Source organism: Phocoena phocoena, chromosome 7 (genome assembly GCF_963924675.1).
Source record: "Phocoena phocoena chromosome 7, mPhoPho1.1, whole genome shotgun sequence".
In the NCBI taxonomy this organism is placed as follows: Eukaryota; Metazoa; Chordata; class Mammalia; order Artiodactyla; family Phocoenidae; genus Phocoena; species Phocoena phocoena.
The window spans coordinates 63767607-64011399 of NC_089225.1; the positions used below are offsets into that span (position 1 = coordinate 63767607).

The 243793-nt window shown below is 37.2% G+C and overlaps 2 protein-coding genes across 5 annotated transcripts; both read left to right on the top strand.

Annotated features, from left to right (window-relative positions):
• Positions 1–5853: 5853 nt before the first annotated feature.
• ITPRID2 (ITPR interacting domain containing 2) lies at positions 5854–44479 on the top strand. Of its 3 annotated transcripts, none has more exons than XM_065880370.1 (17): positions 5854–6064; positions 6419–6464; positions 9423–9472; positions 10325–10381; positions 13031–13070; positions 13156–13254; positions 14490–14698; positions 15570–16270; positions 21947–22019; positions 25660–25748; positions 27066–28274; positions 30702–30779; positions 30858–30985; positions 31372–31522; positions 32600–32665; positions 33579–34040; positions 43332–44479. In XM_065880370.1, exons 1-17 carry the CDS (start codon positions 5854–5856, stop codon positions 43425–43427), a joined length of 3765 nt encoding a protein of 1254 aa, XP_065736442.1. In that variant the 3' UTR covers positions 43428–44479. The 3 variants fall into 3 exon arrangements, with proteins under 3 accessions (XP_065736442.1, XP_065736441.1, XP_065736443.1); XM_065880369.1 differs by lacking the exon at positions 43332–44479 and adding an exon at positions 42620–42724; XM_065880371.1 differs by lacking the exons at positions 32600–32665; positions 43332–44479 and adding an exon at positions 42620–42724.
• A 61597-nt stretch (positions 44480–106076) lies between these two features.
• Positions 106077–233539, top strand: PPP1R1C (protein phosphatase 1 regulatory inhibitor subunit 1C). Of its 2 annotated transcripts, none has more exons than XM_065881089.1 (5): positions 106077–106157; positions 107817–107898; positions 175305–175342; positions 177319–177379; positions 233451–233539. In XM_065881089.1, the coding sequence occupies exons 1-5, from the start codon at positions 106077–106079 to the stop codon at positions 233537–233539; spliced, it is 351 nt and encodes a 116-aa protein (XP_065737161.1). The 2 variants fall into 2 exon arrangements, with proteins under 2 accessions (XP_065737161.1, XP_065737162.1); XM_065881090.1 differs by having other exon boundaries at positions 107838–107898.
• The last annotated feature ends 10254 nt before the right edge of the window (positions 233540–243793 follow it).

The window sequence follows — 243793 nt, forward strand, 5'->3', positions numbered from 1 at the left end:
GGTGGCGCAGTGGTTGAGAGTCCGCCTGCTGATGCAGGGGACACGGGTTCGTGCCCCAGTCTGGGAGGATCCCACATGCTGCGGAGCGGCTGGGCCTGTGAGCCATGGCCGCTGGGCCTGTGCGTCTGGAGTCTATGCCCCGCAACGGGAGAGGGCACAACAGTGAGAGGCCCGTGTACCGCAAAAAAAAAAAAAAAAAAAAAAAGTTCTTAGGAACTAGCTTATTATTTTCTGTCTCTATAGCTGTTATTTCCTTCAATATTTTATTACTGGATTAACTCTCATAGAACTTCACTTATTTTAAAAGCAATTTTAAAGGATTGCTTACTGAATTTATACACAACTTTATTTTCTTAATACACAACTTTCTAAAAATTGCTTATAATCATTATTTGTTTGCCAAAATGATTTAATCAGAGGAAAGAGATTATTAAGTGGATACATCTTATAGCTTCTGAATTAAGGGAGACACAAAGGGGGATTGAAAACTGTCACTAAGCTCTAAGGGATCTACTGGCCCTGCCCACCAATACAGTGCTGGTGGAAATTGAGTGTCCTTGTTTTGACGGCCTACCTGCTCAATCTTGTACTTTTTGGTTAGTGGTGGTAAGGAAAGTTGGTGGAGCTGAATGTAAAGAATAGCCAAAAATGGTTTAGCAGAATCCTGTCTGAATCTGGCAGAAAACCCGCTTTCTCCCCATTTTGTCCACCCTCAAACTTGCCAAGCCTTGTTCACTTTGGCTTTATTTTAAAAATGCATTTCTGGTGAGTGAGGAAAGGTTTTGTACTGTGTTTTCAATGACTCACCCAAAATAACTCCATTCAACTTGTAAACGGTCCTGTTCTGAATGCAGATTGTGTTTGTTCTGAGATGGGCATGAAGGGGCTGCAGAATGGAGATTAGAGAGGGGAAATGTGGTGGGATAGGCCAGTGCAGTTTATATTTATTCAGGTTCAGGAACACATCAGAATTACTTTTTAAAAAGACATTGTGTCTGTGTGTGTGTGTGTGTGTGTGTGTGTGTGTGTGTGTGTGTGGTGTGTGTGTGGTGTGTTTTAAAAAGACATTTATGAGGTCTGTACCCTTTAAAGCTTTTAAAGATACATCGTATTACATAGATACGTGGTTCATCTAGTTACCAACCTTTTTTCTGATCCTCATAAAATGTGGAAGGGGAGATTTACATGTAAATATATAATTCCAAATATATGCATAGTGAAATCATTTTTTTACAGTTCTAAATGCCTTCAAATAGGAAGAATCATATAGGTAACATAAGAGCTAGAAATTAATCTTAAATTAGGAAAAAAACGTGTATCAATAAATGGATCATATAAAAGTAGTGTTAAAACTCGAAAATGCAATAATGACTCCCTCTTGTTTTGTTGTGTACCGCAGAAAAATGTTTTATATCAAGTGGCATAGATTGAGCATCTGATATCAATAAATATACCTTTTCCAAAGCTTTTATGATTCAAAATATCAGAGACCTTTAAAAACAATATTTTAGGGCAAGACTGAAAAGAAAATGAAGAAAAGGACTGATCTAAACATGAGCATTAAAGCTTCACAGATGAATTAAAAACATTTTGGCTTTCCCATGTGTTACTATGTCCAGTTATGAGGATTTCAAAACCTCCTTTGAGTTGTGTCATGAATTTATGAAACAGACCAAATAAAGCTTATTCTGTTATATAATCTTGCTTCACCCATTGTTGATGAAGAATAGATGAGCCATTCTTACCTGTTGCTCAGAAACACCAGAGAATTGAGCCACTGAAAAGAAAACAAGCAGTCTAACAACGTTTTACCATGGGGAGGGTAAATTTAGCACTATGTGGCAAACTGAAGAAACTGTGATCTGGGAACGGTGAAATGAATGATAAACGACAAGTTTTAGCATGCACAAAATCAGAAAGTATATAAACTTACCCAGATTATGTAAATAATTTGCAAGGCAAAGTTCCAGTGGTATTAACACCTGCTTCTTCCGTTGTGTACCTGGGAGAATGAAGGAAATCAAAATAGATGGTTTAGCTATGTTAATGCTTACTTATGAGGACAATGAACTAGTATAATAAGAGTTTTTGCTAATGTGGAAAAACCCAAAAGTATAGGTAATAGGTTTATAGACCTTAAATATTTAATTTTATTACTTTAAAATATATACAATAACCAGAAATATTTTAATGGTTAATAATGACAAAGAAATATATCAAAAAATCAGTCTAAGTCAGACTAACCACCTTTCCTCGTAGTTCAATTACATGATTTGTAAATAAACCTTTGAAAGTTTTTGAAGAATTCATTCATTCAGTAACATTTCCCTTTTATCTTCTTTTATCCTATTGTAAATCATCCCACTGGTATCCCTGGAAATGTTAACAGTTATGTTGAGGGGGCCCAAAACATTACATGTCGAAATGAATTTTAGAAATGCTGGGTTAAGCAAAGTTAAACAGTTTTATTTTAAAAAAATAAATCTTGAAAACTTCGCAAGTCTTCAACATTCACTGCGACTGGGATGGGCTTGGGGGAGGCGAAAATATGCAGAGATTACCAAACTTACTTGATACAGAATTCTTTCCTCCAGGCAATTCTATTATTAAGACAAAAGGGATCTGGGAGGTGTAAGGTAAATAGAATGGCAGATTAAATAAAAAGTGTAGCATTTCATATTTCAATTTGGTAAACTGCAGCACTATACCACTCTCTGATCGGATTCCTAATTACTAAGATTTTGATGCACAAAATAAAAATTTTAATTATGTAAATACTAAAGAAACAATACCTTAACTAGAACCAAAATGCCTTAGCTTACCTAGTAGTAAATCTTGTTTTGTAATTTGGAGGCATGTGTTAAGGCCTAGAAAAGCAAAAAATAAGTAATTAATTAAACTGAGCATAATGTTTCACTTTTGATATATGCTTTTAACATTTAAAATTGCCTAATTTAACTAGTCTGTGTTCTGTCCTAGCCTGAATTTACGCCATTTAAAAAATTCAGCTGCATAAGCATGAAGACAGATGCCATTTACTATAAGAATAATCCCCCCATATAAAATTAACTGATTCTTGTCTGCTGCAATATAATAATGCCAAGAGCTATACTGAGCAACCACTTTATTTCATATAATCCTCACATCACCTTGGGAAGGGAGTTATCATGATTGCAACTTCACAGATGAGGAATGTGATAGCCAGAGATATTAGCTGTCTTACCCTAGGCCACACAACTAGAAAGAGACAGAAACAGATTTCAAACTTCAGTCTGACACCAAAGACCCTACTGTTCCCACTACATCATGCTGGATGGGATTATCCACATCTAACATAAATGTATTTCTTCCTCCACCTTGTAGGCTTTAGTAACTCAGACGTTATTCTTTATGTAGAACTTCTGCAACGTTGATTGGCAGTGGGTCTACAATACAGTACTTGTTTAGAAAAAAAAATCCTTCCAGAAGCAAGCAAACAACTAGACTCCTAGTATGGCATTCATTTCTGAATAAATTAAACACCTTGGGCAGTTTTCTAAAATCTCTAAGTTGAGAATACAATTAAAACCCCTTATTTTTCAAAATAGCTTGCTGTTTCAAGGATTTCCTTCTTTATTAGCTCTGTATCCTCAACGTTTTACATTAAAATTATCATGTAGAAGAAAACATATGATTGTGCTATTGGTGACTCAAGAATTGCTGTACTCTATTCTAAGGTTACCTGCTGGCAATTTTTCCCCCTTTCTTTATCATTTGACTTGGTGGTTTGCTTTTTAAATATAAAATGTGGTTCATTATTCTCAAAAATTCTTTATTGTCTTAAAGTATTTAAACAACAAAACTAAGTAAAAGGTAATAGGCCATAGAGAAACAACATAAAGCAAGTAAATATTTTATCCATTTGACAGTCCATTCTGAAGAATGTAAAGCATAGAAAATTTACCTCAAGAGAACTCAATGTTCCTTGTGGGATTAGCACTGTACTAAAAGTGTAAGGTGTGCAAGAAGAATATAGAATAACGTTCTTTAGTCTCCATTTACCGTCTGCCTAGGAAGTCAAACATACCCTCAGAAGCCAGTCATATTATTTACAGCACAGTTCAGTCCCCCAAAAAATGAGACAGACATTCAGTTATATACCAGGGAATTGTGGAAAAGATGTGACCAGAGGTGGTGGAAAGATGTAGTCCAGGAAAAGTTCTGGATCAGCTGGATCTTGAAGATCATTAAGGTATTGGACAGAAAGAACAGGAATGAAATGAGAGGCTAGGATAGAGAGTTAGCAACAGCATGTGGAAATGATGGAACTGGGTAGGGTGGGGTCCATCAGGGCCCTGGATGAAACTGAAGACAGCATACTTTGTTCTCTGTGGCTTCTGACCAGCCCTTTCAGTGCCTTCTCTCCAGGTACCTCCCTCACTTGCTTTCCTGCTCACCTTTCCTACAGGCAGCTAGACACTGGCCTATTTTGAAGGACCATTAAACTGTTAGCTGCATTTTGCTATAGGACTCTTGAAGGCTGGAAAGCTTTTCAGATTCAAAGAAAATATTTTTTAAGATTCAAAGAAAAAATAGTGAAACGTCAAGGCAATAAGATACCAGTATCCCTGTTCTAGCTCCCCCTCATATTTCACAGTATAAGGCCCAGAATGATATTATCATGGGTCTGGGAAGTTTGTCTGGATTTTGGATATGATGTTGAATAGGATTTTATAGTCTTTCTGCTAATACGATTTTAAAAATAACAAAAGGGACTGCTCAAACTCATTTTTAAAATGTTCTAAACCTTTACATCATTTGTATCTTGTAGCACCAAAATCCAAGCAAGTATTTCTACTTTTCCCCAGCTGTTCCTTGCTCTATTTTCCTTCACCTCTCTATGTCTAATTTCAATGTGGAATTTCCAAATTAAATCTTTCATACATAACACGACCACAATAAATTTCTTAAGCGTGAAAGGAGCACTCCACGAAGCTTAGTCTTTTCCAGTTTTGGTATTTTGACAAGAAATACCAATTACGCGCCTCTTTCTCCCATCTTTCTCCACCATTTCTTGGACAGAATTCTTTGGACTCCTCGAAGAATAACTTCCAGCGAGCCCAAGCAGACACTCAGTTTGGACGCAGTGAAGAAGGGCGTTGAGTGAAACTTGGCCTTTCCACATTCCTTCTGTTTTTGGGGTGAGAGAAGTTAATAAGCAAAGATTACTAACCAACAAGGAACCAAATTTCGCCTGCTCCGCCGGCCGCGGCGGGGTACGGGGGATAGGGGACAGAGGGCGGGTGGCAGGGGACAGAGGGCGGGGGACAGGGGTCGAGTCTTTCCACTCCGCGCTCGCCGCGCCCCGCCCCGCGCGCCCCCGGCCGGAAGGGGGCGTGGAACGCCGCTGAGGGAGGGGCGCGCTGACGCGCGGCGGCCGGCCAGGCCCCTGGCGCGTCAGGCTGAGGCGGGAGGCGGGGCGGGGGCCGAGGGGAGGGCGGGGCGGGGCGGGGGCCGAGGGGAGGGCGGGGCGGGGGCCGAGGGGAGGGCGGGGCGGGGAGCCGGGATCGGGGCCGGCCGGCGCTCGGCTCCCAGCCGCGCTCGCTCGAGCCGCTCGCGCTCCCGCGCCGCGCCCGGCCGGCTTCATGTGAAACGCTGGCCCTCCGCCCCCTCCCTCCCCTTCCTTCCCTCCCTTCCTCCCTCCCGTCCCCTCCTCCTCCTCCTCCTCCTCCTCCTCCTCCTCCTCCCCCCGCGCCTGCTCCAGCTCCCCGGGGCCCCCAGCCCGGCCGGGCGCTGACCGCAGGGGCTGGGGTCCCAGCCGCTGCCTTGTCTCTCACAGGCTCCGGTTGGGGTTGCGGAGCCCCCGGTGCAGCCATGGACCGGCCCCTGGTGGCGTCGGCGGAGGCGGAGGAGGAACTGGAGTGGCAAGTGGCGAGTCGCAGGAGGAAGGCCTGGGCCAAGTGCCGCGGCTCCTGGCAGGCGTCGGAGACGGAGGACCTGTCCACAGAAGCGACGACGCAGGACGAGGACGAGGACGACGAGGAAGACCTCTCTGGAGCGAAGCTGCCGGCGGCCGCGGGGAGAGGTCCGTGCGCCCCGCGGGGCAGCGGCGGGCGGGGAGCTCGGGGAAGTTTGGGCGGGCGGGGAAAAGTCTCGTGCGCTTTGGGCGACTGCTGTGAGTTCTGGAAGATCGTCCTGGGCTCGAGAGGCCGAGGAGAGAGGGGACACTTCCGACCTTTAAACGTGCGTGCTTGGTAAGGCGTCTCCAGCGTCGAGACACCCAGGTGCTATCATTTCCCTTCAGATGGTCTCTAAGCCGTGTGGCTTAGGCTGCATTTTGCCCCCAGTAGATTTTCCTACCTGGGGGTATCCAGGATGACCCCACAGTCGGAGTCCTCCTGGGGTCGGTAACGAGCTGTCCCCTCGCTCTGCCCCGCAGGAAACGTGCCCAACGAGAAGATCGCGATATGGCTCAAGGACTGCCGGTGAGTCCTCGGTTGCGCCGCTCGCGTCCCGGGGAAAGATCAGCGCTGATGGGACGCCTGGGCGGAGTGACTCGGGCAGCCGTCCTTGCGGGTCCCTTGGACCTCGTAAGCCATAAACCGGAAAGTGAGGCGGCGGATAGCTTCCTCCTTTAAGCGATTAGAAATGGAAGTGCTGTGACCGCCGATTATTTGGTGACCATGTTGACTTCACAGTTATTAGGACTTCAGCTCCGGTGCGTGATGTTAGCATCAGAGATCAGAAACCTGAAACAGATAATCATGCCATGTTATTATGCTTGCCCTGTTTCTATTTGAAAGGATTGTCACATTTCAGACAGTATTTTATTTTGCTTTTGTTTTGACATGTGTATATCTGGCAGAAGAGTCATTTCCCTTTCAAATGTGTTTTAGATGAATGTAATTTACTTAACTACACTAACCGGGCTTTAACTTTATGTTGGTGCCTTAATTCTGTTTGGAGAGCTGTTAAAACTAGCTAACTACTTTGTTCTAGCTTACTTCTTGGACATGCATTTGTCAGATGGCCCTGGAATTCACAGAAGGGAAATAGAGCTTTGAAGACATTCAGGCTGCATAAATCTGTTTAATTACATGCTTTGGTAGCTGGTACAGAAATGTTTGATAAAGTACAGAGGAGATTAATCGTATCTTACTACAGTAAAATGTACTTGTTTCATATTTTAATTATTTTTTTCCAACTTATTTGCTACTTATAAAATCTCACGTGAAGAATGTGGGCTTTTTAACTTTTGTTAAGGTGTTTGCTTCTGTACATATTTTTTGCCATCTCAATTTGGGCTTTTCTTAATCTTTTGTCCAAGTACCAGAGTTTGAGAAGTCTTTTCTGGTGGGGAGAGAGAAATGATTCTTATATATGCCAGTTTATTTTTCTTTCTTAAAGACATAAAATATTGGCCATTACTCTGTTGCTATCCTGTTTTGGTGAATTGCCTGGAGCCTTACTGAACACTCTTTATTATAGAGCTCTTTAACCTTTATTGAGGATGTCATAGACCCTTCTGAGAGATGATGAAATACATGGACCTTTTCTCTAAAGATGCACAAAAAAATGTTTAAGAGCAAGAGAAGAATCATGTTATGTTTATTTTATGGTGTATGGGAGTTAAGATTATATAAGAGTTATATCAAGTAGACAGTAAATAAGTGCATCTTTTAAGATAAATGCAGTGGGCAAATGTTAACATTCACCAAGACACAAGATCTCTGAAAATTCCAGGAGTTTTGTTGCTAATCTTGATTTATGTAGGCAGATTCTATAGTCTGTTGCGGATTTCCTACATAGGTTTCTTTCTTGTTCCCTACAGCTTCACCTATTCTGTACGAAAGGGACATTCATTTGTACTCTGGAGAGCTAGAACAAAGTCTTTTATTGTTAGCTTTATTATCACAGATTTGACTGCTAGGATATATGCAAGTTTTTTTTTTTCTATAACAATTTAGGGTCCTTCCCAGAGTCAGGCATCTGTCTACTTTGTATATTATGTGCAAATGATCTGAAAACAGCATCTGCCCCCAACCCCCCTGATAAATTCTCAAATATTCTTTGTTTTCTTATTGCTTTCCATATCCTGAATAAAGATACCATGTTGTTTTTCCTTAAAGGGAGTCTTTATTTTGGTAATTTTTTTTGTGTGTGTGTGGCTAAGCTGAAACAAATTGCTTGAATAAGTAGCATCTAAGAAGGGATAGAGTTTTTGATAAGATTTGTAAGAGGGCAATTATAAGAGTGAAAGACTTGTTTTTGAAGGAGAATGCCAGTTATATTCTGCTCATTTGCCATTTTCTGTTGGTGCCCAGGCCAGTTGAGACATTTACAGAAGGAGTAATGCAATGTTTTGTCCTACTAAAGTAACCACCAGGGAAGAGGAATGACTTTTTTGAGGGCATAAAGTATAGTTTTATTACAATATATGCAAAAACTTCGAGGTTTTATTATCTTTATGGTCATGGCTTATTCTTTTTCATTTCAAAAGCACTAATTTTTAAAGAACTGCCATTGCTTGTATATTTGTTTGTAGAAACTTAACATTTAAGTGGCATTTCAGTAATATTTCTTTGAAACTGATATTTTTATGATTGATCCCATTTCTGATGTGAATTTATAACAGGTATAAATTGTTGCTGACGCAAGGCTTATAACACAAAGTAGAACTTTCATAATGAAACAACCTGTTTCTTAACTTAGTTTTGAGAAAGAAATGAAAAACATTTTGCATTAAAAAGATTTCTAAGTTATCTGTGTTTGAACAACAAGAATGTGAAAGAATTTTAGTAATGGCTAGTTCTTAGGGTTGATTCTCAAGCCAAATTTTTAGTAATTTTCTTTTCAGAGTTAAATGAAGAATACATGTATTTTTTTTAGTTTAAAAGCCTAAAATTCCAAACTTCTCCATTGTATCAGAAAAGATAATAGTTGGGGTAAGGGAGGCATTGAGTGGTGCTCTAAAATGCTTGATGGGATTTGAGAAAACTGTTGAGCCTTATTTCTGACTATACTCTGACTTTTTAATTTTATTGAGATAAAGATTTGTTTTTTCTTAATTCTCTTTCCTGTTTCTAGGGAAGGGATTGAGGGGAGCAGACATTTTCTTAAGACCTGTTGTCATTCTCTTTTCTTTTTCTGTTTTTGTGAAGAAAATGCCAATTCATATCATTTGTAATTGCCATTCTTGCTCTTAATTGCTGGCAGATCAGACGTGTGATTAAATCATTCCTGGTGATCTGACTTGATGATAGGTATTTGCTTAGTAGGATATTACTTATGTAATTCACTTGCATTCCATGTGCATTTGGGAGGAAAATTCAACTGTGATTAGAAGCTTGCTTAGCTATAACCCTTTAAAGTGTAAGGCTGTGCAGTGACAGCTTTCCAGACAGCTTTTCAAGACTAAGGTTTATATGTTTGTGTGGTTTCAGTACCCCTTTGGGAGCCTCACTGGATGAGCAAAGCAGTAGTACACTCAAGGGTAAGAGAAAGTTGCCTTTCTAAATCTGTTCTTTATGAGGGTCCTACTTTATATGTCCTCTGAGTGAAAGAGTGTGTGTGTGTGTATAAATTATAAAAGTGATGTTCATGTTTATAAAATATGGTGTTTTAAGATAAAAGCCTAAAGGGAGAAACCTTGTCATGAACCATAAAACAGTGATGAGTTTAAACAAATTACCAAACCTTTCCACAATGTGAAACTCGTTTCTTTTTATTGTCCAATTAGATATTATAAAGACTAATTAAATACAGAAATATGATATGTAAACATAAGGAAAATATATGTTGAGTGAATCAGGTGAGCTTTAGTGTAGCATTTAGTGTAGCATTTCTTTGCTTACATTAACCGAGATTGCCACACCTGTGCAAGGCAAAATTCTGAGGTTCAAAGTACAACAAGAATGTGCAGGTAGTGACAAGGCATATGAAAAACATTTATAGTATCAGGAAAATCTGGCTTGAGCTCCTGACTTAATATAAGGGGGTAAAAGGAATGATTGTGCTGGGATCTGGTTTTCCATGAAACTGTTGGGTAAGATACATTATCTAACTGAACATCTTAGAGGCTTATTAAGTATAAAATAGCCTGTAGATTGGGGCTTCTAATAACTTTACCTGGCTGCAAATCATGGTTTCCTTTACGATAAAGTGAAAACTTATATTTCCTTCCTGAAATTATATAATCAGAATAACCTGTGAGTACATTCAGGTCTGAAATGCTTTACTGTGTCTTATATTTTGCTTGGTCAGTTTGTTTTAATTAAAACAGTGATTTTCTGTGGGGGTCAGGAAGAACAGAATACCAGCATGAATCTTCTAATGTTTCTTTCAGGTGTGCTTGTGAGAAATGGAGGAAGTTTTGAGGATGATTTGTCCTTGGGAGCTGAAGGTATGTTTGGAAGAACTGTACCTTCATATCGTTTTAAAATTAAAAAAAAAGAGAGAGAGAGAGAAAGTCACGTGCTTTCATGTTTATGATCCTCAGAGCTAAATTTAAAGTTCTTGAAAGTGGCTCAGACACATTTTACAGAACCTTTTATGTGTTAATAATCTAGTAAGAGCCTATAGGAGACCTGTAGGAATGGCTCTGGAAAACCATTGTGCAATGTCCAAAGGTCTTCCTTGGACTCTGTAGCTTACAGGAACTATTTGGGGGCAAACAATGGTCATACAACTGAGGGAAGAATTGTCCCTCAAAAGGAAGGAAACTTAAATATTTATACGTGAGAAAACTAAAGTGAAGCTTATTTTAGTGTGAGGTAGCCTTATGTCAGACTTAACAGCTGCAGCTTGTCTTTCTCTTTGCATTTAAGTGTCTCCTGTCTTTCCCGCTTCCTCTTTTTCCAGATTTTTAGAAGATTAAAGGACAAAGACAAAATAGAGTTACGAGAAGCTAATTAGAAAGCATTATGCTGATGTCTGTTCAAGGCTGCATTAGGATTTTAAAAGTGTATTGTGCAATGTTTAAATTTTCACAGATTATATATAATCTTTTCCTGTGGATTCATAATAAAGCTTTCCACAACGTAAAATTAAGAATTTTTTTATTGTTTTACTGGTATTTTTAAATTATTGGTAACCGTATAGCTGGGTTATTAATGTGGGCTTTTTAAAAAAATTTTATTTATTTATTTATTTTTGGCTGCATTGGGTCTTCATTGCTGTGCATGGGCTTTCTCTAGTTGCAGCGAGTGGGGGGCTACTCTTTGTTGCGGAGCGCAGGCTTCTCATCGCGGTGGCTTCTCTTGTTGCAGAGCACAGGCTCTAGGCGCATGGGCTTCAGTAGTTGTGCACACGGGCTCAGTAGTTGTGGCTCGCAGGCTTTAGAGCGCAGTCTCCATAGTTGTGGCACACGGGCTTAGTTGCTTCACGGCATGTGGGATCTTCCTGGACCAGGGCTCAAACCCGTGTTGCCTACAGTGGCAGGCAGATTCTTAACCACTGTGCCACCAGGGAAGTCCCAATGTGTGCTTTTTATTAAAAAAAAGAATTAAGAATTTTATTAAATCTTTTTGAATTGTAAGTTGATGAATAGTGAATTTATCCACTGAATTTAATATCCTTGGTCTTTTGCAGTTTGAAGTCAATCTGTATGATAAGAATACTTATTTAGAGCCTTCTAACACTGAAAACTCTAGAATGTGTATATGTTAGTTTTTATATTTCTGTTAATATGCTTTTAAGGAATAAACTCTATAAAATAAACTCAAACTTACTGCTTCCCAATCAGGATAGTTGAACATACTGTTAACCCCTTATTAAAATTCATTTTATTGTTATTGTAAATAGCACTTTTGATATCTGCCTTAGTAGTTTCAATATAGAATTCTTTCTAAAAACTTCATTTTTTTAGAGCAGTTTTGTTCACAGAAAAATTGAGGGGAAGGTACAGAGATTTCCAACATACTTTCTGCCCCACACGTGCACAGCCTCCCCCATTGTCAACATCCCTCACCAGAATAGTACATTTGTTACAATTGATGAAACTAGGATAAGGCATCATAGTTACCCAAAGTCCATAGTGTATGCTAGGGTTTACTCTTGGTCTTATACCTTCTATGGGTTTAGACAAATGTGTAATGACACGTATCCATCATTATGCTATCATACAGCGTATTTTCACTGCCCTAAAAATCCTCCGTGCTCTGCCTGTTCATCCATAGTGAATAATTTTATTGGAAGCCAGACCCAAAAAGAAAGTCTCAGAGAAGAGTGGAGCTATTATGTTGTTTTACTGAAAATTGTTTCAAGATTATTTTCATTCATTCATTATTTTCATTGCATTCATTCATCAACCTTTCTGGTTGATAAGAAATTGCCATGACTCTGCAGATCAGAAATGAAAAAAGAAAAAAGTCTGTGTGCTGAAAAAGATGTGTTTTTAATTAATTTCATTCTTTATGTTTGTCTATAAAATTTAAATGCAGTAAATTTAACCCACTGTAAACTTAACGTTAACAACATTTATTTGTTTAGAACTTGTAAGTCTAGGATAAACTTGAAAGGCAACTTTTAAAAGAAAACTTATGTTGAAATGAGTAGGAATTTTCAAAGTAGGTACATGAAAAATTGGTTGTAACTGGAGTGAATTATCAGCCTTAAAAAAACCACATGTTAGGAATAGATATTGCCACACTTAAGTAATGCTAAATCATGTTTTTGCTTTTGAGGTATTCTTTATTAACAGTTTTTAAATTTAGTAATTAGAAGCACATATACCACGTATCTTCTTACTACTTATTTCAAACTGTTAAATTTAATTGGTTATTTATATATCTTTTTATATTAAACATTCAGTGGAGGTAGTTTTATGTTGCTAACAAACAAAACCTAAAACACCCTCCAAAAGCTGCTGAATCTGTTCTTATCTATCTGTATATTACCTTTAATGGTGCAGATTTAATGAACCAGGACAAGAGTCTGGCATATTAGGCATTTAGCTATAATAATGTGGTTAATTTGCTTTCTTGTTGATTGTATCATAGTAGTTACTGTCCTACTAACAGTTGTGCTTTGCATATATTCTTTTTACCTTTAGCCAACCACCTCCATGAAACTGACGCTCAAATTGAAAACTGGTACGTAGCTGTTTGTTTTTTTCCTTTCTAAAAATGAAGAACAGTTATGGAAATAAAGTTTTATATAATCTAATTTTGTTTATAGCAATAATATCTTGGCCAAAGAGAGAAGACTACAGTTTCATCAGAAGGGGAGAAGTATGAATTCCACTGGATCCGGGAAAAGTAGTGGAACAGTCTCAAGGTAACTTATTCTGGATTTATACTGCAACTACATTGTGTTGTAGATGACCTACTCTTATCCCTTTTCAGCCTTGGATTTGGCTTGGTAGTATGAAGTCAGAAGGAATCCACAGTGTTTTGTGGATCAACATAACTGAGAGAAGAGAAGCGTCTTCTTTTTTTTTTTTTTTTTAATTAAGATTAAAAATTAACAGATACGTTAAAAATGCTGCTGGAATCCATTAAAGTATTTTGAGTCCTATCAACAGCTTGAAAGAGGAAGTCCATAGTGGAATAATTTCTACTTCCCAAATTCTCCATTCTGCTAGGGTCTTGAGTTACTCTGATATAAAAATCAGAATAAACCTTTATAATTTAAAGCTTGATATTTAAGTGTAGATTTATCTTCATATAAAACCAAAGATCTTTAAACTATATATTAAAATAAGCAAACACGTGTGCATAATGAACCAGTTTAAACTATTATCCAAATTATTGTTTTGGAATTTGAACATATTCTCTGAAACAAATTGAAATTTCCTTCTGCTCAAGTTCTATTTCTAACATTCCTATTTTCCCTGGTGAGTCTCAGCTTGGATTATCACTGGTATGAGAGATAAGGGTTAATAAATGTTCAATTCACAATAGAATTAGAGCAAGAATTTACCTTTGTGTAACCCATACTCTCATTACTTTACTCCTCCTACTTCCTGAGTGCAAGTGGTTAGAGAGAAGTTGAAAGTAAGCTCCTCCTTCACTTTTCTGAGATCAGTTGTTACCTATATTGCCTCTTCTAGGACAGCCAAAGAGCAGAAAAACTCAAGCTCTGCAGAATGTCCCTTGGTACCAAAGTTGTACCAACTTCCTAGTGCATTTTCCCTTTTCATTTTTTCCTAATCTGTTTACTCCTTATTCTCCCTTATCTGTCCTCAAATTGTTTAGCTGCTTTACTGGAAATCTCTTTAAAATGACAAAAAAAATAAGGTGAGGAATCAGAGCTTCTTACTGAGGATGTTCTTAGGGCTTAGCTCTTTTTCCCAAAACTAACAGCTTGAGAGAATGGACCCTTTTTAAGGGTTATTTATTGCATTTGGTACCCAGTGTATAAAGATGCTGAAATAAATAATGGGTTAAACAGCAGAAGCTGTAGAAGACTTTTTCACAGGAAAGCAGGAATATGAATTCATTTATATTGTGATATGGACTATTATAAACTTACATCTTGCTGTTTCTTTTTTTTTTTTTTTTTCTTTTTAGTGTTTCAGAATTGTTGGAACTTTATGAGGAAGATCCTGAAGAAATCCTTTATAATCTTGGGTTTGGACGAGATGAACCAGATATTGCTTCTAAAATTCCTTCCAGATTTTTTAATTCATCATCATTTGCCAGAGGAATAGATATTAAAGTATTTTTGAGTGCGCAAATGCAGCGGATGGAAGTAGAAAATCCAAATTATGCTTTAACAAGTAAGGTTTTTAAATGTTAGCATATTATTTTTAAAATTATGGCATCTACAGCAAGATGGTCTTGTTTTTAAAGCCTTATTAATTTCTAGAAATAGCAGTTGCAATTTAATTATTGAGGTTAACACAACAGCTGTTTTGCATATTATAAATTTTTATTATTCTATTTATAGAAGTTAATTTACCTATTCCCCCCGCCCCCCCACCCCATTCTCTACATACTTAAGTGTTACATCCGTAGAATGTAACTTGTAGAACCTTATACTTATCGCCAAATTGCTTTTGTTCCAAAAGGAAAGAAGTAGAGGAGGCGCCTTGTTACTATTAGTTGAAGTCAGTCAATTTCAGATGCTTTCATGTAAATCTACAATGGCAAGGCTAATTTGATGATTTTTCAAGTTAAATCTTGCTTATTTTTCTCTGCTGACCAGAAATCCCCAAAATGGGATCCCTAGGTGGTCCTTGGATTAGCTTTAAGAGATCTATAAATCCAACCTCCCTCCCATTAGGTATAAAATATATACTTACATATACTTCACATTTGGAAGACTTCAAGACCTAAAAACAGGGTCACTGCTATAGATCAATAGCTAGTCCTTTCTGTTTTATTCAGTGTTGTCATTATGCTTTGTCCTTCCTTTTGATTTTTTAAAATGTAAATTCTAGTGCTTAAGAGTGAAAAATCTTTCTCCCTCTCCACAGTAAATGTAGAGAAGTTTTAAGTGATAGGAAAAATATCTGGTTTCATAATCTTTGTGATTTAAGTAGTTCAGTTATTGAAATTCTGAACAGTAGTGATGGTTTAATTAATATATGTGTGTATATACACATATAAATATAAATATATATAATTATTGTTCTTTTCCTTTTATAGGCCGTTTTCGTCAAATTGAAGTGCTTACTACTGTGGCCAATGCATTTTCTTCTTTATATTCCCAAGTCTCTGGGACTCCCCTGCAGAGAATTGGGAGTCTGTCCTCGGTGACCTCTAACAAGGAGACAGACTCGCCTCCACCTTTAACCCGAAGTAACACTGCAAATCGTTTAATGAAAACACTATCAAAACTAAATTTATGTGTTGATAAAACAGAGAAAGGAGAAGGTAGTACCCCTTCCCCAGCAGTTGACAAAGGAAAGACTCTAAATCTTTCAGTGATGGAAGAAATTGGCAATAAAAGTGATCAAAAGTCTCAAAAAATTGTGAAGAAGAAAGATTCATCTTCTATGTTGGCTACAGTTAAAGAAGAAGTATCAGGTAGTTCAGCAGCTGTTATGGAGAATGCTGACATTGATAGACTTTCTGATGAAGCAAACAGTAATTTTAACCAAGAAGCTGAAAGTGGACAAAGTAAAGAAACTCAAAGTCATGAGAATAAACTGGGTGAGGAAGCTGGTATTATAAAAACTCATTTAGATAGCGATTTCAACATGTCCAGCCACAGTGAGCTGGAAAATAGCAGGGAGCTGAAAAATATCCCTTTGTCCACACCTGAAAAAGAGCCATGTGCACCGTTGACGATCCCATCCATAAGAAGCATAATGGCACAGCAGAAGGACTCCTTTGAAATGGAAGAGGTAGGTAAAAAATTACTGAGAACTGTTTTAAACAGTGAGTTAGGGAAAAAAGTGCCAAAAAATGTTTTTAAAATGAAAGGTGGTGAATAGATTTATACTAGAAAAAAATCATCCTGATTTTGACTTTCCAGGTTTTTTGTTTTATGTTTCACAAACCAAGAAGTCCCAGGACTATGTGATGTCAAGATAATGGCCCCTCTAGATCTTCTGTAATCCATTGCTCATACTTGAACTTTAACCCCTTTTCTCTCTCAATTTAAGATTTTGATTCTCTGAGAAAGCCCTGAGAGAATATATCCAAACTCAGATCAATATTGCATAATAGTTAAAAATACAGGCTTTGAAATCAAACAGGTTTGAGTTCTGTTTGGGCCACTGAATTGCTGTGTGCCTTTGGGCAAGCTTTTCTTAATGTATCTCAGTGGACGGGTAGGTGTGAAGAAGGCTTTGAGGGTAGGTCTGGGAACATGAACATGAAGATATTTCCTGAAGGGGAGGATAGGGAATCTTGAGGAAGACGGTTTGAAAGGCCACTGAAAGGATTTCTGCAACCCCAGAAGACCAGCGTTTGGCTACTTTTTTTTTTTAACCTAGTGATATTCTTACTATTTTACATAAATTTCAAATTGGACAAGGTAAAAATATTTGTTTTGATGAGGTTCACCTAAAACTGCTTTTGAATAGTCAGAGGATAACTTATGCATTGGAGCTATATACCTTGGGGCAGGAAACTGAACATTATCAAGCACCTACCTCGTGGCAGTCACTGTACTAGGCCCTTGAAGTACTTTTCTCTCTTCAGTGTGTGAGGCCAGCAGTGCTGGTCTTATTTTACATATGAGGAAACAGGCACATATGTACTGCTAACGATTTGTGGCTATAAATTATACAATGTGCAATTTTTCTTCTTAAAATTTATTACAGAATAGTTTTAGTAATAGCTCACAGCTGTTTTAGAATCACTCGCCATTGTTTTAGGGAACTAGGAAACAGGATAATTGATTCTGCCCATAAAATGTCCTCTTAGGTGAGTGTGTCTCTCTCACATCAGTTAAGATTTTTCATTTATTGCAAAATTTCAATTGCTGATACAGCTTTTTTTGTGGTCTTTGAATGCACCTCTTAATACTTTAATTCTGACTAAAAAGTGAAATAAAAAGTGAGCAAGAGCAGCCCTTTGAAATATTTTACATTTTTTGTAGCTTCTTTATTTCTCATTCTAATGAGTTCAGAAAACGACAACTTTAATTAGAACCATTTTGTTCCATTTCACTGTTCGATTCTTTTTTTGGCTTTGTTTTGGTCTAAACTTGTCCTAGCCTTCATAATTGAAGTGTAACCTCTTGCCTTCCTTTAGGGCCCCTCTTCTGACAATTGGATAGAGTGCAGATACTTGTTAGATACTTGCAGACCTGATTTGGTGACTCAGATGAGAAGACACTCATAGTTTGCTTTTTAATTTCTAGAATTCCTGAATTCTAAAGCCAGAGTTGTGTTTTTGTTTTTTAAATTGCTGATGCCATACACGAAAGTTCTTTACAACATTTATAAAGTGCTAGACAGATGTACTTTGGCAGCAAGTGAACGTTTAATAATAGGCTGGTGTTTTGGTTTTTTTTTTTCTTTTCTTTTTTTTTTGCTCCCTCTGCTGGCAAAAGCTGTTAGTGAAGAAAGTAACAACATTGAAGTGAATATTTTTTTGAAGTACAAAATTATAGGCATTGGTGGCTTAAGGATAATGGAAGATTTTTGTTTTCAAAAAAATATATGGTCAACCATAGCTACATTGTAAATAACAGGGAATTTTAAGGATAATCCTTATTTTTCAGACATATTTCAAATATGGATAAAAACCTCCTAGAATTGTGTTTTTAATCCCTTTGGGAACTTTAAAGAAAGCTTGTAGAACAATGGATAAAGAAAGGAAATAATGTGTTTCTTTAATTTCCTCTTCTCCCAAGCTTGTTGAATCATACTGACAAATGAAGAGAACAATCTTATTAAAGCAGACTTTTAGATCCCATTCAAAGTAGGTCATTACTATTTTTCTTTTGCACTCCTTTCCCTTGAGGTTTGATTCCTATTGGGAACTTTCTTCCTTTTGTAAAAATAGCAAATAAATATAAGCTAGAGCACGCACACGCTGTCAGTAAGCCAGTTTTTAAACAGATTAACTGAATGCCCACTGCTTTGGGTGACTAGGTAGGAGAAAATGTTGCAGATGCGGCTCTGTGCATGAAGCTGCCTAGTCCCTCTGAAGCAGAAGGTAAGATCTGACAGTCACCAGGAGCAGAGAGAACTATTTAAATGTAAAAAGAGTTAAATAGATGACAAGACTGACCTAGGCCTTGAAGAGTGAAAGTGACTATCTCTTATGATAAGCAAAAAAGGCCAGACACTATTTTCAATTAAAAGTCAGCTTGCCATATAAAAAATATCTTGCAGACTGTTTTGGTGTATCTAAAAGTTGTAAAACCCCACTCTTGAGTTTTCTGATTCTTAGTGACTTGCTTGGATAATTCTTGTGTTCTTCTTGAAATGATTTATTTTGAATAAATACATCATGGTAACTCTCTAGAGCCATAAATTAGTAGCATGAATGATTCCCAGTTAAACCAGAATGATTTTACTCGGTAAACAATTGTTCATCTTCTGGGCGTAAAGGAAAATTTTCTCATGCTTAAACACCAGAGGAAGGAGAACTTTTATCTGTGTGTTTCTGTAAATAGGTTGTCCTGTGTCTCTTACTCTATAAATAAACATTTAAATAAAGATATTATTGGCAGCATATACAATTTTTTAAGCTACTAAAGTTTTAGTAAATGTTTCTAATCCTGTCTTCACACTGATTGTTGATTTAACTAATATACCTCATTACTTAGTTTTAGCCATTAAGTTTCAGGATTCTTTTTATTCTGTTTACTGGCCTGAGTTAAAGTAATCCCAAATCAGTCAAATACCTGACAGGTAGTTAAGTTGTTCTGTTGGCCTTTCAGAATGAGATGTGAATTTGAGTCTTTGTACAAACCTGCTCCTTTTGAGTACACCGTAAAGCTTGGTATGGTCCGGCTGGTTGATAGGGTCAGACATTGGACAAGAACTCAAGTCATCCCATGCCCAGCCCCCTGCCCCTTTTTGGAAAAATAATGATTTCCTTTGAATTTTTTTGAGGTATCATTAAAAATTAGACAGAATTGTAATTTTTGAAGTTCCAGTTTTGGATTTCTGCTGTATAGGTCTCTTTAAACCTTAGAGGAAGGGTGATTTGAGTTAGAACATTCTACGGTGTTGCTGCTCTATAAAACATAGTACAATAGTATTGTGCCTAGAAGATATGTCTTAGTCAAGATAAATGTGACAGATGTTAAAAAATCAAACTAGGTATCTGCGTGGTAGCACGACATTGATTCAAAAAGATGCAATCTTTGTTTGATTAAAATATTTTTAAAATGTAGTAACTCAAATGTGTGAATTATTCTAAAGCTGTTGTCCTACAGCTTTAAATCCCAAAACACTGAGACCAAGTGATTTTATCATTTTGGTTTACTGGGTTGTTTTGTGGGGTTTTTTTGTAGTTTTTATTATGAAAAGTTTCAAACTTACCCAGCGTTTAGAGAAAATAGTATAATGAACACCCATTATCCGTCACTCAATTTGGTTATCAGTATTTAGCTATAGTTAATTTAATAAAAGACCAACTTGTAGCAAATGACCAGAATTCCACTGAGGATTTGAAACCATGGAATAGGAAAAATCCTGCCACATAAATCTAAGTTCTGTGTTTGCATTATAATTTTCTGTGGTGCACCCCATCTTGAATTTGACGGCTTTCCTCTGCACAACTGTAGCCAATAACGAAACCTAATAAGCTATGAAATTCAACCATTAACACTAGCAAGTCTGTTTCTGTCTTCAGCAAGTGATTGATGATTTTGCTGAGTAAGTAGGAGGAAGGATCCTAACTTTAGTAACTTTATTAGTAAAATATAATCCTGTCAGCTCATTTTTAAGGGTCCTGTTCTTCTTTTCTTTCAGTTAATTATGGAGTTTGTAGTAGAGGGAGAGAGGGAATTTTTTTTTTTTTTTTATTGTCCATGGAGTAGCAGCATCTTGAAGGATAATATACCGAGGATACATATTCATTAAAGTCATGTTACCTTGTGACTAATTTTATAAATCTAAAGAATAGAATATGTGATAATTCTGCATTTATAAATGAGAGATCATAATCTTTTGCTTAAGCTGAGATTCCTAGAATAAAATTAAAGAGACATTTAGATTTCTGTCATACTTTTTTTGGTCTGTTTGATATTCGGTTTACAGAAAACTCTTTGAAGTAGGCTAGGCCTGAATAGAGGCTAATAATAGACCTCCTGTTGACTACAAAAAGAAAATGCATTTTGTTTCTTTGCACACAAAACAATGGTTTTCCTCTTGAACTTATGTCTGCTGCTTTGAAGAATATGATTTTTCAATAAAAACAAAGATAGTAGAAACCATTTTATATATGATTTATAGGTGATGGTTTTAAATGACCAGTACGCGTTCAGTTTTCAAAAGATACATAAACTTGGATTCATGTTCAACTATGTAGAACAAAGATATCACAAATCAGAGCAATTTCTAAATTGGGTAATATCTTTAACCTTTGAAGTTTTTTTTCATGTTGGCTATTCCACTTTCACTTCTATGGAATCTTTCTTACTCTAGAATGAAGTCATAGCTCAAAACTGCGAGGGTTCTATCTAAAACCTGTTTGCTATTTGCTCTCCAGCTTGTTCAAGGCTGAAAGCCCAAATGTTTGGCTAGTTTGCCCACTTTACTAGGATGTTATTTATTATTTTAAGTACTAATCATTATAGGGTAAAGAGTGGGGCGTTAGTAGCATACCCCCACAAATATTTACTCTTAGTATAGGGTTAGTTATGTTAGGATAGATAGAGTATTTGGGGAGTGAGTGTGATGAGTAAAGAATCTGGAAATTCCTAAATTATGTAGTTGTTTAGGTAGGAAAAAAAAGACAGCATAAAAGGACAACTTCTGTGGGTTTGGTATCTTTGTGAGCATAATTTTCAGGGAGGATTTATGGCTAAGATCTTTCAACATTTTAGTCCTATAATGAAACCTGCTTTTCTACTTACAACTCCCAAGTTATGTCGTAAAAGAACATTTGTGTCGGGACAAAGCAGTCTTCCACATGAGTGGTTTTTGATACCTGAAAATTTGTGGACTTTTATAAGATTTTGCAGTGGGAGCATGATTGCCGTTTTTCAAGATACAAGACCTTGTAATTGCTTCAAGTGTGTGCCAGTGTGCTGCAGTGACTGTATTAGTATTTCTCCTGGGATTGACCTTACACTTTGAAGTTTAACATTTAGAGAAGAACTTTTAATTTTGGATCTGTTTTTCATTTAATGGTAACTTTTTTTAATGAAGTAGTTTACACATGTAGTTATTTTTCGTTGCTAGCTATAAGCTTGCAGTCCTGTTGTTAACTGAAAAATAGATCGTAAAATTGAGATGTGGGATATTATAGCGATTTTGAGATAGGATGCACTTTTTAAATATATAAAGCATTGGTACCTTCTTAGGTTGGTTGTTTAGTAAATGACTATTAAGAGGTGTTCTTCTTTGCCATAGATTCTTAAGTTTTAACTACTTAAAACTCTTCTTTAGGTTCAAAGTACAGAGGGAGAAGCTCCTCATGTTCCAACCACTTACCAGCTAGGTCTTAACAAGTCAAAAAGAGGTAAGTAAACCAGTACTCACTAGTTCCCGAGCACACTACCAAAGCATCTTTGGGGGATTTAGAAAAGGTATTTTTTTTTAATCTATCAGTGTTTGTAGTACCTGTAAGTGTAAAAAGAAGATTAGGAACACAGCTGTGCCTGCTTCATTATGGTTTGGTTATAGAATTTTTTTTATCTTCCTGAAGACTTTTGTGCTCATAAAGTAATTTTAGTTTGCTTATCTTGTAATGACCTCCTTACACAATTCTGTGTATTCTAAATACTTTTTCAGTTCTACACAAGGGCTAGATGGGAAGTGATAGAGCAACAGAGTCAGGCCTACTTTTTACATGGTTGGGATTGAAATGTACACTTGTATTATCCACCTCTGGGTTTTTATTATTTAAATGCGACTCCCAGGTGTAATAAATGAATGTGCCTCTGGCAGAAAACACCAGTCAGTCTCTCAGCAGCAAGTAAAGCTAGTTAAATTCAAACTGTAAATCAAAGGTCAGTGGCTCAGACATTGTTCTTCTCTTGAATTATTATTGACCAAAGAACCTTTGAATCCATTTCTTTCACTTTTAACTTACAACAGAAAAACATGTCTGATCATCTTTAAAGTCACAAAGCTTTTGAGATTTAGAGAAAAGGAGAGAGGAAGTTAAAATGACCACTGAAGGTAGGAGTGTTTATTTTTAAACTTTACACATGCTGAACCACCCTTTTTTTTTTTAAGCAAAGATTCATATGTATGTTCCTAGAATAGGAAATTACATGTTTGTTCTCTTCTGATCTCTGAAGTGACTTCATATGAGACAATTTGCATATAATTTTTCTTTTATTGCAGTATGATACTGAGAAACAAGAGCTCCACTCACTAGGTCATCACAGTTCTGGTCAGACACAAAATGAACTTCCCTGCTTAATTTTCTTCCCTTTGTGAGTCCATAAATTTATGTATGTGTTCCTGAGCCATAGGCAGAGTTCACAGCCATCCAGGAATCTTTGCTTTAGATAGGTAGACAAGGGATGCATTGGAAAAATCAGCTTGCCCTGTGTCAAAAAGAGGATAAAAACAGCATAATTACTTTAAGATCTTTGAAGAGTAAGCTTCCTGTGGTGGGAAAGATGGAATGTGGTTTTTATTCACATCTGGGTTTCTTCCTCTTATCTATGTAGGAGCACTTATTTCTGGTGGCATAAGTAAAAATGGTAACATTTTTTTTGAATCACGTCTTTATAAAGTAACAGTAAAATGGTTTTGTGTGTGTGCATGAGAGAGAGGGAGTGAGAACAGTACAGTGTTTTAGTCATTTTTTGAAAGTAGCCTATCAGATTTTGATAATGTGATATGCAAATATCTTAAATTAATCATAGTGGCAGAATTAGAATCACTGGTATAATATATTCATTTCACAAAGTTAGTAAAAATGCATATACAGTGCCTGTATAAAAACACTTCACACTTTAGTAATAGAACTTTGGAAGTTACAGTGATGTTAATCTCAAATCTAGTCCTGGGATTTACATACTGAAGAAGAGAGGTTTAGTGACTCAACTCATGTCACAAGCTAACATTCAGTAGGTATATTAAGAGCAGTCCAAGATTTTTCTAATTACTGAAGACAGTCAGTATTCTCTTTAGTCTAGCAGAGTATATGGGTGTCCTGTTTACGTTTCTCTGCAATACTGGATAAATAGAATTTCCACATCGGTTTTGTTCTCACTTTAATGTTTGCTCTAACTTCCTAGTTTTTAATTAGAAATAATGTCTTATCTCTTCAGTTAGGACAGAGGTCTATTTCTTTTTAGTTGTATCTTTTTCTTTGGTGAACTGTGTTTTTTGTGAAACTGAAACATCTGACTAAAGAACCTCAGTTGTGATTTATAGTTTACAAAACAGTTTCACTTATGTTCTGCTTAGTTTCTGAAGTAACCGTGTGAGGTAGAATGATTATCCCATTTTTTTGGAGGAGAGAAGTTATTGCTTATGATGATAAAGCCGAAACTTGAACCCAGGCTTCCTTGTTCTTTTCCACTGCCTCACACCTGCTCTGAAGCCTGAGCAGTCTACCCGCGACCTGATGTGTGTGAATTCAGGCAGGACTAACCGTGGAGAGGTGCACTCGGCACAGGCTGTAGTATGCTGCAGATAAAACAGATCTTAGCAGAGAGAACCCGAACGGAGCTGGTCAGGGCTTCCTGGGCTCTTTTGCAACTGCTCTTTGCCCAAGCAGATGGGGCAGTTTCACTTCTAAATTCTTTAAGAAACTGTTTAATTCTCTTGTTGCTTTAAGGAGATAGTTATCATTGATTCATTCAGCAAACATTTTTTATTGTTGGCTTGGTCTAGGTACTTGGGATACAAAGAAGAATAAATAACGTTCCTGTCTTCAGAACGCTGACAATCTAGTTTTTTTTTAAAAAAAGACATGCAAACACATAATTATGGTGATGACTCCTATGACATGTTAATCATTTTCTCAAATAATAAAATGCATAATCAGTACCTATGGTAACAGCTTATTCCAATTCACTTTCACAATTATTACAATTTACCTAGATTTATCAAGGATATGGATCAATTCCATATATTTCATTATGCAGTTTTGTTAATTTCAAAACAACATTACAGAATTATTTTAAATTTTTAATGGGAAAAAAATTATTCTGTTTCATGTTGCTCCAGATTGAACCTAAGGTTATTATAATATTTTTCAAAGTCAGGCAACCTGTAATTAATTTTGGATTTTATTGAAACATATTATTAAGTACTTTCTATCATTCAAGTCTTAAATGAATGTGGACTTGGTAAACACACTTTATTTAGCCTGTTGCTTTTTAAGTTCTGTGGAACTTGACTATCGCATGAAGTGTCTCCCTCAGTAAATGTAATAGCTGTAAAGTCTCCCCCACTGTGGTACTTGTAGTGTGGTTGGGCATGTGATCAGGCCAGCTGTGTTTAGTTGGTCATTTTAGTTACTTAAAAAAAAATTTCTCTAGGTTATACTAACCAGGAATTAGAGTTTTGAGGGCAAAAAATAAGCAAGTTTATTGTAAAATTAACAATATTACCTACTAGTTGAACCTATGTGATTGAGTTTCATTCAGTTGTTAAGAAATAACTTTCATAACTTACAAATGTTTGCATCATTTGAAACATCAGAGACATGTAAGTACTCTTGTGTACAACTTATTTAATTTGTTGGCCTTAATTGTATTTTTATTTTCTTACTAGTGAAGGTAATAGAAGTTTTTACACACTACATTTAAACTTCTGATTTCACCTACTATGTGTCTTCACATATTTACATAATGAAAATGGTTTACTTTGGGACTTTATTTTTATTAGAGCCATTTTTCATTTCAGGCTCTTGTCCTCCAAGGATAAGACATTAATTGGATTTACCAAAAAATACATTATAATTAGAGCTTAATTAGCAACTGAACACTGAGGATTTCTGATCTGATTCAGTTTTGTTTGAATTCAAGTTACTTCCTATGCTTTGAAGCCACAATTTTGCATAAGTGATGTATACTTTTCTAAGAAAGAATCACTGTTGTGTATCATATATCTTTTGGGAATCATATATATGTAATACTGTACTCATTGAAGTCTTATTTAGCAGTTTTGTATAACTAAATTTCTTTTGGTAGATCAACTATTACGTACTGCAAGTCAGCACTCTGATAGCAGTGGTTTTGCTGAAGATTCGACAGACTGCCTCTCCCTTAATCATCTTCAGGTAAAATTTCCTATTGTAGTAGGCACTGTGATTAACTTCTGTATATTTAGGTGGTTTTTCACTGGCTGTATATTTCAAGACCATCTGTGTTATCTTTATTTTTCAAATGACGATAAGACTAAAATTCTAGGATGCAGATGTTATCTGAGCATTTGACTGCAAATTTTAGGTTTCACTAATTCTTCATTTCTGAGAAACAACAAAAAAAGCTTCTCCTTTATTTTTGCACCACCAGTAAACAGTATTTTAATCCTTAACCTATTCTGTTATTTAAAAAAATTTTTTACCGTCATTGTGTTTCAGTATTTTACAATAATTATTTAATAACTAAAACTGGGGATCCATAGCTTGCTGAATATTATCTGACTGTTACGCTATAGTGTGTTAGATAACCCAGAAAATAGCCACGTCTTTATCCCCAACGAGCTTATAGTTTATGTGTGCAGTACACAGAATGTACATGAAAAGTGGTTAAAACATCTGTAAGGAAATTTTAAAGAAAATTGGAATAAGAGAAAAAGAGAACCTAAAAAAGCCCTTTAGAAACAAAGCATTTAAGGAGTAGACAGACAAGAAGTTTCTAAGGAAACTCAGAATAATCCAGCAGGCATAAAAATTGGGAGATGGAGGAGAAACTTTTAAAAGGAAAGCTATGGCCATTGGAGTGAAAAGGTGAGAATTTGTTTATTCTGAAATTGAGTAGTTGAGCAAATAGTTCTGATGTATTAAATGATGCAAAAGCATGAATGGAGAGTAGATCAGTGATGAAGAGAAGATATGAATGTTAACTGTTTTTTCAAATAAGAATGATAGCTTAAGAGTTATAGGTCTTTTTGTCTTTTTCATACAGTAATGACTAAGGGAAAGGGCTCTAAGAGAAAGAGAGCTTGATGCAGAAAAATCTGGGATGAAACTGGAGAAATACCCTAGCCCTGGAGAGGATGTGATGAGAAGTACAGGTTGGAGGGATTAGCTTGGAAAAGAGATACAGTTTTCTTTCAGAATGGAGAGGAGGGAATGATGAGGAAAGGTATGGGGAAATTTGTAGGTGTTGGGAAAGAAGTTAAGAAATTTCTGTCCATTTTCTTTGTGTCAGTGTCTTATGTTAGAAGAAAAGGAGATGGGTATTGAAAAGGGATTTAAGGAAAATAGTAAAGATCTGGAATAATCTTTGTGAGAAAGCAGTTTAGAACAGCACCAGAGCCAAAACCAAGGTGGGAGACCCCAAAAGTATAGAAGCATCGTATCAGTTTGGTATTTTGTTAATGCTACTACTTATTTGAATTCTCCATCCTTCTACCTGTTTTCTTTTCACAGGTTCACGAGTCCTTGCAAGCCATGGGGAGTAGTGCTGATAGTTGTGACAGTGAGACAACAGTCACATCATTTGGTGAAGACCTTGTCACACCAACAGCACAAGACCAGCCTTATTTTAATGAATCAGAAGAGGAGTCTCTTACCTGTCCTCAGATGGGAAGAGAGAAGGCAGCAACAATTGCTGACAAACGGTCAGATGGCCAGGATTTCCCCCAGTGCGAGACTGTTGAGAATACAGGACATCAACAGTCCACCTGTAGTGCAGGGGATCACGTTACTGAAATTACTGAAAGGAAAGAGGATGTGTCTCCAGCACAGCCAGTGGAACTACTGAGGGAAGCAAGTGCTGTAAGTGATGTGGATAAAAGCAGTGAATGTGAATTTGCCCAGTATACCACCCACCATATTCTTAAATCATTGGCTTCTATTGAAGCTAAATGCAATGAGAAGGGCGCTGAAAATACAACTGGGCCTCCCTCTTCTGTGGACAGAGTTAATACAGCTTTGCAAAGAGCGCAAATGAAGGTTTGCACTCTGTCTAATCAAAGAGTGGGGCGTAGCTTGATAAAGTCAAAAGATCTGTTAAAACAGAGGTACTTGTTTGCAAAAGCTGGCTATCCTCTAAGAAGGTCTCAGTCTTTACCAACCACCTTGCTGAGCCCAGTAAGGGTTGTATCCTCTGTCAATGTTCGGTTATCCCCCGGAAAAGAGACCAGATGCAGTCCACCTTCCTTCACTTACAAGTACACACCGGAAGAGGAACAGAAATTAGAAAGAGAGGCGATTGAGCATGATGGTCAGTCTTTAGTTAAGTCCACCATTTTCATCTCTCCATCATTTGTGAAGAAAGAAGAAGCTGCCCAGAGTGAGGTGAACCGGTTGGAGGAGTGCCATCAGCGAAGGACTCCGGCCTGTTCGCTGTATGCTCCGGCACCTGTATCTCAGTCCACCTGCTCCCTTCACTCTGTCCCCTCCGAGTGGCAGGAAGGGCCCCTGTGTGAGCACATGAGAACTCTGAGCACTCACAGCATTCCCAACATATCAGGCACCACCTGTAGTGCCTTCACTTCCCCTCTGGGGTGTCCTTACTCACATAGACATGCTGCCTACCCTCACCGAGTGTGCTCTGTGAACCCTCCTTCTGCCATCGAAATGCAGTTGCGAAGAGTGTTGCATGATATTAGAAACTCACTGCAGAATCTTTCACAGGTATGAGAAAAAGTTTATCCTTCTTACCTATTTTTCTTTTATTGGTCTGAGTACCTCTTAATTTTCAGGGAAGCTGGGACCCATCAGGCCTGAGCTACCTCAGCCTCATTTTCCTGCATGCCTCAGCTTATCTGTACCTGCCCCCTCGCAGCGTCTTCCCTCCTAGCTCAAGGGAACAGCTGTAACTAATTCTGAACAAGGTGAATTTCTCTGCTCACAATCTCCCTCCTTTCTAGAGAAGAGATTTTGCTCATTAGGTCTCCTGCTCTTTAGCCTCTCCTGCACTGTCGTTGTCTTAGTCAAGTTGTCTCTGTTATTAAAAGAACTTCCCTCTCAAGTACCGTCTGTCCTTTTCTTTTCCATCTGACAGTGTTCACCACCTCTTCTTTCTAAGTTTTCCTCCCCTTGGCTTCTGTGTCGCCGTATGTTCTCCTGGTTCCACTCGTTGCTCTCTGACTAAGCTTTCCCTTCATCTGCTGACTCCTGATGCTGGTCGCCTGGCACAGAATTAGTCTGCTTCCACTGAGTTAAAAGGCTGGGACCACCTCAGAAGAGAAAAAATCAGGTAAAGTGTGAATTTGAGTAAGAACGGTCTATGTGTCTTGTCACTTTTAAAGTCATCGCTCTCAGATTTGTTAGTGGGCTGGAAATAATTTCCAAAATAAGCTTTGAAAAGAAGTAAATTGTCTCTTGGTTTGCCTCTCACATTTCCTTTCTTTATTTTTTAAATTAATTAATTCATTTATTTATTTTTGGCTGCGTTGGGTCTTCATTGCTGCGTGCGGGCTTTCTCTAGTTGCGGCAAGAGGGGGCTACTCTTCGTCGTAGTGCGCGGGCTTCTTGTGTTGCGGAGCATGGGTTCCAGGCGCTTGGGCTTCAGTAGTTGTGACGTGTGGGCTCAGTAATTGTGGCTCGCGGGCTCTAGAGCGCAGGCTTGGTAGTTGTGGCACACGGGCTTAATTGCTTCGCGGCATGTGGGATCTTCCTGGACCAGGGCTCGAATCCGTGTCCTCTGCATTGGCAGGCGGATTCTTAACCACTGCACCACCAGGGAAGCCCCACATTTCCTTTCTAAATCTCTTTCGAAACTACTTATATTTAGACAGTTGAGGAAATGAAGAAAACGACAGTGTAATGTAATGATCGGGTTATTCAGTTAAGAGTCGAGAGGCATAGAGTATATATATAGATCCCTTATCATGGTGACATAGTAGACAGGAAGCCACTTGGACAGTAAAAATGAAAGTTGGAACTTTTCAAGCTATGTAGTAAAATACACCTTCTTTTAAGTATAGATTTTATCCTCATGATGATTGTCTCTTAATGATTTTCAGTCTAACTAGAAAGTGGGTGTTTCTCCTTCCTCCTTACAAAATGTAGTTCTATCTACATGTGAGACATTTAACCTTTCAGCTGCAGTTATATGAAGCTGGGGATTCCCAGGGTCCTGTCCACCTGCACCCTCAAGTGCACCTGTCTAGGCCAGCTTGTTCTGCTCTAAATGTGGTCTTCTCTCTTCAGTGTCCCATCAGTAACTCAGCTAATTAATTTCCCCACCCTCACACCACCCCACCTCAGTAGACAGACGCTCTTCATGACCTGGCCTCTGCCTATCTCTCCAGGCCCATTCCCTGTGTGTGTGCTCCAGCCACATTGGACTGCATGCAAGCCTCCACACAGGCGTGTGTCCCTAGGTGTCTGTTTCTTTACACATTCTACTTCTTTTTTTTTTATACCTGGAACACCCCGCCCTTGCCTTTCTTCACCTGACCAAGTCCCTTTTACTGTTAAGGCTCAGCTCAGGGGTCACCACTGTCGGGAACACTTAACTAATCTGGATTTTTGCTTGTTCCTATGATAGCATTCCCCATGCTGCCCCCAGCCAATATTATATATATATATTTTTTACTCCTGTTTTCTCTTCTTTCTTACACTGTGAGAACACTTGAAGGCTGGAAGTGACTTTTACTTCATCTTTTTCACTGCCTAAAATAGTGAAGCATAGTAGATACTCAGATGTCTAAGAATGAGTGTGATGATTGCTTGCTACTTTCTCCAGCCAAGTTAGTAATTTCTGTAATCTCAGAATGATATTTGCTATTGCTTCTACATTTCTGAGTTTTGTTTTTATTTTTCTGCTTTCTCAAGGCAAGAGAGAGGTCCTGTAAGACATAGGTTTGAACTATTTGTGTTCCTTTGCCTCTTTCCCATTCCAATACCCTGACTTATAACCTTCAACAGATAGGAGTAGTGGGTAGCACTGGGGACTGATTTATTTGGTTCCTGCTTATAACATGAAGTGGTTTTTGGTTTTTGCCTCAAAGAGAAAAATATGTAGAGCCAAAATTCTGCCTTTTTAACACCTTAGATAATTTGGAAGCAGTCGCTTTAACATTGATTCCTAATCATACTTCCACTCTTTTGAAGCACCCTGTGATGAGAGGGCCTGATCTTGCTGCTGCTCCCTATAGTACTCAGAAGTCATCTGTTCTACCTCTTTATGAAGTAAGTTCTTACTTAAATCTCTGTGTTACAAAATAATTTGTGTGATTTAGAAGTTAATGCTGTTGTATTGTATTTTAGAATACTTTTCAGGAGCTCCAAGTAATGAGGCGGAGCCTGAATTTGTTTAGAACGCAAATGATGGATTTAGAATTGGCAGTGCTGCGTCAGCAAACCATGGTTTATCATCATATGACTGAGGACGAAAGGTAAAAGTTCATTTGACTCAAAATATTTTTCTTTCTAAAAAGCATTGTTAACTTTTTTATTGAAGCTGGGTTTTATTTCTGTTGTGTACCCTTTATGTAGTCTGTGAACCAGTGTAAATAAAATTGGGCATAGTGTTCTGCTAGGTAAACTTCTCTGCCTTTGGTGGATTGAGGAAGATAGTGGTTGCAATCTGTTTTTATTGTCTGGGATATTTGTAATCGAGGAGAGAGGAAGAAAAACCAGTTCTCCCAGCGGTTACACCTGTTGCAGTCGCTGTTGTGCTAATGTATAGCACTTGGAGTTCAGTACCTTCTGAAAGCTTGTGAGAGAGTTGTGAACACTGAATCTCCAAACTGCTTTTTTCAAACTTTGTGCCTACTGACAGATATGAAGTTGATCAGCTCCAGAGCTTGAGAAATTCAGTCCGAATGGAACTTCAGGACCTGGAGATGCAGCTGGAGGAGCGTCTGCTGGGGCTGGAGGAGCAGCTTCACGCTGTGAGTGTGCCTTCGCCCTTCCGCTCCTCAGCACTCATGGTACGCTACCTTGGGTTGTGCATAGGTTTTTCACTCAGGACTTGTTTATAATGTTCCACACAATTTAGGACAAATGTCTCAATTTAAAAACACTTATTTTAATGGCATTAGAGACGTGCAGAGTTTTTAAGGAGCCTTTCCCACAAATCAGTGGAATGTGCAAGTTGTAATTATTTTCTTAAATGTTTAGTATATTTAGAAATACATTGAAAAATCATAATTTTTAATAATAGAAAATAAGAAGCAATACAAAAGTTTAGGGATTTTAAAGGGAAAATGATAGTGGGTTAACATATGACTGATATAGATGTTAATCATTGCATGTAACTTGAAGAACACAGATATATGTAATATATATATTTCACTTAGACTTCTTTTCCCCCTTTCTTGCCTTTGAAAAAAAAAAACTGTTTCCTTTAAACGTTCCCTTTATTTTGGATTCTTTTCCATTCTTTATGTTTTTTAAGGAATCAAATGATATCTTCGTAAAAGCAGAGAAACATGTATTCAACCAAGAGAATAGAAAGAAACACTGTTTCTCTTTATTTTGTACCACTGTTCTTACTCCTAAGGTTCCTTTCCATGCAATTTGAACTCCAACAGTTGTATTCTTATTTTTGCCAAAATCTTCCAGTCGTAGAATATACTGTTTTGAAATGTTGAAATACTGAATTTTCTCTTTGTTAATTAAACAACATACCTGATTTTGTTAAAAAATAAATGCATGAATACACACACATATATATGTACATATATGGAGTAGAATAAGAATGTGTGTGTGTATACACATATATATATGTATAGCATAGACTAAGAATATCCTGTATTGTCAATGAATATCTTTTTCCATAAAAGGCTTTGATCCATTATTCTGAGAAATGTGTGTTGGTGAGAGCAGAGAATCAGAACATCTTCTATACAAACTTCAGTCACAGTAACACATTTTATAGGATCCTGTGACAGTTTAGACTGACCTTTGTGACATAAAGGACTGCTTCAGAGCAATAATTAGTTCATTATAAAACACTTGCAATTTGAAAAAATACACACACACACATATTGTTCTTACTTTTTCAGGGAATGTGTGGCAGTAGAAGCGCTGATAACTTGTCATGCCCTTCTCCATTGAATGTAATGGAACCAGTAAGCCTCTTTCCTTTTAAATCACTGGGGAAGGGAATGATATAATATTTCATAAACACTGTTTTCCTAATGTAGATGACATTTTTTTAAAATACAGAATTTGATAAGTTAGTTAAATTGATTAGAAGTGACTCGGGCACTTCTGAAAGTCCACCGCCATCTTTGGCCACTGAAGAGCCAGTTAATTGCAAAAGTGATTTATCTTTGTGGTCTAAAGGAAATAATGCATCATAAAAAGTAATTCATACTCCAGGAAATGTGCTTTCACAGTCTGATTCCAGGTCCTTTTGGTAACTGGATCTGTAAGATGACTACTTTTTGAAAAAAAGTATGATTTTTATTATTTTTTAAGCAAGTCAGTTCATTTGGGGGGCATTATGAGTAGCTATTTTATTTTTTACAAGTTACTCTTCTTTTTTTTTTTTTTTTTTTTTTTTTTGTGATACGTGGGCCTCTCACCATTGTGGCCTCTCCCGTTGCGGAGCACAGGCTCCAGACGCGCAGGCCCAGCGGCCATGGCTCACGGGCCCAGCCGCTCCGCGGCATGTGGGATCCTCCCGGACTGGGGCACGAACCTGTGTCTCCTGCGTCAGCAGGCGGACTCTCAATCACTGCGCCACCAGGGAAGCCCAAGTTACTCCTCTTGATAAGTAATTTGGACCCCTGTGTGGGACCAAGTAAAATTTCATCCAGCTGTAGTTTAGTTACACATTTCATGGCTTGATCTCTGTGAATTTAAATTTTCCTTGCTATTTTTGCAAATGAAATTGAGTAGTAACTAAACGAATGCATTAGAATCATGTCTTTACAAGTTAAGTGATTTGGGGCAGTAATCACACCTAGGATTTTAATCTTCTTTTAACTACCAATCTTAATTTCAAGAGAGAAGAATTACAATTTTTCTCATCTCCAGGTCACTGAACTGATGCGGGAACAGTCATATCTGAAGTCTGAATTGGGCCTGGGCCTTGGAGAAATGGGATTTGAAATTCCTCCTGGAGAAAGCTTAGAATCTGTTTTCTCCCAAGCAACGTCAGAGTCATCTTCTGTATGTTCTGGTCCCTCTCATGCCAATAGAACTGGAGTACCTTCTAGTGACTCAGTGGGCAGACCCAAAACCCATCTGGTACCAAGCAAGAAAGTATTCCGAGCGTCGGTGGCCTTAACACCAACTGCTCCTTCTAGAACAGGCTCTGTGCAGACACCTCCAGATATGGAAAGTTCTGAGGAAGTTTTTGCAGCTGAAGAAGCCTCAGAGGCTGTAGGACCTAAATCTGAAGTGGAGAAAGAGCATGGAAGAATCTCATTATTGCCAGCTGCTGAGGAAATGCATAAAAATGTGGAGCAAGATGAGTTACAGCAAGTCATAAGGGAGGTGAGTAAAATCTACGCTTAGTTTATTTGGAGTAGGTTTTGTTTGAACATTAATTATTTATAAGCTATTCCTTTGATTCATTGTATTCAGTAATTTTCCCATTGATCCAACTCGTGTCTATTATGTATCTATGAAGAAGGCATATGTAGGGTTCAAATAAGTGAACACATGACAAACTCTCTAGACCTCTGTTTCCACCTTTGTAAAATTAGGGATTATAATTTAGATCTTTTCCAGGATTAAAAGCTGTCATTTAATAATGTGAATTGACATTAAAAAATGGTGTTGAGATTTTAAGAAGTAAAAAAAAATTTGAGCTGTTTGGCTTAGTGGGTGGAGAAATGTGGAAATTATATAAGTTGTTCAAAGATAGAAATAAAAAATGAAAAGAAGGTTTACCCTGTGTGATTAGCAGTATGCAGACCTGAAATATTTAACCATAGTTGTAGGTTACCAAAAAGACTGCAGAAACTTAGGAGGATTAGTAATCAAGGGCAAACATTAATTGAGAAAATTAGTAAAATAGTTGCTTTTGGCACTAGGATCAGGTGCTAAGGAATAGTATGTATATCATTTAAAAAGGGAGACTGCTATAGATACATGTTTATAATGACTTTTTTTTCCTTTTCTTCTCAAATCACATTGTGTCTTTGGGTGCAAAATCCAATAGAGTGCATGGAATAAAAATTACACATGTTGAATTTATTTTTTTCATTCTGTTCCCTGTATTAAGAGTAACTCTAAGGAAGAACCATAATTACTCATAATTCTTTCCAAATGAGATACTAAAATCCATGATAAAAAAGGATCATTCATTCTTTCCAATAGTTGAAAAGAAGAATATCCTATAAGTTAAAAAAAAAAAAAAAGGTTTATAAGTATCTTAATGAGTACCTGCTCTGTAAGGGTAAAAGAAAGATATGAGACATGAATGCTTAAGCTTAAAGTCCAGTAGGAAGGTAAATAAGACTAACTCAGGAAACAGTTGAAAAATCATACAGAAATCATTTTGTATAATGTATTGAGAACTAAGAATTTAGAACTGGAAAAAATCAAACTGAGCCAGAGAAATTAGTGTCAGTGACTCCCTCTTTTTAATCTGTGTATTTCCAATAAATTCAGTAACATGAACTTAACATATTTTTAGAATTAACTCATGAGTAGCATAAAACAAATTTTTAGTGGTTATAGGTCAATAATGGTGGCAACAGACCAAAATGTTCCTTCAAATGGGCCATTGATCCTCTGGGTCCAAAGATTAGTTCATGTGTATTAGTTGCCACCATTTATAGCTGCATGATAGTGGCTTGAGAAGTATACTGAAAATACTCAGTTTTGTTATATAGTATGATATATGCATTCCTAAAAATTGTTGTGCTATGCAAATTTGTATAATAAAAACACAGAGCTTATGGGGAAAATAGTATTAGAAGCATAACACTCAAAACTTGTGACATGTTTTTAAAAAGGTAAAAACCTAATAGAAACAGTAACACTATTTTATAAATGTTAAATGGTTAAGAAATACATAAATACTGCAATAATGTGACACTTTACCTTGAAAAAGACCTGAAACTTGCTTGTGGAATTGGACTTTGGAAGGGTTGCAGCTTGTGAGTTATTGTGGAGTGGTGGAGGAGGGTGACATGAAGTCCAGCAGAAAGTTTTAATGCCAGATGCAGATAGGTGCGCTTCATAACACAGTGAACTGACATAGCTGGTAGGTGTTTAATGTTTGTACAGTTTGGGTACTCTGTTCCCTGGTTCAGCTGACATTCAGATAAATTCACATTTACAAAACAAGCATTCTAGCAGATGAGACTGCATGTGTGTAATTTCTATTTATGACATGAATTACCAACTTAAAAGGTCTTAATTCTATAAATTTATTTGTCCTACAAATGTAATTACTTTTGTAGGTTGATTGTGGCTGGCAGATATTTAGCAGGGTCTGTACATGTACATTGCTCAGTTAGGTGTGACTGATTATAATTCATTCTTATTTATGTGTTTCACATCAAAGATCAATTTTTGAGTAGAATTGAGTTTTACTCAAAAAATTATTTTTCTCCACAATATATATGTTAACTGAGGAAGTAAGTTTTAAGGTACTCTCCCCCCACCCAGAAATGTGATATTTTTGTTCCCTTTAGCTTGTTTTGGTTTGAAAATTTTCCTTGGAAACTGGACTTTATGTACTCATTTAGCACAAATACTCCCTTAATGCACTCTTGAATCCTCATTTTTAAAGTTGTTAATGGATGGCCTGATATGTGCTATAAGTAATTTCCTGGGTGTAAAGCATCCCTAAGCCAGAACATTGATTTTTTGGCTGATAGAAAATAGCATACATATAGAAAAGTTGGTTGTTTCCATCATAATGTGGTGGTGCTAGAGAATTAATCGTTTATAAGAACATCCCATCAAATATGGAAGATTTTATAATTTGAAGACTGATATGCAAGGCAAATGTTTGAAGAATTTTTCAGAATTCGTTATTAAACCTGTTAATTAGAAACCCCTAATTCAGAATTTGGCATAGTTTGGACAAACTTTGGCTTAGTATTGACCCTTTTAACTGTCTACAAAGAAGGACTTAGCAAGCAAAATACGTAGTAGATCAAACAAGGCATAAGAAGGAATACTTTACTTAAAAAAAAAAGAAAAAACTACAGACTAATATCACTGATGAACAGAGATGCAAAAATCCTCAACAAAATACTAGCAAACAGCACATTAAAAGGATCATACACCATGATCAAGGGGGGTTTATCCCAGGAATGCAAGGATTCTTCAGTATACGGAAATCAGTCATCAATGTGATACACCATATTAACGAATTGAAGGAGAAAAACCATATGATCATCTCAATAGATGCAGAAAAAGCTTTTGACAAAATTCAACATGCATTTATGATAAAAACTCTCCAGAAAGTGGGCATAGAGGGAACCTACCTCAACATAATAAAGGCCATATATGACAAAACCCACAGCAAACATCATTCTCAATGGAGAAAAACTGAAACCTTTTCCTCTAATATCAGGAACAAGACAAGATGTCCACTCTCACCACTATTGTTCAACATAGTTTTGATAGTTTTAGCCACAGCAAGCAGAGAATAAAAGAAATAAAAGGAATCCAAATTGGAAAAAAGGAAGTAAAGCTGTCACTTTTTGCAGATGACATGATACTATACATAGAGAATCCTAAAGATGCTACCAGAAAACTACTAGAGCTAATCAATGAATCTGGTAAAGTAGCAGGATACAAAATTAATGCACAGAAATCTTTTGCATTCCTATACACTAATGATGAAAAATCTGAAAGTGAAATTAAGAAAACACTCCCATTTACCATTGCAACAAAAAGAATAAAATACCTAGGAATAAACCTACCTAAGGAGACAAAAGACCTGTATGCAGAAAACTATAAGACACTGATGAAAGTAATTAAAGATGATACAAATAGATGGAGAGATATACCGTGTTCTTGGATTGGAAGAATCAACATTGTGAAAATGACTCTACTACCCAAAGCAATCTGCAGATTCAGTGCATTCTCTATCAAACTACCACTGGCATTTTTCACAGAACTAGAACAAAAAATTTCACAATCTGTATGGAAACACAAAAGACCCCGAATAGCCAAAGCGATCTTTTGAAACAAAAACGGAGCTGGAGAAATCGGGCTCCCTGACTTCAGACAATACTACAAAGCTACAGTAATCAAGACAGTATGGTACTGGCACAAAAACAGAAATATAGATCAATGGAACAGGATAGAAAGCTCAGAGATAAACCCACGCACATATGGTCACCTTATCTTTGATAAAGGAGGCAAGAATACACAATGGAGAAAAGACAGCCTCTTCAATAAGTGGTGCTGGAAAAACTGGACAGCTACATATAAAAGAATGAAATTAGAACACTCCCTAATACCATACACAAAAATAAACTCAAAATGGGTTAGAGACCTAACTGTAAGGCCAGACACTATCGAACTCTTAGAGGAAAACATAGGTAGAATACTCTATGACATAAATCACAGCAAGATCCTTTTTGACCCACCTCCTAGAGAAATGGAAATAAAAATAAACAAATGGGACCTAATGAAACTTCAAAGCCTTTGCACGGCAAAGGAAACCATAAACAAGACGAAAAGACAACCCTCAGAATGGGAGAAGATATTTGCAAATGAAGCAACTGACAAAGGATTAATCTCCAAAATTTCCAAGCAGCTCATGCAGCTCAATATCAGGAACACAAAGAACCCAATCCAAAAATGGGCAGAAGACCTAAATAGACATTTCTCCAGAGAAGATATACAGATTGCCAACAAACACATGAAAGAATGCTCAACATCATTAATCATTAGAGAAATGCAAATCAGAACTACAATGAGATATCGTCTCACACCAGTCAGAATGGCCATCATCAAAAAATCTAGAAACAATAAATGCTGGAGAGGGCGTGGAGCAAAGGGAACCCTCATACACTGTTGGTGGGAATGTAAATTGATACAGCCACTATGGAGAACAGTATGGAGGTTCCTTAAAAAACTAAAACTAGAATTACCATATGACCCAGCAATCCCACTACTGGGCATATATCCTGAGAAAACCATAATTCAAAGAGTCATGTACCACAATGTTCATTGCAGCTCTATTTAACCAGGACATGGAAGCAACCTAAGTGTCCATCGACCGATGAATGGATAAAGAAGATGTGGCACATACATACAATGGAATATAACTCAGCCATAAAAAGAAATGAAACTGAGTTATTTGTAGTGAGGTGTATGGACCTAGAGTCTGTCATATAGAGTGAAGTTAGTCAGAAAGAGAAATACAAATACCGTATGCTAACACGTATATATGGAATCTAAAAAAAAAAAAATTGGTCATGAACAACCTAGGGACAAGACAGGAATAAAGACACAGACCTACTAGAGAATGGACTTGAGGACATGGGGAGGGGGATGGGTAAGCTGGGACAAAGTGAGAGTGGTAGTGTCTATATGGACATATATACACTACCAAATGTAAAATAGCTAGCTAGTGGGAAGCAGTCGCATAGCACAGGGAGATCAGCTCGGTGCTATGTGACCAGCTAGAAGGGTGGGATAGGGAGAGAGATGAATGAGGGAAGAGATATGGGGATATATGTATATGTATAACTCCAATTAAAATGTTTAAAAAAATAAATAAGTATAGCATCAGAGAACCAGGTTAAAAAAAAAGGAATACTGTTGTCCTTAAGAAAATAAACTCTTCTGAAGCAGTTTAAAAGCATGTGTTAATAGATAAGTTAGTCTAATGCCATTTACAATTTAAACAAATAATTTGGGTTATCATCTTAGCTCAATTACAATGGTGTTGTTAAACTTTGTTTACAAAATTCAGATTAGTCTTGATTCTGTTCATTTAAAATTGGTAATCTTTTTACTTAAATATACATGGTACTGAATTCCAATTTTTTTAAGCTTATTGTATCAGCTACCAAGAAAATTAGATTGTCTTCCCAGTAAATTATGGGTCTCTAACCCCATTAACAAAGCTACTATTCATGAAGAAAAGATTTAAGCTTGGGTTGAACAGTTTTGTAGGTGAGGATTAAACATGTTTGGCAGACACTTTCAGGGAAGTTTTCTTGTTGCAGTCATGGGTGCATGAAACGATGTCTATCAGGCCTTTGTTTCCATTATTTCACCATATGTGAACTTTTTTAAAAGAATCCTTTCATTATTTATAATGTGTTAATGCAGTAGTTTAATGCAGTAGAATTCTTTTGAAGGAACACACTGGAAGTTCTTGCAAATATTCAATACACTCATTTAATAACTAAGCTTTTTGTCAGATGAAAGATACCCCATTCCTGTGCAGGTTGCATATGTTGTAGTGGGGACATGTACACACTCTTGGAATTTGCCCAGGTGGTCTGTGATGTATGTAATCAGTGGCCTGAAACTGTTTATAGTTGCTTTAAAAAAAAAAAGTAAGAAAGAAGATTACTTAATAGAATAAATGAGCATCTGCCCACAGAAGCAAATGGAACAGAATTACATATCAAAGCATAAACACAGATTGCTCTGTGTAGAGAGTACTTTGTTTATTGAAGTTCCTAGGCTTGGTTCATGCCTTTTTGTATCTATTACATTTCATCTGGCAAGCTTTAACATGTATTTTGGTAAATACACAGCTTGCATGTGTTCTTATTACAATTCTATTAGTGATCACTTGATATAATGGCTGCCACACAGGAAGCACTCAGTAACTCAGTAGATGCGTAGTAAATGGACGTGTTGCCCCACACTTCAGGCTTGCTGTCAGCCTGTTTATTTGCCAGTGTGCATTCCTTCCTTAATCTCAAGTAGTCTGTCTTCAGCCTGTCTTACTTTTTGAAGTTATAAAGGTGACTTCACCATCCATCCCACTGATTTTCTCACTAATCCTTCTCACCTCTCTGTAGCGTGGGAGACTTTGGAACTAATTTATTTGTTCATACATTTATTACTTCAATAAATTATCAAAGGCATTTTGTCATTTTCAGTGCTAGTCTGTAGTCCTTTGTTTTTCTACTTTCTGTTCCTTTTTGTGTCTGATACTGTCTCTCTCAGGCATGTGCTGTCTCACTCTCTCATTGATGCATTTATTCAGACATTCATTGAGCACTTACTGTGTGCCAGGATACATTGATTAATTTCCATTTGAGCTCCCCGTTTCTATTCTAATTCCTCTGTACTCTTTACCTAGTAGGAACTGTCTTGTTGGCTAGGCTTCTTTTTGCTGTGTCTCCAAGGTGCTCTTGCTACAGTTTTCATCCTCACTATTGTCTGAAATTTTCCTTACTTTTTCATTATTATGTTAAGACTGCTATTCTCTGAGAATTTATTTTTTTCCTCTTCTAGCCCATACTAGTCTCTCATTTTTAAAAATTTGTTCTTATGTCATTAATGAATTAATAAATAATTTTCTCCTTTCAATATTTCATGAAACAATATTCATTTTGTGCCCACCTAGGTTATAACATCCTTGGTAGAGACTCTTTTATGCTTTACTCCAGTAATATCTGTACCCCCCACCCCCCCAAATGTTGGCACATTTGGGGGGGTGTGGGGTACAAAGTATTCTTTGTAGAGAATACTTTCTAGCTAGTTTGTTTTTGAATGATGAAGTACGATGAGATGTGCATTGGACAACAGGACTGAAAGACTCTGCTACTCACTGTCTTTTGTAAATATAGACTTACAGAGGATCTGATTCAACACACTGCATTTGCACTTGTATATTGTGGCAAAGAGATTCTGGTTTTCATAATATTTGTATCCAATACATATTTGTTTAAATAATGAATCTGAAGTACTATGAACTTAAGAAACTTTTGATGTTTTGTTGTTTAAAGCTTAGAAATATTGGTAGAAGGTAAGATGAGAAGCTTCTATTTATTCAAATATGTTTCAGTACAGATGGCTGGTAGCTAAGGAGCATTTGTTTCTCTGAATACTTATGTATAAATATGTATTGTGTACCAATTTTGCATGACATTATTACAGAGCCATTTTTGGAAAGACTTCGATTGAGATGTGTTCAGGATGTACTTAGGAACATTTAAGGGAACAGATCAGGCTGACAGGAAACTGGAAATGTAGAATTTTTTAAAGCTGGTTGAGAGTGTCTCAAGTGCTAATTCGGGAAGGCATTATCAGCTTATTTCAGGAAATACACATTTAAAGCCTTCACAGAGGGCTATTCGGAGGTGATGCTATATCATTAGAGAGAAAAAGGCTTAGATAGGCACGTGTAGTGTTTGGGCATCTGGAGAAGAAAATCTTGATGGAATTGTCATTGCCCCTAGGTCTGTTTGCCTTTTCCAACAATAAAATGATGTAATCCTTGTCCAAAGCAAAATTTTCAGACAGGTGACAAATGTACCATACAACTAAATAAATATTTATTTCTTTAGAGTTTATGGTTGATTCGAGGATTTTTTTTCATGTTTTAAACAAAATTGTACTAGATGATCATTTCTTCTTTTCACTTAAAATGCACATGTTAGGTTAGAATAATATGTAATAACTTCTTTAGATACTTTGCTTTCAGTTAGTATAAACAGGCAATACACCTGTATATTATTTTGCCACTAATAGGTTTTCTTAACAATGAGAATACTTGAGTATCCTGCTGGTTACCAAACAAAGATAGACATTAACAAAAAACATAAAAGTGAACCTAACATTTAATCAGTTCTTTCAGGTTATTTTGTGTCATGGGGCAAATTATCTAATGAAGTTTTTAAATCTGACGTTTGTTAGTGTTCTCAACTTGAGAATTGTGATATTTTATAATGGAGCTATCTGAGTTGTGCTAGACAAGACCTCACAATGTGATCTGAGTTTGAGGATAGATGGATGTGATTCCCTACTTGCTCTCTGTATTTCATGAAGGGTTTACATGAAGGTTGTAGTTCTCTCTATAGTTTAGCTGACTGCAGGAATTAAATACTATTTATTTTTCTGAAAATAGAATAAAATGGATTATAGTCATATTGTTAAATTCTTATTTTCCTCTTCTTCCATTCTAGATTAAAGAGTCTATTGTTGGGGAAATCAGACGGGAAATTGTAAGTGGACTTCTGGCAGCAGTATCTTCAAGTAAAGCATCTAATTCTAAGCAAGATAGTCATTAAATGGAATTTATAGGTAAATTTTTCTGAATTTCTTTGTTTAGATAAATGTAAATTAGTACTTAGTTTTTAATACTTTTTTTTTTTAGTATACAGGTCTGTTTCTCTAGCTAAATTTTGATTTATAGAAAGTATGTAATATGTTATCCTGCAGTGTGAAAACCTCTTACAACCTCATTTGAAGTGTAAGCAAGTCAAATCTCATAATCTCAAACCTCCAAGGGATTATTGATATTTTGCCATTTTATTGAAATTTCATTATAGTAAATAAATTCTGGAACTGGGGAAATAGGGACCTTCAAACCTGAGTTTTATCTTGATAGCACTGGTTTCAATGTTATTTCAAATGTACAATTTATGGATCAAGATTTCAAGCCTTAATCATAAATTTCTAGTATCTTTGTCTTTTAAAGAAACCTATCCCATAGGTCCCATATCTAATCATGTCATAATTTATAAAGGAGGATCATATATATATATATATATATATATACACACATATATATTTATATATATATATTTTTTTACAGAATATTCTCATCCTTCCTTTTAAAGACCTTTCAGTAGTAATTGAAAAATGTGTAATGTTCACTTCTCTTTCTTTTTTAAGATTGGCATGGGTCCTATTAGCTGTGTGATATTGGAGTTATCAATGATATACACTGGTGGAGGTGTCATTTGTGCTTCAGAAGATACTTGCTGCTGAGCTGGGCTACTGTATACAGTGTACAATGTTTATTTCTTCTGTGCATATCTTTTTAAAAGAACATAGAAACTTAGGCACTTTGCTGACTTTATTTCTTTTCTAAACTATCAAACTGTAGCCATTTGAAAAGCCTAATATTTATTTGTATGTCAATATTTTCCAATTGATTCCCTAGGAAGAATTTTAAAACTTGAAAACTTCCAGACTTAACCAACTTATAAATAACATATTTCTTCAGACTAGCTTCTTAAAACACTGACCTCTATGAGGTATTTACTGTGCAATAACTGATTCATTTTTTGAGAGCTTGAAACAACCAATGATTTTTCCCTCCACTGCTGTTAATTAGTGTCACTTCCAAGAAGAAAAATTGTTCTCTTGTAAAAATTGCTCTTAATTCTTGAGGAGGTTACTAATAGCAGTAGGATAGAATTTATATGTTACCTAAAACTACTTAATGTTCTTACACTGTAAAGCATTGTTACTTTACCCAAGACAATTGCAATTTTATTATAGCTTATGTAGTTTTTTTTTTTTATTTTGGAAACATGCCTTAGGTTAAACACTATGTACTTATTGCATTTTCCAGACTTCTTTATTATAAGGAGATGTTTCTTCTTTTAGACTAAATAGTGGAGTATTGCCAAAATAATGGGGCCTGTGACTTGAATGGATAGAAATGAATAAGCTGGTTTTGTTTTTTCAAAATGGAAGTAATTTAGATTTGTTTTTCTCATAATAGATGGTTTTAATTCATTTTTAACCAGTGAGAACTGTTTATGGGAAAAAAAAGGAAGGTAGTTTCCTATTTGGTTTCATATATGTTAAATAAATGTGTAAAGTAACAACCAAATGTTATTAGAATTATTCTTTAGCATTTATAATTTTCAACTCCTATCATATTTCTTTGTGTGAAGTTTTAATCAAAAGTGGTTGAGATGTTAACAGTATACTTTGAAAGAATATCTAAAAGGTTTTAAAAATGTCTGAATTATCACACAAAGGCTGATTTCTAAAAAAAAAAATTAATAAAGTATTTATTTTGCCTAACATGTTTTTATTGATTTCTTTTCTTGAACCACAACATGAAGAATTTGGATTAGATATGAAGAGTAACAAATAAGGTCCAAAAGAATTGGAGCATATAACCTAATAGGCTAAAATTCTCTTTTCCTCAAGAGGCCTCTATGATGCTTTCAAAAATGGTTAAGACTAGACCACCCTGGAGAAGGAGTGCACACTGATGCCTCTTGGTCTCATCCAGTTCTGTGGTCCTAATGATTACCATCTGAGGCAAAATAAAACTTTTCTTTAAAATGCACTGTTAGACTACAAAGAACAGACATTAAAATATTACCTTAGTCTTTGGCCAAATTATTCAGCAATTTGACTACTTGATTCTCATAATTGCAATGATACATATAAGCCAAACACCCAACATTAATAGTTATACAGATATCAATGATTTTTAACTAATCAGCTTTGTAGCCACTTATAGTTCATTTCTGACAATACAAGATACCCAGAATTTGACAATCAAAATGAAAGGTAATACAACTGGAATAACAGCCTGAGTCAATGGGCAAATCCCTTACACAGTTTATAAGTCAAATAAAATGAACTTCATCTCCTCTTTCCATTCTAAATCTTTGTGTACTTGAACATTTGAAAGCTACTATATTCACGCCACCATGCTAGCTGCTGAAATGAATGAGAGCGGGTCTAGATGGAAGGACAGGACATTTTTTTTTCTTAATGGTAAGTATCAAATGAAAAATATGAAGATCATAAAAAGAATCTGCAAAAGTGTAGCCTGGGGTGGTTGGAGAAGTAAGTCTCACCAAGAAGATTTGGTTTGAGTAAAGTCTTGAAGAATGGGAAGTGGAAAGGATAGGGTTTAAGTTATCAAGAATATTAGCAAAGGTTATAAATTGAGTTTGAATTACTATATGATTGGCGAAGGCATGTTTTTAAGAGCCCAAGCTGTGTATAGCTTGTACCTATTGTGCTAAGAGCCTGAATGAAGAAAGCATAGAAGGAAAACGAAACTTGAAATGGTGATATGGAAGTTGGGAGCCACTGTGAATGATGTACCATTGACAAAAATGGGCAGCTTCTCAGACTTGAAGTAAGTACTGTTCCTCTAAGAACATTAGGTTGAATTTCTGTAACATTTAAAATAATTGTCTTAGGGCTTCCCTCGTGGCGCAGTGGTTGAGAGTCTGCCTGCCAATGCAGGGGACACAGGTTCGTGCCCCGGTCCTGGAAGATCCCACATGCCGCAGAGCGGCTGGCCCTGTGAGCCGTGGCCGCTGAGCCTGCACGTCCGGAGGCTGTGCTCCGCAACGGGAGAGGCCACAACAGTGAGAGGCCCACATACCACAAAAAAAAAGAAAAAAAAAAAATTGTCTTACACCAATTAAGACAATAAATTGTCTTACACCAATTAAGACAATTAAGCTCAGCTGGATGTCTCACCTCTTTTTTTTAAAATTTATTTTTAAAGACATTATTTTTAGAGCAGTTTTAGGTTTACAACATTTAACTTGTTGTAGAGGAAAATAAGAATGCAGTAAAGTGCATGTAAAATGTAAAAAAAAAAAAAGTATGTTTCGGGGATTCCTGAAGAGATGGTGTACTGTCCATTCTCCTGACCTGTCCAAATGGGAGTGTAGTGCTAGCTGGGAGAATAAAGCAGAACTGAAGCACAGTTTCTTGTTTTTGTTTTTCTTACCTTTTCCTGGAAAGGAAGAATTGATAGCACTTAGGAAGTCGGAAGACAAAATATTCTATCTTATAATTAAATTAAGGATCTAAGTTGTAGTAGGTTATGTATGGCTGTTAGAATCATTTATGAATATTGAAAGCATTTAGTTAACACTCTAGCTGCATTCTAAATGTACAAAGTTAAGATGTCTTACCTAATTAATAGCTCTCTCCTATACAATTTTTTATTTCCATTTATTACTGTTAGGTGAGGCCCTTCACCTTTTTTTGTTCTCATTTTCACAACTGATGCTCTGTTTCTCCTAATGAATAAGTAATGGCTTGTGTACAGAATGTTTTGTGCCCAGCAACAAATCAGAAATGTACTCAAAGAAACATGTCAAACAAATGCCAGGGGCCATTTCCTCCAGTAGGATATCCCAATGGAGGCTAAATCTTTTGTGTACGATTAACTAGTTTACGTGTTCACTCTGTTCACTCAAAAGGTTGCTGGATACCCACACTTTTTAAGGTTCTGAGTTTGGGAAAATGGAAATATAAAGAATGAGTTAAGAGCATGTTTTAAGGAAAGTTAATAAAGTACATTGTTTAGATCTTTGAAAGGATCAATACATTTAGGAATTATATTGTCTCTTTTTGTCCATTTTTTAAAAAATCTAAAGCGTTCTTTAATGGATAGAAAAGCATATTAAATGTAGGTAACATGAAGTTGGAATGAATAGGAAAGCAATTTGAAGAGCAGACTTCAGAATGACTTAGAAGTGGAACTGAGCAAAGAATGTTGCTTTATTTTAGAAATAAAAATATTTGAAGTGATGACAAAATATTTTAAATAAACTGATTAACCTCTAGGCTTAGAAGAAAAAAACTGAAGGAAACTTGAGAAGTTACCTTATATATACTACTTAAGAGGAGATCACACAACTATAGATAAAACATGCATTTTGTAAATATTTCTATGTTCTTGTGGTTTTATAGAACCTACATTCTATACTTTTGATGCCCCTATTGATTTAGATTTACAAAAATGTCCCTTGAATCAGCCTTGATGTCATAAATACACTTTTATGGAATTAATAAAAGTAGTATTGAATGACAAGTGTACTCAATTTGAACATTCAAATGATATGCAACAATATAATATTTTAAAACAGATTCACGTTTTATACTAAATTATTTTTGGTTCTTGATTCTAATATGCATAAATCTCTTAATTTTCCTAAGAGAGCAACTTGACAGTGTAACACACTTTACAAAATATACTTTATAATTTTATGCCTTTAAAAATATTGGGACTTTCCTGGTGGTGCAGTGGTTAAGAATCCACCTGCCAGTGCAGGGGACATGGGTTCAATCCCTGGTCCAAGAAGATCCCACATGCCACAGAGCAACTAAGCCCATGCGCCACAACTACTGAGCCTGTGCTCTAGAGCCCGCAAGACACAACTACTGAGCCCACATGTCACAACTCCTGAAGCCTGCACGCCTAGATCTCGTGCTCCACAACAAGAGAAGCCACCGCAATGAGAAGCCCGCGCACCACAACAAAGAGTAGCCCCCACTTGCCGCAACTAGAGAAAGCCCGCGCCCAGCAACCAAGACCCAACGCAGCCAAAAATAAATAAATAATTTATAAAAAATATTATTAAATGTCATGTTTGGCTTCATGAAATATAGAAATGTAAATGCTACTTTTTGTTCATAAATATACCTATTTTTTCCAGTGTAATTACGCTTATAGCTAGTAATAGTAGTGTTTTTGTTAAATAAAAGTGGTTAAGTATCACTCTATTTCTACAGGTACTTTCTCAGAAAGCAACGTACTAGATCACTAGAAAGGGTAACAAAATATTTAAAGAGGGCTAGTATATATGAGATTCATGCAGTCATTGACTTGACAAGGTTGTACATGTTTCTAGTGGTTAAGGCTCAAGCTGGGTTCAGATGTCTGCTATGTAGAACTGGGATGGTAATAATAGTACCTCTTTCATAGAGTTGTTAGTATGAATATAAATGCACTTGGCACAGCTCAATAAGATTTGTGGTGGTGGTGGTGGTGGTAATGATGATGGGTAGAAACAGGGTAACATGTAGATGAGGTATGGCAAATTAGGCATTATGTGGAAGAGAGAACCTGAACTTCTAGATCCAGGTCTGAACCATTTGTCTTCATTGTGGTCTTTCAAGCAGTAGAACTAGGGACTGGCAAAGGACCCTGACTCTCCTGTTACATGAAAGGTGGAGATACTGAGTTTCCATTTTCAACAAAGAAATTTTGTTCTTTGGAACAAAAAAATTTTCTAATGGAATACCACTTAGAGTAATGCTTCTCAAACTTTAATATGCATAGAAATCAAATCACCTGAGATTTTGTGGAAATGAAGATTCTGATTGAGTAGGTCTGGGTACTACTTTCTGGGGTCCAAATTTCTGCATTTCTAGAAGCACTCAGGTGAAATTGATGCTTCTAGTCCATGAACTGTACTTTTAGTAGCAAGGATTTAGATTAGTAGGTCTTACTACCTGTCTGCCAGTTACTTCAAAGGGAGAAATTTGGTAAGCAGGAAAAGGAATTTTTATCTTCAAGGAGATGTCATCTTAGAGGCCCCCTTCAGGAAACTTTTCATTACGCCCAAAGTTAAAATTAAGAACAAATGTATACAAAAACCAGAGAAAGATACTACCAAAAAAGAAAATTACAGGCCAGTATCTGATGAATACAGATGCAGAAATTCTCAACAAAATATTGGCAAACCAAATCCAACAACACATAAAAAAGATCATACACCATGACCAAGTTGGATTCATCCCAGGATCACAAGGATGGTTCAACATACACAAATTAATGTGATGCACCACATCAACAAAAGAAAAGACAAACACCACATGATCATCTCAATAGATAAGAAAAGGCATTTGATAAAATTCAATATCCATTCATGATAACTTACCAAAGTGGGTATAGAGGGAACATATCTCAACATAATAAAAGCTATTTATGACAAACACACAGCCAATATAATACTCAACGGTGAAAAGCTAAAAGCTTTCCTGCTAAAATCTGGAACACGACAAGGCTGCCCACTCTCACCACTTCTATTCAGCATAGTATTGGAAGTCCTAGCCATAGCAATAAGGCAAGAAAAAGAAATAAAATGTATCCAAATTGGAAGGGAAGAGGTAAAATTGTCATTATATGCAGAAGACATGATACTCTATATAGAAAACTCTAAAGACTCCACACACAAACTACTAGAACTGATAAACAGATTTGGCAAAGTAGCAGGATACAAGGTTAACATACAGAAATCTGTTGCATTTCTTTACACTAACAACAAAATATCAGAAAGGGAATGAACAAAAATAATCCCTTTTTAAGTCACACCCAAAAAAATAAAATACTTAGGAATAAACCTGACCAAGGATGTGAAAGACTTAATGCTGAGAACTATAAAACATTAAAAAGGAAACTGAAGATGATTCAAAGAAATGGAAAGATATCCTATGTTCTTGGATTGGAAGAATTAATGTTGTTAAAATGGCCACACTACCCAAAGCAATCTACAGATTTAATGCAATCCCAATCAAATTACCCATGACATTTTTCACAGAAGTAGAACAAATAATCCTAAAATTCATATGGAACCATAAAAGACCCAGAATTGCCAAAGCAATCCTGAGGAAAATGAACAAATCAGGAGGCATAACCCTCCCAGACTCTAGACAATACCACAAAGCTACAGTAATCACATCAGCATGGTATTGGCACAAAAACAGACATATCGATCAATGGAACAGAACAGAGAGCCCAGAAATAAACCCACACACCTACGGTCAATTAACCTTTGACAAAGGAGGCAAGAATATACAATGGGAAAAAGACGGTCTCTTCAGCAAGTGGTGTTGGGAAAGTTGAACAGCCACATGTATATCAGTGAAGTTAGAACACACTCTCGTACCATACACAGAAATAAACTCAAAATGGCTTAAAGACTTAAATATAAGACATGACATCATACAACTCCTAGAAGAGATCATAGGCAAAACATTCTCTGACATAAATCATACAAATATTTTCTTATGTCAGTCTCCCAAAGCAATAGAAATAAAAACAAAAATAAACAAATGGGGCCTAATCAAAAGCTTTTGTACAGCAAAGGAAACCATAAACAAAACGACAACTTAGAGAATGGGAGAAAATATTTGCAAATGATGAGACTGACAAGGGCTTAATTTCCAAAATATAAAAACATCTCATACAACTCAACCTCCCAAAATAAACAACTCAATTGAAAAATGGGCAGGGGCTTCCCTGGTGGCACAGTGGTTAAGAATCCACCAGCCAACGCAGGGGACACGGGTTTGAGCCCTGGTTTGGGAAGATCCCACATGCCACGGAGCAACTAAGCATGCGCGCCACAACTACTGAAGCCTGAGCACCTAGAGCCCGTGCTCTGCAACGAGAGAAGCCACCACAATGAGAAGCCTGCACACCGTGACAAAGAGTAGCCCCCGCTCACTGCAACTAGAGAAAGCCTGCGTGCAGCAAGAAAGACCCAATGCAGCCAAAAATAAAATAAATTTAAAAAGAAAAATGGGCAGAAGACCTAAATAGACATTTCTCCAAAGAAGACATAAAGATGGCCAACAGGCACAAGAAAAGATGCTCAACATCGCTAATTACTACAGAAATGCAAATCAAAATTACAATGAGGTACCACCTCACACCAGTCAGAATGGCCATCATTAAAAAAATCTACAAATAACAAATTCTAGAGAGGGTGTGGAGAAAAGGGAACCCTCCTACACTGTTGATGGGAATGCAAATTTTTACAGCCACTAAGGAACACAGTATGGAGGTTCCTCAGAAAACTAAAATTAGAATTACCATATGATCCAGCAATCCCACTTCCGGGCATTATCCAGACAAAACTATAATTCAAAAAGATGCATGCACCCCTATGTTCGTAGCAGCACTATTCACAATAACCAAGACATGGAAACAACCTAAATGTCCATCGACAGATGAATGGATAAAGAAGATATGGTGCATCTATACAATGTAATACTACTCAGCCATAAAAAGAATGAAATAATGCCATTTGCAGAAACATGGATGCAACTAGAGATTATCATACTGAGTGAAGTAAGTCAGAAAGAGATAGACAAATACCACGTGATATCACTTATATGTGGAATCTAAAATATGACACAAATGAACCTATCTATGAAACAGAGACAGAATCACAGACATAGAGAACAGACTGGTGGTTGCCAAGGGCTGAGGGAGGGATGGAGTGGGAGGTTGCGGTTAGCAGATGTAAGCGTTTATATATAGAATGGATAAACAACAGGGTCCTACTCTATAGCACAGGGAAGTATATTCAATATCCTATGATAAACCATAATGGAAAAGAATATGAAAAAGAATATATATATGAAACTGAATCACTTTGCTGTACATTGTAAATCAACTATACTTCAATACAATACATTTTTAAAAATTGAGAACAAATGTAAGCAGAGCACATAGGAAGGGAACCCACCAAAGGACTCATAGAAATGTACAATGTTCAAGAGAGTCTTATGTGGCAGCAATCGCAGCATGAGCTAGGAGCTATTTTACTGTTAATGATAGCAGCTAATAAGTCTATATACTGTGTTGAGTGTACAATGAGAAAACGCAAAGATAGTCTGAGTCCTTCTAGAGTCAACCAGTCAAGAAGCAGAATGAGACTCAGAAAGGAAAGGACTAGCTCTGGAGATGCTTCAGAAAGAGGAGATGAGCTCTAGTGTGGAGTTTGTTCCAGTAATTGGTGTTTGGAGGAGTTTACCATTGCTTTTGGGAAGGGATTAGTGATTTGAAACAATTACACCTATGTTGAACACATTGTAATATGTTGTGTTCTTGAATAAATTGTTTAGTAAACCCATCCACAGATGATTCATGGTTTTATTTTGGTATATGTCATATAACTCCTTTTATTATTTTTCCAGTCCCAAGGTTAAAAACCCCTGAGGTCTTGCGAAGTAGGTATTATGTGATGAGTTGATTCTGTAACATCTATCACACTCCTGTGCCTGGGCAGAGGTTGCTCTTGATTGAATCACAGGCTCATCAGATAAATCTCAGCTGTGAATGTTCTGTGTTTGGTTTGAAAGTATTCATACCATTTTTAACCTATTGAGATATGTAAAATAAACTTATTCAAATAAGCATTTGAAGAAAAAATGTAATGTGCTTAGCCGGGCCTCATCAGACTGTGAGGACAAATAGGATTGCATTAATGGTGATAGACATTTTAAAAAGTCTTTTTTCCATCACCTGCTGAGGCATATCCTCTTCCAAATCTCATTCATTTCTACTGAGAGTCTGAAGAGTTATTCATATATCTTCACAATAGTCCTTATCAATCAATTCCAGCTAATTTCCTCTTCTCTTGCTTCCCTGCTCTTCCACTGGGGTCCTCAATAGGCAAAAGCTGTGATGGTATCATGCTGTTTGGAAGTGGAGAGAGAGCTTCTCGTGCCGTTATTACCACTTACTACATTGGCAGAAAAGCAGCACTTCTTAAAATCCAGCCTTCTCTGCCTTGTGAACACAACTTTGTTCCTTTATGCTTTTACTACCATCTCCTTGGGGCTTGGCCACGGGTGAAAAGCACTTGAGATAAACACTTTGCTGTCCTTCCCATCCCCTGTTCTCCAGTGCTGGCAAGCGCTCTTGCTCTCTGCCAAAACACCGTCCTGCAAATCAACTAATTCAAATCAACAGCGGCTGGATATTTAGCAGGAGCACAATGTAGGTACAAATTCGTTCCCTCTTACTCTTAGGAACAGACAAGCATTTTAATGACAAATGTTAAGCCCTCATATTTTTATTATTTTTTCACTCTGAAATATCATCAAAATTAGATTCATCTAATACACAGCTAATGAACAACTGTTGAATACAAAGCACTAATTACAAAGTTAATTTTTTGTGCTCTTATTTTACTATTGGCTAAAATGTTAATTTGGATCAAGTTTCTCAAGATTCACAAAAGAGAATTTTTATTTTGGTACAATTTATTATTGTTGTTGTCATTATCTTTCAACTGCAGTACAAGAAACCAAAAGCAGAATACAAATTACACCACCAATTCTGTCAGGTATAATCCTAAACCATTTTCTAGAGAAGATATTAATTTCCTAGAAGAGTCTTTGCTTGGTCCATTCTGCCTGTAATGCCCATGATGGAAAGGGAAGTGAGTGAAACAGCCCATCTCTTGTGAGATGTTCTACTTCTTTAGACTCCAGATCCACATTTGACAGAACTCATTTGTAAAAAGGCACAGTAGCAGTGAAGGAAACTTCATCCATGATCAGAAATTATGTGAGTATAGGACACAGCTGTACTTATCACTCCTGATTTTGGGGACAGTTTCCCAAAAACAGGCTTATCTTCCAAAGATTTTGGATTGTGTCTATTCTAGATAAATTATCATTTTTTAGAAATCCAAGTGACAGAATGCTTGGCTTTATAAGTAATACCTGGAACTCAACATGGACCATCAGTGAAACTGATAACCGTTCATTTACAACGTGTCTTGGTTTATGGATTAGCTGAATTATAGCAAAGTTGGCAGCAAACCAAGTTCCTCAAAGTACTCTATACTTTCCAATTAATAACAAGAATAAAGGAAGCACAGGAGGCAGTTGGGGCAATCAGTAATAGCCTGAACTTAAATTGTCTGGTGAGGAAATACTTCTATGACTGAAAAACCGTAACCACAGGTACCGTAGAGTAATATGTGTTTCTTTTATAGTGTGTTCTCTACTTTAGCATTTCCTTTCTGCTCTTTTCTTTTCTTACCTCTTGCCCTTCAAGACCTCGAAATTACTTCCTCGCCGAGGGATTTCTTTTTTTTTTCTTTTTTTAAAAATTTATTTATTTATTTTTGGCTGCATTGGGTCTTAGTTGCAGCACGTGGGATCTTCGTCGAGGCACGTGGGATCTTTCGTTGCAGCGCGCAGGCTTCTCTCTAGTTGTGGCATGTGGGTTTTCTCTCTCTGGTTGTGGTGCGCAGGCTCCAGGGCATGTGGGCTCTAGCTGACGTGTGCAAGCTCAGAAGTTGTGGCACACAGGCTTAGTTGCCCTGCGGCATGTGGGATCTTAGTTCCCCAACCATGGATCGAACCCGCGTCTCCTGCATTGTAAGGTGGATTCTTTACCACTGGACCACCAGGGAAGTCCCACCGAGGGATTTCTTGAACCTCACTTTTCTGCTCTGAGAACATTGTTTTCTTTTTCAAATCTGTGCATTAGCATATCTGGTTATGGATTTAAATATCATAACTGGATTAAAATATAACATTTTGTCAACAAATGTTCCTTTCAATGTCATTCTAGCCTGAACACTGAGTTTGAGACTTCAGGTTATGTAAAACAAATTAGTTCTTCATGTGATCTGGCCTACATGTTTGAGTCTGTACTGAGTTTGCTAAAAAACAAAGACATCTATGTTCACTTTTCTTTTTACAAGAAAATATTGTTGAAACTATATATAACTGAAGGGAGTAGATGAATGTAAGCATTAAGAGGCCCAATCCAGAGGCAGAGAGACCTCAGTTCCAGGCTTAGCTCTGCCACTTTCTTACTCAATCTCCTGGAGATAACAATAGCCCCTTCCTCTTTGGTTTATTGGGAGAGATTAATAAGGTGTAATAACATAAGGACATTTAGGATACTGTCTAGCATATGATAAGAGCTCAGTAAATATTAGCTATTAGCAAGAAGTAGTAATAACAGCAGTAGAAGAGAAAGCAAAAATATCAAGATGATACGCTCTATTGATTATCTGAGTCAAATATGAGTAAAAATACAGTTGACATCATCCCAATTTTATGTTAAATGAACCACAATCAAAACTGTGTGATTTGTCCTGCTTAAGCTTTATTTAATTCAGGAAAAGCTCAACATTAGGTACATTTGTCAGAAGTTTATCTTTTCTGTTATTTATAATACACTTAATTGGCACCACAGTAAATGATTTGGATAATTGCCAATGATGAGATGCTTTACTCTGTATCATCTATTCAAAGGCTTTGGGGTTTCAGAAAACTGGACTCCTTAGTTGTGGCTATTTGCAACCATTTATTGTTTTTTAAAAGAACGCGCTTGACAACAGCATTCTTAGCATAATCCTGTTTCTTTTCTTTTTCTCATTTAAAAAAAATGAATTAATGAACCACTGAGTTGAGCTTTTAAAAATCCTCTAAGCACAGAGATTCTCAGTTGAGCAAAGGCAATTATGAGAATACATGTAGTGTGTGTGTGTGTGCATATGTGTGTATTTATGCACATATGCACGGGTATGTTGTTTTTATTCAGTTTTATAATTTTATATTTGAAGACATATTCCTTTGAAATACAAGCCTTTAAAACACAGCCTTTCAAAATCTCAACTGGTGAGGTGTGGTTTTTAAAAAGTTGAGAAAAACTAACAAATTAAGCCAATTTATTATCAACATAGAAATACTGCAAATAATATAGTACAAATACTCCGTACTATATCCAGAGTGTTTACTTAATTGATATGTAACTGTCAAATGATCTTCAAGCTGATATAATTCTGAAAGACATACAATCTAAAGTTGAATAAATATTCAACTGGTAGAAATTGCAAATAATTTCAACAACAAATGTTTAAGTCACTACAATGGAGCAGTCAGCATCTTCTCTCTAGAGGGAAGAATTTACAGCTCTGGGTGATAAAGTTTGCTAAGGGAGTAATACTTACCTAACCATGACTTCTATATCTTAGAGACTGAAAATCAGGAAGTGTGGACATCAGTCTTTCATGACCTTGACATCTCATTACAGGCGAGAAAAAAAAGAGGCCCTTTTGAGAAGTGATGTTCACTGCCAACTTCCTGGTTTCTTCTTCAAACAAGGAACATTTATACCTCTCCAAAGTCCTCTGGCACAGTGCTAGAGAAACATCCCGTATCAGTAGGTGTTTCTGCCCAGTCCACCAATTTTTATGGTTGCTGGTACAAAACTTCACAGTTATTCTCAAACATTATGGGACTTCTAATTAATGATGACACTAAGTTGCAAAAATAACTCTAAAAAGAACATCCCAATATCTAAAATAAGCCTCTGGTTTAGTGGTTATGCAGTTACTGAAATATATATTTGACTTCTTCTTGAGGAGCATGTGTGAACAATTTTATATATTTGAGCCCACCTTTACAGATTCCAAGCATATAAAAATACATTTCTAGGCTGTGCCATGTATCATTTCTTTCCCTTCAAGGAAACATTACAGGCAAAGATTATGTCATTTGAAGCATTAGCCATTTCAGATTACTTTTTACATTTTTCCCTTATTGAAATAGCAAGTAAAAGCCCCACCAAGTTCTGGTTTTGCTTAGCAAATATTGTCTTTTTTTGCTAGGTACCTTGCTTCTTTACAAGTCCTGAGAGTCTAACTCCTTCATATCTAATCATTTCCACTGCTAATATCTTAGTTCAGACCCTCTTACTTCTTGCCTGAGTTATGCACTATATACCACGTAGGCCATTCTGCTTATAGTAATTCATCTACAGTCCATATTCCTCCATATTGTTCGAGTTATTACTCTGAATGCAAATATGATCCTATTGCCTTTGTCCATTTGCTCAAAGCCTTCCAATGACTCTCCATTGTTTTGGAGTTAAAGTCCAAATGCATCCCTTTTTACATCTCCAACCCTCATTCCTTGCAAACCCTCAGCATGCGGCCGTGCTTCAGCTACACTCAACCATGCTGCTCCATCCTTCCCTGTATTTGCATGTTCTATTCTCTCTGCTTGGAAGTTCTTTCCTTTTTCTCCAGTGCCACCCACTTTAAGCATATCTTCCTCCAAGAAGCCCTCTGGGATCTACCAAGTTGAGATCACTACTTTGCCTTTGACTCTACTTTACACAGTACATACTTTTATGAGTGTGTGTATCAGCTTTATTAAAATATAATTCACATACCATACAGTTTACCTATTTAATGTGTACAATTCCATGGTTTTTAGTAGATTCACAGAGTTGTGCAATTGTCATCACAATTAACTTTAGAACATTTTCATTACCTCCCCAAATATCCAGTACCACTTAGCAGTCACTCTCCATTTCTCCCCAACCCACTCCCATCCTCTACAACTACTAATCTACTTTCTGTCTCTATAGATTTGCCTATTCTGGACATTTCAGATAAACAGAATAATATATAAACTTGTGTGACTGGCTTCTTTCATTTAGTGTAATGTTTTCAAAGTTCATCCATGTGTATCATGTATCAATTCATCATTTCTTTTTATTGTTGAATAATATTCCATTGTATGGATATACCACATTTTGTTTATCCATCATTATTTGATGGACATCTGGACTGTTTTCACTTTTTGTCTATTATTAATAATGCTGTTAAGAACTTTCATGTGCAAGTTTTTGTACGGATATATATTTTTATTTCTTTTGGGTAGATATCTAGAAGTGGATTTTATGTTTAACCTTTTGAAGAACTGCCAGACTGTTTTCCATAGTGACTGGTTAGACAGAGTTAACAAAGGTTGAATAGAGTTACCTTGTGAACCATTTTACATTTCTACGAGCAGTGTATGAGGGTTACAATTTCTCCACATCCTTGACAAAATTCTCTGTTGCTTTCCTTTTTTTAATTCTAGCCTCCTAATGGGTGAGTGGTCATATCTCATTGTGGTTTTGATGGACATTTCCCTGAATGATATTGAATCTCTTTTCATGTGCTTATTAGCCATTTGTACATCTTCTTTGGAGAAATGTCTATTTGGATCCTTTTTCCAATTAAAAAAATTGAGTTATTTCTCCTTTATTCTAGATATGAATCCCTTATCATATGTATGATTTGAAAACCTTTCCTCCGATTCTGTGTGCTGTCTTTTCACTTTCTTGATGGTGTCCTTGAAGCATAAAGGTTTTTAATTTGAATGAAGTCCAATCGATCTATTTTTTCTTTCATTGTTTGTGTTTTTGGTGTCATATCCAAGAAACCATTATCTAACCCGAGGTCATGAAGATTTACTCTTACATTGCCTTCCAAGAGTTTTATAGTTTAAGCTCTCACATTTAGATCTTTATGGATCTTGAGTTTTAATTTTTATATATAATGTGATGTAGAGGTCCAACTTCATTAATTTTCATGTGGATATAGTACATGCCTTTAATATTTTTACACTTATCTTACTATGGTATAATTAACTAGTGTATGCCTTTCAAACTACACAAAGAGAGGAACATATCTTATTTACCATAGTATACCTAGCACAGTGCTTGGCATCTAATGTTCAAAATATACTTGTTGAATGGAACTTAACTGGATTGTAAATATAGACTATTTTTTAATTGTTACTAAAAAACAATAAGTTATTTTGATTGAAACATGCAGTATTACTTGATTTTTAGGATAGTTATATTTTATGAGGATATGTCCATTTTACATGGGCATATAAAGATTCCGAAACTGGGTTAGATCTATAATCCATCTAGACAGATTTTATTTACTTGCAAAGGAACAAGAGCTATATTATAAAGTGTTTAATTCTTCTTCATAGTTTTGGCATCAGTGATAAGAAATATGCCCCCTAAATATTAACTTTTTATGCAAATTTTTTAAACTTAAGGTAGCAGATTATATTTTTTAAAGATGGGTCCAGCAATATCTCCTGTCCCACCCACATACTCTTCTAAAACCTTGCCACTTCCCCATCAAGAGCTGTAGTCTATATCCTTTCCCCTTGCAATTGGTTGAAACTTTATGACTGCTTCAAACAATAGAGTCTAGTAGAAACGATGATCGCTACTTTTAAGGCTAGAACATAAAAATGTTATGCATGTCATTCTGGTTCTTTGGGGATGCTTGGTTTTGGAACCCAGCCACCATTCTGTAAGGAAGGCCAAAACACCTTGGAAGAAGAGGTCTATGTGGAGAAAAACAGAAGCTTCTGGCTTTTGGCTTTGGCTGAACTCCCAGCCAATGGATAGCACCAAATTGCCAAATATGTGAATGAGTTGTCATGAATGTGGATTCTCCAGTTGCCAGGAAAGTCACCCCAGATGATGCCATGTAGAGCTGAGACAAGTTGTCCCTGCTAAATCCTGCCCAAATTACAGATTTATGAACAAAACAAATGATGGTTGTTGCTTTACGCCACTAAGTTTGGGGGATAGCTTGTATATCAATAGGTAACTACTACTAATTTTGGTACCTAAAAAAGGGATGTTGTCATAATGAAATCTACTACATGTGGCATTGGCTTTGGAACTGGACTGTGGGGAGAAGTTGAAATGGTATTGAGGAGACTGTTAGTGAAACCAAAGGGGTGTTAAGTAGAAGGGTTGTGGAAGACCTACAAGGCCTTGAGGAAGCTGTCAGCAAAGCCTTAAAAAAGAGGAAAATATTATTGGAAGCTGAAAGAAAAGGAACCTTTGTTAGGTGACGGCAGAGAGCTTGCCAACACAGTCATCTAGAATAATATGGCAAGGAGAAAATGTACCTAATAAACTCAATGATGTAGCTAAGGAGATTTCTAGGAATAATATTCAAAATGCCACCTGATTTTTTTTCTCATTGCCTAAGATGAAATGTGAGGAGAGAGAAACGAGCTAAAGAATAGACCATTAAATATAAAAGAGCTCAAACTTGCTGTGTTTGAAATAGAACAATTTTTCATACCCACATTCTGTAAAACAATTACTAAATTCTAAAAAATGGCTCCGGAAAGATCAAATCCAAGATGAGTCTGTAAGATCTTTGTTAATATCTCAGAAGGATTTAAGACAGCTGTTCATAAAACATTTCAAGAGAGGAAAGGTCCTTTAGGAATCTTAATACCTACCTGGCCACAACATTTCAGTTAAACAATAGGACTTCTAAGATTCTTTTTTTTAAAAAAATTAATTAATTTTATTTATTTATTTTTGGCTGTGTTGGGTCTTCATTGCTGCGTGCGGGCTTTCTCTAGTTGCGGCGAGCAGGGGCTACTCTTCGTTGCGGTGCACGGGCTTCTCATTGCGGTGGCTTCTCTTGTTGCAGAGCACGGGCTCTAGGCGCACAGGCTTCAGTAGTTGTGGTGCATGGGCTTAGTTGCTCCGCAGCATGTGGGATCTTCCTGGATCAGGGCTTGAACCCGTGTCCCCCTCATTGGCAGGTGGATTCTTAACCACTGCACCACCAGGGAAGCCCTAAGAGTCTTAAAAGAATTCTCCCACAGCAGTCTCAAAAGAATCCCAACTATACAAGTGTTTGTCTTCAAGAGTTTTTGTGGATTTGTCTTTTGTTTAATGGAGTTGGTTATCAATTGATACACAAGAAACCCACAAGAATTTTTAACAAATTACATCTGTTCAGACTGAAAGCAGGAGATATATAATATAAAATGAAGAGGACCCTGGATCCCCAGATTTTTAGAGGCAGGCCTTTTCAATCCACACATTTGTGCTAGATCAGATTATTTGCCTTGCTTGGCTGATGTATTTTACTTCATGTATCTTAAATTTTCAGGTTTCTGTTTTTGAAGGGCATTTTCTTATTTCTAATATTACTGGAATTTTAAAAACAAGATGTTGTCCTCAATCCATTAATTTAGTAAGTTTTAGAGGCTTCAAATAAACTATCACACTGACTTTCAGATTGAGAAACACTAGAGTTATTTTTGCTTTTTTCTGTCAAAATGTAATCTCCTCCCACCCACTACCCACCATCTACTTTCCTTCAATAGTTTATGATTTCCTTTTGTCTATTTTATGGATTTGCTCTTTCTTAAAGTCTATTGGCCAGAACTACACTAATATTTCAGGGCAGATATATGCAGTCTTTGTCAAAGATCAGAACAAGGTTATATCTTTTGTTTACTACAAAACTTTTCTTGATGATCATGGAGATGATATTTGTCTTACTAGATTTGGTGTGATTGAAAAACTACTTAAATATCCTTAGCTATAAATCCCAGAGCAAGGAGATTACATTGTTAACTGCCTCTATTAGGAACAGTTCATGGATTACGGAAAAAAAAGTAGGAAGCAAATATCACACCAAAATATTGTCAGTAGAAACATTAAATATTGGAAGGATCCTGTTTGAAAAGCAACAGAGGATTATTCCATGTGTTTCCTTTTATTCATTCAATTATGTTAAGTTTAAGGGGGTGAATTGAAGTTAGGTATATGTAAAATACTTCCCTTTGCATTAGGCATTTGGGGACTGGAAGTCAGTGTTGCAGCAAGTACATATTTGGGATTGTCTCAGACCCTGTGTGAAGTATGTCTCTCCCTGAGCAGCATGTACTGGCAGTGTCAAAAGTAAGCAAGTACCAGCTGAGCTGCATCCCTTGTAAAACAATCCAGTTATGGTGAGCATGAAGACCTTAGCCCTGGTGATAATTTCCAGAATGAAATGTTCACAGGATGAAATGGAAAAACATCAGCAGCTCATCCTTTTCTCTGTCATCCTTGTTTATGGAAAGCTAAAAATGTGAAGCAGCTTCCCTTGTTCGTGTTTCCCAAGCTTCAAAGAGACATATATGGAATTTGGCCTAATGAGTTAGCATTTCTAGGCAAGTTCTATACAAATGGTTTTCTACTGTTTGAACAACTAGTCACTTGTTCTGGATTCAAAGTCATTTACTTAGAAAGAAACACATCAATTTAATCAAGTCGTTAACACAAGACAATGTTGAGTGATGGTAGAATCTCACTTTTTAGTTGTTTATCATTTGATTGGTCTAGTTTTGTATAGTTTAACAGAGTCAATGTCTCTCAGGTCTTTATGCCTAATTTGCTCTGGCAGGATAGTTCTTTATATTAATTTATGCTTATTTCCTTAGTATTCTTCTCACTGCAATTAGAAGATACTAGTCAAGATTTATAATCCCTCGTTTCAGGATTGTGATGCAGGGCTGATTATCTAACACTAAAAAAGAAGCAGCTGCTCTCCCAAACCCCACCCTTGAGATGGCTCCCCTTTGGCCCTCATCTTTGGACTGTTGTATGAGCAAACCCACCACCACCACAAGACAGCAACTACAACCTTTCCATGGCAGGATACCTGGAGATATGGGTATGGTGCAGACCAGGCACCCACAGTTCAACTCTGATGACATATATAGAACATGGGCTAAGAAGAAGGACTTCCATAGAACGAAGACCACATACCCTTTCTTTAGGATTATTTTCAGGAAGAAAAGGGACAACCTCTGTGAACTTCAAAGTTCATGTAAAAGTAAACAATCTGATAGAACTTCCTATCACTGGGTCAAAAGGAAATTAAGGACTCTGCAAAGGATGATGACTAAAAGAATTTGGAGGGTCTTAAATTTGTAGTTGTTCCAATGTTTTTTTTATTTTTCATGTCCATCTGTTTTCCTAAAATGAACGTTAGTGACACACATAAAAGATCTGTGCACTTATCTTGAGGGTCAGCTAGTAAGATCGTGCCTAGTGCTTAGACATTCTTGGGAGATTAGCCTAAGGAACAGTGTGGGAAAAGGCTGATCTCTTGAAAATAGAAATTCCCATGCAGGTTGACTAATCCTGTGACACAACTGAGGTGAGTTTTTAATTCATTCATTGTGAATTAAATGTATAGAAATGTAGATTTTTAGTTTAAAACTGAGCTTGTTCACATTTGCATCTGATGCTCATCAAAATGAAATTTTCAAATAAAATTAAAAACACAACTCTGACAAATATAAAATCAGCAAGTGTCAAAGATTAATTTAGCTAATTATTTAAGGGAACCAGAGGGATAATAAAGCTAATTTTAAAATGTGCTGATCTACAGATTTAATGTGATCCCTATCAAATAACCCATGACATTTTTCACAGAAGTAGAACAAATAATCCTAAAATTCATATGGAACCATAAAAGACCCAGAATTGCCAAAGCAATCCTGAGGAAAAAGAACAAAGCAGGAGGCATAACGCTCTCAGACTCCAGACAATTCTACAAAGCCACAGTAATCACATCAGCATGATACTGGCACAAAAACCGATATGGATCAATGGAACAGAACAGAGAGCCCAGAAATAAACCCACACACCTACGGTCAATTAACCTTCGACAAAGGAGGCAAGGATATACAATGGGAAAAAGACGGTCTCTTCAGCAAGTGGTGTTGGGAAAATTGGACAGCTACATATAAGTCAATGAAGTTATAACACATCCTCTCACTGTACACAAAAATAAACTCAAAATGGCTTAAAGACTTAAACATAAGACATGACATCATAAAACTCCTAGAAGAGATCATAGGCAAACATTCTCTGACATAAATCATACCAAGGTTTTCTTAGGGCAGTCTCCCAAAGCAATAGAAATAAAAACAATCAAACTTACGAGCTTTTTCAGAGCAAAGGAAACCATAAACAAAATGAAAAGACAAGCTATAGAATGGGAGAAAATATTTGCAAATGATGAGACTGAAAAGGGATTAATTTTCAAAATATAAAAACAGCTCATATAACTCAATACAAAAAACAAACAACCCAGTCGAAAAATGGGCAGAAGACCTAAATAGACATTTCTCCAAATAAGACATATAGATGGCCAACAGGTACATGGAAAGATTCTCAACAGTGCTAATTATTATAGAAATGCAAATCAAAATTACAATCAGGTACCACCTCACACCAGTCAGAATGGCCATCATTAAAAAGTCTACAAATGACAAATGCTGGAGAGGATGTGGAGAAGAGGGAACCCTCCTACACTGTTGGTGGGAATGTAAATTGGTACAGCCACTAAGGAACACAGTATGGAGGTTCCTCAGAAAACTAAAACTAGAATTACCATATGATCCAGCAATCCCACTTCTGGGCATACATCCAGACAAAACTATAATTCAAAAAGATACATGCACTCCCATGTTCATAGCAGCACTATTCACCATAGCCAAGACATGGAAGCAACATAAATGTCCATTGACATGGACAGATGAATGGTTAAAGAAGATATGGTGCATCTATACATTGCAATACTACTCAGCCATAAAAAGAATGAAATAATGCCATTTGCAGCTACATGGATGCAACTAGAGATTATCATACTAAGTGAAGTAAATCAGAAAGAGAAAGACAAATACCACATGATATCACTTATATGTGGAATCTAAAATATGACACAAATGAACCTATCTATGAAACAGAGACAGAATCACAGACATAGAGAACAGACTGGTGGTTGCCAAGGGTTGAGGGAGGGATGGAGTGGGAGGTTGGGGTTAGCAGATGTAAGCTACTATATATAGAATGGATAAACAACAAGGTCCTACTGTATAGCACAGAGAACTATATTCAATATCCTATGATAAACCATAACGGAAAAGAATATTAAAAAATATATACATATATATATATATGTGTACAACTGAATCACTTTGCTGTACAGCTGTGATCAACACAACATTGTAAATCAACTATACTTCAATTAAAAAATTGATTTAAAAATGTGCTGGACAGGCAGAAATATTATAATTGTTAAAAAAGAATACCAAATCGGGGCTTCCCTGGTGGCGCAGTGGTTGAGAGTCTGCCTGCCGATGCAGGGGACACGGGTTCATGCCCCGGTCCGGGAGGATCCCACATGCCGCGGAGCACCTGGGCCCGTGAGCCATGGCCGCTGAGCCTGTGCGTCCGGACCCTGTGCTCCACAACGGGAGAGGCCACAGCAGTGAGAGGCCCGCTTACCACAAAAATAAAAAAAAATTAAAAAAAAATAAAAAAATAAAAAAGAATACCAAATTAAGATTGTTAAATTTTAAAAACTTGTGTTTTAATCTTTTATACTAGACAGAAACCATTTACATTTCTACAGGAAAAATTCATTTGCAATGCTATGGACAAAGATAATTTGAATTGCTATCAGTTTTCTATAAGTTAACATTTACTTTCTTACAGTTGTAAGATACCCTAATTAACGGGAATATTAAGTCAAAACAAACTATATACCCTTAAAGAATCAATCTTTTGCCTATTCCCACTTTGGGATTTTTCTTTTTACTGTCCTGATATAATTAACTATATTTTCCCTCAAAATGAGAAATACAGAGTGATTCCTCCTGAGCTGTGATTCCAATAAGGGAGTGAAATTATGACACAAATATTTCAGCATTTATTTTATGCAAAACTAAAAACCAGTATTGATTTTTTTAATTTTAAAAGTGTTTTCAGAAGTCAAAACAAAATAGTTAATAAAACTAAATACAAAATTTATGAAAAATTACAAATCGCAAAATAAATTTATAAAATATGTATAAAACATTTTGTCAGCCTACTATAAATTAACATAAAATGTAAGGATAATAAAAATATTAAATCAGACTCATAAAATGCTGAAAGTTTAATTAATCATAAAACATAATATTCAATTTTTAATGACAAGAAAAATAAAGCCCTTGAACACTGGTATAGTTAAGTGGCAAGGTTGCTTTTGTGTAAATTGTTACAGATATTGAAAAAGGATTTTTGACTTTTAATTAGTCAGGGTAATGTGAAGTGTTAACTCCAAACTGAGGATTGTGGCAGTATAAAAGGATGCTTTCTAAATGAGGGCGCCATTGCTTAATGCAAAATTTTAAAGGAGTATAATTACTCTCTGGGAATACATCAAGATATAAATGATACCAACTCTATTCCCTATCCCTCGGTGCTGGCTACTTTTAAGATTTTCTCTTTAATACTGGTTTGCAGCACTTTGATTACAATTTGCCTTGGAGTGGTTTGAGTTTCTTGGATAAAATTCTTGGATCTGTGGGTTTATACTTTCATCAAATTTGGAATGTTTTACTATTATTTCTTCAGTTTTGTTTTGTTTTTTTCTGTCCTCCTACCCCTCGTTTCCTTCTGCAACTCCAACTGTTGTATGTTAAACTTTTATATTGTTCCTCAGGTCACCGAGGACCTGTTCCCCTTTAGCCACCCTCTTTCTCTCTGCTTCATTTTGAGTATTTCTATTTCTTTAAATTAATTTATAATTTTTTTAATTTTTTAATTTTTTTATACAGCAGGTTATTAGTCATCAATTTTATACACATCAGTGTATACATGTCATTCCCAATCACCCAATTCATTACACCCCCCCACCCCCGCGGCTTTCCCCCCTTGGTGTCCATACGCTTCTTCTCTACATCTGTGTCTCAACTTCTGCCCTGAAAACTGGTTCATCTGTACCATTTTTCTAGGTTCCACATACATGTGTTAATAAATGATATTTGTTTTTCTCTCTCTGACTTTCACCCTGTATGACAGTCTCTAGATCCATCAACGTCTCAACAAATAACCCAATTTTGTTCCTTTTTATGGCTGAGTAATATGCCATTGTGTATATGTACCACATCTTCTTTATCCATTCGTCTGTCTATGCGCATTTAGGTTGCCTACATGACCTGATTATTGTAAATAGTGCTGCAATGAATATTGGGGTGCATGTGTCCTTTTGAATTATGTTTTTCTCTCAGTATATGCCCAGTAGTGGGATTGCTGGATCATATGATAATTCTACTTTTAGTTTTTTAAGGAACCTCCATACTGTTCTCCATAGTGGCTGTATCAGTTGACATTCCCACCAACAGTGCAAGAGGTTTCCCTTTTCTCCACACCCTCTCCAGCATTTGTTTTTTGTAGATTATCTGATGACACCCATTCTAACTGCTGTGAGGTGGTACCTCATGGTAGTTTTGATTTGCATTTCCCTAATAATTAGTGATATTGAGCAGCTTTTCATGTGCCTCTTGGCCATCTGTATGTCTCCTTTGGAGAAATGTCTATTTAGGTCGTCTGCCCATTTTTGGATTGGGTTGTTTGCTTTTTTAATATTCAGCTGCATAAGTTGTTTACATATTTTGGAGATTAATTCTTTGTTGACTTGTTTGCAAATATTTTCTCCCATTCTGAGGGTTGTCTTTTCACCTTGTTTATGGTTTCCTTTGCTGTGCAAAAGCTTTGAAGTTTCCTTCGGTCCCATTTGTTTATTTTTGTTTTTATTTCCATTACTTTAGGAGGTGGATCAAAAAAGATCTTGCTGTGATTTATGTCAGAGTGTTCTTCCTACATTTTCCTAGAAGAGTTTTATAGCATCTTGTCTTACATTTAGGTCTCTAATCCATTGAGTTTATTTTTGTGTATGGTGTTAGGGAGTGTTCTAATTTCATTCTTTTACATGTAGTTGTCCAGCTTTTTCCAGCACCACTTATTGAAGAGGCTGTCTTTTCTCCATTGTATATCCTTGCCTCCTTTGTCATAGATTCGTTGACCATAGGTGCATGGGTTTATCTCTGGGCTTTCTATCTTGTTCCATTGATCTATATTTCTGTTTTTGTGCCAGTACCATATTGTCTTGATTACTGTAGCTCTGTAGTATAGTCTGAAGTCAGGGAGTCTGATTCCTCCAGCTCCGTTTTTTTCCCTCATGTCTGCTTTGGCTATTCGGGGTCTTTTGTGTCTCCATACAAATTTTAAGATTTTTTATTCTAGTTCCGTAAAAAATGCCATTGGTAATTTGATAGGGATTGCACTGATTCTGTAGATTGCTTTGGGTAGTATAGTCATTTTCACAATATTGATTCTTCCAATCCAAGAACATGGCATATCTCTTCATCTGTTGGTATCATCTTTAATTTCTTTCCTCAGTGTCTTATAGTTTTCTGCATACAGGTCTTTTGTCTCCCTAGGTAGGTTTATTCCTAGGTATTTTATTCTTTTTGTTGCAATGGTAAATGGGAGTGTTTCCTTAATTTCTCTTTCAGATTTTTCATCATTAGTGTATAGGAATGCAAGAGATTTCTATGCATTAATTTTGTATCCTGTGACTTTACCAAATTCATTGATTAGCTCTAGTCGTTTTCTGGTGGCATCTTTAGGATTCTCTATGTATAGTATCATGTCATCTGCAAACAGTGACAGTTCTACTTCTTCTTTTCCAATTTGTATTCCTTTTATTTCTTTTTCTTCTCTGGTTGCTGTGGCTAGGACTTCCAAAACTATGTTGAATAACAGTGGTGAGAGTGGACATCCTTGTCTTGTTTCTGATCTTAGAGGAAATGCTTTCAGTTTTTCACCATTGAGAATGATGTTTGCTGTGGGTTTGTCATATATGGCCTTTATTATATTGAGGTAAGTTCCCTTTATGCCCACTTTCTGTGGAACTTTCATCATAAATGCATGTTGAATTTTGTCAAAAGCTTTTGCTGCATCTATTGAGATGATCATATGGTGTTTATTCTTCAGTTTGTTAATATGGTGTATCACATTGATTGATTTGCATATACTGAAGAATCCTTGCATCCCTGGGACAAATCCCACTTTATCATGGTGTATGATCCTTTTAATGTGTTGCTGGATTCTGTTTGCTAGTATTTTGTTGAGGATTTTTGCATCTATATTCATCAGTGATATTGGTCTATAAGTTTCTTTTTTTGTAGTAGCTTTGTCTGGTTTTGGTATCAGGGTGATGGTGGCCTCATAGAATGAGTCTGGGAGTGTTCCTTACTCTGCAATTTTTTGGAAGAGCTTGAGAAGGGTGGGTGTTAGCTCTTCTCTAAATGTTTGATAGAATTCACCTGTGAAGCCATCTGGTCCTGGACATTTTGTTTGTTGGAAGATTTTTAATCACAGTTTCAATTTCATTACTTGTAGCTGGTCTGTTCATATTTTCTATTTCTTCCTGGTTCAGTCTTGGATGTTATACCTTTCTAAGAATTTGTCCATTTCTTCCAGGTTGTCCATTTTATTGGCATAGAGTTGCTTGTAGTAGTCTCTTAGGATGCTTTGTATTTCTGTGGTGTCTGTTGTAACTTCTCCTTTTTCATTTCTAATTTTATTGATTTGAGTCCTCTCCCTCTTGCCCTTGACGAGTCTGGCTAATGGTTAATCAATATTGTTTATCTTCTCAAAGAACCAGCTTTCAGTTTTATTAATCTTTGCTATTGTTTTCTTTGTTTCTATTTCACTTATTTCTGTTCTGATCTTTATGATTTCCTTCCTTCTGCTAACTTTGGGTTTTGTTTGCTCTTCTTTCACTAGTTCCTTTAGGTGCAAGGTTAGATTATTTGAGATTTTTCTTCTTTTGAGGTAGGATTGTATTGCTATAAACTTCCCTCTTAGAACTGCTTTTGCTGCATCCCATAGGTTTTGGATCGTCGTGTTTTCACTGTCATTTGTATCCAGGTGTTTTTTTTTTTTTTTTTTTTGCGGTATGCGGGCCTCTCACTATTGTGGCCTCTCCTGTTGCAGAGCACAGGCTCCAGACGTGCAGGCTCAGTGACCATGGCTTACGGGACTAGCCGCTCCGCAGCATGTGGGATCTTCCTGCACCAGGGCATGAAACCGTGTCCCCTGCATCGGCAGGTGGACCTTCAACTACTGCGCCACCAGAGAAGCCCTCTAGGTATTTTTTGATTTCCTCTTTGATTTCTTCAGTGATCTCTTGGTTATGTAGTAACGTATTGTTTAGCCTCCATGTGTTTGTGTTTTTAAAGTTTTTTCCTCTGTAATTTATTTCTAATCTCATAGTGTTGTGGTCAGAAAAGATGCTTGATATGATTTCAATTTTCTTAAATTTACTGAGGCTTGATTTGTGATAAAGATGTGATCTATCCTGGAGAATTCCATGTGCACTTTAGAAGAAAGTGTAATCTGCTGTTTTTGGATGGAATGTCCTATAAATAACACTTAAATCTATCTGGTCTCTTGTGTCATTTAAAGCTTCTGTTTTCTTATTTATTTTCATTTTGGATGATCTGTCCATTGCTGTAAGTGAGGTGTTAAAGTATCCCACTATTATTGTGTTACTCTCGATTTCCCCTTTTATAGCTGTTAGCAGTTGCCTTATGTATAGAGGTGCTCCTAGGTTCGGTGCTTATATATTTATAATTGTTATATCTTCTTCTTGGATTGATCCCTTGATAGTTATGCAGTATCCTTTCTTGTCTCTTGTAACATTCTTTTTTTTTTTTTTTTTTTTGCGTACGCGGGCCTCTCACTGCTGTGGCCTCTCCCGTTGTGGAGCACAGGCTGTGGACACGCAGGCCCAGTGGCCATGGCTCACGGGCATAGCCGCTCTGCAGCATGTGGGATCCTCCTGGACTGGGGCACGAACCCACGTGCCCTGCATCGGCAGGCAGACTCTCAACCACTGCACCACCAGGAAAGCCCTGTAACATTCTTTAAATTCTATTTTATCTGATATGAGTATTGCTACTCCAGCTTTCTTTTGATTTCCATTTGCATGGAATATCTTTTTCCATCTCTTCACTTTCAGTCTGTATGTGTCCCTAGGTCTGAAGTGGGTCTCTTGTAGACAACATATAGGTGGCTCTTGTTTTTGTATCCATTCAGTGAGCCTGTGTCCTTTGGTTCCAGTATTTAACCCATCTATGTTTAAGGTAATTTTCGATATGTATGTCCCTATGATCATTTTCTTAATTGTTTTGGGTTTGTTTTTGTAGGTCCTTTTCTTCTCTTGTGTTTCCCACTTAGAAAAGTTCCTTTAGCATTTGTTGTAGAGCTGGTTTGGTAGTGCTGAATTCTCTTAGCTTTTGCTTGTCTGTAAAACTTTTGATTTCTCCATCGAATCTGAATGAGATCCTTGCCAGGTAGAGTAATCCTGGTTGTAGGGTCTTTACTTTCATCACTTTAAGTATATCATGCCACTCCATTCTGGCTTGTAGAGTTTCTGTTGAGAAATCAGTTGTTAACCTTACGGGAGTTCCCTTGTATGTTATTTGTTGTTTTTCCCTTGCTGCTTTCAATAATTTTTCTTTGTCTTTAATTTTTGCCAATTTTATTACTATGTGTCTTGGCATGTTTCTCCTTGGGTTTATCCTGTATGGGACTCTCTGTGCTTCCTGGACTTGGGTGGCTATTTCCTTTCCCATGTTAGAGAAGTTTTCGACTATAATCTTTCCAAATATTTTCTCGGGTCCTTTCTCTCTCTCTTCTTTTGGGAACCCTATAATATGAATGTTGTTGCATTTAATGTTGTCCCAGAGGTCTCTTAGGCTGTCTTGATTTCTTTTCATTCTTTTTTCTTTATTCTGTTCCACAGCAGTGAATTCCACCATTCTGTCTTTCAGGTCACTTATCCATTCTTCTGCCTTGGTTATTCTGTTATTGATTCCTTCTAGTGTAGTTTTCGTTTCAAGTATTGTATTGTTCATCTCTGTTTGTTCTTTAATTCTTCTAGGTCTTTGTTAAACGTTTTTTGCATCTTCTCGAATTTTGCCTCCATTCTTTTTCCGAGGCCCTGGATCATCTTCACTATCATTATTCTCAATTCTTTTTCTGGAAGGTGGCCTATCTCTCCACTTCATTTAGTTGTTTTTCCGGGGTTTTATACTGTTCCTTCATCTGGTACATAGCCCTCTGCCTTTTCATCTTGTCTATCTTCCTGTGAATGTGGATTTTGTTCCACAGGCTGCAGGATTGTAGTTGTTCTTGCTTCTGCTGTCTGCCCTCTGGTGGATGAGGCTGTCTAAGAGGCTTGTGAGTATTTCTATTTCTATGTCTTCAGGTTTATGGACTTTCTTTAATATTTAATATGCTGTTAATATCATCCAATGAAATTTTCAATTCCAATATTTTTAGCTATAGAAATTTTATTTGGTTCTTTTTATATCTTCCATTTCTCTCCTCATTGTGTTTCTGTTTTTCTTAGAATCTTTTAACATATTTATAATAGCTGTTTTAAAGTGCCTGTTTGTTAATTCCATGTTTGTCATTTGGCGGACTGTTTCTATTAGCTGATTTATCTATTGGTTATGAGACATATTTCCTTGCTTCTTCACATGACCAGTAATTTTTTAATTATATGCTGGATGTTGTGATTTTGTGTCATTTAGTGCTGGATTTTGTGGTATTCCTTTAAAAAGTTTTGGATATCGCTTTGGCAGGGTAAGCTACTTGCAGATCAGCTTGATCCTTTCAAGGCTTCCCTTTCAGTTTTTCATATGCGTCTATAGTAGCCCTTAATCCCACAGCTCACCCTGAACCTTCTAGTTTCTCTAATGAAATGACAAGTGTGTTCAAGACTTCTCCACTCTGACTGATGTTACATCAAATGATTCCCAGGTTCATATGAGTTCTGCGTATAGTTCAATTACAGCTCCCTAGTAACTATCTTCTCTCAGCAGCTATTATTTGTCTGGCCATGTTGAATTTCCCCTTACCCACCAGGGACCAAAGACCACCAAAAACCTCAACGCAGACTTCTAGAGCTCATTCTCCGCACAGCTCCCTCCTCTCTGGTAATCTTCCTTGCAAATTTTAGTTGCCTCAGCCTCCCTCATCAGCTCTGTCTTCTCAACTCTTTGCAACTGCTAGGGTTTGTTTGTGTTTGCGCCCCCTGTGCTGCAGTCCAGAAATTGCTGGGGTAAACACAGGGCTCATCTTGTTTAGTTTCCTTCTCTCAGAGAGTAGTTATTCAATGTATAAAAACAGCTGTTTCATCTATTTTGTCCAGTTTTCTAGTTGTTTGCAGTAGGAAGGTAAGTTCCACAAGCAATTGTGCTCTCATCATGGGGAGGGGGAAGGGTAAGCTGTGACAAAGCGAGAGAGAGGCATGGACATATATACACTACCAAACGTAAAATAGATAGCTAGTGGGAAGCAGCCGCATAGCACAGGGAGATCAGCTCGGTGCTTCGTGACCGCCTGGAGGGGTGGGATAGGGAGGGTGGGAGGGAGGGAGATGCAAGAGGGAAAAGATATGGGAACATATGTATATGTATAACTGATTCACTTTGTTATAAAACAGAAACTAACACACCATTGTAAAGCAATTATACTCCAATAAAGATGCAAAAAATAAATAAAAATATTCCAGAATAAAAATACTATGCCAACAAAAACATTGTGTTTTCTTACCATCGTATATTGGAATAGTAGAATGCCAACAAATGGTATAGCATCCAGTATGTCTGGAGAAAGTAGACCAACTTCCCAGAGTTGACTAGAGCCCACTTCGGCTCTTGTTAGTATTTCGGATCTGATGAGATTTTTCTGGGATTCCCATTCAATGTCTGGCTTAGCGGACTCCTCCTTACAGCCCACTACTAAGGGCTGTGGCAACTCCAAATTGAGCATGTGGAAATTTCTGCAGATGGAGAAGGGGCTGCACACAAGGTGCTATCACAGGTCTTCTTGGTTTGAATATGCCCTATTGCTTTCCACTTTATGGCACCCATGCCACTTTGGCATGGAACACTCTTAGAGGCTGCCTCCATTTAGAATTCCAGGCCCCAAACAAGTGAAAGTTCCTTTCTGCCCATAGCACTGAGCTACTTGAGACTTTTCTGCCACCTAGTTTATTGTCCAACCCACCTTCTCTCCACAGGGGGAGGAGGCAGGGCAGGGCCCTGTTTGGAAACTCATCTATGATTCACTTACTTGATCTACTACCTTTAGGATCCTTTCTACATGCTTTGGACTGAATTATGTACCCCCAAATTCATATGCTGAAGCCCTATCCCCCAGGGCAGCTGTGTTTGGAATAAGAAAGTAACTAACTAATTACAAGAATGGAAATTGAATCTGTGATTTCAAAACTCCCAACAAGCAAAAGTCCAGGATCATATATGGCTTCACAGGTGAATTATATTAAACATTTAGAGACTAGTTAATGCCTATCCTTCTGAAACTATTACCAAAAGTTGCAGAGTAACACTTCCGAACTCATTCTACAAGGCCACAATCACCCCAATACCAAGACCAGACAAAGACACCACAAAAAAAGACAATTACATGCCAATATCACCAATGAACATAGATGCAAAAATCCTAAACAAAATACTAGCAAATTGAATCCAACAATATATTAAAAGGATCATACACCACAGACAGCTACATGTAAAAGAATGAAATTAGAACATTCTCTAACACCACGCACAAAAATAAAGATGGATAAAGATCTAAGTGTAAGACCAGATACTATAAAACTCCTAGAGGAAAACATAGGCAGGACACTCTTTGACATAAATCACAGCAATGTTTTCAGATCTGTCTCCTAGAGTAATGGAAATAAGAACAAAAGTAAACAAATGGGACCTAATTAAACTGAAATTCTTTTTTACAACAAAGGAATCCATAAAGAAGATGAAAAGACAACCCTCAGAATGGGAGGAAATATTTGCAAATGATGCAACTGACAGGGATTAATCTCCAAAATAAAGAAATAGCTCATACAGCTCAATATCAAATAAAACGAACAACCCAATACAAAAAATGGGCAGAAGATCTAAACAGACACTTCTCCAAAGAAGACATACAGATGGGCAAAAGGTACATGAAAATGTGCTTAATATTGCTAATTATTAGAGAAATGCAAATCAAAACCACAATGAGTTATCACCTCACACCTGTCAGAATGGCCATCATCAAAAAGTCTACAAATAATAAATGCTGCAGAGGGTATGGAGAAAAAGGAACCCTCCTACACCACTAGTGGGAATGTAAATTGGCACAACCACTATGGAAAACAGTATGAAGGGTCCCTAAAAAACTAAAAACAGAGTTACCCTATGACCCTACAAGCCCACTTTGGGGCATATATCTGGAGAAAACCTTAATTCGAAAAGATACATGCACCCCAGTGTTCACTGCAGCACTATTTACAACAGCCAAGACATGGAAGCAACATAAACGTCCAACATAGGAATGGATAAAGAAGATGTGGCATACACACACACAATGAATATTAGCCATAAAAAAGAATGAAATAATGTCATTTGCAGCAACATGAGTAGACCTAGAGATGATCATACTAAGTGAAGTAAGACAGAGAAAGACAAATATCGTATGATATCACTTATATGTGCAATCTAAAAAAATGATACAAATGAACTTATTTACAAAACAGAAAAAGACTCACAGACATAGAAAACAAACTCATGGTTACCAAATGGGAGAGGGGGGTCAGGGAGAGATATATTAGGAGGTTGGGATTAACATACACAGTACTATATAGAAAATAGATAACCAACAAGGACCTACTGTATAGCACTGGGAACTGTACACAATATTTTATAATAAGGGAAAAGAATCTTAAAAGGAATATAAATATATATTACTGAATCTCTATTCTGTATACCTGAAACTAACATGATATTCTAAATCAACTATACTTCAAAAAAAAAAAAAAACAGAAAACCCAGGGGAAAAAAGTAACTAACATAAGAGTAGAGCCCTGATGTGATAACATTAGCATATTTATAAAGAGACACCCATATCCTTGTTCTCTCTGCCACATGAGGACACAAAGAGAAGGCAACCACCTGCAAGGCAGGAGAAAGGGCCTCACCAAGAACTCAATTAGCAGGCACCTTGATCTTGGACTTCCCAGTTCAGAACTATGAGAAATAAATTTCTGTTGTTTAGCTACCCGGTCTGTGGTATTTTGTTATAGCAACCCACACAGTCTAAGACACCACACCTAAAGAAAGTTTTGTTACTTTTTTGTTTCCTTTCTTTAGACTTGAAAACTGCCCTCCCATCATCTCCTGTATCCCTCATATTTAAAGGTTTTTAGTAAAAATACTTTTCTCAGCTTTCTAGGCTTTTTTTCTTGACATTTAAAGGAGAGATTATGAAATTAAAAACAAAACAAATACAAAAAACCTTCTCTATCTCAATCTCTTGCTGGCTCTTGAAATTGAAAACTAACTTCAAAACTGTCTTTACTGAAATTGATTTTAGGAACATAATTTTGGAAGCCAAAAGCCAAACTCTGACTACTGATTCTTTTTCTTTTTTAATTATATAATCTTAACCCTCCCAGAGGTAATGAAAGCTCTTGTTGAATAGGGGATTTAAAAAAAAAAATACAAGGAAGTGCTGAAAACTATAGTAATGTATTTCAAAATATTATTTCACTACACAAATACAAGATTTTCTAACCATGCATAAAAAAATAATAGAGAAGAACTAGGTAACACCAAACAATAGTTTTTTTTTAAAAAGTAGTATTCTGTTCTAATCTACTTCTCCTCTCTCTCTCTAGCCCACTGATACTGCTAGACCTTAGATTACAAAATACTTTTCTTTCTTGGCAGAGTCTCTGGTATGGAGTTCTTATGGGCAGTACGTGCTTGGCCTCCACACTGGTCTCAGGATTGCTGCCTGGGGACCTGGTGTGCAGGGGCTCCTCTAGGTGAGTCTACTGATGGTGGTAGAAAGTCTATTCCCCTCAACAGTATTATTATTTTATGTGGTGTCTAGGTAGAGTTGCTTTTATAGTTTTCTCAGGTCCTATTTGTAGCGCCAGATGTTATATGCTTCCTGATATCCTCTTCAATTTCTTGAGAGAATTAGAATACCATCTTCCATGAGCAGTTTTGGGACAATCCATATGACATTCCATTGGGTCACCTGGAAATATCACCTTTTACTACAAGATTAGCCAGTTTCCTACAATTCAATTCAAGCATCTTCCTACTCCTTTCCCTGAGTTTTTTTTTATATATCCACTATTTCCCTGAGAGATTCTAAGATTGCTTTTATCCTCTTCTTTGAGGCGAGATTTAATTCTTTTTTTTTTTTTGGTATGCGGGCCTCTCACTGCTGTTCTCCCGTCGCGGAGCACAGGCTCCGGACGCGCAGGCTCAGCGGCCATGGCTCACGGGCCCAGGCCCTCCACGGCATGTGGGATCTTCCCAGACCGGGGCACAAACCCGCGTCCCCCGCATCAGCAGGCGGACTCTCAACCACTGCGCCACCGGGAAAGCCGGAGATTTAATTCTTGATTCCTTTTTTTCTAGAGTCTGTGTACAATTTCCCCTCAGGGAACAACAGACTCTTTTGCAAATATACTTACTGTTTGTCCTGACATGTTATAATTTTGGATGAACATGCAAATTAGGTCTTTAACAAGTTGGTTAAAATGACGGAAAGGATTCATCGGTTCACATAACTGGAAACTGACATATAAGTTGGCTTCAGGGTTAGTTTGATCAGCCGCTGAATCGTTTCTTCAAGGATTCAGTTTCCTTTTATCTCCTGTCTCTTGCAGGTTCAGCTTTTTCTTTTTTTTTATTTTGCCGTACGCGGGCCTCTCACTGTTGTGGCCTCTCCTGTTGCGGAGCACAGCCTCCGGACGCACAGGCCCAGCGGCCATGGCTCACGGGCCCAGCCGCTCCGCAGCATGTGGGATCTTCCCGGACCAGGGCACGAACCCGTGTCCCCTGCATCGGCAGGCGGGCTCTCAATCACTGCGCCACCAGGGAAGCCCAGGTTCAGCTTCTTCTTAAGCCTCGTTCTACTTTGTGGTCACAAGATGGTTGTGTCAACTCCCATGGCAATGTGTTTCTCCATGCACATCTAAGGAAGACGAGGGGATCGTTTCCAAGAGTGCTCTCAGAAGAGGGAGGACACTTTTTCTAAAGAAACCACCAGAAAACCTCTCCTCTGATCTCCTCAGCCTGAGATCAGTCATCGTGGAACAAATAACTGAGACCAAGGAGGGGCTTCAGCCACTTGCTCCATGGCTAGTGTGAGATGCCCAGGGGAGGTGAAGATATCTGAATGAAAACTGGAGTAGTGACTAAGGAAAGGGAGAGTAATTTGGAGAGCCAGCCACAATGTCTGCTCTAACTCCTCAGAAGAGAATAAATGTCTTGAAAGGGCAGAAAAACATGCTAAGTATTTACTTATGCCAGGCCTTGTGGCAGCAATATATGTATTTCTCACACTATTGGGGAGCATCTACCTAGCCTATTACCTCCTTTCTTTGAGAATTTCCTTGCCCTCAGGGATGGGCTCTGATAGCCTGCTTGTTGAACAAAGGTCATTGGAGTAGGGATAGACATTTGGTCTAGACTAGGCCAATTGTCTCTTATCTTTAGGAATTTTGAAATGAGATTCAAACTAGTTAGTCTCTGTGGCCTGTGGGAGCAAACATATAACATTGGAAGCTGTGGGGAAGCTGTTTTTTTGTATGTACACAGAGAAACCAAGAAAGAGAGTTTGGGCCGAGAAAGGAGAATGAAATAGATTATGAGCAGGGAAAAGCAGAGTTAAGGTAGTTGTTTGACTCTAAAGAGGGAAAGACAAAGAAAAGCCTCCTTGCTTCTTGAGGACTTTCACATTCATGGTTCAGTTACTCCTTAAGCCCATTATCTGTGGAACAGGTTGTTAAATGGAGCCCAAAGACTAATATAATAGATTCCAAAGAATAATTCCACCCCCACCCCACGCAATGATCCAGATACTGAAGTGAAGTGCTATGCATAATGCTAAGGGATAACAAGATGCTTCTGCCTGCTTGATCAGGTACCCCAGCTGGTATAAGGATGAAAAGTTTGCAGAGTAGAGAGATTTCTTTGTGTGAGCTTTGTATTCTCTTCTCCATCCTCACAGACATAGAAAGATACTTTATTTTCACCTCAGGCCAATAAGTGAAGACAATGGGGAGTTTTTGATATTTGTGTCCTGGAGATTGAGGGAGACAGACAATGGTGCTTGACTTAAGTCTGAGAAGTTAAAAGTCAAGAGCTGTAAAGAGACTCCACTGTGATGGTATGCATTTCCACTCCAAATGGCTCGTGGGGACAAAATGAGACCCCTTACAAAAGTGAGCTGACCTGGGTCATCTTAAAAAGGAATCTTCCAAAAGGACAGCCTCAGTGGTTTATGACACACGAAGAAATGGTGAGTTCCTGGGTGCTCAAAACAGAACTATCCAGAGGAGAGCACTGCCAGCCATGGTCCCTTTCCTCTAGTCGCTCTTTTCCCAGGCTGACTTGGGAGAGGCCAGAAATGTGGCTTACACTGTGGGAGAGGAGACAGAGGATGAGTTGCTTCCAAAGCTAACTTTCTCCCCTCCCTGCCTGGACCTCCATTCTGGGAATGGGGAGAACTTGACACTGAATAATATTTCAGATAATTTATTTCTTTACTGAACTGGACTTCATCTTTGCAATTATTAGACTAGACTGGAGCTTTTAATGCCAGAACATTAAGAGTGAGTATAAAAGCTACGGACCTACTAAAGTTTGATCTTTAACAGTGAGAAATAATACATTTACTTTCTCTTTACATTTTATTACTGATGGAGGTGTCATAAACATCATTTAAATGACGCTGCCAGGTAGACATGATTATCTCAGTAGGAATTCTTTTCTCCACTCTGTGACTGAGGAAACTGAGGCTTAACGAGCCTCACGGGATGGCAGTGATTCATGAAACGGACTTTACAGGATGAATAGGTTTTCAGTAAGCTGAGTGGAGAGGAAGGGCACTGTAGGAGAGAAAAGAATGAAGAAGCTGAGGCTGGATAGGGTGTATCCCAGGAACTGTGGGAATACAGTTTGGGTACAATATAAGTTCTGGGCAGGGGCAATGTAAGATAAGTCTGGAAACATTTTAGAGCAATAGAGCAGCAGTTCTTTAACCCCACTTTCCCCCCATCCCTCCTCTACAGTTGCCTCCTTCTCATTCTCTGAAGAAAAATGAAAATATCCCTTCCATTTGATCTATGTGAGAATGCACAATTCGGAAAGTAGGGATTATGTGCTAGAATCCCATAAGGTATAGGGGAAAATTTCAAGAGCTTCTGAGATAGGTAGACCTAGTTTCGAATCCATTACGACTGTAAGGACACACTTTCTCTGAAACTATTTTCTAGTCTGTAGAGCATGGAAATTACCCTAGAGGACTACTGTGAGGGATAAATAAAATACAGTAAGATGAAAACGAGGCAGAGACATAAAATAACTGCTGATCTTAAGTAAATCATAGACTTTGTAGGTCTCAGTCCCTCTGTTTGCCCATCCCATTGTGTTGTCAATGACACTACACGTCAGTGTTTGAAGTACCTAACAGTCAAGATTGTTTTTTTTTAGGCAAAGCAAGGTATTCATTTCTTGTAAATGTCAAGTCTAAACTTCTTCTGCGTCCAAAATTAAACCTTTTGTTTTAGTTACATAAGAAAGGTCCTTTTGGGGATGGTAATAAGGACATTTAAACTGAAAGTTATATATATTGGGCCTGAAAAATTTTTAATGCCTTATTTAAAATGAATGGAAAGGTACTTAAGGAAGGTAGCAGTTGTAAGCTTTCTTTTCTTAGGAAATCAATACTCATAAAATTCAAGGTTGGAATTGAGAATTAAAACCCACAGTGAGTTTATTTTAAAACATGCAGTCTGTCATCTTTATTTTCCCTTTGGATAACATAGTGTTTATACCCTGAGGTCTATTTATGTTACTGCAACTCTTTCCTTGACTTTGAAGTGAACTCTGTTTGGTGCTAGAATCAGAACCTTAGGGCTTAGAGATCATGTAGTCCAACCCCCTCATTTAAAAAGAGTAAATTGAGGTCAGAGAGGAAAGTGAATTGCCCAGACACCTCCTCCATTTCCTCCAAGTTGAGTTGTAAAATGGAACCTCCTGTTGTTCTTAACCACAAGGTCCAGCTCTGAAAGCGCAGGAGTCGTCTTCCCCCTGCTCATCCCTCACCTCAGGGCTTGATCTTCCATAAACCTAGACAGTGCCTGGCGCTTAGCAGGCACTCTGTCTACAGTTCTTAAAAAGAGGAATTGTATTTAACTATGAACAGAGCATTTCGTCTCAACCGAGCCTGATCAGAAACTCTCTGGCATTCTTGGTGTGACTTAGGAGAATCACTAATTACTAATTGAAAGCCCCCTACTCTTGAAACTTCTCATCTGCAGGTTCATTTAATACCACCATCTCCTCTGCCCAGGCCATCTTAAAGCATCCAGCACCTCTCATCCAACTGGCAAGCACACAGATTTGTTATCACAGCTCACTGTCAGGTCCGAGAACTGCCCAGTTCTTTGGGCTGTCCCTTCAGGGTTCGAGAAAGCAGATTTCCTTTATGCTTATATTTTAAATCTGGCTGTCCCAAACAAGCCTCAGTATTTACAAGAAGTCTGTTTATTTCTTTTGGTGTGATTCAGATACAAACAGAGACTGATTTTATTTACATAGTTATCTTTAAGGTTATGTGGATTGTAGAATGAGTCATAGACAACGAAAACATAAAGTGAGTAGAACAAACCAACTTAGAGGGTTTGTAATTGTGCAGGTTTTGTCTGAAGAGGAGACAGCTAAATCTGCGCTAGCAGTAGGCTTCCTGCGTGCTCTGTGTAGGAGAGACCCGCTGTTCCCCTCTTTACTAGGGTGGGCACACTAGTCATCAGGCTTGAAAGGCAGCAGTAGGCACTTTTACCTGGAGTTCCTATGAGAGAAAGATACCTCCCTGGAGTCCCTTTTCAAATTCCCCCAAGGCCAGTTCTGCCCCTCGCGCCACCTTGTTCACAGATGATCTAGAGCAGTGCGTCCTTAACTGAGCCCAGGTGCCCAGGAGCCCCCAAGGGAGAATGTTGTCGAGGAAAGCACAGTGCCATCTGTTGGACATCACGCCAACTACTATTACTAGTTGTTCAGACCAAACTACTTAATAAATAGAACTCTTAGGTATTTCTTTTGCCTTAGAGGCCCAGTGAAAAATTTACTGAGACCTCAGGGAATCAAGAGCCAAGAAAGTTTGGGAACCTCTGAACAAAGGTTAAGAGATGTCAGGACGATCACAACTGACAAAGGAGCTAGGAAAAAAAATCCCAAGCCTTCCACCTTGCTATTTATTGCTTACAGACTCCCCCATTTTGTTCTCAGCTATGTAAACAAAGGCAGATGTTCATGGTCAGGAGCCAGGCTCCACCTTCAATGCCTGTTATCAATTTACTGTTATGAACCCTTTCTATGTGTATCTCAGTATCTATATTTATAGGTAGATATTTATCTGTATGTGTGCGTATATAGAGATCTTTTTTTTCCTAGAGATGTCTCCTTAAAAATTATCTTTAAAATTTAAAGACATGAGTTTCATGTTACAGAGTGTTCTAGAGTTGAAGCTGTGGAGTTCTCAAACCCTAATTGACTGCCATCACTGGGAGAGGTACTGATATAGAATCAATCTCATCCTAGGTGACTGTCAACTTTACAAGCTCTTTGATGACTTATTAAGTCCATTTATAAAGCAAAAAAAAATTGCAGGTGTTACTGAAGTTTTGTGTTTATAAAATATTCTAAGATGCTCAGATAAAAGGTATGACTGACAGGAAATGTCAAGTATGAAATAAACAGTCCCATGGGTTCACATCTGATCCCATTCAATGTGATGGAAACTTGTTAATTGAAAACTCCCTTCATAAGAATTCTGTTCTCATCAGCTATGCCTTTTCTCTGAAATTTGTTCCTTTTTTCTTCTTTTACCATGCCTTGAAATTGGCTGGTATTTATAACCTGCAAGGGAGTCACTGAGCAGTTACTTAAGGGAGACCTGCACAAATATACTTCCCTCTCTACCAGGTAAAGGTCATGTGAGTGTGTGTTTACATGTGCTTATCCCCTCCCTTTTAGTATTTGTCCATCAAGGAAATAGATGTTAGGAAAATGGCTGATTGCTTAATCTCACCACTACCAACAAAAACAGTTCTATTTTGGTCTGCAATGCTCCCTTATTTTGGAATGTTTTCTAGGTAGTATATGGTAATTCAAAGAGATCAAGGTAAATCTCTACCTAATTCACACAAGCCTTCATAATAATGTGCTTTCAGAGCACGCCCATGCCTAGGTGACAGTCACCCACTAAGCCTTTATTTCAGGTAACTTTGAATGGGAGACAGGGTCTTACACATCATGTTTTTCATAAACAACACTTTTCCTGATGAAGAAAATAAAATGATCCTCAATCCTAGCGGACAGATAAACACTACTGAAATGTTAGCATGCTTCAGTCTAGGCTTTGTCTATGCATATTGTTGTTTATACATTTTTTGTTTTGTTCATCGCCTTTTGTCACAGGTTCTTTTGGTAACTTTAATTACCATTCACTCCAATCCAGTCAACACTTAATAATTAACACTTTTCTGCACAAACTGTTTAAAAGGCCAATTTAAGATAATTTTAGATATAAGTAAATTGAAATTGTGAGAGTATAGATTTAAAATATTTTTGAAATTTCCATCTGATATGTTAGATAATTTTATGATTATTGACTCACTCGGTAATTAATTCTAAAGCTCATACCACCAGCTGTTCACATTGCTAAACCTTAAGATGGATTTTGGGCCAAAACAATTTTGATCAGCTGTTTGAGTTAGAATAATTAGAATTGATGTATTTTTCCATCGGATAACTGTGCTCTTACCAAGCAAGCTCTTGAAATCTCAATTCATGAAGCCTTACTGGTTTCATCTGGGACAGGCAGTCATTTTCCCCATTCTCAACCACTTAAAAATATTAGAAGTCTCCTGATTTATTAAATCACAACATGCATTCATACACAGAATTAATAAATATTAGTTCAGGGCTAGTCCTAGATGAAATTCATGAAGTTAGATTGTCTTCTGCTCAAAACTGTTTCTATTTTGAGTCTTCCTTTCCTGTGCCCAGGTGACTGAGATCTAATATTGCTGCTTGTAGCCTGAGGAATGTCTCTCATGCCCCACTCAGCTCTCCTTTCCAGGCAAGGCTTGTGCTTTGGACCTTTTCTGAACATGATTCCTGGCACCCACAATCACCAGTCAGTGGTGGGTCTCCTGCTGGCTGAGGGTCCTGTCAGATGACTGCATCGCTAATCTTATTGCGTTTTGCTAAAATGCAAATCATTGATAAAGGCTTCACGAGAAGTTGGCAGGCTAAGATGACAGAGAAAGACCCTGAGCTCACCTCCTCTCACCAACACAACAAAATCCCAACTATATGCAGAGCAACCATCAATGAAAAAGACAGTATCTTTTACAACTAAAGACATAAAGAAGGAACCTCAATGAGACGAGTAGGAGGGGCAGACCCGCGATATAATCAAATCCCATTACCCCTCCCCCATAGTGGGCAACCCCCAAACTGGCAAATCATTATATTGCAGAGTTTCTCCCACAGGAGTGAGAGTTCTGAGCCTCGTGTCAGACTCCTCAACCCGGGAGTTCGGCACAAGAGCATCTGGCTTTGAAGGCCAGTGGATTGCAAGCACCCCACAAGACTGAGGGAAATAGAGACTTCACTCTTAAAGGACGCACACAAAATCTCACACGCACCCAGACCCAGGGCAAAAGCAGTAATTTGATAGGCACCTGGGCCAGACCTACCTGCTGGTCTTGGAGAGTCTCCTGGAGAGGCGGGGGTGAGACGTGGCTGCGGCTCACCCTGGGGACATAAACACTGGACAGGCAGCTGCTTCAACACTCTTGGTGGCTCTTTAGTGCCAAGACCTAGCACCATCCAACAGCCTGCAGGCGCCAGTGCCAAGACGGCTCAGGCCAAACAACTAACTGGGCGGAGACACAGCCTCACCATCAGCAGACAGGCTTCCTAAAGACTATGAGCCACAGCTGTCTCTGGATCTGCCTCTAGACGCATCCCAGCCCACCATAGGGCCAAGACCCAGCTCCACCCACCAGGGGGCAGACACCAGAAGCAAGATCCTGCAGTGCAGGCTAGACCCACCCCTGGGACCAGTGGGGCCCTGGCCCTGCTCACTAGCAGGCCAATGCAAGCTTTATCCTGGACCCTGTATCCAACTGTGTCAGGAACCATGCCCCTGCCCCCTCAACAATCTGAACCAAGCTCTGGGATCCTTGGGTCCTGCAGTTAGACTCCAGGAACCATCTCTGCCTGCAAGTAGTCTGTCACCAACCCCAGAATCTGGCTTCACCTGCCAGTGGTGGGGAGCAACAGCCCCAGAGTCTTTGGGACCCAGACTCCACCCGCCAGTGAGCCAGCACTAGCCCAAGGGCCCCCTAGGGTTCTACAGGCCCACCTCATGACCAGACCCTGCTAAACAGCAGCCAGCAGCATCCACACAGGCAGGGCCTTGCAATCAACCAGACTAGGAACCAACCAAGCCTACCAGACCACCCAAGTAGTCAGTCCACCACAACAGAAGGACCCATGCAGCTCTCTTAGGAGGAATCCCTAGAGCATACACCTTGGGTGAAAAGAGGGGAGTGCACTGCTGGGATGCACAGGACGTCTCCTAGAGAGGACCACTTCTCCAAGGTCAAGAAACGTAAGTAACCTACCACATACATAAAAATACAAATAGCATCTTAGACAAAATGAGGCAGCAGAGGAACATGTTCCAGACAAAGGAACAAGATAAAACCGCAGAACTAAGTGAAGTGGAGATAGGCAATCTACCCAAGAAAGAGTTCACAGCAATGATCATAAAGATGATCCAAGAACTCGGGAGAATGAATGCTTCGTGAGTGTTGCCTCCTGAATTAGTCTCCATTTCATTCATAGAAGCCTTTCAGAACCTTAATCCCTAAAACAGATTGTTTGGGGTATAAACTCTAGGCAATAAGGAAGTGTTAAGCATTTCGAAGGGGAATGGGGGGGAGAAAGCTACATTCATGTGATACTGGATTTCCAATATGGCTGTTTGGGGTCCAGTTCTTAGAGGATGACCTTGACATGAGAATCTGTGGGCAAGAGATTTGTTACGGCAGAACTCATAGGAGAAGCCAGTAGAGGTGTAGCAGAAGCTAGACAGGTAGGGGAAAGAAGCTAAGGAAGGGAGCAGTTTTAGGTCAAGTCACAGCCCTAGTCTAACCCTATAGGTAGTTGTGCAGAGAGTCTGTCTTGTCTTGAGGGAAAAGAGCTGGGCTTTCACTCTTCCACACCAGTCAGTCAGTGGCCACAGGCTGCCCTGTGGCGGACATAAGCTCCCTGGCGCTTCCTGCTCCATGCAGGTACAGCCAAAGGGGTTCCAGTAACCAAAGGAGAGTCCTCTGAAAATTGCAGCTGTGAGCTGGCAAAAGTACAACATATAGAAACCAACAGGGCTCCATAAGACTATCCAAGGACATGTGGGTGGAGTACCATCTGTATCCACTGCAATGACATAAACTTGAGAGGGCGCATGGTGGGTGACCGATGTCTATGCAGCCAGGCCTTGGGCAGGCTCGTAGCCTTCTTCCCAGGGGTAATCACAAACCACAACAAGATATGGAATAATACAAGCACCTTAGAAGTATTCCTTGTGCCTCCTCCCAGTCAATAGATCCTTTAAGAAGATAACTTGTTCCCTGATTATAGTTTTGTTTGCTTTTTAGCCTTATATAAATGAACTGTACAGTATGTATTCTTGTGTGTCAGACTTTTGTATTCAACTTACTGTGAGATTCATCCATGTTGTAGCATCTAACGGCAGTTCATTCTTTTTCATTGCTCTGGAGTATTCCATTATACAGCTGTTTCACAATTTATTTTGGCACTGATGGGCAACTGGATTGTTTCCAGTTTGGGGCTATTATAAGCAATGCTATTATAAATTTCTGGTAAGTGTATTTTGAGGCCCAAATATCTGCATTTCTGAGAGGTATGTTGGATAGATATCTGAGAGTTGAGTTGATTGCATAGACTATGCGTATATTATGCTTTTGTAGATACTGCCATATATATAGTTTCCCAAAGTGATTATGTCATTTTAGCTCGCACCAGCTGTGTATGAGAATGTCAGTTGCTCTACCTCCTGAAAAATACTTGGTAGTCTCAGTCTGTAATTTTTAGCCATTCTGGGTGTGTTGGTTGTTTTTTAAATGGTCATTAAATTGAAAATTCACAATTAAAAATTTTGCAGAAACTTTCCTTGAATCCAGTAACCGCATTTTGAGAAATGCTGATATTGGTGAGTTAACTACTCTTCCCACCCATAAAATAAATGCTAAATATTACTATTTATTTATTCAACTGATAAACTTGGTTTTTAAATTTTTAAGTCATCTGTATCTGAATCAAGATTTCTCTTATATTGTCCATTCCTATATCTGTTTGAATTTGCTCTATATAGAGCAAATTTAATGCTATCAACTGAACCCATATCTTTTACAAAAAATATTTTATGTTGGCTAGTCTTCAACCTAGAATTTTCTAGCTCCAATTTAAGATAGAGGCACCTGGTAGAAGTATGTGGAGACATTTTGACATCTGTGTGAATGTAAAGAATTAGAAATGAGTTATTTTAGTGTCAAATGGGGGAAAAGAAACACATTATCAGTGAAGATGTATGAGGCTATAAAAATAGTTATATTTTTCTGTAGGCTGAAACCTGATAGCGAGGAGGAGGGAGGTGGCTGTTTGACTCTGGACTATAATTTGAGAAGGCTTTGAGCAGTGCCCTTCCTCAAATATCAGTGTCGCTATGTATCATTTTACTAGTATGACTTTATCTTTTTAAATGTTTAACAGTAGCCAATTAATTGCTTTTAATTTAGGTAATCATGTTATAGAATCAGAGGCCATTGTAGGTGGCGCCCCTAACCCCCACGTTGTTCAACCATATGATCTGTATGTTAGCTTTTCTCCTTACAACTGAAAAACAAATCTTGAAAAATAAAAAGATAATGCTTTTTATTAAGTGCTGCCTCAAAAAATTGTATATAATTCTATAAAGCATCTTACCTCAGTCCTTATCAGCCAATACTTTCCTTATCAGAGATTTGTAGAATCAGCCAGAGTAAATCATTGGGAAATTGGTGGTTGAAAGAGAGAGAACCAAGGATAACAGTGGAGAATTGTTTGAAGGGAAAAGAGCGCTGCTCACAAACCACACAAAAAAGAATAATTAAAAGAATAATTTCCTCACTATTTTACCAAAGTCTGGTCCTACTCATTTTAGGATGAGTGCAAACCATGTGGCTTCTATCTGTAGGATGCTGTGAGAAGATCAGTGGTCTGGTAAGGTCTATTGATATCCAATACCTAATTCACGGAACCACAAAGTGATTAAACAGGAAAAGCATCCTGGGCATCTTGTAGCCATGTTCTCTCTCCCAAATGGAAGAACTGGGGCTCAGAAAAGGGTCAAGAACAACCTCACTATCACACAAAAAATTTCCATCTCTCTCTCCTCACCAGTTTCTCTAGGTTTTTTTCCCACTAACAGAACAGTCAGAATTCTCTCTTCCATATAAGCCTTTCTGTTTTTCAATTTCTGTGCCCTTGTTCATGCAGTCTGCCCACTTACAGACGACTGGGCTCACAATGGGGACTGCCAAGGTCACTTTCTAGTGGGGAGATTTATGTAAACAGAGAACAATTACTCTAGTGTACAATCAATATATTCATGAAAAGTATGAACCTAGCTCTAGCTCCCTGTCTGTGCCTTTTGGAATTGCAGGAATTTTACTGAAATACATAGAAATGATTATCTATCTATTATAATAGATAATACATCCATTGTACATCCTAAGTAAAAAAGATGAATTCACAGACCAGCAATTTTGAGGGATTTTTTTGATGGTACAGAGCAGGTAGGATGATCTTGCTGGAGACATCAGAAAAGAGAGAGCTGTAATGTAAGGGCTGTTGCTGGAGAAGGCAGGCTCTACATTGTCTTAGCATTTCCTGAAGAAGCTCGGAGAACCACTGTGCTCAGACTGAACAAATCAAAGAGAGGGAGGGACCCCTAGGAGCAGGTAGGGCAATTGATTAAAGACCTCATTTGGACAGCCTGGGACAGCTGGCCTGCTCCTCGCTCCCATCCTCCACCCTCTGTACAAAAGCAGCAGCAGTTATCTGCCCCAGGATGAAGCCTGGAAGACTGTTTCATATACCAAGTGAGTTACCTCCCTAGGGGAGTCCCTTGTATGAAGGATGGGGATAAAGATGAAGGGAAGCAGAGCCTGAGCTAACTTGGAACTTCCAAATCCACAGCAAAGAGGGAGAAGGAAGGAGAACCATTGATTCCTTTCATCCACAGGACAAATTTGGGGGTGGTGCACTCTGAAATGGGAGTTCTGACACAGGATACTCCCAGAGTGGGCAGTGGGCCAGATAACATACAACAACCAGCAGGGCTGGGGAGCCCCCAGACCCTAAATAAAAGTTATTTGTATACCTTGCAAATTTTCCCAGCCTGACCCTCCTTCCAAACATCTAAGGCATCTTCTATATTCAGAATTTAACATAAAACAATAAAAGAGGTTCTCATTTGATCTGATGAAATACGCTCTAACAATCCTGTTTGATAAAGATGCTCAACTATATAAATAGCAACCCCAAAGTACAAACTAATTGAAGAAACTTAACCGTGAAAGTGAGTCATTTAAAATGTTGAAAGGATCCAAAAAGTTTCTGAGTAGCATGAATAGAAAAACACTACCCACATTTAGACACACCCTAATGTAACCTTAGGATGCCAAACATACACATAATATCCTAAGAGTTTCTCAAGAGAAAAAATCAGACAGCCTATGAGAGAGTTCGCTCCCGATTAACATCAGTAACACTGGATACAAGTCGACAATGGAGAAATATTATCAGAGTTCTGAAAGAAAAAAAAAAAATTAAACTGGAGTTCCTTACCCAGCCAAACTCACTCATGTGGGAGGGCAAAATAAACATTTGCATTTTTAGATATGCAAAGACTTAGAAAGTTTACTACCTATGAATCATTTCTTAAAAATTTACTGAAGAACACAGTTCAGCAAACGGAATGAATCCAAGATGAAGTGGGATATAAGAACAATGGTGGCGAAATAATGCGGTAAAATGAAATAACATGTCATAATACAACGCGAAGGGGAAAATCCCTGAGATTAAGATAAAAGATTGTTTCACCATGTCAGGTGAGTAAAGTCTGGGGAAAGGGACATAGTGTCCTGTTTGGGGGCAGATACAGACAATAAATATTATTCATCTATGACACTAATTATTAGTGTAATTAGTTTGTAATAGGGCAGAAAACAATGTCTGAAAAAAACCTCTGAAAGCCCAGAGGATTCTGAGAAGATATTTCAGAGGAGGGGGCATCTGAACTCAGTCCTAAAGGAAGGGGTATTTGTCAAGTAACAAAGGTGGGGTAAAAGGACATTCTGAGCAAGTGTCCTCATATACAAAGGGTGGAGTGCTGTGCAAGGGATTGGGTTATTCAAGACAGAAGAAGTTGTTCAGTGGTGCTGGAGGGTGTGTGGCCTGAGATGTGCTTGGAAAATAAGATTTTTAAATTTCTTGCTTCTCTAAAGGGCCAGGTGATGATCTAAGCTGACTTCCTTATCATACTTGCTTCACTAACTACTCCTAATCATCCATTTTGCTCCATGACTCATCATTTGCACTGGAAAATAAGGCTTAGTACATGACAACCTGCTGAAATTTCATTCTTTCTGAATTAAGAACGATCTCTTTGCTTTCAAAATCATTGTGCATATCTTACACAAGCAGTGTGATGAGTCATATACTTTTAAAACCAGGTGTCTAGGGAATCATAAAATAAAGGTTTATAATATTTTAAACTCGCAAGAAACACATACTATGGGACAGTACTGATGATTCCCATAACAGGTTGCTGTGAAATAAATGTGATCAATAGGCAACTCTGACTTACAGACCAGACCAGAGTCACTACAGACCAACATGACCAAGAAACTATGGCAAACACCCTGAGAAATTCAATACAGGTTTCATGTTCTTACAAAGAGGTTTGCTTTTACTGGAAATGACTCATCTTAATCAGTAAATTATTCTAGTTTTTAATGTTCCATTATTTAAGGTTATTTGTGGATATGAATAAGCCTAAGTTGCACACAGAAACTTGGGCAAACACTCAAGAATGGATCACATTCCTTTTTAGAGTCTACTTAGAACCAGAAGATTGCTAATTGCAGCATGAAGCTTAAAGTTGCAGACATCTCATAAAGAACCTATTTTTGCGTAAATGGAAGTTGGAACAAAAAGAACATATATAAAATACTAAATATGTAAATGCATTTTACATAGTAAGTGTGCCGGTGAGCAGAAAAAGTAGTTAAAGAAGAGCATTTGTCAAGTTTTATAATGATAAAAAAGGCAAAATGACGAGTGTTAAAAGTGCCAGTTTAAACTAATCATTTCTTGAGGTATATGTCAGAAGAAAAGGGGTTTTTGGCAAAGCAGATCTTTTTCTGACATTGAGAGTACAGAAAATAATTGGCTTCCTTCTAGAGATGTTCTCCTCAAATATATTTCTTGAAAAATTAAAAATACACTCAATATGAATATAGTATTCATTCATATAATACCATAGCCTCACTGACATCTATATTGTATAAAACTTACGAATCACATGCATACTTCATTTAAAATCATACCCCGTTTTCTTTAAACAAGATTTTGAGAAGCTTGTCGAATTAATTACAATGAGCACCAGCTTTCTGCTTCTGGGGATTGATGAATCAGTTTGTGTCTTATGTAGACATCTGCCTCCGGTCTTCCCTGTATCTTGCCTTTTAAGCCATCTCCTAAATATCCAAGAGATTGGATTTGTGTGGGAAAGGGCTAATATTAGACAATCCAAGCTTGTCTAATATTAATTAAAATAAAACACGTACCACTACACTCTGAGAATATTTCATACTTGATATGACTCAGCGGTACACAGGTTTACCCCACTACCTGAAAGATCGCTTTTATACCACTCTGCTTTTCTTCAAGACCTACATTAGTATTATACATGTTTTCAATAACCAAAAGAAATCCAAAGAGGATTTTGGCTTCTACGAAAATAGGCGAAATCAGAGTTCAACGTTTGTTTCGCAGAGTACCATTACAGCAGCAGCGCGCACCCTGAGCAGAGAGAATGACACCAAGCTCCTTCCCCAGGAACTGCACTCAGCATCTCAGCATCAAGCCTCCATGGCTTTGAACTGTGTTTGAGCATCTGTGTTTTATCTCGATTTATTTTGTGCATCCCTTAGCAAAATGTGTCCTAAGATATCACAAAAGCCTAAGAGAGCTCATAGGGGTGTTACACTTATCATAAAAATGGATGTAATTAAGCACGCCAATCGTAGTGCATGAAATAAAATTTTTTATGCATTATTTGGTATGATTTAATAGGTTATTTTGGGTGTCTGGGAATGCTAAAAAATGTTCTTATATAAATTGATGGTAATTGCTTCTTTACTTTAGATCATTTCAGCTTACGAAGACTTTCATAGGAACTCTCTACTTTCCAATAGTGGGGGAAACAAGTATGCATTTCAAATTGGATTACTCTGAAAATCTCTGCAGGTACAAATGAGTTGAGCAGAAGATGTTATTAAAACATTTCCCAGAACAACCAAACATTAAATGAAAAATATTATCTGCTTTTCTACATCATCACAGAAGTTAGGTGGAAAAAAAAAACCTTCTATTTTTGTCACAAATTGTAATTGGAAAAGACTGTGGTCATAAAGATTTTCTGTCCACTCTGAGATGGAATTCCTGTATAAAGATTTGCTGTCCACTCTGAGATGGGATTCTTCTAGAATTAAGATAAACCTGAAACATCTCAATCACAACCTTATACACAGGGTGGCCCTTCCTGGAATTTCTCTGGGGAACTCATATTTTCTGTTTGTGCCCCAGGGTTGTAAGAAATTATTTGAGACAGTACAAGCATGAAGGAGTGAGGGGGAGATAGACCAAAGCACCAACAGAAGGTCAGTGTTGGGTTGGAAGAAGCCCCTAATCTGAGAACAATGAATCAGAATTCTCACTGGTCCCCAGGGGTCAGAATTAAGGCGGTGGCAGCAGCTGGCTGGGATCTACCTGGTAATCTTCCACTAGCTATGCCTGAGTACCCTTTAAAAGGTTACACGTGTTTTAAAGTAAAGTGCTTCATTGTAATAGTAGTGTAGTCTTTTCCTGTCTTCTTCGATCATTTAAAATAGTCTCTCAATAAGGTAGTACACAGAATGCTTTTCCTGATATCTGTAATACGGATGAAAGGGTTTAGGAGTCTACCACAATTTTGATGACCATCAAATTGTGTCTGACATCAATTATATAACATCACAAGTCACCAATCTTAGGCGACTCACCAAACCCTGCTTCGAAAAATTCTGTATCTAAAATCTTGCGACTATCTGGCATTTGATGACAGATTTTAAAGAATTAAACTACAGTTGGGCTATTAGCTGGAGAGTTATTTGTTGCCTATTTTGTTTTCTTCAAAATGTGTTGTCTATTCAAGTTTCTTTTTTGAAAAACATCTAAAAAAGTAAGACTGGAAAGGATTTGGAAAGAACTTGTTCCTTCAAGTCTTATCTCATTGACAAGTATTACCATAACCTACTTCATACTTTGCCTGATCACATTTTGTAGTACTTAATACCATTTATATTTTGAACGTTTCTTCTGAGTAAAAGACGTGAGGTTCCTTAAAGTTTAAGGAACTTCATTTACTGCCCTGTTAATTCCCTCTCTTTCTCTCACCTTCCTTTCATGCTGTTTTAATTATGTAACTGTAAAAGTAAGGCTATATTCCATTTGTCATCCATGGCTTAGAGAATGAATAAGGCTACCAAGAAAATAATAGCTATGTTTCAAGGAAATTCCAGGAAAACAAAGATTCTCCTGATTTTTTTCCAATTATTATTGTAGCGCCTATGCATTATATTGCATATATCAGCAAGTGTATTGAAAGGCCCTTTGTGTACCTGCAGTCTTTCCTGTAATATTGTTGTTATAGGTAAATATAAGGGTGTTATGTAATGTTTTTTTGCATTTAATAGGTGAGGTAAATTCAATATTTTTATGAAAATAATGATCTCATCCAAAGAAGACTGTCCTTAATTAAAAGATAAAACATGTTTTTAAAAAAACTATTCTATTTCAATCTAATTTAAGGGAGAGTGAAAACAATCTTTTTTATGTGTGAAAATTAAGAACTTTTACAGAAAGTATTACTTAAAAAATTCTCTTTGTTATTCTGGAAGGTACTTTTTTATTATAAACTGAATACCTGCCTGTTGTATAAAATAGAAAAACGTAAACAGTGAAGATGTGACATATAATCCTACCTCCCAGAGATAATCCCTAGCAACAACTCAGAACAGATTCTTCCAAACATTTTTCTCACATCACATACAAAAATATAAATGTCGACCAGAGCGCTTACATGTATCCTCCCTGTGGCTTTGGTTTCTTCACAGTGTGGTGGCTGGTGTCTAGGTGGAAGCATTCCCGGATGGAGGCACAAGACAGTAAGTGTTGCAAGAGAACTAAGCAGAATTAGTACAGCCTTTTATGATCTCGACTGTGCAGTCATGTATCATCATGTCCTCTGTATTCTATTGGTTACAGACTCCAGACTGTAAGAAATAATGTTTTTTGTTTATAAGACACCCAGTCTCTGGTATTTTGTTAGAGCAGCCTGAATGGACTAAGGCAAGTGACAATTTTAAAAATGACTGTTGGTACTCATCAGACAAAAACTTTAAAACAGTTATAAGTACTATGTATTTATGGAATTTGCAGCCAATTAAGACAGCAAGAAATATGAATAGCTTCAGATGGCATCTCTGTGTATCACAGAGTACAACAACTGTTGTTTATATGAATGCTAAAAAGTAAGGAAAAAGGACAACTTATGTTTGATATATACTCCTCTAAAAGGCATGAAAATATGGAATACATTTTTAAGTGCCCCTTAAAATATTCAAATAAAAGCAAGGTGTAGTGCTTAAAAGCATGAGCTATAGACCAGGGAAAATTCAAGTATATTGCAACACCTTGTTTCCTGACAATATGACAGATTAAGCCTAAGTGGAGTTATTTGGAAGCTACTAGATCCCCAACATCTTGCTTGTTCTGTTTATATTAAGATAGGATACAAAAGGATTTGCTGTCTAGGAGGGGAGGCCAAAGGAACACAAAGGAAATTTGTAGAGAATAACATAAAACTACATGTAATTAAATACCAGGAGAGGAAAAAAGGGAGTGATTCCTCCTGTCTGGAGAATTTGAGGGTGCCTTTTTAAGGAGGTGGAGTTGGAGTATGAATCAATTTGGATAAAAGGAGAGCTTCCCAGAAAGGCAGAGGAGGCCACAGAAAGGCTGGCTGTGGGGTAAAGTGTAGCCAAATGGGGATCTTGAGGAGCTGTGGAAAATAGGGTCAGACAGATATTATAGAGTAAAATTAGGAAGGCCTAATGGCCTATTGTCCTGATGTTTTACCTTCTCTACTCATAGTATCACTTATCTTGAAGGGAAACTGTAATTATCACTTATTCTAGAAAGCTTTTTAAATCTTTAATGATAGCACCCATTATATTAAGAAAAAGAAAAGCTGCCTTCTTTCAAGTCAGCTTGGTGACATAACATCGAACTCTAGATTCTCAATTCTATGTTGATTTATAATTTGAAATATAAGATCATGATTATTTGTACCCTGTAATCATGCTATCTCTTTTCCTTTTATTCATATGTCATGTCATCTGAAGGTCTTTCACCATGGGACCCTCGCGGTTAGAACATCTAACCACTGTAGAGATTCTGGTGCCTTGCATGGACTTCTCTCTGGGCCCTTATATGATAGTAGCCATCGTGATTAAAGCCCAGGCTTGATGCAAAATTGCCTGCATTTGAATGCCGGCTCTGCCACATGTTACCTGGATGACACTGGGCAAATTACCTAAATTCTCTGATTCTCAGTTTCTTCATTTCAAATTAGGGATGGCAGTAGTACCTACCTCAAAGGGTTGTTATGAATACTGTATTCAATAAGTTAATGCAGATAAAGCACTTAGAATTGTACCTGGCACATAGTGTCATGTAAGGGTTAATTATTACGATTATCTCTAACAGGGAGAAAAAATATACACCTAACATTTACCATAATTATACTCCCCGTTTAAAAATGTTTAGATTATTTCAAATTCAAGCTACTTTCTAAGCGATTCTCAGAATAACAATTTAGCTTTAAAAGAACTTCAGGGCTTCCCTGGTGGCGCAGTGGTTGAGAGTCCGCCTGCCGATGCAGGGGACGCGGGTTCGTGCCCCGGTCCGGGAGGATCCCGCGTGCCGCGGAGCGGCTGGGCCCGTGAGCCGTGGCCGCTGAGCCTGCGCGTCCGGAGCCTGTGCTCCGCAACGGGAGAGGCCGCGACGGTGAGAGGCCCGCGTACAGCAAAAAAAAAAAAAAAAGAACTTCAGATGCCTTTAACACAATCTCTCCTCCAATGCCATAGCAAAAGGCCTGGCATGGAGTAGGCTGTAGTATCTTCTCAACAAACACTTGCTGTGTGAATGAGTGGCACTGAAAATGCTAAACAGTTAAAAGACAGACCGGTAGTTATTGCACTAAGTAGAGGTATTCTGGGTGCTTTGGGAACACAGAAGAGGTGGCTCTAAACCCAGTGTGGGTGGGAGGAGATCTATGAAAGCTACCCAGAGGCAGTGATACTCAGCTGAGGCCTGAAGTATGCACAGGAGCTGGCCTGATGAAGAAAGGGTCTAGACAGTCAATACTATTTATGACATTATTTCTCGCCAAACTATTCAAAACAGAGAATTAGTTAATGAGAATCATTTTATTGATGTTTATACCATAATGCATATGTGGTATTTCACTTTGTCACCTATTGTTCTAACTGGTATCCAATTATTCTAAATAGGTAGAGATTCCTTGTAAGCCAGATTAAAATTGTATTTTCAGTCTTTTGAAAAACCTAGGAATCTTTTACTTAGTGGTTATGATGTGCTGGCCTTGTAATGAGCTCTTTTAAAAAATTCATTTTAAATAAATTCATTTTAATTCATCTAAACTTCACAAGAAGGAAATTCTCTTACTGCCCACCTTGATAAACTAAGTAGCAGAGCCAGGACTTGAACTCAAGGCTTTATAGTGCATGCTCTTAATTACTACACTAAATGAAGTTTTGGATTAATTGCTCACTAGAAGTGATCTTGTTTTCCTTACATGTAATTTGAAGAAGTATTTAGAGAAATAACTCCTTTAATGATATCAATTCAGATTTTCATTCTGAGAACTTTTGTAAACTGTTACAGTGTAATTTATGTTTCCTTTTGACACTACAAAGATGAACCCATTACAAGATTTCTTTCTGGTCAGCACTGTTCTCCAACTGAAAGTGCTTTCACATCCACATTTTCATTTGCTTTTTCCCCAGAGGGTATAGAAAACTATTTGAATAATGCCTATTACTTTCTATACTCTTTCAACAGAACGTTGCATACTTAAATCATTAAAATGGAGTCTTGGGTATGGACTCAATATTTAAAAAAATAAAATAAAGAAAACTTTATTTGTAAATACCTGGAACAGTAGTCAATGTCTAAATGTATTAGCTAAATCCAAAAATATATTAAAAAGTCTAAGAGGGGGAAGATGGCGGAAGATTAAGACGCGGAGATCACCTTCCTCCCCACAGATACATCAGAAATACATCTACACGTGGAACAACTCCTACAGAACACCTACTGCACGCTGACAGAAGACCTCAGACCTCCCAAAAGGCAAGAAACTCCCCACATACCTGGGTAGGGCCAAAGAAAAAAGAATAAACAGAGACAAAAGGATAGCGACGGGACCTGCACCAGTGGGAGGGAGCTGTGAAGGAGGAAAGGTTCCAACACACTAGGTAGCCCCTTCCCGGGCGGACACTGTTGGTGGCGGAGGGGGAAAGCTTCGAAGCCGCGGAGGAGAGCACAGCAACAGGGGTGCGGGGGGCAAAGCGGGGAGATTCCCGCACAGAGGATCAGGGCCGACCGGCACTCACCAGCCCGAGAGGCTTGTCTGCTCACCCACTGGGGCAGGCAGGGGCTGGGAGCTGAGGCTCGGGGCTTCCGTGGTTGGAGCACAGGGAGAGGACGGGGGTTGGTGGCGTGAACACAGCCTGCAGGGGGTTAGTGCACCACGGCTGGCCGGGACAGAGTCCGGGGAAAAGTCTGGACCTGCCGAAGAGGCAAGAGACTTTTTCTTCCCTCTTTGTTTCCTGGTGCGCGAGGAGAGGGAATTAAGAACGCTGCTTAAAGGAGCTCCAGAGACGGGCGCGAGCCGCGGTTAACAGCGCGGACCCCAGAGACGGGCATGGGACACTAAGGCTGCTGCTGCCGCCACCAAGAAGCCTGTGTGCGAGCACAGGTCACTATCCACACCTACCTTCCACGGAGCCTGTGCAGACCGCCACTGCCAGAGTCCCATGATCCAGGGACAACTTCCCTGGGAGAACACATGGCGCGCCTCAGGCTAATGTAATGTCACGCTGGCCTCTGCTGCCGCAGGCTCGCCCCGCACTTTGTACCCCTCCCTCCCCCGGCCTGAGTGAGCCAGAGCCCCCGAATCAGCGGCTGCTCTAAGCCCGTCCTGTTTGAGCAAAGAACAGACACCCTCCGGCGACCTACACGCAGAGGCGGGGCCAAATCCAAAGCTGAGCCCCGGAAGCTGTGTGAACAGAGAAAGGGAAATCCCTCCCAGCAGCCTCAGAAGCAGCGGATTAAAGCTGTACAATCAACTTGGTGTACCCTGCATCTGCGGAATACATGAATAGACAACGAATCTTCCCAAATTGAGGAGGTGGACTTTGAGAGCAAGATTTATGATTTTTTTCCACTTTTCCTCTTTTTGTGAGTGTGTTTGTGTATGCTTCTGTGTGAGATTTTGCCTGTATAGCTTTGCTTTCACCATTTGTTCTAAGTTTCTATCCGTCAGTTTTTATTTTTTTACTTAAAAAATTTTTTTTAAACAATTATTTTTTATTTTAATAACTTTATTTAATTTTATCTTACTTTATTTAATTTTCTCCTCTTTCTTTCTTTCTACTTTTTCTCCCTTTTATTCTGAGCTGTGTGGATGAAACGCTCTTGGTGCTCCAGCCAAGGAGTCAGTGCTGTGCCTCTGAGGTGCGAGAGCCAACTTCAGGACAGTGGTCCACAAGAGACCTCCCAGCTCCACGTAATATCAAATGGCGAAAATCTCCCAGAGATCTCCATCTCACCACCAGCACCCAGCTTCACTCAATGACCAGCAAGATACAGTGCTGGACACCCTATGCCAAACAACTAGCAAGACAGGAACACAACCCCACCCATTAGCAGAGAGGCTGCCTAAAATCATAATAAGTCCACAGATACCCCAAAACACACCACCAGATGTACACCTGCCCAGCAGAAAGACAACATCCAGCCTCATCCACCAGAACACAGGCACTAGTCCCCTCCACCAGGAAGCCTACACAACCCACTGAGCCAACTTTAGCCACTGGGGACAGACACCAAAAACAACGGGAACTACGAACCTGCAGCCTGCAAAAAGGAGACCCCAAACACAGTAAGATAAGCAAAATGAGAAGACAGAAAAACACACAGCAGATGAAGGAGCAAGGTAAAAATCCACCAGACCTAAAAAATGAAGAGGAAATAGGCAGTCTACCTGAAAAAGAATTCAGAATAATGATAGTAAAGATGATCCAAAATCTTGGAAATAGACTAGAGAAAATGCAAGAAACATTTAACAAGGACCTAGAAGAACTAAAGAGGAAACAAGCAACGATGAACTACACAATAAATGAAATTAAAAATACTCTAGAAGGGATCAATAGCAGAATAACTGAGGCAGAAGAATGGATAAGTGACCTGGAAGAGAAAATAGTGAAAATAACTACTGCAGAGCAGAATAAAGAAAAAAGAATGAAAATAACTTAGGACAGTCTCAGAGACCTCTGGGACAACATTAAATGCACCAACATTTGAATCATAGGGGTTCCAGAAGAAGAAGAAAGAAAGAAAGGGACTGAGAAAATATTTGAAGAGATTATAGTTGAAAAGTTCCCTAATATGGGAAAGGAAATAGTTAATCAAGTCCAGGAAGCACAGAGAGTCCCATACAGGGTAAATCCAAGGTGAAACACGCCAAGACACATATTAATTAAACTGTCAAAAATTAAATACAAAGAAAACATATTAAAAGCAACAAGGGAAAAACAACAAATAACACACAAGGGAATCCCCATAAGGTTAACAGCTGATGTTTCAGCAGAAACTCTGCAAGCCAGAAGGGACTGGCAGGACATATTTAAAGTGATGAAAGAGAAAAACCTACAACCAAGATTACTCTACCCAGCAAGGAGCTCATTCAGATTTGATGGAGAAATTAAAACCTTTACAGACAAGCAAAAGCTGAGAGAGTTCAGCACCACCAAACCAGTTTTACAACAAATGCTAAAGGATCTTCTCTAGGCAAGAAACACAAGAGAAGGAAAAGACCTACAATAACAAACCCAAAACAATTAAGAAAATGGGAATAGGAACATACAATCAAGAACTACCTTAAATGTAAATGGATTAAATGCTCCCACCAAAAGACACAGACTGGCTGAATGGATACAAAAACAGGACCCATATATATGCTGTCTACAAGAGACCCACTTCAGACCTAGAAACACATACAGACTGAAAGCGAGGGGATGGAAAAAGATATTCCATGCAAATGGAAACCAAAAGAAAGCTGGAGTAGCAATTCTCATATCAGACAAAATAGACTTTAAAATAAAGACTATTAGAAGAGACAAAGAAGGACATTACATATTGATCAAGGGATCGATCCAAGAAGAAGATATAACAATTGTAAATATTTATGCACCCAAAATAGAAGCACCTCAATACATAAGGCAAATACTAACAGCCATAAAAGGGGAAATCGGGGATTCCCTGGTGGCGCAGTGGTTGCAAGTCCGCCTGCTGATGCAGGGGACACGGGTTTGTGCCCCGGTCTGGGAAGATGCCACATGCCGCGGAGCGGCTGGGCCCATGAGCCATGGCCGCTGAGCCTGCACGTCCAGAGCCTGTGCTCCGCTACAGGAGAGGCCACAACAGTGAGAGGCCCCCATACCACAAAAAAAGGGGAAATCGAGAGTAACACATTCATAGTAGTGGACTTTAACACCCCACTTTCACCAATGGACAGATCATCCAAAATGAAAATAAATAAGGAAACACAAGCTTTAAATGATACATTAAACAAGATGGACTTAATTGATATTTATAGGATATTCCATCGAAAAACAACAGAATACACTGTTTTCTCAAGTGCTCATGGAACATTCTCCAGGAGGGATCATATCTTGGGTCACAAACAAAGCCTTGGTAAATTTAAGAAAATTGAAATTGTATCAAGTATCTTTTCTGACCACAACGCTATGAGACTAGATATCAATTACAGGAAAATATCTGTAAAAAATACAAACACATGGAGGCTAAACAATACACTACTTAATAACGAAGTGATCACTGAACAAACCAAAGAGGAAATCAAAAAATACCTAGAAACAAATGAAAATGGAGACACGACGACCCAAAACCTATGGGATGCAGCAAAAGCAGTTCTAAGAGGGAAGTTTATAGCCATACAATCCTACCTTAAGAAACAAGAAACATCTCAAATAAACAACCTAACCTTGCACCTAAAGCAATTAGAGAAAGAAGAACAAAAAAAAACCCAAAGTTAGCAGAAGGAAAGAAATCATAAAGATCAGATCAGAAATAAATGAAAAAGAAATGAAGGAAATGATAGCAAAGATCAATAAAACTAAAAGCTGGTTCTTTGAGAAGATAAACAAAATTGATAAACCATTAGCCAGACTCATCAAGAAAAAAAGGCAGAAGACTCAAATCAATAGAATTAGAAATGAAAAAGGAGAAGTAACAACTGACACTACAGAAATACAAGAGATCATGAGAGGTTACTACAATCAACTCTATGCCAATAAAATGGAAAACCCGGAAGAAATGGACAAATTCTTAGAAATGCACAACCTGCCAAGATTGAATCAGGAAGAAATAGAAAATATGAACAAACTAATCACAAGCACTGAAATTGAAACTGTGATTAAAAATCTTCCAACAAACAAAAGCCCAGGACCAGATGGCTTCACAGGCAAATTCTATCAAACATTTAGAGAAGAGCTAACACCTACCCTTCTCTAATACTCTTCCAAAATATAGCAGAGGGAGGAACACTCCCAAACTCATTCTACAAGGCCACCATCAACCTGATACCAACACCAGACAAGGATGTCACAAAGAAAGGAAACTACAGGCCAATATCACTGATGAACATAGATGCAAAAATCCTCAACAAAATACTAGCAAACAGAATCCAACAGCACATTAAAAGTAGCATACACCATGATCAAGGGGGTTTATTCCAGGAATGCAAGGATTCTTCAATATACACAAATCAATCAATGTAATAAACCATATTAACAAATTGAAGGAGAAAAACCATATGGTCCTCTCAATAGATGCAGAGAAAGCTTTCGACAAAATTCAACACCGATTTATGATAAAAACCCTGCAGAAAGTAGGCATAGAAGGAACTTTCCTCAACATAATAAAGGCCATATATGACAAACCCACAGCCAACATCATCCTCAATGGTGAAAAACTGAAAGCATTTCCACTAAGATCAGGAACAAGACAAGGTTGCCCACTCTCACCACTCATATTCAACATAGTTGTGGAAGTTTTAGCCACAGCAATCAGAGAAGAAAAGGAAATAAAAGGAATCCAAATCGGAAAAGAAGAAGTAAAGCTGTCACTGTTTGCAGATGACATGATACTATACATAGAGAATCCTAAAGTTGCTACCAGAAATCTACTAGAGCTAATAAAAGAATTTGGTAAAGTAGCAGGACACAAAATTAATGCACAGAAATCTCTGGCATTCTTATACACTAATGATGAAAAATCTGAAAGTGGAATCAAGAAAACACTCCCATTTACCACTGCAACAAAAAGAATAAAATATCTAGGAATAAACCTACCTAAGGAGACAAAAGGTCTATATGCAGAAAATTATAAGACACTGATGAAATTGAAGATGATACAAATAGATGGAGAGATATACCGTGCCCTTGTATTGGAAGAATCAACATTGTGAAAATGACTCTACTACCCAAAGCAATCTACAGATTCAATTCAATCCCTATCAAACTACCACTGGCATTTTTCACAGAACTAGAACAAAAAATTTCACAATCTGTATGGAAACACAAAAGACCCCGAATAGCCAAAGCAATCTTGAGAACGAAAAACAGAGCTGGAGGAATCAGGCTCCCTGACTTCAGACTATACTACAAAGCTACAGTAATCAAGACAGTATGATACTGGCACAAAAACAGAAATATAGATCAATGGAACAGGACAGAAAGCCCAGAGATAAATCCACGCACATATGTTCACCTTATCTTTGATAAAAGAGGCAGGAAGGTACAGTGGAGAAATGAAAGCCTCTTCAATAAGTGGTGCTGGGAAAACTGGACAGGTACATGTAGAAATATGAGATTAGAATACTCCCTAACACCATACACAAAAGTAAACTCATAATGGATTAAAGACCTAAATGTAAGGCCAGAAACTATCAAACTCTTAGAGGAAAATATAGGCAGAACACTCTATGACATAAATCACAGCAAGATCCTTTTTGACCCAGCTCCTAGAGAAATGGAAATAAAAACTAAAATAAACAAATGGGACCGAATGAAACTTCAAAGCTTTTGCACAGCAAAGGAAACCATAAACAAGACCAAAAGACAACCCTCAGAATGGGAGAAAATATTTGCAAATGAAGCAACTGACAAAGGATTAATCTCCAAATTTTACAAGCCGCTCATGCAGCTCAATAACAAATAAACAACCCAATCCAAAAATGGGCAGAAGACCTCAATAGACATTTCTCCAAAGACGATATACAGAGTGTCAACAAACACATGAAAGAATGCTCAACATCATTAATCATTAAAGAAATGCAAATCAAAACTACAATGAGATATCATCTCACACTGGTCAGAATGGCCATCATCAAAAAATCTAGAAACTATAAATTCTGGAGAGGGTGTGGAGAAAAGGGAACCCTCTTGCACTGCTGGTGGGAATGTGAATTGGTACAGCGACTATGGAGAACAGTATGGAGATTCCTTACAAAACTAAAAATAGAACTACCATATGACCCAGCAATCCCACTACTGGGCATATACCCTGAGAAAACCATAATTCAAAAAGAGTCATGTACCAAAATGTTCATTGCCGCTCTATTTACAATAGCCCGGAGATGGAAACAACCTAAGTGTCCATCATCGGATGAATGGATAAAGAAGATGTGGCACATATATACAATGGAATAATACTCAGCCATAAAAAGAAAGGAAATTGAGTTATTTGTAGTGAGGTGGATGGACCTAGAGTCTGTCACACAGAATGAAATAAGTCAGAAAGAGAAAGACAAATACCATACGCTAACACACATATATGGAATCTACGAAAAAAAATGTCATGAAGAACCTGGGGTAAGACAGGAATAAAGACACAGACCTACTAGAGAATGGACTTGAGGATATGGGGAGGGGGAAGGGTAAGCTGTGACAAAGTGAGAGAGTGGCATGGACATATATACACTACCAAACGTAAAATAGACAGCTAGTGGGAAGCAGCCGCATAGCACAGGGAGATCAGGTCTGTGCTTTGTGACCACCTAGAGGGGTGGGACAGGGAGGGTGGGAGGGAGGGAGACGCAAGAGGGAAGAGATATGGGAACATATGTATATGTATAACTGATTCACTTTGTTATAAAGCAGAAACTAACACACCATTGTAAAGCAATTATACTCCAATAAAGATGTAAAATAAAAAATTTGAAACATAAAAAAAAATACAGTTGCATAGTCTAGGCATTGAGTAAGGTTCTGCCCACACACACACATACAGGGGGAATGAATATGTAAAAAAAAATATATATATAAGTCTAGCATTCATCAAACACTATCTTTCAAATAAAGAAGTAGAGAAGTTCTTTCTCCTATTAAAGCAGCTTCACTTTCAGCCTTCCTTTGCAAAAGGAGTTGAATGCATGAAGCCATCTGGCTGTGCTATTGCCTCTCCTTAGATATTAACAGATGTGAAGAACAGGCCAGTGGCCCCCTCTACCTTCACCACTAGCCAATATAATCATCATCCTCTATCATTCTGAAGATTTCCCCTTTTACACTTTTTTCCCCTAAGACCTTTGGTTACATATATCCCCACTATTGGCAACAAATCACAATGCTGGATCCCATTAGGTTTCCACTAATGTCTTCTAGTCACTTCTGTATTCTTCCATATCAGAGGATATAACTGGCTCCACCAGGAAATAAAATAGAGGTCACTGCAGCAGCCGTGACTTTCAAGCCATTTGCTAAATTTAGCTGTCCAATACTTTCCACTCTAATGAAAACTGTGGACTACAATTATAGAATGCTGGAACAGAACAGGAGCTTAAAGGTCACTAAGTCCAATCTCCTTGTTTGTCTGAGGAAAGTATGGCAGCCTAGATATAGCCTCTGATTTGCTTGAGGCCACAGAGCTTGTTAGTGGTAGGGATGGAAGTTGAACTGAGATCTGCTCAGTCCTGAGGGCAATGTTGTCCTCACTCCACCACAGACGCTCTGCATTTCATGATCAGTCTTACCTAACCAGATCTCACAGCACAAATATAGCTGATATTATTGGTTGTGGCTTACCCTCCATGGCAATTCATCAATTTGGTAGCTGGATGTGAAATAACAAAGGTGTCTGACGGATAAGGTTCTCCAAGAGAAATGAAATGATCCTATACCCAAACCCTGCCCCCAACTCTAAAAACTTACTGCTTTATGTTCATCAATAATGAATGGCCCATCCCTGCAATACTCAGAGGGAGCTTACATTGCACTTTTGAGCAGCCGGTTAGTAATGTACAGTGGATAGAGCCTTTCTTTCAAATCCCGGGGCAGCAGGTCCTTCAAGGCTAGCATTGCATTTTCAATTAGCTGCTGAGTGAATGCTTGGCATGTGTATATTAGTGAAGAGGCACACAATTAGCTTACAGCTCGTTTCTGCATTGTGCTGAGAGGATCTAAGGGATTGGTGGGGGAACAGGCAAGCCAGGCATCACTGTGGATGTTGAAGAAGGGAGTTACTCAGACCTCGGCATCTTCACTTGCTTTCTCTAGAATTACAGCTATTTATTACGAAGCATTCTGTAGCGGGGTGGAGTGCGCCTGAGGAAACACATCCCAGACACCACCTGGGGTTAGTCTTTCTGAGCCCTTCACATCTCTAATTCTCATCATTGTCATGGAGCCCAACAGTCCCAAAAAGATACAATTTGCTGTGCCTTTATTCCAGAGTCAGATTGCTCCTGAAGCAGCTGAACAGGTAAGTGGAACTGGGTGGGGACCAGCTCCTGTATGTAAGTAATACAGACGTATATTCTTGTTATTAATTGAAAGCTTCTCCACCTCTTGAATTTGCCTAACTTTGTGACTTCCCAGGACATATGAACGAGAAATAATTTCGTTTCCACATGCACTTGTATTTGAGTTGCATTGGGGGAACTACTGGCTAAAATGCAGCATTTCATGTGATACAAATTAGCACCCATTAAGGAAAAATGGTTATATTAGCAGTTTAGATTGGGATCCCAAAATCTGTTTGCTTTTGCTTATTAAAATAACAGGTTCAACGTTTAGAGAAACTTCAAATTTTTTTTTCAAAATTAGCAAGCTTTTATTTTATTATTTATAATAAAATTATTTATTTATTATTATTCATTTAACAATGAAAGCATTAAATCTTGGAATAATTTCAGATTACAGGCTTAATGTTTCATTTTAATGTTTTCATTGTGTATCCAAAGCAGTAATTATATGTAATATATTATAGGATCGTAGGTATATGTATAATTTAAGAAACATTTTATTCAGGTATTAAAAATGGTATTTTAACACAACCTGGATTTTTCCCAAGTTTAATATGTCTATATATCTTTAGTTCTCTCTCTCTCCCTCTCTCATGTGAGATTGGTTTACTGTATCACCTTTCATATTCAGATTACTTAGACTCTTGATTCAATGGAACCACTCAAAAGATCATTTGTGGTAAAATTACAACAGTGAGGAGGCAAAAACAAATTTATGGGGTCTGCTACCTAATTCATTAATTTCTTAAAGCCTAAATTATTCCTGAATCCTCTTCCAAATATTATATACAAAGTCTTAAAAGTAATTATTGAATCTGAGACTCTCAACTTCCTAGGATGTTTTGATAATCTGAAGTAGATTCACCCAAACTCAAGCCAGATAAATACAACCTTGAACATGTATCTATGTTGAATGGGGCATTGGTTCTATCCTGGACAAGATGTCATTGTTTAAAATTTATTCACTATCCTACTGATTTGGGAATTTACTTATATATTTAAAAAATCAAGGATACATTAGAAATTCTAATCATAATATGTTCCTGTAACTCCTAAAATAAGGGGAAAAACCCCCACACCAAACCTATTAGTTTTAAGTGAATTATATACTTTTGTAAGATCCATATTCATTCTTTGTGTTAATTTGTTCTAAATAATACTATAGAAAATAAGAAAAGTTTATAATATTAATTGAAGTTAGGAACGTATGCTGTTAAATTTAACCTGCTGGAAATTTGAGTTTTCTAAGCTTCTCTTACCCCATTTAGAAATAAGTGTAATGGATCTCGAAAGCTTCATCAATTTATGAGGCTCCAAGAGAGCCACTAAAATTAGCAAGTCATCCCTGTACCTTCACTGCATATTAGTATTCAGTGGTATCATTTGGTTACATACAACTATTTCTTTTCTGTGGAAATGCAGCTTTTTGATCAAAGAAGGTGATATTAATATCTGACAGTTCTGCTGTCTGCTTTCTATTATTCAAAATAAAATTAGCGAGCGCCTACTGTGTGCCCCCCAGAAATTTGCTCTTTATGTTGGGAAAAGATGAGGATGGGACAGCCTTGCAAGCTGTAGAGTAACCTGGAACAGAGTCTGACAGTCTCTGACCTTAGCTGGGCCTTTGTTGTTCACAGATCAGGAAAAGAAGACCTACACCAGCATCACTTGTGATTCTCAATGAACATAACCCCCCAGGTAAAGAAGCATGATGTCTTCTGTACTGATGTGACAGAATAGAATTGTTTGAGGAACATCAAAGAGCATGCCATTGCCAACAGATTTCAATTCGGGATTTCAGTTAGCAATAATCTAATAAGCTAGTCTATACAATGGATCATAAACAAAATCAGAAATAGATATTATGAAAACTGTCTCAGTCAATTGACTGCTTTTCCTCTAGAATGACTTACTGGTGACGATATGCTATGAAATGTTTTGTTAGCAATCACTGTCACTTGTTCAGGTGTTTGCATAGAATCTGGTTCAGTGCTTATTAATGAGCCTGGTAGAAAGTTGTTTAATTAGGGTTCATAGCTCAAATTGCAGCCCTGGAGATGCTTATATCTTTACAGAGTTGTTTTTTAATCAAAGGTTATCATGGGGTGGGCAATGAGCCAGCACTGGCTACAGCTTTGATGCTGATGTAATCTCTGAATAATGCAATTGACAAGTAACCAGATCAATTTTCAGCACTGCCCATTTGGGAGCCATTCTGAAGAGTTGCATCCATTTGTTGAGGTTTTATTCTCCATTTCCCATATAAAGTAAAGCTGCATTATTATTCCTGATAAAGGACTATGATCTGCAACACACAAACACTATGTACTTATTGAATGGGGGTGATTTTAATTTCACATTTAAGCTCTGTTTCTAGAAATACAAGTAAGACAGCAAAGGTCACGGCACTAATTTGTATCCAGGCAGGACTTGTTGTTGGATTTTTTGCAGGTATAAACAATAAAGGTGGCTGAAAAGAGTTTAGTGGAAACATAGTAAGTGTAATTACAGATTGTAGTGAATGATTCGTTTTAAGAACACTGGGGCAAAACAGTCTTTGACTTTTTCAGATTCCTTTCTAATTAGAGAAACATATATAAGAAAGTAAAATTCTAATAGCATATTAGTCATGGAGCCCAAATACAGAAAGATGTTCAGTTGTTGGGAAACAAATAGGCAAATTTATTCCTGCTGAAAACAAAGAATTATAATTTGATGCTGTATCTTTAAAGTGCTATAGCATTTTAAAATCATTTTCAAATATATTATTTCACTTAATAAATATAACTTATATTTGGTTGAATAAGAGATGCAACTGGTAAGAGGTGCAAATAAATAGAAGTAAATAAACATAATAATGAAATCTTTTCATATTGGAGGTAATTTTAGAGCAATTTTCCATCACAGCCTTTTGCTCATAGTGGCAGAATTCTCCACAGTGTCCTAGAACTTACCTCTCTATGCTAACCTTGAAAAGTGTTGCCCAAAGATATAATAATAAGAACAGAATCTTCATAACAGCAACAACAAAAAAACTTAATTGTTAAATGACCTTGTTAAAGCAATTGTTGCTTTTAGCCCTCAAAAGCAATGTGTTCTTTGACAAATAAAAATCGGGTGCAGCTTTAAATCCTGGTAAATAAACAAATCTCTTCAATTTATTGAAATTGCCCAGGACACATATGAGTATTCTTGGAATCACCTATCATTAATGCTCTTTAAAATTCAAATCCCTGAAAATCTTTCTTGTCAATTAATGAAGCAAAGAAAATTAAATTTTCCATTACAGAGACATAATTAACACACCTTTCCAATTCATATGATAAGATCAGTATATTGTAATCATTGTTAAATGAATTAGACATGGCTTACTTTAAAAAAAATCTTTTCAGGAGTTTGCAGAAATAGTCTGTTATAAAAGAATATTTGAAAGAATGATTTAATTTTAGATTAGAAATAAAGGAAATAGAAAGATATTTCAACATGTAAATCCAGATTGTTTGCTAGTTCATCTTTGCCTGTGTAAACATATAGATGAGGTGGGCACCTGATTGGTAAGATTCCAGGGGCAACAAAATGTCACATCAGTCCCTTTCTAACCAACAGCCTAGAATTCTCAGCAGTAGAAACACGAGAGAAACAGTTACATAACCTGTTAAGGATATATCCTCCAGCATAGATTAATCAATTTAATTCAAAATAATGGGACACAAGACTAAAAATGTTAAATTGAAGGCATCATACCTGAAAAAGTTTAAAAGCAAAGGGTGTGTCTTTATGGTGGAGAAGGCAGAAACAACGTTTGCTTCTTGGAATGACTCTAAACAGCCAAACAGCCAATGGCAGTAAAAAGGTACTAGAAGCCAGAGATGCAGGGGTAGAGGTGCACCAAAGACAAATTTCATCTTTTTCAAATGTTTTCTAGGGCTACCAGTTTGACCTTGTAGCAAACTGCTTATCTTTCAGAATTTTTAATCTTCTGAGTAAGTGCCTATTTATGATAACCTCTCTGAGGTTATACAGTAAGAGTCTCATTGTCTCGTCTTGTACTATTTATTTTACTCTTGTACAATACGTAGTTAACTGGTTTGGTTTCTATATTTTTATTTAAAGGGATGACTATATATAAATCTTCTCTATTTAGAAGTAAATGGCAATGTCACTTTCTGCAATTTACTTCATCACATTCCTAGATTTACTTAAACATTACTTGTATTTACAAAAGTAGGCTTATGAGAAGACTGTATATTTATTTGGCTACCAGTATTAGAAACCTAGAATTGGGAAAGAACTTCAGAAAATACCTAATCTAACCACACTTCTTCATGAAAGATACAGAAATCGACCCAAGTCCCTGAGACTTGCTCCATTTTGTATATATCAGAGAAGAATCCATAGTTACAACTAGTTTTCAATATGATATCAAATAATTTTATAAGTTAGAAAACAGTTTCTTATGAAAAACTTGAGTGATGCCCCACTTTATTCTAAAATAACTCTTCATTTACTCTTGTCAATAAAAGTTCATTTACTCACCTTTTTAAAAAATTTATTTACTTATTTATTCGTCTGCACTTGCGGGCTTGTGGGATCTCAGTTCCCCAGGGATTGAACCCAGGCCACGGCAGTGAAAGCCCAGAATCCTAACCACTAGGTCACCAGGGAACTCCCTACTCACCTTTTTAAATACATAAGGCAGTTCTTCATTACCTTCTTTTCTGGATTGAATATTCCCAGCACCCAATAAGGGCCTTAATGAGCTCTATCCAAATTCTCCTTGTCTCTAGGCCTTTGGAGCCTAGAGCTGGACACAGTCTTCCAGTAAAAAGCCAGATTAGAACAGGCCTTCTGAATGTTAAAGTTTGTGGCATCCATTCTTTTCCACTTGCTGTTAAGCAGAGACAATATGGTTACAACTAAGTTTAATGGACCTGATGCCTATTGAACATGAGTGAACTGTAAAAGGCCAGGAGCTTACTGAAGATTTGGATAAGTGCACAGGCGTTCTGGCATCATTTAGAAGTTTGTTGTACATCTAATAAGTGGGACCAGACATATAATGTAAAATGGGGGATATTTATTGAACTTCCTATCGAAGCCAAATTTGGGGGAGACTGACTTTCTCTTCAACACTTTTCGCTCCAAATATTCTTAGAAATGAGGAATAAAAATAAAGCATTTTCTCACATGGGCCATGTTCCTAAAAATTACTTAATAATGAGACATATGAATTCAATATCTCACCATCTCCTTTCAATCTTGAGAGTAAGCGTAGTCAGTAAAGAGAACGGGGATTTCCAGTTGATTGGGGTATTTGTCTCCGCACACTGAAAAAGAAGCCACAGTCCGTTCTGAAAGTAGCACGTGACTTTCTAAATGAGGCTTGCATTTTAGGAATTTGACAGTAAGTTGACTAATAAGATTTTCAAGGCTCTGTATTTAAAATCCTGAGACACTGGATGACACAGAATATTGCTGGACTCAGACTGAGCTGTTCAAAGCAGAGAGGCTCCAGAAATTTTCAGTGATGTGAGGTTTTGCAGGGTCATCAAGTTAAAGTGGACATTTATTTCTAGTGTTAGGGCATTCATATGCAAACAGTCTCTCTTCATGGAGACCCTGTATTTTACAAAATGAGTGATTGATAGGCAATGGGCACCCTGAGTACAAGTTCCAGGAATCTCACTGAGGATTTTCCTGGGATTCTTAAGGATGGGTAAGACATCATCAGTCCCACACCTGGAGGGGCCTGTGACCCGCAGGGACCTCCAATCAAATGTGTTCGAGTAAAAGCTGTACTGGACCTATAGTCCATACAGTTTTGTTTCATTCTTTTTTCTCATCTCCTTTGGGAATGTGGTTGTAATTCATTCTGATCTACAATTGCCGTTGATTCTTCAGCATTTATTTTGCCTTCTGAACATTAATGACAGTACAAAAGAAAGAAAGGTCCAGTGTTTGAAGACTCTTCAAGGTTTAACTGGTATGAATTTCTGTCAGAAAAGCCTATTTTTTTCTCCTCAGCATTTATTTCTATAAGTTATGGAATGCCAAACCATGCTGAATGAGTTAAAGATAAGTAATGCAGGGACTTTCCTGGTGGTCCAGTGGTTAAGACTCTGAGCTCCCAATGCAGGGGGCACAGATTCCAACCCTGGTGCGGGAACTAAGATCTCACATGCTGCACGGCACAGCCAAAAAAAAAAAAATTTCAAAGATAAGCGATGCATGTGGCTTTCAGAGGTTCATGTACTGTACAACTGATTGACTTATTTTCCTATAACTATTCAGTCTATGCAGCCAAATAGCCCTATCAATAGGAATAACTGTGAGCCAAAGATGAGGTTCCAGTTCTTAGTCACGCCGAAGTTTGCTATAATAAGTGTGCAAAGGGCTAGTGTAATCTTCAAATTGAATGGAAGAAAAATGAAAGGGCAAATTATAAAACTATGAAATAATGCTGTTTTATTTCAGCAAGATTACTACTTTTGCTCATTTTGAGCAATAGTATATACTGCTCACCTTTTACACTGATTTTAATAAGAAATAGCTTAGTGAAATATGACAGAATTATGGTAGGTTCAATTCACTTCCTTTTTCTTGGTCTCTGTTTTCCTACTTGTGGGGATTATAGCAGGTGAAAATAACCCTAAGGTACTTCTGCATAATGTAGAAAGGCAGTGTTTGTAGTAGGTAAAGCACTGCCTTTGGAGTAAGACTTGGGTTTGAATCCCAGCTTTGCCACTTTCTGGTAGTGAGACATTGGGTGTGCAGTTGACCTCTGTGGGCTGTTTTCCCCTTTTTAAAAGAGGACATCGGGCTTCCCTGGTGGCGCAGTGGTTGAGCGTCCGCCTGCCGATGCAGGGGACACGGGTTTGTGGCCTGGTCCGGGAGGATCCCACATGCCGCGGAGCGGCTGGGCCTGTGAGCCATGGCCGCTGAGCCTGCGCATCCGGGGCCTGTGCTCCGCAACGGGAGAGGCCACAACAGTGAGAGGCCCGTGTACCGCAAAAAAAAAAAAAAAAAGAGGACATCGAGGTATAAGAAAATGCATAGCACAGTGTCTGCAACCAAATAGATACTGAAGACATGAGATCCCCCTGCATCATTATATCCATGCTGAGTTCTCCTAAAACCTGCATTTCCTTTTTTTTTGTTTGCGGTATGCAGACCTCTCACCGTTGTGGGATGCGCAGGCTCAGCGGCCATGGCTCACAGGCCCAGCCGGCACGAACCCGTGTCCCCTGCATTGGGAGGCGGACTCTAACCACTGCACCACCAGGGAAGCCCTAAAACCTGCATTTCTTATCAGATGATGGCCCAGCTCTTTTCCCATCCTGACTGCATTAGGCGGTGTCAAACAGTGTCCCCATGAGGCACTGGTTCTTGATAAGAGAAAAGATGTACCATAACTCCTAATTCATCAGGATAAGAATACACAATTATGGAATTGTTATGGATCTTATACCGTGGTATTTGTTCAACTGACCATGTCTGGTTTACAAACATAATTTTCATGAAATATGAGTCCTTGGGAATATTTTAAAAATAAGCATGCTACTGATGTCTATAAAGTTATGAAAAAATATATTGCAAGTAAGAGATCTTTGTGAAAGATTTGTATCCAATCAAAAATGCAATTCATGGGAATTCCCTGGTGGTTCAGTGGTTAGGACTCTGTGCTTTCACTGCTGAGGGCCCGGGTTCGATGCCTGATCAGGGAACTGAGATCCTGCAAACCACTTGGTGCAATCAAAAAAACAAAAAAAAATGCAATTCATATCCTAATAGTATGTGGAAAGCAAGAAGATTGAATATGGATGCAATTCATATCCTAATAGTATGTGGAAAGAAAGAAGATTGAATATGGCGTATAAAAATCCTTTCGTGGTATCTATTAAACTCTCATTTGATTGCTCACATTTGATTCCACTCCATTTGCTCTCACTTCCTTCCATACACCATTCCTGTGCTATATTCTGGGTAAGCTTTCTTCCTTTGGTTCCTCCTTTTGGTTCCTTTGCCAACTCTTAAGACAGCCTAGACTGACTCATTTGTGTAAATCATTCTCCATGTTTTCCAATTAATCTTATTTAAATTGCAGCCTGAGGCTCATTTAAATCTCAAAACTTTCCCCTAACTAATCTGATTCATTGTTTGGCTTTGTTATTCCAATACTCTCCTCTCACCTGCAACTCTTGAAGGTATTTATTGATTTATACATTCAATTCAATTATTTACTGAGTCCTTATTCTAAATCCTCGAGGAACATGTGGACTAGGTAACAGAGAATAATACATCTGGATGAACCAGGATACAATTGTAATAACAGAAATTCCAACAGCTCAGACCACAGTAAGATTAATTCTGGCCAAGACATAGAGGCATTTATTTATCATGCTCACTATTCTATGAAACATTTGTAAAACTTGTCTTGATCTTCTGGCTTTAAGCTTTTAAGAACTGGCATCAGAGCTAAAAGTTTACTATTTATTCCAAACTAGTAGCACAGATATAGCTACTCAAAACTAGTAGCATATCTAGTAGATATTAGATGCCCATGGTCTATTAAATTTAAGTGGATAAAAAAATATATTCTCAAATCCAATGGCAATCTATCAAACTTTCTGGGCACTTATTCTAGCTAAGGCACAGTGTTAGCTGCTCTAGGGGATAAAATAGGTAAGTCACCATCCCTGACCTCATGGAGAAACCTACCTGAGGCATAATTTGACACATGTATATATATTGGTAGTAAGATCAACAACATGTGGCAAAATACAAAATATATTTCAATTCAGTGCAGAAATGTTTACCATAGGATGTTTTGGGTGATTAGGTTATAATGTTGTAAAATACGGTACAGAGCCTAGATGCTTGATAAATGGCAACTCTTATTTTGGAGAGGCCGGCATGTACTACTTAGGAATAGAGGTGTTGGAATCACTCAGGCTTGAATCTGGCTCTCAGATGGCTGCTTACTGCCTGTGTTACCCCAAAAAAGTGGCTCATCCTTTTAAGGCCCATTAAAAGTGGGGAAGCTGGGTTCACGAGGCTCTGAAAAGCTTGTTTTTTTTCAACACTACCAAATATAAATATATTTATATTTGGTATATATAATATATATATATTATAAATATATCTCTATATTTATATAGATATATATCTATATATATAATATAAATATAAAATATATTCATTAGAAATAAGGCTATTCTGCATCCATTGAATAAACAGATGTACATCTTTGTGTCTACATAATAGTACACACGGACAACATTGTAATCAGCTGTTCTGCGGAGTTTAAGGGCACATTCAATTTCAAATTTAAGCTAGAAAAAGTTTCTAACAGCTCTTTCTGATTGTTTCTATTTCATAATTATATTCAAGGAGAACAGTAAATTACCAAAAATCTAACCAAGCTATGTAGTTAACAGAGAAGGGTTATTTACGTATTTATTTTAGAATTGCTCAGGAACAAGCTTTCAAGCTTTGGGATTTTCTATCCTTTCTTCCACCATTTTCTATTCATGACTTTGACCAAGTAGTGATCTGATGCTGTTCCAGCAATACCAGACACAATGTGGTAGCAAAACTTACCAGGGGCTAAAGCTGAAATGTCCGCACAGGGTCCAGACAGGTGACAGATGCCTGCCTGGGCTCTGTGTAGGATGCTGTGAAGGGTACCGTGGTCTATTGGAGGATGCAAGCTCCATTCAAGGCGTCAAATTAAACAGATAACACTACAAAGAAAGAAAAAAACACTGTAAGGGATGGAGGCACCTAAGTGGTAAGATTTTAGAGATGCTGGAAAATATCTCCCTAAATCCGTTTCCATACTACCTGAAATTCTACCTTTTGTTGTTAATACTGTTACTATATTCTATCTTTTGAAACACCAGTACTCTGACCAGATGTAACATATTGTCCTGGCAAGTAGTCTACCTGGAGCTCAAAAAGCCTGAGGTGGAGAGAAAGGAAGGTCCTGGAGCAAATGTCCCAGCTGCAAGGATTAGGGCCCTCCGAATTCATCTCTTCCCTCCCAGTCTGTTTGCTGTTATTGCCTTCTCCATACTCGTCCCCTTCATATCTTCCTTAGCATTTCAGGGGCCCCTGAACGTGCTGGGAAATTTTAAATCTATATCTATGAGTCTTTTCTGTGTTATGGAAAGAAGATTATCTTTGAATTTAACTCCATGATTTTGTATCACTTAGGGTAATTTGATATAGTAATTATAGCGCTTAACAAGGCTATTTGTGAAATAAGTTGCCAAAACCTGCATCATCAAAGGGAGATATCTTGACAGTCTGGTTAGAATACAATTACAGTGCAACCTTGGCAATAATGCTGAGAAAAAAGTACTGTGAGAACTAAGAAAAGCTAGGAAATTTGTAATCTTTCTGGGTTTCTTGTTGTTGTTGTTTCATGCTCTGGGAGCAATTTTCCTTCATTATGGGAAACAATTTTCATAATCACACTCTTTACATATAAATACATATTGACCTGCTCATAAAAATAGAACTGAGTGCACAAAATGGAAGAATGAGAACAACAGTTATTTTGGAATCCAATTTTTAGAATAATTTGCCTCAATGTAACATCAGTTTATGCTTTTTTTCCCTGTCTGTTGAAGAACAGACTATTAGAACACATATACACAATAGATATTTCCATGCACAAACACATGTACACATGCTTATATAAACCAAATACATAACTGTGTGTAAAAATATCACAGGCTATTTATCCATATAATAAAATCCACTTGCACTAAGTGACCTGATTTTAAAAAGGCTAGTACCTACCAAAGTATCTAGAAAAGCTTCATGAATTCAGGTTACAAATGGAATAAAGCTAATAGTTATTATTTAAATTTCTAACCCTTTGAACTTGAAACCAATAAATCAAAAACTAATCACATTTGAAAACCCATGAATAAAAAACATTGAAATTACTGGCATAGATTCAAATGGTGAGATTTGTTAATTATTTTTTTAAATCAGAAGAATATTTTTAAAAAATAAGTTACATTTATTGAATATTAGTTATTTTAAGACTATTCTCTTATTTTGGAGGTCTCCTGTGCCCATTTTCATAATTCATGAATACAGGGAGAAGTATTTTAATTAGAAACAGAAAGTGAGCTCCTCCGACTACCACCTGAAAATCAATGTCTAACTGAAATGTGTTCCCTAACTTGAAATCAAAATTTAAACTTTTGACCTCAACATTTCTGTTAATGGTATCTCCATGCCTCTAATTGCTGAACCACACAGTCTTGGAATCAGCTCTGACCCCTCTCTCTCTCCCTTGCCCCTATCAATGGCTCTTCTGCTGATTCTTCTGTACAGGTTGAATCTATCTCACTATATTTTTATTTTCTCTGCTCAGTCTAGGCACTTACGGCTTTATTCCAAAAGAATACAGTAACTTCCAAACTGGTTTTCCATGGCTTTAACACTGGGAGGTGGTTTTGTGTAGAGTTAAGAGCCCTAATTTCAGAATCAATTAACATGGCATGACTTAGAATCAAAACATGGCATGACTGAATATCTGAGTCTTAGTTTCCAATTCTATGAAGCACGGATCATGGCGATTCCAACACTGGTCGTGTTGCTGGAATCAAGCAAGATGATGTATGCTAGCAACGCGACTGATGGGAGATTTATTCTTTCCCCATTCTGATTTGTGTGAAAGGGTTTTGGCAATTATATAATGGGTGATTGGCTAGGCCAGCTTTACTTTTCCAAATGGATTTGTTATGAGCTCTACTTTGTATACTACAATATAATTTACCTGTGTTAGTTTTTTTTTTTTTTACATATTCAAGAAGTATTTTTTTTACATCTTTATTGGAGTATAATTGCTTTACAATGGTGTGTTGGTTTCTGCTTTATAACAAAGTGAATCAGTTATACATATACTCCCATATCTCTTCCCTCTTGCATCTCCCTCCCTCCCACCCTCCCTATCCCACCCCTCCAGGCGGTCACAAAGCACCGAGCTGATCTCCCTGTGCTATGCGGCTGCTTCCTAGTTTTTAATTAGCCAAAGCTAAGAAGAAGAGTAAGGCACGTAAAGTTGTCTTATGATGAGCTCATTATGTTTCATCATAATGTGCACATTATTGCTACTTCTTGCTTTAAGTCAGTCAATCGACAGATGAATGGATAAAGGAGATGTGGCACATATATACAAGGGAATATTACTCAGCCATAAAAAGAAACGAAATTGAGTTATTTGTAGTGAGGTAGATGGACCTAGAGTCTGTCATACAGAGTGAAGTAAGTCAGAAAGAGAAAAACAAATACTGTATGCTAACACATATATATGGAATCTAAAAAAAAAAAAAGGTTCTGAAGAACCTAGGGGCAGGACAGGAATAAAGATGCAGACATAGAGAATGGACTTGAGGACAGGGGGAGAGGGAAGGGTAAGCTGGGATGAAGTGAGAGGCTGGTATGGACATGTATACACTACTAAACGTAAAATAGATAGCTAGTGGGAAGCAGCCACATAGCACAGGATCAGCTCGGTGCTTTGTGACCACCTAGAGGGGTGGGATAGGGAGGGTGGGAGGGAGACACAAGAGGGAGGAGATATGGGGATATATGTATATGTATAGCTGATTCACTTTGCTATACAGCAGAAACTAACACACCATTGTAAAGCAATTATACTCCAATAAAGATGTTTAATAATAATAATAAATAAGTCATTCATTTCCACCGTAGTCTATGGAATCTTTATTACACAAATTGTTGATAATTGTACTAAAGTTGAGATTTAAAAAATGAACAGAAGAAAGGAAAATAGTTGTGTTAGATTATGGCTGGCACTGCAGCTTTATATCTATTTCCTTCTTTATTTTTGGTGGAGGGCTTGAAGGCTGAACAGGAACTTTGTTCATTTGCCATAGGTACCTTCCTATTGAAAATGGGCAGCGATTTCCGATTAAGCAGGACAGACTCAGACTAGATTTGCTTTCCAAAGCACTCTAAGGATTATCCACTCTCCCTTCATGGATCCTAAATACAGCCCACCTGCCCCCAACGATTAAAATGTTTTCAAGAAATAATGCCAGAGACCCACTCACCATCACATTTCAGTGAAGTAAAATGTCATGAATGATTGAGCTAAAATGTCTCATCTCAAATTCTAACACAGGTCATTTTACTTTGTGAATAGCCCAGAATTCCTGCTTTACTTAGCCAATGAAGGGCACCTTTTTGCTCAAGGTCTTGGAGACAGCTGAAGATATTTTCATACCCTAATTCTGCAGTCCACTGACATCATTAAAATCAAGGCAAACACCAGCTGTAATGTTTATATGGACAGTTACAGTATAAGGGACATATGTAAAATACATTTTGAAGTACATTTAGGACCTAAAAGACAAAATTACCTCTAAGCTACAAATAAAATAATTTTTAAAAACCATATAAGCTCAAAGGCAAGTTTAAAGAGGTTGATAGTAATGTAACTCACCTTTGGTAGTTTTCTAATTTGCAAACCTATTTCACTTGTAACATATATATCCTCAGCAACTCTGTGAGATGAATATGATAACCTCCATTTTAGAAAAAGTGTGATAGATGAGCTGCTCAATGTCAAAGAAGCTAGTACATTAGTGGGTCTGAAATTTAAACACACATTTTCTATCCAAGGTCAGTGTGCTTTCCACTACATTAATAACACTTTTCTCTCTACAAATAAGCAACATCATACCCTTACTATTTTATTTCTGTCTTCCTCATGGAAGCAATTATAAGCAAGTTCTTCATTGTAGCTTGGCCAAGTGAGATTCTGTTTGATATGACACCAGAATGTACTTCTTTCCATTCCAACGTGAGTTTGTTTTAGAGTGGTAATTCTACACCTTTTTTTCCTTTTCTTGGATAATTTATTAGATAAGAGGACTTCAGAGTTGTTAATACTAGATTTTTTATTATATAAGCAAAAAATCAGATTACCAAACAGAAATATAAATCTTACCCATTATTCCATTCTTAGAGTTAGACCTCTTTATTTATGCATGTGTCCATTTGCCTATTTATCTGTACTTATTAAGAAAACTAATTGTCTTAACTTAAAACATTAGTTGGAGGGCTAACAGTTTACATTTGGATCCTAGTTGATCAAGAACATGACCAGTTTGTACATATACTGGGATGTTGTCTTCCCTTCCCATCAACTGTAGTTCATATACTCCTAGACTCAAATCAAACCCCCCTTCTTATATGAAACCTTCATTGACCACTCCAGCTGGAAGACTTTATTCCAGGAGAAGTAACAAGTCACTGGATCCATTAACTCATTTGCTCCCTGCTCCCACTGATTGTTGATGACTTTCTGTCACCTAGTAATGCCCTAAAAAAATGAATTATATAATTAATAATTTTTCTTTTTGGCTGTGTCGGGTCTTAGTTGTGGCATGCAGGATCTTTTGTTGCAGTGCACGGGCTCTTCGTTGCAGCACGCAGGCTTCTCTCTAGTTGTGGAACGTGGGCTCCAGAGTGTGTGGGCTCTGTAGTTGTAGCTCGGGGGCTCAGTAGTTGTGGTGCATGGGCTTAGTTGCCCCAAGGCACGTGGGATCTTAGTTCCCCGACCAGGGATCGAATCTGTGTCCCCTGCATTGGAAGGCGGATTCTTAACCACTGGACCACCAGGGAAGTCCCAGAATTAATAAATTTTGATGTGAGTCAGGAGAAAAAAGATTGGGTCACAAGGCCCTTCCATGTATATTAGGCTTTAGTTAAGTACTCTCTGGGTATCAGGGCTGCGGAAAAGGGCTCTGAGGATCTGGGAGAATGACTGGAAAGATGCCTTACTATGGAGGGAAAATAGAGGCCATTTAAACTAACCTGATTATTTCACAAGGTTTATCCCCATCCTAACATCTCACAAGTACCTACAAATGATGATTCACTGGATCGTCATGAGTTCTTACATTAAATATTTATGGAAATAACTTAAAGTGGCCTTTGCTCTGTAACACACAGCATGAACAAAATTCTTGGAATCACCTCAGCAAGGATACATTTTAGTAGTAGAGGACTTGAGCTAGTTGTGTTGTTTTCGTATAGACATGCTTTGAATTAAACACCACAGGCAACCGGTGACTGTGGATACATAGGCAATTTTGCATAATGATGATTTTGGGATTTCTTATGTTTTACAGGACAATTTAAAGCCTGAGTATGTTTTGCCTAGTGACTAATTTTATTCTTTGTTTGTCTTTAAATTATTTGAATCTGATTTTAAAATGTCAGTAAAATGGTAATGGTGGAAAAGTGAATATATAATCAATTTGTCTGCTTTCTTAAAAAAATATAGGGGTTCAAGAGTTCAATTCAATACCATCAAACAGCAGCAGTCTTTATGCACTGAATGAATGGCCAGATACTTTCCTTCTATGCTAACATATGTGACCAGATGAATAGGGGCTAGGTCTTCTTTTCATTTTCTTTGAATAGTGAAATAAATCTTTTACCTGGTAATTTTCCTTCCACTATTTTCTTTTCTTTAGCAATAAGCTATCAGGGAAGAGTTAGTAACCTGCAGTCAATACTGGAAAGCAAACAGTTCGTTACTTACCAAAAGCATTTAAAATTATTCAACTTCACTGAAAAATCCATTTGATTGGTTTGTAAGATTTGTACGTAAGTGAAACTTAATGACTGCACGAAAAATAATTTTAGAGTGGACCTTGCACCTTATTTTTCCTTTCCCTCACTTTTTACACAAAGAAACCATAGAAACAAATTACTTTTGGCCCCAGTGAATTATTTGCAAACATATCTATATTTAGCTTCACATTACAGCATTCCAGCTGCTTTATTATTTTCTGACTGAGTCAGATAAAATTTGTGTTTTACGTATTCCTGTTATCTGGGTACGTATTAACATGTCTATCATTATGGGCTACTGCTGGCATATCACGCCAAAATAAGCTCATTACAGGCATCAGCTCCATTTCCTCATTTCTAACTTAGTTTGACATTCTTCTTGGCAAATTTTCCAGACATACCACAATCCATTTTCTGTTGAGATTTTTTTCTCTTTTAATATTAAATTTTTCTGTGTAGCAGGTAGAAAATGAGGAATCGACCTCATTTTTTTTTTAAGCTATAGACTTAACATTTCACTGCCGTGAAAAATCTGAAAGGCTTTAAACTCCTTATGAGAAAACAGCTTTCTTAGATATGAAGTAAACTTGAAACTTTGACACAAAATAAATCGAGAAGAAATAGAATATGACTTCCTACTCCAAATCTTACATGCTAAGGAAACAAACATACACATATGCAAACCGAAACAAAACAAGACAAAATAATAAACACTTAAAACATCATTTGTATGTAAGTAATCAGATTTATGTTTTTATTAATAATGTAATTATGTAAAAATTAATGATTCCTTGCTTTTAAAGTATAGTACGTAGATTTTGCTTTTTATTAATAACTTTGGTTCAATGTTTTGATGAAGAAAAAAGTTACTAAGACAAAAAAAGCACCAAAATGATATTTCAAAGAACTAAAAACTAAAATATTTGTTTTTTAATAGTTTATTAATGTGCTTCATGACCTAGACTGATTTACATGCTTTAAACACTCCAAATCCAAATTACAAATATAGAAATATTCATACTAATTGCCACCAAACATTTGGTAGCTGGAAGCATATATGAAAAAAAGTCTGTTTATAAGCTCACTCTGAGTATCTGTACATAACCCCAAAATATGCCATCAATCATCTTACTGGACAGGACTGATCTGTATTTTGTCCTATGGGACAAAAATAGTAAGGAGCTTCCTTTGGAGAGAAGGGTGGTGGTTAATAACATTGTGACAAGTATCAACACATCAGAATGAAAAAGAAGTATGTAAATTGTCAACATTTTAAACTACTGTGATAAAGTCCTCTGTAATTTGGGCTTATATTTGAGATGTATGCTACATATTCTTGCCTCATCTTTTCCAAACAGTACTCTTGTATTTCACTGCATTTGCTCCTCTCTGCTCCTTATGGAATAACACTTAGATCCCTTAGCCTGATATACAAGATCCTTGACAGTCTGGGTTGAACCAAATTCTCCAACTCTACTTTATTCCTAGGCCTGAACCTGTGTCTCTGACAAGATTGGCTACTTGTTCTCTAACAATTTCCACCTTAAATCTTTGAATAGAAAATTTTTTCCTGGGCTTCCCTGGTGGTGCAATGGTTAAGAATCCGCCTGCCAATATAGGGGACACGGGTTCGAGCCCTGGTCCTGGAAGATCCCACATGCCACAGAGCAACTAAGCCCGTGCGCCACAACTACTTAGCCTGCACTCTAGAGCTCGTGAGCCACAACTACTGAGCCCATGTGCCACAACTACTGAAGCCCGCATGCCTAGAGCTCGTGCTCTGCAACAAGAGAAGCCACTGCAATGAGAAGCCTGCACACCCCAACGAAGAGTAGCCCCCGCTCACCGCAACTAGAGAAAGCCCGCAAGCAGCAACAAAGACCCAACACAACCAAAAATAAATAAATAAATTTATAAAAAAAAAAAAGAAAATTTTTTCCTACTTAGAATGCCCTCACCACTACTTTATTTTACTAAATACTTACACTTTTTAAGATGCTCAGATTTATCTCATTTCATTCATTTCTGGACATGGACATTTATCAAAAACATAGCTTCTAGCAGCTCAGAGCTGAAAAAATACTACTAAGTACAGTTCAGTTAGGTAGTAGTGTAAATTCACAAGTTTCCTATATTCTACTACAGCTGGACATTCAGTCTGTGACATCTCCAACCTAATAAACTCAAGTCAACCTCTATGATTTTTGTTGAATTGCCACTTTTTTCTGAAACTAAACCTTATCATTTGGACTTGATAAAAGAGTAATTAATCATTGAAAAAAGGAATGCTCAATAGCCACCCTAATTTCCACTGAAACCATCCTCTTCCATTAATTTTGTTTGAAAGGATTATTTTTGACAAGCAAAGGAAAGATGCAGTAAAATGGGTAAAAGCCATGATATTGGTTCTATTTTGGTCTCAACTCTATGCAGGATTACTTTCTCTAGGGATCCCAGTTGATGATTAGTCAGATTCCACTTGACCATTTCCAGTGATAGGTTTAGCTCTTTTTGAAACATCATGGTTATGATTGGACAGCTCTATTTGTTAGAAAGTTATGCCTTATATCTAGTTGGAATATCCTTCTTGAATCTTTCAACTACTGATCTTGGTATGTCCTTCTAAAGGATTTCAGAAAAAGTGTAATACTTCTTCCAACTGAGAACACTTCATATGTTTGGGGACAGGCATCTCGTTTACCCTCAGTTCTCTCTTGACTAAAATTTTCAGTTACATTTATCTTTTTTAAATTGAAATATAGTTGATTTACAATATTGTGTTAGTTTCAGGTGTACAGCAAAGTGATTCAGTTACATATATATATTTTTTCAGATTCTTTTCCATTATAGGTTATTACAAGATATTGAATATTGTCCCCTGTGCTATACAGTAAATCCTTATTGCTTATCTATTTTAGTATAGTAGTTTGTATCTGTTAATCCTATACTCACATTTATCTTTATGATTGTGATATGGTTTTCAGAAATCTCACCATTTTGCTCCCTAGTGAGAGTCATATTTTTTAGCATAGTACCCAAATTTCACTCATTTAACTGTTAGTTACTGAACATCGACTACAGGCCAGTGCCATATATATATCTAAAAAACGCGAGGATTCACAATAAAAGGTGATGGGGTTTGTGGTAGCAGAAATATAGGATACTTTAGAAGCACACAGAACACATAGCCCAGTCAATGGCTTAATGGAGGAAGGATGTTTGTGCTGAAACCTGAAGGAAAAAGCAGGGGAGACTATTCAAGACAGAGGGGAAAACAGGGGCAAAGTCTCAGAAGTAGGGCAAGGCACTGCAGATTCAAGGAAGTGAGAGGAGTCCAGTATGATGCAGTGTGGAGTGGCATCGGGTAGGGGTGGAGATTAGGCAGGCACCATGTTGGGGAGCATCATAAACATTTTAAAGGAGTTATGATTAGGACCCACCAAATGGTTTTAAGCAGGAGAGCTCACATGCTCAAATTTTATTCTGAAATGGCCCCTGTGGCTGCAGATAAAAAATGGATAGGAGGCAGAAGGTCTGAGTGCATGGGAAGTCAGTGGACCTGATTAATTGGATGGCAGAGGGGGAGATGGTAATAACAAAGAAGTTTGAGTTATGGCTATAGATGCTGGAGCCTTTCCTAAAAACACAGTGCACATTTGGAGGGGAGTGGGGAAAGGTGATGAGTTCAGAATGGAACACATTACTTTGGATACAGTGGATAAGAGAGACAGCTCTCATTCAAATTCCATATGAAATATTCATAACATTCCTGGAAGTAATGCCTCAATAATGCAGCCACTAGTATTAAAAACCAATTTTCTAGAGCCCTTTAAGAGTAAACACAATGTTCTTATAAAAAGGAAATGTTTACTTAGTAATTATTACCTTAATAATGTTGGCAATATATCTACTTTAGGCTCAGTATAACTACCTGAAAAACAATAATTGCTCTTAATCATTAAAGGTCTCCAATTAAACACATACATTATTAGCCAAGAAATTCTGCTCAGCTACTCACATCTACTTATCTGCTGAGTCACTAACCTGCTGCCAGACAATCCGGGGCGTGGGTGTTATCCTCGGTCTGACGACTGTTCCATATGCATGGGCTCCAAGGAATAGCTAATCCTAAACTGTATGGCCTCAGTTCAACACATCTATTTAAATTCAAAGTCCAACTGGAGCAAAATCTTAAATTCTTCTTTGATGAATTATATATACTTCTCATTTTCAATATTTAGCAAATGAGCATGTGTGGCTGAACAAGTTATCTAAGTATGGATCTTGGAAGTTTTTAAGATTTATAAAGTTAGATGCAGCAAATTGTTTCAATCTGTAAGTGTACTTGTTATTCACCATATAACTACACGTAATTTCTGTCATTTCTGTTATTTATGCCATTATTTTCTTTTTTTTTTAGAGGATTATTTTTTTGACTATTTATTTATGGCTATGCTGGGTCTGTTGCTGTGTGCAGGCTTTCTCTAGTTGTGGCGAGCAGGGGCTACTCTTTGTTGTGGTGCACTGGTTTTTCTTTGTTGCGGAGCATGGGTTCTAGGTGTGCGGGCTCTGTAGTTGTAGCACGTGGGCTCAGTAGTTGTGGCTCATGGGCTCTAGAGCACAGGCTCAGTAGCTGTGGCACACGGGCTTAGTTGCTCTGCGGCATGTGGGATCTTCAGACCAGGGCTCAAACCCGTGTCCCCTGCATTGGCAGGCAGATTCTTAACCACTGTGCCACCAGGGAAGTCCCTATGCCATTATTTTCAAGTCTCAAACAAATGCCTGACTATACTATCTACTTTGTCATTCTCTTATTCTCAGTCCTTTCCACCTCAATCTTAGAAAAACTGTATTCTAGAAGTACGGTATAATCAAAAGGTATAACCTTTGGAACCAGAAAGACCTAGGCCTGAATCCCAACTCTGCCACTTATTAGTTCTGTGACTTTAAGCAAGTCACCCATCCTCTTTGAGCTTCAGTTTGCTCACATACAAAATGTAACTAATAGTATCTACTTCACTGAGTTGTTTTAAAGATGAAAATAATGAATGAAAATGTCTTACATTATAGCATCTCAGAGCCAATAACAGCAATAGTAAAATATTAATATTTTGGAAATTATTGAAGCAAAGAGTATGTGCTCTTTTCCTTCCTCAACTGGAAATCTTGCCAGTCTAGTCATTGTACTTATTGGTTATGTCTGATGGTCATTTTATTGATTTGGGGAGGAAGTGTCCCCAAAGACCACTGGTTAAAATTTAGGTACTGGCAATTTAAAAATCACTGAAAGGAAGTCTGGCCTAATACCTGCTTTATTGCCTAAGATTTTACTAAACAAAATAAAAACAATGATATTTGGAAGTAAGGCTTTGGTTATGAAAGATTAAAGACATTTACTTTGATCTTCACTGGAACATTCTGAAGACTTAAAAAACATTGTCTTTTAATTTCTTAGCTAGAAAATAAGGATTAGATGAGAGAGACTAAAAGTGGATTTCAAGTTAATCAGATCTGTACAGATGGTCTAGAGCATTGCCAGAACAAGAAGACTTAAAATTTAAAAAAAAAAAAAAAAAAAAAAAAAAGGTGGTGCTTTAGCCAGTTTGTCTACATCTGCTGGTGATGCCCATTGGTTCTCAGGACTGAAGGATAAATGTTATTGTTGAATGTGGTTACAGTTTTGAACAAAATTGCATGGACAAATTTTAAAATCATCTTTAAAATTTCCTGGCATTCTTTCTGTCTAATCTTTTCTTTTATTAACAGCGGCCTTGAGTTTTAAGTAGTTTCCTCTTATAAGGCAGATGTGTTGAAACATGCACATGGAGCCATGTGCCATTATGAGTGAAACACAAAGAAGTTGAAACCCAACCCTACACTTGAGGCATTACTGAGATATTTGAGGTATTACAATAAAGCAATAAGCTTAAAGTTTTGAGCAATGATCAAAGTGAAAACCATGGGCTGAAGAAACACTGTAGTATCAGGATGTGAACGGGTTAAGCTGGCTTCTCACTGCTGGTTAATGGTTTTCAGAGTACTTATCATGGTGGTCTTCCAAATGAGGAATTTCCTTGTCTACAAGGAACACTGGTTAGGTGATTGCCTATATTACTGTGTTCCATCTATAGAAATTGTTTGCTTTTTGTTACCTTATTTATGTGGTAGCAACATGGGAAAAATTAAAACAAACAAATAAACAAAAAAGCCCCACAATAACCTGTGTACTGGAAGTCAGGAAATCTGAATTTTTATTTCCAGCCTGCCATGATTTGGCTTACATGGAAGGGTTAATCACCTCATGTCTTTGAGTGTCATTTTCTGTATCTATGAAATGAAGAGATTTGATGAAATGACATCTTTAATCCTTTCCCTGTATGGACATTTAACAATTTTTATAGTTATTGTTGGATTTACACACACACACATACACAGTCTATCTACATATATATTCTAACACAATGCATAACTGAATGCTTATGGTATCGCATTATCCTGTGACTGCATATTATGGCTTCTTTATTTAGAAAATACCAGTACCAGTACTACTCCTACTAATACCTTAGTTACATTTCCTTTAAAATCCAAATGTCACTTAATACCCAATTAAAATTCCATTCAAAGCCTGAATTTCACAGGAGAGACCACTTAACATAGACCCCCAAATCTGCCTTGTACATAATGCTTTGTATAGAATTCTACGCTTTTGAAAATAATGCCACATTGAGGCATATGATGATGGAAATAAAAGAACCCTGGGTAATAGGGGCTTTTGTCCTGACTTCCACTAACCAACTAACGTTGGTAAAGCATGTTTCCTTTCTTTTCTCGTGCCATTTTTTTCTCCATTAGTCAGTAAACACATATTGCCCTAGGACTATGAATTTTATCTGGACCTATTGAAAAATGTAGGGTTGAAAATTCTAAGTGGATTTAGTGTATTTATAAATATTTCAAAATATAAATCAATGTATTTGCATAAATGTCTATAAAATATAGTGTCAGCTAGTTATTTGCAACTCAAAGAATGTAGTTATAAACAGATCATATTTGATGTGAGCTGAGTGCATTATGATATGCTTGATATATATTATGATATAGGATAGGCCCTCCAAGTCAATGCCTATGCCTTTGGTAAAGGCAAATTGGTAAAGAGGGACAGACTCAATGTTTTCAAAGGACACTCTCATCTCTAACATTTTACAACTACATATGTTCACTGTTTTTAAAAAATGCTTTTATTAAATTCTTGATGGTTTTCAATCACAAACAACTTAGAAAATGTACTTTTGTGATAAGTTTACCTTTGAAGTTAGCAGAGCAAAGCATAAGGGTTTTGGAGTAAGGTAGAAGTGGATTTGTATCTTAGCTTTACCACTCAACAGTTAAGGGATCCAACAAAAGTGACAATAGTTTACAAACTCAGTTTCTTCCTCTGGAAAATAGTACGGGGCTATTCATCTTATGTGAATATTAGATGAGGGTTAAACGAAATTATACAGTTATTGGGACACGGGAGTTTCTTAATGAAATGTTAGTTTCCTTTCCTTTCCTTTTTTTTGTTTTTTTATAAAAATTGTTTTTTAGATTTCACATATGAGAGAAATTATCCAGTATTTGTCTTTCTCTGTCTGATGTATTTCACTTAGTATAATGTCTTCAAGGTCCATCCATGTTGTCCCAAATGGTAGGATTTCTCATTTTTTAAATAATAGAATAATAGTCCATTATGTATAATATAATATAAAATATATAATGGAATTACATATATATATATGTATATCTCTCTCTCTCACAACTTCTTTATCCATTCATCCATCAGTGGACACTTGGGTTGTTTCCATGTCTTGGCTATTGTAAACAATGCTGCTAAGAACATGGGGGTGCAGATATCTTTTGGAGTTAGCATTTTTATTACCTCTGGATGTATTCCCAAAAGTGGGATTGTTGGATCATATGGTAGTCCTATTTTTAATTTTTTGAGGATCCTTCATACTGTTTTTCATAGTACCAATTTACAATACCACAAACAGTGCACAAGAGTCCCCTTTTCTCCACGTCCATGCCAGCATTTGTTATCTCACATTTTTTGATGATGGCCATTCTAACAGGTGTGATGTGATATCTCATTATGATTTTAATTGACATTTCCTTAATGACCAGTGATATTGAGCATTTTTTTCTTGTACATGTTGGCCTTTTGTATCTTCTTTAGAGCAATGTCTATTCAGGTCCTTAGCCTATTTTTTAATTGGGTTATTTATCTTTTTGCTATTGAGTTGTATGAGTTCTTTACATGTTTTGGATATTAACTCCTTATCAGATATATGGTTTGCATTTTTCATTTTAAACAAAATTTGATTGATTTGGCATTTTTAAGGAGATATGTATACATATTTGAAGGAGAAACTGATTACTATTTTTATAGCTTCTTTAACCATAGGCATCATTTAGTCAAAGTATCTAATTTTGTCTTTGTTTCTGATAATTAACTGTAAGAATCTGGGTTTCTGATTATACGGTCAATTGCACTTCTCCTTTTATTAACTACTTAAAAGTAGTTAGACATCTCTTCAACTTCTGTGTCATTTAGTAGGCTGGGCCCTAAAATATTAAGTTTGTGTGATTCATAGCCAAATTTCCAATTATAAAACTAAAGTTTTAATCTCACTTTCATCCATGATCCAAAAAGAACCTTTGCTTGTCATCACAAATACATGATAGTATATAGTTTACCCATCTTTGAAGAGGTTTAGCCATCTTTGAAGTCTTTGCCAAATACCTGGTAGGCAAACAGATTTTGTTTCCACCAAAGGTTGATGTTCCAAGTGGACTAACTTCATCTTTAGGTTATTTATTTACGTATTCATTTAGTATGAATTTAGCCATAAATTAATAAGCTGAGTAAGAAAGCTACATTTCTGGGAGCCATATATATACAAATATATGTACATTATCATATGCAAATGTATATGTACATATATATATAAATATATGTAATCAAGATATGTCAACACATTCTGGAGTTAATATTTTACATTTTCTGAACAATACAATCAATTGAATTCTAGTCTATGTCTGTTTCCAATTTGCTTAACATGTTGATAAACATTTCTAGGCATTTGTTTGCTCATACATAAAATGAAGGAGTGTCCTATCTATCCTAGAGGAGATGAGACCAGCATGGGCTTTCAGAGTCAAGGCTAAGTACAAATCATGGTCTGGCTAGGGTTTAGATGCTAGGTGAGTATAAGGATGATATTGGAAGTTTGTTCAACAGAGCAGATTTGAGGTATGACCAACGTCAGAAGAGAAAAGCAAAACCTTTACGCATGTTTGGAATCAAGGATAAAACGTTCAGGTCTGTGTGTGTGCATGCATACATCATCACTCACATTCAGGGGAAGGGAGGATGGAAGGGAAGAAGTTTTATTTGTCAGTTATACTTTAATAAAGCTGGGGGGGGGAGAGAAAAAGGCAACTGAAAAAAAAGAAGAAAGCTGGGGGCCTGGGTGGAGGTTTTCATAAGTCTTAGGTAGACCCCTAAAGTGGAAATTGCTCATTGCTTCATTGGAGCACTTCTTAGTGTTCTATTTGGCAAAATACATTCATTCACCTCCATGTATTTAATAGTAGTTTACTATGGAACACGCTGTTTTCCTCGAAACTATCGTACTGCAGTCCCTTTGTAGTCTCAAAACAGATGTGTGACACTAAAATTCTAAATTTCTGGGATGTCAACAGAGGAAGAAAAACCAGGCTCTTTTGTTTTGCACTGTAAAACAATGTGTTATGTTGATGGTCATTATTCTAAATTAATGTCAGTAAAAGAACATGGTTATAGTTTAAGTTTTTTGAGAATTTATGTCCATTCAGACTAATCAATTGATTTCCCTCAAATTTTATCTTTGTGATCCTATTTTCTTAAATAGTTAAAGAAAAAAGTGACAACAATGTGAAAAAAATGACAACACTATACCTCTTGGCTATAATGATCTATCTAAATTAAGGCAAAATAAAAATATTGAGAATGTAATTGCTGAGCCCAGTTTTTGTATTAGGTGTGCTAGATAAAATAGATTGCAAGGATCTGATTTGTGAGCTTATAATCTAGTTTTAGGAAACAAGACAAGGAAATGAGAACAGTTAATAGAGAAAAGAAAAAACAAAGGAATTACAGTGAGACAGAAGATGATTCATTATTGAATGATGTCAGCAGTAAATGCTCTAAGAGTTCAGAGGAGTGAGAACTCTCAGAAGACTGATGTTTGTAGAACTGACTTTATAGAGGAGCTGGAGTTTCATTACAGACATAGCTTGTGGAAAATCATGGAGGTAGAACATGTGAAGATGAGCACTCAGGTCAATTGGATTGGAACTGATGGTTATAGGAGACCAGTGAAAATTTAGGTATGTGGAAGCCAGCATGTGGAGGGACGGGATGAGAAATTCTGAAGTTTACCGGGATTGTATGAGCTAGAGCATGATGGATGTGATCAAATAAAGCTCAGTCCTGCAGTATGCGGTATGGAACGAGGAATGGCAGGAAGGTCAGCTGGGAGACCAATGGAAGAGTCTAGGAATAAGCAAGAAGGATCTAAACTGAAGGATGGTGAAGTAATGGACTATAAAAGACAAACGTAAGACATTGAGAAAAATGAATCAACTGCCTGAACTGATTGCCTGGATGGGTGTGAGATGATGAAACTAAGAGAGTAAAGCAGGACTCCAGGTGTGGGTAGTAGAGGGACTGGGAAATCTGGAGGAAGGAAATAATTTTGTGATCAAAATGTAGTCATAATGTAAAAGTAATGGTTATGTAGCTACTTCATAATACATTACACAAATTTATATAGTGTATGCGACATGTACATTACTGATACATTGTTATTATATATTATAGTTATAACCATATTTGTGCCATGATAATATGTTTATACACAAAAACCCAACTTCAAAAATAAAACCCAATGATTTATTTAAAAATGAGATTCCTTAACAGAGCAGAGGTTTATACCATCATAGATGCAACTCGTATTTTCCTAGGTCTTGCCAGCCTATGGCTATAGATATGATCTTATTTATAACAATTCTTAAATTCCCTTGTGTGGTAGTTATTATCTACTAATGTGCTCCCTCAAGCCCCATGCAAAGTGCTTTCCCCAATCAAATATTTCACCCTTGGGTGAAGCATCACATGTGTAGCACTTATTATTTTTACTGGGCACAGCTGCTACTACTTTGAGCTGTTTTAACCACCAGGCACATCTTTTTTCAGTTTGTAGCCACCCTCAGTCCCGAGCCTCTAGGTGATTCAACGGCACCATGCTTTGTTTAGTCAACAATGTCTCTCTCTTTTCTTGGTATTAACCTAATAGTGAGCCTCCAAAATACTTGGGAGCAAGTTCATTACAGAGTATGGTAATGTGTCTCTTTCAGGTTTCAGTTACAGCTCCTTTCCCCATTTTTGGATGAGGAGATGAATTCAATGAGATTGAGCAATGTGGCAGATACCATATGACAAATCAATGGCAGACCTGGAATTTGAACTCAGATCAGACTACAAACCCTGTACTCTTAACCACAGAGTTTTTAATAATTATAAGTGTCATGCAGTCTCATCAAACAGCACTGAAATAAGCTCTGGGGATCAGATCCAGAGGTTTATCAAATCAACAAGATGGAAACAGAAATCCCTGTACCAAAACCAAGCTTAGTAACTAATTTGGTAAAGTAGGCACTAATTTCAAAGTAGGCAGTGGCTTACAAGTACATCTCTATAACAGCAGCTTAACAATATCAGATATATTAAACAACTGAGATGCTTAAGAAATTAGTTCCCTGAAAATATGAACATGCTGAAACTGGTTTAAACAAGTTAGATGTTTGTTTGACATTTAATATTGAAGATTCATGAGAAACATAATTAGTTCTCAGATTGGAGCATATTACAGACAACTGAAGGAAAGATTAAAAGGACTACAATACCCTATATGTATTTAAATTAAAATAGCATTATTTTTGATTTGATAAATTGTTTTAATGTATTTATGAATATTCATACTGTGAATCTTGATAGGAAAAATCTGAGGTAAGTAGATTATATGTGTTAATTTTCATATTATCATTGCACAGAATTAGGGGAAAGAAGAATATCTTAAGTAATAAAAAATTACTGGATTGAGAAAGACTATACAGCCTTTATTTTTCTCTTTTTCTCCTCTGAGAATGACATGAGGGTTCTTACTGACCGCAGGGGATCTAAGGGTAAAAGAAAATGTCTGAAGAAAGCTAAAGTAGATGAGTGGTCCCTTGGGGTCCTTCCTGCCCTGAACACTATTTTGCATGTTTCCCTGACAGCCTCAGAAGAAATCACAACTATTTTCAACATGTAGTTTTTCCTTCTATCCTTGGATTCTTTTCTTCTTTTTCCATAAAAATTCTTTCTCCCCATTCTCTCTTTATCTTTCTTGTTTCTGCCTTGTAACATGAATAGGAGTCTATATCTTAAGAAGAAAACTCTTGTTTTGACATTTGCCAGCCCCTTTCTTTATGCTACTTGATTCTCTCTGTTTATAACTCGACTGTTCAAGGGTTAGTCTGCCCTTGCTTTTAGAATCTCATTAGTCACACAACCCACTTTACTTTGGCTTTCACTAAATCTCCTCTCTCAAAGGTCACTTTATCCAAACACACTTGTCTATTTTCTGTGCTTACCTTTCTTGACCTCTCAGCTGCTTTTGAAACTAACAACTCCCTTCTTGAAATTCTTTCCACCTTTGGCTTTTGTGATTCCATGTCCTTTTCTCTCACAGCCAGGGTGACTTCTCTTTCTCAGTACTGTTGACTGGTGGCTCTCTGTCCCCACTCCCCTCAATAAAGGGTGATTTTCCCAGGGCTCAAATGTTTACCCCTTACTCTGCTTCAGAATTACTGCCACCAGCTGCTTGTCTGGCAGCTATCTCTTTATAGTTTATCCCCTGTACTTAGCATCTCTTCAGCATTTACTGACTTAAATAACAATTATCTTTCACATTGTAATACAAACAACTACACATATATGTTTTTATATTTATTAAACTCACGACAATTCCTGAAGGTATTTTAATGCCTGTTTTGCAGATTTGTATACTGAAGTTCAGAGAGGATAGTAAAAGTTCTGTGAAATGAACTTAGGTTTACCTGACTCTACATCTTATACTGCTCTTGCTTTACCAAGATGTTTTTCTTTAATTTTCATTTGCATGCAAAACACTTCTATATGGATTTTCTCACTTGCTTCTTTTAACAGTGCTATCAGATAGATAAATCATATGTTCTTATAATTTCTGTTTTAAAGATAAGGAAACCTGTTCTTGGAGACCTAAATGAATTTCCTTATTGGTAGACACTAGAGTCGCTTCTCAAACCCAAGTATTCTGATTCCAAATCAACTTTTCTTTCTATTTATCACTCTGGGACATGGATATATTGCTTTATAATTTTCCATGAGTTGTTTCATGAAAGTGTGCTTTGTATACTCCAGTAAATAGATTTATAAGGTGAGATTGCTCTATATATGGCAGAGAGCTAATCAATGTTATTGACTGAATTTCCACTTTAAAATAATTTTAGTTATTGTGAAATCTGAACTTTCCAAACATATTATTAGAGTTTTGTAAATGGAAAGCTATAATTGTAATTGTTTTTATCTAAAAATTTTCTGTGATATTTCTGTATGAGAGATATACCTGAACTTGAATGGTGCCCCCAAATTCATAGTCACAAAATATTTTTTTTAACTAATTAAAAACAAAACAAAAACAACCTCCTAAATACATTTACATCATAGACATAATAGAACTGTATAACTACTTTGACAATTTTCCAACAGTGACAGTAAAGATTTTGTTCTAATAGGACCACTTACAATCTCTTAATTTTCCAATTGGTGAAAAAAAAATGTCTTAAGGAAAGGGTGAAGTAGAAACTGGCAATGGCCCTAGAAAGAGAAAACAAATTAAAAAAAAAAAAAAGCTAAAGGGAGCTCTTCTAATAATACAAAATAGGTATAATTGATAATAGTGTAAGCAAAGTACGTAATTTTGATGCAGACCAATACGGGTTGCGATTATAGGGACACATATGTTAATACAATTTAAAGCATTACATTATGACAGTCAAAGTCACCACCATGGGAAAGATGAGCTGAAACATGAATAAATGAACCTTCTGCAACTCAGGCGGAATCTCTATGATAGTCTCTTCAGAGGTGTGGTAGAAGAGTCCTCCACTGTTCCAGGAGGAGGTGGGGAGTAGACTCTTGAAAGGTTTCTTCTAACTGTAAGAATCAATTAATACGGCCCAAGCCATCTAAGCCTTATTTACTGAATGAATGTTTGTTATTTTTCTAAAATTTTAGAATTTTTAACTACAGGAAAGCAGATGTTAGTCATTTACCTTTGCTTGTTTTAAGCTTCTCTGGGGAAAAAGAACAGAGGGGAGCTAATGAGGTAAAAAGAAGGCAGATAAAAGGGCAATTAGTAAAATAAACTCTAAAAAGTCTCAAGAAGGTGTTTACTCCTTCCCAGAAAAAAACAGAAAGTGGTCATTGCAAACAAATGGACCACCACCTTAGACATCAGCTACTCACCTGGCATACTGTAAGTGATCTTTAGTTACCTGTAAATGAGATGGTCAGAAACAGCAAGAGAAGAGACCACAGTTGAAAAGCCATAAATTAATGTGGATTACAATCTGGGTTAAACTACAAGACAGATCCTACAGTGGGTTGTCAATGAATAACTTGTAAAGAGATGTTTCTTTCAGTCTTGATCTAAATTATATGTTCTTTAAAAATGTGTTTAGTTAATTTACACTATTATTTAAAAGAAACAAATAATTAAAGACATCCCACCACATATTTTAGGAAACAAATTGATTTAAAAAATCGGTTAATACAATCTTCACACTCAAGTCAATTTACATTTTCAATTAAATTCAAAAGTTATTTTGAACCACTGTGCTGGGCTCTAGGGGAAAATCAGAGATAAAGAAAGCACAACTCATAAATTTTGGTAAATACAATTTAATGGAGCTACATTACAGACTCTCCCTCCTCAGTTCTTCATAAAATTTTTTAAAAAAAGTAAACCCAGCAAGAATATAATAAGATAAAAACTTGCAAAACCCCAAAGAGCGCAAGGGTTAAATCATGTCATGAACTTTATTTTCTAATTAATTAAGTAATTAATTTGTTTTTATTTTTGGCTGCGTTGGGTCTTCGTTGCTGTGCACAGGCTTTCTCTAGTTGCAGCGAGCAGGGGCTACTCTTTGTTGAGGTGCTCAGCTTCTCATTGCGGTGGCTTCTCTTGTTGTGGAGCACGAGCTCTAGGCACGCATGCTTCAGTAGTTGTGGCTTGCGGGCTCTAGAGCGCAGGGCCCGTGAGTCATAGCCGCTGAGCCAGCGCGTCCAGAGCCTGTGCTCCGCAACGGGAGAGGCCACAACGGTGAGAGGTCCACGCACCGCAAAAAAAAAAAAGAGAGGGCAAAGACAATCCAACTAAGGACAATTGGTCTCACCCCACCCCCACCAAAGGAAAGAAATGCAAAGTTATAGTACCAAATTTTTAATTATAATAATGGAAGAAATAACTGAAGACTGAAAGAGCATCTGATGATCCAATAAAACCTTGTGTAATGTAACCAAGAGAAAATAATATTAGTATTAAATTATTAAAATCTAATAATAAATTACTTTTCAGATGTGCAGGCATAAAAAGAAAATTGCTCCTTCTCATAATACACTAGGTTACAGAAGATGATAGAGGCCGTAGCTACATAGCTCTAGAGGAAAGTGTAACCCAACATATTTACACCAGCCAAATTATCTTTGTATCTCAAAGTACAGATATCCTCAAACATGCAAGAATTCAGAAAAGAGTTTATATTAGGCCCTCCGAAAAAGAAATTAATAGTGATATCCAGCTAACTGAATGGGAAATTAAAACAAAAAGGATTCAGGATGAAGAAATTGTGATACATTTGTAAGCATTCTCACAATTAAGATTAAACAACTATGTTTTAGAAGAGAATATAAATATTACAAGTCTTGAAATATAACAAAAAGAACCAAAAAGTTCAGGACTTAGGGAAGAAGTTTGAGGAAAAATAAAAATACAAATTTCTTCATTTTTCATAAGATAGTCAATTAATAATAATTATATTTGAAATATTAGTTAAAAATAGTGTTCTCTATTACCTTTTTAAAAAATCATGTTAAGAGTAATCTTTATTGAGCTGTTACCTCTTTGGGAAGAAAAATTTACTTGAACTTTACCAATTTCTAAAATTTTACCTCAATGCTTTTTTCTCCCATTACATTACAGAAATATTATAGTACTCTTAACAACCAGACAACTGTCAATCATATACTGATGACTTCCAAATCAGTTACTTGAGCCTAAAATATTGCCTGATCTTTAAATATGTTAAAAGTTGTCTGGGGCTTCTCCGGTGGCACAGTGGTTGAGAATCTGCCTGCTAATGCAGGGGACACGGGTTCGAGCCCTGGTCTGGGAGGATCCCGCATGCCGCGGAGCAACTAGGCCCGTGAGCCACAACTATTAAGCCTGCGCGTCTGGAGCCTGTACTCCGCAAAAAGAGAGGCCGCGATAGTGAGAGGCCCGCGCACTGCGATGAACAGCGGCCCCCGCTTGCCACAACTAGAGAAAGCCCTCGCACAGAAACGAAGACCCAACACAACAAAAATTAATTAATTAATTAATAAACTCCTACCCCACATCTTCTAAAAAGAAAAAAAAGTTGTCTGGACATTTTATTTTGGATGTCCCAGAGGCATATCAAAATATGTCAAAAAATGAATTTATCATTTTCTTTCATTTGCCCAAATTTGCCCCTTCTCATGTATTCTTTAACATCCAACCAATCCCCAACTACTGCCAATTTTATCTTCTAAGTATTTCTCAAATGTAGCCCACATCTTCATTGCTACCACTTCTTAACTCAGGCTCTTATCATCACTGTTCTTTTCCAATAACCTGCCTGACTCATTGTACCAACTTCAATTTTATCCTCTTTTCCAACAGAGTGATATTCCTAAAATACACATCTGACCAGATGCATGCCCTACTTAAACACTTTTTAAAATCTCCCCAAGAAATGTAGGAAAAGGTCCAAGTTCAGTTGCACGACATTAATGGCTCCCTATGACTTATCTTTTCATTATCATCCCTGCTCTAAATCATTCTGCATCACTTCTAGGTACCAGGACACAGCATACTATTGTATAAATGTATCCTTTATTCATGCTTTCTGTGTTCCTGCAAGGCTCTTCTGATCTTCTTCCAGTAGCTCACTCTTTCTTCTTTGTGAAGATTCAGATTTGGAATCAAGAAGCTTTTTTAAAACTCCAGGCTAGACTGTGTATATTTTTCAGGTTTCTTTGACTCTGTGTACACATCATTTTATATATATATATATATATATATATATATATATATATATATATATATGTTTTTTTTTTTTTTTTTTTTTTTGCAGTACGCAGGCCTCTCACTGCCGTGGTCTCTCCCATTGCGGAGCACAGGCTCCGGAAGCGCAGGCTCAGCGGCCGTGGCTCACGGGCCCAGCTGCTCCGCGGCATGTGGGATCTTCCTGGACTGGGGCACGAACCCGTGTCCCCTGCATCGGCAGGCGGACTCTCAACCACTGCGCCACCAGGGAAGCCCCATTATATACTTTTAATCATTGATTTATTCTTTCAGTGAAACGTTTTTGAGTGCCTACTATATGTCTAGGAAACTGTCCTACTTGGGATAGAGATAAAGTCCTTTTTCTTATAGTGTGTGCTATTTAGGAAGGGAACACAAATATTAAATAAATCAGTATATAAATGATTAATTTATTATAACATAATAAATGCTATAAAGGAGGATTAACTGGTGACATCAGAATATATAAGAAGACAGATGCAGTCTAGACTGTGAAGTCAAAGAGGCTCTCTTCATGGAATTAATATTTGAAGTGTAAAATGGGAGTGAGGTAAAGTGTAAAGTCTTTTAGAAGGCAGGAAGAACATGTGCAAAGGCCCTGACTGTGACAAAGTGCTTTTGAGGAACTAGAAGCTCACTGAGGCTGAACAGCAGAGATTGTGCAGGAAAAGTGTCATGAGGTGAAGTGTTTACCATATTATATTGAAATTGTTTCTCCATAGACACTGTACTTTTTTTTTTAATTGAAGTATAGTTGATTTACAATATTGTGTTAGTTTAAGGTATACAGCACAGTGATTCAGTATTTTTGCAGATTATATTCCATTATAGGTTATTGCAAGATAATGGGTATAATTCCCAAGTATATCTTTGTTGCTTATCTATTTTATAAATAGTAGTATCTGTTAATCCCATACCACTAATTTGTCCCTCCTTCCTTCCCTCTCCCCTTTGGTAACCTCAGGTTTGTTTTCTATGTCTGTGAGTCTGTTTATGTCTTGTATATATATTCATTTGTATAATTTTTAGATTCTACATATTAAGTGATATAGTATTTGTCTTTCTCTAACCATAATATTCTCTAGATCCATCCATGTTGCTGCAAATGGCAGTATTTCATTCGTTTTTATGGCTGAGTAATATTCCATTGCATATATACACACCACATTTTCTTAATCCAATCATCTGTTGATGGGAACTTGGGTTGCTTCCATGTCTTAGCTGTTGTAAATAGCGCTGCTATGAACATTGGCGCGCATGTATCTTTTTGAATTAGTGTTTTCATTTTTTTCCAGATATACACCTAGGAGTGAGGGTAGGACTGGTCTGACTGATCTTTAAATTACTCATACTGATTAGATTACTTTCATTTTAAGCAACAGAAACCAATTCAGGCCAATTTAAAGAAAAAGTTCAAGTTGGAAGAATACAAGGAAATCACAGACATGATGGGAATGCTGATAAAAGGGCCAGATTCAAGTAGATCCTGGGGTATAGAAGGCAATTGTCATCTCTCTGAATTATCCAAAGAAGAAAAACAGAATGCCTCAAAATTTATCAGGTTGTTGTTGGGAAAGAAAATGAGATGCTCGGTCACCAGAATCAACACTTAACCATAGTTCCTGGCACATGTTAGGAGTGCAATGAAAGTTTATTGGATTGAACTGCATTCTCATGGCCCCTTACACCACTTTAACATACTAATTACAGCACTACACTGTCAGTTCTTGATCTGTGTCTTCTTGAGATAGGACTGTATCTGATTTCACTTTGTATTCCCAGTACCTAGCTCAGCGCCTGGAACCTAGTTGTCACTCAGTAAATACTTGGAGAGGAAATGAGAGTGACCATACACCCATGTACATGTCTGTTAAATAGCTCAGCAGTCTGACTGAGAATCTGGGCTCTTCATCATGACATCACTGCTTCTTCCCATCCCTAGCATGGAGCAGAGTACCTGATTAACAGAGAAAATTTATTGCATGAATGAGTGAGTAAATGAAGAAATGGTTGTTGTAATGCAAGACTAGGTTTTAAAATAAAATGCCTAAGTAAAATATTTTCACAATATTTCATTAGCTTTTAGTAAATGCTCAACTTGTTTCCTGAAGAATAAGCCTCTAACTAGTCATGTAAGTGCCTTAGTTATAAAATTAATTGCCATGAGGAATTATGTATAATTTTTTTCTACACAGAGTTTACTTCTTGGCATTCTTGCTGCCAACTCTAAATACGCTAGGGGGGGAAAAGAAGCTTGATTTGTTCCTGACTAATCCAACAATGGTTTTACTATAGAGACCTATGCTGTACCTACTCATTTCATTGTGCTTTTAAACACCACTTTTTGCTTATTCTTGTACAAGAAGTGTGACTAGGTGGTGAAAGGGAAAAGAGATTCTCCAAAACAAGTCCTTTCAAGAAAAAGAGTTGGAAGGCTGGAACTACAAATTCAATGCAAATTGAGTTTACATTTATTTGGTAGCAGAAGAGCCTCTTATCCCCCTTACAGTCTGTGTAACAATCTCTCCTCTTAAGGACTCAGTGGGTCTGCTTAGACCTGGTTTCAAATCCTGATTTTACCATTCACTGTTTGATTTGTCTCCTTTTATTGCCTATAAATGGGGGAGAATAAAAACTATAAAATAGTGTTGTTGACAGGATTAAATAGAATAACGTATATTAAAAGTCTTAGCACAGTCCTGATACAAAGTAAGTACTCAGTAAAGAGTAGTTATTGGATTATTATTTACTGCTCATTTCCATATGCATATTTAAATTCACAAACATTTTAAACATGAAATTGCTACCAAGCATTTTCATACATAATTCTGCTTCTCAGTATAAATATAATTTTTAGTATTTGGACAACTGTAATAACTAGCTAGAACATATTCATCTAGAAAATGTTCCCTAAGATATTTCTATGCAGTCCACTATTCACTATCAACGTTTCATAATTCTAAATTTATGAGAACAAAGACAGTGTAATAATTACAACATACACTGCCTGGCAAAGTTTTTGGCATAGTGTCATAACATACATTATCAAAACATTGTTTTAAAAAGATTGTCATTATGTGTGTACATATGTTTGTATATACTTAAAAGTTGCATTTTCAAGGTAAACTAACTTACTAGAGGCCTGGATTTGTATCCTATCCTTCTGTTATATTAATGTGTTTTAATAAGAATAAAGTCTTACATGTTCAGTTTTCAGAAATAACACAAAGATGACAGAAGAGGCGTATAGCCACACACACATTTCAAAGAGTTCTGTGGATGTGTAAGAATTATCTTACAGCGCTCAATACCAGAACAAATTGAGGACTGAAAATAAAGCACCTTAAAACATACACACAATATAGCTTTTAGATCCTTTAGGAGCAAGAAGAGTAAGGACACCCAGCTGTTTAAGATGCTGTAATCTAAGCTTAAAAACAAGAGCAAACAAACAAAAAGATAGAGGTCTTCAACTTTTATATTTCTTTCATCTTTTTCTACAAGGAGGATTCTCATCCAAGTGAGGATGTACTATGAGCATTGTTAAAAGAGACCTGAACATAAGTTTAGTAACAAAATAAGGGAAGTAACAAAATAAAAGAGCTTAAGTTCAGGTTCCTGGGCTCAGAAAAAAGTATATAACAAGATACCAAAAGAATAGCAATTATGATCAAACAGCTATAGATATCAACATTTAAAGATGTAAAATAAGTTTCTTGAAATAAACAGCTCATTTTGTCAAAAAAAGATGTAAAATAAGTGAACTGCCAGAAGACTGTAGGGAGTCCTGATGTTTATGGCGGGGGAAACATTTGGGTTTAGAAACTATAAACTGCTAATATGACCTTAATTTGAAGGAAAATCTATTACAGACTTCTAAATAATCTAAAATGTTGATTCCTAGAAACACAAGTAGGTTCATTAGGAACAAATCATGTCCACACAATTTTAGTTCTACTTTTAAAAATTAAATTACTACATTGATCAAGGGAATGCTGAAGTTGCATGTATATTGATATTTGGCAAAATCTGATATTCATATATATAGGATAAAAATGATCTTGGATTAGAATGCACTGAGACAATTCATAATTTTTTAACTAACCATACCTAAAGATCAGTAGATATATGTGGGGCCTGTAGTAAACTATATTAGTGATTTGCCTTTTCTTGAGCCATTTTGTTTGATGTTTTTTATTAATGACTCTAAGTCTTGCTAATGCCCCAAAGCTGGAAAGATATATGTAGGCATTGGATGGCAGAATCAAAGTGAAAGACATTCTGACAAGGTATTTAGATGGATTGAAAGCTTCCGAGATTAAATATATCAGGGAAGAATGTAAGATCCTGTATTTAACAATTTAAAGTTGAATAAGTGAAGAAGAAAGAAAAAGAGTTTATTTGAATAAAATCCATGCATTTAAAGGGACAATAGGCTGTGTGAGCCTGTTGTGTATGACAGCTGATACAGTCTTTTGCAGCCTTAAGAGAATCATGACGTACCCTCACTTGGAACACAGTGCTTAGTTCTGAAAATCATCTATTAAGAGGGTCACCAATTGACAAGAGTACGAAGATGTGAGCTGAAGCTCCATGAAGCTAGATTTTAGCTCAGAACAGAAAATGATTCCCTAATAGTTTGATTTTACAATGGATTACATAAAAATTCCTTACTTAACTGCTTTTTACTGAAATTGTTTAAACTGATGTTGAAGGACAGTGTGCTAGGACTCACAGAAAGGATCTTGCTTTGAGTAGGATTTTTCCCCCCAGCTTTATTTAGATATAATTGATACATAACATTATGTCAGTTTAATACAACTGTGATGATTTGATACACATATTTATTGCAAAATGATTACCACAAATCCATCAACTCACATAATTACTTTTGTGTGTATGTGTGTGTGTGGTGAGAACATATAGTACCTGCTCTCTTAGCAACTTTACAGTATATAATATTGTAGTACAAGCCCTGACTGCGCTTGTTGGCTTTTCTTTTTGTAATGCAAGTACCTAACAAACTTTGACTGCCAATTGGCAAGGCATCTACTTCAAAGAGGCATCCACTACAGGAATGGTTATCTCAAATTAACAATTAACATATTGCTAGCCACGTGATTAAATAAAGAACAAGGCTGTCCATCCCTTCCCCCAGCCATCCCACAGGCTCCTTTGGAGTTATTGGTTGATTTTGATAATGGACTATTTGAGCCACTTGTTTTTTCTTTTCCTACATTTTAAATTTCCACATTTATGTTTTAAATTCACCAATAAATAATGAGCCCATGAAATCTTAGGTCCCCACCCTCAATACCAATAAAAAGCAAAACCCCAGGCTGGAGTGCGCTTGCTCTGTATCTCTACCTGCAACCTCACTGTGTGGCCGTAGGTGTGCCATGTATTTCCAGAACTTGTAAGTATCAGTAATAAACCTTTTTTTTTTTTTTTCAAAGTTTTTTTTCTGGTGGTTATTGCTGAAGGCCATCTTACAATCATAATAAGAACCACAAGGGCCTGTCTAGCCACAATATTGGTTATCAATAGGCTGAGACAGCACAAAAAATATAATATTGTTAACTATAGTTACCGTACTGTACATTAGATTCCCCGAATTTATTCATCTTACCACTGGAAATTTGTATCCTTTGACAACATCTCCCCATTTCCCCCACCTCCAGCCCCTGACAACCACCATTCTACTCTCTGTTTCTATGAGTTCGGCTTTTTAAGATTCCACAGATAAGTGAGATCATACAGTATTTGCCATTCTCTGTCTGATTTATTTCACTTAAGCATAACCCCTAAAGGTCTATCCATGTTGTCACAAATGGCAGAATTTCCTTCTTTTTATGGCTGCATAACAGTCCATTGTATCAAATGGTCCCCAGCTTACAACGGTTCAACTTATAATTTTTCAACTTTATGATGGTGCTATAGCAATACTTATTCAGTAGAAACGTACTTTGAATTTTGATCTTTTCCTCAGCTGGCGATATTTGTTACCATACTCTATCGTGATGCTGGGCAGCAGCAACTAGCTGCAGCTCCCAGTGAGCCGTGTGATCATGAGGGTAAATACACTTACAACCATTCTGGTGTTCACTTTCAGTACAGTATTCAATAAATTACATGAGATATTCAATACTTTATTATAAACTAGTCTTTGTGTTAGATGATTTTGCCCAACTGTAGGCTAATACAAGTGTTCTGAGCACGTTTAAGGTAGGCTAGGCTAAACTGTGATGTTCAGTAGGTTAGGTATATTAAATGCATTTTCAACTTACAATATTTTCAGTTTATTATGGGATTATCAGGACATAACCCCAACATAAGTTAAGGAAGATCTGTATACATATCACATTTTCTTTATTCATTCATCCATTAATGGACAATTGGGTTGTTTCCATTTCCTGGCTATTGTAAATAAGGCTTTAATGAATACAGGTGTTTTCATTTTCTTTGGATAATTACCCAGATGCAGAATTGCTGGATCATAGGGTAGTTCTATTTTTAATTTTTTAAGAAACCTCCATACTGTCTTCCATAGTGGCTGGGTATTATATTCTTGCTTGGCAGGGTTTTTTTTGTTTTTTTTTTTCAGCATTTTGAATATTTCATTCTACTCTCTCCTGGACAGCAAGGTTTCTGCTGAGGAAACTTATCATAGTCTCATGGAAGTTCTCTTGTATGTGAGGATTTTTTTTCTCTTGCTGCTTTAAAAATTCTCCCTTTGTTCTTGACTTTAGACAGTTTTATTATAATGTGTCTTGGGAGAATATATTTTTGAAATGAAATTTTTTGGAGATCTATAAACTTTATGTATTTGGATGCCCAAATCTCACCCCAGACTTAGGAAATTCTCATTTTTTAAAATAATAAACTTTCTGTCCCCTTTTCCCTCTTCTCCTTCTGGGATGCATAGCTTGTTTCTTTTAATGGTTTCTTATAGTTCACTTAGGTTTTCTTCACTCTGTTTCATTCTTTGTTTCTTGCTCTCCTCTGACTGGATGATTTCAAATGGCCTGCTTTCTACTTTGCTGATTCTTTCTATCCCTTGATCAAGTCTGCTGTTGCTCTCTATTGCATTTTTCATTTCATTCATTGTATTATTCAGCTCCAGAATTTCTATTTGCTACATATACATGTATACGCAGAAAGACAGTTCAACAAATCAGGTGTTCCTGATTTCTGATTTTTTTGAATTGTCTCTTGTTTGTTGAATTGTCTTTTGTTGAATCTTGTAGCTCACTGAGATTTCTTAAAACAACTGTTAAATTTTTTATGGGACAAACTGCAGTTCTCCATTTCTGTGGGGTCAGGTACCAGAAAATTATTGTGTACCTTTGGCGTGTCATGTCTTTAATGTCTTGCATTGCTCCCTTCACATCTGAAGAAGCAGTTACCTAAACCAGTCTTTACTGACTGACTTCAGGAAAGAAATACCTCTGTCAGCCCTGTTAGGGATCCCGAGGCTTTCTCAAAGCTTTTCTACGGATGTGCTTGTTCCACACTTCTTGTTCCCTCTTGGGGGAATGGGATCCTTAAGATTGTATACATTCTCTAGACCCTGCAAAGCCAGGCTGAATGCTGACAGTCTCCCATTTGCTTTCCCTTGGGCAATGCTGAATGCTCGAGTTTGTGTGCTTTCTTTCAGTCCCACAGAGTTGAGCCAGCTTTTGTGTCTGCTCACTAGTCTACTGCAAAAGCTTGCTCCCTCTGCCCTTGAGGGCAACGCAGGGCCTAGCACAAAGTGGGAGTGTGTGTGGGTGACGCGTGCAGAGTGCTGGGGGTCAATCGGGAGGATCTGCAGGCAGGGGACCCCTGGTGGCTTGTGGGTGGGCTTCCTGATGGTGTCTGTAACATGGTCTCTTTAATGCCTACTGAAAGCCTTGGCTGCTGGTCTCCCAGCACTTCAGTATTCTGGATAGGTTGAGAAAGAAGTGGGTCTCTTTTAGCAGCATCCCACACAACTGGGGAAGCTGGGTACACACACACAGGCTCTCTCTGTTCCGTGTGGGAGAAACAGTGGGCAAATAAGGTCTCTCTTGGCACTGAGCTATGCTGCCTTGGGGGAGGAGTGATGTGGGTAAAGTGAAACTGTTCTTCTTATGCCACTCAATGTGTACACTCTCAGATTTTTTTTTGCTCCAACAGTGTGCTAGAACTTCTACACTAGACTTCTGAACTTTCACAAAGGCACTCTCATCTGTGAGATTGTCAATCTCAGTGTTCTTTAGGGGCAAGAGGGTGGAAAACTTCTATTTCACCATTTTGATGATGTAACTCTCCTTGAGTAAGAATTTAGAGTAGATATTAAGTTCTCCCACACAATCTAAATTTCTACGTTTTTTATTTGTCCATAATATTGGAAAATTTACTTTTCTATCTATACAAGTATTGATCTACTTTTCTATTGTTCTTATTGAGCAGAATAAATATTACCACGAGGATTGGAAACATGAACTAGTTACTAGCCAAGTTTGAAATCCTCTCTTATGTTGCTGTCTTACATTATTTCACCATAATTTTTGTTGAAAGTGTCTCAGAAGTGATCTTCAAATGGTCCTGCTCAAACTAGCCCTCTGTTAGAGATTTCTCATTTTTCCTGGATTGGCTATTTCAATCTTTCAGCAAATTAGAAGTCTTTGTCATATTTTGAAAAATTTAAAGCACATGTGCAATATTTAAATAGTAGTACAGTGATATACTAATGATGTTTTAAAAAGAAAATAGCTACTCTTTACCTAAAGTTTTCCAAAATTTCTAAAAATAGGATATCATCAACAATAGAAAAAAACTTTATACAAAGCTCTTATCTTATTAAAACGTTTTCCAAATGTAGCCATCACTAGTAAATAAAGTGTGTGAGACAAGAAAATGTAATAAAAGGTTAAAAAAAGAAAAAAATTCTCATAAGTAGACCAAATTGTTCATGTAACCTACATTCATTCATGTGTTAATCTAGTTACCCTTCACCCTACAAAATCTGCTTTATTATTTGTTTCTTCCCTTAGATTGAGAATATAGGAGTATGTTTATTTCTGTCTTTGGTAGCTTCACAGTGCTTATAATTTAATTTACAGAATATTTATGTACATTCCTTTGATATGATGTATAGTTATTTCATATGTGTTTGCATACCATTTTTCCAATTATTTTGTGAACTTCTGGTAGTCAGGGTCAGTGCCTACTTTTTTCTTTTCTATGTAATTCTATTCCATTTACATGTCAACATATACTGTAGTTAACACAAAATATTACTCATAATCAACTGGACTATGTAGTTTTATTCACTGAAAAGAAACTGCTGAACCAGAATAAAAAGTTATGACTCATTTTTTTTCCCTATACGTTTGGTGAAAGCTCAATGAAAAAATGGGAAAAAATGATTCTTGATCTTTGTGCAAGTAAGTCCAAGTATATACTATTCCATGTTATAGGTAAAATGCTAAATATAAGCTACTTAGTTTGGATTCTCTGGAATGCAGAGATTGAGATGGAAGTACTTACCTGGAATGTAATCTCAGAAAACAAGAATGAGTGAAACAAGGAGGAAGGAAAAAAGGAAAAGACTCATTATCAAGGTCACTGCTGTGGAATGGAGGCTCGATTGTGTTGTGATCTCCTGAGAAGCACCTAGACAGCCTTTCTAGCACTGCCCACCTGAAGAATAAGAAGCTGGAACTTCTATCCACTGTCTTCACTCTCCGCACTAGTTACAAACTGTCCCCCAGGAACACTAACTCCACCTGTGGTTAGTTCTCCGGTAGCCAGAGAATGGCTAGGGAGAAGAGGAAAGATAAATGTGGCATTTCTCTTTTGAGGTGGTGAAAAGGATTTCCAGACCCAATTCCAACATGGGTGTGTGGAGGCTTCCCCACACCAACACGCAATTCTCAGGACACCAGCAGGGTGTCCAAGAATTCAACTCAGTTCTAACACTATCTACCCAGAGATAGCATCAGGTTTCACAGGTTGAGGACTCAGTCCTACAAGACCATCCTCTGCTTCAGATGCTAGTTGCTAGCCCAGGTTATTACCTGCGCTACTAACCCACTGGCTACAAACTGGAGGTTCTGATGGCTCCCTCTTCGGGTCTGATTAATTTGCTAGAATGGCTCACAGAACTCAGGAAAAGCCATTTACCCACTAGATTACCAGTTTATTATAAAAGGATATTAAAGGATTTGAATCAACATCCAGATGAACAGATATACAGGGCAATGTCATATTCAATCTCAAACCCTTCTCCTTTTCCCTGGAAATCAGGAGGGGAGACAAAGTTCCAACCCTCTAATCACATAGTTGGTTCTCTTGGCAACCAGCCCCCACCCTTGGGTGGGATCCAAAAGTCACCTTCCCTGAAGTGTTTTTAAGAACTGAGGACAAGTGTCCAAATGTTATCCCATTGCTCTTATCTCAGGAAATTCCAAGGGTCTGGGGAGCTGTAATCCAGGAATTGTGGATGAAGGCCAAATTCAGATAACCAAATATACATTTTTCCTATAAATCACAATATTACAGGTGGGATGCAGAGAAGAAAAGCATTATAGTCCTTTACTACAATGACACAATTATAATGTCTCGTGCCTTGATCTGGAGTCTTATTTCACAGTTCTGCACACCAGCTTTTAAGAGGGGCCATCACATGATAAGAACAAACAGGATAACGGGTTACGGAAACCAAGTCACATGGAAAAGCACTGAAGAAGCTGGAGGTGGTAGCTTGAAGAGAAGATAGGAGAAAAAGATAGGTTCAGTCAGCTAGAGGGGAAGCTGAGCTTTTCTGGAGCTGTTTACTGCAGCTGTGACTGAAACCAGGATGGGCTGAGGGGATAAGACACAGGACATCTGAAGCATCTGTTACAATAAGTAATCTTTAAGAAAACTTTAACAAGAATATTATTTTAAAACTCTTTTTAACCTTAAAATTGGGTATGCAACTCCAGTGAGGCACCAGAGAAATCAAAGAAAAACTGACTGGTAAAGGGTGATAGCTAAATATTAGAAGAGCAAGAGAAAACACAAATCAGCATTTTTTCAATTCACTATTCATAGAGTTATATTTAGAGGAGTGCAAAATGCATTTGGTCAACCACTTCGTATTCAAAATCATGTGTGTGGAAATAAATTTGATCCATCTGTTTCTGAATTATTTTTTAAACCACCAACATTTTCTTTTACAAGAACTGATTTCCAAGGAGTCTTATGATATCCCCAACCTCCTGCCAAGCCTGCTCAAAGAGTCTGAAATGTGGATGTTGTACTGAACCTCCTCAATATACTGGTTTTTAAATCAAAATATGCAATAAACAAGCAAAAGAATATCTGATTTATCTGCTACAATGCCATTCGTGTTGAAATGAAGCATAAAAGAAGAGTAAAGAAGGAGAAAGTTCTATACAGTATCTATTTTTAGTGCATATATGCTCAGATATGGTATAATGCAAATAATCAACATACACAAGAAGCCATATGTAAGCAGTCTACGTATGAGACACTAGTTTAAATGTGGAATGGATGACCCAGGACAAATTTATGCTTACTCTGAAGAATGACTTAAGTCATATAGGTTACCAATGGAGTTTCCCCATCTACCCCTTGGTTACTCCCTTGTCTCTTTACAGGCTTGTCTGCCTCAGTCTATCCCTTAACTATCGCTATTATTCAAGGTTTCCACCTAGGTCCTTTGCTTCTTTAGTTCACCATGCTCTTCCTGGACAATTTAATCCTTTCTCATGGCATCACTGACCATCTAGATGCTGATGACTTTCAGACCTGTATCTTCAGTTCGACTTTCACTTTTGAGAAAGACTATTCCTGAAATCTTCCCACATAGTCAATAAGTACCTCAAAATCAACAATTCCATAAGTATTCATTTTATAACCCAGAAACTGCATATAATCTTTGACTCCCTTTTCTTTGTCATTCCCCTCCCACCTCCAGTCAGCCTCCAAGTCCAGTCCATTCTTTCTCTTAAACATCTCTCTAATCTAGTTCAATCATCATTTTCCACCACCTGAATTACTGCAATACCTTCCTAACTGAACTAACTATACCCAGGATGGCTTCCTCCAAACCATTCTCGACATAACTGTCAGAAGGATCTTTCTACAAGACAAAACGGATCATGCCTCTTTCTGCTTAAAATCCTTTAGTGGTTTCCCATGACTTTTAGAATAAAGTCTAAACTTCTCGATGTAGTTACAAAGCCCTAAATTATCCAGCTTATTAAGTCTTCAACCTCTTCTCTCTGAATTCACCCCTGGCATTCTATTGTCCAAATATTTGAGGGTTTTGTTTTTAATTTCTAAAAAATTGTCATGTTCTCTCACACATCAGGGACATTCCTGCAAGCAGTTTCTTCTGATTAAAATCTGTTCTCCTCCCCAGTCCTATCCCATCCAACTTCCTTGTCTCATCAGCTTTCCTGTCCCACCCACTTTCGCTGGACCATGCCAGCTTAAATGTCCTTTCTTCCAGGAAGCCTTTCTGGCTCTGCCAAGGCTGTTTGATGCCCCACCACCCCTCGTGCGTCCTCTGTTACAGCCCTTATTTATCACATTGTACTGCAGCTGTTTTTTTAATTGTCAGTCTGTTTCGGTACAGTTTAAACTCTCTAGGAGGGTTAAACCCCACTTCCTAGAAGGACTCCCAATACATATTATACATGCAATAAATTATTGTTAAAATACAGGATGCATTTTAGATCCATGGTGACAGCCTTACATATGAAACAGACTATCATAGGTGCTAACTTACAAACTGCATGTAAGTATGTGTTTTCATTTAATTTTCCTCTTGTATCATCATTCACAGGAAAAATGTTTTAAGACATACAAATATAAAGCTTTTTTCCCTGTTGATGTGTATACACACACACACTTTTTTTTTCTGTTTTCCTATCTGAACTTGGTGCTAAACATATTAAATGAATAGCCAATTACAGTACTTTGTCCTATAATAGTTCTTTTATATACCTACTATAGTAATCACTGCTTTTTAGAGCATACTGCAAAATCCTCAAGTATTACATCTGAGACGAGAAAACTGAGAGACTGTATGAAGGTTAAGAGTTGTAGGACAGATAAAATACTAAGATTTGGAAGGAGAACTTCATTACAGACATATTTATCTTTTACTCCTTAAAACTGAATAAATAAAGCATCCTTTTTGAGAAATATTACTTAGAATGTCAAGCAAATGTTTATAGATGTTCTAAGACAAAAGTTAACTTCTGTATTTTTCAAGTCTACAAAAAGTTATATAAAGTGGGGTAGGATTTTAAAGATACAGTTCCACTGACCTTTCTGTTACTAACAAAAACATATTTGCCATCGATGATGGGATGCCTTTAGTTAATTAAGCTATGAAAATATTACATGTTTACAGGGACCTACATGTATTTAATGTGTAGATACCTTGTGATTTTTAGGAATATATATTTCATCTATAGCTAAAAAAGAGTATTTTGCCTCTTGTTATAGAGAATTCTGGTTAAAAGGAAATTGTTACTTTTAGGTCATTTTACAATAGTTTGTTCATGATAGAGTTACTCAGATAAATTATTTTGAAATTCACAGTGGTATGTCTACATAGTTGAAAATGCAAAAGGATTTTGAAAAAAACTTAAATTATTTTTCAGTGGAGGATCTCAAATAATATGATTAAGAAATAAGAATTTGACTTAAACAAGAAATCCTTTAGTTTAGCAGTTTGATGAAGGTATAGAAGCTCCAAAATTGTCAAATGTCCACTTATATTTGACTTCATAAGAATACATTTAAACCTAATTTCCAGTGTAGCTTTGCTTCCCAGTTTTCTTGCGTAAACTGTAGCCCCCAAAACTGGTCTTCAAAAATTATGAACTAACATTTCAAATTAGAAGTACATTGATTGGGCTTCCCTGGTGGTGCAGTGCTTAAAAGTCCGCCTGCCGATGCAGGGGACACAGGTTCGTGCCCCGGTCCAGGAAGATCCCACATGGCGTGGAGCGTCTGGGCCCGTAAGCCATGGCCGCTGAGCCTGCGCGTCCGGAGCCTGTGCTCCGCAACAGGAGGAGCCACAACAGTGAGAGGCCCGCGTACCGCAAAGAAGTACATTTATCACACTTTCAGGTTGAACAATTGTGTCAAGTAATTAAATTTATGAGATATAAAGAAACATTTTAGAAATTTATCTTTATATTCCATTATCTTTTTTTAAAAATGGAAACTATTCCATTTTCTCTGACGGACTGGTGCAGGTTGTAAATCAGATATAAGTCCCTGTCAATTTTAGCAGCCAATGAAAAAAGAGAAAGCATTCTATGAAGTGGAAAGAGTACCAAATATTCCAAATTTTGGTAAGCAGCTAACTCTATTCTCACACCAATGCCTTTCAGACCTATGTCTAAAGTAGGTTTTCTCAAAATTCCTTATCATCACCATTCTAATAATTTAACCTCTGAATAATTTTCTCATGTTCACCTCAATTGTTTCCCCTACTCTTACTTATAAGGCACCTAATTATGGGTCTTTATTTGGGGACTCTGCTAAGAATACCTTTGTGGTATCCTATATGATAAAATAGTGAGGTTTTAGTGTTTTAAATTGGTTAAAACCTAAATTATTCATACCGTAACTATTAAAGGAAAGGTTTATTAGGTCAAAATGACACAGCACACTGCTAAGAAGATAATAAATGCTTGTTAAATAATTACTTGATTGGTAGTCCACATGACCTGAAACATCTGATAATTATTTTTTCAAAGATCTATAAAACTGATGTAAAAAGTATGATTTATAATCAGTTCTCCAGGTAATTCTATGAAAAGAGATGGATTTTTTAAAAATTAGAATTACTGGAATGTGTGGCTGTTTAAACAGATGTCATCCCCCCAAAAAACCCATGCATTAAGTAAATCAATTTATTTTCCTGGAGCAAATGTGGAAAATCCAAATGCCAAAAAAGAAGAAAAACTTTACCAAAGATTGAAAATTACAACTGATAAGATGATGCAACAGTTCTTTGGCCTTCACATAAGCTGGTTCTGTGGTAGGATAAAAAATGTTTTCAAAGAGAAACCAAGTTTATAAAAATCCAGAATACTAATGAAAAACAGACTTTTGAGGTTTTTAATGATCTGATTTTCTGTTCTTCTTTTACTGTGTTTGAAAGTAGCAGCAGAAATCATGAAATACAAGTATAAAGGTAGTTTGGAATATTTCTAACCTCCATCATAAGACAATTACTGGTTGAGAGTTCTTTCTTAATAAGCCAACATGATCCATCTTGTGTTTTCCTTGTCATCTCCTTCACTATTTCCACATAGAATACTTTGTACCTGGTTCTTATTGGCTGCCACTAAAATGAATCATTTCTGTGGGGGGCTCTGAGAGATAAAAATCTATTTGGTAATGAGGTTATATCCCTACTCTCGTCAATTAAAAGTGGAAAGCTATAAATAATATAAAAAGAAAAACACAGCTGTGTGAATCTTGGCATAACAGGGTGAAACTATCCCTACTGTTTGCTTCTTTTCCCCACAACCCCCTTTCCAGTGCCTATAAATTCATTGCTCTGGTGGTTTCAATTTGGGCCCCAGTTTTCACTAAATCTAACAGCTGAAAGAAAAACACAGCTGAAACCACTGCCTGGTGGCTTAACTCACAGCCCCAAATGATAGGCCTCCAACAGAGCCCAGCAGGTTTTCAGCAAGAAGGCTCATGAATAGAGCTCATTTTGGAAAGTGAAGAGTTTGATAACAAGTCAAAAACAGAGGCTTTACCATAGCTGTCTTAGGAGATTTTACAAAGCCCTACTAGAATGAAACAGGGCATATTCTAGTCACCTATTGTAAGAAATACCTGATACAGTTCTCTGGCACTTTAAACTGACTGATTCTATGTTAGAATGCTAAAACCACAAGGAAATGACAAATTTACATGCAAAATGAAGAGCTGAGCTGTGCACAGCAATTTCTTTCATTTGTATTTGATTTATTCTCATTCAGTTCTGAAGGCTTATGGGTCGGTGATCATTCTTGAACTAGTAAACCTAAAGCCTTTATGGAAATTTTGTCCTTGACTCTGCCCCTCCCTGTATGGCTCAACTGTAGATTATCTCATCAATAGTTGTGATCCAAGGGTCTCTGAAAAAAATGTGTTCAAACACAGTAGATAAAAACATAATCAGCTGAAATGTGGTAATTTAGATTTCACTGCTGTTTTCAGTGATCTGATGGCAAATTCCTTCTGAGACTGTCAAAGATGGCACCAATGTGATTTAATCTCTAGAGCACCTCAAAAAGAGGACTACATGGCTGTTCTACATTGCTACTCCTCTGTGGAAGAGAATTAATTTTTTTTCCCACAGAGTAGTGCTAGAAAAAATTTAAAAGAATGCTGAGTGAATATATAATTATACTTAGGATAGTATCTCAGTTTTCTGCCAAAGTAGATAAGTCCATTTTTTAAACAGAGTGGAACATATAACTGAAAGATATGCTGAGCGTTCTTAATGGTGTTATGAAAATAAAGATACGACAAACTTTCCTTATTAGAAATATTTCAGGAACCATATCGCCATAATTACACTCAAAGGGAAATTAGAAATATTTTTAATTTTCAATACCTTAAAATTAGAAATTAGTCAAGGAGCTTTACTACTTCAGTTTTGACCCAAAGAAAGAAATATATATTTTAGGAAAACCAAACCTGTGTCTTAGAGCAGGCATGATTTGATAACTCACCTTCACTGTGCAAGGATAATTTCACTGCATATAAAATTCTGGGTTGACAGTACTTTAAACGTTACCATCTGATTCCATTGTTTTGTTGTTTTGGTCCACCTTATTGCTTTTTGAAGACTTTTTTTTTTTTTCTTTTTTTGCGGTACGCAGGCCTCTCACTGTTGTGGCCTCTCCCGTTGCGGAGCGCAGGCTCTGGACACGCAGGCTCAGGGGCCATGGCTCACAGGCCCAGCCTCTCCGCGGCATGTGGGATCTTCCCAGACCGGGGCACGAACCCGTGTCCCCTGCATCAGCAGGCAGACTCTCAACCACTGCGCCACCAGGGAAGCCCTGAAGACTTTTTTTTTAATTGGCTGCTTTTAAGATTTTCTCTTTTATCTTTGGCCGTCAGAAGTACTGCTATCATATGGCTATACACAATTTTCCTTTTTCTCCTTTTGCTTTTCCTGTTTCTGTTTGGGATGTGTTAAACTTCTTATATCAGTGTCATCTGGTGTTTTTTCTTTGTTTTTTAATTTTTGACCATTATCTCTCCCATTCTCTCCTTCTTCTACTTTTTGGACTCCAATTACTCTTATTTTACACATTTTTGACTGTCTCAAATGTTGGTTATTCTCTGTTCTGTTTTTTCCACTCTTTTTTTTTTAAATAAATTTATTTATTTTTGGCTGCGCTGGGTCTTCGTTGCTGCATGCGGGCTTTCTCTAGTTGCGGTGAGCAGGGGGCTACTGTTCGTTGTGGTGTGCGGGCTTCTCACTGCTGTGGCTTCTCTTGTTGAGGAGCACAGGCTCTATGTGTGTGGACTTCAGTAGTTGTGGCACATGGGCTCAGGAGTTGTGGTGCACTGGCTCTACAGCACAGGCTCAGTAGTTGTGGCGCATGGGCTTAGTTGCTCCGCGGCATGTGGGATATTCCCAGACTAGGGCTCAAATTCCCTGCATTGGCAGGTAGATTCTTAACTACTGTGCTACCAGGGAAGTCCCTCATTTGTTTTTCTCTGTGTACTTCAGTTTGGATAATTCTACTGACCTGTCTCCTGGTTCATTAACTTATTTGTATCCTCTGCTAGATCCAAAATGCCCTTAAAACAATCCATTGGATTCTTAAATTGAGATCTTGTCTGTTGAAGTTCATGAAGTTGGTTCTTTTCATGGATTCTATTTCTGTGTTAAAATTATTTATCTTTAAATCTATTTTGCTCCCTTCTATTTTCATTGAATGTATTAATCATAGTCTTAGATTGTGAACTTCAATAGCAGAATCACCTATCTTCTGTATTCTCATTTTCTGTTAGTTATTATTCTGTCTTTTTTTATCTAGTAATTTTTATTGAATGCTGGACATTTGTATTTTAGAGGCTCTAAGATGTTTAAATTTTTTTTTTTAAATGTTTAAAGGAGGGGCTTCCCTGGTGGCACAGTGGTTGAGAGTCCGCCTGCCGATGCAGGGGACACGGGTTCGTGCCCCGGTCTGGGAAGATCCCACATGCCACGGAGCGGCTGGGCGCGTGAGCCATGGCCGCTGAGCCTGTGCGTCCAGAGCCTGTGCTCCACAACGGGAGAGGCCAAAACAGTGAGAGGCCCGTGTACCGAAAAAAAAAAAAAATTTTAAGGATTCACCTTTCTTCTTCTAGGCAGATAGAGTAGGGGACTGATCACTTAATCCAATCCAAACATAAACTAAGCTAAGGTGAGTCCAGATTTTAGTTTTGGTATGGCTCAGTTTATGTACGTTTTGCATTGTTCTTGTCCTTTCAATTAAGAGCTTGCAGGTCTTTGTCTCTTTGGAATTTATGTTCTGTGTTTAAGAGGTTTTTGAGTTACTTATTCACCTACCCTGTACAGCTTCAAAATGTCTCAAATGTTTTAAGGGGAAGACAGATTGTACGTTTGAAGCCCCTCAAGTCTTCAATTTTGTTAGTCCCACATAGTTACCAAAATCTCCTCTGGCTTTTCTGTTCTCCTGCAGTTCCACTCCGTCAGGGACCAAATATGACTTGTCAGCTTCTCACTCTGAAATGTCTCTGATCTCTATAGTTTTCTTTGCTTCTACAGGTCTTGATGCCTTGCTTTTCTAATTTTGGTAAGTGAAATCATTGGTCTGCCATGAACTGGTTCATACTACCCTAAACAAAACGTCACATTTAATATTAAGGCAGTTCCCCCTCCCAACCCCCGCCTTGTTTCCTTTCCTAGCTCTGGAACTATCCCATGTAATTTCTACCCAGTCTTTTAGTATCCATTTTCTCATGGCCCAGGCTCTCAGTGGCTGTGTGCTTGGTCTTAATGTTTGGTTTCATGAAAGGTGATCTTCACCACCTAGTCATATGACCCTGCGAGCTTGTACTGTACCTTGAAATTCTAATTCTGGTCTTTAGGACTGAACTGCCTCTCAGAACCCCACTCCATCTGCTGACCGTTGTTTCAGTTTGGTCTTCTGGATACAAAATTGCTGCCTCTACCATCCACTACTGACTCTGCAAGTCTCTGCTTGTGCGTGTGTTGACTCTTAACAGCATTGTGGGACTACTTGCTCCAATGCCACCCTTACCTGGTTCTCTAATGTATCATACTCTGGCATTCATTGATCCCATAGTCAATTTAAATTATTTTATTCTTCTAGACCCTTGCCACAATAAATATTAGCATTGCTTCACTTAGTAATATCTGGCCACCTCTCATCCATAAACCAGTACTTATATTTTTTCAATAAAGTGGAGTGTAAATCAACTGCAAAGCTGAGAGAAAATTTAAAAGAAAAACATTTTAATGTTGAAGACTTTTTTTCCACTTTATCAATTTGGGTATGCTTTACCTACCTTTCCTAGAGTATGGGTCCTAGGACATATTTGACTGCAATTTCAACCAACTTGTATTGCAATAGTCAAACATGTTCTCTTGACTAACTTTAAAAAAAAGGGAATCAAAAACATTCTCTCTGAATGTCTCAGAGAAGCTTCCCATAGAGAAGGGAGTACATTTTGCTTTTAAACAAAACCAAAACTGTAGCTAAGCCTTTCATAATCCAGGAAAACACAAAGGTTAGAGGCGAAAATAAAGCTATCTTCACCTGAATACTTTGAATTTTACTGAGGAAACTGATGGGGACAGATGCAGCGTTTGTTTCAAGCACTAGCTCAACTGGATAGAAAAATAAATGGAGAAAGAATCTGTACATGATTGAGACTTATTCTGCAATGTTATTGATATTTTCTGTGCAGAATGTGTTAGTAGCATCTCCTGAAGGAAGAAAGAATAATTTAGATGCTGCCTAGTGTGTAAAGGCTGTGATATTGTAGTGTTTACTTTCTTGTTTGTAGATTAAGGGAACTGAAGAGGTGAAGAATCAACCTCTAGGAATAGTAATGATGGCAACTGGAATATTGTGGTTTAATGAGGAACTTTTTCAGTGCATATGGGAAAGTGGTAATATTCATAAGGGTTAGTCCTGGTCTTTCTTGATAACTAAGTATCACAACCCAACAGTTGCAATATTTCCATTGATGGACATTTAAAAAAATAAAAATCAGTCAATACATTGTCATTTTCTCATCATGCTTCATAACTTACATGGCCTCTATTTTCCAATTCAAACTTTGGTATGAAAGCATGTGGAATTCTTACAGCTATACCAGATGAGTCTCACTGCCTTAGAAAATGCTTTGGAAATATTTTTTATTCAAAAATTTGACTAGCTAACTAAATAATGATCTCTCCATATTTATTCCCACTCTTGGAATATATTAAACCATTTGATTTTGGATATAAAGGTGTATATGAGATGTTTCATGTTTAGTAGAGATGGATGGTTGATATTTTATAAAACTGTTTAAAAATGTGAAAATATTTTTTAAAAGATTGCAAAGCATCAATAGTAGATTGATGATTTAATGCTATATCTGGTAGAAAAGGTATTAAATGAAATAAACATTTTAGCAATATAAATAAAAATTTTAGTTTCTTTTTAGTTCAAGTAATTCAGGAAATTAGTCTGATCATTTTTCCAAGATTTGTCTTAAGGGATGGTTTTGAATAATTACAGTTTAACTGTAAAGGTGTCTATGTCCTCTGCTTTTGCAATCACTGCCTTGAGAAGGATCTGTCTGCAGAGGCACTGTCTTAGATTGCTTAATATGGGATGGATGCAATGATTTTTTTCAGTTATTAATAAAAACATAAAAATTATGGAAAATGCTTTAAGTTAATGTATTGAATGCTTAATTCCACATACAATAAAAAGCTTAATTGGCAGGAAATTAAAGAGCCTTGAATCAATTTTCACTCAGTTTTTTGTTAATTGTGGTATGAGTCAATTTATCATATGAAGTGAGCCTACACAGCCAAGAGCCTGGTGGTGTCTTAGCATGTTGGTCAACTAGAATATAGATGTTCCATATACAAAATTTTCTTAGATTTTAGAATTTATTTCACTTGGTTTTCTTATTATTTCCTTAAGTAGGCTTTGATATATGCTAGTTATAGCATGAAGGAAGTGGGTGACCATCTCAAGTATTTCTATAAAGAGACAATCCAATAGAGACCTTAATATGGATGGCAAAGAGGCATTTAAAAGAGGCCATTACAGAGTTCATTCCTAAACTTTCCTATGGTAGTGATTAAATCATGGTTTTCATGACAACCACTGCAAAGAAGAGAAGTTATGCAAACTGAGTTGATCACACTGCAGTTAAATGATGGCATGGACAAGTAGGTTCAAATGAGTGCCACTGACCACCAAAGCAATTAAACAGGATATTTATAATAACATTTTGCATATGTTTTAGGTGACCAGAGTCTTGGATCCATGCTGAAGTGGTCAGAAAAAACAAGTATCAACTAAAACAAACCTATAGTCTCTGTCACAGAACGAAAAATATATTGGGAAATCTCTTTCCTTCCTCTTCTTAGATCAGGCATACTTGGCGCTCACCCTATCAGCTAGTAGTAACATTTAGACAATGCCAAAGGAATGCCTTGATAAATGAAATAATCTAGCTGGTTTCTTTTGTGTGACTTGTCATTACACACTATGATGGTAGTTTTGTGAAATTCAATCCTACTGAATCCAAGTGAATTCTGCTGAACTGGCTTATGACTGGCCACACTACTTTCTCCTTTGACATTCCCCTCACAGTGACAAATGTGATATCACTGCAGCAACAAAGCAAGATGTTACTTTGTTGCTTCACCTGCCATTCTGTAAATTGAGGAAAAGAAATTAGTCATTGCACATAGAGATCAGACTTGTGGTTGCCAAGGAGGAGGGGAAGAAAGAGAGGGATGGACTGGGAGTTTGGGGTTGGTAGATGCAAAGGATAAACAACAAGGTCCTACTGTATATCACAGGAAACTATATCCAATCTCCTGGGATAAACCATAATGGAAAAGAATATTAAAAAAAAAGAATGTATATATGTGTATAACTGAGTCACCTTGCTATACAGCAAAGAGTGGCATAACATTGTAAATCAACTATACTTCAATTTTAAAAAATTATGTACAAATAAAAAAATAAATTAGTCACTGCATTTTGGGATTAGTATTTGTTTGGTCTAACTGAAATCACAAAATATGAAGTTTTTCTTAATGAATTCTAATATTTTCAGTAAAATAAAATGATTACATTATTATATAACAAACACGTATGATTATAATTTGTTGACAGGTGACTAAAATAGATCAAATTCTTGTCAGCTAATTAGAACAGCTCCCAGATGAGTGAACTAGAAAAGTCGTATGTTTGAATCCTAAGTAAAATGTAACATGTTTCCTTTTTTTTTGGATACTTTCCAAAACTTCAGAATAGGGAAGAAATAGAAGTTATTTTGGAATCATACAAAACAAGCTTACCTTTACTCAGTTTCCCCCATCTTATGTAACTGTAGTACAATAATAAAATCATGAAATTGACATTGTTACAATCTGTTTATAGTTCTATGCCACTTTTCATGTGTAGATTCCTACCACTGCAGCTGAAAAACAGACTTATTCCATGACCATAAAGATCTTCCTCTTGCTAGAGCTTTATGGTAATACTCACCCCTTTCTCTCCCGTGACCCCCAATCCCTAGCAACCACTAATCTGTTCTCCATCTCTATAATTCTGTCATTCAAGAATGTTATATAAATTGAATCATACAGTGTGTGACCTTTTGAAATTGATCTTTTTTCACTCCACATATTGCCCTTGTATATACTTAGGTCATTCCGATTTTTTATCCACTGTGCCAATCTCTATCTTTTAATTAGTATATTTAGGTCAGTTAAATTTAATGTAGTTATTCATTGAGTTAGGGCTTGGTTTTTGTTTTCTGTTTTCTCTGTTTTTGGATTCTTTTTTTTTTATATCTCCCTGTAGTTTGCTTGAACAATTTTTATAATTCCATTTTGATTTATTTACAGTGATTTCTGAGTGTACACCTTTGTACAGATTTTTTAGTGATTGCTCTACTGTATGTAAATAATTTATCACAGTCTCTTCAGTTTTAGTGAAGAATACAAACTATTTAAGTCTCTACTTTCTCTCATTTAAAATATTTTCTTAAGTATTTTCTCTACATACACTGAGAACCACATCAGGTAATGTTAAAATTATTCCATCAATTGTCAAACGTAATGTAGAAAACTCAGGAGGAGAAATAAGGTGTCATTTCTCTCAGGCTGCCTCATTACAACTAGATGGTTGTGAAAGTGCCACCTTCTCATTTGGCTTTCTCAAACAGGAAGGAAGAAGAGCAGTTAGTGCCTAAAAGTTTTCAGTATTTTAGAAAGTAGGTGTCTCTTTCCTGATCCTTTGGTTAGAAAGTAGGCTTTCTTGAGTATTTTGTTTGTTTGTTTTTGTCTGTTACTATTAGCGTTTCTGGACTGCCAGCTTCTCCAGCATCTAATCCAGGATATAAGTCAAAAGGAGACCTAGGGAATTGCTGCTATGTTGTTCCTTAGGTTCGAAGTCCCTGGTTGGTCTGTTTTCTTCTCTCTGCCTTTTAGAGACTCCTTATGTTTGTTTTATATATAATGCCCAAGGTTTTTAAGTTATACTTAGCAGTCTAGAGATTTACACCTTTATTGAGTTTATAATTTCCATGATTAAACTTATATTTCTAATTGCTTCTTTTTATATCCATCTGTTCTTGTTTCAATTTAGCCTAATCTTGTTTCAACATTTTTTGATGTTTAAGAAATAGATATACTTTCTTCTTTCTCTCTTTGTGGGTACCAACTATATTCATTTTAAGGACATTTTCAAATTGCTCTGAAGTTTTCATTTCATCTGGAGGGAATTCATCTTCCAGTTGCTTTTTTGGCAGTCATTCTTAAATGTGTCTTTTCTTCTTGTGTTTTTAATTTTCAATTCATCATGAGTGAAAATCCCCCCCCTCTGTGTTCACCTTTCCTTGTTAATGTTCTTGAGTCTTTCCCCAATGAATTACAGATTTTTAATCTGGAATCAGGTCTTAATTTGGACCTTAAGACTCTTGTTCCATGGTGAAATTAGAAACAGAGCAGATAAAGTCACTGAGCCCATAGTGGCTTGTCCCAAGTTGTCTGCTTTCTTGTCTCCCTGGATACACAGATCAGTGCTTTTTCTCAGCATAGGTGAGAGAGCCCTGCTTCTGGTTCCAATCAACAAGCCTGGCTTTTGTCCCTTCCTTCATATGAAGTCAATCTCTTTTCTCAGGGGTAAAGAACTCTGAGCTGTCTCTGGCTCCTCCTAGATCTAAAAAGTTTTTCAGGGCTTCCCTGGTGGTGCAGTGGATAAGAATCTGCCTGCCAATGCAGGGGAAACAGGTTCGATCCCTGATCTGGGAAGATCCCACATGCCGTGGAGCAACAAAGCCCGTGTGCTGCAACTACTGAGCCCGCATGCCACAACTATTGAAGAAGGCGTGCCTAGAGCCCGTGCTCCACAACAACAGAAGCCCGCACAATGAGAAGCCCACGCACCGCAACAAAGAGTAGCCCCCACTCGCCAAAACTAAAGAAAGCTCATGCACAGTAATGAAGACCCAACTCAACCAAAAAAAAAAAATTAAAAAAAAAAGTCTTTCAGGCCCATGGTTTCTTACCTGCTTGTTGAATTTTTCTATTCTTATATTTCGAGTCCATAGAGATGTTTGACTAATTCTGAACTGTGATTACATCATTTTAGTTATCTCTTTTTATATTTAATCTGTCATTGTTATTGCTTTTGAGCCCAAAAGCCTTCAAAGCATAAACTTAAAACACTCTTTTTATTGGAAGGACTCTTTAAACTGACTTTTCCCTTCACACCCTCTATTATCTAAATTCATCAAGTCTGTATCTTTTGGTTTTACTCTAAGAAATTTTATCTCTTTTTACCAAAGCATTCTATATATGGGTCAGTGCTCTTCTGCAGCCAATATCCTGAGTAAATTATGCATTTCTATGGTTTTAGTTATTGTCTGAGGCTGATATCTATAAAAGAATATATTAAATTTGACTTTATCACTTTAAAATTTTTCTCTTATGATATATATTATTCTTGACCTAGATATATATCTGTTGTCTTCTCAACCTCTAAAAACTAACAGAACAATGACATATATCCTTGTTTTTCCTCCAAGATTCCCTTTTGGTTTTTTGTTTGTTTGTTTTTTAGTATATATGATCCCATTTTTTTACATTAATTTTTATTAGAGTGTAGTTGATTTACAATGTGGTGTTAGTTTCTGCTGTACAGCAAAGTGAATCAGTTATACATATACCTATATCCACTCTTCTTTAGATTCTTTTCCCATATAGGTATTACAGAGTATTGAGGAGAGTTCCCTGTGCTATACAGTAGGTTCTTCCTAGTTATCTATTTTATATATAGTACTATGTGTATGTCAGTCCCAATCTCCCAATTTATCCCTCCCCCACTTCTCCCTTGGTAACCATAAGTTTGTTTTCAACACCTGTGACTCTCTTTCTGTTTTGTAAATAAGTTCATTTGTACCATTTTTTAAGATTCTACACACAAATGATATATATTTGTCTTTCTCTGTCTGACTTACTTCACTCAGTATGACAATCTCTAGGTCAACAACTTAGGTGATATTTATAAGAATTTGAGTGTCTGTACCATTGCCTTAGTAATGACCTAATAAATTGGTTTAAAGAAATAGAAGGTATGGCCTCTACCTTAACAAGTTTTCAAATCAAACACTTGTTAAAACTATTTATTTAGCACCTAGTATGAGTAAGTAATTATGCTACAATTTTATTTTGTATCTTATTTTGTAGACAAGCAGCAAACAGAGGGTCTGTTTTATGAAATGTAGGCACTAGGTATATTTATTTGACAAGCTGTTATGTGTCAGCCATGCTACTGTGCTAAGAGCTGTGGAAGAATCAAGCGTGGAGACTAATCTCCGTTCCTTTATAGGTTATTTGAGGAGATAAAACACTAATGACCATAGTATAAGGTATAATGATGAATACAATGATACAGGTATAGAGGAAGTGCTGTGAGTACTGGGTGAAGGAGATGACTTCCAGTTGGGAACAGGGGAGGCATAATTGGGAAAGATTTCCCAGAAGAGATGCCATCTGAAGAGAACTTTGAGGGATGGTAGTATTTGGTTTGAGGAAAGGAGCATTCTGGATATGAGGAACAAACACACAAGAGCAGCAAACTGGAGGATATGGATAATCAAAAAGGTACTATCAGTATTTTTTAAATATACTTTGGTCCTTCTCTTTCCATATCTAATCAATAAATAAACCAAGAGGTGTTATTATCACTGGTCTTGTTTGAAAATCATTTCACTCCTCTTTTTCTCCACTAACATATCCTAGCTTGCATCAGCTTTTAACAATTTTAACTGAAGTTTAAAATATTCTCTTCATTTCCTTAACCACACCTTTTTCCTCTATATCTTTAATTAGCCCCATATAAAATATCTTAAATTATATATTTTTCATGAACTTCTTCTTAGTTACATTCCTTACTTTCTAATAATGACTATCTGGTGTTCTTCAAATCACATACAGAATCCTGACAATAATAACAAAAATATTTTCAGGGGGTAATTTTTGTTTGTGTTTAGTACTTTTACTTTTTTTCCTTTTGTTTAAGTTTTTTAAATTGATGGACAGTTTTTTAAGATGAGCTTTAGATTTACAGAAAAATTGAACAGAGGTCCCCTATTATTGTATTAACACCTTACATTAGTCATTAAAGTGTAACATTATTACAATTAATGACCCAATATTGATATATTATTATTAACTGAAGTTCAGAGTTAATTTAGATTTCATTTTTAACCCAATGCCCTTTCTCGGTTTTAGATTCTCATCCAGGATACACCATTACATTTAGTTATCATGTCTCCTTAGGCTCTTCTTGGCTATGACAGTTTCTCAGACTTTCCTTTTTTGATGACTATATTAGTCAGGGTTCTCCAGAGAAACAGAAACAATAGAATATATAAAAAGAGATTTACTATAAGGGGTTGGCTTATATGATTACAGAGGCTGAAAAGTCCCATGATCTGTCATCTGCAAGCTAAAGTCCCAGAAAGTCAATGGTATAGCTTCAGTCCAAATCTGATGGCCTGAGAAATAGGGGGTGCAATGGTGTAAGTTCTGGCTCAAGTCCAAAGGCCCAATGGACTTGAACCACAATTTACACCATCAGCCTCCCTGGTTCTCAGGTTTTCGGATTTGGATTTATTGTTCTTTTCCTTCTAGTTCTGTAAGTTGTAAAGTTAGGCTGCTGATTTGAAATCTTGCTTGACTTTTAATGTGAGCAGTTACCGCTATACATTTTTCTCTTAGCACTGCTATCACTGTGACCCTTAAGTTTTGGTATGCTGTGTTTATGACTTTTTCTTTGATTCATTGGCTGTTTAAGAGTGTGTTGTTTAATTTCCACAAATTTGTGAATTTCCCAGTTTTATCTGTTACTGATTTCTAACTTCATCTCATTGTGTTTGGAGAAGTCAGTTTAGGATACCTTTTAAAATCTAATAAGACTTAATTTGCAGGCAGCACGTCTAAAGGAGGGCCTCTGGAGTGTGGAGTTCTGGAGTTTGAAAGTACCCAGTGCTCTGCCTATGCCTCTGGATGGTATCAAGCTCAGCATTGCATCTCCTCATTCAGTTGTCTCACTATCCGCACTGGCGTTGAAGGCCCACGCTGATTTCCACAGTGCAGTATTAACCATGGCAAGATGTGGCCGAATTGGTCTGCTAATGACACCCTGCCCTCGTGTGTCAAAGTCCTGAATGCTCTTCCTGCTACCTTGTGCATCTGTGGATTCTTTGGAGACACCTCATAGCTGCCATGTGGATGACAGGCTCTTGGTACTCCAGCCAGCCGTCAGAGCTGTGCCTCTGAGGTGGGAGAGCCAAGGTCAGGACAATGGTCCACCAGAGACCTCCCAGCTCCACATAATATCAAACGGCGAAAATCTCCCTGAGATCTCCATCTGAACATCAAGACCCAACTCAACTCAATGACCAGCAAGCTACAGTGCCGGACACCCTATGCTAAACAACTAACAAAACAGGCACACAACCCCACCCATTAGCAGAGAGTCTGCCTAAAATCATAATAAGTCCACAGACACCCCAAAACACACCACCAGACGTGGACCTGCCCACCAGAAAGACAAGATCCAGCCTCATCCACCAGAACACAGGCACTAGTCCCCTCCACCAGGAAGCCTACACAACCCACTGAACCAACCTTAGCCATTGGGGACAGACACCAAAAACAACGGGAACTATGAACCTGCAGCCTGCAAAAAGGAGACCCCAAACACAGTAAGATAAGCAAAATGAGAACACAGAAAAACACACAGCAGATGAAGGAGCAAGATAAAAACCCAGCAGACCTAACAAATGACGAGGAAATAGGCAGTCTACCTGAAAAACAATTCAGAATAATGATAGTAAAGATGATCCAAAATCTTGGAAATAAAATGGAGAAAATACAAGAAAAGTTTAACAAGACTCAGAAGAACTAAAGAGCAAACAAACAGTCATGAACAACACAATAAATGAAATGAAAAAATTCTCTAGAAGGGATCAATAGCAGAATAACTGAGGCAGAAATAAGTGACCTGGAAGATAGAAGAGTGGAAATAACTACTGCAGAGCAGAATAAAGAAAAAAGAATGAAAAGAATTGAAGACAGTCTCAGAGACCTCAGGGACAACGTTAAATGCACCAACATTTGAATTATAAGAGTCCCAGAAGAAGAAGAGAAAAAGAAAGGGACTGAGAAAATATTTGAAGAGATTATAGTTGAAAATGTCCCTAACATGGGAAAGGAAATAGCCACCCAAGTCCAGGAAGCACAGAGCATCCCATACAGGATAAATCCAAGGAGAAACATACCAAGACACATATTAATCAAACTATCAAAAATTAAATACAAAGAAAAAATATTAAAAGCAGCAAGGGAAAAACAACAAATAACACACAAGGGAATCCCCATAAGGTTAACAGCTGATCTTTCAGCAGAAACTGTGCAAGCCAGAAGGGAGTGGCAGGACATCTTTAAAGTGATGAAACGGAAAAAGATTACCAAGATTACTCTACCCAGCAAGGATCTGATTCAGATATGACGGAGAATTAAAACCTTCACAGACAAGCAAAAGCTAAGAGAATTCAGCACCACCAAACCAGCTTTACAACAAATGCTAAAGGAACTTCTCTAGGCAGGAAACACAAGGAAAGGAAAAGACCTACAATAACAAACCCAAAACAATTAAGAAAATGGGAATAGGAACATACATATCGATAATTACCTTAAATGTAAATGGATTAAATGCTCCAACAAAAAGACACAGCCTGGCTGAATGGATACAAAAACAACACCTGGGCTTCCCTGGTGGCGCAGTGGTTGAGAGTCTGCCTGCCGATGCAGGGGACACGGGTTCATGCCCCAGTCCGGGAAATCCCACATGCCGCGGAGCGGCTAGGCCCGTGAGCCATGGCTGATGAGCCTGCACGTCCGTAGCCTGTGCTCCGCAACGGGAGAGCACACAACAGTGAGAGGCCCACGTACCACAAAAAACAAAAAAACAAGACCTGTATATATGCTGTCCACAAGAGACCCACTTCAGACCAAGGGACACAGACAGACTGAAAGTGAGGGGATGGAAAAAGATATTCCATGCAAATGGAAATCAAAAGAAAGCTGGAGTAGCAATTCTCATATCAGACAAAATAGACTTTAAAACAAAGACTATTAGAAGAGACAAAGAAGGACACTACATAATGATCAAGGGATCCATCCAAGATATAACAACTGTAAATATTTATGCGCAGAACACAGGAGCACCTCAATACATAAGACAAATACCAACAGCCATAAAAGAGGAAATTGACAGTAACACGATCATAGTAGGGGACTTGAACACCCCACTTTAACCATTGGACAGACCATCCAAAATGGAGATGAATAAGGAAACAAGCTTTGAATGACACATTAAACAAGATGGACTTAATTGATACTTATAGGACATTCCATCCAAAAACAACAGAATACACATTTTTCTCAAGTGCTCATGGAACATTCTCCAGGATAGATCATATCTTGGGTCACAAATCAAGCCTTGGTAAATTTAAGAAAACTGAAATCATATCAAGTATCTCTTCTGACCACAACACTACGAGACTACATATCAATTACAGGAAAAAATCAGTAAAAAATACAAACACATGGAGGCTACACAATACACTACTTAATAACCAAGAGACCACTGAAGAAATCAAAGAGGAAATCAAAAAATACCTAGAAACAAATGACAATGAAAACACGACGACCCAAAACCTATGGGATGCAGCAAAAGCAGTTCTAAGAGGGAAGTTTATAGCAATACAATCCTACCTTAAGAAACAAGAAATATCTCAAATAAACAACCTAACCTTAACCTGAAGCAATTAGAGAAATAACAACAAAAGACCTCCAAAGTTAGCAGAAGGAAAGAAATTATAAAGATCAGATCACAAATAAATGAAAAAGAAATGAAGGAAACAACAGCAAAGATCAATAAAACTAAAAGGTGGTTCTTTGAGAAGATAAACAAAATTGATAAACCATTAGCCAGACTCATCAAGAAAAACAGGGAGAAGACTCAAGTCAACAGAATTAGAAATGAAAAAGGAGAAGTAAAAACTGACACTGCAGAAATACAAAGGATCATGAGAGATTACTACAAGCAAACTATATGCCAATAAAATGGACAATCTGGAAGAAATGGACAAATTCTTGGAAATGCACAACCTTCCGAGATTGAACCAGGAAGAAATAGAAAATATGAACAGACCAATCACAAGCACTGAAATTGAAACTGTGATTAAAAATCTTCCAACAAACGAAAGCCCAAGACCAGATGGCTTCACAGGCGAATTCTATCAAACATTTAGAGAAGAGCTAACACCTATCCTTCGCAAACTCTTCCAAAATATAGCAGAGGGAGGAACACTCCCAAACTCATTCTACAAGGCCACCATCACCCCGATACAAAAACCAAACAAAGATGTCACAAAACAAGAAAACTACAGACCAATATCACTGATAAACACAGATGCACACATCCTCAACAAAATACTAGCAAACAGAATCCAACAGCACACTAAAAGAGTCATACACCATGATCAAGTGGGGTTTATCCCAGGAATGCAAGGATTCTTCAATATACGCAAATCAATCAATGTGATACACCATATTAACAAACTGAAGGAGAAAAAGTATACGATCATCTCAGTAGATGCAGACAAAGCTTTCAACAAAATTCAACACCCATTTATGATAAAAACCCTGCAGAAAGTAGACATAGAGGGAACTTTCCTCAACATAATAAAGGTCATATATGACAAACGCACAGTCAACATCGTTCTCAATGGTGAAAAACTGAAAATATTTCCACTAAGATCAGGAAGAAGACAAGGTTGACACTCTAATCACTCTTATTCAACATAGTTTTGGAACTTTTAGCCACAGCAATCAGAGAAGAAAAAGAAATAAAAGGAATCCAAATTGGAAAAAAAGAAGTAAAGCTGTCACTGTTTGCAGATGACATGATACTATACATAGAGAATCCTAAGGATGCTGCCAGAAAACTACTAGAGCTAATCAATGAATTTGGTAAAGTAGAAGGATACAAAATTAATGCACAGAAATCTCTTGCATTCCTATACACTAATGATGAAAAATCTGAAAGTAGAATTAAGAAAATACTCCCATTTACCACTGCAACAAAAAGAATAAAACACTTAGGAATAAACCTACCTAAGGAGACAAAAGACCTATATGCAGAAAATTATAAGACACTGATGAAAGACATTAAAGATGATAGAAACAAATGGAGAGATATACCATGTTCTTGGATTGGAAGAATCAACATTGTGAAAATGACTCTACTACCCAAAGCAATCTACAGATTCAATGCAATCCCTATCAAACTACCACTGGCAGTTTTCACAGAACTAGAACAAAAAATTTCACAATCTGTATGGAAACATAAAAGACCCCGAATAGCCAAAGCAATCTGAGAAAGAAAAACAGATCTGGAGGAATCAGGCTCCTGGACTTCAGACTATACTACAAAGCTACAGTAATCAAAACAGTATGGTACTGACACAAAAACAGAAATATAGATCAATGGAACAGCATAGAAGGCCCAGAGATAAACCCACTCATGTACGGTCACCTTATCTTTGATAAAGGAGGCAGGAATATACAGTAGAGAAAGGACGGCTTCTTCAATAAGTGGTGCTGGGAAAACTGGACAGGTACATGTAGAAGTATGAGATTAGAACATTCCCTAGCACCATACACAAAAGTAAACTCATAATGGATTAAAGACCTACATGTAAGGCCAGAAACTATCAAACTCTTAGAGGCAAACATAGGCAGAACACTCTATGACATAAATCACAGCAAGATCCTTTTTGACCCACCTCCTAGAGAAATGGAAATAAAAACAAAAATAAACAAATGGGACCTACTGAAACTTCAAAGCTTTTGCACAGCAAAGGAAACCATAAACAAGACCAAAAGACAACCTTCAGAATGGGAGAAAATAATTGCAAATGAAGCAACTGACAAAGGATTAATCTCCAAAATTTACAAGCAGCTCATGCAGCTCAATAACAAATAAACAAACAACCCCATCCAAAAATGGGCAGAAGACCTAAATAGACATTTCTCCAAAGATGATATACAGAGTGCCAACAAACACATGAAAGAATGCTCAACATCATTAATCATTAGAGAAATGCAAATCAAAACTACAATGCAATATCATCTCACACCAGTCAGAATGGGCATCATTAAAAAATCTACAAACAATAAATGCTGGAGAGAGTGTGGAGAAAATGGGAACCCTCATACATTGTTGGTGGGAATATAAATTGGTACAGCCACTATGCAGACCAGTATGGAGGTTCCTTAAGAAACTTAAAGTAGAACTACCATATGACCCATCAATCCCACTACTGGGCATATACCCTGAGAAAATCATAATTCAAAAAGAGTCAGGTACCACAATGTTCATTGCAGTTCTATTTACAATAGCCTGGACATGGAAGCAACCTAAGTGTCTATCAACAGATGAATGGATAAAGAAGATGTAGCACATATATACAGTGGAATATTACTCAGCCATAAAAAGAAACTTAACTGAATTATTTGTAATGAGGTGGATGGACCTAGAGTCTGTCATACAGAGTGAAGTAAGTCAGAAAGTGAAAAACAAATACCGTATGCTAACACATATATATGGAATCTAAAAAAAAAAAAAAAAAAAAAGTGGTCATGAAGAGCCTAGGGGTAAGACAGGAATAAAGACACAGACCTACTAGAGAATGGACTTGAGGACATGGGGAGCAGAAAGGGTAAGCTGGGACAAAGTGAGAGAGTGGTAATGTATATATAGACATATATACACTATCAAATGTAAAATAGATAGCTAGTGGGAAGCAGTCGCATAGCACAGGGAGATCAGCTCTGTGCTTTATGACCAGCTAGAAAGGTTGGATAGGGAGGGTGGGAGGGAGGGAGACGCAAGAGGGAGGAGATATGGGGATATATGTATATGTATAACTGATTCACTTTGTTATAAAGCAAAAACTAACACACCATTGTAAAGCAATTATACTCCAATAAAATTGTTAAAAAAAAAAAGGACTTAATTTGTGGCCTTACATATGGTCTCTCCTGGAAAAAGTTCCCATGTACGTTTGAAAAGACTATGTGTGCGATTGTAATTGGTAGAATCTTCTATATATGTCTATTAGATATATTTGATTTATTAAGTTTTTAAGTCTTCTGTTTCCCTGCTTATCTTCTTTCTGGTTGCTCTACCCATTATTGGGAGTGGGGTATTGAAGTCTCCAACTATTACTGCAGAACAGTTTATTTCTCTGTTCAGTTCTGTTAGTTTTGCCTCAGATACTTTGATGGTCTGTTGTTAGGTAGAGAAATGTTTATAATTTTTATATATCTTCTTTCTGTATTGAAATTTTTCTTAATATATGTCTTCTTTGTCTCATAACTTTTTTTGATTTGAAGTCTATTTTGTCTGATATTAGTATAGTCACCCTGCTCTCTTTTGGTTTCTATTTGCATAGAATTGTTTTTTCTATCCTTTGACTTTTACCCTATTTGTATATTTGGATCTAAAGTGAGTCTCTTGTAGGTAGTACATATTGGATCATATGTTCTTATCTATTTTGCTAATCTTGGTCTTTTAAAGATTTTAATCTGTTTACATTTAAAGTAACTAATAAGACTTCCTTCTGTCATTTTGCTATTTGTTTCCTATATGACTTATAGCTTTTTTGTCCCTCATTTCCTGAATTCCTATCTTCCTTTATGCTTACTTTTAAAAAAATATGTATTTATTTATTTTTGGCTGTGTCGTGTCTTAGTTGCCACACACGGGAACTTTCATTGTGGCATGCAGGCTTCTCTCTAGCTGTGGCACCCAGGCTCTCTAGCTGTGGCTTGTGTGCTTGTAGTTGTGGTGCACAGGCTTAGTTGCCCCATGGTATGTGGGATCTTAGTTCCCCGATCCGGGATGTACCTGCATCCCCTGCATTGGAAGGCAGATTCTTCACCACTGGACCACCAGGGAAGCCCCATGTTTAGTTAATTTTTTGTAGTGAATTGTTTACATTTCTTTCTCATTTCCTTTTGTGTACATCCTATAGCTGTTTTCTTTGTAGTTACAATGGGGATTACATTTAAAACCCTAAATTTATAACACTTTAATTTGAATTTATACTAGTTTAACTTCAATAACATACAAACACTCTTCTTTTACACCTGTCCCAACCCCTCATGGTTATTCATATCACAAAATTACATCCTTATACATTATGTACCCAAAAACATAAACTAATAATTCTTTAAATTCACTAGCCTCTTAAATTATGTAGAGAACAAAATGCGGAGTTACAAACCAAAGTTACAATTATACTCGCTTTTAGACATTCTTTCATGAATGTCTCGTTCAGTATTTAAACCATGGCATCAATCTCTCAGCTGTGGGACTAACCTAAAAGTGAGGAACGGTCAACTGGGTCTAGAAGCCAAGAGGCAGAATCCATGCAAAGTAGGTGAGGAGGTAGGAAAGAAGCCCAGCCCAGAATGTCCTCTCTCTGTGGAAGGGGAGTATGTGAGCACCTCTTCCTCCTCTCTCCCCTTCCTCACAACTGTTTTTTTACACAGACTACGTGGAAGTTGCCCTAGAAGTGTTACAAAAAATATTTCTGATAAAGTTACTGATTCTTTCCAGGGGCATATAGAAAAGAGGGTGCCTCTTTTACAGTCAGTGATTGGGCTGAGCGGAAAGACAGGGTTGTTCTGCTTACTGGCAAACTTAAGGAAAATTGACAGAGGCTACAGTTAATAGACAGTGCTGCAAAATCCATGAGGAGAGGAGGTTGTTTACGCCTTAGCACTGTGAGGTTGATGATGCCAACAGTTGTTCTAGGAGGCATTTCTCTGGTCCCCCTTCTGAATTGCTGGAAGTTGGGCAATTTGGAATTTCAGGAGGGGGCTTTTTTATTGCCTTTTTTAAAACCTGTGGGAGAGGGTTATCTCAGAAGGAAACTATTTCTTTCTGCCTCCCACTGCCCTCTCAGCCACTAGACTAAGCCATGGATATTGTATAAGCATAAGGCAATTATTAAATCATTCTGTTCCATGTTATTGAAAATTTAATATGCATATTACAAGGAAAAATATCAACTTTCTAACAATTACACCTACTTCTCTTGCAGAAATAGATGACAAGAGAGTGACCAACACACAAGCAGAAGTAAGTTTTCTTATACTCTGTATAAATATGTGTCCAACCAACTAAAAACACTACCAGTTTGATCTGATGTGATATAAAATATGGTATCAATATAACTGTGCTGTAAAAACTATTTGATTTGCTTTCCCCTACTGAACAAACAGTAAAATTGTGTCATAAAATCTCCACCTCTAGGTTACCCTTGATTCTCCACCTATGAAATACTAACACCTGGAAAAACTTCTAAAATAAACTACTGATTTTAGAGGCAAGATATGGTATTGATAATTTCAATTTAGTGACTGGTTGTGTATGACCATCACAGGTTGGGACAGCCAATGTTGGAACCCTGGAACAAGAAGGTGGGGGACAGACACCTCTTAAGGGTCCTCTGGTGTGTGGAGCCAAGAGCAGATCCTGAGGCCAGTCTCCACATACACATGTAGGAGTTCAGATTGAAAATATGAACCAGGGACGGGGGGCCTAGGGGAGCTGATAACATAGGATACACAGAATACAAGAAAATGAGCAAACTTGTGCCCAGAAATGGAACAAATATTGAGTAGGACTCATGCAGACTTGATACTCAATTCCCATGGCCACATGAGTAGGCATCTAGCAAAACTCAGTGGAAAATGTAGAAAGAACAAAATACCAGAAAGTATCTCTCAAGACTTTTCTAAAAATTTAATGAGATTGTAAATGTGAAATGCTTTGAAAACTAAACTCTTACATAAATATAATTTTTATTAGTAAGTTTTTACCACTGTTACTAAACAAACCAACTTTTCTGTAGAATTAATTTTCTACTTAATCTTTGAATATATATATGGAAATAAACATATAAGAAAACCTGGAAGTGAATGCTTCTTAAAATCAACCAAGTGTGACAGAATACAGCAGAGGTACAACAGAAGGCTCAATCATCCACACATGTATACTAATGTAGAGTTGCCCTGCCTGCATCTGTGCATAATAGACTGGTATCAAAACACTCTATTTTGCAGAAATTTGCTTGTACCATTTGCTTTGATTGATATGGATTTGGTAACTATTTGGTTGAATTTTTTACTTTTTAATAGGTTGTTTTTGCATTAGCTAAATACCAACATCTTGATGACTCCTTTGAGGGCAATTAAGCTTTAGTATGTATGAGTAAAGATGCCTCAAGCTCTATTTACAACTTCGTGAAACAGTTTCTAGTTTTCTTCAGACTCTGTACATTATGTTCTTTCTAATATGCATGGAAAGCCTAGAACAATCCTCAAAAAGTATCTTGTAACTATTTATACTTTAACTTTTCAAAGCAAAAATAATTGCTCCAGACACTAAAACTCCTGCCTTTGACACACTGAAATATAAGTAGACACACCATTAAAAAGGAGTCTTTGATATAATCTGATCGAGGTGTAGACCACATATATATATAATTTATTATAATAAGTAATACCTTATACATATATAAATATCTATTTCTATCTAAACTTTAAATATTATTATTGTGGTTCTGACCCTGAAATATGTTCCTCTGTTCCAATTTGTATCATTTTTAGTGCAAAAATTTCTGCCTCAATAAATTAATTCCGATCCAGTGTGCTTAAGAGCGTTAAGCAGCAGTTTTGTTAGGAAAGAGCTTTTGAACATGTAAAAGAATATTACCTCAACATTGTAATTCCAAGTAAATGGAGCTATTAGATTGAACATCTCAATTCCATAGGATTATAGACTGATATTACTTAGCAAGGACTCTCATTAACCCTCCAGAACCACTGACAATCCTATGAACAGATATAATTAAACCATGGACATAGCTTTTGGAGTATATTTTGTCCTGGGACTTATGCTTTTCTCTAAAATGGAAAGGATTAGTACTATGTCTTTCTTTCTTTCTTTTTAAAATAAACTAATGTTACTAGGTGTTTATTTCCCTCAAAGGGCTGATGACATTGTACTTTTTATCCAAATATAAGACTTATTACTTTTTTCTCTCTATCCAGTCACAGAATGCATCCCCTAAGCAAAGGAAGCAGAGCGTGTACACACCACCCGCCATGAAAGGTACTGTTCATGTACTGTTTCCGGTTGTTGTGAGCGCTGAGTTCATGGATGGCAGGCAGGCTGTTCTCAGGCGCCTTATACCTGCTTATAAGCTAGATCTATCTTACTGAAAGTCACATTACTGACTTTCAGTAACATATGTTATTTGAAACCTAGTTTCATCAAGAGTGAAATAGGTGAAGAAGGGACAACTAGCGATGTCTCAAAATCTCAGTCTGGAACTTCAGATTTTCCAAAATACTGACAAAAGTTTTCTTTTACCCTTCCTCAAATGTTTTCCCTGAAGAGATTTTTCTAGAATCCCTAATTACTCTTGCAAGTGTTGGCAGATGATTACCTTTTTTTCCTTGGCTTAAGCAAAGTATGTCTTGAATTTCAGACAGATACAGATACAGTAAAGTGTTGCTTCACTGCCCTGTGTCAGGAGCAGTTCTAAGAAACCCAGTCAAACAGCTATTAGCTGTACATGTAATAGCTGTTGAAATAGCAACTAAGAATGCTAGCTCAGATTCTGGTGTTCTCCCAGAATTTCCACCCCTTCCCCACCAAATTAGAACTGCTAAAAGAACATCTAAGTGTATCAGAATTTTGACCAACATCAATTCCGGAGAAGGTTTCTTTTATTTCTCACACAACAGTATTCCTGACATGAGGCAGTGTGTCCAATCTAGTAGCTCGTGTTCCAGCCTGGCACTTGGGCTGTTGGCCCAGTGACTCATCATGCTGTCGTACAGCTCAGTTTCAACTACAGGAGAGGCCAGCTGAACAGCTTCCTCTGGAGTCTAGAGAGATGTCTAAATTGGGAGTGAAATTTTCCATGCTGTATGCTCTCTAGATTTGGGGCTTCTCTCTGAAAGAGAGGTGGGACATAAGGGGACACATTAATAGCTACTTTCCATAAACTTCTGTCCTGTGCAGCTATAAAATACAATGTTTGCTTGTTCATAAGACTGCAGTAAATAATGCAGTCATCAGCATTGTAGTTAATTCCAGGGTAATTATTGAGGCTATCAGGCATCCCTTTCTCAAGATCAGTGTAATCACTTTTGAAGGTATTTTCCCTCTTGTAAGTCATCTTGTACTTTTAAAACACATCAGTTTTGGCATGAATGGGTCCCAAAGAAAGATACATGTTCACTCATTTAATAATTTCCTCTGTTCTATTTTGGGTTAGCTTAACTAAATAAAGACTGTCCTCATGTCCTTAGAGAATAACAGCATTATTTTTAAAGGAAAAATCTTATAATCAAGGCCCCAAAGGCTCATGGTTTTTATACTTAGCTCTCAAATGTAAGAATGTGGGGTGCTAACGTTTAGGGAAGTTAGTCATATTGTACATTTTTACCCATAACCTTACTACTGTTGAGCCCTCCAAGATGGTCATTCAATGATAATCATTTTTGGTCATGAGTTAAAGGCTTGAGAAAGCACAGTAATTCTTTCATGAGGCTATTCGGGTATAATTACAAGCCACTTAGGTCCTCATTTATTACCTGTAAATACTTAGCAAAGTCGCCTGCTACTGATAAAAGAGTAAAGAGAGCTAAATCCACATATTCTATTCAGTCTACCTGTCCCTTAGAGCTAGAAATGAATATTTTGGGACAAAATTAAGCAATGGTAACATATGGTGCATTGTAAGCACATTAAGAAGCTTCCATCATAAAAAAGATGAATTAGAAAGGAAATGTTACTGAAATGCAAAATCAATAATAACAACTGCTCTGAAGTGTTTAATTCTTCAGACTGCAGTGGAACATGCAATTATTGAATGTAAAAAATGTTTGCTAGGAGAGCAAAGTAGCACCAGATATGATTAATAGTTCTGAAAGAAATCACTCTGACCAAATGGCCAACTAGAGCTTCATGAATGACCCAGTGAGTAGCTGATTAGTAAAACAAAACAAAACAAACTGGCTAGACTCCTTCCTTCTTCTCTTGTATTAGGTAGTGAGGAGTTACTGGATATACAGGCCTATACCCAGGAGAGAGATGCTACATTCAGCCTAGGCCATTTCAATAAATGCCCAGACAGACTAGTCTCCCAGCTCCTACATTAATTTATTTTTCCCTCTTTCAGTTACTATGGTATTTATGGCTCCACCAGCTCTCAGAAAACAGAGACATGTCCAGATCACCTCTTGTGATGAAGGCTTTATGAAGGTGCATGGGTAGGTAGGGGGTAACAAATAGAGCAAGGAAACCATTTTAACAGGTACACTGTCAGGACTGATAGGCTGATGACCTCCAAATTCTTATCTGCAGCCATAACTTATCTCCTGAACCTCAGGCTCCCATTTCTAACTAGCTACCAAATTTCTTCACCTGAATGAATGACATTCATTGAAACTTCTCAAATTTAATATGTCCGAAACCAAACTCATTGGTTCTCTTTTGGGTTTTCCCCATCTCAATAAATCTTATTCAGCTGTTGAGAACAAAAACTTTTGCATAATCCTTGACTGTTCCCCCTTACCCAATCCATCATCTACTCCTGTTGGTGCTAATTTCAAGATGTACCCCTTCTCTATTTTCCGTATCTTCCACTGCTACTACCTTGTGCGACCACCATTGTTTCTTGCCTGGGCTGCTGAAGTAGCCTCCTTACTGCTCTCCTGCTTCTTCTCTTGACCCTCTACAATTGAGTCTCCACACACAAACCAGAGTAATTCCTCTAACGCACAAATGTGATCATGCCACCCCCTTGATCAAAATCCTAAAAAACTTCCTGTTGCATTCAGAATAAAATGAAAAATCCAATCATGGCTTACAAGTCCCTGAATGAGCTGCACTGTCCTTTCTCCTTGATCTTACCTCCTTTCACACTGCCCCTTGTTCATCGGGGTTCAATGTCACGGACTTTTTCGGTTTATAAACATCTCAAACACACTTCTGTATCAGAGCATTTGTACTTTCCACTTTCTCTGCTTGAGAAGCTCTTTACCCAGTGACCTCACAGGTGACTCAGTTCCCTCCTCAGAAAGGTCTTCATTTCCTGATAACTGCCCATCCTACCATCACTATCCATGTCCTCATAACACTGCCTTAATTTTTTCCATGGCACTCATCATTATGTACCTAGAATGAGGTGTCCATGACAACAGTTTTGTTCATATGATATTCCCAGCACTTAGTACAGTTTCTGGCACATAATAGGTGCTCAATAAAAACTTGTTGAATAAATGAACTGTAATGAACTGGGGAATCCAGCTACATTGTCATCTGCTGGGAAGAGGATGTCCCTTAAACCTTGTTCTACTAATTGTCATACTTGTGACTCTGCTTCTGTTTCTCTTTGCTTCTCTCTCTGCTTGATCCCCCTTTCACTCTTATGTTCTTACTTATCCGTATGCTTCTGTTTTTCTTTTTCCCACTCCCTTCCCCTCTAGTCAAAGAGAAAATCTGATTTGGAAAATTAGTTACCATCCAGAATGATACATCAATTTGGCTGGATTCTTAAGAAAGGTTATCTCATGGACCACTGGAACCATTAGGTGGTTGCCTCTGACTAGAGCCTGGTTCCTCCAACAGTTACTTTCTGACCAAGATGGCAGCATCGTGGGAAACAAACTTGGCAATGTAAACAGAAGAATCTGGAGATGGCTCTCTTCCTTCAGAGATGTTTCATGACTTGATCAGAACATTTACTCTTAGAAAGTAATAGTAGAATTAGTTCTTGGTCTTGCCATCGTTCTAGTCATAACATTATAGTCATTCAAAGTTGTCAAGTTTAAAGATTAACTAGTACAACCATCTAGTGATTCATCAAACATCACTTCCATTTTTTCCACTGCATCTAACCTCAGGGTATTAGATTGGCTATGTTCTCTTGAAGGTTCTAATATATTAGGCTTGGGCTGTAGCCAAATAATCAAAAGTCCCAGGTGATTCTGCTGTAGCAAGTCTAAAAACTGACCAGACTCCAGATATCCAATCATCTATCTAACATGTCTTTCTTATGTCATAGGTTGAATAAATGAAATGAAATCTCATGGAAATCAAAGATCATGAGATCAAAATTAGCATGTTCAAAACTGACCTTCTGATCTCCACAGCAAATCAATTTGTCCTTCATGTTCCCCTTCTCAGAAAGGTGCTTATTCCTGAGTTCTGGGGGTCTCCAAGGACTCTCTCTCTCTCTCTCCTTCACTCTCTTCATTAGTAGAGCACCAGGTCTTGTAGATTGCACCCCATTAGTTCCTCTCCCACCTTCCCCTCTTCTATCTCCAATGTCACCATCACAATTCAAGTCACATTCATTTCTTTGCCAGGATATAAAAGGTTACTCTCCATTCAGTCTCTTTCCTCTACTTCCCATCTGTTTTCTATACTGTACCCAAAGTGAACTTCTTAAAAACCGGATGTGATTATGCCACCTCCTTGGTTAAAACTCTTCAATAGCTCCTCACTGCCCTTAGACAAAATTCCTATTCCAGAGCAAAGTTTAGAAAGCATACTGCCCTGTGGCTCCAATATGCCTCTCCTCTCCTTACCCACTAGGTCCCAGCCACAGTGGCATTCTGCCAGCTTCTAAATGCACCAAGCTCTTTCCTGAAGAGTCTGCATACATTCTTCATCTAGAATATTCTCCCTTGCCTCCTTCTTGTCCTCATTCTTTATTTGCTTAGTTCCTACTTATCATTCAAGCCCTGTCCTTAAAGGTCAGATCCTGAAAGGAGCTATCCCTAACCCTCCATTCTAAATTACGTGTAGCTATGAACTCTCTATTAATAGTTACACATTCTCTATAGTTCTTTCATTGCAAGTAATCACAATATTCAATTATATATTAAGTGTCTGTCTCTCCAACTACACCAGAAGTGATCTACATGGCAGCAGTGACAGTGCCTATTTTGTTTATTACCTTATCTGCAGGGCTTAACACAATGCTTGAGACATAAGCAGTGCTTATACATATACTTTTAAATAATTTTTTTAAATGTACCAAACACTACTGATGGTGAATGAATCATTTCCTTAGGGTGTTTACCTTCTCTCTGGTCTATTAGAAAGATCTTTTCTCTATTGAAATTTATATTCATGGATTCTTTTCTATATCTTATTGCTATTTGTGATAAATTTTAAAATGACAACTATCTGAATATTTCAAGACATCTATCAGGTCCTTGCCTCACCCCTAATTTCTCTCTTTCCAGGTTAAAACATTTCAATGTCAATTATGCCTGTCCTTTCACATTCACTCCTGGTCTCCTAATAAGCTTTACTTTGCCTATATCACTCTAGAAGTACATCATTCAAAATCAACTTATATTTAAGGAGTGGTCTGACCAGAACAGAATAGAGACTTCAATTATGCCTGTCACCTCCTTCATTCCAGATAATTTAACTCCATTAATGCGACCCCAAACTGTATTAGCTTTCTCTGGCAGCCATATACATTGGTGACAAATAGTGAGCTTACCATAAATTCAAAACTTCCAAGCCTTTTTCATGTACTGCTTTAAAGCCATATTATTTATAATGTATAGTTCATTTAAAAATTATGTCTTTTCTTAACCAAAAAGCAAGACAGTGCTATCATCCCAATTGACTTTCATCTTCTTAGAGTCGGACTGTCACATGAACATGTCATATTTCATATCACGATTCCATCATCTATTTTATTTTCCATTATCTCAATTGTTTGTCATCCATAGGTTATATAAATTTATCTCTGATATTTTTATCTACATCTGTAATAGATGTATCAAACAGAACGGGGCAAAGAAAGGCCTGCAGCACACATATCTCCCTCTAGTTGACACTGGTCCCCCTGAAGGCCATCATTCAACCAGTTATAAAATAGACTTATTATGTCAAGATTACATCCCTTAAAACCAGCGGATATTATAAACTCTCATTAGATACATTATTATATTTCAGATATGGTGTGCTGACCACATTTTTTCATCTCTATAGATGAGTCATAAATTTGTAATATATATTATGCATAAAACATCACAAGTTGAAGGTTGCATAGAAAACAGACTGACTTTTCCATTACCCTGTGTGATATAGTGCTTTATAATTATGTAAATAGAAAGTTCTGAGGATTATCAGAAAAATGATAGCTGACTACTGAATACCCATGTGATTTCTCTGGTGTTTATATGGTGGTCAGCCCTGTAATTTACAGAACAGCCAATTAAATTATTGTTGGATAGCTTGAATCATGTTTTCAGAAAAGCAAAGTAGGTTTGAATCTTGGGGCAGGAAATGGCTGACTCATTTCCACCCCCATTTTGTGTGTGTGTGTGTTTTACTGGAAGGCAAATGCCTTCAATTGAAGACAGCAAAGCAAGGGCTATCGATTTAAAAGGAAATCTGAACACGAAACAAAGCAGCTGACTGAAAAACAGCTTTGTAGAGCAGGTCTATTAGTATTACATTACCATTCTTAACGTATAACAAGTCAGATTTTTCATGGACTTCTGAAAAACATCTTCTTCGTCTCATTCTTCATAATTTCTTTGCTACTTCAGTGTCCAGAGATTGTTCTTCTGACATGTCCAGTATGTCTTCTCTGAATGCTTACAGCATTGTAACTCCTACATTTTTTTCCTCCAAGGATGGTGTGATCTTGGTATTTTATCTCAATTTAGCCTCTTTTCATAATAAAGCAATAAATGTAAATAAGGAAGAGCCCAGGGAAGGAAATAAATCAAACTGGCCCAATAAAAAGTCTAACATGGATTTTGGAGGATGGTAGGTGACAGTGACAAAGATGTGCCATGTAATATTAACTGAAGGATAATCTTCAAATCAGGGAAAGCTGTTGATCGTAGTAATTTAATGGGACCCAGCAGGAAAAGACGTGGACATTGTGGGGGAAGCAATCAGTGTTCAAACCTCAGTGACACCACTTGTTAACTGTTCAACTTCAGCAAGTCAATGATTTTAACCTGTCTCTTCTCTCATTAGTTAAATAGAGGTGATACCCACCACACAGGCCTGTTGTGGGGACAAAATGAAACAATATGTATAAAGAGCATGCTTAGAAAAGGCACACAATATGTAAGATCTATTTTGAGTAATTATTTGAATCCTGGATTAAGAGGCAGGTACACTCCTCCTCGTTTCCCCTGAGGCTGCAGAAAGGAGGAATGAAGCCCAGGGGAGAGACCAAGAAGGGATGGAAGGTCTTGGAGATGAATAAAATCCCTGCCAGAGCTTTGCTCTCATCCCAGTAGGAACTGAAGAGTCAGGGCTAAAGGTGCCTGATCCTAATAAGCATGTGGACAACCAAACCTTGCAACACTCTCTCCACTTTTATTTGTACCGATCTCAGGTAGATTTGTGGAGCTGATCTCTGACCTTTCACTTCCTTTGTAACAAAACCCTGCTTTGCTTCATTCACCTGCCTCCTCCTCTCAGACACCCAACCCCTCTTTTCCCAGCTAACTAACTGCCCTCTCAGAGGTATTGATATTTAATCAATCTCATATTTCAAAAAAGCCTAAGAAAGTGGTGTTTAATGGTAAATTTGGGGGTGTTAAAGAAGATTATACAATAAACATTTCTAGCCAGGGGATGTGTAGGAAATCATAGAAATTCAGCCTATAATTAGGCAATGTAGGTAGGTTAACAATGATTATATAGAACTATGATCAAATCACTCTTCCTGAGTTTGAAACCTCTTACAATTGTGCTGAAAAAAAAATTCTCAAAAGGAATAGACTAGCCATAGTATCCTGTTTTCATCACCCCCTGCATGTTGAACAGTCAGGGAGAGAAGGTAGCAAGATCTTTTAGCTTCGCATCAGGCCGTCTCCACATTGCACTCCTTTTTTTTTTTTTTTATAACATTTCTGTCCCTCTGTGGTTGTTCTTCAGGTATTCATCACATTTGCCTTTCTAAATCTTGGCTTTTATGTTTGTGCTGGCCTGGTTTATTTACTGTGTAGGGTGGGGTTTATTTATGCAACTCAAGAAACACTTTAACAGATTTCTAGATAACAAAGAACATTCTAAATATCTACAAGTCTTGCCTTAAAAAAAAAAAAAAAACCCACCAAATATGCTTGTATTTCCAGATCCACTTCCTTCACTTCTCTTCAATTTCTTTCACTAAGTTCTATGTTCATCTTTCCTCGTATCTTTGAATTCAGAAGGTGGGGTCAGATTGGAGAACTGATCTGAGAATGTATCTTTCTTTTTTGGGGGGGGGGATTGTATTGTATGTGCATTATATATATATAATAGATATATATATTATATATATTTAATAGATCTCCATTGGAGTATAATTGCTTCACAATACTGTGTTAGTTTCTGTTGTACACCAAAGTGAATCAGTCATATGCATACATATGTCCCCATGTGGTGTCAATTAAACTTTGAAAAGGAGACCACTCTTCATCAATATGGTTCCATTCAGGTGTCTGTATATATTTACACCTATTTTAAGCTTAATCTTTTAAATTTATCAATACATTCCTCTGTTTAAATAACATACAACTTTTAAAATTGCTTCCTATCTTAGAAGTAGGGGAAGAGATGAACTTTTGTATTTGGTTGGAACAGATAAATCAAGACCCAGTGTCTCTAGGTTTCTCCCAAGTCTGCAAATAGTAAAATTCAGTTGCATAAGCACTAAAAATGTACTGCCACACATCACATATGAGCCTCCACTGTGTATCGAGCATGGCCTTAAAGTGGTGTGGCTGCAGAGATGAAAGGCAAAATCTGCACCTTCTAGGAGACCAGTCTGGAGGAAGCAACACACAAGTGGACAGGCAGAGCACACCATGGTAAGTCCTTGTACAGGGATTTAAGCAGAGTTATCAGGGGGTGTGAGGAAACCCACGCCGTCTGGGGGACCAGAAGGTAAGGCCTTTTAGATCACAGAAGGAAGAGTCATGTTTACATGTGTCTGCAGAGTTAAATGGACTGGGTCATGGAAAAGTGGAACACACATCTCACCATTTTCATTCCTCCTGCTCATACAAACTTCCAAAGCATTTAAGATGATACCATAATGTAGACAGTTAAATCCTACATGGATCATCACCAAGTACTTTGCTGCCATGCAAAGTCTAAAAAGGCCCTACTTATGGACTACATAGACATCACTTTCCAATGCATTTGGAAATCCTTGTGCCTTTGATTCCATTTTTAAAAGTCTGGTTCATGTCTTTGTCTTTCCTCTTAATAGTATTACTTTTAACAGAGTAAGTTCCAACTCAAATTATACTATTTTAAAAATAAAATTTGTATTTTAGAACAGTTTTAGATTTACAGGAAAATTGTGATAATACAGAGTTTCCATATATGCTATATCCAGTTTTTTCTATGATATATACATTATATTAATATGGTACATTTGTTACTTACCAAACCAATATTGATCCATTATTGTTAACTAAAGTCCATGTTTTATTCATATTTGTGTAGTTTTTGCCTAATGTCCTTTTTCTGATCTAGGAACACATCTAGGATACCACCTTACATTTCGTTATCACATTTCCTTAGGCTTCTCTTGCTTTTGACAGTTTCTCAGACTTTCCTTGTTTTTGATGACCTTGACAGTTTTGAGGAGTACTGGTCAGGTATTTTCTGGAATATCCCTCTATTGGGATTTGTCTGAGGTTTTTCTCATGACTAGAGTAGGGTTGTGGGTTCTGGGGAGAAAGACTATAGATATAGTGACCATTTCATCACATGGTATCAAGGGTACAAGCTATCAATCTATCACTGTTGACGTTGACCTTGATCACCTGGTTGAGGGAGTGTTCGCCAGTTCTCCCCACTGCAGAGTTACTGTTTTTTTTACCCCCTTTCCATATTTCATTCCCTGGAAGGAAGTCACCATGTGTAGCTCACACTCAAGGAGTGGGAAGTTATACTCCACCTCCTTGAAAAAAATGTATCTACATAAAATTATTTTGTAAATATAAATTTTTTGGAATAAATTCCAATAAATAACTATTTGGAGTTCATTTTGCACAGAACATTTGTCTCTGCTCCTCCATTTTTTTACATTTATTCAATCATTTATTTTTATCGGTATGGACTCATGGATATTTATTTAATACGCTGGGTTATAACTCAGTACTACTTTATTTTGCTGCTCACACCATTATTGTGGGGGTTTTTTTGTTTGTTTTAGCATATTCTTACTTTCTGGTGCTACAAGATACTCCAGGCTCATTTGTATATCTTCTACCCCAGTCTTACAGAATCAGACAGTTCTCTAAGAAGCCCTCAAATTACAATTTTTATTTGAGTCAGTATACTGTAAAACATGTGTTTGCATCAGTATATAGTTACTAAAAATAGAGAAGTCTATCGCTTGCTCTGCTGAAATGTATGTGCATTATATCCATTAGTGTTTAGGAGGGTTAATGCCACACTATCGGCATACTAAGACATACACACTCCATCCTCATTAACGCTAATGGGAGTCCAGGAAGAAAAAACAATGGCTATAAGTAGAATAGGCAGATGTTGTCTGTATGGGCTTGCCTTCCTTCATTTAATACCTAATACAGTGTTCTCTTATGTTTTCTGGGATGAGATATGTATTGCCTCTTTATAAAGATGCCGAATTGGGAATAGGTTTGCAGCCTTCTTGGAGATTGGCTATTTGCTTTACTTAAATCAAAGATTTTAAAAAGTAATGTGTAAACACCTTGTATTTGTGTAGTGCTTCAACATAAACTGTGTTTTTGTATAGCTAATTTGTTTTTTACAGGAAACTATGTAAGGCAAGCAGAATCTTTCATTTTAGAGGAAAGTGAGGCTCACAGAAGAGAGCAGGGTTCCCATGTTTAATGTCATGCTCCTTTACAAGGCCAAATTGTGACATGAGCTTTTTTTGCTTTTCTGTTGGAATAGTCAGTATTTTTCCCATTTACCCATCTATCCTATTTGCCCTAATTAAAATCTAAAGATCCTTCAGCCTTATAACTTAGTGAAGTTTTTACACAATCTTTTATACAAAAGTTCCTACAAGATGCTTAGTACTCTTGTTTTTAATAATTTTTATATTTTGAACTCACATTATAGGTCCATATGTAATAACAATGGACTTAAACAATGGATTAAGTCTGCCTTAATCTTCTCTCTCTCCAATCTGCCTTTCTCCACCTCCGACAGCTGACCTCACAAATCTAACCCTGTGACTTTTTGTTTATAACCCTTCAAATGTGCACCCATTCCTTTATGACAAGGCCCTGGAAATAATTTGCAGGGCCGTTTACGATCTGGCCCCTCCTACCTGTCTAGCCCCACCTCCTACCACAGCTTCCTTTAATCTCAGGCTGCAGCAATGCAGAGCTGCATTAAGTTCCTCAAAAACAATGTGTGGTTTCTCGCCTCCACATTTGTTCTGTAGCTTCATTTGCACAGATGTCCTCTCTCTGAGCCCCTACTTCTAAATCCTTTGAGCTGTGCTCCTTTGAGACTCAGAATGCATTATACCTATCTATTTGTGTGTATGGGTAATCCCTTCTAGCTAGACTGAATTCCTTGGAAACAGGGCCAATGTCTTATTTGTCTTTCAGGAGTATTCTTATATCTTCCATTTGTATTGCTGAGGACTCTTAGTAAACACTGAATCAGTGACTGAATAACCTGATTTAAAAATGAATGTCAGTTTAACGGTTTAATTTTAGCCGTACTGAAACAAATTACAAATTGCTGATGTGTATTTCAGTCACTCATTCATTTACTCTCTCACCCTCACTCATTCATTCTACAAACATTTACAAAATGCTTACTATCTGCCAGGCAGGTCATGTATAAGGCTCTTTTGGTTGAGGATGAGCTAAACACAGTCCTTGTCCATAGGAAACAACATAGTCAAATGGAAAAGAAAGCTGTGTAAAACAATAATAAGTTCCATAAGACTGATGTGGACAATGTTATTTGAGTATGGAAGAGGAACCCACTAGCTCTCCCTGTCACAGATAGCAAAGACTTCGCAGGAAAAATGAACTTCATCTGTTAGTTGAGGGATGAGTAAGATTTTCATAGAGAAGCCCGTGGTGTGGATTCCAGACAAAGGGTTGAGCAGCTGCAGAGGCACAGAAGCCAAAGCGCAGGTGAACCCGGAACACTGTGGCTGGGGGTGAGGCCTGCGGAGGAGGGAACACGGAGAGATGCTGGGGACTGGTCAAAGGTCCTGTGTGCCATGTGCTCAGGAGCTGAAATTTTGTCTGGAGAAAACAGAGCGCTTTTGGACAATTCTTAAGATTACTTGGTATGTTACCTTGTTCTCTTGAGTGCTTTGAAAATATTAGGAAGAGGGAAAAGGATTAAGAAGTTGATTCACAGAGTTAATTTTTAAAAATTAGTCTACCCTAGATTTTATTTGCCTCAGTTCATCTGCCTGTTTCCACTGCTCTTATTTATAGAAGATGGCTAACAACTAGCACCAACTTCTTTTTCTCTTGCTTTAATGCATTTTGACTTTCTAAATAATATTTATGAGCTGTGAGAAGTTGAAATACTCACCAGATTATCTTCCAAAATAAATTAATGGAAATCCAATTAGGAATATAAAATATATATATATTATTATATATTTATTATATTTATTATATATATATTATATAACATATATATATTATATATGTTATAAAATAAAAATGTCAAGATAAATTGAAGACTTGGTTCTTAGTGGGGCAAATTTAAGGTAGGATTACATTCTTACAAACTTGTACTGGCCTATGAAACTTTTCTAAACATTCTCCCTTTTAAAACCTTATATTCTTGTCTGATCACAAGACAGCTTTAAGAACAGTTTCATTAATTCCTTTCTCAACAGGTCCTTATGACAAAATATCCCACGTTTCAGTTGTCAGAACAGGCTGCATTCTTTCTGTGGAGTGTGTATTTTTGGAACAGTAAAGATATCAGCATTGCTACCAATCAGTATACAAATACTTATTAAACTTGAACTCTATGCAAAGCTCTGAGCCACGTGTTAAATAAATGAACTACCAAGTTTTAAAACACTCTAGGTCAAATTCTGAACATTTTCAATTTTTTCACTAAGAGACAAAAACATCAAACAGAAGTAAGAGTGTTCAAAGATTAGTTTCAGGAAATTACTAGGCCCACATGATAAAAATTACATGATAAGCACTGCATTTATGATCTGTGTTCTATATCTCTTTCTGGTGTAATTACCAACAGGAGCCATGTTGTGCTTTCCTTACCTTTGATAGGAAGCCAAAGCCACCTTTTTTTTTTTCTTGACAGAAATTTTATTCACTGCATTCTTGAGTAAGTTTGTAAGATTTTATTCTCAAGACCAAACTTAAAATGATCTTACTGACTTTCAACAAGCTATCTTAGAGCAAGGTTCTCATATGTTTCCCTCAATATAACAACAAGACAATCTCAGCTTTAAATACAGATGGACTAGAATTGATAAAGGGCTTTGGGGGTTGGAAATGGCATCATTTTGCCCCTCTGGATCCGAGGCCATTGCTAAGTCTATTATTAAATATTTAATTCTTAAAAGCATACTGGTCCCCCTAGGCCCTGGCAGTCTAGAGGCAAATAAAGGAAGTAAGCTGTAGAAGTAACAATTAAAATGATTGGCAGAGATGTATGAGCTAGCTGAGGACGGAAGAAGCAGAAACACTATAAATTTACACAGTTACATCACTGTGTAGGACAAGATGACCAAAACACTGACCTGGAATCACTCAGAAAAATAAAATAAAATAAAAATAAAGTTGTACTATTTTTAATGTAACATGCATTTTAAATCCTACCTTTTTTTTTTTTTTTTTAGAGTTCCTACTCAGTGCGGTATGTACTTCACAGTGCATGAAAATACAAGTGTGAATGCCCTCATTCTTTTTCTGAAGACTTTTAAAAAATTTTTCATTGGAGTATAGTTGCTTTACAATGTTGTGTCAGTTTCTACTGTACAGCAAAGTGAATCAGCTATATGTATACATATATCCCCACTTTTCTGGATCTCCTCCCCATTTACGTCACCACAGAGCAATGAGTAAAGCTCCCTGTGCTATACAGTAGGTCCTCATTAGTTATCTATTTTATACATAGTATCAATAGTGTTTATATGTCAATCCCAATCTCCCAATTCATCCCACCTCCCTCCCTCCCCCGTTGGTATCCAAATGTTTGTTCTCTACATCTGTGTCTCTATTTCTACCTTGTAAATAAGATCGTTGATACCAGTTGTTTCAGATTTCACATATATGCGTTAATATACGATATTTGTTTTTCTCTTTCTGACTTCACTCTGTATGACAGTCTCTGGGTCCATCCATGTCTCTACAAATAACCCAATTTCGTTCCTTTTTATGGCTGAGTAATATTCCATTGTATATATGTACCACATCTTCTTTATCCATTACTCTGTTGATGGACATTTAGGTTTCTCCAAGACCTAGATATTGTAAATAGTGCTACAATGAACACTGGGGTGCATGTGTCTTTTTGAATTATGGTTTTCTCTGGGTATATGCCCAGTAGTGGGATTGCTGGGTCATATGGTAGTTCTATTTTTAGTTTTTTAAGGAACCTCCATACTGTTCTCCATAGTGGCTGTATCAATTTATATTCCCACCAACAGTGCAAGAGGGTTCTCTTTTCTCTACACCCTCTCCAGCATTTACTGTTTGTAGATTTTGTGATGATGGCCATTCTGACTGGTGTGAGGTGATATCTCATTGTAGTTTTGATTTGCGTTTCTCTAATAATTAGTGATGTTGAGCATTTTTTCATGTTCGTTGGCCACCTGTATACCTTCTTTGGAGAACTGTCTACTTAGGTCTTCTGTCCACTTTTGGATTGGGCTGTTTGTTTTTTTGATATTGAGCTGCACGAGCTGTTCGTATATTTTGGAGATGAATCCTTTGCCACTTGCTTCATTTGCAAAGATTTTCTCCCATTCTGAAGGTTGTCTTTTTGAAAGCAATGATGCCCACTCTTACAATCTTCTACAGTGGCCAAAGGGTTAGGGAGGGTGTGAACGACGGGAAATGGGAAAAGGTCTCAAGCCCAGTGGCTCATAAACTGGTGTTCCAGTCATTCAAGAACATTAAGAAGGATGCAAAAACAAACTTGGCCTATTTAGAAGTTTTGCCTAAGTCAGTACCTTACCTCCTAACATGTAGTGGAGATTTCCTTAAAAATCTTTCTCAGAAATCTAAAGATGAAGACTGGCTTCTGACTTCCTCCAGTCCCTACAAAACATTTCATCATGTTTGGAAAGTTGCGAGGATTATGTTGAAACATTAGAAAGTATTTTGACTTTTCATTTTGGAATGGTGAACTCCTGAGCCAAATTACCAACACCATAGCAATTCACTGTCACAAATAACCACACTGAGGACTTCCCTGGTGACACATCTGCCTGCCAGTGCAGGGGACGTGGGTTCAATCCCTGGTCCAGGAAGATCCCACATGTTGCGGAGCAACTCAGCCCATGAGCCACAACTACTGAGCCTGCACTCTAGAGCCCATGAGCCACAACTACTGAGCCCACGTGCCACAACTACTGAAGCCCACGCACCTAGAGCCCGTGCTCCATGAGAAGCCACTGCAATGAGAAGCCCGCGCTCCGCGGTGAAGAGTACCTCCTGCTCACCTCAACTACAGAAAGCCCGCACGCAGCAACGAAGACCCAATACAGCCAAAAATAAGTAAGTAAGTAAATAAATAAATAAAATGTACTGGGGAAAATTCTTTTAAAAAAACAAAACAACCACAATGAAATGCTTTTTTTGGTGGACTATTCAGAAACTAATGAATAATCAGAGTAATAGTAAATTATTCTTCCATACTATGATACTTGGAGAAATATTTCACCTAATTTAAAATTCTTGTTGACTCTTCACCCTATGTAAGACCCTATTGTCCATCTCATGTGAGACTATGAAGTCTAATGATCCTAGTTCAAATTCTGAAGAGAGCTTCCATTTTGAGTTCATTTGATGACCTCCGGATTATCAGTTTTGCCTCTTAACCTTACCTGTGGATGACTGTTATTGAACAAGGGCTCATATGCCTGTGCAGCAGAAAGCCAAACTTGGACAGTGGGTGTTTGCAGCAACGTAAGGGTTTCTCTGCAGGGCACCAAGCAAGGAGATTGGACAGCTCATGCTTAAAAGACCCTAACTCCTTGATGGCTTTCAGGCAAGGGTCTTTAAAGACAGTGTTAGGGGAGAGGGTCATGGGATGTGTGATCAGCTCGTGGACCTTTTGATTGGTTGGTGGTGAGGTAACAAAGTGATGTTTTGGGAATCTCAGCCTTCTGGTTCCAACCATTCTGAGTTCTATGTGCTTGTGATCAGCATGTAGCCACCATCCTCTACCTGGGTGGGGGGGGGGGGGTCTTAGTTTTGGTAGAATAATAATTCAAAGATATGTATCAGACTGTTACCTATATCCCTTCAGGAGAAACTAGGAATCCTGTGTTTCTATTGTCCTAATCATTAACTGCTTGAATCTGCTTTTTGGAACTTAGGAAAGGCTTACAAGACTAAAGCCTTTTTTTCTACAAACAAGAAATAAAGGACATGGAGGGGCTTTTGTACCTGGGAAGGCCCCACAGGGTCCTGCTTGGTTTCAAAATCTCCTTTTCTTTGATACTCCTCAATCCTCAGGGGAACAGGAGCAGGATAAGAAAGAGAACAAAGTTTTACATAGGTTAATCATAAACTCAGCAGGGAACTTGGTTTCATGATCATGCTAACCTTATATAACTATAGAGATCTCAATGTAAATTTTTATATGGCCAAAAAAAAGTTTTTAAAAGTATTAAAAATACATTTTATTTTTAGGTGTGTATTTATAACAAGTGTTATTTTATATTTAGCTTTCAAATTTAGTTTCACTATTATTTTAATGTTTGCCTTGAACAAAATTATTCTTTTATTGTGGGAATTAGTCTGGATCTTTCGGGACAGTTCTCAGTATCTCTAAAGGATCCTGAACTTCTAAAAGAATGGGGCAAGAAAGGAAGTCCTCTTCTTCCATCTGTTCAGGTAAAAAGTAACTGTCCCTACCTTTGATGTTATGGAAAGAATACTAGAGGATAGAAGGAAGAAGTATTGGATCTGAGAGTTCCTACACTTCTCCCCTTCCATGCTTTAAGCCCTGATGGTTAATGTAGTCAATCTGAGCTCGCCGAAATCTTCTAACCCTACTATTACTCCTTGACGTAATTCCCCCTCTAAACAATAAATTAGCACTTGTGCGATAATTACTTCCAAAATATTTTTCTATTAATCTTTCCCAACTATGTATGCCTGTGGTATCTTGTTTATGCTATTTTCTTTGACATTGTAATTTTTCTATTAAGTAACTCAACTGGATTTTAAATAACATACCTGTAAATCCTAGCATGAAGAAATATGGGAGAGAGATTCGTTTGCCAAAGATTCTTAGGCTATGTGATAATGTTGATCTCTACGTACTCCTTTGTACTAATCTTACTCATCCTAAACTTTGTGAAAAACAATAATAGAATTAATTTTACTTTGGGCTTTCTTAGACAGTAGTAGGCAAAGTGTCATTTTATTATTATTTAATTAACCTTTTACAATTACCTGGGCATACAAATGCATTCTAGAATTAACGAAAAAAAAAAATCTAGTCTATTTTCAAATTTTTAAAGAAGTACAACATGAATACACGCTTCATAAAATGAAAACTAAAACGCTCCTTACCTCAAAGTAGCCCAAAGCATGGCTAAATACATTTCAAGTTTCATATAACTTAAACATTGCCACAATATGCTATTTGTTTTTTAATAACTTGGAATGTCATGAACGTAAATTTTTTTTTTTTTTTTGGTTAAGATACATTTTCTAAGAGCTGAACCAAGATAAACTGGAGAAACACCTGCAGTCTTAATTTTAATGCAAATTAATTTTAATTAACATATCAATTTACTGAAATTAGTGATGGAAAATATTCCAAAAGTAAATATCACAGGTCCCTGTTGTCAATGTCAAAGCCTTCTTTCATCTTATTATGATTAATTGTTGAATCACCACAGGTCCTTTGTTTTACCTGTAAAGCCAAACCAAAGAATTCTTTGCACTTATATCAGCATCCTTTGTCTTCCAGACAGGCATTTTAATCCCTACTGATCTCTGAGATAAATATATTTTTTCATGTAATTATATAATTACGTGGTAGGCCAGAACAGATCCCATGGAGCCACTCCAGTGTGTGCCGTGTAAATAATGTTCTGTTCTACCCCTGATAATTGGCCAATAGATCCCCCTAGGAGTGTTTTGATCCCTTCAATAAACACTATGTGGGCAAAGGGGGTTGTATTTTCTCACTGGCAATGAAACCAGAAAGAAGAGCTTCACATTTGGTGCTTATTACATCGTTTTAAAAAGAACTGCTTGTGACCCTACAGCTCCCTCTGCTGGTTTAGGAAGTTAAAAAAGGACAAGTGGAAAATAGTGTTCATGAACTAGAGCCTCTAGGCGAAAGTGTAATTCTAGGTATGCAATGGGGTTAAACTAAAGAAATAAGCAACAGAAAAACTTCTCATTTTTATTTTTCTTAAGTTGTGAGCCACCCTCCTCACCATCTGTCTTTATTTTACTATTATGTGTGCCTGTACTATGTTACTTTTTGCAATAAAAAGCAAGCTCTAGAACAATGGTAATTTTTCTGAACAACTACAGCCAAAGTAAGCTTCATGAGCCTATCAGTTCCACTTTAATAGTTCCATCCCTCCATCAGGCAGGGGGTTATTCATAAGGGCCTTAAGTTACCTCCATCTATGGGGGTGGCAAACAAAAGGTGTAAAGAAATGAACCTCTTTTTCAAACTGACCAATTAAAATCCTATGCATCTCATCTCTATGGTATTGGTGACCACCTTTACTTGGTACAGGCAAAAAGTTGAAAAAGAGAGAGGATGAGAATCGGAAAAACATGGCCTTGAATCTCAGCTCTGGTGATTAAAATCTGTGTGGTATTCTTCAAGTTTTTTATCCTTTCTGCTCTCTCTTGTTCACATCAATAATTTGGAGATAAAATTAGGGTCCTTGTGAGGGATAAAGTAATGCATATACGTATAGCCTGGCATGTAGCAGATGCATATTAATCGTAGTTAACATAATTCTAAGAAATATGGGGTTTTTGCCCCAATGATCCAGAGAGTGCAGAAGAGAACTTCCCTTCTAAAAATTCTGAAAGTATGGCCACAAAACGTGTTCAATCATACAAAACGTAATTTTTATTGAAAGAAATTAATAGTTAACAGAATCTAAAATCCAAACCCATTCATTTTTTAATATGGAGACAAGATAAGAAATATAGTTGACCCTACAGAATCGTGGGTCCCAGAAACCTATTAAATCGGGCTGTAAAAGAAGCTAGGTAAATAGCATATTCTGCTGAAGAGGATTTAGGTAATCAGTTACAGGTGTTGTCACAGATTATTACAGATAAATGGATGTCTTTGATAGCTCTCTTTTTCTATATATATAGTAAATGTGTTTATTTTAGTATACTAGGTTTTGACAAGACAGTAAACAATGGCTTTATAATCAAATAGATAGGAAAAAGTGGTTTAAGCATAACATTTATCTATTCTGAGCGACTGTCTGCCTCCAGGGAATACTGTGCTATCTCTAGTTCTATGTACAGAGGCTAGGTCACTCTTTACTATCTGGTAATAAAAAATAATAGAGGCAGTATAGGTAGTGGTTAAGTGCAAATGTCTGAAGCCAGATAATCTGGGTTTGAATTCTAGCTCTGCTTGAATGACCTTGTGAGATTACATGGGATGCCTCATCTGTGCTTCACTTCCTTCACTTATAAAATTGTGATATAAAAGTGTACACTTAGTATCAGTTTCCTAGGGCTGCCTTAACAAATTACCACACACTTAGTGGCTTAAAAGACCAAAAGTTTATTTTCTCACAGTTTGAGGGGCTGGAAGTCTGAAATCAAATTATCAGCAGGGTCGTTCCCACCAAAGGCTCTAGGGAAGAATCCTTCCTTGTTGTTACCAGCTTCTGGTGGCCCCAGCTGTTCCTTAGCATATGGCAGCATAACTCCAATCCCTGTCTTTGTCTTCATGTGGCCTGCCCTCTGTGTCTCTGTCTGTCCTCTCCTCTTCTTATGAGGATGAACAATGCAATAACTGAAATTAAAAATACACTAGAAGGAATCTATAGCAGAATAACTGAGGCAGAAGAACGGATAAGTGAGCTGGAAGATAGAATGGTGGAAATAACTGCCACAGGGCAGAACAAAGAAAAAAGAATGAAAAGAAATGAGGACAGTCTCAGAGACCTCTGGGACAACATTAGACATACCAACATTCAAATCATAGGGGTCCCAGAAGAAGAAGTGAAAGAAAAAGGATCTGAGAAAATATTTGAAGAGATTATAGTTGAAGGCTTCCCTAACATGGGAAAGGAAATAGCCACCCAAGTCCAGGAAGCAAAGAGAGTCCCATAGAGGATAAACCCAAGAAGAAACATGCAGAGACACATATTAATCAACTAACAAAAATTAAATACAAAGAAAAAATATTAAAAGCAACACAGGAAGAGCAACAAATAACCTACAAGGGAAGCCCCATAAGGTTATCAGCTGACTTTTCAGCAGAAACTCTACAAGCCAGAAGGGAGTGGCAGCATATACTTAGTGAGGAAAGAGAAAAACCTACAACCAAGATAACTCACCCAGCAAGGATCTCATTCAAATTCAATGGAGAAATCAAAAGCTTTGCAGATCAGCAAAAGCTAAGAGAATTCAGCACCACCAAACTAGCTTTACAACAAATGCTAAAAGAATTTCTCTAGGCAGGAAACACAAGAGAAGAAGACCAAAAGAAGACCAAAAAGACAAAAACAAACCCAAAACAATTAAGAAAATGGTAATAGGAACATACATATCAATAATTACCTTAAATGTGAATGGATTAAATGCTCCAACCAAAAGACACAGACTGGCTGAATGGATACAAAAACAAGACCCAGATATATGCTGTCTGCAAGAGACCCACTTCAGACCTAGGGACACATACAGACTGAAAGTGAGGGGATGGAAAAAGATATTCTATGCAAATGGAAATCAAAAGAAAGCTGGAGTAGCAATCGTCATATCAGACAAAATAGACTTTAAAATAAATACTGTTACAAGTGACAAGGAAGGACACTACATAATGATCAAAGGACCAATCCAAGAAGAAAATATAACAATTATAAATATTTATGCACCTAACATAGGAGCACCACAATACATAAGACAAATGCTAATGGCCATAAAAGGGGAAATCAACAATAACACAATAATAGTGGGGGACTTTAACACCCCACTTACAGCAATGGACAGATGAACCAGGCAGAAAACTAATAAGGAAACACAAGCCTTAAATGACACATTAGACCAGACAGACTAGATATTTATAGGACAGTCCATCTGAAAGCAGCAAATACACTTCCTTCTCAAGTGCACATGAAACATTCTCCAGGACAGATCACATCTTGGGTCACAAATCAAGCCTCAGTCCATATAAGAAAACTGAAATTGTATCAAGCATCTTTTCCGGCCACAATGCTATGAGATTAGAAATCAGTTACAGAAAAAACCTAAAAAACACAAACACATGGAGGCTAAACAATATGCCCGTAAACAATTAAGAGATCACTGAAAAAATGAAAGAGGAAATCAAAAATACCTAGAGACAAATGACAATGAAAACATGACGACTCAAAACCTATGGAATGCAGCAAAAGCAGTTCTAAGAGGGAAGTTTATAGCAATACACTCCTACCTCAAGAAACAAGTAAAACCTCAAATAAACAACCTAAACTAACACCTAAAGCAGCTAGAGAAAGAAGAACAAAAAAACCCAAAGTTAGTAGAAGGAAAGAAATCATAAAGATGAGAGCAGAAATAAATGAAATAGAAACAAAGAAAACAATAGCAAAGATCAATAAAACTAAAAGCTGGTTCTTTGAGAAGGTAAACAAAACTGATAAACTTTTAGCCAGAATCATCAAGGAAAAAAGAGGACTCAAATCAGTAAAATTAGAAATAGAAAAGGAGAAGTTACAACAGACACCACAGAAATACAAAGCATCTCAAGAGACTACTACAAGTAACTCAATGCCAATAAAATGGACAACCTGAAAGAAATGGACAAATACTTAGAAAGGTATAACCTTCCAAGACTGAACCAGGAAGAAACAGGAAATACGAACAGACAAATCACAGCTAATGAAATTGAAACTGTGATTAAAAATCTTACAGCAAACAAAAGTCCAAGACCACATGGCTTCACAGGTGAATTCTATCAAACATTTAGAGAAGAGCTAACACCCATCCTTCTGAAACTCTTCCAAAAAATTGCAGAGGAGGGAACACTCCCAGACTCATTCTATGAGGCCACAATCACCCTGATATGAAAACCAGACAAAGCTACTACAAAAAAAGAAAATTACAGACCAATATCACTGATGAATATAGATGCAAAAATCCTCAACAAAATACTAGCAAACAGAATCCAACAACACATTAAAAGGATCAGACACCATGATCAAGTGGGATTTATCCCAGGGATGCAAGGATTCTCCAATATACGCAAATCAATCAATGTGATACACCATATTAACAAACTGAAGAAGAAAAACCATATGGTCATCTCAGTAGATGCAGAAAAAACCTTTTGACAAAATTCAACACCCATTTATGATAAATATTCTCCAGAAAGTGGGCATAGAGGGAACCTAACTCAACATAATAAAGCCCATATATGACAAACCCACAGCAAACATCATTCTCAATGGTGAAAAACTGAAAGCATTTCCTCTAAGATCAGGAATAAGACAAGGATGTCCACTCTCACCACTATTATACAACATAGGTTTGGAAGTCCTAGCCACAGCAATCAGAGAAGAAAAAGAAATAAAAGGAATACAAGCTGGAAAAGAAGAAGTAACACTGTCACTGTTTGCAGATGACATGATACTATACATAGAGAATCCTAAAGATGCCACCAGAAAACTACTAGAGCTAATCAATGAATCTGGTAAAGTAGCATGATACAAAATTAATGCACAGAAATCTCTTACATTCCTATATACTAATGATGAAAAATTTGAAAGAGAAATTAAGGAAACACTCCTATTTACCATTGCAACAAAAAGAATAAAATACCTAGGAATAGGGCTTCCCTGGTGGCACAGTGGTTGGGAGTCTGCCTGCCGATGCAGGGGACGCGGGTTCGTGCCCCGGTCCGGGAGGATCCCACATGCCGCGGAGTGGCTGGGCCCATGAGCCATGACCGCTGGGCCTGCGTGTCCAGAGCCTGTGCTCCGCAACAGGAGAGGCCACAACAGTGAGAGGCCCACATACAGCAAAAACAAAAAATAAAATAAAATAAAAATTTTAAATACCTAGGAATAAACCTACCGAGGGAGACAAAAGACCTCTATGCAGAAAACTATAAGACACTGATGAAAGAAATTAAAGATGAAACAAACAGATGGGAAGATATACCATGTTCCTGGATTGGAAGAATCAATATTGTGGAAATGACTATACTATCCAAAGCAATCTACAGATTCAATGCAATCTCTATCAAATTACCAATGGCATTTTTCACAGAACTAGAACAGCAAATTTCACAATGTGTATGGAAACACAAAAGACCCCGAATAGCCAAAGCAGGCTTGAGAAAGAAAAACTGAGCTGGAGTAGTTAGGCTCCCTTACTGCAGACTATACTACACAGCTACAGTAATCAAGACAGTATGGTACTGGCACAAAAACAGATATATACATCAATGGAATAGGATAAAAGCCCAGAGATGAACCCAAGCACCTATGGTCACCTAATCTATGACAAAGGAGGCAAGAATATACAATGGAGGAAATTCAGCCGCTTCAATAAGTGGTGCTGGGAAACTGGAGAGCTATATGTAAAAGAATGAAATTAGATCACTCCCTAACACCATACACAAAAATAAACTGAAAATGGATTAGAGACCTGAATGTGAGGCCAGACACTATAAAACTCTTAGATGAAAACATAGGAAGAACACTCTATGACATAAATCACAGCAAGATCTTTTTTGATCCACCTCCTAAAGTAATGAAAATTTAAAAAATTAACAAATGGGACCTAAACTTAAAATCTTTTCCACAGAAAAGGAAACCATAAACAAAACAAAAAGACAACCCTCAGAATGGGAGAAAATATTTTCAAATGAAGCAACTGACAAAGGGTTAATCTCCAAAATATACAAACAGCTCATGCAGCTCAATATTTTTTTAAAAATCCCAATCAAAAAATGGGCAGAAGACCTAAATAGACATTTCTCAAAAACAGACATACAGATGGTCAACAAACACATGAAAAGATGCTCAATATCACTAATTATTAGAGAAATGCAAATCAAAACTACAATGAGGTTATCACCTCACACCGGTCAGAATGGCCATCATCACAAAATCTACAAACAACAAATGCTGGAGAAGGTGTGGAGAAAAGGGAACCCTCTTGAACTGCTGGTGGGAATGTAAATTGGTATGCCCACTATGGAAAACATTACAGAGGCTCCTTAAAAAATTAAAAATAGAACAACCATGTGACCAGAAATCCCACTACTGGGCATATACTCAGAAAAAAACATAATTCAAAAAGACACATGCACCCCAATGTTTACTGTAGCACTATTTACAATAGCCAGGTCATAGACACAACCTAAATGCCCATCGACAGACGAATGGATAAAGAAGATGTGGTACATATATATAATGGAATATTACTCAGCCATAAAAAGGAATGAAATTGGGTCATTTGTAGAGACGTGGATGGACCTAGAGAATGTCATACAGAGTGAAGTAAGTCAGAAAGATAAAAACAAATATCATATATTAACACATATATGTGGAATCTGAAAAAATTGGTATAAACGACCTTATTTACAAAGCAGAAATAGAGACACAGACGTAGAGAGCAAACATATGGATACCAAGGGGGGCAAGGAGGGTTAGGATGAATTGGGTGATTGCGAGTGACATATAACCACCACTGATACTATGTATAAAATAGATAACTAATGAGAACCTACTGTATAACTCAGGGAACTCAACTCAGTGCTCTTTGGTGACCTAAATGGGAAGGAAATCCAAAAAAGAGGGAATATATGTATTTGTATAGCTGATTCACTTTGCTGTACAGCAGAAACTAATACAACATTGTAAAGCAACTATACTCCCATAAAAATTTAAAAAATAAAGTAAAATTGAACGTCTGGCTATTTAAAAAGAAAAAAAAACCCGAAAGAACAAAACAGATGATGCATTCCATTATGGTGCAGAGGTTATACAAGGTATCTGGACAGAAAGCATTAGAGCACTGTGATAGAAACTTGAAATTCTTACATTTCTAATGCTAGAATAATCAGCATATATTCAGCAACTACTGAATGTTGAGATTCTGAAGAGTGTTGGACCACATGAAAGTGGTCACTCAGTTAAGCCTTAATTCTGAGATACAACTTGCAGGGTTAATATAGTGGTGAGGTTTCATGACTTCTGAATGGCTTCCTTTAAACATATCGTGCTATCAATAAAAACTGCACTTAGCAGCAATTATATTAACTGAGTCTAATGTGTGTGGTTGAAATGCCACTCAGAAAACTCTTTAAATACACCTCATATCCTGTGTAAGGTCATGTCCATTTCACTATGGCTACATATTTTATTCTGCATATTACCAATATCCCACATATTAAGTCATAGATGGCTGGGAGAGAAGCCTCATATGCAGAAACTTTACAGTTAATGGGAAAATAAATACCCAAAAGTTCTAACAATATACACACACATTCTTTTTTTAAAATGTCTTTTTTTTTCCCCTAGTAGCTATTACTTTGACAAAGTAGATCCCAAAGTATTGAGATTTACTCAGGGTTATATATTGCCCTTTACCTACCGTTCTGTATCCCATAAGGAGACACAAAGACATTTTTTGTTCATAAGAAGCTTATGAACTGGTTAGGAATTCCATGCAAGACACATGCTACAGATACATAAAGCTACAGATAAATACATGCATGTGATGCTGGAAGTAAGTCATTTGCCTTTAAAGTGACAGAACTTAGAAAGGTGATAAGATGGGGTACAGTTAAGAAAATATCTTGTAGCAAAGATCTCACCTGGTTTTTGAGAAAGACTCAGATTATGTCTGACAAGATCATGAAACATTGTCTCTAAAGCATCTTTACATGTGTTTAGCATAGAAATCACTGTTGGAAAGTTGTTCTAAAGGACAAAGGGACCAGACTCTGTGAGTTTCAGCTGGACCTGGGAAGAGAGTCTTAATGAGTGAGGCGGCCTGATTCTGAGCACAGGGTACATTTGGTAACTCACACTGTTTTCTGCTCTGTCTTTATGGGCCCATGTCTAAGCCCTAGAAGAATATGGGCTCAATAAGTGCTGAATATATGCTGACTATGCTAGCTATAGCAACATTAGGGAGACTAAGAGACTGAATGATTTGTTTTAGTAAAGGCACTGTTGGACATTGAAGGCCTAAGCAATATTACTAGGGAATTCCTCTAATCAACTGCAGCAGGAGGGCAGAAAGCACATTCTATCCTGCTTTATCCCAGATCTCCCTCTGCCTTGGTGTCAGGAGGATCCTAGTTGACATACTTTATGGAGCAAAGCTGTACCAGATGGGAAACTGAAGCACTGAGTGGAGTCTGGTGACACCCAGTGGGAGACTACGGTACCTGGAGGGACAGAAACAAGACGGCCTGATTGGAATACATTCCTTTGTGAATACTGCTACATACTACATCCTAACAAAGACCTGAACACCTTAGGGCAGGCCCAGGGCAGGCCCAGGGCAGAGTGGATTTTTAAAGAGCCCTTAAGTGGGTCCAAGAGTGAAAAGAGATTTGAAATATTACTGATTTTAAGATCTCATTAATTCCTCAGATCGCTAAAGTCTGGGAAAAATCAAATTATAGAAGATTGAATTTTCATATTTCCAATTGTTTGTTTTTGGTTTGAGCCTTCTAATTGACAGAGATGAATAATTAGAGGTAAAATTAATTTTTTCTTATCTATTTTGCAAGCTTTCTCTTACACTTTCATCTCCATGCACACAAACACACACAACTCTTTCCAATAAAAGTAACACATTCTGAATATTTATCCTTTAATTGTAGGAAATGGATAGCTACTAAATTGTTTCCTAACATGTTCATCAGTATTTTATGTAGCTTTATATTCCTCCAGCCCCCAATGGAATATAAACATGAATATAGATGCCAAAGATGATACTTCTAAGAAGTATTTAAATTCTGGTTTAATCACTTCAGACAAAATGGGAAATGCCTTGTATTTCATTGCCTCTAGCTTCTCACACTAAAAACAATCCCTAAAGAATTTGCTGTGTGGAATGTTTTTGCTGCCTAAGGCAACTGTCTCCTTTGACTGTATGACAGAATAGACCTCAGTTATATTTGTTGAAGTTCAAATATCTGGTGTTTCTTCAATGAAAAACTACACTGCAACATGCCTGAAGGGAAACTGTTTCAAAACAGAGAAGGGACAGATAAGAGAGCTGATCACATAACATGCATGTTTGGTCTACTTTGCCCTCCAGTATATTTTAGTGTTTTGGTCAAATGAATGTGTATTGATAAATACATTAAAAATAAACCCTAGTGTGGAGAAAAGGGAACACTCTTGCACTGTTGGTGAAAATGTAAATTGATACAGCCACTATGGAGAACAGTATGGAGGTTCCTTACAAAACTAAAAATAGAACTACCATACAACCCAGCAATCCCACTTACTGGGCATATACCCTGAGAAAACCATAATTCAAAAAGAGTCATGTACCACAATGTTCATTGCAGCTCTGTTTACAATAGCCAGGACATGGAAGCAACCTAAGTGTCCATCAACAGATGAATGGATAAAGAAGATGAGGTACATATATACAATGGAATATTACTCAGCCATAAAAAGAAACGAAATTGAGTTATTTGTAGTGAGGTGGATGGACCTAGAGTCTGTCATACAGAGTGAAGTAAGTCAGAAAGATAAAATCAAATACCATATGCTAACACATCTATATGGAATCTAAGAAAAAAAAAGGTCATGAAGAACCTAGGGGTAAGATGGGAATAAAGACACCGACCTACTAGAGAATGGACTTGAGGATATGGGGAGGGGGAAGGGTAAGCTGTGACAAAGTGGGAGAGAGGCATGGACATATAAACACTACCAAACGTAAAACAGATAGCTAGTGGGAAGCAGCCGCGTAGCACAGGGAGATCAGCTTGGTGCTTTGTGACCACCTAGAGGGGTGGGATAGGGAGGGTGGGAGGGAGGGAGATGCAAGAGGGAAGAGATATGGGAACATGTGTATATGTATAACTGATTCAGTTTGTTATAAAGCAGAAACTAACATACCATTGTAAAGCAATTATACTCCAATAAAGGTGTTAAAGAAAAATAAAAAAGTAAACCCTAGGTAGATCATAGAATAAAAAATTTAAATGATAGTGTAAAATAACCTAGAAAACAATGTGGATACATGGATTCGATGGATACATATGAAATACTGAGTCTGGAAAAATATTTAAAAATACATCTAAGACATAAATGAAAAGTTAAGAAGTTACAAAGAAAAAAAGTGAGAGAGTACTATAGAAATAAATTTTTAAAAACTTCTGAGAGCCAAGACATTATTGAAAGATAAATTGCAGACTGGAAAACATGGCAGACAAAATGTTATCATCATTATATCAAGAGCTCTCTTAATCAAGGAAAAATCATGCTAATACTTTAAAAGAAAAATAAAGATGTGAACACTTTGTAGAAAAATATTAGTGCCCCCAAACAAAAAGAAAAGCTGTCTCTTTCATAATTGGAGAAAAATAAAATAAAACAACCTATACATTTAAAATTCTCTCTGAAAAGGTAATATTCACACTTTATGAGAGTGTGGGAAAAGAAACGTTTATACGTATCACTAAGACGGTCTCTTAAAAATGGTCTTTCATGACTTTAATCATATTTTTAATGATTTTTTTTTTGTCTTTCCCTTACTATGCTAAATCTTGTTATGGAATCTTGCCACACCTTGGCAGGACTTGACACAGTTGATCACTTTCTCCTCCATGGTGTACTTTCTCTCCTTGGCCCCTGTGCACCACACCTCCCAGGTTTCCTCCTACCTCACTGGTTGCTCCTTCTCTGTTCCTCTTGTTTTTTCATCCTCCTCGCTCAGACCTCTCAGTGGTGTGACCCAGGGATTAGTCTGGGTCCTCATCTCTAACCATATTCACCCCCTTGGTAATTTCATCCAGTCTAGTGGTTCCATATACCTTTACGTACAAATGATTTCCAAATTTATAGCCTTTAAATTCCATATTCACATATCAAACTACCTTGGAAATATAAAGGATATTCCCTTGGGTATGTAACAGACATCTTGAACTTAACATGTCCCTTACAAAAACCATGATTGTCTCCTGTCCCCTACTAACTTCCTCACTAAAGGAAAAAAACATGCTTCTCCTGCAATCTTCTTCCTCTCAGTTAAAGATACCTCCATTCTTCCAGTTGCTTAGACCAAAAACTTTAGTATTCCTTGACTTCTTTTTAACTCTCACCTTTGATAATCAATCTATCAGGGAATCCCATTGGTTCTACTCTCAAAAGATATTTAACCACCTCTCACAACCCCTACTGTCATCACTCTTGTTCGAGCTGTCAGTATTCTGCACCTGGATTACTGCAATTATCTCTTAATGGGTCTGCTTACTTTTGTACACTACAGTATATTCTTAATACATCAACAAGAGTGACTCTTTAGAGTCCTTATAAGGACTACAAGGCTCAGAATCTGGATCCCTGTTACCTCTCTGATCTTTCTACCTGCTACTCTCCCACTAGGTCATTCTGTTTGAAGCACAGAATGCTTTGAATGGCTTCTTTTTTTGTTCCCTGAAAATGCCAGTCATCCCTTTACCTTATGGCCTTTGTACTTTCTGTTCGCGCTGCCCTAATACTTTCTTCCTCTAGATGTCTGCAAGGCCAACTCCCTAGTTCCTTCATGTCTTTTCTCAAATGTGTCAGCTTCTTAAGTGGACCACTGTATTTAAATTACCACCACTCAGACTGAACTCCTGCTCCCTTCCCCTCCTCTATACTGCCACATGATACTTTTATCTTCCTAGAGTATTTTATCACTTACTTATTTATCATGTTTGGTGCTTATTATCTGGATTTTCCCACTAAGAAGAAGCTCCCCAAGGTCAGGATTTTTTTCTTTTTTGTTTACTTGCATATTCCATTACAGAAGAATGTCTGGCATACAGCAGCACTGAAGAAATATCTATTGAGTTAATTAATGAACTCAATAACTATAAACATCATGAAACAGTGATCATGTCTATGTTGGTCAGTACTGGATCCCCAGAGCCTAGCAGACTATTTAGCACTTAGCATACTACATGAGCACTTGCTGAATGAATGAATGAGAATGAGAAGTGGATTTATCAATCATGGCACAATCTTTGGTCACACGTCCACAGTTTACAATAGTGGATATTTTTCTTTGCTGCTCAAAATTAGAAATACTTACAATTTATAAGCTACACAAAGGTACTATTTAGTGAGCTCCCATAGGGAAACCATAGAGTAGGAAATGGAGCGATGGCAATCACCTGCTGCTGCAAACTTCGCCATTAAAATGACCTGGTCCAGGGCTTCCCTGGTGACGCAGCGGTTGAGAGTCCACCTGCCGATGCAGGGGATGCGGGTTTGTGCCCTGGTCCGGGAGGATCCCAGGTGCCGCGGAGCGGCTGGGCCCGTGAGCCATGGCCGCTGAGCCTGCACGTCCGGAGCCTGTGCTCCGCAACGGGAGAGGCCGCGACGGTAAGAGGCCCGCGTACCACAAAAAAAAAAAAAAAAAAAAGACAACTGTCTTTAACTTTGTGCAGGTTTCCCCCTAACTTTTATTTTGAAACTTTAAAAATCAACATGCATTCTCTGATTGTAAACTGACACTGCACAGAAGATTTAAAACTTTACAGATAGATCTCTTAGGCAACTGCCTTGAACATTTACTCCGTGTGCTTTACTGGGATAACAAGTAAAGTGGTATCAACAACCTCCCACTTTCTACTCAGGGATTTTACTATCAGTAGATTCTAACATGCTTTAGACTATTAAAAACAGATACTTCACACGTTTTGGGATTCATATATTGAGGGGACTGAACATGGACTCAATACAAATTTTCTAGTCCACATACATAAGTTTCAATAGACTTCTAAACTGGAAACCAGTTTGACGAAGTTTGGAGGAGGGTTACTGATATTCATCCATAGCAGCCCCGTGGTGGTGGTGTTTTCTGCCTGCTTGGTCATCAGAGTTCATGGGTAGCAGTCACGGTGACAGGGACACAGAGTGAGGCTCTAACCAAGGAACAAGTGATTTCCCATGACTACACAGAGACTGACAATCAGGCAAGGCTGACTCAGCGTTTGGCAGTTTTCTTATCACTTGATTCCTCTTGCCCTGAAGAGTTTTGTGGATATTTCAACTACACGGATTATTTCTTTGTCTCTGCTCCTCAGTAATGTGTTCTTTCCTTAGCTCTACATGTTTGGTTTAACGTAATCAAGACTAAGACAAAAAATTTCACTAATAGAGTTTCTAGTAGCAAGAATGGGATAAACACGCTTGACCTAAATGAGTCAGAATCATTGTTTGGTGCACACAACATCTCTTATTTAAATTCACTTACACTACTTAACAAAATCCCACTAGGAACTAGACCTCTAGGCCTTTTCAATAGAGTGAGACAATCTCAAATGCTAGAGGAAAGGAAAGAACAAGCAGTTGGAGTTTCTTCTCTCTAGACAACCAAGTCAAACCAGCTCCGTGCAGGAACACCATTTATGTCTTGGTTTTGTAAACTAAATTCTGTGATTACAGTGAAAACCCAGCTCTAAACAAAAGGGTTTTTTCTTTTTTAAAGGCATGTCCAGCTGGAGCCAGACAATTCTGAAATAGGTCCCAGCTGTTTACATTATCGCAACACAAGAACAACTAAATACTACCACGGAAAGGTCTATCAGTAGTAAATTCTTGTTTAAAGTTGTAGGTAGATAGAAAGCCAAATCCTTCAAGACCATGCCCACTCAGCAGTAGCTTAGAAAGGATAGTAAAAGGAAGGCATTAATTCTCACTTGCAGTTTTAACTGGCCCAGCTACCAACACTATAAGTCTTTTGGTGTCTCAAATTGTTCCAAGCATAAGCATGAACATTTGCTAGGCAGTGTGTATTTCCAAGTTGGAAAAGCTAGCCCTTTTTCAGGAACTTCAAAAATCTGCCAGTTTTGAGATAAATGTTTCATGTATTTCTTCCACAATCATAATTGTTTGTGGATTGTGTATTTTGTCTCACATTTAGTTTTTTTGCCTTTTTATAAATGCAAGCAGGTATAGATATTTCTATAAAGTCTCATTTTCATTACACAGCACAAAGCAAGTACTATTTAAAGTATAAAAAAAGTACTCAAACATAACCAGATGGCAATCTCCTTTAATCACAATAATCATCACTATATTGCTGATTAATTTGGCAGTATTCTTAATTATACGCTTTGTTACCAGTAAAATGAAAAATAGTACATATCTAAAATTTAGATTGAATAATGTTATTTTCTAGGTAAATAAATCTATAATAAATAATGTTATTTTCTAGGTAAATAAATCTCCTGTTTCATTGGAAGATAATGCAGCAGCATTATCTTCCAAGAGCACATGTATTTTTAAACAATTTATATTTATATTCCATTTTACATGCTTATAGTATATTCTCTCTTAATACTCATATTTATAAATTATACATTTGAATTTGGTTTTCATTTCAACACCTGACCAAAAGCAAAACATTTCAAGTATAAATATTTAGTCTCTCAAGATGAAATGGATTCATTTTCCTTTAGTATATGTGCATAGTATGTACGTTTTGTTTGGATATTCTTGTCTACGGAGACCTAACAAACCCATCCAATAATATTTTATATACATATAAATGCTAATTCTGATTGGGTAGCAGTTCAGAATCAAAGCCAAAGTTCATTTTCTCACCTGATGTTATGTCAATGTACTGTTAAACAGTACTCTTGAACTATAAATTTGTGTGTGTGTGTGTATGTGCATCTGTGATGAAGCTATGTAGTTGAATATACTTTCTGAAAATAAGGCTGCAGGGAGTGAACTGGTGAAGGATGTCTTTCTCAACCTTACACAAGTAGTAAATTGGGTGACATTTGCTATTTATAACAGATGAAAACCAGATGATAATTTTTTTCTGCCCTAACCTCTGATGATTAGATAAGCTCAGTTTCTTTAAATGCTGTGCTTAATATTTAAACTGAATCTTATTTAAAATGATAGTCTAGGATGAATTGATAAAGACATTCCAGATGCAATCTTCCAGAAATGACAATATAAACTTAATCTCTTGAAGAATAAATGTAGGCAATATGCCAGATTTTGAAAGTCAAATGCTTTCAGATGGATGATAACTAGTAAGTTTCTCATAACACGTGTTTAATTTTTTATACCCAAATTCTCTATTCACACATGTAATCTTCACAGTTACATGAGAATATAAACCATCATTTTAAAAAATAAAAACTTTAAAATTTGAAAATAAAAATAAGCAACATGTTTCCCAGGGCAGATGAAATGATCCAAAAGTTTTACCTTCTTTTTGCAGAAACAAATACTGAAAGCAGTTAACCAAGACCAGTTAACCAAGATTAAAAGAGAATAAATGAGTGTATAGTTTTGGATATGTTGAGGTTCTGATGCCTGTGTTAGTGAAGGACTTCCTAGCCTTAAAGAAGTAATAATTACCTTGCGGGAATGCTAACATTTAAGAAGAAGGTAGTAAATGCAGAAAAATAAAACACAAAGGAGACAGAAGGAGGAGTAATTAAATGCAGCAGGGAGGTCACTGGTAGAATCTCTCAGAAGCCAAGAGAAGTTGAATCCTCAAGAAAGAGTAAATATTTAACAATGGCAAAGACTGAGGAACGGTGAAATAAGATTAAAGCTTAAGAAACACCAAGTCGGTGTTTGGATGAGGCCAATCAAAGGTCATCTATAAACAGTTTTGGTACAGAGACTGGAGTGGAAGTCATATCAGAGTAGGTTGTTGAGTGAACAGGATGTGAGAAAGTGGGACCAGCAGTTTAGACAGCTCCTTTCTTAAAGGATGAGATACAAGCAAGAAGAATATGCATGGTTAAAGGAGTTTTTTATTTGTTTGTTTATTTTTAGGATAGAAGATACTTGACTACATTTGAGGACATTTATAAACTGAGGGGAAGAAGGCACTTGAGAAAGGATAAAATGAAGTTCTAGATATGAGAGCAGAGGCAGATTCTAAGAATTCTGGAATTGGAGATGTGTGTGGAAATCCTTCCAAGACCATCAGCACTCCCAACCCCCACCCCCATCCTGCTCTATTTCTCTCTTCTCCACAGCATCGAGACCTTCATAATACTATATAATTCACTTTTTGTTACCTTTACCATTTGTCTTCTTCACCTCTCCACCTCAGTCTCCTTTGTGACCTCTTCATTTCCTGCTATTCCCACTTATCCTTTAAATCTAAGTGTCCTCCCAGGACTATAAAGTTCACAGGGGCAGAGATCTTTATCTTTTGTTCATTCATATATTTCAATACCTACAACATGGTGGGCACTCAACAAATACTTGCTAAATGAAAAGATGTTGGAGTGTAGAAATTAAATTTTGCTGGGGTTAGCTTGAAAGATTTTATTCCTTTTTCTGCAAAGTAGGAATAATTAAGCTGTAATTTATAAGGAAAGTAAGCTCAAGAGAGATTTCATATATACTGAAAGGTAAACATTCACTATATAGATCAGAGATTATTTATGGTAGTCCGAGAGCCCCATTTAAGTTCATGATTTGTCTATCCCACATACTGATTTATTTTTCTTTTTAATTAGTTACCATCGTTTAAACATTAGATTTAATGCAGCAATTCAGATGTACTGCTTGTCTTGGAAAGCTGGAGGATGTGGCAATACCTGACTCATATTTCAGCATGACAACAATCACCTGGATCTGATTTGAGGCTGTCCCTTCACCACCACCACCCAGGACATAGGTTCACAAGATGAAGCACGTGATCTTCATTTGCCAAAGTCCTCACCATTCACTATGGTATCCTTAACCCCTAAATCTGTTGTCAGTTTCCATTTATTATTGAACTTGAGCTAATATTTTGTATAGTATGGCTGCTTCATCTCTCCTGGCCTTTTAGGCAAATGTGCTTGCAATCCATGACATTGATAGTATTCAACTAACAGGTAATTTGTGTTCCAATGGGGTTTTCTTTTATCCTTAGAAACAGATTAAACTCCTCACCATGGCTAATTAGATCCTATATGACCTGGCTGCTCCAATCCACTGAACTCCCTTCACAACTCTCCACCTGGCTTTAAATGCACTCCTACTTTCTGTCCTCAATGGCCCTCTTCCTTTTTCTTAAATATATCAAGCTCCCTCCAGACTCTATGCCTTTATATTTTCAGTTTCCTTTAGCGCAATTTCTTTCCTTCAGATAATCAGCATGGCTGGCGTCTAATTCTGTCACACATACAAATATTTGTCAACAAGCAGCCCCCTCCGTCAGACCCATACAAGTTGCTCTGAAATCTCAATGCAACTCAGCCCTCTGTCCTTTTAAGATCGCCAACAAGCGACTTACATGAAAGGTTTACTCAGGGCAAAGGGGACAATTTTCTAGGGGCAGGGTTAATTTAAACTTCTAGTCAGAATCAAGTGACAAAGACCGCACACAGAACAGACTGGAATTCCGAAATCACATTCCACTTTGAAGAGTGTACACTATGAGGTTTACTAGATTCTTAAACCCTGTTCATGCAAATGCAATGAATGTATCCATTCAGTGTATCTAGCCAGTAGACGTATCTTGAACACCTCTTATTTCCCTGAAGAAAAACTGTTTCTAACATATTATATGCTAATGTAAAACTTTCTGGTATTGATCGGAGTTACAAACGGTGCTCTTCTTATGTAAGTTTTCCATTAGTGTCCTTGAAATGCTAACTCACTCCCTGTAGTATTAGTCCTGATTAGTGTACCTGAAATACTAATAAACCCTAAGGGTCGATAAAATTAACACATATTCATTCCTGTACATGTACACACACCACATACTCCATGACGTGTTTTAAAGCACATAAGAAACATATTAGGAATCAATCACTCATACATAGAACAAATACTGAGAATCCTCTCCTCCCTTCCCCTCTCCATACCTTAAACCAATTTTGAGTGAATTGACAAGTAAATTAAAAGTTGGCTTACTGTGGGGCTATGAGTGACTGGTTTACTCCTTAATTCTTTCCATGGAACTGACGGGATTTGAAGAAATTGTTTCTGGCACTCCCATTGTAACTTGAAATGTATTTGGTCTCAGAAACAAGGCCAGTGTTGATCTGGCCCTTAAAAGGACGCTCCGCAACCCAGAGAACAAGTCGAATATGGCGAACAAGGCGAACATGGCGCACGCGGCACGTGGTGCTGCGCACAGCGTGGCACGGAGTGCATAGCCCGAGGTCTGAATTCTATGCGCCTGCGCAGCGTCTCTGCGCTGGCGTCAGAGGCTGCCGGGGTTGCAGTGTCCGCCCAGGTCCCTGGAGGCTGAGGGTGGGCGGCTGGTGGACGCCTTGCAGGCGCTGCGCACCGGCCCACCTCCGTTCTCCGAGCGTAAATTAACAGACACCCTTGAATGGATAACAACAGAAAACGCTGTTGGAATAGTGTGGGGGTTGGCAATTTTGCACAGGAAGCTTTGGAGCTGTTGTTTACTGTAGTTTGCGTGAAGCTGGGACAAAATTGAACATACTCATTTGGTGCTTTGGAAAGTGCGAAAGCTGCTAGTGAACGCTAGTCTCCTCTCTCAGCAGAAGTAACTGAAATGAATGCAGTTCTAGCAGAAAATCCAGGGCTTGTCAGCGTATCTCGTTATGAAGATGGTTGGCTGATCAAGATGACACTCACTAACCTTTCAGTACTAGATGTGTGAAGATGCATATGAGAGATACATAAAATGAGGAGTGAAGATGGAACCCCTAAATAAACTAGTTTGAAACAACTTAATCTAGCATAGTTGTCTTGTTAGTGGTGGAGAGATTTTTAAAAAGCAGCTTATAGCAAAAGGAACTGCTTGCCACGTTACCTGAAAAAAATACCCCTTAATTTCCTAATGACTTCATGTAAACACTATGCATCTTTTTCACAGCACCCTATGATTTTTAGGATAGGCTCCAGTTATAATATTCAGAATTCCTGAAACTGTGGTAAAACTAGTTATAAAAATTATGTAATTCAAAGATAACATTGTTATCTTAAGCCTTATATAATACTGTAACTTGCTTACAGCCATCCCTGGATTTGGGTCAAAATACCTAATGATCTTCCCATTAGAAATAACTGGCAGTGGAGAAGTTTTTGTTAGTTGTACAGTGTCAGATAAAGAACAACACTGTCTTAATTTTACAATATACTGTGTTTGCTGGTGATATTTTTATACACTGAAGCAATAGCCTTGCAGGAAAATAAAGTTTAATAATAAAATATTCAACTTCTTAATTAAAAAAAAATGGAACCGTTGCTTCTGCATTTCTGTATCTTTATGGGTTAAATAGGCACTGACGGCTTCCCTGAATAACTGTCATGAAACCTGAACTATGTTCTTCCCATTTTTCTCTTCCTGCTTCTTGGAGTATATTTATTGCACACAGATGTAAACAGCAATGTAGAATTTACCAACAATTTCATAAGATAAAATAAGAGGAGGGTTTAATATCAGATACTCCAAAGTAAACCCTCTTAAAATCTTCGTGAGCGATCTCTCTTCTTTCAGGTCTTCCAGGTCCCTCCTGCCTCTCCTGTGATCCAGCAGATGTCCTCTCTTCTCTCCCTTCCCTCAGATGCTGCCCAGCTCCTGTGGATTCCATCCCTTCTCTTCCAAAAGCAAACGTGTTTCTTTTCTTTCACATGCATAATAACCTTTTTTTTTTTTTTTCTGAATCCTTGGTGCCAGTGATGGCACAGGTCCCAAAGCCCAGCATCCACTGAATGAATGAATGTTTACCAAAACAGCAAATGTAGGTCCTCTGGAAGATTTGTATGTCAGCAGTCTTGAAAAATAAAACAAAATTCCCCACATTTTACATGTCTTTATAGAAAAATAGATTGAGTTCTGAACACCTTACAAGCATGTTTGTGGAACACAAGCTCTTCTTAATTTGGAGACTTCATAAGTATAAGAAATAGAAAAAACAATGCTCATTAAGTTTGGGTTTTCTTCAAGTATGATGGTTGTGGCTTCTTATGATGATATTTGGTATGTAGCAAAAAAGGTACAAGCTGTTCTGTCTCAACACACACCAATCTACACTTATTTGTGTACACAGTATTAACCTAAGAACAAATATCTAAAAATAATTGGGCTATCCTAATAAGTGCCCTAAAATAACTTTGTTAAAAAAAAAAACTGAAAAATTTGATTCAGTAATTGACTCTTCAACAGATATAATCTGTCTTTCTACATTCTTTTGGCGATTACATTTTCTAGGAAAAAAAAAAAATCAGGACTAAGTTCATTTGCAATTTTGCAGTAATATTGGTGCAGGAAGTAGTTCAGGAGGAGTAGGACATTTCCATAATTTATGGAAAAAGTACTTCAGAATATTTGAAATTAGTACAGTCGTGGAAAAATATCTGCCTTATCCCTAAGTAGCATCAGCTCTACAAATAGGCGGAGAACAAGCAGCTGTCTAAATATTATGATGTAAGGAGAAATATAAAGTCCTGATTTTCTGAATCATCTCCATCTATTATTGTCTTTCTTGACACCTGGATTAAAATTGCCATCACTGGGCTTCCCTGGTGGCACAGTGGTTGAGAGTCTGCCTGCCGATGCTGGGGACACGGGTTCGTGCCCCAGTCTGGGAAGATCCCACATACCGCGGAGCGGCTGAGCCTGCGCGTCCGGAGCCTGTGCTCCGCAACAGTGAGAGGCCCGCGTACCGCGAAAAAAAAAAAAAAAAAAAAAAAAAAATTGCCATCACTTGAAACTTTCTTTAAACTATGAGAAAAGAAGTCATATTCTTCAGGAAAAAAAAATTGTTAAAATGTTTAGCATATTATACTGCAATGGAGGTAAATCTTCAATTAGGAATACATTGTGACTAGAAGAATGAGATCTTGGCCCAACAGGAATGAGAAATTGGATGTCATAGTGGGAAAAGAACTACAGTTGACCATTGAACAACATAGGTTTGAACTGCTTAGTTCCACTTACACATGGATTTTTTTTCAGTAAATACGTACTACTGTTGTCAAACCCAAGTTTGTGTGCCTGACACACGGTGAGGCCAAACAAACCAAAACGCCGGCACTTGGAGTGGAGAAAGGATTATTTATTGCAGGGCCATGCAAGGAGAGCAGGATGGCTCGTGCTCAAAAGACCTGAACTCCCGGATGGGTTTCAGTGAAGAGGTTTTTATAGGCAAGATTTGGAGGGAGGTCTGCAGGGTGTGTGACTTTCCTCTGATTGGCTTGTGGTGAGGTAACAGTGTGGTGTTCCAGAAATCTCAGCCATCAGCCTTCTGGTTCCAACCGGCCTGGGGTCCACATTCTTTGCTCAGCCTGAAGTTACCATCCACCACCTGGGTGGGGGTCTTACTTCCTGTAGAAGAACTCAGAGATATGTATCAAATTGATCTGCACGTCCCCCTAGGAGGAACCAGGATCAGGCTTCATGGCTGCACTGTTGTTTCTTTCTGCATTCCCTCACTTTCCTAATTAGTAACTGTTTGAGTCTGACCTTTGGGACTCAGGGAAGGTCTAGGAGGCTGAAAGCCTTTGCTTACAAACAAGAAATGGGGGACATGGAAAGGCTTTTATGCTTGGCAGGTCCCTATAGGGCCCTGCTCATTTTCACTAGTGTGCTACACAATCTGTGGTTGGTTGAATCCGCAGGTGCAGAATTTGCAAATATAGAGGGCTGACTGTAAAGCTATATGTGGGTTTTTGACTCTGTGTGTGTGTGTGTGTGTGTGTGTGCTGGGGGTGGGGATGGGGGTTGGTGCCCTAAACCTCCGTGTTGTTCAAGGGTCAACTGTAGAGTCAAATTCAGGAATTTTGGGTTCTGATATTGACTTGCCAAGCCATGTTGGGAAACTCATTTAATTATTGGCAGACACAACTTTCTAGCTGTGAAATGGGAATAAGAGCAGTAGCCCATTCCATGTTACAGTGTAATGTTGAGAATAGAATGATATATATACTTTTTGCCCTGAAAAATTGAAAAGTGCTGTAATAATATGTTATTACTATTATTATACATGACGATAGAATTAGAATCAGGAGAATAATAGGGGCAACAGAAGGGAGCCCCACTGTAGTTTAGATAGTGTTAATTATAAATATTGGTAATATAGGATAAAGGTGCAAAGGAAGGAAAGAGGATGAAACTTCCAAAGTAATCCTCCAGTCCAAGACAGATTGGATGCGCCACAAAGAGGTTGGGGTAAGTCATGCTTAAACTGAACCTCACTTTTATCTAAAATTAACTATGATCATAGTACAAGGATCAATTAGGTGAGTGGGAAAATATAGATGAACAAAAACAACAAAATAAATGGTATCAAGAATTATAGATTCTGTTTACTTGTATTTTCAAAACCAAATTGAAATAATGATGAGGAGGAGCTCAAGAGCTAATTTTGGGGGGGATTTTTAAAAAGATTTTCTTTGCTATGTTTTCCTTGAATCTTCAGGAGATTGCTTTTAATGTGTTATGATATCATGTGTGTCAGTATCTGGCATGTCTTCTCCACAATTCACTGAAGTAAGTGTCTACTCTGAGAAAACTGACAAATTTTAAGCATTCTAAAACGTAGGTTGTGTCAATTCTGGGCAAAATACTTCTTTTATAATCACTCAAATTCTGTCATCTGGTTATTTACAGATCCACACAATGAGCACTGACCAGGAATGCTCAAGGCTTTGTAGTAATAAAATTATTGCCTCAGGAACCAAACAAAGCATGAAACCAGTTGTGATGATTTTGACCCCTGACCTGAAAGTCTGATATTCATTCTTCAAAAGATGCCTTGCCTGTGGGGAGACAATTACTGTCTTTGTAAAAGATGTCCTAAATGTTTTTTATTACTTTAGTTCCAATCATTAGTGTAAGGTTTAGATTTAACTTGAAGGTCACTCCTGAGACATATCGGAATATTTTCCATTTTTGTCTGGTTCTCAGCTCATCATAAGTTGCATTCAAAGATGGAGGTAATGGGGGGGAGAAGGAATACCCCAGTTGCCTTTCATTTTCCTTTTCTGTCTTCCATCCCAGAAGGAGATCACAGGGAAGCCATAAGAAAGAGAGAATAGACTATTTGGGACACTTTGGGTTTCACATGTCAAAATCAAATCGAATTAGCTTAGGCAGAAGGGAAATTTGTTGAAAGATTACTTGGTTACTTTATGCTATTAAGGGAAAACAAACTACTAGGAAAGAAAGGAAAGGAATCTGAGCCTCAGGAAACAAAGAGAATCGAAGTCGGCCATCTCTTCCATTTCCTTTATTTTACCTGTCAATTTCATCCTCCCTATGGTCCACTGCAGACCAGCTATCTCCTTAAGTAGGAAACCTGGCCATCAAGAGCAAACAAGTTTAACATAGTACACCATCCATAAATTAAAAACTCTCTTATAATGACTTGGTTTCTGACAGTAAGATCATGGGGGAAGGATTATACTTAACCCAGCGTGGGTCAGATACCCCTGGCTTTGGCACAGTGGCCAGAGGACAAGATAATATACGAAACAGGCACTGCTGATTTGTACCTTGTGTTTGGAGTGGGGAGAAGAGTGGTTCCTGAAGGAAAGTGAGTGGGGAGAACAGTCATTCCCCATAAGCAGGGGAGAGTAGAGAAAAGACTAAACAATAGACACTCATTATAAAGAACAAATCAGGAATGTTACTTGTTGAGAAGTAAATCTTTCTTAGAAACTTAGAAAATTATACCTCTGATTTCCACCCACTTCTAATTATATTCTGGTAGTACTGTTGGTGAATTTCCAGAACATTGCAGCCTCCAATTATAAAAAAGGATTGTGCTCAGAAACTTGATTTGTAAGGGATTTGGAACTGAGAATACATAGAATCAATGCCTTTTTTTTTTTTCAGGCCAATTTATAGAAACACAGTCTACGATATTGCCTAAATTATTATACTAACTGTCCATTTCAATCTCACAAAACCTCCATTACAGAATCTTCCTAGAGTGTCCAGCTTCCACATACCATGGAAGACATTTTACCTCTTAGTGGTTTTCCATGGACATCAGGCAGCCAGGTTGTGGTTGGGTAAGAGAAGGTGGGAAGGGAAGTCCCCTGGGACTCCTAGGCACCAGCATTTTTGTCACTTCTTGTGTCTGGTGTGGCACAAGGCAGATAATACAGAATAAAGTCCGAAGAACTGTGTTCTGGATTGAATGATTGCTCTTCGCTGTGGGACTTCAGAAAACAGGCCTTGGTTCACATCTTAATAGGATGGTGGTGGTGGTGGCAGTGTGTGTGTGTGTGTGTGTGTGTATGTGTGTGTGTATGTATATATGTTAAGAGACAGTTGGACTGTCCTTTGAACTCAAGACTGCTTTTTAAAGTTCTTTCGACCCTGAAAGGTCATGCTTCTATGATTGAGAAAAAGCTCTTTTCTCAATCTAGGTCTCTAGGCTAATATAGTTTGTGGGGAGGAGACTAGAAGGGATTAGAACAGGGGTACAGGCTATTCTTCTTCCATGTCCATTGGTTTATATGGCTCCTTTACTATAGCCTTCTGGAGGATAAAGGGGTCTGGTCATGCTCCTTTCTTGAGGTTCCCTATATTAACAAATGAAGAGATGCCAAAACAGGATTGCAAAAATGATGGAATTGTCAATATTTTCATTTGACAACAAAATTTACAATATGATATAACTGAACTAGTCATAATTATAATATTTATGAAAAAAGAATAAGTCATGGTATGATCCAGGTAGTACAGTCCAGTAATCAGATGTATGTGTGAAGTTTTATGAGTGGTACTTTAAAAAACTATTGTCAATAAACTTGTCAATAAATATGTCAATAAATATATCTGTTATTGTCTATACGAACATTTGGAGATAATATCAAAAGTCTAAATCATGGCCAGTTTTGCATAAGAGGCCCTAGCCAAATGGCCCTTCTGGTATCTTCTCTGAGAGGCCCAGCTACCTTGTGTTAGCAAATTGGAGACTGTTTCTAGACAGTGTATCAAGCCAGAAATAACAGTGTTCATTCTCAATAATTTCATTTTATCTCTAAAAATCTGATGGTTACTCTCAGTTTTATATATATATTTATTTTATTTATATTATATATTTATATATATATATATATATTTTTTCCCTCAGAGTAGTGTCTATTATTTGAGGAAGAAATGAAATAAATATCTAAGAAAAGGTAAACAGACTAGATACACAGTAAGTTAAGGGAACAAACTGAAAAACTTTCAAATAATTTTGGGTGTGCTAAGCCATAAACATACTTTAAGAGAATTTTGCCTCTGAAACAATGAAATTCAACAAGGGTTTTTGAAAAAGCTTACATTAATTTTTATTAATAATTTTAGAATTTTTCTAAGACAAAGGTGATTGTAAATTGAATGCAATGTATGTATACTGAAAGTAAGATTGTTTTTGCTTTCAAGAGAAGAATTTGGAAATTCAAAAGCCGTGGTTTCAGGGCAATTAATTTATAATGTCTGAGCGGGGTTGGAGTGTTCTAATTTTGGTATTGAAAAAATTTTCGCAGGTAACTGATACTCATGTGTTGAGAAACTGAGTAAATTAGGTAAGTAAACACATATTTTTCCTAATTATTACATTTAAATATTATAGGGCAGAAATAACAGAAAATTACCATTTTAAGCAAAAATGTTACTACTATTATTCCTTCTTCATGTAAATATAAAATGGCTACTCACTATAGAATTTGAGTATATAATTGCTCCTTTGCATCAAGTATTCTTAATAAAATCAAAATTTGAAAAGAAATAAAAAGAAATAAAAGAAGTGGTATCAGCTCATCCAAGGAGAGTTTGTTAAAGATCTATGTAAAATGAAGAGAGACTGTGATTTTACACGTGGGAGACAAGTAAAACAGACCAACTGTAGGGCAGCAAATCAAAGAAGAAAGTAGGTCAGCGAGCCCCATGGTGATACAATGAATTGCTATTATTTAAAGGGATGGTCAGAGAGTAAAACTGCCTGTGCACAAGAATGCCTATGAGAACAATGGTAAATCTGAGCAAAAAAAGCAGAGTCAGAGCAAGAGTTGCAAAGCTCAGCGTGTGAACTGCAAGTCCTTGGGTCAGGCGGAGGATAAAACAGAACAATCTCGTCATTCAGAAGCTTCCTGGCAGCCAGGGCCAGCAAGCTGTGTAATGAGAAACAAACTGAGCTGAGGCCCTCCGCAGAGAAAAGGGGAGGGAAACAGCCTCAGGATAGGAGAGAACTGAGCTGATTTTGAGACTGCATGTAACTATCAACTCATCAGGATTAATACTTTCCCATAAAAGAAAATTTTAAGTTACAGGAGAATCACTGAGGAGACCAACATACTTAATCAAATCCATTTACATTACTTATATTGTGAAAGCCATGTACCCAATGGGATTAATTAACTGTGTTTGGTGATCAGAACATTATATACTGGAGAAAGTACAATTTCTCCTTTCCATCTTTAAGATTTACTGCCTATTTTCTTGGACTAGGTGGAGTTTCAGAATCATAATTGTTAAGTGAGTCTAGAGTGGTAATCTAAAATACTATAGGAGACTGAGAAGAACAAACTAACTCCAGGCCAAAAATAATCTACCTTTTCTATTTATTATAGGAGATGTGACTTAAAGGGATTGAGCAGAAGTTCATTTATCTGAAAAAAAATTTGGCTATGTTGAAAAGTCTTTATATGTTGAATAGGGAATATTTTTAAAGAAAGTGAGATTGAAGTTAGTCATTTCTTTACTTAAAATGCACTAAGCATCACTCCCTAACACCATACACTAAAATAAGCTCAAAATGGATGAAAGACCTAAATGTTAGTCCAGAAACTATCAAACTCTTAGAGGAAAACATAGGCAGAACACTCTATGACATAAATCACAGCAAGATCCTTTTTGACCCACCTCCTAGAGAAATGGAAATAAAAACAAAAATAAACAAATGGGACCTAATGAAACTTCAAAGCTTTTGCACAGCAAAGGAAACCATAAACAAGACCAAAAGACAACCCTCAGAATGGTAGAAAATATTTGCAAATGAAGCAACTGACAAAGGATTAATCTCCAAAATTTACAAGCAGCTCATGCAGCTCAATAACAAAAAAACAAACAACCCAATCCAAAAATGGGCAGAAAACCTAAATAAACATTTCTCCAAAGAAGATATACAGACTGCCAACAAACACATGAAAGAATGCTCAACATCATTAATCATTAGAGAAATGCAAATCAAAACTACAATGAGATATCATCTCACACCTGTCAGAATGGCCATCATCAAAAAACCTAGAAACAATAAATGCTGGAGAGGGTGTGGAGAAAAGGGAACACTCTTGCACTGCTGGTGGGAATGTGAACTGGTTCAGCCACTATGGAGAACAGTATGGAGGTTCCTTAAAAAACTACAAATAGAACTACCATATGACCCAGCCATCCCACTACTGGGCATATACCCTGAGAAAACCGTAATTGAAAAAGAGTCATGTACCAAAATGTTCATTGCAGCTCTATTTACAATAGCCTGGAGATGGAAACAACCTAAGTGCCCATCATCGGATGAATGGATAAAGAAGATGTGGCACATATATACAATGGAATATTAGCCATAAAAAGAAACGAAATTGAGCCATTTGTAATGAGGCGGATGGACCTAGAGTCTGTCATACAGAGTGAAGTAAGTCAGAAAGAGAAAGACAAATACCGTATGCTAACACATATATATGGAATTTAAGAAAAAAAAATGTCATGAAGAACCTAGGGATAAGACAGGAATAGAGGCGCAGACCTACTGGAGAACGGACTTGAGGATATGAGGAGGGGGAAGGGTGAGCTGTGACAGGGCGAGAGAGAGGCATGGACATATACACACTAACAAACGTAAGGTAGATAGCTAGTGGGAAGCCGCCGCATGGCACAGGGATATCGGCTCGGTGCTTTGTGACCGCCTGGAGGGGTGGGATAGGGAGGGTGGGAGGGAGGGAGACGCAAGAGGGAAGAGATATGGGAACATATGTATATGTACAACTGACTCACTTTGTTATAAAGCAGAAACTAACACACCATTGTAAAGCAATTATACCCCAATAAAGATGTTAAAAAAAAAAAAGTAAAAATCAAAAAAAAAAGTTACGAGTTGCAAAAAAAAAAAAATGCACTAAGCATCTATAATGTTCAGGCTTTGTTCTGGGCTCTGCTATCAGTCAGCGAACAAAACAGAGTATTGACTCTGATTTCATGGTGCTGATATTCTAGCGGGAGGCATACCAGAACTCCATAAATAAAGACATATGACACCAGGGAATGACTAATGCTCTAAAGGAAGGAAAAAAAATAAGATAAATCACCATAAGTGGGCTGAAAGTAAGGGAAAGAAAGAGAAGGGATGTTTTAGATGGAACGGTCAGTGGTCTTCTCTGAAATCATGACATCTCAGCAAAGACCTGATTGGCCAACTGAGGTGAAGAAAAAAAACATGTGGGTCCCTCAGAAGAAGAGGAATCCAGTAAAGAGAGCAAGGAGGACAGGCCTGAGGCTGTTTGAGGTCTATGTAAAATACCAATGTAGGCAAGCAAGTGAGGGAGCGTTGTAAGGAGATAAGTTCAGAAGGAGACAGAACCTAATCATGAAGCATCTTAATGACTATAAGTTTATGGTCAGGCATTTGAATTTCATTCTTAAGATAATGAGAAGACATCAAAGATTTTCATCGGAGGAATAATGTAATCTTTTAAAAGATTATTCTGTAAATTGTTTGGGGAATTAACTGTAGGGTGGAAGGAGAGAAAGTTGGGAAGCAAGTTAGAAGGCTATTGAAGTCCTCGAGGTAGAGATTAGTGATGGATGGGACTAAGGTGGTAGTGCTGGAACTGATGAAAATTGATTAGACTTGGGATACAATTTTGCATGTAGAGACTTCAAAATTTGGTCATGCATTGGAAGCGGAGTATGAAAGGAACAAGAGGAGGCAAAGAATACACTGGGCCTGAGAATATTCTGTTAACTAAGATGGAAAAGATTTGGAAAACAGAAGGTTGGTAGGGGCCAGGTGCTTGTTTCTCTTTGTTTGAAGATTGGGGACAGAATCAAGATCATGTTTTGGATAGACTAAATTTGGGATACCTATTAAACACTTAAAAGTCAGAATACAGTTAGGCTGTTGGTTTTATGAACCTGAACTCAGATGAGGGACTGGGACTGATAATATACAATTGGAAATCATCAATTTATACATTATATTTAAAGCAATAGTATTGGATGAGATCACCTAGGAAGTGAGTACAAATAGAGAAAACATTCAATAACCAGGTCCTGGAACTGGCTGGCATGTAGGGTGAGAATGAGTAGGACTGTCTAGCTGAAAAGACCAAGAAGCAGTAGTCAATAAGGTAAGTGGAGAAACAGGTGTGTTTGGTCATCTTGAGGTCAAATTAGTGTTTCAACAAAAAGAAGTGACCACTTATGTTAAATGCTGCCATGATTTTGTCTAAAATGGTGTGAAACTGACCACTGGATTTCCCCAGATGGAGTATGTTGGGGAAACTTGACAAGAACTATTAATGGAGTGATGAACATAGAAGTTTGATTGGAGTATGTTAAGGAGAGGTTATAACGTGATGCAGTCTATTTATTATACTATAATGAGTTTTGCTCTAAAGTTTTCTAAAGAAGAGAGAAGGGGCAGTGACGAGAGGTGGAGTGGAGTCAAGAGACAGTTTCTTGAAACGGAAGAAATGTTGTGGTTATGGGACTATTTTAGTAGAATGGAAGAAACTGATGACGCAAGAAAGAGAGGTCTTAATTTTAGGAGAATTCTTTGAAAGGGTAAGAGATATTGTGAAAAAGAGGGGTGGAAAAAATGAGAGGTGAGGCTTATGAGAGGAGGCAGAGATACGGGCACTGATTCAAATATCTTGGTAGATTTGGCCATGCTGTTGTCAACTCATTAATGATTACTTCAATTAGCCCTGAGAAAATCAGCTGAGTGTGAAGAGAGTATGGGGTTACTGGAGATTTGAGGAGTGAGAAATCTTACCATCTGACAATCTCTGATGCATTTAGACCAGTGATGTTCAAAGTGATTCTTGATACAGGTGGCTTAATTAATACCATAAGGCTGACTTCCCCCCACTGACAATCAGTGGGAAAGAGCTTTTATAGGTGGAGGGAAGGGGCTACATGCAGAAATAGCACAGGCAGCTCTGACCGTCACCTTGAAATTGGCCATGCGGTGGACTGACCAGTGTCATCTTGATTGTTTGAAGTACAGTTAGTCTTCAGTTCCAGGGTCGGTTTGTTCCCATTTCTTTGAGGCCAGTTCTCAGAATTAGGGCAGCTTATGTCATGGCTACAGTCTGATTCATCATGTAGTTAACTTCTTCCACCTGGTGGGGGTTTCGGTATCTACAAGACAGCTCAAAGGATATGGCTCAGAATATTATCTACAGCCCTTGAGGAGAAACTAAAGGTCCTTGACTTTGATGACTAAACTATTATTATTTGGTCTTGTTTGACTGCTTTCCTTTACTACTGCATTTTTTTCACTTCTCTGACTAAACTTATTCTTTGGCTAAAGTTTTTCTACAGACAAAAGGCAAGCTGAGGAAATGGGGGAAGGACCATAGGGCCCTGCTGCATTTCAAGGCTACGGTAGCCAATAGTTGACTATTGTTGCTTCAATAGGAAGGTACTCTCCTTGGAAGACACAGACTTCTAAAATGCCAGCACAGGACATCCTTCTGTGGACACACTTAAAAAACACAGGCATCATTTGTTCTGTGGCTTTAAATGCAACTCTCCTTTTGTTATTTTATTTTTAGTGCTTTCAAGGCTAACCACGGACTTCTGTTGATTGATGCAGTCTTTATTTTAGATATGCTATTTTGTTCAATCAATGGCAGTCAAGTCCGGCAGGTGAGATAGCCATTCTGTCTCTTTCTTAAGTGAAATTGCCCAACACTGTTTAGCTCCATTATGTGTAGGCTTAAAAATTTAACTTTACTTCTGAGTTCATGGAATGCATTAGCTTTGAAGAGAAAGGGGGTATTAGAAGGGCACTTAGCTGTAGAGAGCAAAAGAAGCACTCAGTCTATCAAAGTGATTCTCACCCTAGGCTGAATAGCAGGATCCTTGCAAAATTAAAAAACATATTCTTGCCTGGCTCCAACCTCAGACTTACTGATGAAGATGTGGGCACTTTACATTTTGGTAAGTGAGACTAGATTACTCTCCAAAGATATTCTTTGAATTCACACTTCTAATGATAGCAGGTAAGTATACCTCCTCCCCTATCTTCTCCTCAGCATATACTGCTAAATCTTTCACCTAGGTTTTACTCTTGGGCAACAGCTTTGGTAAAATATACGATAGGTAAAATATACATAAATATATAATACTCATGAATACATATGAATACCATATAAACATGCTGCCCCTATTCTCATGTATGATGAAGAGAGAAGCACATTATACATTTATTCTTCTGCAGAGAAATGCTTCTGTAAGTAATGGGTGGTTAAGTGAAATGATCCTGTGTTGATTTGCAGTTTATATTAACTGAACAGTCATCGTATTAGAGCAGAGATCAACTGTGCTGTTTATATGTAATTTACTCCAAATGAAGTAGAAAGGGATAGATTTAAGATGAGTTCAGGACATGATGTGTGTTTAGCTTTGGGATGAAATCAATATGTCACTTGATCTCTGTGACCCTCAGTATATTAATGTAGAGCTATTTATTATAAATGAATGACAAAAAGATTAAACAAAATACATGTGAAAGCATTTTGGGAAATGCAAAGCACATTTTCAATCAGAGATGGTGGGCCTTTACTGAGGAGACTTGATGTCCCATATTATAGCTTAAATTATAGTCCTTGAGTATATCTAGCATGATTTTTTGATAAAATTTGAAGGATCAATATACAAGCAACCATTAGAAAAATCATTCTTTTAGGGCCACTGAACTCACTCTTTTGTACACAGTAGGCCTTCAGAAAACTAATGCTTGTTAAATGTATTTTGCAAATAGTGTTCTCATTTAGAAATCAGACTCACTGCTTCCCTTAATCTAACCAGTGTATTGCTCAGTCAACGGCTGTCCAAATTACTATCTCCTGAGTTGGAGCTCTTCTTTCCCACATCAGAACTCCCCAAATGCTTTAATTCTACATGTCTTCATTAAATAACTTCATTTATGTGCATGCCATCACCCCTGACCTACATCCCCATCTGATTTGTAGTTGTGCCTCTCTCCTGCTCAACACACAGTAGGAACTTTATTATATTTAACTCCTATTGCTTCTTTTCTAATAACATGTACATTATTTGTAACTTGGTTCCATTCTGGGAATGTTGCTGGGCAAAGTTAAATTGTACATCTTCCTGCTTACAAACTCTATTAAAAACACTAACAGCAATGATGACAAAAAAGACTGAAAAGTTACATCTAAATCTATCAGTTATAAGTTGAAAGAATTTGATAATGAAAAAAGCCTTATGATCTCGAGTCACCACATTTTCCTTCAGGTTTTAACTTTGGAAAAGATCAATAACAGTGGTGGTAGATTGAGTCCTGGTGGCCCAGGTGAAGAGCCCCCAGTAGGAATTAGGGGCCGAGGTTTGTGTCCCAGCCCAGCTTATGATTGCAGTGTGAATTTAAGCAAGTCACTTTGCCATCTGAAATTGTCCTTTCATCTTTAAAGTGAAGAGATTGGACTAGGAATCATATTCACAACTATTTGTGAGTCAGAAACCCCTTTGAGATTCTGCTGAAAACTATGGACCTTCTTCACTGAAGAGGCACAGAAACAAGTATAAATAGAATTCCAAGAGGGTCAGAGGCTCTCAAAATACACCCACAAATTCCCCAGAGGACTTTAGAATGATTTCAAACTTCTAAAGTATGTGGTTGAAAACAAAAGAATCCATTTACATTTGCTACTCCCGATGTGAATTGTTTTAAAATGTGCATTTGGGCCGCTTAAGTCATTTAAAGTTAGAATTACTTTTTTGTAACTTACAGTACTCAGAGTAAAGCAAAATTTTCAGTAGGAAAGAAGATCTCCTTTGTATATGAATGCATCTCAGGGTTGGTGAGCTTGTGAGCCTGCCCTGCTACTCAATCCAGGGTTCCTTCTCGTCTGAGATGGAAATGTAGCTTTGACTTGGACACACACAGTGATGGGGAGCTCACTCACATGCTTATTGCTGGGCAAACATAAAGAGTTTAGAAATTTTCTTCTTTATATTGAGCCATACAAATGTCCCTGACTTAACAATGGTTTGATTTAAGATTTTTTGCCTTTACGATGGTGCAAAAGCAATATGCATTCAGAAGAAACCGTATTTCGAATTTTGAATTTTGATCTTTTCCTGGGCTAGTGACACGCAGTAGGATATGGTCTCGTGATGCCAGGAGGGGCAGTGAGCCCAGCTCCCAGGTAGCCACAGGGTAATGAGTGTAAACAACAAATACAGTACACTTACAACCATTCTGTACCCATACTACCATTCTGTTTTTCACTTTCAGTATGGTATCCAATAAATCACATGAGATATGCCACACTTTATTATAAAATACGCTTTGTGTTAGATGATTTTGCCCAACCACAGGCTAACATCAGTGTTCTGAGCACGTTTAAGGTAGGCTAGGCTAAGCTATGATGTCCGGTAGGGTAGGCGTATTAAATGCATTTTCCACTTATGATATCTTCAATGGGTTTGTTGGAATGTAACCCCATTGTAAATCTAGGAAGATCTGTACTCTGCCCTCACCACATGAATGTCAGCTATTGACACTATTGCCGCTCTCAGTCGCCACTTAGATAAATTTTATTTCTTTTTCCAGGCTTTTAGGAATTCAATGGCAGCCTCTTTTGTCCTCTCTTAATTTTGCTAAACAGTGCAGTTTCATATCCAATTCTTCTGGAAGAGATTTCATAAAACTGCTTTTAATCTCAATTACTTCCTTCGATGGAACTCTTGAGATGCAGAATCCAGAATTGGGCAACATAATCCAGAAAAGTCTGAACAACACATGGTTAGAGAGAAGTTTCCTCTCTTAAACTGCTGACTCTCCTGTTAGAAATGCCACCCACACTGCCAAGAGCTCTGTTCCTACAAACAGGTGACTCTGTTGGGTCATGTTGAAATTGTGGTCACCTGAATCCCTAACTATACTCAATCTAGGTTGTCCTCATTCTCTATCTTTTAGAACCAAAATAATCTTCCTAAAAACAAAACTCCCTTTGACCTCTACCTTAATTGCTTAGGCCATCTTTCCAGCTCTTTGGAATACTAGTTTTTCACTCATCATGTCATCTTTTCTTCCAAGTTTCATGTCATCTACAAATGTGATAAACCTGCCTTTTTCCCCTCTGAATTAACCGATAAACATATTGATGTGTGGTTTGCCAAATGTAAGCCTCCCTTTAGGGATTAATTATTCATAATTCTTCACTCAGTCACTTTACAACTTCATCCAACTCACATTTAACCTCCTGATCTACAGAATGGAGAAGAGCACGAGTATAACGTTCTGTGCAGGGACAACATTTCTTTCTTTTCCTTTCCTTCTTTTACTCAGTCTTTCTTTTCCTCAAACTCTATTTTCTTCACTCCTTCATGTATTCATACCACATATCCTTGTCTTATATATGGCTCCTTTTCTTGTGTGTTCATTTTGTTACGGAGAAAAGAGCCTCTGTGCATTTTGGGGATCCCTCTGCCTTCTGCCCGAGTGCAGGGCTGCCTGTGTTTTTCTTGCTCCAGGAGGCCCTTTGCCACATGCTGGGAATCAGTTCACGTGCAGGTGAGGTGTTTTCCTGCGTGTTCGTTAGCATTTGGCAGAAGAGGAGAATCTGAGAATTTCACCAACACCTCCAGAGCAAGTTACTTTCCTCCACCTCCAGAATTACTCAAATATTGAATGAGGCTTCAAAGAAAATTTAAATACAAGGCATATGTGTGTTTGGGGATAGGAGGAGGGGCACGGGGAGAAAAATTATTAGACAGTTCTCACAGACTTCACACATTAATCTCAGCATTTATTGCATCTATAACCAAACAAACATTGCTGAAAAGAAAAATTCAAAACACGAATTAATCAACCATCCGTTATCCAATGGAAAGATGACGTTAGTGTAAACTGCTTTGGGAACCAAGGAATCTGTGGTCCTGTAGAGAGGTTCGGCAGAACAGCTCTGTGACGTCACCTACTCCTGCCTCATCAAAATCTTTCACCTGGCAATAGTTAATGCCACACTCAAATAAGACCGAGAAAAGCCCGTTCCAAGGTTTGCTCAAGTGAGTGATTTTACTTTAAAGAAGGCTTTCTCGTATAACTTTGTGGCCGTTATCATTATAAAATAAATAAGTGAGTAGACCTATAGTCAAGTATGGGAAGTGGATGATTATTGGTTTAACAAGTTGGACATTTGGTTACCATTTTTTTAAATGTTTGACTCCCTCATATAGACAAATCAATGTTGGCATTAAGTTAAACCTAATTTAAGGAAAATTGTCTGAACACAACTGCATTACTCTGTAGTTACTTTGAGGTTAAAAGGGATGAGCCCTGGAGGCAGTAGAACCTTTGCAAATCCTGGGTGGTGCAGACAATTTTAGCTCAGGAAACAGTGGCAGGCGGCTGAATGATTACTATGCTTTAATACTTCAGAGGGAATGCCAAGATGGTTTGAACCAGATTAGTAGGTACTGTAAATAAATCCTAGAGATTGATAGGTGAGTCTACATTAGCATCCAAAAAGCTAAAGGTGAAAATGAGTTGGGGTCTCCTGACAATGGAACTTTATGCTTCATTCACTCAGTCAGTCGGTCAGTCAGTCAGTCAGTCAGTCAGTCAGTCAGTGAGTCAGTCAGTCAGTCTATATTGAGGGACTATGATGTGTCAGAACTTCTTTTAGAACCACACTATCCTTGTAAAGTTGAACAAATCATTTATCTTCTTGAAGTCTAGATTTCACCATCCAGGTATTTATCTCGTGGAGTTGTGAGGTTTAGTGACCCAGGTATGTAAGACTCCGGCAGAGTGACTGATTGGATGCTCATTGAACTCCTTTTCCTTCTTAGCATTTAGACCTCTTTTTCTCCTGTGTAATCTATAACATGATGACATAAGTTCCACTTGTTAACAACAAAATTCTCTCTGTGGTGATTGTGAGTGATCTGTGTTTGCAGATGAAATTACAGTATATAAATATTATTACAACTTATCAAATATTTTTGCAAGATAATCAACCAAGTCCAGGGGTGTCATTCCTTGCCAAATGGCACTCTGAGGTTGCTGACTGCAGTACATGCAAACCCACTCTGTTTTTTTCCTTTTTTTAGTTTCTTTGTTTCATAGTAAACATGAGCAGTGACTTCCTTTCATTTATCAATTCTAACTGCAATGTTTTTCAGTAATATTTAGAAAAATCTCATAAACCAATTTACTAAAATATAAAAATCTATAAACTTTTCCATGTTACACATCACTATATGCAGAGTGTCAGCTAGTATATGATGTTTTAACAGAATAGACCCAAGTGAAATGAAAGATGATTTTGTAATGATTGTAGTAGTCGCCTTATGATTTATACTCCAAACTTGAGTTAATTTTGAAAAAAATCTGAATATACATTATTGTGGAAATGCCAGACATATACCAAAGTGTCACCTCATTAATTCCATCAATCATTTATGCAATCAATATTAATGAGCACCTACTGTTTGCCAGGCTCTGTACCTGGGACCCCAAAGTGAAACCCCATCCATAATCCTGACATCAGCAAGTTTGTTCTAATGAGAAAAATATGTAAACAAATACTGTTCTATAAAGTAACTGATACAAGAGAAAGTGATCCAAGAGCAGGGGGAAATATGAGAAAGACCTAGCTAGGTCTACTTGGGGAACTGGGGGAGCCTTCACAGAGGAGGCAAGCTGCTATCAGGATGAGTGGGAGGTTATCAGGTGGGTGAGTAGGAAGAAGCTATTCGGCAGAGAGAATAGAATGAGAAAGACATGGAGGCTTGAGGGAGCCTGGAGTGACCTGTAATGTGGAAGAGCAGGTTAGTATTGTTAAAGCACAAATTACTGTGAAAGAGGGAAGCAGGAAAGGCTGGTGGAAATGAGGCCAGATAGGTAGGGAGAGGCCAGGTCACATAGCCTATATATCAGGCAAAGGTGTGCCAATGGTTTTCCTCTGTGTAGGTTTTGGGGGAAGTGATTGAAGAATTTTTAATACAAAAGTTTCAGAATCAAATCTGTATGTTTTGATTCCTAAAGAAGACTAACAGTATTCTGATTCTTTTGTTGTTTGAAAGTTACAGAAATGGCACGCACACACCTCCTCGCTCCTGAGAGGAGCAGTAAGAGCCTGTGAGCAGATTTTTAGTTAACAGGTTTTTAATAGGCAGTGATGCAATTCTTAATGGAGAAAATTTAATTACTATAAAAGACATTCTGTTTCGAATGGAAATTGGGCTGGGTGTGTTTTTATTCCTCAGTGAATTAAAAGGTTTATATAAGATTAGATTGTTGAGATCCTTGGAGAAAACACATATACACCAGTGAAAACGTTCCACTCATTTTCTTTACCTCTTGCAGCAAAGCAGTGAATCTGCCAGAAATAAATTGAGCATAATTTTTATAATTTCAGGGATTAAGCATATGAAAGGCCAGAATGAATCAGCATTCCCCGAAGAAGAAGAAGGCGTGAACGAGAGAGAAGAGCAGTGGGACCATTAATAACGGGTCTGCAGCAAGAAGTCTTCTTGGGAATAACTGAACTATTAACTTTTCTGAACATCCCACGGAACACCACTGCTTGACTTCTATCTCTGCTCTCCACACTCACAAAATAGTAATACACCTCCTGGGAAGCGCCCCTTGATGGAACTTTAGAACTACCTACAGATCGTTCCATATTACTTACAATTAAAAAATAAGTATTTATTTTACAACAGTGATTTTCTTTCTAACAACATAGACATTTGCAAACATGTGAGTGTTCTAACTTTAATACTGCCCAGCTTAATCCCTGATGTCCTACTGATAAGATTTGCCTTCTAATGTCAAATGTAAATAGCATCACTTTAAAAGTAAAAAATAAATATTAAATACATTTAGACATGAGTGTGCGTCTGGGTTTAACTTACAGAGGAATGTTTAATGAAACTTTTAAGATCTGCATTTATCCTGTTGCTCTATACAGAACGGTACATGGTATTTATTTCCGAATGATGGAGAAATGCCAGATTTCTTGATTCAAAAGATCAAAATGTATTACTCTTTAGATATTAAACATCTTTTTCCCTCCAACAACACGTTAATGATTAAAGAACCACAGATTTCTCTTCATTTTTTAAGCTGTGAGAGGTGTATTTTCCATCGTTTCCACTAGTTATTAAGAAAGAAAAATTATAAATCTAAAATAAAATATGCCAAATTTCCCCTGTCACTTATTTTTGGCTATTACTGGAAATATGGGGTGTTTCCTATTGCATTTTAATGAATCATTAGATTTTATAAATCTCCTATTATCATAAGAAATTTCATTAATTCATGAATTCGTTAATTCAACAACTATTTTTTATGGGTTCATCTCTAGGAAGGCACTTTGCTGGGTGTTATGAAAATAAAGGAAAGATAATTTCTCCCCTACAGAACTGGCAGAGAAGATAAGCATCAGTACAAAGCAAGGTTTTACAAGACCATGTGTATTTACTGAACATGGCTTTTGATAATTCAAAGTTCTGGCATCCTGAACAATTATTTATTGCATTTCAATGTAAAGTATCTATACCACATAATTTAGTAGAGGTGGAGGAATGCCCAATTTGCTTCCCACATTAATGATATTAGTGAAGTTCAAATGTTTCATGGATTAAAAAACTAAAGACGAAAAGATTTCTCAAAAGTCAATAAAGAGGTAAATTAAGATAGGAAGAAAAAAATCAAATGCAAAATCCACCGTGGGATCGTAAAATCAGGACTCAAAGAAGTAAAAGTACTGTTTTTAATTTTGACCGTGAGTTTTATAATATAGAGATTAAAAGAAATGCGTGAATCCATAAGCCAATACAATAGAGATAATGATAATTTTCCTTAGTATATTTTCCCCAAGAAAATAAACGCAAAACTCATTGATAAGTAGTATCTCAAGTATTTATGAGTACTTGTTCCAAGTTTCCTTCTTTTTTCCTTTCTTCCTTCCTTCTTTGCTTCTTTCCTTCCTCTCATCCTTCCTGCCTTCCTTTCTCTTCTCCCTCCCTTGCCCTGGCCTTTTCTTGTTTTGTTTTGTTTTTGTTAAACCAGTTTCACCAAAAATTTCTAGACCACCTGCTGTGTTTCTAGACCACCTGCTGTGACTGTTTATTTGATTTTCAAAGTTTCTCCCTACTTAAAATCTGATTAAGACACATATTTGTTTTAAGTGATTTTGAATTATTTGTGTTTGTAAAACATCCCGGATACCCCTTGAGATACCCTGAGGTCCTAAAAAATAAAACTGCCCTTCCCTCCGCATGAACAGACATTTTTATAAATGTTTTTTCAAAAGGATTCAGACAAACAAAAGAAAAGCTTTTGCTGACTTTGTAACAGCAAAAAACACATGGGGAAATAAACACAATGGCTTCTGGATTCTTCCATCGTGTTCTCCATTCTTAAAAATGAAAAGAGATGAAAATTAAAAGAATAAGTTTTCCTTCAGAAATGTTGGTTTCTTTTATTCTGTTCTCCACTCTCAAAACACAGAGATCACAATTAAAAGCATAAGTTTTCCTTTGGAAAAGTGTTGACTTTCTCAGAAATTTGAAGGATACCAGCTGAGATAATGGCTTTTCAGTTTCCTTTTCACACAATTACAGTTTACAACAAAATTTTTTTCATGATGACAACTTGGCTTCCGTTTGGCTGAATGGGCAAAGAGAGTTTCTGACCAAAACAAAACAAAACAAAACCTCTATCTTTTCCAGACAACATTTATAATATAATATAATAGTTAGTAGACAGGGTTTGAGTCACTCTGACTTGGGTTCAAATTCAACACCTACCAAATTTTTAGACTCAGTCTCTCTATTTGTAAAATGAGTACAATCATACCTACCCGTATTGCATTATTTTGAAAATTAAACAAGTAAACACCTATAAAATGTTCAGCCCAGCATAATGAGCATTTAATAACTGGTGCAATTATTATTAGAATGAGAAAGGACTTGAGACTATCTATCCAAACCTTCTCTAGTTCATGATCCTCTCCAACAGCACAGACAAGTGATTGATTGCTTCTCTAATTCTTGAATAGCTCCAGCTGAACCCCAAACCCAGACAAGGAGCTCTAATTGTTCTTTTGTGTGTTAAACTCTCTCCTTCTCCTATACTTTACCTCCTTTCCTACGGCACAGCTGTTCAGATACTGAAGAACACTCTGGTGTCATCTCCTAAGTGGTCTCCTCTCTGTGATAAAATATCACCAGTTCTTCCCAATCTTTTCTCATCATCCTGGCCGCTCGCTCTTGTATCTCTTCAATTGTGTACGCTGAATCTGAGAAAGATTAAGTCAGGTGGATAAGTTTGAGACAGGCTGGGACCTGGGACCCTTTGCTGCAGTGCTGCAGTGCCTACACCTGGACACACCTCTCCTCAAGCAACAAGATACAAAGAAACTGTATGGGACTAAAAACAACTGCATGTCTGGGCAGTTGGGGCAAATTCTGGACAAAAGATACAAAGAGACCAAAAAACCCAACTGCCACTTTTGAAAAGTCTGGAGCAAAAGCAGGGTACTGCACATGCCCCCTGCACACACCACCACCTAAGGGGTGGGCAAAACACCTAAGCCACCCCTCTGGCCTGACCCCTGGACACACCCCTACCCTCATTCCATATAAGGAATGAGCCCGACCCTCTCCGTAGCCAGCAAGCAAGGGAACCTGTTGTTTGTTCTCGCTGGACCCTGCCACAGCAGGTGGCCCAATAAAGCCTTGCCTGAATTTCTTGTCTGGCCTCTGATCAATTTCTATTGATGAAGGAGGCCAAGAATCCTGGTCAGTAACAAGCTGAGTATTTTTTGTGTCCCCCTAAACATGAGAAACTGAAGCAGAGAGTGTAGAAGGGCAGAGCAGGATTCTAGGCCAGAGTTCTTTCTATTAAACCGTGATTTTCTAACCCCAGAGTTGTACAAGGTAAGCATCTTTAGAAAAAACAAAATTCTCAGACTATTTTCTATTCTCAAAAAAGTTTACACCATCCATTTAAAATTTTAATTCAATTATGCCAATGCTTTCTATATTGTGGAAACATTATTTTAGGTTAGCCACGGACAAATTATTTTTATACTTATTTTTTATATTTATAAATACTATTATATATTAGAAAAGATACATAATCACCAGCCCCTAAGCTATTGTTGCTTAGGATGAGACAAGCTTAAAGTGTTAGTGTATTTTAAATCAATTTTTAAAAAAATGTTAAATAACCATAGTAGAAATGGTACCTCAAAATCACAAAAGTGATACACCATTGAGTGAAGTTTTGGAAACACCGGTATGGAGTATTGTCATAGCAAATAAGTGCAAGTATTGCAGAGTTTATTTAGTCGCAATATGGATTTATGAATTCATAAATAAACCAGTTATATTGTATTGATTTAAAAATTCTGTTTCTTTACCCACATCTAAAAGCAAACAGTGTAAAGTGCAAACTGATAATAGAAAAGCTTGTCTAACTACATTAAAGTGTTTATGCTTACATGTAATTTTGAGCATTTGATTTCTCTGAAGGAGGATGGGGGAAGAAATGTCCTTAGTTTTCCAAGTCTTTGATTCCAAAAACCAGTCTTCAAAGCTCCAGCAGATACATTAATCATTAAAAATGTCTATGTTACTGAAATGTGAAATCTGTTAAAGAAATTAAATTATTAGATTTTATATGTTATTATCATAACATTCTGAAGAACTAAATTTCGGAGGAAGAAGAGCTTTAGGAAAATGATGGAGGGCATCTTTTCACTGCTGTGTGAATTAGAAAACTCAGACATCCTTAATTATTCTATACTATTTTTCATGGGATAATTTGGTGTAGTTTATAAAAGTGTACATTGGAAACAAGAAACCAGTATTCTGGTTTACTATTCAATAAATATGTATGAATGCCTATGACATGCTAAACATTGTGTTGAGGACACAGGTGTTAACAAGATAGTTAAGGTCCTTAAATTCATGGATGAATATTCTAGTATTTGAAGACTGTCAATAGATATGTAAATTAATAAGTGAATTAGATCATTTCAGATAGTGATAAACTCCTAGAAGGAAATAGAAAGAGGTGATGTAGCAGAGCGTGTCATTTCCTCTTTGTCATAACTGTGTGACATTGAGGAAGTTCTTTAATTACTCTGGGACCCAGTTTCCTATTCAGTAAAAATGTGGAGAATGATATGGGGGAGGGGTAACCAGATGATCATGTGAGGCTCCTTCTAAATCTAAGATCTTTGTTTCTCCCTCTGACTCTTTCAGGAACTGCAGGCAAGCAGCAAAGGAGAGAAGAGGTGGGAACAGACAGAAAGCAGCAGCATTAAGGGAAGATGGAATCAGAAGAGAAAAGGTGTATCTTTGCATGCTTGTCTGACAGCCAACAGAACAAAACTGAGTTAGAAATACTCATACACGTATGTATGCATGTATAGTATGTATGTAGGTAACAACCTTAGCATTGTAACCAATTGTTTTCTTTTACAACTTATCCTTAGAAAATGATCTAAAAAATGGTGATCAGTTTTTGTTTGTTTGTTTGTTTTAAGATTTAAAAGGAAACTTGCCAGGAAAAATTTCCTGCTGCAAATGACTAATTGGATACTCTATTTAAGCATACAAGTTTGTTGCCATTAAGTGATGCTTAACAGATTTTTCCCTTTGCAGAGATTTACATGACATGGTATTAAATTCTCTGGAATGTTTCCACTGTGTTCTGAAGTAGTTAGTTATTTTCTTTTTCTCCTCCAGGTGCAAAATGAGTTGATAACAAACAGAAGCTGACTTGTCATGGCTGTGTTCCTACTTGAGCTTGGAAAAATACCAACACAAAACAAATACCATCACCACCATCACCTCCAGCTCCATCATCGTGTGTTATTTTCTTTCTCCAGGATTGCTTTCTGAAGCACTTTAGATATGTTATACATAAATACTGACATATTTTTCAGAAATTGTTCCTTCATTTTTTTTTGCTAATCATTGATGCTGCACTATTTGCCAAATTCTTCCTTTTCATTTTAATTTATTTCTCTCTATAACCAAAAGTGTGATCTTGAATTTGAGTAAATTTTAAGTGATTCATTTTTAGTTTTTCTAGTTCTGGAATACAAGCTTTCTCTTACAATAAGGAGGCTTTTAAATATATTTTCTTGCTTGCTTTTCAAATTCCATTGTATTTTTTTATTCCTTTGTTTCTTTTTCAAATTCTATTGGTCTTGATTCTATTTAGTTCCACAAATACATATATATAGATAGTCTACTACATACCAACTACTGATTCAAATGTTAGAGTTATAAAAATGAGAAGGCTAGTATTGTTGCCATCTTGCTAGTAACTCTTTGTTTAGTTCTTTACAATTAATAAAGTGGCCTCACCTATGTTTCTCAGCTAATAATCACATTAAATATGTATGACAGGTAGGATTCATTTTATGGATCAGGAAACTAGAGTCCAAAGAAAGTGGCCCTAAATGAATCCATAGTCCAACAAACTCTTCCACTAGCTTATGATTTGTTTGAGAAGTTGTAATAGTTTTTAGGATGAAAAAACACATCCTCCTTAAGAACAATAGAGTTTTACGTTTTCTTATAGTGCTTTATAGATCCACTTAGAAGTAAGCTTTCTACATTTCATACACGAAGCACACGGGGATAATTTTGCTAATGAGGCTGGATGGGAAGAGGAATCTGAGTTTAATTCTTTGGCATCGACTTCAAACTAAAATGACCTACGGCCAATAAAAAGTCAAATTTGAAACCCTTTTTGAAGTATTTGGCTCATTTAAAAATCTTTTCTATGTTTAAATCTATACTTAAAATAACCTTTAATATCTTAAAAAAAAAGAATTGCCAAATTTATGACAATCTTATCTTATGTATGATATCTTCTTAGAGAGCAAGACATCAATCTTTTTAAGTTGTTTCTTTTTCTTGATTTCTAATAAATTGTAAAATAAAAATAATTTCACAAATTGCTATTTCTTATTATTACCTTTCATCTTCTCTGCACTCCCCAACCCCCAGAATTTGAGTAATGATAATTTTCACGTACCATCTCCCAGATTTTGTATTGCCGAGAAAGTAAAAATAATGTAAATGAGCATAATTACCTCAGACCTAAATGCATAATCGTAGAATATACTATATATATCATGGTATTAAAAAAACAACATGCTGCTTAAGGAGGAACCAAAGAGAATATTCTAACTGATACTCTCCTCAAGCTAACTGAGGAATGAGTTTCCCTGGAATTTAAAAATCCTTTTTTCTCAAAAGTAGTGATGGGATTCAGGACATGCTACTCCAAAATATGGCACCTTGGCACAGTGAATATTTTAAGTTGGAGGAGTTTGAGAAAACAGAAGCCGGAGGCTCACTGTGACCTTTCCACTGTCCTTCTCCCCTGAAACAGGCTATAAAACCCTCATGTGAAAGGTGTCCTCCCTATACCTGGAGGAAAGGAGCATCTTTGTCTCTGAAGACAAAGGGACGGAGAAGAATCCAAACAAAGAGGCCTTGCTGGGTTTCCCGCAGTTTACTATACTTACCTTACACTCCTTAACCTGTCATATTCCTCCACAGCTGTCCATACTTCATAAATGCTAGCACAGAGGCACTCAGATCTGTTTCTTCGGATCTTCATTTCCTTATGAAGATTCCTGTGTCATGTAAAACGTATATTAAATACATTGCATACTTATTTCCTATTAATCTGTCTCTGTCAGTTTAATGTTTAGACCCAACCAGGAACCCTAAGAGGTGAGAATAACTTTCCTCCGCCACGGTACAGTTACAGTAGCAAAGGTATAACGTGGCTTTGTATGAATCAAAGCAGTGAAACAATAAGAACCTTACAAAAATTACTTGGAGATGGTTGAACACCTCTTAAAGAATTATAGGAGAATATCTTCTCTCTCTTCTTTATGTTTTAGAGGCTAGCACTTGCTAAGGCACTGTAGTAAATGGGTGGTTTCCCATTACATTTCCCCTGCAGAGTAAATTCTGTGGATGTGTTTCCCTAATCGTACTAATTACATTACCAGATGTTGCTCTCACTTTCTTCTTTGCCCTAATGGGACATAGATTTCCTATTTTGAAATTGTCACTTATTTGTTATATTTGTCCAGTGTTTTAAACATTATGTGGGTCCTTTATTTGCTTTTGAAAACATTCAACAGTCTAAAGATTAAAATTTGACATGAAGGCCAATTATGACTAAGATAGGAATTATATTACTCATTACACTACTACTAACCATGCTATACTAGTATAATTACCCTGAACTTCTGTATGATACTACACTTGAGCTATCCATTTTCATTGTCAGTATAAATAAAGTTTTCATAGGAAGTAGTTTATTGGAACTGGTTGATATCTAAATGAAATTTAAAAAAATAATTTTTCATAATATGGGCAGAAAAGTATTAAAAATTAGACATTATCATCATAAACCACCAAAAGCTGTACTGGTATAAAATAATTTAATGCAATATTTTGAGAAAAACACAATTGTCAAAATCAATAAATTTTTACTTAACTCATAAAAATCTTTTTTTCATTGTATAATGTGGAGTCAACATTTTTTTCTATTGAGGATATATGTGTGTGTGGAGACTCTATACGTATGTATATAAAATACGTATGTGTACAAATATATATGTACATATATATAATGTAACCACACTGAAATAAAAAAGGAAACTTTTTTTAAAGAGCGAGAAGAGATTTAACCCATTTGCTATTAAGCACAGAGAATTAAAACTTTTTAAAATAAATACTTCCCTAAGTTATCATTTCCATGTTATTTTCTATTAAGGGAAAGCTAGGTGGGAAAGCTAGAACAAGCTAGACGAAAGGAAGAAAGGGAGGCTATCTCAACGGAAAGGTGAAGGGCTATGGCGCCAGGGGAGATGGAAAGAGAAAGGAGCCAGAGGGAGAGAGCCCCAGGAAAAGGCGAGGCCAGCTCCTTCTCTCTCCCCATCCCTGGCCACACAACTTGCTCTTAGTAAGTTCCTGCCCACGGCTGCCAAGTCATCTCCATCTGAATGTGTCTTTTGCACCAGGGTTATTTCTAGCAGCCCTCTTGTCTCCGGTGGCTTGGAAGATTATGGTTTCAATGTTGACCCACTTGGCTTCTAGATGGCATCTGACTTACCACATATAGTGGATGCATCTGCTCTTCTCACATGATTTCCACATTATCAAAGTTCCTCTCCGTTTTTTGTTTCTGCCAAAGAAAGGCTTTTATATTTTGCTAATAGGGACTCTGTGAAATGCTGGGGTTTGCTGGGGTGTGTGCCTGCACTTTTTGTTGTTGTTGTTTTACTAATTTTTTTTAGAAACTGCTATTGTTGCTTCTAAGTGCACCTGGATGGTCTAATCATGCGTTTTAACATGTCATCCAGGAAGTCTAGAAGTTATTGTTATTTTATCTTTACGCTAATATTTTTCTTTTTAATATTTGCATTTTAAAAATTTCCCTAAAATCGAATGTCTATATGATATATATCAATATAGCTATCTGTCTCTATATATATATCATATATATTGACATGTATTTCAATGTATCTATATGTAGTTTTGTCTTTCTAAAGCAAGGACATAAATGCTGAAGTCAATGATATGATCTCTGTTATAAAACAACTGGACTACTCTTTACATGGAACAACCTCCCCATTACGTGGACTTCTAGGATATTGCTACTGAAGTCAGAACCGTGCAACTATAAGCATGAGTTAATTTTAAAGGAAGCAGGTGGAGCTCCTGGTAGATTCTTATTTTTATAGTTCATACTATTTCAGTTTTCTCAGTGTGTCAGTCAATATTCTCAGCACCTTACATGGGCCATTTCATTTAATCATTCTAATAATCCTATAAAATAGGTACTCTTACTCTCCATTTCATAGGTGAGAAAACTGAGGCTTGTCCAAGATCACAGAAACCATTACCGACAAAGTCTGAAACTGAACTAAGGGCCAAATTCAGTCCTTGGGTGAGATATTTCTTGCCTCAGGTCTTCCACAGAAGAACTCAACGAGAAATAACAGCATCTGGATAAATATAAAATATAAATATAAAATAATATTGTGAACTTATGTTAACTGAGAACCAACAATGTGTCAAGTACTGTCTAGATCCTTCAAATATTCTTCATTATTATTTTATCACTCTATCAGTCTTTGTGGTGAGAGGTTAGGTTAAGCTTAACAACTACCAACTACCAAGGACAATTGAGGTCACTGTTGCTCCAAAGCTTGTATGGTCCCCACTATTAATCATCAAGGCTATAGGAAATCAACCAGGAAATGTGAGCTTTTCTCCTTAGCAAAGTTGGTAAGGTAAGATTAGTTACAGTTAATATATCTCTGCACCAGCAGACCCACCTCCCAAGGGTAGACATGAGACAGATGGGGAGACAATGTTTTTCTCGTATAATTCAGGTTTGCTTTTAGCATGCTATTAAGAATTAATTAAGAATTGATGCACTCCCCATTTGTCTGCTCTGAGAAAAAACATAAATGGTTTCTTGGAATTATGTAGACCTGAAGTGCTTGAAAAGTGAGTCTCATTTTGATTGAATTAACTAGAGATGTTCTCTGAAAGGATTAACTCAATCATATATCAAACATTTAGGACAAACAAGAATAAGCTTTTCCTTCCTGCCTTCAGTTATTTATTCATATTCATTTATTCAACAAATATTTACTGAATACCTACTATGTGTAAGGCTAAGTGCTTCTTTACC

What these genes read in the sequence shown, in the direction of transcription:
- PPP1R1C (XM_065881089.1), top strand. Translation starts at nt 106,077, where the DNA reads ATGGAGCCCAACAGTCCCAAAAAGATACAATTTGCTGTGCCTTTATTC. An exon ending in CAATGAACATAACCCCCCAG is followed by an intron (nt 107,899 to 175,304) that starts GTAAAGAAGCAT and finishes CTTCTCTTGCAG; the next exon opens with AAATAGATGACAAGAGAGTG. An exon ending in TGACCAACACACAAGCAGAA is followed by an intron (nt 175,343 to 177,318) that starts GTAAGTTTTCTT and finishes CTCTCTATCCAG; the next exon opens with TCACAGAATGCATCCCCTAA.
- ITPRID2 (XM_065880369.1), top strand. Translation starts at nt 5,854, where the DNA reads ATGGACCGGCCCCTGGTGGCGTCGGCGGAGGCGGAGGAGGAACTGGAG. An exon ending in ATATGGCTCAAGGACTGCCG is followed by an intron (nt 6,465 to 9,422) that starts GTGAGTCCTCGG and finishes GTGTGGTTTCAG; the next exon opens with TACCCCTTTGGGAGCCTCAC. An exon ending in TTTGTCCTTGGGAGCTGAAG is followed by an intron (nt 10,382 to 13,030) that starts GTATGTTTGGAA and finishes TTTTACCTTTAG; the next exon opens with CCAACCACCTCCATGAAACT.